General features: G+C 46.1%; 12 protein-coding genes and 3 long non-coding RNA genes across 24 annotated transcripts; 4 read left to right on the top strand and 11 right to left on the bottom strand.

Moving 5' to 3' along the window:
- Positions 1 to 43,527: 43,527 nt before the first annotated feature.
- Positions 43,528 to 46,145, bottom strand: Hoxa1 (homeobox A1). Its single transcript, XM_034518816.2, has 2 exons — positions 45,471 to 46,145; positions 43,528 to 45,004 (listed from the first exon to the last, which is right to left on the bottom strand). Exons 1-2 carry the CDS (start codon positions 46,117 to 46,119, stop codon positions 44,649 to 44,651), a joined length of 1,005 nt encoding a protein of 334 aa, XP_034374707.1. The 5' UTR covers positions 46,120 to 46,145; the 3' UTR covers positions 43,528 to 44,648.
- A 181-nt stretch (positions 46,146 to 46,326) lies between these two features.
- LOC117720377 (uncharacterized) lies at positions 46,327 to 49,911 on the top strand. Its single transcript, XR_004608326.2, has 2 exons — positions 46,327 to 46,583; positions 49,783 to 49,911. It is a non-coding gene; the product is annotated as an uncharacterized LOC117720377 (long non-coding RNA).
- Positions 49,912 to 49,967: 56 nt separating this feature from the next.
- On the bottom strand, positions 49,968 to 53,275 carry Hoxa2 (homeobox A2). The gene is made up of 2 exons (XM_034518815.2): positions 52,133 to 53,275; positions 49,968 to 51,490 (listed from the first exon to the last, which is right to left on the bottom strand). The coding sequence occupies exons 1-2, from the start codon at positions 52,509 to 52,511 to the stop codon at positions 50,751 to 50,753; spliced, it is 1,119 nt and encodes a 372-aa protein (XP_034374706.1). The 5' UTR covers positions 52,512 to 53,275; the 3' UTR covers positions 49,968 to 50,750.
- A 4,209-nt stretch (positions 53,276 to 57,484) lies between these two features.
- Hoxa3 (homeobox A3) lies at positions 57,485 to 101,367 on the bottom strand. 3 transcript variants are annotated; one of them, XM_076913333.1, is made up of 6 exons: positions 101,223 to 101,367; positions 88,843 to 88,944; positions 71,477 to 71,559; positions 67,756 to 69,857; positions 60,049 to 60,697; positions 57,485 to 58,639 (listed from the first exon to the last, which is right to left on the bottom strand). In XM_076913333.1, exons 5-6 carry the CDS (start codon positions 60,575 to 60,577, stop codon positions 57,834 to 57,836), a joined length of 1,335 nt encoding a protein of 444 aa, XP_076769448.1. In that variant the 5' UTR covers positions 60,578 to 60,697; positions 67,756 to 69,857; positions 71,477 to 71,559; positions 88,843 to 88,944; positions 101,223 to 101,367; the 3' UTR covers positions 57,485 to 57,833. The 3 variants fall into 3 exon arrangements, with proteins under 3 accessions (XP_076769448.1, XP_034374702.1, XP_076769449.1); XM_034518811.2 differs by lacking the exon at positions 67,756 to 69,857; XM_076913334.1 differs by lacking the exons at positions 67,756 to 69,857; positions 71,477 to 71,559; positions 88,843 to 88,944; positions 101,223 to 101,367 and adding an exon at positions 63,488 to 63,716.
- Positions 77,501 to 79,658, bottom strand: Hoxa4 (homeobox A4). The gene is made up of 2 exons (XM_034518818.2): positions 79,073 to 79,658; positions 77,501 to 78,588 (listed from the first exon to the last, which is right to left on the bottom strand). Exons 1-2 carry the CDS (start codon positions 79,590 to 79,592, stop codon positions 78,242 to 78,244), a joined length of 867 nt encoding a protein of 288 aa, XP_034374709.1. The 5' UTR covers positions 79,593 to 79,658; the 3' UTR covers positions 77,501 to 78,241.
- LOC143434511 (uncharacterized) lies at positions 79,840 to 80,932 on the top strand. Its single transcript, XR_013104017.1, has 2 exons — positions 79,840 to 79,993; positions 80,435 to 80,932. It is a non-coding gene; the product is annotated as an uncharacterized LOC143434511 (long non-coding RNA).
- Positions 89,796 to 92,713, bottom strand: Hoxa5 (homeobox A5). The gene is made up of 2 exons (XM_034518813.2): positions 91,819 to 92,713; positions 89,796 to 90,848 (listed from the first exon to the last, which is right to left on the bottom strand). Exons 1-2 carry the CDS (start codon positions 92,711 to 92,713, stop codon positions 90,598 to 90,600), a joined length of 1,146 nt encoding a protein of 381 aa, XP_034374704.1. The 3' UTR covers positions 89,796 to 90,597.
- On the bottom strand, positions 94,403 to 101,716 carry Hoxa6 (homeobox A6). 3 transcript variants are annotated; one of them, XM_076913336.1, is made up of 4 exons: positions 101,387 to 101,485; positions 101,223 to 101,303; positions 96,237 to 96,498; positions 94,403 to 94,662 (listed from the first exon to the last, which is right to left on the bottom strand). In XM_076913336.1, the coding sequence occupies exons 1-4, from the start codon at positions 101,438 to 101,440 to the stop codon at positions 94,403 to 94,405; spliced, it is 657 nt and encodes a 218-aa protein (XP_076769451.1). In that variant the 5' UTR covers positions 101,441 to 101,485. The 3 variants fall into 3 exon arrangements, with proteins under 3 accessions (XP_076769451.1, XP_076769450.1, XP_034374710.1); XM_076913335.1 differs by having other exon boundaries at positions 101,223 to 101,716; XM_034518819.2 differs by lacking the exons at positions 101,223 to 101,303; positions 101,387 to 101,485 and having other exon boundaries at positions 96,237 to 96,892.
- Positions 101,717 to 102,716: 1,000 nt separating this feature from the next.
- On the bottom strand, positions 102,717 to 109,946 carry Hoxa7 (homeobox A7). 2 transcript variants are annotated; one of them, XM_076913337.1, is made up of 4 exons: positions 109,824 to 109,946; positions 106,441 to 106,460; positions 105,255 to 105,522; positions 102,717 to 104,245 (listed from the first exon to the last, which is right to left on the bottom strand). In XM_076913337.1, the coding sequence occupies exons 1-4, from the start codon at positions 109,891 to 109,893 to the stop codon at positions 103,932 to 103,934; spliced, it is 672 nt and encodes a 223-aa protein (XP_076769452.1). In that variant the 5' UTR covers positions 109,894 to 109,946; the 3' UTR covers positions 102,717 to 103,931. The 2 variants fall into 2 exon arrangements, with proteins under 2 accessions (XP_076769452.1, XP_034375073.1); XM_034519182.2 differs by lacking the exon at positions 109,824 to 109,946 and having other exon boundaries at positions 102,725 to 104,245; positions 105,255 to 105,838; positions 106,130 to 109,372.
- Positions 109,947 to 111,386: 1,440 nt separating this feature from the next.
- On the bottom strand, positions 111,387 to 116,389 carry Hoxa9 (homeobox A9). 2 transcript variants are annotated; one of them, XM_076913332.1, is made up of 3 exons: positions 114,120 to 116,389; positions 113,857 to 113,946; positions 111,387 to 112,784 (listed from the first exon to the last, which is right to left on the bottom strand). In XM_076913332.1, the coding sequence occupies exons 1-3, from the start codon at positions 114,400 to 114,402 to the stop codon at positions 112,546 to 112,548; spliced, it is 612 nt and encodes a 203-aa protein (XP_076769447.1). In that variant the 5' UTR covers positions 114,403 to 116,389; the 3' UTR covers positions 111,387 to 112,545. The 2 variants fall into 2 exon arrangements, with proteins under 2 accessions (XP_076769447.1, XP_034375314.1); XM_034519423.2 differs by having other exon boundaries at positions 113,857 to 116,389.
- Positions 116,390 to 120,255: 3,866 nt separating this feature from the next.
- Positions 120,256 to 129,240, bottom strand: Hoxa10 (homeobox A10). Of its 2 annotated transcripts, none has more exons than XM_034519422.2 (2): positions 128,712 to 129,240; positions 120,256 to 121,101 (listed from the first exon to the last, which is right to left on the bottom strand). In XM_034519422.2, the coding sequence occupies exons 1-2, from the start codon at positions 128,719 to 128,721 to the stop codon at positions 120,827 to 120,829; spliced, it is 285 nt and encodes a 94-aa protein (XP_034375313.1). In that variant the 5' UTR covers positions 128,722 to 129,240; the 3' UTR covers positions 120,256 to 120,826. The 2 variants fall into 2 exon arrangements, with proteins under 2 accessions (XP_034375313.1, XP_034375312.1); XM_034519421.2 differs by lacking the exon at positions 128,712 to 129,240 and adding an exon at positions 122,294 to 125,362.
- A 1,296-nt stretch (positions 129,241 to 130,536) lies between these two features.
- On the bottom strand, positions 130,537 to 134,151 carry Hoxa11 (homeobox A11). 2 transcript variants are annotated; one of them, XM_076913331.1, is made up of 3 exons: positions 133,432 to 134,151; positions 133,049 to 133,159; positions 131,904 to 132,024 (listed from the first exon to the last, which is right to left on the bottom strand). In XM_076913331.1, exons 1-2 carry the CDS (start codon positions 134,141 to 134,143, stop codon positions 133,056 to 133,058), a joined length of 816 nt encoding a protein of 271 aa, XP_076769446.1. In that variant the 5' UTR covers positions 134,144 to 134,151; the 3' UTR covers positions 131,904 to 132,024; positions 133,049 to 133,055. The 2 variants fall into 2 exon arrangements, with proteins under 2 accessions (XP_034374726.1, XP_076769446.1); XM_034518835.2 differs by lacking the exon at positions 133,049 to 133,159 and having other exon boundaries at positions 130,537 to 132,024.
- Positions 134,152 to 143,311: 9,160 nt separating this feature from the next.
- On the bottom strand, positions 143,312 to 149,266 carry Hoxa13 (homeobox A13). Its single transcript, XM_034519631.2, has 2 exons — positions 148,286 to 149,266; positions 143,312 to 147,544 (listed from the first exon to the last, which is right to left on the bottom strand). The coding sequence occupies exons 1-2, from the start codon at positions 149,199 to 149,201 to the stop codon at positions 147,300 to 147,302; spliced, it is 1,161 nt and encodes a 386-aa protein (XP_034375522.1). The 5' UTR covers positions 149,202 to 149,266; the 3' UTR covers positions 143,312 to 147,299.
- Positions 149,267 to 151,500: 2,234 nt separating this feature from the next.
- Positions 151,501 to 178,022, top strand: LOC143434510 (uncharacterized). Of its 2 annotated transcripts, none has more exons than XR_013104015.1 (5): positions 151,501 to 151,776; positions 158,358 to 158,518; positions 170,126 to 170,434; positions 175,937 to 176,024; positions 177,586 to 178,022. It is a non-coding gene; the product is annotated as an uncharacterized LOC143434510 (long non-coding RNA). The 2 variants fall into 2 exon arrangements; XR_013104014.1 differs by lacking the exon at positions 151,501 to 151,776 and adding an exon at positions 155,407 to 155,585 and having other exon boundaries at positions 177,586 to 178,020.
- Positions 178,023 to 201,645: 23,623 nt separating this feature from the next.
- On the top strand, positions 201,646 to 204,973 carry Evx1 (even-skipped homeobox 1). The gene is made up of 3 exons (XM_034519672.2): positions 201,646 to 202,170; positions 203,627 to 203,883; positions 204,431 to 204,973. Exons 1-3 carry the CDS (start codon positions 201,744 to 201,746, stop codon positions 204,971 to 204,973), a joined length of 1,227 nt encoding a protein of 408 aa, XP_034375563.1. The 5' UTR covers positions 201,646 to 201,743.
- Positions 204,974 to 283,113: the final 78,140 nt, after the last annotated feature.

Genomic DNA, 283,113 nt, shown 5'->3' with positions numbered 1-283,113 from the left:
ATTAAAAAATACTTTGCGCCAATATTAATTTATCCATGAAATTTTGCAAAGCAGGAAAGTATGTTTTCTACCTTCCTTTTAAAACAATTCTCAAGCTGAACATAATGGTACAAGCTTTAAAATCAAACACTCAGAAGGCAGAGTCAGGCAAACCTTTGTAGGTTCAAGGCCAGCCTGGTCTACATAGTAAGTTTCCAGATTGCCAGGGCTATGTAGAGACAAGCAAGCAAGAGAGAGAGAGAGAGAGAGAGAGAGAGAGAGAGAGAGAGAGAGAGAGAGAGAGAGAGAGAGGAAGAAAAAAAATAAAAGAAGGAAGAAAATTCTCATGTGGGCTAGAGAAATGGCTCAACATTTAAAAGCACTTGCTACTCTTGCAGAGGCCCAGAGTTCAGTTCACAGCATCCATGTGGCAGCTCACAGATGCCTGCAATTCCAGTTCTAGAGGATCCATCGCCCACTTTTGGCCTGCTTGAGCAGGGCGTACACATAGCCCACAGACATACAGGTAGGCAAAAGCACCCATACACATAACATAAATACATTTTTTAAAAAATTTCTTACTCAATTTTCTTCAATTTCCTTCCTTCACTTCTTCCCAAAGTTGATTGCTTTAAATGGATGGTTGAGATTTTAGTCTTAAGAGCAAAGGGTATGAACTGGTGAGATAGATAACTCAGCAGATAAAGACACCAATCTTGATGACCTGATTTAATCCCTGGGACCCACATGGTAGAGGGGAAAGCTGTTGCCCACAAGTTTCCCTTTGGCATACATATACATCATACACATATACATCATATACATATACACATATACATCATATACATATACATCATATACATCATATACATCATACACATATACATCATATACATCATATACATCATACACATATACATCATACACATATACACATATACATCATATACATATACATCATATACATCATATACATCATACACATATACATCATATACATCATATACATCATACACATATACATCATATACATCATATACATCATACACATATACATCATATACATCATATACATCATATACATCATACACATATACATCATATACATCATATACATCATACACATATACATCATACACATATACACATATACATCATATACATATACATCATATACATCATACACATATACATCATATACATCATATACATATACATCATACACATATACATCATATACATCTACATCATATACATCATATACATCATACACATATACATCATACACATCATATACATCATACACATATACATCATATACATCATATACATCATACACATATACATCATATACATCATATACATCATACACATATACATCATATACATCATATACATCATACACATATACATCATATACATCATATACATCATACACATATACATCATATACATCATATACATCATACACATATACATCATATACATCATATACATCATACACATATACATCATATACATCATATACATCATATACATCATACACATATACATCATATACATCATATACATCATACACATATACATCATATACATCATATACATCATACACATATACATCATACACATATACACATATACACATATACATCATATACATATACATCATATACATCAAATACATCATACACATATACATCATATACATCATATACATCATACACATATACATCATATACATCATATACATCATACACATATACATCATATACATCATATACATCATATACATCATACACATATACATCATATACATCATATACATCATACACATATACATCATATACATCATATACATCATACACATATACATCATATACATCATATACATATACATCATACACATATACATCATATACATCATACACATATACATCATATACATCATATACATCATACACATATACATCATATACATCATATACATCATACACATATACATCATATACATCATATACATCATACACATATACATCATATACATCATATACATCATACACATATACATCATATACATCATATACATCATACACATATACATCATATACATCATATACATCATACACATATACATCATATACATCATATACATCATACACATATACATCATATACATCATATACATCATACACATATACATCATATACATCATATACATCATACACATATACATCATACACATATACACATATACACATATACATCATATACATATACATCATATACATCAAATACATCATACACATATACATCATATACATCATATACATCATACACATATACATCATATACATCATATACATCATACACATATACATCATATACATCATATACATCATATACATCATACACATATACATCATATACATCATATACATCATACACATATACATCATACACATATACACATATACATCATATACATATACATCATATACATCATACACATATACATCATATACATCATATACATATACATCATACACATATACATCATATACATCATACACATATACATCATATACATCATATACATCATACACATATACATCATATACATCATATACATCATACACATATACATCATATACATCATATACATCATACACATATACATCATATACATCATATACATCATATACATCATACACATATACATCATATACATCATATACATCATATACATCATACACATATACATCATATACATCATATACATCATATACATCATACACATATACATCATGTACATATATGTATACATATATACATATAGGTTTTATAAATGGAGGATAACATTCAAATCTCAGGACGGAACAATTGCTCCTTGCCTCTCAGAAGCTCACAGATATAAAGTTTCTGTATTTCCCTGTTGTCTGCAGCAGGAAGACAATGTAACATCCCTCACCACTTCTCTGCAGTGCTGCAGGCCACATGATGGTGATGTCAAAGGCAGTGCTTACTCAGTGGCAAAGCCAGCATGATGGCTGTCTGTACACAACATTCACAAGCTTCTGGACCTTTAACTTTGAGAACGCTCGCTGTCCGTCTGTCTATAATGCCAGGCCTGTTTTCCTGTCAGCTCAGCAACACAGCAGCCACTCTTGCACAAAGCCTTCTGTGAGGTTGGTTGGGATCCTTGTTAACTATCTCCAATTAGGCTAAGTGATAAACTCAATTTGGGGTTCTTTCAGGAAAAAAAGCTAATTCAATAAAGCCCAACTGTGATTTCATAAGAACTTCCACCCCACCTGCCCAGTCCAGGAAACATGACCAGGGTAGCCATGGCAATTTGCACTCTGCAGCTAAATTGTCTCTTTTCTAAATTGCTATATGTACAAACTCTGCCTCTGGAGGAAGTTCCCTCCCTGTTACTTGCAACCCAAGAATAAGCCGTTTACAGTGAAGACACTGGAACTGGAAAAAAAAAAATTAGCAAAAAGAGAGAAGGTTAAATTAATGAGAATATACAGGAAGGACTTAGAAAAGTTGGCAGCTCCTCCTCCATCACTCGCTCCGTATCCGTCAGCACAGCGAAGGGCCAGGCTCAGCCAGACTCTCACCTGACGCCACTCTTTGACATTTTCACTTTAGTTGACACAGGAAACAATAACTTTTCCATTTTGATTTAAAATGGGGCTTTTCTCCATCTTTTGTGGTTAACATTTTAAAAGATTTTTTTTTTTTTACTCAATTAGACTATATGGTCAACATCCTGAAATCTGTCTTTTGTTGGGGTTGAGAATCTTGGTATATACCAGTACTTGGCCTGGGACTCTCTATAGACCAATCAAGCTGTCCTTGAACTCACAGAGATTCTCCTGTCTCTGCCTTCTGGGTACTTGAACTAAAGGGGTAAACCACCATAATATACTTTTCTTTTTAATTATGGTAAAAATACACATTTAAAAGTTATTATAGTATAATAATAATAATAAACAATTTATGTCTAAGCCAGCATGATGGGACACCTTGTCTGACACATAAAGTACATGTGATAGACCCATACTATGATGCACACGGCACTATCCTATTCATGGATGATTGAAGATTTTCAGAATAAAATGCTAGGAAATTTGAGGGTCAAATGATATAATTTAATTATGGGGGCTTAACAAAGACCTATCTTAAAAGTTAAGGGTAGAAGCAAAATGGCGATGTTATTTTACTCACACGAATTCTCTCCAGAGATTTATTTGTTAATTATGTGTATACGTGGTGTCTTTGTGGGGTGTGTGCAGGTGAGCACAACTGCCTGGGGATTTCTTGGAGCTGAAGTTTCAGGCAATCTGAGCTACCTGAATTGAGTGCTGGGAACCAAGTCCTGATCCTTTAAAAAGGCAGTGTGCTCTCTTAGCCACTGAGCCATCCCTCCAGCCCCCCAGCCGAGTATGGTGATGCACTGTCTATCTCCTCTTCCTTCTGAAACATTTCCAAGATTCGTATGTATGACCAAAGAGAGGTTTACATCCAAAAACACACTGTTTGAAACCAATGGTTCTCTCCTATACCGTATGATACCCAGGGACAGAACTCAGGTTACTTACTCAGCGAACTTACTCGGCTGTGCATCTTTTAATCTGTAAGTAGTTCCCACATACCTGACACTGCTCAGTGGCAGTCTCGATTATAAACAAAACACAGTCCTTGGGTACCAGAAGTGCACATTAGCTGGAAAAAAGAAACGTGGGCCAGTAAAGAGAGCCCTGGCAAAAGTGTGCCGTGCCAGAATGTCTTCAATACACGGCACTGCACACCACTGGAGGCTCAGGGAATTGGTCAAAGCTAGCCTCACAGACAGAAAAATGGATTTCTTGAGTAAGTGACAAGTGAGACCAGGTCATAGATGTTAGACAGGCAGGGCCAACGTGTAACTCAGCTGCAGAATGTGAGCTTAGTATGTTACTGAGGTAGTTCCCAGCACCACATCAGGTGGGTCACAACTGCATGTAACTTCAGCTGCAGGGATCCAACACCATCTTCTGGGCTCCTCGGGCACCACACACACACACACACACACACACACACACACACGTACGTACATGTGCACACACTTAAAAATAAAAATAAAATCTTTAAAAAAAAGAAAGAGCAACAGTGCTCCTGACACCACTGGTCCACAGCGAATCGCAGTGTTATATAAGTAAATCAGTGTCTAGCGGACTGCTTGGGAAAAATATACTCAATCCATTCATCATGGAGTCTCAAGCTCTTTTGGCTCATGAACAAGTACACTTTTAATCCATATTTCTGAAATGACCACCTTTTGAATCTTGAAATAAAATTACTTTCAAAAGCATGGACTTGGGGCAGGCCAGATGGCTCAGTGGGTAGCTGAGGAGACTCAGCACATAGAGGTACTTGCTACCGTGCCTGAAGACCTGAATTCAGTCCCTGGGCTTCATACAGTGTAAGGAGAGAACCAGCTCCTGCAATTTGTCCTCTGGTCTAAATATTTGAAAGAGAGAGGAGAAGAAAAGCAGGCCTATAACCCCACCACACAAGAGCGTGGTCATGCGTTCTACACTAATGTGGACTAAACAGTGAGACACTGCCCCCAAAACAGAAACAAAAAGCAAAGACTTCTCAGTGAACCTCAGAAAAGGTTCCTAAAGCAACAAAAGAATCCAAATGTGCCCTAACTCATTCCGAACGCCAAGAGCCTTGCTATTTTTAGTAAGTACATCTACAGAATGCACTGCTTGTTTTCCTGAAAATCAAGGCCAGAGAAATTGCAAGTGTCGATCACAGGACATCCTCTTCCTCCATCTGCCCTGCCCTCTCTACTCAGCACCAGTGTTAACAAAGATTTTTCTCTCATTTGATTCTTTGCTCGTTTGATTTTATTTTTCAGACAGGGTCTGATGCCCCCCAGGCCAACCAGAATTTACCCCATTCTAAGAATGACTTTGAAACTTCTGCCCCCTTCATCCCCTTTTACAGTTGTGTGTCCCCACACCTGCCTCTCAACTGGGTCTTTAAGACAAAAAAAGGAAAGAAAGAAAAAAGGAAAGAAGGAAAGAAAGAAAGGAAGGAAGAAAGGAAGAAGATAGAAAAGAGGGAGAGAGGGAAAGAAAGGGAGAGAGAGAGAGAGAGAAGAAAGTATGGGAAAGAGAACCTTTAAGTATATGTCTAAACATCAGAAGTAATATGAAGTCAGCTGGACTGGTATCAAACACCTTTAATTCCAACACTCAGGAAGCAGAGGCAGGTAAATCTCTGTGAATTTAAGGCCAGCCTGATCTATATAGAAAATTCCAGGACAATCAGGGCCATATAGCAAGCTCCTGGGAGAGAGAGAGAGAGAGAGAGAGAGAGAGAGAGAGAGTCTTCATTAACCATAAAAATCAGGAATCGGGTAAAGACTTGCAACATAAATAACATAAATTTAAAACAGTTCATTCAGTCCACAAAAGAGCATCCGTGTAAGTAACACTGATAATTTTACATTTGAATTTCTCAGGTGTATCCATTTCTAAGTACACTGGTGGTCTGTGATGTCAGCTGGCAAGTTACTCCTCTCTCTCTTCAGTGGAAAACCAAGGTTTCACACCAAAATGACAGCATCAAGTCGCACACGTGTGGTTTCTAACCTTAAAAAGCCTAAGACGAAACACCCCCCCCCCATCCTATCATCAAAATAAACACTTACTATATTACCAAATATTACACACATCTAAGATCCATCACTTCTGTTTTAAATGCTTTGCCCTTTACTGGGGTATTTTATTTGACATGTGTCCGTGGTACAAAGACAAATCCCCGTCTGCTTGATAAGGTGCCAGAGCTTGCTTAGAGGTTAAGAAGGAGCTGTTGAGCTGTTTTTCTTCCACTGAGGGTTACATGAGAGAGTCGGTAGCGCTTGTTGAGAGAACTCTACCTGTGGATAATAGCCCTTATCACACCGCTATCTACCATGCTATCAATTTCTTTATTACAGGAGTTTACCTTCGGGCGGCTCATACACCAGCTGTCAATCTGTCCTCACCCTGAGACAGCAGACCAAGCTCAGGTGTGTAGCGGCTCCACCAGAAAAGATTATTTGCCTTCTTTCCCCCAGTGAACAGCTGTAGCAGGCACGCAGCCCCTGGCACTCCAGATGTACTTCGTCACAAGGCAGAGCCAGAAGGTTTCTAATTCTTGCCTCCTCCCAGATCACAATTTTACAACTAAAGGGTGTCTCAATTTTGCTCTTTATCCTGTTCCAACCTTTGCCGTCTCGTAGCCCTTCACTAAAGCATTTAAAACAGCAACTGTAAAAGGAGCCTCAACGCTTCAGACCTCCGTCTGTCTGTCAGCAGAGACCTGCTTTAATGTAATGACATTCCATAAAACAAATTACTAGGCTGAGAAAGGAAAAAAGAAAGGGGGTTGGGGAGGGGAGAGAGAGAGAGAGAGAGAGAGAGAGAGAGAGAGAGAGAGAGAGAGAGAGGAGAGAAAGAGAAATGGAAATGCTTTTAAGTAACAACAATAAGGAGTGATTTTTCAAGATGTATTGGGGAAAATGGAAGACGCACCAAATGGAGTAGTATCTTTTGTGTTTAAAAAGGTGGAAAAGCGTAATCATTTCCATACTCTGAAGATGACACTCAAATCCACTAACAGGAGAACCAGGTCCGACTGTGTATGAAACCAGCAAGATGGCAGGCTTGGGAAAGAGAAGTCTCATGCCTGCCTTTCTTATACATTTTAATTTTGGACTGTATAAATATATTACCTATTCAGAGAAAGGAAAGTGGTGACTCCACATAGGATGCTAAAAGGGTGGATACACAGACCAGAATGTCTGGCCATGGGCAATGTAGTTTGACAGAATTCAAAATCCAAAATTGTAGTTTTAAAATATATTTTTTTTAGATTTAATTTTATGTGAACGAATGCTTGCCTACATGTATGTATGTGCACCATATGCATGCCTGGTGCCCCAGGAGGTCAGGGGAAGGTAGGTCCCCTAGAACTGGATGATTACAAATGATTGTGAGCCACCATGGGGATACCGGGAGTCCAACCCAGGTTCTCTGCAAGAGCAACAAGTGCTCTCAACTGCTGAGCCGGATCTCCAGACCTGGAGCAAAGCTGAGTAGAGCTTCCAGCTCTACCAACCCCTCAAGGGATGCCAGGCCTGTGCACATTATCCAAACACCCAGTGCCTGCTTCATTATCTGTAGAAGAGTGGAGAGCAGGAGTGAGAAAGTCAGAAGGGTCAAAAACACCACAAGAAGACCTACAGAGTCAACTAGCCTGGGCCCAGGGGTTTACAGTGACTAGAGCACCAATCAAAAAGCCTGCAGGGGCTGGTCCTAGGCCCCCTATACATTTGTAGCAGATGTACAGCTTGGTCTTCATGTGGGCTCCCTAACGATTGCACCAGGGACTGTCTCAGTCTGTGTTCCCTGCCTTTGGATCCGCTTCCCCTAAATGGACTGCCTGGTCAGGCCTCAGTGGGAGAGGATGCACTTAGTCCTGCTGCAACTTGATGTTCCAAGGAGGGTTGGTGCCCATGGGGGGCTTCCCCTTCTCTGAGGAGAAGAGGAGAGGGTAATGAGGAAGGGGATTTGTGAGAGGGGACGAGAAGGGGGAAGGGGCTGCTAATGGGATATAAAGTAAATAAATAATGAAATAATTTCATTAATTATACATTAATAAATAATAATGTATACAAATAATAAAGTACATTCTAGAAATAAATGTACATTTCAAAAACTGTTTTTTCTTAAGCTTTAAGGAAGAACATCTCTCTCAGAAGGTGACCCTGAGGGTTAAATTAGACACACACACACACACACACACACACACATCACAGTTAGCTTTTGGTTCATCATAAGCAGTCTTCTACTTTACTTCTCCTTGACTCTTGTTTTGTTGTTGTTGTTTGTTTGTTTCAGTTACTGCCTCCCCCAGCTGACACAACCTTTCTTCCACCCTTACGGTTTTAGGGTTTTTTTTTTCCCCCTTTCCTTTCTTCTCCTTACTTTTCTTTTAAAAATAAGGATGTAACCTAAAATAATCCCTGAGTTTCAGAAAGACACTCACTCAGGAAATGGAACCTGTGGAGTTTGCCAGGAAAACACAGAATTACAAACATCAGAGTGAAAGTAATTCCTCCACTTTCCAGCTCACTCTGTAAAGATATAGACCAGCTCATTCGATCTTCACGGGAGCCCTCAGGAGAGCACCAGGACAAGAGATGGAGGACAGAAGAGGTTCAAAGGGGTGGCCTGAAGCTGCACTGCCTGCTGACAGGATCGCAACATGCTTTGTTGAACAGCTGTTAGTGTGGCTAGTATGCTTCCCAGATTCTAGAATGTTCTGTGCCACAAAAAGCGTAAACAAAAGAAAATACCTCTCTGTCTCATGCACCTTGATGATCAAGCTACTTAAAGCTATCACGTAGTAGAAAGGACCGGGGATTCCTAAGCATGGACGGCAAGAACAGACCACTTAACCACACTGTGCCAATCCTCCCACTCTGGAATTCTCATTCTGGAATCTTCTCATTCTGTGAATAATTCTCTTTCACTAGGTTGTTAAAGGCTAAATGAGAGAACTGGCTAGAAAAGTCCTTTGTAAACTGTGAAGTTCCATCCCAGGTATGGGGTAGAGGAGATGTTATCTGGTTTAGCAGTGGAGTGAAAGATCAAACGTAGGTTAGAAGTTTGGGGGAGGGGAATTTAAAAAAAAAAAACTTAAAAGACCTCCCAGGGAGAGTAGCAACAGTACAAACTTCCACACTGCTCCCCCCCCCCCCCCCCGCAGGGAACACTCACCCGGGCACAAAGGCAGACCCCATGGTCAATCCCACCTTGAACAAATGTACTCCCTTCCATTTGCTACAGCTGTTTGGGGGTAAGAGGTGAGGAAAGCAGACCAGACAGCTGGCATGACATGAAACAGAGAGGTCTAGGTATCACCTAAAAAAAAGAGCACCTGTGGGAAATAGTGAGAGACCGAAAAGCAGCAGCAAGTGCTTGGGGCATTTCAGCTGGGAAGTGAGACAGAGGCAGACCCAAGACAGATGCAGCCCACACCCTCCATCTGCAATCAGACTGCCTCACATGTCAGAAAGCAAGTTGTCCTCCCTCAGGGCAATCTTGAAGGCTGTCAATGTTCTAGCCATGAGAAAACAAAAAATCTATATAGGACATTCCAACATGTGGAGGCCTGATAGGGCTGAGATGCTCTATGGGAGTCTGACTACTGCGTGCTTCTCACTTGGTGGACTGGGGATGTTGGGCGGGCAGGAGGGTGGCAGGAGGCAGGCTTCACTGGGGAGGGGAGAGCGGTGTCTGAACCTGTCTGGGGACAGGCCACTGCTTCTGTTCTAGGAAGCCGGCCGAGCTGGGCAAACAACCTGGGTTCAAACCCAATCCCATTGCTTACCTAACCCAGGCAGACTTGCTTCGTTTTGCTACATTGCTTAACTGCAATGGCTGACATGATCACCCTTCAGCAGGTTTAATTTCCTGGTCTGTAAAAGAGGAGTGAGTAACAGTGCCTTCCTCTGCGACGATAGTGAGAGGCCTAAGTGATAGCTGAGAAGGCAATTAGGACATGCCTGGCAAAAAAAGCGGCTGTCAATAAGCATTGGCTATTACAGGAGTGTTTCAGAAGGCAAGCTTATTAGCTCACCTGGTTCCTAAGGCCCAAAGGACAAGAGCTGGATGAAAACAAGTAAAATCTGCCCTGTACTAGCACATATACCAACAGACCTTACATGCTCACAAACGTCTGAGACACACTTCAAATGCTCCTGTGATTTTTTTTTTCACATTGGGGTGTTACACACACACACACACACACACACACACACACACACACACAAAGAGTTCTTTCTTTCCCCCATCTAGGTCCCAGGAAGACTAAACTCAGGTTCTTGGGCTTGGCAGCAAGTGCCCTTATCCACTGAGCCATCTGGTCAGCCTTCAAATGCTTCTACTTTATGAACTAGTTTAGATAAATCAGACAGACACGCAAAAGGGCAGTGAGTCTTGTGACTAAATATTCATATCAGAGCTGTGCTCAGATCCAGCTGTGTCTCTCACATGCTATGACACCTGGAACAGTCACAGCTGTGACCCTGTTCCATGTCTATGAACTGAGAAGAATAGAAACAATATCTAGCACTAAAGTGGATTCAGAAGGAAGACAATGTCTGTGCTGGTACAGGTTTCCATTCAGTCTTTGGCAAGTGAGCAATGCTTAATGGTTGGTTGCTATTATTATTTCATTCACTTGAAAAGTAATAATCAGAAGGGTATTTATTATTAAACTCAAGCATTTAATTAATCACTAAATGTGTGTGTGTGTGTGTGTGTGTAGATATCTGGGCAGTCTGTGCACACACAGAGGCCATCGTTGTCCTGCTATAACCCTCCCTCCCGCATTCCTTTGAGTCAGGGTCTCTCACTGAACCTAGACTAGGCTGGCAGCCAGCAAGCCCCATTGACCCGTGTGCCTCTGCCTCCCATCTGCTGTGGTCACAGGTGTGTGCACACAGATATTTACTTGGGTACTTGGTGTCCAGACTCAGAAACCCATGCTTACACAGTGTTCTTAAACACTGACCCACCTCCCAGAGCCTCTTTTTTATCTTAAACAACAACAGTGGTAGAGATAGACCTTAGGGAGACAAGTGCTGTACCACACAGCCATATCCCCAGCCCCTGTTCATTCAGGAAAGAAAGAAAGAAAGAAAGAAAGAAAGAAAGAAAGAAAGAAAGAAAGAAAGAAAGAAAGAAAGAAAGAAGAAAAAATGTCCTAAGCAGGGCTGGAGAGGTGCCTCAATGTTAAGAACCTGTGTTGACCTCACAGAGCACCAGAGTTCAGTCCCCAGTACCCACTTTGAGTGGCTTACAAGTGTTTGCCTCCAGGGGGACCAGTGATTCTGGCCTCCACACTCACTTGCACACACCCACACAGAGACACGCATCATAATTAAAAATAAAATAAATTTCTGTCTTAACGTTCCCAAATGTGTACTACTTGCCAGACACTTGAACACAACCCTCTGCTGTACAGACAGCTCATGAGCTTTTGTCGGCTATGGCTATTGACCTCGGGAGTTTACTGTGCCAAGACTCTACATTGCATTATTACCCACATTTATTAAAATATCTACATGATCTGACTGCAATCAGACTAAGGCAGGTAACAGCAACAACAGGGAAAAAAAAGCCTGTCACTTTAAGAATTTAGTTACTTCCATTAGCATTCCTCTCTGGTTTTATGCACTTGGTCCGTGCTGTGGGATGTAGCATAAATTATCCGCCTTCAGCAAAACGAGCAGCTGAAATGCAGGACAAGCCTGACAGTGCTTGTTAGACCATTAGCTGCCATGAGTGCTCACCGCGGACTGCCTGCCTGCCTTTCAGCTGTCTCAAGAAGTCTTTAAGTGATTCAAAACCTAGTCCAGCAACCTAGTACCTAGACAAGTCCAGTACTCAGCAGCGTGATATTTAGGGGTCAATTAATAAACCGTCCTCCATCATTTATTTTTAATGTAAAATATCACCGCAAATCAATGTCTTTTGTATTAATAAAAAGCCAACCACAGAGGGAAAAAAAATGAAATAATGTTTTGGTAAAATCCTTTTAACAGATCCTCTCTCTCTCTCTCTCTCTCTCTCTCTCTCTCTCTCTCTCTCTTCCCTGTGTGTGTATGAGCATACAAGATGAAAAAATATATATCATATATATACATCATATATATCATATATATACATCATATATATCAACATAAAGTACTCAGTATTCATTATTTATTAACTGACCAATGGCAAAAATACCATCACAGACTCAGTGTACCCTTTTTTGAACCCATTGATCTGGACATCCCTGTTGCCAGCATCTTTGCCTTCTACAAAATAGGCTGTATTTTTTTCTTTGATGTTTTTAGATTTTATTCATGTGTGGGTGTTTTGCTTGCATGTATATCTTCTGTACACCAAATGCAAGTCTGGTGCCTGTAGAGGTCATAAGAATGGGTTGGATCCAGTTGTGAACTGCCGTGTGAGTGCTGGGATACCCCACCCAGGTTCTCTCTGGAAGACCATCTTTTTATGGCATCTTTCCAGCCTTTGATAGTGTTTTTCCTCGTCCTACTTCACAGAGAAGATCTTTTAAAAGGCTAAAGGAGGATATAGGCTTTTTTGAAACATTTCAAGCTAGCTACATCTCAGGACTCAGATCCTCTATGCAAATGATGCTTTGTTCACCAAGCACACAGACCATCAAAGGAATGTGTGGTGAGAAATTTACTTCTTGTTGATGGTGTTTGCAGTAAGTTCATGAACTAACTGACTTCAGGTTTGGGCTCTGTGCGGTGGCAGGTTCCACAATGCCCCAGCATGTCACCTGAAATGCTGCTGGACTTAACAAAGGTACCCTGCAGATCTGGAGAGTAGGAAGAAGATGCAAACCTTCCAGATCTTTGGCCTCACATCGATGCTCTCTTTCACCACTGGACCAATGCCAGCTGGGTTCTTTAGTAACATAGAACTTGCTGGATTTGCTCACCCTTCCAGCCGCTTGAATCTCAGTTCTGGTACTGGGTGTGTGATCCGGTAGGTAGGGCATCTGCCCCGATGTACATAGCCCTGAATATGAGCCCCAGCACCACAAAGACCCTAAGTCCTAAGTGCATACACCTGCCTATATTTCTGGTGGCAGTGCTTGCTTTCAAGGATTTTTTAAATACATTTATTTGCCAGGCACTTGATCTTCAGTTTTGAGAAACTCCCTTCCCTTCTCTCTTTCTTTCCAGCATCTTCCATGTTCCAGCAGTAAAAAAGGTAAGTACATTTCTAAAACACAAAAACAGCTGTTTAAGAGCTGGGGAGATGGCTCAGCTGTTAAGAGAACATAGTGCTCTTATGGAGAAATTGAATTCAGATTTCAACACCCAGGTCAGGTGGCTCACAATCACTTGTAGCTCTAGCTTCAAGCATCTGATGCCTCTGGACTCTCTCTACTCCTGCATTCATCTACACACACACACACACTTGATTACACACTCACACATACACACATGATTAAAACACAAAATAAATCTTAAAAAAAAAATAAGAATAAGCTAAACCTTATTCTTAAGATAACTCTTTCAGGCCGGGCAGTGGTGGCGCACGCCTTTGATCCCAGCACTTGGGAGGCAGAGGCAGGCGGATCTCTGAGTTCGAGGCCAGCCTGGTCTACAGAGTGAGTTCCAGGACAGCCAGGGCTATACAGAGAAACCCTGTCTAGAAAAAAACAAAAAAACAAACAAAAAAAGATATCTCTTTCAACCCCATATACTTTGCTTGCTTGATCTGAAACAGCTGGCCAAACTGTCTCTCCGGTATCACTGGTCTTTCATGCCTGGGAGAACGCTTTTCAGCCCCACACAGCTCAGGTCAGAGAGTGACATCCCTAACATCCTCACCCCCACCAGCTCTCACCCCCCAGATGTTTTCACAAGAGCTTCAGAAGAAATACAAGCACCCACATTAATCTGTGTGCCAATTCACCCCCCGCCCCTAGATCTTCCACATCTCCTTGCCCTCCTTGCAGATGCTGACATTATCTCTTCAACTCAATTCTTAGTTCTTTGGCACATCACACTGTGTCTCTGTGTCTCTGTGTGTCTCTCTCTGTCTCTGTCTCTCTCTCTCTCTCTGTCTCTCTCTGTCTCTCTCTCCCTCCCTCTCTCTTAGAATCTGTGTTTTCTGACTGCCTGGCTGGTCTGGAACTTGCTATGTAGATCAGGATGGACTTGAACTCACAAAAATCTGCCTGCCTCTTTCTCCCGAGTGGCGGTGGTGATATTACAAGCAGGCACCACCATGCCTAGTACTGCTCTATGCTCTCTTAGTGACCAGGTGAGTGACTCTGTTTAATGCAGTCACAATTTATGCACTTAACAAGAGCTTAACATGCTATCAAATAAGACAATAAATATTAAAAGACTTGTATGTGGATGGGTGCACATATGTGTGTGGGTGTGTGCATATGTGTGTACAGACCAGAGGCCAACCTTGGGTTTTGTTCTCAGACACTGTTTACCTTGTTTTATAAGACAGTACTTCTCACATGCCTGGAACTAGTCAAGTAAGCTAGACTGGCTGGCCAGTGAGCCCCGGGTTCCACCTGTCTCTACCCTGGCTCTCACGTTACGGTGTGACTCAGAACCAAGTTCAGCTTTTCTTTTCTTTTCTTATCTTTTCTTTGCTTATCTTTTTTATTTTTTGTTTGCTTTTATTTTTGTTGTTGTTTCTGGGGATTGGACTCAAGTCCTCATTCTTGTTCAGCAAGCACTTTATAGACTGAGCTACATATCCCCAGTCCTGAAAGGTGTTTTTATTTATTTATTTATTTATTTATTTATTGGTTTGGTGTTCTGGGTTTTGGATTTTGGTGTGTGTGTCTGTCTGTCTGTCTGTCTGTGGTCTCTGTGTGTTTTAACTACTGCATATTTTATCTTAGTCTACTTGGACTTTTATTTTAAAAATAGTACTTCACTGGGCAGTTTATACACACATTTTATGTTTTACATTTTTATCAATTTTTAAAACTCTATGCATACAATGGATTTGGGTCATATTTACCCTACTCCTCCTCCCAGATCTACTTCCTAGCTCCTCCTAACTTCATGTCTTTTTTTAATAGTCCACTGATCTAATTGGTGCTTCCCGTAGACTCAGCAGTATAGGACCATTCGCTGAGGCATAGCCCACCTACCAGAAGCCACACCCTTAAACAAAGCTGGCTCTCCTCCCCATCCATGCTGGCAAGCTGACTGGCTTGAGCTTGTGCAGGCCTTGTGCAGACTAGCACAGCTGCTGTGTGACATGACCATGAGTCCTCTCTGGTCCTCTCTGGTCCTCTCTGACCTTGGGCTCTTACACTCTTTCCACTTGTCTTCCATGATGCTCCCTGAGCTTTGGGTTGAGGAAGTGTGAAGCTGAAGTCCCACTGTGGCTGAGCATGCCACAGTCAGCTGTCCTCTGGGCTCCGCCCGCTTGTGAGTTTCTGCACTAACCACTCTGCACAACTCGAGCTTCTCTGATGAGACCTGAGAGCTGCACTCATCTATGGGTAGAGAGATAAATTGAGGGGGCAGCATGGCGTGATTATAAACAGAAATTTATTGTTTGGAGTTTTAGAAGCTGATAAGTCCAAAATTAAGGCAGCGAAGATTTAGTGTCTGGTGAAGGCTCTGCTTCGGATGACGTGTCTTGCTGCATTCCCACACACCAGGGCAGACAGGCTTCATCGGGCCTCTGTAATAAGGAATTAGCTTTATTCATGAGAGTTAAGAACTGCCTGACCTAATCACTACTCAAAGGGCTCCACTAGTGCTATTATTGAATTATAAATAAGAGTTCAACATATGAGTTAGGGGAGGGGACATAATCATACCAGAGCACATTCTGTGGGAAATAATTTGACAATCAAGAGCCTTAAATTATTTTTTATTGCTAATTATTCTACCTGTTATCATCCCTAAGGAAAAATTATAGACAAGAGTGCTTTAAACAACAATGTGGAGCTGGAGAGACAGCTCCGCAGTGAAGACAGTTTTCTGCTCAGATGACCTAGATTTAGTTACTCTGCTGAAGAAGCCCTACATTGAGCTTCTGATAACTACAACTCCAGCTCCAAGGGATCTGATACCCTCCTCTGGCACCCATATACACACCACACACACATACATACACACATGGCATATACTCATATAGACATAATGCACATATATAGAATATACTCACACACATCATATATATGACATATACTCCCATATACATATATACTGACTTATACTCACACAGCATATACTCACACATACATATACATTACATATACTCACACATATACATAGCATATACTCACACATATATGACATACTTACACATATACATGTGGCATATACTCACATACATATACATGGCATATACTTAGACACACACACACATGGAATATATTCACACAAACAGACACACATGAACATGGCATATACTCATGCACACATACATGTACATGTATACATGAAAATACAGATACACACTAATAATAATAAACAAAATTTTGAAAATGAGGATTTGAGAATTTTCAGCTACTTTCTTTTACTCTAGGGTCCCCTCAGTCTTAGATAAAGTCATTCTCTTTGGAAGAATCGTGTTTGCTCATATATTTGGCAAGCTTAAGTGCTGTCTCAGTCATCATCAAATGTCAAGGTTAATGAGTTTTTCTGAGATAGTTCATGGTACTAAATGTTTTCACCCTGGAACAAATGTTTTAATGAAGAGAAAGAAAAATAAATATTACTTTTCAAAATCCTCACTCTACAGAGGCTGGAGAGATGGCTCCACAGTTAAGAGCTCTTGTTTGTCTTAAAGAGGATGAGTTCGGTTCCCAGCACCCACATGTTGGCTCATAGCCATCGGGAACTCCACTTGCAGGGGATCTGAGTCCCTTGGATATCCTGCTCCAACGCCAGGCAGGCACATGGTGAACAGACATACATAAATAAAATAAAGTAAAATAAAATAAAATAAGTGAATCTAAAAAGCATCTTGCTCTACAAAGACATGTTTTTAATGTGTTTTGTCTTAAATATAAAACTCAAACATTTGCCTTCATTTTCAAGTACTTTATGGAGATTTGGGGATGAGGGGGGAGATTGGTTTCATTTTATTATTATTATTTTTTTTTTTAGACAGGGTCTTATTGTGTAACCCAGGCTGGCTTTGAACTCAGGAGCTTCCTGCTTCAGCCTCTGGAGTGCTAGGATTACAGCTCACACCACTGAAACCAGCTCTTCACGTGCTTTTAAAGTGCACCTCTTACTGGCTGCTGCAACGCTCAGTCCCTTTTTAATAATATTAAACTTTATAGAAGAAAATCTTAGTGGAGGAGGAAAAAAAAAAAACTTAAACGTCTCCTGAACCTAAATCTTTCTGCTACCTCAAGTCCTCCTTTGCAGAGGTCCTGCTGTGAATGTTCTTGTTGAATGAGCTCTCCAGCATCTAGCTTATCAGGTGCCTAAAGTGGCCTCAGGCTAAGAGCTGCTCCTGGTCCTATTTAATAACACAAAGAGAAGACATCAACTAGCTCTCACTCTGCCTTGTGCCATCTCTTTGGCAGAGGCATGCCCAGGAACAGCCCAGGCAGCAGCCAGGCAGCAGAATGAATTCACCCTTTTCCTGATGTCCTGCACTGGAACTTACGAGCATGAAATTCATGTGTGAACTTATGTGTGAAATTCAAAGACCATGTAGTTTTCATTTACGTGGAGAACTTAGGAATTACTTGTGCCTAACCTGTCTCATTTTGTTATAACTGGAAAGTCTGTCACGAGGTTATACTTCTGAAGTTGATTATTTTTTATGATTGTTATAAAAAGCCATTCAATCCAAAATAATCACCAAATAAAAAGCATGGCTACTGGAGCTGGAGAGATGGCTCAGTGGTTAAGAACACTAGTTGCTCTTCCAGAAATCCTGAGTTTGATTCCCGGTACCTATATGGTGACTTTGAACCAACTATAATGGGATCTGGTGCCCTCTTCTGTCATGCAGCATACAGAAAGACACTTATATACATAAATAAAGCAAAAAAAAAAAAAAAAAAAAAAAAAAAAACCATAAAAAAATACAAACGCATTGATACTTTGATTGGAGAATTTTAATAAATTGTTTGCAAAAATAAAGAAAATGATCCAAGGCAAATAGCTTCAAATACATCTTTTCCAAAACCCCTACAATCTGAATACAGTAGCACTTTGATTCAGATTCTGATCCCACTTGCATTACAGCTCTCTGAAAAGCCAACCAGACTCTCTGCAAACTTTTCACTGTGAAGGTGGAGATAATACTACTTACGGTGTCCCAGGGTGCTGTGGGAATTAACTGGTTATTGTTCTTAAAGCTCAAGTGCCAGTATTGTCTTTAGTGCACAGTGTGTATCTCCCTGTAACTATCTGCCTTGAAAACCTGAGGCTTGTGAGGTGCCTCCCCCTGGAGTATTTACTGAAGATGAAAGCTCATGGGGGGGTGGGGGAAAGATAGGGGTGTGTAATGTAGGCTAATTTAGGACAGAGGAAAGAGAAATTCCGAATCTGGACTTTTTATTGTTCTCTGTTTTATCAAGCTATGTTCTTGAAATTGTGGGTCACTGTGCTAGAATAAATAAATTATCCACATACACTACGTGTAAGTTAAAAAACTACTGAGACATCTCAGTAGCTAATATACTATTTCTGGCAGAGGACCCAGGCCCAGTTCCAAGAATACAGGGCAGCTTACAACTCTCTGTCCTCTCCAGTTTCAAGGGGTGTGGCGTCCTCTTATGGAGGCTCCTCCATAGGTTCCTGCACATGGTACACGTAAATTCAGACAGGCACACACACACTCACAGCACTTGGAAGGCAGAGGCAAGCTGATCTTTTTGAGTTCTAGGCCAACCAGAGCGACACAGTGGGAGCTTGTCCTAATATTCAACTAACTAACTGATTAGTTAATCAATTAAAATAATTAAAAGTCAGTCCTGGAATGGAGTTGTAGCTCCATGGTGTAACGTTCATCTAATATACACAAAACCCTGGGTGGGCTGAGTCCCTAGCATGGCAGTGAGTAAGTTAGTTCAGTTACAGTCTTCCTCCTTCCCACAGGGCACTTCTGCCTCAAGTGGCCTGTTCACACTTGACTCTTCTGACACATCCTGAGGATTCTTGAACTGTGTTCTTTTTACACACACACACACACACACACACACACACACACACACTTTACTGGGCGTTTGGTGGCTGCTTTTGATTCCAGAACTCAGGAGGTCAGGAGGCAAAGGCAAGCAGAACTCTGTGAGTTCAAGGCCATCGGGTTCTACGTATCAAATTCTGGGCCAATTAGAGCTTCATAGTGAGGCCCTGTCTCAAAAAACAAGTCCATTTTCATTCATTTTTTTTTTTCATTTTGAAAGTGAAGAAAATATTATACATATTTATATATAATATTTTGTTAGCATGCTGAGAGAATGCAATTTAAACAACAAAAAAACAAAACAAAAACCAAAAAACATTGTAGCTCTTAATACTTCCTTTTAAGTGAGTTCTTCCTAAGCCGAGTCTTGGTTTAGCTTTGTATTGATCTCAGAACATACCTCTTTCCATATGAACATGTGTTTTCCAGGGGCCCCAACAGGTTAGCATCTGTTATATATCATTATATAGTAACAGTCTGGGCTGATGGGCAAGGACTAAATCAGCAATCATATCACCGTCCGCTTAGCGCTACAGCTCTGGCAAACCACTTGACAACTATCATCTGTTTCTCTTTCAAAATGAATAAGAACTGTTAAGTAGGGATGTGTCTATAAAGTATATCTACATTGAGAGCCTTTCATTAAAAATGAGAAATAAATATAAGCTATTATAAAGACCCAGTTTTTGGATTACTTCTGAAATGGTAGACTGTGGGATTTAAGTCGGATTATGAATATATTAAGACATTTTGGTAAACAGCAGAACATTTTGACTAGTTTTCAATGAGAAACCTAATAGAGCTTACAAACACATATAATTCTTCCAAAGGGCCAATGTTATAATTTGCAAATACGAGGAAAAAATTCTTTGAAGAAGTTTTATAGTTCTAAAAGTCACGGCAGTAACGCCACAAATTTGCCGGCTACAACAGCAGACTTCTGAGAACCCTGCTATTATTCAAGTCACTGAAGAAACGGAGAAGAAAAGAGCAATTACCATCTGCTGTGTAAAAAAATATATACCTTCAAGCTGTTAAATCAGTGGACAGAGATCTATTAGGACGTTGACAAGAATGCTACTCGCGTGGGAATCGTCCCGCATTGCTCTTAATTGTAGAAATTGAATCATTCAATGACATCAAAAATGAACGGAAATGCCTTTCAGTCATCTGAAAGGCATGGTTGCTTATGTCACAACAAAAATGGCGTTTGCTGGCTTCTCTATTGTAGGGCTTTTACGTTTAAGCCCCCATTTTCCCATCTCTATTCTGTAGAGACTCTGTCGAGAAGTTCTAAGCTGGAGTAAATTAACAATGTTTGCAATCCGATCATGAAGACCCTCCTCTAGCTACAAACATTCTCCGGGCACAGCACTCTCTGCCCTTTGCTTATCTCAAGTTTATACAAGTCACAATAGCACCCCCTCAGCTGAGACTTTGTTTTCTGAGGTGTTACTTATCTCTACCAACTACCATCCAAAAAACATTCAATGGAAATTTCCAGAAATAAACAGTCCATAGATTTTCAATTACCAAGTATTTCAGTAGCACGAAATCTTGCACTGTCAAGCTCCCTCCCATGTAAGACATGAATCCCTTTGTCTACAATATCCACCCCGTATATGCCACACGCCCAGTAGTTAGTAGCTGTTTGCGCTATCAGATGATCTAGAATGGCAGCACAACATTTGTTTGCAAGTAACCCTTACACAGATCCCTAAGCCTCTTGTGATAATGCCTGGGTCATTCATCTCATTATGCAGGTCACAATGATGAGAAAGTCAGAATATAGTAAACCATCCTGATAGACACCAACCACACTCACACAACTCTTTATCATAGCATACATGAACATTGTCCTATTTTATTATTAGGTTACTGTTCATCTCTCACTGTGCCTACTTTTCTTTTCAGTCCTGGGCATTAAGCTGAGGGCCTCATGCCTATGAGGTAAGCACCCTATGTCTGAGTTATAATCCCAGACATTTCCTGTTTCTAATTTTTAAAGTAAGCTTTATCTCAGGCATGCGTGTCTGGAGAAACAGAACAGAGTAGCTCAGCTCACTACTATCTGTAATTTCAAACATGGACTGGAGATAAGAAACCTATTCCCCATAACTGAGTGTGGTGGTGCATGTCTTTAATCCCAGCACTTGGGAGGTAGACATAGGCAGATCTCTGAGTTTGAGGCCAGCCTGATCTACAAAGTTAGTTCCAGAATAGCCAGGACTGTACAGAGAAACCTTGTGTTGAAAAGGGGAGGGGAAAGAAAAAAAGAAAGGGAAAAGAAAGAAAAAAGAATCATATTCCCCAAGGAAAGTGATACAATTATATTTTTAAATGCTATTTTTTTTTACCTTTGTGCTAGATTCTACATGAGGAATTTTTTTTTAATGAATGAAGCAGTTTATTAACCCAGCATCCTTTGTTCTATGCTTCTTGTTGGCAGCTGCCACCCGTCAGGCGATACTGTTCAGATCTCTTCTCTCTATCCCTGAGTTGTTAGCTTGCCACCCCCATCTTGGTCATTTTCCACCATTTTCAACCGGACCAGGGCTTGGAGGACCCGGTAGGCCACACGGGCCACACTCTTGGAGCCTTTGCTGAAGTAGCTAGGCCTGACTAACTCTCTCTGCCTCTCTCCATAGACCTTGGTCATGGAGCCAACCTTGGCACCACCACAGAGGTGCAGATGCTGTGCTGTGAAAGCAGGGGAATTTGAGTTTTAAAATGGTATGGATCAAGATAAGAAGTAGAAATGACTATATTTGAAAATGATAAAATACTACCTCAAAAAAAAAAAAAAAAAAGAGTCAAATTGGCATGGGCCTAATGTTCTCTTCATCCCTACTGCTGGCAGTGGTGTGAGTAACAACTTACATTCACCTCTTGTTAGGGAAGCCAACTGGTACTTCCTGAAAAGGAACTGGGATCACAAATCAAAAGCCTTGTGAATAATCTCCCACTTGGCCCATATTACTACTTTTGGGCCATCATTAGGAAATAATGCAAAGCCAGGCAGTGGTGGCGCACGCCTTTAATCCCAGCACTTGGGAGGCAGAGGCAGGAAGATTTCTGAGTTCGAGGCCAGCCTGGTCTACAGAGTGAGTTCCAGGACAGCCAGGACTACACAGAGAAACCCTGTCTCAAAAAAAAAAAAAAAAAAAAAAAAAAAAAAAAAAAAAAAAAAAAAAAAAAAAAGGAAATAATGCAAAAAATGTCAAATATTTACCCACCAAGGTTTGCTGGAGATGTTCATAATATCAAAATGCCAGAAATGATCTAAAAGCCCAACAAAAGATATGCTTAAACAAGTAATGATAACTTAAAATATGAAATATTTTATTGCTATTAAAAATTATGTATGTGGGCTTTTTAAAAGATAAACCAAAACACTCATGATATAATGTTGAGTAAAATGGCAAAATATAAGTCAGGGGGTGGGACACTCTGTACTCTCGGCCCATGGGAGACTGCAACAGGATTGTAAATCCAAAACCTGTCAGAGCAGCGTAAGGAAACGTTGTCTCAAAGCAAAAGAAAACGAGAAGGAAAGAAAAGAGAAAGGCAAGATACAGAATTACAAGTCTGAACTCTACAACATCAACAGGAATCAGGGAGGAAAGTTGATTTAAAAAAAAAAAGTCCAAAGAAAATCTGCCAGAATAACAGTGGTAGCTTCTAGTTTCCGAAGACTGTAGGTAAGGTAGTTTTGTTCTCTCTCTCTCTCTCTCTCTCTCTCTCTCTCTCTCTCTCTCTCTCTCTCTCTCTCTCTCTCTCTCGTGTTATTTTGTCATTTTTTTATTGCTTCTTAATAATTTTCATTATTGTTTTCTCTTTTCTTTCTCTTCTTTGCCCAAGAGTCATCTGTCCAACTTTTTTCCTTTGGAAGGAACAGGAGTGAATCTTGTACATGCTAGGCATGAGTTTGGTGACTGGGGGACAACCCCAGGAATTAATTCTTGCTTGTTGTTGCTGGCATAGGTCCTGAGATCCTCCCTCCAGTATGCTGGGACAGCTGCAGTCTTAGCACTGAGCGACCCCAGGCTTTTATATTTTGAGACAGGGTCTTGCTGAGTTATCCAAGCTGGTCCTGATCTCACTTTGTAGCCCAGGCAGGCCTTGAATTATTATTAATTCCCCTGCCTCTTGTGACCAAGTAGCTAGAATTACAAACCTGCATTATCAAGTTAGGTGACTTTTTTCTTTTGATTTATTTATATTGGGTTTTGTTTGTTTGAATTTGGGTTTTTTGGCTTGTTTGGTTTTGGGTTTTGGGTTTTGTTTTGTTTTATTATTGGTTTGTTGTTGTTGTTATCTGTTTTGGTGCTGGAGATTGAACTGGGTCCATGTAAATACTAGACATACTACCACTGGACTAAACCCACAGCCTTTCTAGCCTCTTAGGGTTTTGATTGTTGTTAGGGTTTTTTTTGTTTGGCTTGTCTTTTAGTTTTGGTTGTGTTTTTTCAAGACAGAGTTTCTCCGTATAGCCCTGGCTGTCCTGGAACTAACTCTGTCCTTAAACTCAAAGATCCAACTACCTCTGCCTCTGTGCCACCACAGCCTGGCCCTAGTGGGGCTTTTTATTTTAATTTTTGTTTGCTGGTTTTTGTTTTTTAGTCAGGGTCTTCCTGTGTAGCTCAGGTTGATCTCAACTGCCTATTAGGTCCTGGTTGGCCTTGAACTTTTAACCCTCTTAGCTCTGTGCCTTGTATCCATCTCACAGCCCAGATCAGGCAACTAATGAATCATCTCAGAATTTTCACAATTACTCTGCTTTAAGGGCTAACCTCAATGGAGAGTAAGTTTCTCATAACCAGGGTCCTTGATAGTCCTTCTTTAAATCACTCACAGAACTCAGCACAGGGTCTAGCACATCAGAGAAGCTCTGACAATATTTGTCAGATTGATAAATCAATAACTATTTCTAACTGCTCTCTCAACCCTGCCTCACTTCACCCAGATCAATATGAATGGAAATGCTACAGAGACCAAAGTCTCATGGGATCTTCTGAATCACAGATTCAGGGGACAGTATTCACTAGCAATGTAGTGGAAACTATGTTAAAAGGAGACTGCTAACCCAGGAGTGTGATAACAGTCCCAGTTAAAATTTTATTGAAAAGAGTCTAACTTTCCATTTCTGTTGGAACCTAGCTATTACTGCATACCAAAATGTATATAAAAAAGAGATTCAGGGCAACTGCAGTGTCTGCATTGAAACCAAACTATAAGTAAAAATACACAAATCAGAGGCTGTGAGGTGGTTCAGCAGGTGCCCAGCCTGAAGACCTGAGTTCCATCCCCAAGACCTACATGGTAAACAGAGAGAACCACCTTCCTCAAGTGGTCCTTTGACCTCCACATGCAGGTTGTAAGTGTGCACAAACATCCCCACAAAATAACTAAATAAAAGTGTAATAAACATTTTAAAGCAGGCCGAGTGTAGTAATGCACACTTTTAAATATCAGCACTTGAGAAGGCAGGGGCAGGTAGATCCCTATGTGTTTGAGACCAGTCTGGTCTACACAGTGAGCTGCAGATCAGTCAGAGCTACATAGGGAGACTCTGTGTCAAAAATAAATTAAAAAAATCAAAACAGCAATAACAAAACCACACAAACAAAATAACATTTGAGCTTCATATTCATGAGCACTTTTCTGAGTAGTTCAGTCTTTGAAAAAAGAAGACAATTAAGCCTCAATTCTCCAGGAGAAAAACCACAGTTAAAGATGGTCAGATCCATAAACTTAGGAGCTACAGACACTTTCAAATGTCTTTGCTGCTTTAACAGGAAGCGAACCAAAGTCCCGTCGGCCAGACCTCATCTGTCCTTTAATTCCTTTCCACTGGATCTTTAGTTGCTTGAAGACCTCTTGCACAACCTGACAATAAATCAAACACAGCAGAAGGTAGCATGGAACCATCGGTGTTGCAAAGCAGACAGGTTCTTATGACATCACACAAATGCCAACCAGCTGCTCTCCGAATACTGACTCTGCCCTTTCAGTTGTATGAACCAATAAATCACCTGAAGAGATCTGCCTGGCCCTTAGCTTACTGGCTTTCAATTGTACTTAAGCCATGCTGTGTAGTCAACTAGCTTGAAAGCAGCACCGAGGTGTGTGCTCCAAAGAAAGGCACACAAGCTGAAAATGTGCCTCTTATCAAAATACATGAACGAGTTCTTGAAATGTGGCTTCAATGGCCATTAAATTCTATGATTAGTTCAGCCATAAATGAATGCCTGCTCTGTAACTGTACTAAGTTCTGATTGGGGGAGATCAGAACAGCTCCATAATGAGAAATGGATGCAGGTCTTAAGTGTATCAGCTTCTCCAACTGCAGACCTGTGTTTGAAGTGTTTATAACAGAACATTTGAGCACTATTGCAATAACAAGGCTTACCGGCCTGACTTCCCTCTTGAATGATAGAGGCTCAGATGACATCATCAGATTTCGATTCTAAAGATGAAGCTGAGGACTGGGGATGTGGCTCCTTTGGGGATGTGTGCTTGCCTCGTGTACCCAAAGCCCTGAGTTCAGTCCTCAGCACTCGGAAACTGGGCACGGTGGTGCACACCTGTAATCCCAGCACTAGAGACATAGAAGTAGACAGATCAGAAGTTTGAGTTAATCCTTGGCAATAGCAAGTTCAAGGCTAGTGTAAGGTATGTGAGACCCTGTCTAAAAAGAAAAGAAAGTAAGTAAAAAAAAAAAAAGTGGACATTTGAGATACTTCCTGGTTGCTATGACATGTGCTGGCTAATTTTAGGTCAGCTTGATACACGCTACAGTTGTCTGAGAGCAGAGAGCCTCGGTTGAGAAAATGCCTCCATAAGAAGCAGCCATGGGCAAGCCTATGGCGCGGTTTTCTTAATTAGTTATTGATGGGGGAGGGGCCAGCACATTGTGGGTGGTGCCATCCCTGGGCTGGTGGTCCTGAGTCTATAAGAACAGTAGTGCTGACAGTGGCGTGGGTACAGGAGAGCTGGCCCTGCCCCTTCGCCATAGCATGGCTCTCCTCAGTTAATGGCTTCTGGCATGAGTGCAGGTAGAGAAAGACTCATCTTCCCTTAGGGGAGTGGCCACTAAAAATGTGACCAAGCTCCAATGAGCAAGCATATGGACAAAACAATTTTTTTCCTTTCTTCTTTTTTTTGGGGGGGGGGGAGTGGAGTAGGGGTGGGAGGAGGGTCAGACATGGGAAGAGTGGGAGTTGAATGTGATTGGGGTACATTATGTGAGATTCCCAAATAATCAAAAATAAATAAATAAGAAATAAGAAAGAAAGAAAGAAAGAAAGAAAGAAAGAAAGAAAGAAAGAAAGAAAGAAAGAAAGAAAGCAAGCAAGCAGGCTGGGAAAACCAATAAGCAGGACACCACACATACTGTGGCCCCTGCGTCAGCTCCTGCCTCCAGGCTCCTGCCCTGTTTGAGTTCCTGCCCTGACTTCCTTCAGTGATGGACTGTGACGTGAAAGTGTGAGCCAAAGAAACCCTCTTCTATCTAATTTGCTTTTAGCATGGTGCTTCATGCTAAAATAGTAGCCCCAACTAGGACAGACTAGAAACAAGGAAGACTCCAACGCCGGGTCCAGAAGGAAAAGCTGGGAGCAGACAGCACCATTTTGTTAAAGCAACAGCATGAAGGGTGTGGCAGAGCATGTGGAAATCTGTGACAGCCAAGATTGTGCTACCATCCTGGGGTAGACAGGCATTCATGGAGCACATCTATAAACACCAAATCATTCATTTAACAGCGTTGGTCCAGCTAATGAGGTCACCGACGCTCGCTTATGATCAGTTTCTTCGTTGCATGCATTAGACCAGTGCCGAACATTAATGAGTGGGTCACCAAGTACAGTGGCCTGGTTAAAGGGAGCTGTTTCCGTAAAGGTTATGAATTGGATTAAAATCTTGACTTGTCACAAGGCTGTGGAGGCAATATTCTTCTTTAGCCACAGATTTCTCCACACCACAGGGTAATAGAGACAGAAACTCAGATTAGAATTTTATTAGAAACCATCAAAATACACAGATCCTGCCTGCTTCTTTCATTAAAAGCACAACAAGGAATAAAACTTCTGCTGTCCTGGGGGAAGCGTGGGCTTGAACATGCACAGGGCAGGTTGAGTTCAAAATCTTCTAATGGTCCTGGAGAGAAGGAGAGTCAGCCAAAACCCGTATAAGGATTTTGTTCAAAACATTTACCATTTACCAGTGCTGTAAACATGAACCCTCTGCCAAGTGACATGAGATCTATAGGTCTGTCCTGTTTGGGGACCATACACCCCCTAAACCTGGGAATCCAGTTCCCCTTGGTGCTGCCTGTAGCATTTCCAAAGTCACCAGGCAATTAGCTCCATAGGACTTACACGTAAGATTCAGGAGCCTTCTGGAAATTAAAAATAAAAGAAACTTGAGAATCAAAGTGTTATTGGGTATTTATGGTTGATGACTAATTTTCAATGAATTGACACTTGGAGATGTTATGGTTTGAGTATGAAATGCCTCCCACAGTTAAAGTCTTGGTCTCCCACCAGTAACTGGGGTAGGGAGTGGGGTGTTCCTGTAAACTTTAGGATGTAGGGCTAGCCTGGGTCCTTGGGTCATTTTGTCCCAGTCCTTTCCCTGTCTACTTCTGTCCCATGAGGTAAAGAATCTCCTCCACTCTCTTTCACAATGTTCTGTCCAAGAACATGGTGAGGGGCAGCAGTGGACTGAGCTCTCTAAAACCATGAGTTGACACAAATGTCTCTTCTTTCAACTTCTTTCTGTCGTGTATTTGATCACAGCAAGAAGGGTGACAAATACAGAAGGGTGTTCAGAAACCACCAGTTGCAGTTTCAGAGATTGACATGTAAACATGTCAGTTATTATGCATAAGCTAATAGCACAAATAGTTTAATCTTTTTTTTTAACCCCAGGTGGGTATATTTACTTCTTATTCACGAAAATCCTAGGAAAACAGTTCTCACAAAGAAGCGGGGAACTCTTTACTTAATTCACTGAGAGCTAATGAGACACCAGGCATCTCAGTTGCCTAGCAACCCCTTCCTAATAACTGCTGTATTCAAACAACCCTCAGGGAGAGGAGGCACAGCTTAGAGGCATGAGCAAGGGCCTGGGTTCTCAGACCCCAGCACTAAAAGAAAAAAAAAAAAGAAAAGAAAAAAGAAAAATTAAAGAAAATAAAGAGAAGTAACAAGTAGCTTTCACACCACCTTTCTGTGACAGGGTAGCCTGGCAGGAGCGTGCACAGCCTCACTCTGGAGCCCCATGTGTGTGTTTCCCCTCAACTGCCATTGCTGACCCAGATACACAGACTGGAGCAAGCAAGCCATGCAAGCAGGCCTTAGGGATAAAGAACTAGGAGAATCAAAATAAAGGATGTATTTTATCATAAAATGACACATGACATTTTAGGCACTTCAGAATTACAATTATTGACTTGTATATGTATAAACTATATTTACACAGTATCAGGCATTTGAAGGTAACGTCAAATTACAACATTTTAAATAATATTTTAAAAATGCAATTGTCTTGAGTGTTAAGACACTGCCAAGCAGAGGAAATAAACACAAAAGCCAACTCCATGTATTTCATAATGTGTCATAAAGGGTATGACATTTGCCTTCTGTTGGCCACCTACGTGAACAGCAGACCTTGGAGTGACTCTGCAGTTGCTGCACAGTGGGAGCCTCCAGGCCTGTGAGACACCTCACTCCTTTGCTCTGCAATAGATCTCTCAGCTGCACCCAGCAGAGCTCAGGGTCATTCCTAGGTCATGGTGGCTAAAGATGGCTGTCAATTCACTGCTGGACTGGGCTTCAAGGCTCCTTTCTCTGTGTCATATGGATGATTTCAAGTGATAATTCAGGAAATTAACTATACCATCTATAGGTATCTTTGTGGGCGTGTCTTGTAGCATGTTAAAAGCTCAGTGTGCTATAGCTGAAAATCTGTTGCCCCTTAAAAGCTAAGAACAAAAACAAATACGCCTTTATCTGAATAAATATTCGTGGCTCTAAGCTGCTTCGCACATTTTAAAAAGCAAGGAGATTAAAACACACACACAAAGCAGGCTGAAACTAGCTGATCCTGCTTTTTCTTGGTGCAATGTTAATAATTATCTGGTCAGAAATATGTGCTGAAAGGAGTGATTACAGAAGACATTATCGTAATCTAAGAGTGGCCCACCTGGTGCTTTTATTTATGCCCTTTTTGGTCCCCTTGCCTGCACAACTCTGTGTTTGCCACAGTTCTCTGTAGCTGAGGAGAAGGTCAAGACTTAACTGTAAATGTGTGTGTGTGTTATTCCCAATTTGACAGCTAGAGTGCATATAGCAGGGCCATTTTTCCATCTAATTACTCTGATTTGCACATGGACCTACCTATACAAATGAAATTGATGTCTTGAGCTGGAAAAGCCATAAGACTCTCTGTTTTCTCTTCTTGGGTAAGATTCAGGTCCCTTCCGTATTCTGCCCTACCCCCTTTTAAGAAACAAAGTCTCTCGATGTAGCCCTGACTGTCCCTAAACTCACAAAGAGTTGCCTCTGCCTCCTCAAGGCTGGGAGTGTGTGTGGACCACGCCTGGCACCTTTCATATTCTTTATGGCTATGTACATTAGATAGGAAAAAATAATAGAAATAGGATAGATTTCTCAACTTGCTACCTTCCAAGTTGAGTTATGCTTGTGATATGCAAATGATATGTGGACTTTTTAAAGTTTTCCTTCACTGAGAACTTTGACATACAAAAAAAGCAGTGAACAAATTTAAAAGGAGGGAAATGGGTGAGCTCCCTGTGTCATTCTTGCAGAGAATTTTAAAGGATTCGTTATAGTTTCCTGGAAACTAGTGAACAAAGAGTATAAGCTGAAAGCTGGACAGTAGGTTCAAGGTGTGGGCGGATAGCCAGGAGGTACAGTGGGGCTGTGGTAATCGCTGGTTATTGCTGGAAATTTAAAACTGGCAGCAAGAGGAAGTCTGTGGTCTGGAACCTGCCAGAGTGGTAGTGTGGTGCCTGGCACCCTGGCTTGTGTCACTAAATTGAAAGTTGACACATTTCGCTTGAGGGAAAGAAAAGCGTCAGTGGTGGCACATCAATACAACTATGTATTACAATGTTGCTGCACTAAACTGCCTGTTACTGAGCTCATTTTCCTAGTTACCTTATGACTCACTAATAAATAAACAAGCAGCTAGTGTCTTAAAATATATCCCTAATCCTCACTCTTCTTCTGTACATGAAAAAAAAAAAAAAAAAAAAAAAACCACCTCAGATTTCTCAAAGCATCTGTAAGTAAACTTTTCAAATAGAGGATGGGTCAAAGCACCTCATTTTTTGGTATTGCAAACTTAAAGACAAGGTCATATCTGTTGGACTATTGATCAAGTATATGTTCTTTTTTCATTTAAAACAGGCATCAGGCCAGGCAGTGGTGGCACACACCTTTAATCCCAGCACTGGAGAGACAGAGGCAGACAGATCTCTGTGATTCAGGACAGCCAGAACTACATAGAGAGTTCAAGGCCAGCCTGGTCTACAGAGCTAGATCTAGGACAGCCAGAGCCACACAAAGAAACACTGTCTCAAAAAAAACGATAGATAGATAGATAGATAAACAGCCTTCTAGGACCAAGCCTGGTGGTGCACACCTATAATCCCAGCAATTGTAAAAAGTCTGGAGCAAGAATTCGAACCCAGCCTGGGCTTCACTATGAGACCTTATTGTGAAAGCAAAAGCTGGATCTAGCAGCCCAGGCCTGTAATCCCTGCTGCCCAGGCGGCTGAGAATGGACAATCACACCTTCAAAGCCAGCCTGGGAAACTTACTGACAGTTTATTCAAAACTATTTTTTTTTAAGTTAAAGAGGCTTGACTTTATGGCCCAGTGATAAAATTCCTGCCTATCATGTGTGAGGTACAATCTTCAGCACTGTGAGAAGGAAGAAGCAGCTATGGTTGGTTCTGGTCCAGGCTTCTTTTGTCTCTCAACTAAGAAATGTTTGTATGTGATATCAATAAGGTGAAGTAGTCCAAGAAGTAAATCGATGCACTATAAATTAATGTAAAAGAAAACATCAGGTCACTGTCCTGACACATCAGATTTATTATTAAAGTAGGTAACACCATAGCAATTCAGTACATTAGTTTTTATAAAGTAAAAGTCATGAGAGATCAATGATAATGTTGCCTTGCTGTTGCTCTTAATGGTCCATTTGTAATAGCTACTTATCTCCTGTTATTTCAGCTTGCTTTAATAATGTCAGGCCAAGAAAAAAGATAATAACCATTATGGGAATATGCATTTAATTCAAGTCTCTCTAGCTATTTTTAAATCTGATTCATGTATTTGTGGAGTGGGGCAGAAATGATTGAAAATGCAGAGTGATTCTCAGGTACATAAAGCACTCACTATATAGTATATATTAGATCCGGAATACAAACATCTGGAGGCTCTGTCTATGCTTTCCTGGATCTATTATTAGATAAGCAAGTGGGTTGGGGGCCCACCTGCCCACTAGTTCAGACTGGTGAGCTTCTGTCAATAGCAAGGATAAGAGCTGACTCTAGACTGGACCCCTAGTCTCTTGTGTTTCCAAGGAAATGCAAGCTTTACAAATAAACGGCATATTTTCCATCGATAGGAGGAACTTTGCCCAAACTCCATTCAGGGATTATGGCATCATTGTGTGTGAACCAAAATTTTCCACTTCAATCTTACTGCTTTGGAGTGCCTGTTCCCTTAAGCTAAGTGGAAATTAAGGGCAGGCTTCAACACCCATCTCAAATGATGGTCAATAAACTCTGCTTTCAACAAGGCAGTATCAACAGACATGGGCAAGGCCCTAAGTTCATCCTTCATAATCACAGAATGAGGTAGAAGAGGAAGAGAAGGAAAGGAATATAATAAGGGAGGAGAAATTATAACAACTAAGATTCCATCACAATAAATAGATAACATGTAGCATATTCATTTCTACAATGAACTACTATTTTTGAAAGGAACAATTATTGCTAGTTATTAATATTAATAATATTAAGGAACATTAAGAGACATATAATACTGAGCTTGGATGTAGCTAAACTGGTAATGTGCTTGCTTAGCATAAATAAAGTGCTGGGTTTACTACCCAGCACACCACGGATCAAGTCTGCTGGTACACACCTGTAACAGGGGATAAGGGGATCAGGTATTGGCTACATAGCAAGTTTGAAGCCAGCCTAGGACCCATGAGACTGTTTTAAAAGAAAGAAAGACAAAGGAAAGAAGGAAGGAAGGAAGGAAGGGAGGGAAGGAGGGAGGGAGAAAGGGAGGAAGGAAAGAATGGGCAAGGACATAACTGGGCGTTTGGCAGTGCTGAGAAAGTTCTGTTCTATCTGGGAATAGCAGTGCACACCTTTAATTTTAACACCCGGGAAGCAAAGGCAGATGGATCTCTGTGAGTTTGCAGACAGCTTTGGCTGCATAGAGAGTTCCAGGACAGCCAGGGATTTGTAGAGAGATCTTATCTCTGGAGGAGAAAGAGGAAGAAAAGGTAGAGGAGGAAGAGAAGGAAGAGAAGGAAGAGGAGGAGGAAGAGGAGGAGGAGGAGGAGGAGGAGGGGGAGGAGGAGGAGGAGGAGGCATTATAATGCAGTTTCTACTACTGATCTGCATGTGAACTACTTTGGTTGTTGCTATTGAATAAAAACTGTAAAAAGTTATTTGACTTAGAGTAGGCTACAAGACCCACAACTTCACCAGAATCTGGAGAAAATAACAATGTTGCACTGCTGGTTAGTTGTGGAGCAAGAAAAAAAAAAAGACTAAGACATTTGGTTCTTGGGCTCTGCTTCTAGTTCAAGGGATAGAAAGATAGATGATAGATAGATAGATAGATAGATAGATAGATAGATAGATAGATAGATAGATAGGTAGATAGGTAGGTAGTCAGACGGACAGATGATAGATGATAGATAGATAATATAGACAATAGATGAGAGATAATAGAAGATAGATGATAGATAGATAGACCAATAGATAGACAGAGAGACTTGATAAAAGATAGATGAGAGAGAGAGAGAGAGCAAACTGATTGTTTGACACAAGATAAACGAAATGCTTCAACCCATTGACTTGCTCAGGACCTCAGTACCTGCTGGCTTTCTACTTCTAAAGTATCAAGAAAATAAACTAGAAGTTTGCAAAGTGCCCTGCACTACTTCAACAGCCCTAAGGGAATAATCTGTTAAACTGAAGGTTCTTTGATATTAGTTTTGAATCATATGACACCCTTATTTAGGGAGCTCAACTTAAAATCAAGTTATGCTGCATCTTCAAGCCTTCCCTGTCTAGAGCAGAACGAGCATCATTTAGTTCACCATGTAAACTACTCAAAGAATTATGTTGACATGTTTTAGGGTTCAATATAGGTTACAAAAGCCTATTTATTTAGAAGTATTTTATTTAGTTCCTTTGAAAATATAATCCCCCTGTAAGGAAGCCACTTGTTAAAGTACACACACACACATACACCTACACACTCCAAATTTTAAATCCTATGAAAGAATGCAGAGTCCCCAACATTATGCTTACAGTCTGCAATCATAAACATTGTGTCATATTCCACATCTCTAAATATGAGACATTAGGGAAATACAAAACCCATGTCCCCAAGTCTCCTTTTCTATGTTTTGTAGCTTCCCAGATGACCTTTTGAACTCCTGTCCCTGGGAGAGCCCAAACACCGACTTCTCTCTGACCTCTACCCCCTGTCAAAACAGAAAGGACCCTAGTATCAGTTATTTACACTTTTTGATTGACTGATGGGTTACACTTTAGTTTCAATAAGCTTTAGTCTCTATGTTAATTCAAGTGACATTCACATTTTAAGCCCTTTAGCCCCTCATTACATAATACAAAATAAAACAGATGATTGATCCTACATAGAGAATTTAAAATTAATTTACCTAATTTTGAACTTTAATTTCAGAAACAAGGAGGAAAACCAGACCCTTGTGTGGGAAGGGTGTCACAAACCACAGTGGAATGCTACAGAAAGGACCCAAAGACTATTTGCTTTTTCAATCACTCACTCATTCACAAATTCTGCATATACTGCCAATATACATACTCACCATGTGCCAGGTATAGTGGCAGAGAGAAGCCAGGGCTAACGTGATCTTATCTCTATGCTGGATTGCTTATAAAGAACAGTCATCCAGAGCTTCATTGTAAGACCTTGGTGAGAGAGTGAGAAAGAGAGAGATGGGGTGGGGGAGAAAAGAAAAGAAAAAAAGAATCACCAGGAGATGGAGAAATGCCTCATCAATTAAGAGAACTTAATGCTCCTGCCGAGGACTCAAGTTTGGTTTCCAGCACCCACATGGCAGTTCACAACTGCCTGCAACTCCAGTTTCAGGGGACCTGGCCTCCTAGGGCTCCTGCACATAAGCACATGGTACATATAAACTCAAAAAGAAAATCCATAGTATAAATAAAAAATAAATATTTAAAAAAAAATACAGTCCCCAACAGCTCAGAAGAATGCAAAATCCATCAGTGAGAAGAGGAAAATGCTGAAGGAGAGTAAACCAGAGATTGATCCCTTGAGAGAGCCTGAGGCCTCCCAGAGACCAGTGAGCTCAGCCTGAAGAAACCCAATAGGCTAAAAGACCAAGAATGGAACAAAACGGACTTCCCAACTTGTAGCCAAAGTTGGGAAGTAGCCAGAGAAGAATGACACTCTTTTGTGCCTGCAAGTTTTAGCACATGATAAGCTCATGACACATCCAGTGTCTCCCACAGCCACAAACAAAAAGGTGATGGTGGCAACTGCCCCCGCCCTCTTCAATCACACAGAGCCGCCAGTTGGTGACAAGCTTTGCCCAGATGCCCTTGATGGTGTACAAAGGAGGCCAGGTAAGGCATTTTTTGTGAATCTCCAAACAGCCACCACTTGCCTCAGAGTTACTTTGTATCAGGATACACCAACAGAACATAAACTTTTACACGGATCTTTAAAAATGATTTAAAATTGCAAAGCCTTAGAACCAAGTAACATTCTTGCTTCAAGACAGTCCTCCATATTGTGATATTAGGGGGAGACTTTCCTTGCTTTTGCAGCTAACAGTGTATTTCTAGAGGGCAGACAAGTTCCCATTCAGTTGTCCCCTAAGTCTAACACAGCTAGGTGTGTTCCCACAGGGACACTACCTTGACCTGCCTCCTACTGACTTTGCATAATCTCTTAGCCCAACTCTCTCACCAGTGAAGCCAGAATCCCCTCAACTTCCCGTGAATTAAACAGGGGCTGAGGAGCAGGCATGCTATGTAAACAGCTTGCTTGGGCAAGGCAATTAAGGAGCTTGACTCTCATGATGTTGTCTCTCTTGTCTCTGCCTCCCATCTCATCCTGGGAGTAGTGGGATCACAGGCCTGTGCCACCAAGTCTGGCTTTTACATAGATCCCAGGTCTCTGAACTCAAACCATCAGGCTTGGACAACTGTCACTTTTACAGGAACATCACATCCTCAGCCTTAATTAATTTTTGTTGTTTTACTAAACTCTTAAAGGTATATTGGAGATATGAGTAAATGTTTTTATTACTATTCTTGCTGCTAACATGTTGTGAGCCCCAATTTCTTCATTTTTTAAAGATAGCATAAGAAGCCAGGCATGGTGGCATACACCTTTAATCCCAGCACCGGTAGACAGAGGCAGGAAGATCTCCGTGAGTTTGAAGCCAGCCTGGTCTACATAGCAAGTTCCAAAATAGCCAGAGATACATAGAGAGATCCTGTCTGAAAAGAACAACAAACAACAACAAAAGATAGCTTAGGAAAACATGGTCTTAAAAAATAATAACCTAATATGTTTGTTGTTAAAGATTTATATCAATTTCTTTGGTTAATTCTGTAAAGAAGCATACAGCAAAGTTAGTGCAGTAGGCATTCTGGAGTCCGTACATGAGTTATTTAGCATCCTGGACCACTCCTTATTCTTATCTGTAAAATCAAAACAATAAAAAAAAAAAAACACCTTGTTCTTGGGGTTATGTGAGGATTATATGAGTTTGTACTTGTAAAGTATTTGGTATAGGGCTTGACTCGGAACAAGCCTAACTCAGAATTTTAAGAAATTGAAAATCCACACAAATTGGGTAGGACAACTTAAACATTAACAAAAACCAGTCACTTTATAATTTAAGAGCCAGAGAGCCAGAGATATAGCCCAGTGAGCAGGCACATGTGTGAGGCCTTGAGTTCAAATTCCACCTCCTCTCTCTGAGTTTATGCTGTAAGTGGAAAGAAAGAAAAAAAAAAAATCAGGTTTGTATGCAAAACCACTCTCATAAGTAAAAGGTAGATCTTGATCTCATAGAAGGTGAATGTGGAACAGTGGATACACGAGGCTGTGGAGAAAGAACATGGGAGAAAAGTAGAGGTCTGCAAAAAGGCACTAGGTTCCTCTGATAAAGGAATAATGTCTGGGGCTCTACGGTAAAACAGCATGTATAATTAACGATACTGCCTTATAGACTTTATATTAGGAATTCAAAAATACAACAAAGAAATGGTGAAAGCTTAAGGTGTTGGATTTGCTGTTTACCTTAAGTTGATCACTGCACAATGCATACTTGAATCAAAAACTGTAACTGAGAGAGTATCTGTGTTTGTTTTGTTTTGTTTTGTTTTGAGACAGGGTTTCTCTGTGTAGTCCTGGCTGTCCTGGAATTCACTCTGTAGACCAGGCTGGCCTCAAACTCACAGAGATCACCCTGCCTAAAAAGTAAAGGGTGCTATGATTAAAAGTGTGCACTGCTGCTGCCAGGAAATGTATCTATATTTACGTGTATTGGTATTTTGCCTACATTGTGCCCGTGGGAGTATGTGAGAACTAGAGTTACAGACAGACCAAGTGGGTGCTGGGAACTGAACCAGGGTCCTCTGGAAGAGCAGCCAGTGCTCATAATCACTGAGCCATCTCTCCAGCTCTATAACTCAGCGTTCTCTTAATTACAAAGAACCGATGATGTTCCAAGTTACCAGAAGTCAAGAGCTGTATCCTCAAGAAGCTTGAGATCCATATGGAGAATCAAAACTAACACTATGTGTAGCCTAGTTCACATCCAAGCTAGGTGTTATATATACAAAAAAAAATTTAAGTGTTCATCAGAGGGAAATAGCAAAAAGAATTGAAAGTAAATTAGGGGGAAGTAAGACTGGAGGAAAAGTTCTGGGCTGGAGTTTGATTCAGCTGGGGAAGTAGGAACAACAAGGAACGTTGCTCTCCAGAATCTCTTAGGTTTAGGAGCTGAGGTCCTCGATCACTCAGCAGAGCACTCCCTAAGCACACAGGAAGCCCTCGGAGATGGGGTGTGGAGTGTGGGGTAATCCCGGCACTGAAAAGGTGGAGGAAAAAGGATCAGAGATTTCAGGTCCTGTGCTGAGTTCCAGGCCAGCCTGACATACTCCAGACTATCTAGAAGAAAAGAGAATCCTAATGTTTGTAACTCACTACCCATCACCTTCATCGCTACCCCCCCCCATCCCTATCCCCTAGTTCAGGCTAAACTGAACTAAAAGAGGTGAAGTTACAGAATCAGGCTCACTCTCAAGTGCCTTGTGATAATGGAGGAGCTGAGAGGTAAGTCACCCTCCTCTCCAGCCTTAAAAGGATGGATCAGCCTTTAGACTGTTTCCTTCTGAGAAGAGAAACTACTAAGTCCTTCTTCCTGCTGGGTCTTGGTGGGGAACCCCTCAGATTCCACAGATGTCCAGCTCAGAAAGGTGTGTGCCCAACTCCCTTTCCATTGACTCCCAAGCGAGCTACCAGAGGCAGAGGAGACCGGGTGATGCTTACAACTCTCAGGGAGGGGGCAATGAATGCTAGACTGAGCGCCAGAGGCTGGTGAGGAAAGCGGGCTTCACCTCCTTACCCTCACACCGGCCAAGCAGAGACTCTGCATCTGGGAAACCTGAGCCTAAGCTGACACAGCTGTCCCCTCCACGCCCTGAAGGAGCGAGCCCATTTGCTGCTTCTCAGAATGGAAAGTCCTCTTTCAAACTTGACCAGAGCAACACCACAGCTACACTGCGAGATTGCGGGAAGGGGCGGAATAAACCGTTCTCTTCGCGGTGCTGGGATGACTCGTCCTTTACTACACCACGAAGCAGGCCATAGTTTGTAAAATATCCAACGCAGCTAAAAATATCTCAGTTTAAAAAGAAAAATGCCCCTCCCCCTTTTAATGCGTTGCAAGCAGTTGCATAATTTTTCCCCTAAGCCATTAACCCTATACACCTACAGTGAAAACCGGAGAGGATCTGATTCTTATAGATCACCTTTGGGCAGCACATTTTTAATCGGAATAACTTAAATTTTTGAAATATTGATACAAGTGTCTTAGTTGTGCCTGGAAACGTTCAAAGAGAAACACTGGTCTTCTCATGTATTTCAAAAAATCTAAGCACAGTACATAAAGGGAATTCTATAAGATATAATTAGAGCTTTAGATTGTCCTGTACATCCACTCCCACACCCCAGACCCCGCCCCCCAAAGCAAAAGCAGTCAGAGGCTAAACCCCTTGGCTTGGTTTGCAGTCCTGCAATCCAAAGCTGGCTGTACTTAATGATGTTATTAAAAATGGGGCACTAACTCTTCAAGGGCTCCAGTTCAGCTCCTCACACTGACAGCCCCTGGTGTCAGTCAGGTTCTGCCTAGATTAGTAAGACCCCATGGGGATGAGATGGAGAAGGTTGAAAGTGCTCTCACAAGGAATCTGTGTGTTGGTTTTTCCGGGTTTGGAGTGTGTCTTAGGAACGTGAGTGAGTCAGGGATAAATTAAGAAATATGGGTCAGAACAAGTCAGGAGACAAAGCCAACAAGAAACAACGAAACCAGAAACCAACAGAGGATCCAGGGCTGGATCCCTTCCTGCAATGTCACTTGGATTGTGAAGCTCCTTATATTTTGAAGACCTGGTCAATTTAATAGCAACCAGTTCTGGGTGGAGAAAATTGCTATTTCAATTATTGTTATCAAGTCTGGGTTTTAAAAACAAATGGGGGGACATGTGTGCTTTACATACTCTCTCTGGGCATTTTTAAGCTGTATGCATTCAAGAGTCAGAGGCCAAAACTGTACTAGTTCAATAAACTGGCAGGAAACGTTTAATTTAAAGGTTGTTTCAAAGATTCAGTAGTTCCAATGTGAAAATATCTAGAATGAAAGGAATCACATAAGATAAATAATGGATAAAAGATCAAAATTAGAATTCTAGAACTTAGAAGTGGGCTGAACTTGGGTTCTAAGCTATCCTGGTTTTTATTTAGGAATTAGGTGCTGATCGCTGGCTCTTCTTCAAATCAATTATCCCTGGGCTCTTTTCCTGATCCTTAAAGTGAGTGGTTAGATAGAAGGGCCTCACTCAGCTCTGGTCATCTAGGCACAAGGAATTCTAAAGCAGAGCTTCACTGAGGCACCAAGCCAGGTTATGATCTATGGAGAGTCACCTGGTTAGCCATCCAGTGGTTCGCTTCTCTGGCATGGACGTGCTAGGTCGTTTTCTTGTGTGTATCGAAAAAGCCTAAGCTTTTCTAGGAATGAGAGAGGCTTGTTACAGTCCCATCCGATGTAGAGAAGGATACTGCCCATTCACTGACTTCAATTTTCTTTTTACAGCAGAAAGGTCGCTTATCTCTCAAAATGCTAAATTAGACTCAAACGCTTAGAATTCCTACTTTAAGGATGAGTATTCCTGAGGAAGAAACGCAAGCGGCAGTGACCATTTTTCACAGGCATGCTCAGCCGTCAGGGAAGCTTAATAAACCCCTATTTAGTATGCATTTATGCAGTGATTACACGAACTTTGACCTCTGAAGAGCTGTAGCAATTAGGTTCAGTGTCCAGCATCTACACACCATTCCCCACAGGCTCCCTCCCTTCTCTCTGCAGTTTATGCTATAGGAGAGCACAGATTACTAGAGCTCTCTTTGTAGCCCAAGATTTCCTCCCACAAGTCAGTTTTGTCCTCCACTCCTGTCAGCTCAGATATTAGGGCTCTGATTATCTATATTCCTCGAAAGCAATGGATTTCAACTCGGTCTTGTCCCACACTTTCACAAAGATTAGCACTAGTAACCCAACGAGTTTCGTTTTCTGAGACAAACCGGAACTCTTCAAGTCAGACTAATTTAACATTTTTAAAGACATTTGGTGCCACTTATTTTACTTGAAACCTGAGTGAATTGGCAGAAAATCTTGAGGGGGCGCAGTGGGAGGGCAGCTGGAAGCATCTCTCTTTCCCCCAAAAAAGAACTAAGAGGGAAGAGGAAAGTGTTTTAAGTTTCTAGTAAACATTGTTTAGCAAAAGAATAATAGGAAAGTTGCCCCTTTCCCAAAGAGGAATGGAACTCTAATTGTTGCCTTTAGCTGAGAGCTCAGATAAACTGCTGGGACTCATTCTAAAGTGACCCACCGCTGCATTCATCTCTTCTTGAACTTTCGGTGAACCTGAGATTAAACAGGGGTGAGCAGCTAAGCAGTTTGTTGTTAGCAGCCTTTTCAACAACCCTTTCAGACTGAGTAAATATTGATCGGTTTGAATCTGATTGCCCCAGAGGAAAACACTGCTGCATCTGAATAGCCTCCAAAAGTAAACTCTCAAAGGTGAACCCAAAGCAGACTTCACAGCCACAGCAAGACCTAACTCAGGCTAGCTTGAGGACACCCTCGATTTTGCCAGTACTTTGGATGAAGGTGGAGGAAATTAAAATAAATAAATAAATAAATAAATAAATAAATAAAGCAAGCAAACAATTTTATATTGCAATTACCGGGGATCCCTGATTAAAACCTTTGTTTCATTTTTAAATGTATCAACAAAATGTTATTTTCTGTTTCCCCTATTTATGTTGTTTCAGTTAAAATTGCTGTCATTTTTCAAGGTGCTAACTCTGCCCCTCAGAGACCAGAACAGAAGAGAAACCTTAAAATAGGACGTGTTAAGCGCCTTTGATTTAATCGATTGGGACAGCTAAAAAAGATACAAATGTTTTCCTTGTTGAAAGGTGTATTAATGTCTCCTAAATGCATTACTTGTTAGCTGATTTATTCTGTGACCTAGGAAAGGCTAGGGGTATTTAGGCATAATTTATCGTTCTCTTCCCTCTCAGCTTCATTAAAACCAGTACCTTGAAGATTGGAATCTCTAGGATTCCAGCAGGTCGTACCCGGCTCTCAGATATTGAAATCAAGACAGTGGTATGCAAATGACACTTTAACACATTAAAGTATTTGAAAACCAGCCATCTGTTTTGCTTTGTGGCCTTACACTAATAAACAAAAGATACAGTATAGCCAGGCGGGGGGAAATGAAAGAAAGGGGTGGTGTCTTTGAAGTTCTCTTCATCCACCAGAATCTTTTCAGGCAATCTCAGAACCCAGCAGCTGAAGGGAGGGTGCCCGGTGCCCTTGATATGCATACAGCAACTGCTCCCACAAAGTCCTGGCTTCCTCATTTAACAGGGATGTGTAGGAAATCTCAAAAGTCTTCTAGGAGGCCTGCAAATTCTAATGCGTTGTAGGTTCCCCCCCCCCCAGCCCATCTTTTCAAAACACCCTCTGAAAGGGAAGTCGTATGTTTGCATTTGTGATGCTATAGATTTTTTTTACTCTGCTCTTAGGGATCAATGCCTCCAAATAATGTGAAAGCTGAGAATGAAGATTCAGCTTATTGGTTCCATACTAGCCTAGAATATATAAGACCCTAAACTCCATCCCTATCATCAACCAGGAAAAAAGGTCAGAAAAAATGTTAAGATGTTGCTTAAACCCTGAAATATGTTAAAAAATAATAGGAAACTGTCAAGAGGTCTAGAAGAGACATGTTGAACTCGGTCATGTGTTGATTTCTTCTCATCTGACACATGCCTTGATCGGAAACAACTTGGATATACAAACACTTGGTTTGATTTCCACAAGCTCACCTGAGAAGAGAGTGTAGACTGCTTGCCAGGTTCTGTGGCACAGAATTAGAAATGTACATAGACCCTTTACATTTCATTACAGGTGGTAATGAAATGAAAGTTGAATCTGAAGGGATAAGTTGTGCAAGGCAAAGATGTGAGAAACTGCTGGGAGGGGTGAATGCTGGTGCAAAGAACAGGGAAAAGAAGGCAAGGCTTTATTGAAAACAGAGCATCAATTTAAAAGGTAGGATATATTGAAACAGAGCCTGACAATCCAAAAGAAAAAGAAGAAAGAAAAAAGGAAATGGGGACATGCCTCCGTAGCTTTATGCTGAAGCTGATTAAATGTGAATCTCTTTGCTCTGGGTTCACGAATGTGAGGAAAGACCGACTAAAGACCATTTTCAGCTTTTGAAGGGGCTGTGTTTATGTATATGTCAACATTCAGTTGGAGGTGAAAAGGTTAGCACTTGACCCAGGAAGTATCCATGTTTGTTTCAAAAAGAGATCTCCATCATATATTTCTTTGCTATTTTTTCCATTTTGAACTCTGATTATAATAAAAGAGCTGTCGTTATTGTAAAGAGATCAGTGCATTAAATAGACATTGGTTGGATAAAAATGTACTTCTAGGGAAAGCTGCAAGCTATGTGACAGAGGAAAGCCTACTTCTTTGAACATAAACACCACCCTCCCTTCCCCACATGAAAAGAACCAACCGTAGAGGTGAGCAACCCCTGTAGCCCAGCCAAACACGCACATGCTTAGGCATACCTGAAACTTGAATATTTTTATTACAGACATCTTAAGACCCGTAAACTCTGCTCTGGACCACATCACTCCAGGATCTCAGAGCTGTTCATGATTGTACAGGGAATGGGAACTATCAATAGGCTCACAAAGGATAACTGATAGAACTCAGTGTGATATTTCAGGGACATCAAAACATTGTGCGACATGCAGAAGACTAGTCACGAATCACACAAAATATACATTCATTGTGCCATCCATCACATTAACAATTAGCTGAAAATACATTGTATCCAGCCAAGATACAAGACACTGTGGAAAGAAAGGGTGATTGAAAGAATACCTATAGGTTACAAATAATTCAGCATAGTTTTTAAATGCAGGGTGGCCAGAGAAGCAGGAAGAATTGGTTAGAGTTTGGGAAGGCTTGGCACAGGAAAGGTTCTGAACCTTATGCTTTTCGGGCCTTCTGAACTCTGAGAGAACCAATTGAGGCCACCTTCCCAGGCTCTGAATGAGGGAGGTTTTCTTCCTTCGCCCATAATTACACATGAACTGTATCAGTTTTGAGAATTTGTCTACCCTGTTTGATTTAGTGACCTACATATTTCTACAAAATGTGTATAAAGATAAATCTCTGAAGAGAAAGCATTTACAACCAGCAATCTCACACATGTGAAGCCAGCTAAGTTAAGGGGTGAATTAGTTGTGTAAACACAGTGCATCTCTTCTTCATGAGCCTTTGGACACTCTCTCTCCTCTATGTCCTACTTAAGGGCCAGGTGGAGAAGAACAATACATAGATAAAAGGCCAGATGCCTTCCTCCTGCAAATGTCGGTTGGCAAAGGGAACTGTTCTCCAACAGACATCTGAAAGAAACCATAGGTTGTGTGAAAATTTTCAAAACAGTAAAGAAAGGATGTTGGGGACAATCAGAAATTGATGTGGGCACCCGGTGTGGATTAAGGAGTTAACTTCCAACCAAGTCTCCAGAATTCTCTGGAAATACCTTATCTTGGCCTGGAGCTCCCCAGATGGGATGAGAAAGGAAGAGAGTCTGTAAAGAAAGGAAGATAAGCTAAGAATGTGCTTTGGGTAAGAAATCCCAGCCCGGGGAGAAGCCTGGACCGGCAGAGTTGGGCTGGAGCAGCCTCAGTGGGAGGTAGTCAGAGTATCTGAGGTAGATGATCCCGGAGAAGGGGCGCTGGGCGAGGAGCTGGATTTCTCAGATGATTCTTCAGTTTTCTCATCGCTTCCAGGAGGAGTGGCGGGGGAGATGGGCAAGAGCCCCTCCTTCTCACGCTTCTTTTGCTTCATTCGGCGATTCTGGAACCAGATCTTCACCTGGGTCTCATTGAGCTGCAGGGACGCGGCTATCTCCACCCTGCGCGCTCGTGTTAGGTACTTGTTGAAGTGGAACTCCTTCTCCAGCTCTGTGAGCTGCTTGGTGGTGAAGTTGGTGCGCACCGCGTTGGGCTGACCCACGTAGCCATACTCCCCAACTTTCCCTAGTGGAGGGGAGGAAAAGAGAAAAGGTAAAAATTCTTAAACCTTTATCCGATTGCCCCAAGCTTGAGTCAATATTTGGCGCAAACCCTATCGGGAAGCGCTAGTGGCAATGTCTAAGTAAAGTACTAACCTGAAGTCAACCATTAGCGTGATCAGGCTCATGATTAATGGAGTCTGTAGATATTAACAGGACACCACCACCACCTCCACCCCAACACACACACGCACGCACGCACACACACACACACACACACTCTACCTTTAGACCACTTAAACCTCAGCCCCTTTGAAACTCCTTTTCCTCAACACACCTGGGCACCCTACACCACACACTACAACTCTAGATAGCATTAGACATAAGCAAGAACCCATCTTTTAAAAATCATCAATTTTCCTTAGGAAACTAGGTGTACTTGACCCTTTCGAAAACTGAAAAGCATTTGTTTGCCAGCCGGCAGGACTTACCTGTTTTGGGAGGGTTTCTTTTAACTTTCATCCAGTCAAAGGTCTGCGCTGGAGAAGACGTCTCAGAAGCAGGGGAACGACAGGCTTCTTGGTGGCTGGCGTGGAGAGGGGACAAGGAGTTATTATACGTGGCCAGGGCCAGACTCTGGTGCTCTTGTCCATATGAGTGGTGAATGTACTGGGGCGAGCCCACTGTGCCCCCAGCATAACCCTGGTGGTGGTGATGCTGGACCATGGGAGACGAGAGGTTTCCAGAGTAAACAGCGGGAGCGCACGGGGGGTACCCACCACTTACGTCTGCTTCCTGATTTAATCCATAGGGGCCATAAGGCGCACTGAAGTTCTGCGCGCCATAGCTTGGACCACAACTCGAGTGGGAATAAGAAACCCCAAGGTTCCCAGAAGTCTGGTAAGTAGCCGGCTGGGGATGGTGATGGTGGTGGTGGTGGTGGTGGTGGGGCGAGCTGATCTGCACCCCCCTGCCCACTAGGAAGCGGTCGTCGCCGCCGCAGCTGTTGGCACTGACCGCGCAGGATTGGAAAGTTGTAATCCCATGGTCAGAGGGGTAAGCTCGCGCCGAGCATGTCCCAGAGTCGCCACTGCCAAGGATGGGGTATTCCAGAAAGGAGTTCATTCTTGCATTGTCCATCTGTCACTGAGTGGGTGCTGCGAAGCCCTGGGTGACCGTGCCAACTTTCTCACTTCCTCCATAGGACCAGAGAAGAAAAATGATATGAATGTACAGTGCGCAAGAGGCGGGGCGGGCAGGCGGAGGGCTGGAGGGGAAGGACACGTGACTTTGTCAGCCAATGGCTGAGCCGCTTGCGAAAGTTTACCGGCGGCGGCCGTGATGGATCACCGTTTCAGTGGCATTTAAATCCCCGGCGCTCCTCAGTGTAGGTGACGCGCGCTCGCCCCCCCAGGCAGCACGGGCCGCGGCGGTTGCTGCAGCGGCTCCCGGAGCTGATTTCGAGCACTGGGACCAAAGGGAGTCGAGACTGCCTTCTGCGCGCGCCCGGCTCTGCGCGCCTCCGCCTCCAGAAGTGAGGGGGGATGGGAGGCACCCTCCGCGGCCCCTTCTCCACCCAGCCCAGAAAGCTGAACTGGCAAGAGGTGAGAGGGGACGAGGCCTCCCGGCTCTCTTATGGCGGGCATCTCGTGGGCCGGAAGTTCTCTGCGTGGTCCCAAGGACCCTGGTGGAGCTGGGAGCACGCGGGGTGGGAAGGGTGGGAATCCAACAGACACCACGCCCTCAGCTCGGGGACAGTCGCCACTCCCCAGCCCCTGCAGAGACCTGAGCCCGGAATCGCGGCGCCTAGGGCGAGGTTGCGTCACTGGCTCGCAAGCTTCGGAATGCAGAGGGACGTGCGCAGAGGGTTGGCTGGGAGGAACCATGGTGTATGTGCTAGGGACCAGAACAAGAAAAGAAACTTGTGTCCTCATCCAAAGAGTATCTGAGCCCTCTTCCCTGATTCCTTCCGGCCAATAGCGCGGCAATGGAAGCTTCTGTAATTCGACCCCAGGGGCGCGGGGATAGTGGGGGGAGCCCTAGGAACCTAGCTCTCTGGGAAAGGCCGGGTGTCCCACTCTCTTCTCTGCCCTCTCTTTCTTCCCTCCTTCACTTCTCCTTTCTCCTCAGTCGCTTTGCTCTTGATAGCCCTGCAAGATCCGGAGCAACTAACTCTGCTGCTGGAGTTTGATGGGTAGAAGGCAGAGGAGAGAGTTGACGCCAGTAGACATGGCCGAGCCTGAGCTGCAGGCCATCTCCGAACTCTTAGAGACCCAGGAGCTTGCTGGCTCTAGGGTAGGCCTCAGAGGGCCAGTCAGCTCCTACAAAGTATGCCGATCTTCCCCCCCCCCCCCCCGTCACGTTTCTCTCTTCCAGGAGGGGCAAGTTAGGAGTGGGAGAGCTCCCTCTTCCCACCATCCCCTGTGCCTGTGTGGATTGGGGGGTTGAGGACTGGCAGGTGGGAGGGGCAGTGGACAGATGGCTGAGTGGATGGGACCCTTTCCAACGGACTGTGTAGTTGCTTGTGTGAACCTGCAGGTCACTCCCCAGAGAGACACGTGCAAGTGTGAGCATCATGCTAGGACAGGGGCCCTGTTTTCCATCAACCTCATCCTACAATGATGCTGATGGTGTCAGTAATTGCTGTTTACTATTAGATGTGGTGTCAGCTCTGGGCTTGGAGAAAGAAAAGGCCAAACAGAGCCGAGAATGGACATAGTCTTAGGTAGGAGAAATTCAGCGGTCACCTAAGAAGCCTTGCAGACAATTCTGCACGCGTTTTACTCTGGCCATGCTTATAGCCTTGTATCAGACATGAAATTAACAGTGTAATTTATGTGTGACTTTGGGGGTTCCCTTCTCTATAGAAATAAAGAAGAGTGAAAAAACACTCTTCAGACTTCTGTGTTGTGTTCTCCCGCACATAGATGTTGTCCCCTCCCCCACGACTCTCAACCCCGCCCCCTGCAAACCTGACCATCCTCCTGGAAACTTAAGCAGACCTATGTCCCTGGTCCCCCTTAGTGGCAACTGAACATTTACCTTAACCATTTATTTGGGGAATGGTATTTCTCTGTGATCCTTGACTCACCCCAAAGCATGGTTAAGAGAAAGCAAGACCTGGGGATTTCCTGCCTTAGCTTCATCTTCTGAAGGATCATCCAAGTAGAGGAAAGCAAAGTGGACCTCCTGGAGGAGGCTCTTTGGGGAGAGCAGTCCTCTAGCTATGAGGAAAGAAGGGAGTCCTGTGAGTCAGGAACAGAGGTTTGATGCTGTGAGTGCGGGTGAGGGCCTCTCTCCGCAGAACGCAGTCCATTCCTTCTCCCCCTTTGCCTCTTGCCAGGCCCTCTGTGGGCCTCCTTATATTAACCTACTGGCTCCAGGAAGCCCGCCTGAAAGCTGCCCCAGGCCTCCACTGCCCTCCTACTAGTTCTCACACCCTTTCTCCACCCCTGTTTTTCTGGGCAGCCTACGTGGGGTGTTTTTATCAGGATCACAAACATACTGGACCCACAGACACCGCACGCAGCGCTCGCTCGGGGCCTCCGCAGACCTTGCCCTACTAACCACGGGCTCGGCCTCTGCCGACTGCAGGCCCATGCTTTCCCGAGAAGGCTCTCCCCTAGCTTGGAGCCGGTAGGCTTCTGCAGCTCAGATTCTTTCCCAGCCCCCACACCGGAGGAATCTGGAAGGCCACTGAACAGGGAAAGAGAGCAGCAAGGAGGCCAGCGACCCACGCAGGGTCTTTAAATAGCCCCAGGAGAGTGGGTGAAAGGCGAGCTTGGGCCATGAGTGAAATAATCCTCTGCAAGAGGCATGCTTGGCTCCAAGTGCCTCTTTCAGGGCCCTTCTACTGGAAAGAGAATGAGGGAGGAGGAGACAAACCGAGGCCCGGAGCTGTTCTTGGCACCCGCGGCTCAGCCAAGCTGCTGTTTTAAAAGAGCAATAAAAATGAATTATGACTAAACGCCTTCTAACTTAATGCTTTCGGACGGGGATCCCCGGCAAATACGTAAGAGGATTTTTATTTGTGCATGTGTTCCTGCAATTGATCTCTTTGATGACATTCTCATTCATAGAAAGCGTTTGATTTATGAGCTTAGGACGAATCGCATCCAGGAGCTGCGCAGCCCTGGCCACAGCCGGGGACACCCGGCTCAGCTCTCAGAGCCTGGGGCCTGAAAACCACCCCAGTCCTCACACACCGAGGCTGCTGAGGGATTTGGGGGAGTGAAGGGTGAAAGGAAGGAAGGGAGCAAACCCCTGAATAAAGTCCGAGGTTTCATTGTGATGCCCAAGCTTTTGCTGTTAAGAACTGGGTTCTTCCATCAATCAGCCCGCCCCCACGCACATGTTGCTGCAGTTTCTCACGGTAAGTCACCAGAACAGAACCCAGAAAGGAGAATAAATAAATAAATAAATAAATAAATATGGGAGGAGACAAAAGAAGGGAAAAAAACAGAACAGCCCGATAACACACCCTAGATCACATTTTATTGATATTTCATTTAAAGTGCTCCTTCTCTGTCTAATAAGCTGGATTAATTAATAGTCTAGGCTGCAAAAACACTTTCAAAACCTCCACTTGCTAACCTGACTTCAAACCTTTAATGATTCATTATTAGCAATGTAAACAGATTTAAGGATTAAATATCGATTGTGTGTGTGTGTGTGTGTGTGTGTGTATTCGAGTGTTGTGAAGGCAAGAATCCTGGGATGGCTGGGAAAAGCCCTCCTTCCTGGCATGCATTTCCCAGCTAGTAACGGTCGTTTTGTTTTATTTTCTTTTCCTCTGTCTTTTAGGTCTGTTTTTCCTGAACCCATCCACAGCTGGGAGATTAATCAACCACACTGAAAATGGGGGGAGGGAAAGGAAGAGTTGTAATGTAGATGTTTGAAACAAATGTGTACAAATAAATGAATTTTTGATAACTTTGTTATTGACCTAGAGACTAGTAGCTTGGTAAGAGAACTCCACTTCACCCATCCTAAAGCTCTGAAGTTTCTGTAGGCACTTTACTTCTCCACTTTCAAAAGCTTGGGCTAGGGCCAACTCAGGCTGCCCAAGCCTGTTTCTATTACTAATTTAACTCTATGGCTTGAGTCTCAACACTGAAAACCAAATCCATTCCCTTAGGGCGGGGAAAGCCAAAAAAAAAAAAAAAAAAAAAAAAAAAAAAAAAAAAAAAAAAAATCTTGCCACAAGCCCTAGCCACTTTCTGGCTTTCTTCTTTGTTGCTGTCTAGTGCAGACTTTGAACATACCACCCTAATAAAATATATTAAAATTGAAAAAGTAAATTGTGACCAGACTTTTATTTACCATGTTAGGCTAAAAGAAGTATAAGAAATCTGTATGAGTCTTGAGAAAGAGGGGAAGAAAAAAATAAGAAAGCTAATTATAGCAAAGGAGAATTTATTCTACCAAAAATACTCATGACAATGCATCCTAATGTGGTACAAAAATAACAAGAAAGTGACAAGACAATTTATGGTCACTTTCTCGCAGGCCTCGTGTTTTGTCTTCAGGAAAAATCACATAGAAGCTTGTTGGGTTCGGTGTAAAATGCTTGGAACGCCAACATAATTTGTAAGATGGCTTTAAAACTGGGTCAGGGGAGACCATTAAATGGAAAGTCCTCAACATTTAAGAGAGTAGGGGGTAGATCAAGAAGAAAATAAAATAAAAATCAACTCCCGGAATAAAAGAAGGCAAAACCACCTGGTCAAAGGCGTTTTGTTTTTGTGAAGCTTTGTTTTGCTTTAATGTTCTTAGTAATTCAGATGCTGCAGGTCGATTGTGGTGAGCGTGTCTGTAAAAAAGTCAAAGCTGTCAGCTGAAATATCTACAGGACTGTCCAGGGAGCCTGGCAAGCTGGGCGACAGTGCATCTGAAAGCTGCAGGCAGGAATCTGTGGAGAAAACATTAAAGTCCTGCAAAGAGGGGACCTCGAGGGCCTCGGGACTGTCATTGTTTAGGCCAGCTCCACAGTTCTGGCCCATTGTTGACAAGCAGTTAGGAACAGTGGGTGACTGGTGCTGAAAATGTTTCAAATTTTTCTCATTGCTGGTTAAAGGCGAAACTGGGAAAGTTTGGGAGTCGCCATTGTGTCCATTGGGAGCCTGCTGTTGAGAGAGCGCATTTTGCTGAAAAGTGTAACCTTCCCTCTCCAGAAGGGCCCCGGAGACACTGAGGGCTTGCTCAAAGAGTGACTTCTCTTCCTCGTCTTCCTCCACTTTGTCTGAGTCCTCCAGGTTTTTAAATTTCCCTTCGCTGTTTTGGTTTTCCTTGCACTGGGTTTGCCTCTTATGCTTCATCCTCCGGTTCTGAAACCACACTTTCACTTGTCTTTCGGTCAAATCCAGCAGCGCTGCGATTTCCACCCTCCGGGGTCTGCAAAGGTACTTGTTGAAATGAAATTCCTTTTCCAGCTCCAAAAGCTGTGTGTTGGTGTAAGCAGTTCTCAGACGCCTGGATCCCCCGCCGCTGCCATCAGCTATTTCCAGGGATTCTGCAGAAAGGGAAACCAACAAGAGACACACGTACAGTTGAAGGTGGAGGGGTCCAAGCAGGGTTATTCCACTGGAGAATAAATCAGCAGAAAAGATCCAACTGCAACAAAATGGCCGCCCCTGGATGCACTGCAGCTATTGTGCTGCCTTTACTGAGAGCCCAGCCCGGGGAAGCCCAGTCTCTTCCACCTCCATCAAATTCCTGCCTGTGGCTCCCCCCAACCTCTTCATCCGGGAGCAAACTTTATATTAGCTACAACACAATTTATAATTAATGCATCAGCTGCTTAGCTGAGCAAGAGCGGTCTATCACTCTTCATTACTGTCAAAAAGCCAAACTCTAGGACAACCAGACAAGAGGAGGTCAGTTCCAACTCAAATAAATCATCCTACATTACACAAGTTAGGGAAAGTGCCCCCCCTCCTCAAAATATATATGTCTCATTGTGGGACTCGGGATCTATTTTCCCCTCCACCAAACCCACTCCTGAGACCACAGGGGCATCAGACCGGCCACCAGGCATCTCTCTCTCTCTCCCCCTTCCCTCGAAGCTCATGGTCCCCTCCCCCACAACCGTTCGTAGGGAAGCCCGGAGGGGGACGAGGGTCCCCGGGACCTGGGGCCAAGTCTCCGGACTGACCTTTGTGGCCGAGGCAGGCAGGGCCCGTGGAGGCGGCGGCGGGCGGCAGCGCGGTTTTCTTCGCCGCCTTCTTCTCCTTCATCCAGGGGTACTCAGGCGGCTGCAGGGCGCCGGCGGGCACCGGGCTGCCGCGACTGCCCGCGGGGCTCGACTTGGGGCGGCCGCCAGCGCCAGCGCCGTGGCGAGGGTGACTGCCCGGGTTCAGGCTGGGAATGGTCTGCTCAAAAGGAGGAGGAATCAGTGTCGAGTGTGAAAGCGTCGAGGTCTTGATTGATGAACTTTGAAATGTATCAGCGACAGGGGGAAAAGATGTCAGGCACTCAGCGAGCGACGGCTGGCTATTGATAAAACCAATCTCTCGCTCAAATTCGTAATTCATGGCCTTCTCCTTGGAGCCCCCTCGGAGGAAAAGTTCCCTCTTTTGGAGGGGCTTTGGGGGGGCAAGGCCCAGGAAAAAGGCGAGCGCGAAGGAAAAAAAAATCTATCATAGAAGATCGCTGCTGGGGTGTTTTTTTTCTAATTCACTGATTACAGCCGTATGGGGACCGCGCTACTATTAAACTATTGAATTCATGGAGACAAGGTTGAAATTGGACCGAATTGGCTGTCACATGATTGCTTCTGCCCAATGACAATTTGGGCTTTAATCAAAAGAAGCCACTGTCTGTTTGATTGATCCAAAAAAGTCAGAAAGGAACGCCTCATTGGGGGCCATCGAGGCTTTATTTACACTTTTTTTCAGGGCAAAAATACATATATGTGGGTGTGGATGGGAATGCCCCGGAGTGCGTGGGGGGCGAGAGTGCCTGTTTGCCTCATGATCTGCAAGGATCTAGTGTGCTCCCTGGAGTGTGTGTGAGTGTGTGCGTGTGAGTCCTGCTGCCGGTCCCGCCAGAGGCTGCCCTCTGCCTCCCCCGCACACTCCGCGCATTGTTTGGGAAGACGCCTCGCACCTCACAAATCATTTAAGCACCTCAGCCTGACGCCTGCAGTCATTAACAAAGTAATCCATTAATCTTCAAAGTTTTGACACCCCAGGGCCCTGAATCTCAGCCACATACGTTCTACTAAGGCAAGAGAAAGGAGCAGAGGTGGAGACAGAGGAGAGAGAGAGAGAGAGAGAGAGAGAGAGAGAGAGAGAGAGAGAGAGAGAGAATATGAATATTGGGGTTCACCTTTCCTCTTCCTCTTCTACTTTTTCTAAAATCAGTTCCTAGATCTCAGAACCGATTCATATTCATTCTCTCTCTCTCTCTCTCTCTCTCTCTCTCTCTCTCTCTCTCTCTCTTTCTCCCTCTAGCTTTCCTTTCTCCTTTCCTTTTTTCCTCTCTTCTTTCCCCACCCACTCTATCCTGTCTCCTTCTCTTCCTTCGCAGCCTCTCGCCTCCTCTTAATGTCCAGCTTGGGACCTGCGCCCCTGGCCCATTGTTAGCCGGCTTTTCCACGGCAGCTTTGCATCTGGCTCCTGCGGGCAGCGGAAAACGAGAGGCGGCTCTCGAAGCCTGCTGATCTTCCTACAGCCATCAACTTCTCAGGAGTGACTGGAGAAAGATAGATGCATGTGCCAAGAGAGACAGCAGCCCCAGGTCCTTGTGTTCAAATCCCCGTAGCCTGGGCGGCGGCCAGCCAAAGCAATGCCGTCCCGACCAGGCTCGTGTGGCTCCTGGCACTCTGGGTTTCATACCCGTGGGGCTCGGGTGCGGTGAGTATTTCCGACTTCCAGGAAGAGTACTGGAACTTGTCAGCAGGGAGGGGAAGGACTCTTGTTCCTCCGTCCTTCTTCCCTCCTACTCTTCTTCGAGTCTTGTCGCTCTGGTTGGGGACTGGTTGGTTCAGCTGCAGCGAGTGTTTCTTGGCAGCCTGAATTGCCTCCCACACCTTCCTGCTTTGGGGCACCAGGGAGAATTGCACCCTGATTCTGTTGTAGGAAACAGCACTGCAGGGGAGAGGGCGACTCCAGGAGGAGTTACATCGCTTCAACTTCTCCTTCATTCTCTTTCCTCCAGTTCTGAGACAGGACTTCAGACTGAATGCTGGACAATGCTGAAGGATTCAAAAGACAACACCTTTAGATACCAAGCAAGAACTTAAAATGAAAAATCGCCAAACCAGAAAAGATAGGAGATAAGAGAGAGAGAGAGAGAGAGAGAGAGAGAGAGAGAGAGAGAGAGAGAGAGAGAGAGAGAGAGAGAGATCTGATGAAGGTACCTTCTCTCTCCCAAACCCTAAGGATGGAGATTTGCTTTTGCTTCCTTTGAAATGGACCAAGTGATCAGAATGCCCCAGGCCGGCCGGCATCAGTGGCAGGAAAATAAATCATTCTGATGGCCAAGGAGAGAGAGGTTGGTGGGGGAGAAAATTCTATGCAAAAAAACAAGAAAGGCCGACCAAGGAGCAAGGACAGAACTGCATCTCTGAGGCTAGCATTTAAGGGGTTTGGGTTGGAAATGAGCTATAAAGTGGTCTCCAACCTTGACCAGCTCAGAGCATTGCCTTGAAGATAGAGATGCTATTTTGGAAAAATGTAAGGTTTTTTCCAGTTTTCTTGCTTTTATTCCAAACAAAGCTCTGAAGGAAGTCTGGGTGCGATCAATCTTGCTCACCAAAAGCCTTGACAGCTTCTGGCCTTAAGAACACATTTCAGCTTCAAGCTTTTTCCAAGCTCAAATGTGGCCGAGCAAAGAGGAGAGCAGGAAACGCAAGTAAACAAGGAAATTTTGTCTTTTTAAAGATTGGGTTTTGGCAATAGAGAGGGTTCTAAGGCTGCTTTCAGGAAAGGTGCTTTGCAGATTTAAGGGTGGTTGCTCTGGGCATTTGCTTTTACCAGAAAGTATTGAGAGACAGGGGAAAGTTAGAAAGCAGGGCTACCCACAGCACTGGGCTTTGTCAGACTGCGTGGGTGAAAGCTTTTTGCCTTTCTCAACTGCCTTAATTCAAAAGCCATCTGGAAGAAAACTGTTTTCTGAAACTGTCCAGCATTCAGATCTTCCCCCAATCTATTACTTTAACTCTGGAGATATTTTAATAAATATTCCTTTTTAGTATCCAGGAAGCTGAGAGTGAAGTGGATTTTTTTTTTCTTTTGAAAGCCAAAATGAACGCCTTGACTGGCAAGATATGGGGAAGAGTATTAGAGTATCATTGTACAATCTCGGCCCTGAGGCAAGGAGGAAGCTAAAGGGAAGATTTGTAGGCATAGGTTCAAATGCTGATACCTCTGGAAGGTTTTCAGGGGCAGACCCCCCACATACACCTCTTCCCCTTGATTGCTGTCCCTTATTTTCCGAGGTAATTTTGTGCATGTTTTTTAAAATGCTTAATAAAAAGACTACTGTTATCTGCACGATTTCAATAACCCAAAAGGCTCCAGTTCTTACAAAGTCTGGTTTGCCAGCCTCTGCATTTCTGATTTGTGCACCCTAAGGAGATGAGGGTGAGGAGAGCAAATCCAACTTCCCCACAGGCCAAAAGCTTTCAAAAGAGAGCACGAATCAAGAGCAGGAGGGTAGACGTGGGGAAAGCTCCCTTGGCGTGAGACTCCCAGCTTTCTGCGGCTGCCTGGTTTTATATCCTCGAGATTTTTCATTTTCCTAAAACATGAAAAGAGTTCCTAAACGCTGCTCTCTGGGACTCAGCAGGTACCCAGAAACGACTCTAGCTCTTTTAAGGATTTTCTTAGGGCACCGGGATGTGGGTGGGTAGAGGCCATGATGATGGATATTCGAGATTGCAAACAAAATGGCGACATTTTCCACTTCTGCCTCTGAAAGCTACAATCCAGAGAGAATGGGGGTTCAGATGTCCCCAATCTCTAGAGGCAGGCCATTCACCTCCAGCTCTGAGGGGTTGGTGATAGGATGCATCTGTGAGGCTTGCTTTTTCTGAATTTGGCTTCTTGGTTCTGAAATTCTTTACCTTGAAGATGAAAATATTTCCCTTTTGCTGTATCTGCCTTAATACTGCCAGCCAGTCAACGGGCATCCTATCTTAAATCCAAACGTGGAAATGTAATATTAAGCTTGTGTAGCAGCAAATGAAAGAAGTACTTGTACAATTGCATTTTTATTAGAAAGATACCAATCTCCTTTCTCTCTCCTCCTCCCCCTGGGGCCATAAAAAGAGAGGAAATAAATCCACAGAATGGCAAATGCTGAATTCCGGGAGGAATTTGATGCTGAGATTCATGGAAGGGACTCCTTCCAGTCCAACGAAGGCCTGGAGGAGTCTAGGAAGCTCAGTCCTTTTTCTGGAGACCTGAGGGAGAGTTGGTCCCTTTTGAGGTGAATTTAGAAGAACATTTCCCCACCCCCTACCCCATCTTTTTTAGAGTGATGATGAACCGCGAAGCATCCTGAGTGGAGACCTGGAATTCGATAGCTTGTGGGAAGAGCTTAAGACCTTATGCGGTACCCAAGGTTGAGGCCTTGGCCGATGGGCTTTCTGTGCGGGGAAAATGGAGAGGAGCCCGGGTTCTCTGTGCGCGGCGCCCCGCACCTGTGCGTCTCCCGCTGTGCCCCAGGCCCCGGCCTTTGTTTCTGCCAGGCCTCCCCGCACTTAGCAGCTTGGCGCCCTGCTTAGGCGGCAGCTGGGAACCAGGCAGCTCAGCGGGCCGGGAGCACGGCATTCCCGAGCTGCGGCAGCCGCTTGAAACCGCGGCCTCTGTCCCCAGAACTCGCTGAGCTTCCAAGACAGACGCCGGACCAGGCCGCACGCCGGAGTCGCGGTGCTGAGGCAGCGGCTGCCAGTTCGCTTCTGCCAGACTCCATATGCAGAGACCCGTCTCCAGCCAAAGAACCCCTTTTAACACGGATCGTAATCAGAATAAAAACTTTATTTTTTTTTTTGTTTTGTTTCTCAGAATGTGAGCAGCAAGGAATGTAAAACTCTCAAAACAAATCTAGCATTTTTAGCGTTCAGTTTTGCCGGATGTTACAAACCTAAACCACTATTTTCAAACTCTGGGTCCTCTCTGTTCTTATTGCATTGCTACGGTTTTTATAAAGGAATTTTTATTTCCCTTTCAAATAAATTTTATATGTATGCCAATACACCATTGAACAAAAGGCTCAAGAAACCTTCTGAACAATCAGGGTACAGAATTTCTTTAATATAAATACGAACGGATGGGGATAAATAATATTTAAAACTTAGACTATTCAATGCTTGCAAAAAATATAAATAAATCTGACTGTTCACCAGCACACACACACGGAAAGACGTACACTTAGTCATCTTTGCACAGGGAGTCCCTGTTTCAAAGCGCCTTTGATTTCTTTTTCTCGATCATTACAAGAAGTGCAATTTTAAAAACTAAAACTTTAAAAAAAAAAAACGCAGTTGCTTCCTCTCGGGAGCCATAAAGTATGAACAAATTCACATTGAAAACTCGACTAGAAAGTTTGTTCATATACCCTGTTTCTTATCAAAGAATAGAGAAGGGAAAGGGTGCAGGGCCATAGGCCAGGGCGAGGAGGGGTGGTGGTAAATGTTGCTACTGATACTGACAACCTTTCCAGCAACCAAGATTGCTCCGTCACATATACTATAAAAAACGCATTACCAAAGAAAACAAAATGAGGGAGGGGTGCAGAGGAGCAAAGGGAGAGGCAAGATGAACATAAAACAAGACAAAAAAGGAAAAAGAAACCAAAGAAGGTCGGGTGGGCAACTAACTCTCCTGGCTCGCAGCCTCAGCTCATCATCACAGGTGGGTGAGCTTGGGCGCTTCCTGAATTCTTCCCTGAGAAGGATGGTGGGCAGTAAGGTCCGTGTAGGTGGGGTGTGGCTCCCCAGGCCCTGGACCATGGTGGTGACCGCTGCCCAGCGGCCCAGTGCCCCCGTAGTCCATGGCAGCCGAGGTGGTGTGGGGAAGGTGAGTTAGGCCAAAGAGTGCTGGCCCAGAGTTGCTCATGGGCTCCACATAGCTGCCCCCTACGAAGACGGGGCTTCCCTGTAAGTGTGGGGTCCCATAGCTGCCGTTGCCCTGCAGGCCGTGAGCATGCGGGTCGTAGTCAGGGGTGCCCCCTGCGCCTGACCCCGCCGCTGGGTAGCGTTTCTGTGGGGGAGGTGGGGGAGCGCAGCTGGGCAAGGGAGCAGGGTAGGAGGCCGGAGGCAACCCGTAGGCGCCTTGGGGAGGCTTGGAGAAAGGAGGGGGTGACTGGGGCTCATATGGGACACTGTTGACCAGCGAATGCATAGAGTTCAGGTAGCCTCCTGCACCGGGAGGCACAGGGCTACGACTTGGCGACTGGCCCCCAGACGAGGTCAGCATGCCTTTGCCCTTCTGGTCCTTCTTGTACTTCATGCGGCGGTTCTGGAACCAGATCTTGATCTGGCGCTCGGTGAGGTTTAGCAGGTTGGCCATCTCCACGCGCCGCGGCCGGCATAGATAGCGGTTGAAGTGGAATTCCTTCTCCAGCTCTACCAGCTGCGCGCTCGTGTACGCCGTGCGCGCGCGCTTGGAGGAAGCCTGCCCAGGCGGGCTCTTGTCACCAGCGCAGCTCTCCCCTGCCAGGACACAGAGAGGAAGAGCGGTGTCAGGGGGCTGCTAGCGACCCCGCCCAGCTCCCCAGTCCTAGGCCTGCCCCTCCTTTCTTCACCCCACAGAAGCCTCTGTCCAAGGCCAGAGAAGAGCAGGACTTCAGTGCTGCCGTCCTCTCTTGGTGTGCGGAAACAGCCTGGTTAGCCTGCCCTTCCTTCCTCTAAGGAGCGAATCAGGGGCTTCTTTAAGGATAGGACAGCAGCAGGGCCTCCTGCTTGCTTTGCTGGCCCGCACTTCCTCTCTGTTTTACTCGGCCAGCTTATTTACTGGGCCATCAGACAAGCTTCCTGTGAGCGGGTGTCACTATCTTGATTCCTTCCGTCTCCGAAGTGTGGGAGACCTAGTGTATACATGAAGACCTTTCCAACCTGCTTGTGTGACTGAGTGATCAGCCATTAGCTTCAGCTAACCAGTTTCAATATCTACCAACATTTCCAGCAACCAAGATCTGAGGCCCTTGAGGAGATGAACAGATTGGTATTGTCAAACTGGAAGTCCTTCTCTGACCAAAGGACACCAGACCTCACCGAGGCTGAAGCTATCTAGTTCTGGTAGAGAAGCCTGGGCTCTTAAGGGGTCTTGGTCAATGTCTCCATGAAGGCTGCCCCAATTTGGACCATCACGTTTGTGCCCCCTGTCCTCTTTGGTTTCCCAAATACCAGTTCTGGAGGAGAGCAAAGGAAACCAGAGAGGAAGTGGCCAAGGTAACCCAGAGGCTTGGAAGCCCAAGTCCCTGAGGCTAAGGCTCCTCCACTGGAGGAGTCCAGTTCCCAAAGCCCCATGTGGTTCCCATTAGGATGACAAGCTGAGTCCCCTCCCCCAGGGGATGCCCGGCTGCCTCCTGCATTGTGCTAAGAATGAGCACGGCCTTCCCAGAAGTAAGGCAGCCAGTCCATCTGCTGCAGAGAACATTGGCTCTGATTATAGACAAAGCGTCGATTCTGACTTGGTGATGACTAGGCCTGCTTTTATTCTGTCACATTTCAGTGTGGGGAGGATGCCACTGTTTGGCTAGAAAAGAGGAGCTGTGTGCTTAGAGAGACAGTGGTCCTAAGGATGGTTCTATCTAGAGGTCAGACCTCCCAACACTGGAACAAGGAGGAATTCCAACCTCAGCAGGCTCAAACCGCCTTAGAGAGGCCCAGAGGGACTTCAGATAGATTTATGTCTGAGGATGCTTATACAGAAACCTTATCACTTCCCTAAGTAGCAAAGATTCTGGAAAGATTTCCCCCCCTGGTGTGTGTATGGAGGGCGGGCGGTGGCAAATTTCTGGAGATGTTCCTCTGCTCCTAGGCTGGCTGGTAATAGCTAGAAGTGGCTTGGAGCTTTGGAGCTTGGCCAAAGGCCCCACCTCTAAAAGGCATCCATTTACCTGAGCTGGAGCCGCTGGTTTTCTGCTTAGTGTTCTGCCTTGACTCTTTCATCCAGGGAAAGATTTGTTTGCCCACGGTGGGAGAGTTGAGCAGGGGGCTCTTGGCTGTGCTGGCAGGGGTAGGGTTGCTGTTGGCACTTTGAGGGGGAGAGACAGACGAGGGAGGCGGAGGAGCTGCAGGGGTGGGCGCAGGGGGCTGTGGTGGGGGCTGTGGAGGCTGTGGGGCTGGGGGCGCTGCCTGGGGAGGAGGTGGAGGCAAAGGTGGATCACCCAGGCCTGGGGGCTGGCTAGGAGGGCCGCTCAGGTTGCGCAGACAAGCTTCGCTCAGCTCATGAGCTTTGGGGTGGCCCCCAGCGCTGGCGGGAGACTGGAGGGAGCAGGCGGGTCGATGGTACTCAACACCATCGGTGCCCAGAGCGGCGGACGGCGCGTAAGGCTGCTGACTGGCATTGTAAGCGAACCCATTGGCTGCTTGGTAGGGGTAGCCACCGTAGATCGCCGAGCTGTCGTAGTAGGTCGCTTTTTGCATCGCGATGTTTCAGGATCGTGATCACACTCTCTGACAAGGGCTTGACACCCGTATGGGAGCACATTGGCACGCCCCCGCAGTCACGTGACACTCCGCCGCCAATGGCCGCCGCGCGCAGACCTGAGGGAGGGGGGAGAAGTGCAGCGCGGTGAAGGCTCCGCGCAAATCCATCTTACTCTCAATAGCTAAGTGACATGAAAGCCATAAAAGAAAAAGTGGTCAGCAATATTTAGCAGCACGACGTGGCCCCGGGCGCAGGGAGCCGCACTATAAAAAGCTGCTGGAATTTACTGGCAGCTACAAATATTTGCTTAACTTGCGTCTGGAGTTGAGGGATTTTCCGCGGAGCAACAGAACCAGTAAGGGCTGGAAGCTGGGTCTCTGGAGCCGCGGTCCGCAATGAGACAGGGTCTGGAGGCTAGGTTGGGGTCTTTCTTTTCCAGGAGAAACCGTGGTGTTCCTTTATAGAGGCCGAGGCTTTCTCGAGATCTTGGGGGAACTCTCAAGAGGGCAAAAGGTCGTCATTTTTTTCTCCAATCCTCACTTGAGGATTCATATTTGCCCAAAAGATCTAAGACGGTCAGACTTTCTTCCTAGCCAGCCTTTTCCTGGAGCTCTCAAAGGAGGTTTGCACACACACACACACACACACACACACACACACACACACACACACACACAGGCAACTGTCCTATCTGAACATGATGGACTTTGGGAGCTGAGTTTGTCAGGCAGTTAGCCTGTTCTAGTTCAGGGAAAAGAACCAATCTCCTCCAAATAAACCCTATAAGGTCAAGAAGAGGGTGGGTGGAAAAGAAAACTTTGGGAGGAGTCTCCCCCCTCCTCTGTGTGTGTGTGTGTGTGTGGTGTTGATCTTTCCCAACTCCACCCACAAGTCACAACTCAAATCTTGTAACTTTCAATGCCTTTTCTCCCACCCTGTTTTTCAGGCCATTGAAACAAGTGACCCCAACCTCTTTTTCAAAGTTCCAGGAGGTTCTCAACTCTCCTGCCTCGGATTTTCTGAGGTGCTGTTATTCTGGGCAACTATCAAATTCTACCTGTTAAAACATGATGGATTAGAGAAAAAAACAACCCACCAGGAACCTGAAAAACCAGCGTCCATCTCCATGACCACGGCTTGAACTCTCTCTCCAACTTAACGATAATAGGTTCTGTCTTAGAAACTGCTATGTAATTTGATGTATGGGGGTCATTTGGCTCCAGAGGAGGCATGGAAGCACAAACCATAAACTCCTGCCAGACTTTCCTGATCTTTGTATACTGTTGTTGATCGTATTTGTTATTTGGTCCACTTTCCTGCTTCAGAAACACTGAGTAAAGAAAAAAAATTTTAAAAACTAAAAAAATCTCTTATTTAGAAAGTACTTTATAGAAATGAAATCTGTGTTCTCCTGGTTTTCAACTTCTGCATGGTAAACTTCTAATTCTCAGCAAAAAAAGTTCCCTGGAAGTCTTACATGTTCACACCCAGACACACATTCAGAATGCTAGTCCCTCTGACCATTAAAAAAGCTTTAACAAGAAATCCACATAGATAATGTTTAACATTTCAAACCCTAACTATGGCTTCTATTCAATCTCAGAGTTACTCAACTTTTCCAGAAGTACCAGCTGTCAACCAGGGGGGAAAATATGTAACAAGCACCCACCAATGGGTGGTTATAATTTTGTTCTTAATAATGAACCCCCTTAGATTTCATCATTAAACCAACAATCTGATCAACATCTGGAAAACAGGCACAATTAACTTTCCAGAACCTCAATAAAAATTACAGCAGCACTTATCCAGAATTATTGTCTATGGTCATGGAGCCTGAGTGTTGTTTCCCTTTTGGAATTATCTAGTAAGTTACAGATAACAGCATGAAAAGTAAATAAAGGGTAAAATAAAATTTAAAAGTGAATTACAATTTAATGTCTACTTTTCTCGTTCTTACACCGAGAACCATTACATCTGGCAACATCAATGTCTGTCATTATACATTTTTGAGGCACCAAGCTTAATTAAGGTAAACATCGGGTTAAGAAAATTACTCTAGATATTTAAACAGCAAAATATTAGATAAGACAAAATTAAGATGATTTTGAACGTGCAGTATTTTTAGTGACTTCTTAAGCCATTAGCACAGGCTATACCAGCCTACAGCTTGCTGGAGCCTTTTTCCATTGCACTGTATATGGTCTTGTAAAAATAACAAAAATATCTTTAAAATCAAAGCGCACAGGGCAGCGACCACCAACTTAAAATATGAATTCAACTCAGAGATCCCATTGTTTGAGATCAGCAGTCACCTTGGAGCCCACACAACCCGCCCCCTCCAGCCCCCAAAGTTTCAATCTAGTGAAGAAGTTGGAGATATGCCAGCCAGGAAACTTTGCTTTGTCCCCCAAGCAAGGGCTGAGGGTGGAGGGAGATTCCACCCCAATGCTCTGTTCCTGGACAATAACCTCCAGGTGCAAGAGCTGGAGCGAGTTGAGGAGGCTGAACCGAGTACAGGATGCAAGAAGCCCTGTTGTCTCTACACAAGGTATGCCCAAAGACACCTCCAGACTCTGCTCCCTCTCCTTCTCTTAGATTCCCTCACCCGAGTTTGAAAGGGGAAGTCGAGGTAGAAGCCCGGGGTTCCCAGCCCACTCCTCTCTCTCTCTCTTTCTCTATCTCTCACCAACCCAGAAAAGTTGAGGTTGGGCTAGGGAAGAGGGGAGAGTGGGGGCGGGGATGGGAGCGCGGCCTGAACTGAAGTGTGAGGGTATCAGTCACTGCCGGCGAGGAAGCTCCGGCTTGTGAACTCTTCTTGAACCGAGATTTAAGTCTGCAGCCATAAATCACCGAGACATACACTCCACCATTCAGCGCTGAGAGCGGCCGGTGGTGGCCCCGCTTACCTTAACTTCTGACGGCCGCCGCGGGCTCGGGCTCAGGCTGCGGCCCCGGGTCCCCTCGGCGCGGGATGGCCACCGACCCTCAGCATCCGCCGAGCCGGCGTGCGGGCGGGCGTGCGGGCGGGAGACCCCAAGGCCGGGACTCGGCGGAGAGCCGGACGGCTGGCTGCTCCAGCGGCTGGCCCCCGGCGGACTGGGGCGGCCAGACCCCCTCCCCTCCCCTCCCCCACGCCCGCCCCCGCCCTACCCGCGGCCGCGGCCCCAGATAAGCGCCGGCGCGGCCGGGCTCCGCGGGGCTAGTGGCACCGACTTGGGTATGTTTCTTATGAATACTGCGCCGAGCAGGGGTCGGTCGGGGGGTGCGGTAAGGGGTGCCGGGGCGGGCGGGAGGGGAGAGCAGAGCGGCTAGGGAAGCGCCGGCGTGGGGGATGGGGCTAAGGCGAGGGGAGGAACAGGAGCAGAGCGAGCTCGGCGGCAGCGGGAGGAGGGCGGCCTCCCCCACCCCACGCCCTCCCTCTCCTTCCTAGGCGTCACTAAAGTCCAGGAAAATTATGCTAATGAGGACAAACGGCTCTCACAAAGGGGCTCTCTTGCGGGGTTCTATTTTTTAAGAATCTGTCTGAGAAGCCACGCAATTCCCTGCCATGGACATTTTCACGGGGTGGGGGGTGGGGAAGGAAGAGAAGACGAAATGAGTTACCCTGACTTTGGGCAATTTTCTTCACCTGCCGCTCCCAATCCAGACACCCCAAAGCCAGTCCCTGTGGTGTAGTGAGTGATAGGGCCTATTTCCAGACACCTTCCAAATGCAACTCAACTCCCTTTGGTTAAATTTCTAGGCCTAACGAAGGGAAGTGTCCCGGGGAGATGGACAACTGTCCCCACAGTGAAATGAATCTTTCTGGGCTCAGGCACACACAAAGATACTCAGAAACTTGAGTCTCCCCTTCTTGTGTACCCATTGCACAGTACGGGCATGGAAGCAGGTAGCCCACGAGGAAGATAGCTAAGGCTCTCACACCAACACAAATGGACATCCAGAATGGACACCCCCTAATTAGCTGAATGGCCTTCCTTTTGCTGAGTTGAGCAAACGCCTAAATTTGCTTGGTAATATGCCACAACGTTAAAGAGAATGGGATCACTCCCAATGCCCTGCTCAGCTTCCCAGATTCAGAAGCAAACTCCTCCAGGGCAGGAGTGTGATGTGGGGTGGGGGGAGGAGAGAAATGTAGCTTTCGTGCAATTCTGAGGCGTCAACGAGGGTCCTTCTCAAAGGAAGGTGTTAAAAATATAAGTAGTATGTTTAAACTGTCAGGGAGCCAAAGTGTCACCTTAGAGCAAAAACAAAGCCAGGGGGGAAAAGGGAGAAATCAAAAAGCACTCCGGGCCAGGGTGGCCTCATGCATACCAATGGTTTTTGTCATTTATGGCTGGGCAAGATTTATGACTCGGCTCCCCAAAGCTGTAAACAGAGCACAAAACAGCAAACACTTGCTCCTTATGGCATATTGCAGCGGCGCAACTTGAAAGAGAAGAGCCCGGGACGTGTAGGAGGTGAGAGCTGGCCTCAAAAATCCGCTCGGCGGCATTTTCTCTTCAAACCCTCAGGGTCGGATGTGGCATTTGAAGAAAGAAGGCGTGGGTCAATAATCAACCCGCACTTTCTCCTCCAAACTGCTGACGCGACTCTCAGCTAAGCCAGCTGCAGGGAAGGCCGTGAGAACCAGATCTAGGAGTGGACTGTCTGGTCCGAAGGGGCTGGGAGCCTCGGAGCAAACGGCTAGGGCGTGTGCAACGCATACCTTTCCGGCTCCACCAAACCAAGCCCAGCAGCCCAAGCGCCGGGACCAGGCCCGACTGGAGGAGTTGCAGGAGCCGCGGGAGAGCTCGCGGGAGAGCTCAGCTCAGACCAGGGCCTCCAGGCACCCTCGACTAGCGCCCAGGTGGCTCTGGGCGGTGGGCCCCAGCCGGCAAAATAGAGCTCTGATTTCAATACGCGGGTCTGGCGTCCCGGCACATAGGCACATAGATTGCCGGTACCCTGGCCTTACGCGTCTCATCTGAAATCCAAAAGGCTGGCTTTGGAGCAGGCATAGGCGAGATTATTAAAATTAATAATTTATATTAGCAGGGTTTTGTTGGCTTGTTACGTGTGTTGTGATTGAAGATGCGCTACTTGATTTCCACTATTTGAAATTACTCACTGCTGCTTTGCTGGCTAATGCACACAGCTTCTCCAAACCCTCCAAGCTTTTGCTCAGCATCTGTGAGCTTCCTTCCTTTCCCCATCTTCCCTAAGTCTCATGATTTCCAGAGGGACTAGAAGAAGCATTTTCTCAGGCACAGAAGAGTACTTGGAACAACGAAGGTGCCTGATGGAGCCTTTCTGCCATTCAAAGGGTGTCCTACCCATCTCTGAGGGGGCTCACCGCTCCAAGGCTCTCTTGCAAGGTGGGGAGGAAGGTGAGGAGTAACTTTTGGCAAGAAGTATCATTAAAATCCAAAGATGGGGAGGGAAGGTATTGAAGAAATATGCTGGCCAGTGAAGATGAGGCTGGTACTTTGAGAGTCGAGGGGGACCAGTCATTCTAATAGCTAATCGTTTGGCCATAAGTGAGTGGCTTTAGCTCTTTCCTGGGAGGGGAGAAAAAACCAACTATGTTCCATGAAAGTTATTGCCTTCTTACTGTGCATGCTTTTTATACAGAACCAGCTTGGAGAGTCTGTTGTTAGATATTTATTCTCTTGCCGGCACTGAAGCCACAATAAAAAGATGCCTCGAACAAACCTTTACTCCACGGCTCCTTCTTTCTAGTGAAACTATATTATTTATGAGTCTTTAACTGGGTCAAAAATGCACCAGAACTGGGTCATAAATCATATGAAATGCTGACAAGTAATTGAACAGCAATTAAAGCTTACATTTTATTTCCAAGGGGTGTTTTAGAGCACTTGAAACGGCCTCAGTTAAGCACAGCTACCACCGAGGTCGGCATGAGGGAGGGCAGAATCCGCCCTGCCTGGGACAGTAAATCTTACTCAAGTCGGAAAAAGCCTGGTTTGAATTTAAAAAAAAATAATAAAGGAATATGATTTTTTAAATTAAAGAAGGCAAATTTGATTCCTAACTCCTCTCTTTATCTTCTTCAAGGAGCAAAGTAGATACCAGTTTCTTCCACCTTTCTAAAGACTTTCACTCTTCCCAGGAGCAGAAGGTCCCCAAAGCCCAGTTAGCCCCAGCCTGGCCAGTATTTTGGAAGCGAGCAGTTTAACTAATCTCCCTCCATACTGGCAATAGCTCCCTTTCAGCGGATGAAAGTAAAACTGTTGTCTCTGCTTGCTGAGGGCTACAGCTACAGAATTCCCTCCAATCTTGGGCACGTAGGCCAGTTCTTTAACTCTCCAAGCTGGCTTAGGGGTGTACAGAAAGCACCCAACCCAAAAACACTGGTGGAAGTCCAAACTGAGCCCCAGACCCTTTCTGCAAGTTACACCAACCAAACCTCCAAGCAGCTGGCATGCTCACCAACACCCCAAGCTTCTCTTAGGTTTGAGCTGTCTTTCTCCATCCCTCCCAGGCAGATATTGCTCTGGAAACAATGGCATGCCCTCCAGGTTGGACTCATTGGGTCTGGCGTGGGGAACTCTGCCCCTGAAACCCAGCACTGAACAAAGTGGCTGGAAGCATCATCAATAAAATGGCAGTGTGTCTGCACATTTTCCTCATTGATTTTCCTCTTTCATTTGCTCAGGCTGCTCAGGTCAGCCCTAACCCTCCGTCCTGCTCAGCAAACACTGGCCAAATAGAGAGAGAGAGAGAGAGAGAGAGAGAGAGAGAGAGAGAGAGAGACTCCCCTTCTTGGCTACTGGCCCCCACCTTTGTCATGAGGTCTGGCCCTTCTAGCTTCTAGCCGGCCACCTCTCCTAACCACAGCTTCCAGCCACCTCTGCCGCCTGAAAGAATCCTCCCTCTGTCTGGAGCTTAGCTCTTCGGGTTGCAGTGGGACAAAGCAACCCTAATACTAGAGACTACTGGGCCTATCTTGGAGTCCCCAAGTGCCCTCTTCTTTACACCCCACAATACTTTCCAGGGAATTAAACTCAGAGTCTGAGGAGCGACTGGGAATCTTTCAAATGCTTTCAGTTCTAAAGCAGAAACAAAGGAAGACCGAGGGTGAGGGTCCTGTGCGTGATCCAGTGTCTCCTCGACTGACCTTTGTCGCTCACAACCATAACTCACCCTAGATATGAACAATCAGAGGAAATACCTTAAAATAAATTCCATCCTCCTGGTGTGGCGGGAGTACCATCGGCTAGCTTGCCCAGAACTGCTCCATGAGAGCTGAAAACAGCAACCCGCTGGAAGAGCGCTTGCTCCGGAGAAGGGGAAGGAGACGGAGAAGGAGGAGGTGGGTGCGTGGGGGTGGGGGAAAAGCTCTCGCTCTAAAGAGAATCTAGAAAACGTAATCGCAGACGAAGCCTGCCTGGGTCTCCGCTCCAAATACCACAATAATGCGCAGTATTATGTGCTCACGTGGTCATACGTCAACTTAAATCCTTTTATTTGAAGTAGGGAATCACTGAAGGAACCAGGTTTCCAAGCAGAACGTTTAGATTTGCGAGAGGAAAAGTAGGGGACCGTAACCAGTCCAGGGTTGGAGTTCTATCTTACTAGCAGGAGCACGAGGGGGGTACCCCACATACATACCTACCACACAAAGGCGCTTATCTCCACTCTACTTGCACTCCAAACACAGGGAACAGCAATGCTGTCTGTCCTCTTAGTGTCCACTTAACTTTCCCTATGGCCTCCCCTTTACAGACAAATTGAATTCAGCATGCCCAATCACCACCCCCTCCAGGCTTCTCTGACCCACAGACTAGCATATCAAAAGGCAAGAGCCAAGCCCAGAAATGACTGGCTAGTCACTGGATCAGTCAGCGGACTTCTTTATGGCCTGCAATTGTATGGAGTGTGCTAACACCCACACCATACACCACAGCCACTGATGAAACCAAAGGCCTATAATTACCTGACAAAATGTTAAAGTCTCAGCTCCCAAGTCCAGTTGGTTTTGTCCAGAGGCAGCCTACTAGGAAAGCCGTGCTCCGCTATAGGATTGTGGGTCAGGATTTTGCTACATCTGGAGAGACCTAATGCCCTAGCCAAACCCATACTTCTGCATTTCCTCAGTGCATAGTTGAGTGATACATGAAATTATATGCCTCCAAATATGACAGATGTAAGAGGAAATGAGCTAATTGCTCTGAAATAGGTGGAAGCTCTGAACGCCACTGGAGTCTCATGTGCTAACCTACACGTGAGCCTGAAACCCTCCCCTCAGACTCTTCTGTACTCTCACCCCTAAGACAACCCCACATATACCAGCTGAAACTGACCTGAACCAGTTCTGCTTAGTAGAACCTGGCTTGAGCAAATAAACTGTCCTTCAACTCTCCACCCCTACTCTTGCCTTCTGTTTGGTGACATTGCCTACACATCTCAGCTTTTCCACAGGGGTCTAAAAACTTTGCCCACTTTCATTTATGAACTTTGAGTGTTTTGAGAATGCCATAGTCTTATTCCTGAGGAGTCGGTCTTCAGCTGGCTCCAAGTGGTGCTTACTTGTAGCAGTTGCAGAAGACCGTGTATGAGCCTCCCTACTTTTCTCCCCAGAAGGACCCAAAAGGTGTCTGTTGAGAATGTAAGGCCCTAAGTAAAAAGGGATGCACATCTCTCTCGTGAGGGATGAGGGTGTACAAAGCACATCAATAAATAAGGAGCACTAGCCTAAGCTGGCAGCATCACACTTCCAAGGTTCTGGCTGTGGAACAGCTGGGAGAAGATCTATAAAAACCCCCTTAGAGAGTAAGAATCCAAACCAGGTCTGGGAGATAAGAAACAGACCAAATGCTGGCTTCCAAAACATAGTCTTCTGTCTCCCAAAGGTCCAATGCACTCATCTTTTGTGTCTTCTGCTCCATGTGACACCCATTCCCCAGTCATTCCCAGATACCATAGAAAGGGACCTAGAAGTATGGTCAAGTCACTGATGACTCCCCCCCCCCCAAGGTTTTGCAGAGGCATCGGTTTGAAGATGACAAGAGCCCCCTTCAGAACTCTCTCAACAGTTTCAAGCAAACTGAAACTCTTAAAGCCATAAATCAATAGCAGCAGTCTCTGGGGCTGTTTCAGTGAGGTGGCTTAACTTCCTTGAGGCCCATTGGCATCTCAGCCCCATGCTGGAGCCTCTGGGTCACCAACATACCCACGGATGCTCCAACTTCGGCTTAACAATTAACATTAAGGATTGATGGGGGTGGGGCTGAGAAGGGGAAAGAAATTCCAGGAAGTCAAAAAAAATTTAACCTATGAGAAAAAAAAAAAAAAACCAGCTTAGGTTAGGCAACCCACACAGGGACCCAGCAGCTGAAGCAAACTAGGGGTAGAAGCAGTGGGGAAGTCACAGCCCCCTTCTACACACCTCACTCTGCCAGGGCTGAGAACCCACGCTGTGAGCCAGGCCAACAGAGCCAAATAGAGGGAAAGTTGGCTTGGACGGAGCAGGTGACCAAGCATGCAGACCATTCGTCAATATTTGCCTGGCTGTTGGCAGATTAGATATATCTCTACTCAAACACTGCAATCTGATTTCTCTATCAAAACTATACTCAAATGATAAATCTTTATTTAACATGAGTTATTTCCTGTGGGTACAACTGTACTACAAATGGGCTCCAAGCTCTCTAGACACAAGTGGATGTGTATGTCATGTTCTACTGCAGCTTTTAATATCTGACAATTGTCCTGTTATTTGCAGATATGCAAATCACAGCGTTGTAAGTCCCTAAAATGCTCCATCTATACTTAATATACACACACCCACAGATGACAAAGTAGCCCCGTCACTAAGACTGTTTACTTCCTATCTGATAAAATAATTGTATCCCAAACCACATTCCAGACTTAGAGCACTACTGAGTAGCATGTTGGAATTATTTAGCAATCTGATATCTTTCTGGGGAGCAAATTTTAGGAAAGAGAAATTTAGGAAAGAGAAAACAAAATCTGAAAAGTTTGTTGCTGTTGTTGTTTTAAGAAGCAATCCCTGACTTGGAGAGACCTCATAGCTCAATGATAGAGTGCTTGCTTGCCCAGTATACTCAGAGGCCCTGGGTTCCATTCCCAGCACAAGAAGAAAATTAACCCTTGAAAGAACAAAGCAAACTCATCCGTTCATACCAAGCTTCTGAAAGCGAATCCAGCAGCCCCTCCCCCAAACAGGCACGTAATTTATGGCTCTTTTACAAGGTAATAAACCACAGTAATTACCTCCCTGCATCTCAAACTAAGAGAACAAATTAAGCCAGAACTTGAAAAGAATTTTAAAGAGTTTTCCCCTTGTTCCAAACAGAAAAAGGAAAAACATTCAGACATAGAGGATCTGAGCTTTTGCTGTGGGAAGCATTGCGGATCTGCTCTGATAAGAGACTGGGGCAGACTCTGCAAGGACTACACACTGAAGAGACTGAAGAGGGGCCGGAGAAAATGCAGGTGGGTGAGACACGTTTTCTCAACCCAGAGCTGGGACTGGCTGGCAGTCTCTAAACTCACAGCTTCCAGCGTCCGCAGCCACAGCCCAGGTGCAGCTGCCTTGCTGGCCTGGCCCCTACTTGCTTCTGCTCTACAATTGAGTGTAGTGGTCTGTTTGGGGCTTGTAGGAAGACACAAACTCACTCCCTCAGGCTCTCCCTACCTCATCTTATGCTGCTGCACTCTCTACCTACTGCAGGCTATGGAGCCTGCTCTTTGTCTGCCCCATGCCCACATGGTCCTCCGGGAGCCCAGCTCCAAACTCTGTCAAAGTTAAATATTGACCAAAACCTCTTTCAACCAGCTTTAGTTGCCAGGAGCAGGGGAGGCACACTTCTCCCAGCCTCCTGGTGCAGAGTCCCAAGCCTGGGGAAGAGTTTTGGCGCAACACTTACCTCCAAAGATGTTTAAATCTGAACCAGGAATGGTGTCCAGTTCCGGGTGCTCAGGGATTCTTTTTTTCCAGTGTCCAGGCACTCTGCAGACAAATAAACACCAGAGGGTGAATAGCGGCTGTGAAAGAAGGGAATGAAGACTGGGGTTAGAAATGTGTCTTGTGTGGGCGCCAGGGTGGCCCCAGGGTGACTCGGACATGGAGTTGTCGCCAGGGCACTGGTCCATGAGACGCACTCATAGCTCGAAATATTCCAGCCTACAAATAGCCCCAAGATGGTGATTTATTTTTGTAAAACAAATACATATTCCATCTCTGCACCCACAATCTTATTTTCCCTTTGTATAGCTTTTGTTGGGGGTGGAGGATGAATTAGAGGGAAGGAAGAATAAGATGACTTTGTTGGTGAGGTAGAGCCGTGCATGCACCCCAGCTTGGGGGAATGTGAACGCAAGCTTTATTTTCTTTTGCAAACAATGGGAAGCCTTGTGTGGAAGCATTCAATCAGACTCTGCTGAAACCTCACTAATAGCGTTGATTTCTGTTGGCGGGAAATCAGACCCCTGCTCAGCCCACAGATCAGAGGCAGTATATTGGGAGGTTTTGTCCTCTCGCTCACCCAAATGCTGGGGCAAGCTATTTCTTGGTCCTGGTGGGCTTGCAAAACAGTGCCCAGTCACTAAAACAGTGCCCAGTCACTAAAACCAAACCAACTACTGCTGCTAGAAACCAAGCAAGACCAAAGTGCTGGACAATAAATACCAGCCGTACCTGTGTGAGCCCCCCCACCGACCCCCAGCTTCATGCCTCCCCATTTCAACACCTCTTTGCCTGCTAGCCAGGAAATGGTCAAGGTGCCTCCAAATAGCTTTCTGGCGTCAGGAAATGGCAGAGAATGGTACCAGCTTGGTATTCCTCTGCTGAGACTGTGCAGGACTTTTGCTTCTACAGACCTGGCCCTAAACCACTCACTACCCACCTGCCATGCCAGCCTGCTCCAAGCCAGCCCTGTGTAGGTTAACTACACCTATGCAATCTCGGGTTGACAGCTAGCAAAGAACCACCAAGAAGCGAGGGAGTCGCCTGACTCTTGCCTTGGGAGCCTCCTAGAATGCTGAGGGATAGCAGCAAACTGGGAGACGCCTTCTGCCACAACTCCACCCCAAGCCTTTTCCCTGCATAAGGGTGCTTAGGGCCAGCATCCACTCTGGGTCCCTTCATCTTGTCAAACTTTTACTCTTCCAGGGGAGAACCCCTGGCCTTGGGACTCCTGGTGTGATCCTGATCGGGGTGGGGCCTAGCTGCTATGTACTTGGCTACTCAACTTCATCTCAGAAAAATCTGCTGTGTCCCAGTTCTTACCCCATCCCCCTACCCTTATCCCCTCCCCCTTCTCCTCCTCCTCTTCTTCCTCCTCCACCACCACCACCACAAGCACAATGCTTAGGAGAGGAGCATTGTAATTATTATGGTTATTATTGTTGTTGCTATCTTTTTTATTCTCAAGTCTAATATTCATGGTTCCTGTTCCCCCATAAATCCTTCAGACTAATGAGTCACGGAGAGACGCTGACGCTGCTCCGGTCTCTCGCTCTGCACTGGCTGCAGCCCTTGTGGCCTCTCTCCGCGGTTTTTTTTTTTTTTTTTTTTTTTTTTTTTCTCGTCTACTTGCTCCCTCACTCGCCTAGCGCTGGTGATTTATGAATGCCGGGGGAAAATTGAACAAAGCCGCGTGCTCCTCCTGCGGTATCTCTGAAGCCTTCCCCAGCACGAATCACAACATCGCCAACTGTCTGCGCTTCTGTCCCACTTCATCACCAAAACCAGGATATGGTCAAAAAAAAAAAAAAAAAAAACACTAAGCCGAACTCACATTTCCCTGGACACAGAACCTCCCTGGACTCCCAGCAATCTTGCAAGAAAGGCTTTGACCTGGTGATCGCCGGGAAGCTCTGTTCTCCACGTAGAAGGGTTCTTGCCTGCCCTCCTGAAGGAGTTAACCGCCTTTGGAGACAAATCTGAAGGTGTGTATTTGAAAATCAAATAGGAAGTTGGAGTCTCACTACTGAGAGATTCATTCCTAGAGGTGCGGCCCTGGCGACTCAGATCCATTCCTGGTGGTCTGCATTAATTATTTAACGAGTCACATGACCACAAAAGATCACAATTTCAATATCTCCCTCTACTCTAAAAGGCGCTGCTACACCTTGTCAGTTGCAACCAAAGCCCATACTTGGCTGTTTTGTTCCCCAGGCCTCCAGAACACAACCACCCCTGCCCTAAAAGGGAAGAGCCTGGAAGTGCTAGGTTGAGCACAGCAGAATTAGTCATTCTGGAGCTACTAGTATCAGACATCCCTCACCTGAACCCAGTGGTCAACCCACCGGCTTGAGTGCCTAGAGGAGGATTGTTTAGTTACATAATCTCCCAGGGCAACTTTAATGATGCATTCATTCTTCTTTCAGACTATACACACACCTGTGTGTGTGGCCCTACACATCAGCATAAGCCCAGACACATATATGTCCAGTGTTTTATTATTGTTTATCCCCAACTAAAACAGAATAACTCCTTCAGCAGAAAGATGCCTATGTACTTCTGTCCATCCAGAGTGATGCCAAAGGCTCTACAATCTACATGCTCACTATCAAAAGAGTCAAGAAACTGCTTCAGAGTCCTCACTTGTAAACTGAGACAACTGAACCAAGATGGCCCCCTTTCATTTTAAACACTTAACATCCCCTTCAGACTAGAAGTTCCAAGGTAGAAGCTACAGATTAGAAGGTTTCATGACACCTCCTGGTACTATCCCATGTCTTCCTCCCCACCCCCTGCAATTCATACATCTGCTTTACTGTTGTTGTTTGCTTGTTTGTTTCTTTTTTTTTCAAAACAAGGTTTCTTCATGTCACCCTGGCTGTCCTGGAACTTGCTCTATAGACCAAGCTAGCCTTGAGTTCAAAGATTCACCTGCCTCTGACTCCCAAGTAATGGCATTACAGGTGTGTGCCATCACTGCCTGGGCACAGATCATCCTCTTTGAGGTGCAAAACAGTTTTGTTTTGTTCATGATCCAGTGTATAAAGGGATGACAGAAACAGTCATGGGGAAAGCCTGAGTTATTCCTTGCATGAATATGTGTGTGTACATATATATTCATATATATATATACATATTCATTTATTTATATATGCAGACATTAATAGAATGATGGTGAAGGCCTTTACTTGTACAGAACCCACTCACAGGGATAGAAGCTGGAAGTTGTCATTTGCTACATTTATTCTTTGAGGTGTCTCTCCTTCCACTCTAAAGGGCTGCTGCTGATGATAATCTGTTTCTCTGCTGGAACTGCTGGAGGGAAAGCAGCAGGGGACAGTGGCACAGGGTGGGGAACAGAGCTTAGGGGAACAGAGGTGCCCAGGAGATGAGGGAGAAGGGGAAGAAGGAGAGGGACTAGGGCACTCCGGGGATTGATGGTATAAAGACAGAGACAGTGTGAGTGGGCCCACCCATGTGTCTGAGTAATCCTCCCATGAGCTCCATCCTGGGTATTAAGTACTCCACTATGCCTGTCACAGATGAATTCCTGCTGTAATAAAACACCGGGAATATCGTAGATTTCAGCAAAACTAGCAAAAAACGCCTGCAAACTGCCATTTTTCTTCAAGGGGGAGAGTGTTAAGTACTTAATTCAAACTGTGACCATTAAAGTGTCTCCTATCCGATTTAGGTTGATTTCAGATGTTGACAAAACTTTTCTCTCCAGAGTCATGCACAGCTTGGCTCTGTGACTAAATCGAATAAGTGTGTATGGAAGGGAGAGAGGAAATAAAGGGGGAGGAACAGAGGAGCATGCGGGGTCGGGAGTTTTTTGTTTTTTGTTTGTTTGTTTTTGTTTGTTTTGGTAAGAGAACGGCACAGCTTACACAAAATACTGTCTTTAAAGGTCAAGAGTCTGAAGGATTAGTAGGTTTTCTTAAAAAAAAAAAAAAAAAACAATTAATGAGATAGAAAATTTGTCCCCTCGGTGAACTCTTATGGTTGCCCTGACAAAGGGCAGACAATGAAGGACTTTAGACACACAGTGAGATTTTCTAAGCTGTTACAGCAAGCTCCCTTAAAGGCCGAATCATAAATAGAACAGCTACCATGAATGACATAGTCATCTCAATGATTCTGGTTTTTCAAAATATCAATACAAAAATGCTACCTTATCCCAAACCAGCAGAAAAAAGGCAGTCTTGACTCTCACTTCCTTTTTTTGAATGGACAAATAAAAGATGTCCTACCTACTATGATCTTCAGGAAGTCAGTGAATCTTTCAGATCCATCCTTCCCCATTGAGGAAAAATATAAGAATTTACCTTATGTGATGAAAATCTGGGTTAAAAAAATATTGAGGTTTTGTGGCTTGATAATCAATTTTCACACACACATATATACATATACATATACATATACATATACATATACATATACATATACATATACATATACATATACATATATATGCTGCTTATTTGCCTGAGAGAGAGCATTAGTTACAGGATCTCTTCCTCCTCCAAAGACTTTTCCCAGAGAATGCCTTTCAGAATTGCTGTTGAATTACAAAGAAGTATTTATTGTATGAGGTGATTAATGATTCCCGGGGAAATTGCTATTTTCAGTGTGATTTAATTTTGCTTTACAAGTGCATATAGTGGGGGGGGGGGGGCTAACAAGTTGTAGCAGGAGCTACGTTGCCTGTCCACACCTTATAAAACACACTGTAAGCCAGGCCCTTCCTGACTTGGGAAGGTGTGTGTGTGTGCTCCTTTCCCCGTGGATTTTCTTGAGACTAGAACCCATTGCTTCTTTCTAAAAACTGGATTCTCTACAGGTAGAGAAAAGATTTCCCTGGCTTGGACTGAGGTTGTCCCACTTATGGAAATAGTTTCAAATCAAATCTCCTCTGACATTGCAGAGGTAGATAAACACCTCTCTCTCTCTCTCTCTCTCTCTCTCTCTCTCTCTCTCTCTCCCTCTCTGTCTCTCTCTCTCTCTCTCTCTCTCTCTCTCTCTCTCTCTCTCTCTCTCTCTCTCTTTACTATAAAATCCCCTAAACTGCTGTTTCAAGGCCAGGTTGGCACTTCTAATATTCTGTGATTCTGTGCAGTGTGTGTGTGTGTATGTGTGGGGTGTGTGTGTGTGTGTGTGTGTGTGTGTGTGTGTGTGTAAAATGCCTGGGCACCAAATTTTAAACATTGCACAAATACTAGGGTTACAGAGATCCGGGAGGTGAATTTTCATGTTTTCAAAGATCTGGATCTCTGGGAGTGCACAGTGACACCACAACATTTGAGGAAAGTGGCCCACATTAGTCTGGCTTCCTTCCAACAGTGAACTCTTTCACATCTTCCTTGCTTAGGGTGCATTTTGGGGTGTCGTTCCGCTTCTCATCTCCTCCTAGGGTGCTTTGGAGAGTAGTGGGAAGAGTTCGCTTTACTCTAAAAGCTCTTCTTAGAGAAGCAAACAAGAATTCCCAAGCTGTGCTCAGCGCGAAGACCTTAAGACCAGCCAAAACCCAAAAGGCAATCTCAACCCTTTGCATAAACTATGTTTTATCTCCAGGGAAACAGGCAGATTAAGTGTGAAGGTGCACTAAATGCCAAGGGAACGCGTGTTTCCAAGTGTGTTCAGAGTTCAGCCTCCAGAACAGCTGCAGAAGCTCAGGGCCTCTGCTCTGCGAGGTCTCACCTTTCACTGCAGGGACAGACACGTTTCTATGCCTTACAGAGACTTGAAGCCTGAAAGCCTGGCCAAGTTTGGAAAGAAGAGGAGCCCTCTCAGGGCTCAAGAGCCTTCCTGCTTTTTGGAACACTTCCACAGTGGGTTAAGCCTGGCAAGAATTCAGATCAAGTTGAATACACACACACACACACACACACACACACACACACACACACACACACACACACACACATTGTGAGTGTACTCAGAATGTGACCCTAGCTCACCCTGTCTACAAGGCTTCTGCACACTAGGTCAAATATCACAGCCAAGAGGAGCCTTGGGGTGGTTTGGTTTTGTTTTAAGTTTAGAACACACGCAAATCTGTCTCTTAGGTTTCTAATGTCTTATAAATTGAAGTTTATTCTTAGCACATTCCTCTTTATACAACCATATCGCTCTGTACAGTTGCCAGTGGGTTTAAATGCATTTCCCTCTCCCCAAGACTGTGCCCCAGAATAAGACAACAATATCTCTATAACAGTATCTTAAATAAATGCAAGGAGAGGAAACTACATGCCACACCTACCATCAAGGTCTACACACTTTGAGAATTAAATAATCTGGTGAGGTCCACAGTGTCTACTCAGTAAAGCTCACGTGAGCTGTCTTAACGCAGAAGAGGAAGGTAAGGAAGCTGGCCTGCTCCTTCTGCTCTGCTCACAACAAACATACAAGTACATGTCCCCAGGCAGCACGTGCTGTCTGGCTGACTCAAAGGTAGTCGATGGCCAGCGCTTCCTTACAGGTGTGTTCAACCCTGGCAAAGTTGTCCAGGTCAGCAGGTTGTTCCACTAAGTAGTAACCAGGACAGACATCCTCTTGGGGGGTGGGGGTGGGGTTGTGTGTCACACACAGACACGAACCAGGAATAGTGTCTTCTTTTTGGTTATGGTTTCCAGCAAGTTGGGTTTTGTTTTGGTGTCTCAGGTTTACTTAGGGAGGAGCAGATGAGTAGGGCACCTAGTGACAGAAACCGATCTAGGTCTCTAGGCTATATGGAGGAGGGAATGGGTGTGGGAGCACCAGGGAGAGGGTGGGGATGGGGGTGTGGGCTGTGAGTTTGTGCTTTCCCAGGCGGGCCGGCAGGGGCCGAGGCAGGGTTGGAAGATCGCATCTTGGTGTTGGGAAGTTTGTGGTCTTTCTTCCACTTCATTCTCCGGTTCTGAAACCAGATCTTGACCTGGCGCTCGGACAAGCAGAGCGTGTGGGCGATCTCGATGCGGCGCCGCCGGGTCAGGTAGCGGTTAAAGTGGAATTCCTTCTCCAGCTCCAAGACTTGCTGCCGGGTATAGGCGGTTCGAGAGCGCTTGGGCTCACCTCCGTTATAACTGGGGTTGACTGAACGCCAGAACCCCGAAAGAGAAGGCCAAAGAGGAAGGAGTAAAAGAGGAGAGAAGAGAGGAGATAGGGTGGGGAAGAGCAATCGGACATCATCATTATATAATAACCTGACACCAAGTTCACACAAGATACATAAAAACGGCAAAGAAAATGTTTCACAGGCTATTGACAACGGGAAACACCCGAGAGCCATAAAGATTGGTGCTGGGCATTGGGGCTGAAGAAAAGCTTCAAAGACACATGGCCGGGAGCCTCTGCCAGGGCAATTAAATTTATGGGGGCTATAATTACTGCCCTAACAGTTTGGCGTCTCGTAAATCTCAGGATAAAGGGACCCTGGGTACAAAAGGGTTCTCACGTTAGGACCAGGCTGCGGGCGGCGCGCACACACCCACAACCCAAGCACCGGCCAGATGGGGGTCCCCTCCCGCGCCCTGCCCCGCGCCCCCTCGCCCGCTGCCCTCCCGGCGGCGCCACATACCGGCGCTCACGTGGATCTTCTTCATCCAGGGGTACACCACCGGCTCCTTGCCCTTCGGGCCCGCCGGGCCCTGGTCCGCCAGCAGCAGCGGGCACGCGGGGGCGCTGCCCCCCGTCGCGACAGCCGGGGTGGTGGGGCCGGGAGCGCAGCGCCGAGGGGGCACAGGGGGCGCGGGGGGCGCAGGGGCCGGGCTGGGGTGCGCGCCGGGGGCCGGGGATTGCTCGGGTCGCGCGGGGCTGGCCCCGCGGCAGGCGTAGGGACAGGCGGCGGCGGGTGCGGGGTACAGGCCCCCGGGGTAGCTGGGCTCGCGCGCCCTGGGCGCGTAGTAGGCGGGGGGCTGGCGGGCCGCGTGCGGGTTCGGGGCCGGCAGGTGCGGGGCGCTCTGAGGCCGCGGGTAGCCGGGACCCCCGCCCACGCCGCCGTCCCCACCGCCCGGGCCACCGTGCGGTGCGAACTCCTCGAAGGGAGGGAACTTGGGCTCGATGTAGTTGGAGTTTATCAAAAACGAGCTCATGGTCATTAATTTGTGAAGTGCAAAAATACTAATTTTTCTCGCGGTGTCGTTTTTCTGCGCTCGCCGAGGCCCCTCCCCCTCTCGCCGCGCTTCCCATCCCCCCTCCCCCTCCCGGGCCCCGGCGCCCGCCCCTCCCCCCGCTGTCAAACGCCTGCCCCTCCCCCTCCCGCCGTCGCCGCCGAAGTTCGCGCCGCTCCTCCCCCGCCCCCGCGCGCTCTCCGTGGCCCTGCGCGCCCCGCCCCCCGTACCCCACGTGCTGCGACCCGGCCAATGGGAAATCCGCGCGCGCGGACCCGGATCAGGAAACGCGCGGGGGGATGCGTGATGGATGCTGCTAGCCACCCGGGCGGGAGGAGCGAACGGGGGCTTGGGTTCTTCGGCCCCCCAACTTGGATTCCGGCTGAGAGGTTGGGGCCTGGTAGACTGTGGGTCCTTTCGAGCCCTGTTCCTGCCCACGTCTGTCCTAGGCCTCTGGGCCTAGGCTGGTCGCCACGGTTCAGCACTGACCTCCAGTCCGACAGGCTTCGGGTGGTCCTCCCGAGAGTTCGAGGCCCTCCAGGAGAGGGAAGGGCATTGGGACCAAGAGGCAGACTCTGGCTTTTTATCCTAGCCTTGGAATAAAACGAAGGAGGCCTACAGACCCATTTTTCTCGCCCTTTGATTCTTTGCCCACTCTCTGCCCATGCACCCGGCTGCTGGGGAGTCCCTGCTTTGCGAAGCCAGGCTGGAGCTGCACAGGGAGGATGGGTGGATGGGCCGCTGGACAGTCCGGTCAAGGAAGTACAGTAAGCGAGGGCGATCCACTAAAACCTCATGGATACTTATTTTTTTCTTTTTTTTTTTTTCAGACGGAGAATTTGTACATCATTTTTCATTTAAAGATTTGGAACCTTCCTAAATTGCAGTTGATGGAGGTGCTGAGGAGAGCTAAACTTGTCTCCTTTACTAAGAGCTATTGTGAGACCTCCACCCTAGAGTGGGAATAGAGAGACGACGCCTGCACAAAACCCTGCTTCGAATACAGTAACTTCGCGTTTCAGAACATCCACCAAACAAAACCAAGTTTGAGATAGAATAAGACCCTTCCTGGTCTGATTGTCAATCGGGTCTTTTCTAACTTTTCCCTCCCTTCTCCTTTTGGATGGCGTTTCCTCAGGCAGTATCTAGAGCAAGGGCTGGATTTACAGGCCAGGCTGTAATTTCTGAATTGCTGAAAATTAGCATTTTAACGATATCAGAAGCTCCGGAAAGGAGGGAAAGGAACTGTTGCCTGGCATTTGGTAATTGAAATTTGATGGGTAAACTAATTATGCCATTATTAACAAATAAATTACTTATTAATTCCACCTAATGTTGATCTTTGAAGTAAATACTGATGCCTGATTCGTACTGTATTCGTCCTCTTTCTTCTGAATAGCAGACACGCCTAGATCCTTCTCATGGTAGTAAAGCAATGCTAAGGAGCAGGGCACCGTTCTAAAAATAACTCTCACGTTTGCATGCAAAGCAATTTCAGTTGGTGCACCTAGTTGATTTCTCAAAGAGCAGGATAGAACAACGGCCTTCTCATAACTGAGTCTCAAACGCAGACAAGGAAAGTTATAACCCAAGCCTAGAGACACTTCAAAAAGAATGTCCGTTCTGTCTTCATTCATATCTGTTACTCACTTGGGCTACTAAATACTGGGATATATCCTATTTGATAGATAGTCCTTTAATGCTTAGACACATAAAGACTATTATTGAGACTAATCTTTAAAGTAATTTAGGGAAAGAGGTTTTAAAAAGGATCATGTTAGTTTCTTACTGAAATTGCCCTGAAGTAGTACAAAGAGATTTTCCACACTGGGTGCACGTGGTGGTTAAGAGAGCTGTCCACTGACATGAAGCACCATGATATTTTTTTTAATGAAATTTGAGCCATAGATGGAAGTGAGCAAAGATTCTAATCTTTAGATATCCTCTCTAGACCGGAGGAGGGAAATCTAGCCTGTGGCACGGCTACTCTCAACTGGTATGTTTCTAGCAAGAAAATAGGTACATAAATTAGACATTTCTAACATAAGTAGCACACATATATACCACATATACATATATATGTATGTATATGTATGTATTGGACATCTGCTTATGTTTCAAGTTGGATGAAAAGCACGAGGAAAGGAAATCTTGTCTGTTCCTGGTGTCACCAACCTGGAGCACGGCAGTCCTAATCATGTCTGTTTAATATTATTTACAGACTCTAAAACACAAAATCCATGTTGTTTAGCCTCAGAATGGTCTACAAGGTTTCTATGTTCACGTATTAAGGAGTCACTGGCACTATTTTGTATACGGTTAAGCTAGATGACTCTGTTTCCTGAGGCTCTGTTACCTAAGGAGGATGGGCTTACACAGAATCCCTCAAGGCCTGTAACTCGTCTTTGAGCTTCTATCATAAACACAAACGGAGCCAGGACCACCAAGTGTTATCTCACACACCGACATTTTGACATTTTACTGCAAGATTTATGGCTGTAATAAACAATCTCAGTACCTTTCTTGAACCTTCCACAGCCTCCCTTTGCGAGCAAGCCATAGCAAAATCCCATTGAATCAAATAATCATTTGAAAACCAGTAAATCCAAGAAGCAGCTCTTGCCTTTACATAAGATCCAAGACACCAAACGAGGGGTAGAAAGGAACTAACTCAATTAGAAAAACAAACCAAAGTTTACCACAGCAGCATCTTGCCTGGGGAAAAGATGGGAAGCCCTGAAATGAAGCAGAGAGGGAACATGCAAATCTTCGCTCACCAACTGGCTCTAGTCCCAGGCGGGGTTGAGGCACTATCTTTTCCTTGGGAAGCTGCTAAGTACAATTGCTCCTTTCCATGTGCAGGGATAACATATATTCCCCAAATCGCTATCTTAAAACCCCATTAAGTGAAATAACTTTTCATCATGTCCTTACATCACAGATGGAGTCGAAGGGAGTCTGAGGGAGAGGGAGGGAGAGAAGGACCGCAGTGTTTGCAGCCTGGTTTGAATCTGATTTGAATCATTTTGAATATATTTGGAACAGCCTTCCCACTTGAATGCAACCCTGTCCCAAGTTTCAAAGTGACCGAACAGTGACACCGTGTTCATTTTGTTTCTTATTAATCTTACACATTGACAGTCTTTGTTAAGTCACAGGCTCGCCCTCACCAGCCGACATTTTCATATTTGTTAGACGCGCTGACCTGAAGTTCACCTCGGCCTTGGACTTTGCGCTTCTAAAAGGTCTATACAGTGTCTTTTAGAGAGCTGGGTGCTTTGCCCAGGTCAGTCCTTCCCAGGAAAAATCAAGGGGGAAGACGCAAAGGAAATGTAAGCATTATGGGATGTATTGACTGTATTTGTCCTTTGTTCTTTAGCGGGAGGGCCTCCAGGCAGTCCTCTATCTCAAGCACATCTCTAGGGTAAATTGGGGAAGGGCAGGATTTTAAACTGCCTGGTAGTGGCATTTAAGGGCTTCCTCCCACTCACACTAGGTTACAGAAAAACAACACTTGACCAGTCATTTTTTACCAATTAATTTGTTTTGGGTGTAATTTCCTGGTGATGGTTTAAAATAACGATATAAACCAGACATAAGGACTAATATTCATTTTAGAATTGTACATGACGCTTACCCCGGATTATATATGTCCTAAATGATCAAAGTTCTCTAGAGAGGTAAGCACTCTAGCAGTGGCGTCCACAGGTATCTTTTGTCACTAGTTAAAAGGGTGTTATTTTGAGTATTGATGCTAAAATGTTTCTTAAGGATGCCACATGGCTTTAATCAAAAAATACAATGAGAAATTCCATGGAAGAGACATAGTTTCTGGGTGAGAAAGTGGAGGCTGGGTTCTGAGTTCTTTTCATTTCAAGAGACCAGATGTGACACGCTCACTGCTGTGACAACAGTGACCATGGCTCTTTCCTGCCATCTCATCTGGCAAACCCCATTTTGGTCCAAGCTCCCTGTCAGAGTAAAAACCTGCACATTGCACAGTAGACATACTCTGGCTACTGGCTTCCATGAAGGCAGCATTTGAGAAATATTTATTTTACCACAGAGTACACACTTGGCACCATTAAATCTAATCAGCCTGAATGTGTAGGGTTGTCTTCAACATCCCTGCATGGTTGACATTTTGAGCTCTTAAGTTATTCCCAAAATTAAGAAGAAAATATATTTTATCTTTGTCACCACTGTTTTTCTACCTCCATCACTTGAAGGTCAATATATAGGAAAGGAAAATATGTTCCTTAAAAAATAGAGTCCAACCCAGACACTTAAAGCTAATCTGGATGCATGAAAAAATAAAATATTGGTTAACACTTCATTTGCAACAGACAAATGAGGCATGATTCCCCGTCTGCTTCTTAAACCCAGTGCTTCTTCTCTCTTCCACCCTCCCAGATCCTTAGCTCCCCTCCCATCCTCAGTCTGTCCTTCATCCCCACCCCCACCCTAGTCTACACTTATTATTTAGAAGTATTTTCTGGGGAACAGAAGCCGGGTGGTTTTACAACATGGCATAGGATGCAGGAAAGCAGCTTCCTGCCTGCTTCTGTACCCATTTGCAGATTGTAGCAGTCCTCTTATATCCTACAGTGGTTTAATGATAACTATAACAGAAAAACTTCAACAACGTAAACATAACGACACTAGTGAACATTTGTTTACTGGTGATGGAGATTTTAGGAATCCTACCCCTATCCTTAGGACTTCCACTTCCCTGCTCTGACAATCTTGGCATTTAGTGAGTTTCAGTTGGGGAGCAAGATTATAATAGCCCATGTTTGAAAATTGCCAAGAATACACTTTGCAAGATATCCACCCTTTTCTCCCACACTTTGGAGGTTACTATATATATTATATAAACATAAAACCAAAGCACTCTGGCCAATCAGAATCACTCTCTCTCTTTTTTTTCATATAAAGGAGGCATAATGAAACATTAGAAACATAGTCCTCTGATGAATTCTAAGCATATCTACTCTGTGACAAACCCACAAACCATTCTTGGTTCTCCAGCATTTAGTTTTGGTGTTTTGATAATCTATGCCTATTTACCTGCTGCTGTTCCCTCGGAATAGAAGAGATAACTCAATATGAAATACAGCATGTATTACTCCTGAAAAGAGGAATTTTCTATCCTTTCCTCCGTAATTGAGGTCATTCAACCACTAGGGTTCACCTGGAGTCCACACCGTGATACACGCGTCACTCCGAGCCATTTTATCTTTTGTGGTGATAGTCAAGATCGGAGCTCTAACATTGACATCAGACTCTGTCTGGGCGGATGACTAAGAGCGCTGCACAATGTAAACTTTTGACCCTCAACTTTTTGACCTGCAGTTGTAACACGCTAACCACAAAGATACACAGCACCCAGCCGCTTCTTTGGGGGAGGGGGAAGGGGCGCTCTGGATCTTAGGCAGTCCTCCCACCACTGCCTGTTGGAATTCGAGGATGGAGTGTATATTTTTGTGTATTTGTGACCATGTTTCCTGTCATACCAGCCTCCTGCTTCTTTTTTTAAGTCAAAATTTAGGAGCTAGATTCATTTGAAATCACTGGCAATTCCACTAACGAGGACAATGTAGGGGAGAAGTGGAGAATCTTTTGAAAACAAAAGTGTAGGAAAAGGGGGGAGGAGGGAAATCTGGCAGAGCGGATGGGGTGGATTTTGTTTTATTTAAAAATAAAGCCGCAGCCTTAATTGTTGGGAGACTTGGCCCAGGCAGGCCGGTTGACTGTGAACTTGTACTAAAGCGAGCTCTGCTGGCGATTCCTAGGGTGTGCAGATTTATCTTCTCTGCATTTACTTAACCCGGCAGTGAACTGCATGGACGCCATTTGTTAGGCGATGACAGACTTCACCTCCAGCAAAGGCTGCTTCACAAAATCTCAATAATTACCCAGTAACCTTCATAACAAATATTATTATTGAAAAGTCCAGTTTGTGAGAAAGGGATCTGATAGAGGAAGACAAAATTCTTTTCAGAAAACACTGAACAAAGCAAATCTGGGCTTCCCTTCCAGTTGTGGAGCTGAGGACTATGGACTCCCTCCCCTATTCAGTTCCTAGGCTGAACCACACTAGTGTCTTGGCATCCTGTTTACACTGGTGTCATTAACTAGAAGAACATTTCTCCCTTAGAAGCCAAAGGGCTGCAGACTAAGATACTCTGCCTTCTATGGAGAGCAAGCCATGGGTAGACCCCAGCCAGAGAAGGGAGATGCTGAGGGCATTTTGCAAGCTGAGAGAGTTGTCTTCATCTCTAACATCCAATCTTCTGTACTGTAGTTGTTTGGATGTAATATTATCCAGATCTCAGCAAATGAACACAACTGTTTCTACTAGAAAAACATCTCTCTCTCTCTCTCTCTCTCTCTCTCTCTCTCTCTGTCTCTGTCTCTGTCTCTGTCTCTCCCCCTTCAGAGCCAAATGAAGCAGGGCAAAGTAAGAAATCACAGGAGAAAATGAATCTTGGCATAATGTTGTGAAATTAGACCAGGGAAACCCTAACAAACCCTAAGTGTGACCAGAAGCTTCCTCTGATACTCATAATTGAGGGAATATATTCTTTTTGGATTGTAGAAACAAACAAGGCCCTGCACACTTCCGCCACCTTCTCCTTTTACAAGAGAGCACACAAATCTCTGCCCCCAGCTGAAGCTGGATATCTTCATAAAGCCCTCAGTGGGAAAGGGTTTTTTTCCCCTCTAAGTTCCTTTAAAAAAAAAAAAAAGACTCAGAAGAATCCACAAGAAGATATAACTCATCTACAAAATGAGCAGATACCCAGCCACCTTAAGTATGCTTCCCATGAAATTAGTAAGAAGGAAAAATTTCCAACAATAACAGTCACACAGATCGGACTGGATGCAGCATCTCTTAAAAGTCACTTAACTCCACGTGGATTGACCTGCCCTCTTAGATTCTACTTAATCCTTGTGAAGATTAAAACATACAGAAGTAAGCAAGCTGACAATACTCACAGCTTTTTTTTTTTTAATTTGTGGGAAAGAGCCCCAGGAATGTATTTGGTTACATATGATAACATCAGCCTTTTCATTCATCCCCACATCCCAGGGTGTGGCCAAGGGATGCTGTAGATACTTGCTTATTCCTAGATGTACCATGAACCTACCAGCACTTCTCTGACTCTTGTTTTTTGTTTGTTTGTTTGTTTGTTTGTTTGGGTTTTTTCTTTTGCTCCTTATTTCAACCACTGAAAAATTATACAAGTAATATCACCAGACATATAACCAAAACAGAACCACAACCCAACATTGTCTAATAACCCAAACTCAGAGCAGCAAAACAAACAAACAAAAAAAATACAGCATTCCCAGCCACAGCAGATAATAAGAACCTATTTTCATGTAAATTTTTTACTCTAGTTCCTGCTAAGGAGGTGGACACATCTTCCTTGGTACTGAAGTACCAATATTCACTCCACACAAAATAACTTCATGGATTCTTCAACTTGCCGTGAGTCAGGGAAAGTGGGATTTGTGAGAGAGCTTTGATTTTTTTCTCTTTTAAGTCTTTGGTTTTTTTCTTTGCATCTCTGAATTTGGGACTTCTGCAGATTTATGTTGAATGAAGAAGACTTCTGCATAATAGTACTTGTTGGTATTTCAAACTAACACTTCAAAACATTTCTCTTTAAGCACTTGGTAAATACCTTTACCAACGAGTACTTGAAGAAAACTACCTAGCTCCAGAGAAAAGGGAGAGCTCTTAATTTTATTTTATTGTTTTATTTTTTTATGTTTCATTTCTAAACACAGTTGGAAATTTTTGGCATAGCTCCTCAGACAGGATTGGGTGGAGTTTATTAGGTCTCTGGTGGGTACCTTTCCTGAGAAGACACCAGGACAGGCCAGAAAGTTCTCTCTTAGGCTTGTCTTGCCATTAAAGGACATGAGAGGCTGGGGCCCAGATGGAACTGTACCCAGGAAATTTATATTTTACCTAACTCCACTCCTTAGTGCAATTTTGGAGACTGTTTTTGGAAAACATAGATTATGTAAATTTCCTGGGATCAAACAGAAAGAACAAATAACAAAAGGGAAGAGGAAATCTCCTACTGACAAAGGAACAATTTCTCCCTAAACTACCCTTTATGATGTGTCAAGAAAAACAACCTAATGGCTCTGGGGACTTTTAAGTTGGGCATTTGAAGACACCTCAATTTCCCTTAAAACTTTAGGCACAGTTTTAGAAGAGAGAATTTGTCTGCATGTTGGAGAGGCTGTGTTTCTCTATCTTTAGTGTTATCTAGGGAAGCCCTTAAGTTGCCTTTCGAGGGTCCTGTGCATAGACGTCTTATTCCTACAAAGACAGGATGGGAATGGAAAGAAGGGAGGCAGGAGACAGGCAAGGCGGAAGAAAAGAAAGCGCTTTAACCCCTTTCAATTAGCCTGGGGATTCAAAGAATAAAGTTAAATCCGGCCATAAAGTTTATTGCTTCAGACTCACAGGCTGGTGAGAACACTACCAGTCAAATGAAAAGAACTAACAGGCGAACAGGGTTGGGCCTGGCCCAGTGCGGGGGAAGCAGAGTACCTCCTAGGTGGGGACCCTCTGTCCCCAACATCCTGTGGGTGCAGCCTGCTCCCTGCCACACAGCCAAGGCCCCAGCCCAGCTTCCACTCTCTCCAGTCGCTCTGAAACTCGGGCCCAAAGGCCGCCGCCTCAATTCAGTCCTGCCAAATGACCCTGGCCCGGCGAAGACATATTGCCACAGCCCCATAAGGAATCCCGCCAGTGTCGGCCTTCCCGGGCCTTTCATTCAAACTCTCCAGTTCAGTTCAATCCTCTCCTCCAGTGTCCCGCGTCCCTTCAACCCCGCGACCCCCAAAGAGCCTGGGCCTGACCAACCTTAGAAAGAGGGCCGGGGGTGGGGGAGCTGACTAGTTTTCACAGACAGACACATTTTCACGCACACAAAATCATCTTTTTCACTCCAGCCGGAGCAGCGGAAGTCATTAACATCCACGATTGTGCAGCAATTAAAGTTAGGCCTGGGAATGCGGCTCGGACACAGGCGTTCTTCACCGTGTGCCTCCACAAAACTGACTCTGGCTTTGCTAATTTAGGCAGGCAGAAGGAAAAGTTTGCTCTCCCATTTTGAATTCACAGACAGCTTCCCAGTTACTGAGCCAGAGAGAAAGAGAGGACAAGAAACTTTTTAAGAGTGCAAATAAACTCAAGAGGCGAGCTTACCTTAACATGGAGGGAGCCATTTTTCAGAGTTTTGAGAACTTGTGGTTTGGACACTTCTGGACCTAAAATTGACACTTTGAATGACCAGGCAGCACACGTAGCCTGCAAAAGAGTCAAATGGAGTCCAGCGTTAGTGAGATTATATGTTATGTGGTATATAATGTTGGATGTCAACTCCCCAAAACCATAAAACTTACTTTAATGGCCCCACGTGACGTTTTATAGCCAGTGAGCCGATCTGTCTGTGCTATGGATGATTTTACGATCTAATTCATAGACAAAACCCTATTCATTTGGCACCCAAATGTCATATAGCCGGAACTGGGGCTTATAAAGTTTACTGTTTTATAACTTTTAAAAGGAAAGACGGCATCCGTGTAAGCAGCCAGTAAATGTGCAAATCTCTAGTTGGGCTTTAGCTGCTCTGAGGAGTTTCCCAGTGGAGCTAGGATGGGGTAAGTACTTTCCATTTGTAGCAAATTAATTGTAGCAAAAGAAGCCAACTGGTTCAGTAAGAGTAGAGGGACTGAGTGCTGGGGTTGGTGAGTGGGCAAAGGGTTTGGAATCTACAGCCTGGCAGAGAAGCCTCTTCAGCAAGGCCTAGGATCGCCTCAGGAAGGAAGGATCTCTGTGGGCCGCAGTGTGGTTATAACAAAGCCCTGCTTCTCTTTCTCTTCCTCTCCTGTTTGGTACAAAGTTAACTTGGTTTCCTCAGAGATGGACAAGGTGGACTCAGGCTTTGGAACCTCCTACAGCTTTTCCCACCTTCCTCTGACCTGAGTTTTCTGATGGTTCAGAGTTAGAAAGGCTCTGAGTCAAGATGTTGGTGAAAAGCCCCACAGTGAATAGGCAGGCTGCCCAGGTAGCCTCAGACTCGTCAGCTTACAGCACTACTGGACAGACAGAAAAGCAGAAAGAGCGGCTTGCTGTTTGGCAGAAATCAGACCAAGAGAACTTACAATAGAAAGTTTATTTATTTTTTTGTTTCCAGTCAGTGTTTTTTTTTCCTTAAAAACAAATACAAAAAAAAAAAGCTGATCACAGTTTGCTGAAACAGCCAGACTTGGACAATATTTGTAACTTTTTCACAAAAACATACATCACTGAAGCTGCGCTTATAAGAGCCACTTCCAGAGTTCGTGCAAAGGGTCCTACAAAGGCACGCAGGGACACACCGCTTGGAGTCACAGTTTTTGTCACAGAGCCACTAGCCACTACACGTTGAACAAGTTAAGTTGTGTCTTATCAAGTCACCTCTACAACAGCATTAATTACACAAGGAATATAGGTAGTTTGAATAAAAATATCTTTAACAGCTTGGAGCTATTGAGACAGGAACACTCCCACGCACATGCACGTTAAAACAACCCAAGTGCAACAACACACAACATTGGCACTAAACGAGGTCAAAGGGGGGCTTTTTTTGTGTGTGTATTTTGTTTTTTTTTTCTCTCTTTTCTTTTTTTGTTTTAGTTACTTCAAGTAACACAGCTTGCTTCATATAAATAAGTTAAAACATCTATTTTTTTTTCAAGACAAAGCCATTCAGGACAAAGACATGAAGAGAAGCAGATCTACTTATACAGGAGCTATAATGGCAATAAACAGGCTCATGATTAAAAGATGAATTAGGGCAACGAGAACAGGGCTTCTTCACAGAAGGAACACAAGGGGAGTTTCAGAAAGTCACCTTAGTACTGACACTACGGAGGGCTGCTCCGCTACTACTGCTCAGTACTTTGGCCGCTCAGATGCTCAGGGGCGGAAGGCCCCCCCTGCGGCCGCCATACTCATACTTTTCAGCTTATTATCTTTTTTCCACTTCATCCTCCTGTTTTGGAACCAGATTTTAATTTGTCTCTCGGAGAGGCAAAGGGCATGTGCTATTTCAATCCTTCTTCGGCGGGTCAGGTAGCGGTTGAAGTGGAATTCTTTCTCCAGCTCCAGGGTCTGGTAGCGCGTGTAGGCCGTCCGGGCCCTTTTGCCTTCTGGGCCACCTATGTTGTCTGCAACAGAAAAGTCAGCGGTTTAGCCATCAACTCCTCAGCACCTGGCTCCAAAAGTCAGCCAGGGTCCTGAGCTGGGGAGAAGGCTCAACAAGTTCTCCCTCCTCACCCACCCTTCCCCGAGTTTCCTTCCCCCTTCCTTTCTGGCGAGAAAAACAACGTGATATGGACTCTGGGAACAACCGGCCCACCTGAGGCAGGAACTCTGTGTTTAAAGACGGTTTAGCTTCCCTCGCCCCCCTATTCTGCTCTTAGGCCCTGTACGAGTTGTCCTAAGCAGGGGCACTGCCCTCTCAGTCTGCCCACGGCTCAGAAACGCACCAAAGCACTGTGGTTTTTTTTTTTTTTTTCCCCTCAGTTCCCAAGTGGCCTCTAGGTCACCCTCAGTTAAAGTTCCAGCCGTGCTGGCCGCCTCCTGTTCCAGCGTACGCTTGGGGCGCCCGATTTCTTTTTCTTCCCTTTCCTTCGTTCTCCCTCTTACCCCCAAACTTCAGAATCCCGCCTGCCCTCGCCTGGCTCGTTCCCCCCAAGCCCCTTTTAGGGGGCTCTAATTAGTAACGCTGTTTCCCCAGCGTAGCCTTTCCCATAAATTATCTACCCTGACAAGCCCGATACACGGCCCCTACTGCCATCCCTACCTCTCCATGCCTACTCCGCTGGCCTGACCCTGAAGCGAGTTCCGAGGCACTGGGGGTTCCAGATGGAATTTCTTCCTCTTTCAACATCTAAACTTGCTCGGCCACCCCATTTTCCTCCCTCCCCTCTCCCCAGTATCTGTAAATGCAGAATGCTGCTGCAGTAATGGGGAGGAAGTAAAGAGGAAGGCAGGGAAAGGAGAGGCAGGGAGAGGCTCTGCTGGCTGGAGAGAGGCGAGACAAGGAGAGAGACCCGGAGAGAGGCTGCAGAGAACAGAGGGTGACCAAGACCCGCGCCCCCACGGACGCGTGGATCAGAAAACGGCTGGCTTTACCGTGACTAATGTGCAGCTTGCGCATCCAGGGGTAGATCTGGGGCTGAGCGGGCGGCGCCGGGCTCGGCTCGCTCTGGGCGCCCGCCTGCTCGCTGCTGGCAGGGGCGTCCTCCTCGGCTGCCGACGCCGTGCCAACCCCCTCTCTGCTGCTGATGTGGGTGCTGCCGGCGTTGGCCGAGGCGCCGCTGGAGTTGCCCAGGGAGTTTTTCCCGCCGTGGTGGCTGTCGCTGCCGGGCGAGGGGGCCACCGCTGAGCAGGGCAGCGGGTCGGGCGGTGGCGAGTGCGTGGACGTGGCCGGCTGGCTGTACCTGGGCTCGGCGGGCGCCGCACTGGCCCCAGCCGCGTAGCTGCGGGCGCGCTCGCCGGAGCCAAAGTGGCCGGAACCCGAACGGCCGACGCTGAGATCCATGCCATTGTAGCCGTAGCCGTACCTGCCGGAGTGCATGCTCGCCGAGTCCCTGAATTGTTCGCTCACGGAACTATGATCTCCATAATTATGCAACTGGTAGTCCGGGCCATTTGGATAGCGACCGCAAAATGAGTTTACAAAATAAGAGCTCATTTGTTTTTTGATATGTGTGCTTGATTTGTGGCTCGCGGTCGTTTGTGCGTCTATAGCACCCTTGCACAATTTATGATGAATTATGGAAATGACTGGGACATGTACTCGGTTCCCTCCTACGTAGGCACCCAAATATGGGGTACGACTTCGAATCACGTGCTTTTGTTGTCCAGTCGTAAATCCTGCCTGATGACCTCTAGAGGTAAACTCGTGCACTAATGGGGGAGTTGGGTGGAGGCGAGAGGGGTGGCGCGCGCGCCCTGGGCGCGTGCCCGACACCCGCCTCCGCCGTTCAGTCGGACTCGAGCGCCACCCGCTGGAGACTGGGCGCATCGCTTCGCTTCCGACCTCGGGCTGCAAGGGCCGGGGTCGAATTGAGGTTACAGCCCATTATGGCAAAATTATTGCATTTCCCTCGCAGTTCCATTAGGATGTACCAATTGTGAGGCCGTCAGCTGCCGATCGCACGCCCGGCGAGGATACAGAGGATTAGGGGGAGGTGGTGACTTAGAATTATTTACAACAACTTTATTTCCCCGGCTTTGTATCCCCTCTTATTTTTGTGTAGAGGTTGGGGTCGGTTTGCCCGCCTGGCCGGCAGCTGTGAATTTTGAAAACACAGATATCACCTTCGAGGAAGGGAAGACGATTTAGCCAATTGACGAAATAAATCCTGCCCACAGCAGCAGCCACAATTACGGCTGTTTTTGTGAGCGCATGAAGGGCAGTGTTCCTGCCGCTCTTAAACCACAGGCGTCTATTAAAGACAGCTTTTGTGTAGTGTTTCTCTGAGGCGAGGTCAAATTCCATACACTTGTATAACCAGAATCATTTTTTCTTCCGTGTAAATATGTTTTTTATGTCATTAGTTTGCTATCTGATTTGCTTATTTATCCAGCCTGGAAGATCTTCATTCCCTGGTCCGATTCCTCTGGCCAGCCCGGCCCCAGGTTGCAGGGTTCTTGGTGAACCCAAAGAATGGGCCCTGATACCCAAACGGCCTCTGAGGCTGCTTGGAAGCTGGGATCCGTGGGTAGAGCTATTGGGATCTCGCTTAGACCACTGGGAATAAATTGCGGGAACTAATGGAATCATTTCGTGGCTGTGCCTAGTATCTCCGTAGTTATTTTCCTGGGCTCCGAAAGACGAAAGTAAATCACAAATGTAGCTGAGAGGAGAGCTGACTCTCCCTACTAGAGGCCTGGCATCTCGGGCGTCCCTGGCACGTTTGGAAGCCATGACTCTTGCGGCTCTCATGGTCCTGGGCCCCCTCTTTGGGTCCTGAAAACTGCTGGGTGGCTGCGTCCGAGCTGTATGAGGCTGGGAGTGGAAATCGGGAGCTGGGAGCCTGCGGGAGCCTAGTCACTCCCGAGGCTGTAATGTTCCTCTTGCGCCCAAGTTGGCTTGCCTCGGCTGAGGCTGCTACTCTCCCACTGACGGTTACGTGCCGATAGAGAGATTTGGTTCTGTCGGGAAAGGGGGGAGTTCCTCTTTGTTCCTCAGGCTTCTGGTTTAGGGGCATCTTGAGAGGCCGGGACAGGGCTGGGGCCCAGCTCCTAGACCTTTTCTTTTCAGTAGCCAGAGCTGATTTGGCGATGCCCTTTAGGATTTGATGGCGAGGGACCAAGGCGGAAAAGCCCAGACACCAAACGGGGCACTGCCTGGGGCTCCTTCTTCCACCAACAACCCCGCGTCTGTAGCTCACAGAACGCAGAGGCGCTAACACAGCAGCAGGGCCAATTCTGGGTGCACCCCGGGACTCCCAAGCTGGCTCGGGCAGCCTTGGGGAGAAAACCTGTGTGTGTGTGTACAGTGCGTCTGTCCCACAGCTGACATTGGGTGTGTGGGGTTTTGTTTGTTTGTTTTCTGTAATAAGTAAATGCGTAGACGCTTGCAAAGCTTTCGACGCTTTTCCCTAAGCTGCGGATGAAGCAGGCTGGAACAAAATTTGGGGAGCAGGCAAGGGCACCAGGGGCAAAGCCAATAGAGGTTTTAACGCTGGCCTGGTCCCTGCCCTGGAGTCTACTCGCCCGCCTTGGCCTCAGAGTCTTCCCCGCTGGCCTGCGTGGAATTGATGAGTTTATTTTCCTTTTTCCACTTCATGCGCCGATTCTGGAACCAGATCTTGATCTGGCGCTCAGTGAGGCAGAGCGCGTTGGCGATCTCGATGCGGCGTCGCCGAGTCAGGTAGCGGTTGAAGTGAAATTCCTTCTCCAGCTCCAGCGTCTGGTAGCGAGTGTAGGTCTGGCGGCCTCTGCGCCCGTGACTCCCGTACACGGCACCTGCAGGCAGAAATGAGATGCGGATAAGCGAGGCAAAAGCAACCCACCCCGTGTGCCTCCCAGCCAGCACTCTCTAAACTGGAAACTACACTACTTCCACCCCAGCTTCTCTCCTCGCATCACAACCGAGAGAAAGAAGGAAAAAAAAAAACGGCTGGATGGCAAGGATTATTTCATACCAAGCGAGATGTGGTTTTGTTTTGTCTTGTTTTTTTTTTTCAACCTAAAAAATGACTTAGGTGAAAAGTTATTAATTTTGACAAACGTGGTTTGTAAGAAAACCATTAGACTTGAAGAAATAGCATAGGCATTCTTAATTTGGGAGGCCAAAGTCACTGTTTCAAGGGAGTGTAGCAATTACTTGTCTGTGGGTGCAGAGGGGATCCTGGGAGCAGTATGGAAATTGAATGCTTACGCTGTGGAGGCTCCTCAAGTCAGATCTCAATGTAGTTTTGGAAAGTTGAATATGGCCAGCCTTCTCAAATCTTTGCACATTGTTAGCATGTTATGTGATCCATCTGAAAACACTTTACTGGGGAGAGTTAACTTCTAAGGAAACAGCACTGTACTTTTTTAAACTTCCCATTAGGATCTGTCTCTGCTCCAAAGGTTAAGGGGGTTCTCTGTGTGATCTATGAAAACCTGGGCAAAGAGAGGGTGCTGTAGGTGGGGTGGTGTCGGACTGGCAGTGAGGATTGTGTTGGGCTGCCTGGGTGCCAGAGGTAACCAAGGGTGAGGCAACTCACTCCCCAAGCCAGGTGTGAAGCTCAGGCAGGGTCTCAGGAGGAGACAGAAGTTGGTTAAGAGTTGGAAGTTAAGTAGAAGATAAAAGAGGGAGACAGGAGGGAGGGAGGGAGGGAGGGAGGGAGGAGAGAGAGAGAGAGAGAGAGAGAGAGAGAGAGAGAGAGAGAGAGAAAATATGAATATTCTGAGAAGATGGCCCTCCAAAGCTTTGGTGGAGAAGACACTGAAAGAGGTCAAATGTGGGAATGAGTGGGAATGAGGGCCTCTGCTGTCTGGGCTTCTGGCCTTCCAAAGGGCAGAAGAAAGAGAGGGGTAGGAAAGTGAAGAAGTTTGCCTATGCCACCTTCTGGAGGCCCTCTCTGCTTGGAAACCTGAGGGGGTGGTACCAGGGTGCAGATGAGAAGTTCTCAGCTCAACCAGTTTTCCTCTCCCTCTTCTGCTGCCCCTGTTACAGGGCTCATAAAGCGTGGCAGTGAGTCCTTCACCCTCCCCTAAAGTGTCACCTTACAGGGATATCATGGCCCTGTCTTTCCTCTGACTGGGCCTGATTGTCCCATGGGAGTGTTTGGGTTTGACTTTCTTCCTTCCTTCCTTCCTTCCTTCCTTCCTTCCTTCCTTCCTTCCTTCCTTCCTTCCTTCCACTCTCTCTTTCTAAAATCTAAAAAACAACAGAAAGAAGGTAATCTTGTTTATTCTTTCCTTTTTCTTCTTATTCTCTCTCTCCTTCCTTCCTTCCTTCCTTCCTTCCTTCCTTCCTTCCTTCTTGTCTCCCTGCCAGATTTTCATTCTCCCTACACTCTCTGGGATGGGGGAGCAGGGAAATGCCTTACCCGCACAGGAATTCATCCGCTGCATCCAGGGGTAAACAGGGCTTGTGTACTTCCGGTCGGTGCCTTCCTCATGGAGGGCTTTGCCCTGCACGCTGCTGCTGTCAGGTTTGTACTGCTGCTCGGGAGAAAAGTGCAGGTAGTCCCCGGGGCCCCTCTGCTTGTTATTGCCCGAGGGTGAGGCGCCACTGAGGTCCTTATCAGAATAGAAACATGAGGCCCCGTACTCGTAGGATGCCCGGTTGCAGGCCAGGACCGAGTTGGACTGTTGGTAGAAACAAGGTGAGGTGTATGTCTTGTCCGGAAGACTCGACGCCCCGTAAGAGGCCGGGAAGGGCCTCAGCGCGTCATAGCCGGCCGGGTAGAGGGGCAGCTGGCCCAAGAAGGAGTCCTGGCCGCTGGGCAGGCTCCCAGGGAAAGTGGGATTCACAAAATAGGAACTCATTTGCGCGCCCCTCTGCAGGACTGTGATTTGTTGTGTATTAGTACATCTGGCTATAACTATTAGTAGTCATCGAACTGGTTTGTTTCTGGATGGCCGAACGCCAAAAGCGACAGCAGCAAATCGCACCAGCTGACGCAGCGGCGGCCAATGGGAAAGAGCGCCGGAGCCCGCTCCCCGGGGACCGCGGCGACCGAGGCAGCAAAGTTACAAACAGCCCCCAGCCCGCCCGCCCGCCGCCCGCCCGGCAGATTAATGGGCACACACAGCCTGCCGGCCCCGCTCTCCCCCACACCCCCTCGAACGCCAGCGGCGGGCACGGCCCGGGCAGAGATGTGCAGATTAGAGGCACTAGTGCCCAGGTCAATGAGCAGGCCTGCTCTCTCCTTTTTTTTTTTTTTTTTTTTTTTTTTTTTTTTTTTTTTTTTTTTTTTTTTTGCCTTCTTGGGTTTTGCTGGTTTTCCTCCCTAAACAGGAAACCTGACAAGTCTGAGCAGGGGGGGCGGGGGGGGGGCGGTGACATCGATGGTTTTGCCTCCTGCCCGAGTCCGGTCCTGGCTTACCCCTCCCCTTGTGCTCCCTTAATCATGGCTGTGGGTTCTGAGGAGCCAGGCCTTCACTCTTATGCTTTAGGGTTCCTTGAAGCCTATTCCCTCCCATTCTTATTACAGGTTGGGCCTTACTGCCCTAAAGCTGAACGATCCGCCCTCACTGACCAGGCCCAGGCCAAAGGCAGGGCCTTCCTTCAGCCCCTTCTTCTCAATACCGCGCTCCATGTTTGCCTCTTCTGTAATGGCCCGTGCCTGCGTGGGCTTAAAGCAAACACCTACACCAGCTGCGCGCTGCATCCTGTCTTTGAACTTAGAGAAAGGAAAGGCTAAAGCCCACGAGCTTTTCCACAAGAAATGATCTCCATAAGAGTGTTTGTGAGACCGGAGCGGAGCAGGAAGCCATCCCTGGGGCTTAACTCTCCTCACCCAGCTTCATGCATCCCAGGACTCCTCTAAGTACCTGGAACTGCTTAGAGCAGCTACTGATAAAAATCCAGATAGAGTATCTTTCCAGTCTCATTCCAGAAGCAGGAGAGACACAGGACCTCTTGGTTGAGCAGGGCACAGAGTGCAGCTCCTGGGGCCCAAAGCTTCACTCAGGATCATTGATGGGCTTGGTTTCCAAGTAGCGCAGAGATGGGCACTGTAGCAAGCGGACCCACCCTACCTCCCCACCCTAAACTACTTCTGCTGCTACAGTATCTCTAAAACCAGAATAGTCCTGTCACCCTGTCACTTGCTCCAGGATCCTGAATTGCCTTGACCACCGGCCCAGGCCTGGCGATACTCAGACAGGGCGTGGAAAGTCTGTCTTGGGCTTGCCTGTACATGGATCAGTCTCATTTTGTTTAAAAAAAAAAAGTGATATTGGTTCGAAGTCACTTTCATGACTGTTTGCCCCTGAATTAGCTTTAAAATCCCAATTCCGTGGGTGTCTAAGAGACTATTTACGGATGCTGGGCGCGGGAGGTTGTTTGACCTGTAAGATCTGTAAAATCCTGACCCTTGCGGACTGCTGGGGATCTGGCTTGGGGGGAGGTGACAATTGGCACTCGTCCGGTAGGAATCTGTTGCAGACTTCCTTAATCTCTTCCTTGCTTTTCGATTTTTTTCCCCCGTCTGACCTTACTCCCCCTCAAAAGAGAAAAATTGAAAAGGGACTTGTCTAGGTTGGCCTCCAGAGAGCCTGTGAAGGCACACCGAAGGAAGGCTGCACCAGAGGCCTTGGGCTCAATGTCTTTATCTCTCCAATCCAAGAAAGTTTTTCCTTTGTATATAATCGAGCTGTTCAGGAGACGATAAAATTTAATGCTTTTTTTTTTGTTTTTTTTTTTTTTTGTTTTACAGAGAACATGCAATATGTGGGAAATGAAAACTCGGGAGGAAAGGGGGGATTTTTTTCTTAAAAGGCTGTTTGAAGAAAATAAGTTTGAGTTGTTGGTTCTTAAACAACAAATAATCAGATAACAAGTATTTCGAGCAATATTGTTTGAAATGAAAGTAGCCATTTCCCAGGTGTTAATTGTTCACATCTATCAGTTCTCCAGCCTCTCTGTCTCACACGGAGTTGGAGCTGATGACAGCTTACCACCACTGTTGCTGTGGTTTGATCTGAATTTTAGATTTAATTGTCTCAGCCAATAAAAGAATTTGTTTTCGCAGCTAGAAGGCAGAAAATGGTTTTTCTAGCTTCTGTAAACATTAAGGTGGAAAAAATATTAAATTGAAATTTTAACGTGTGAGCCCAGGCTAGTGTGCATTTAAGTTGGCAGTCAATCTATTTATTCTTCCATATATATGTATATAAACATATGTGTATATATATATATATATATATACATATACATATATATACATATACATATATATATACATATATATATATATATATATATATATATGGAGAGAGAGAGAGAGAGAGCCCTGACTGAGTGGAGAACAGGAGCTTCACACCTTCAATAAAGCCTCATCCTAAGAGATGAGAATGACCACCCAGGACTAGCTCACAACCACACAGAAAACTTACCTTTTATCTTCTCTTCAAAGAGGGTAGGATGGCAGTAGGGTCACACAGTTTACCCTTTCCCTGGCTGCCCATTGAGCTTCTCCACTTCTGCCCAGCCTGGAGCCTGGCCTGCAGGTGTGTGGGAGGACCCAGAAGGTCCACCTCCATCCATCCAAATCTCTAGGCCAGAACCCAAAGCACACAGGTGTGGGGCCTCTGTCAGTTACCGGCCCTCTCCTGGAGCCGCCTTCCATGCCATAGCCAATCCTCGGGGCCAGCCAGGCTAGCAGGCCTCAGAACTAGAAATGATCTCTCCGATGTCAGAATCCCAAAGCCAAAGCGTTCCCCAAGTGGCGTGAGCCCTCAGGACGCCTTTGGGACGCGCAGTTTGGACAGAAGCAGCCATGACCAGCCAGGCGGCCTGTACAATCAGTCTCCATGGTTCTGGGTTGGGGGAGAGGGAAGGACTCGAGTCTATTCCAGCGGCTGAGGTTTCTGTCATGGATAGCCGAAGCAAGGATATTTCACAGCCAAATAGACCCTTGGAGACTGCCCCTCAGGTCCCCTTTTGTCCCCCCCCTTCCCCTGCTTCTGGGGAATCTGAGGGGCCCGTACAGCAGTCGCGCCAGGCTCAAAGAGGCGGGCCGCTGCTGGCGCCGGTCCCGGCGACGGCCACAGCGTGGCAGCAGCGAGCTCTCGGCTGGGTCGCAATAAATAATCCGCCTGCGGCAGCCGCAGTTAGGCAGCCAGCGGCCCTAGGAGGCAAATGCAGCGCTTTATCTGCCCCTGCCCGGGGCGCATCCACAGAGCTGTCCCGCAAACATTTCAAACATCTACGGGTCCTTCTTAATTATCTGGCCTAGGCCGAGATACTATCTTGAGATAGGAAAGCAGCAGCAGCAGCAGCCACAACAACCAAAAACCAAATAAACAAAAAAGAACCATAGCTAGGAACCTCGCGACTGATGCTCGCGTGGCTCTGTCTCCCGGGGGCAAATCTAACCTGGTCAGACCTGCTTTCAGGCCCATCCACCGTGGCGGGTGCCACCGCGCAATGCAAAGTCATCGCTAGGCCAGCAGCTCTCAGTGCTAGCCTTACCCCTCTCCCTGGTAGCCGGGGAGGTGGGAGATCATGGACACCAGCCTGCCACTGTACTTAGGTGGCTTGGGACTGCGTCTCTGATATTGACCAGACACCATTTTGCAACCTTCCTTCAGAAACCTCAGATGTGGTCCTTCCACCTGCATCAACACAACAGTTCCTTGCACCGAAACATCGCCCTCCCTCCCAGTAACACCCAATTAACTCAATTCTCTCCTCCAACACAGAATTCCACACATGCACCTAGCCCTTTCCCAGGGCTCGAGACGTCACTCTGGTCAGAAAACCGGGCAAACGAAGCAGGCAACCATCGGAGAACTCTGAATTAGTAAGTTTTGTTGCTTCCTTTCCCCCCCATTCTCATCTCTCTCAACCTAGCCCCACAGGACAGAACAGTGTATCGAAGCTAACAAAACGCCCGTGCTACTCGCTTCGCTCGACTCTCTGCCCACGTTCCCAGGTCGGGAACTATCTCTGGTTATTGGGGAGGTCAGTTGAATCAATTGGGTCACGAATGAAATAATCCCAAGCCCCAGAGGCCGCTAGGGAACAGTAGAATGCCAAATGACTTCCTTTGGGGCTTCCCGAGGGTCACTGGGGAAGGCGGGGTGTGAAGACCCAAGCAGTGCTGCGCGGTGCCAAGGCGCTGTGTCCCAGAGGGAAGGCTGATTTGCCTTGAGGGAGGAGGGAAAGGGGTGGCTGTAGGTGGTGGCGGTAGCGGGTGAGAATGAGTGACGTGTGTGGGCTATGGTGTGTATTGGGGCTGAGTGTGAAGGGACAGTACGGAAGAGAGTAAAAAATGTCCCTTTTCAAAGTCGCTCCTGATACCCTCTCTCACCACTGTAGTGCCTCACCCACCTTTGCCCTGTCTCCTTCCCACATGTCTCACCTTCAGACCGCGGCTCCCAGAAGCTCCTGCCTCTCTGACAGCTGTCGCTTCGGCAGCCCAAGAGACGAATTGTCCTCCTTCCTGGTGCCAGAGGACGCAGGAAATTAGCCAGGTTGCAAGTTGCAAAGCAGCGGCTGCTGCCCCAGGAACTGGACGCGCCCCACCTCCAGCGACAGCGGCCGGCCTGGGCCTGGCAGCGGCTTCCTCTCGCTCGCCATCGCCGGACAAAGCGCAGCCCAGGCAGGCTGGGAAGGCAGAGCTCCGAAGCACGCAGGATGGAGCAGAGCAAAAGAATGCGGCTCTATTCTCGCAAGGGAAATTATAAAAAAGTTCATGTTCACGGTTCCTATCCACATGACCGACAGCGGCCAATGGAAGGGCCGAACAACTCATAAAGTTGTATTGCAAAGTTGTAAATTTTCATAAACAACAACGGATTTATGACCCTTTCCCCATCACTAAGAGGAGGCAGCTCTTACACAGGCGCCATCTTACCACCGAGGCTGTCCTGATTTGGGGCTGCAGGTTTTACAGACCCTTTTAGGTCCGATTTTATTAAAAAGAGTCCTAAGAAGCTGGCCCAACCCAGTCAGGGGATAAGAATGGAGACTTTCGCGGGCCAATCTCAGGATGCTCTAAGCTACTTCCACCGCCTCTCGCCCCTGGTCCCTCGCCGCTAGCCCCTTCCCCAGCAACAGGACTTGACTAGCTTGCGCTGCCGGGTCTGAGGCCCATGGCGGTCCAAGAATCCCTCAGCTACAGTGTTGGACCCTGGGGCATCCTCATCCCTACTGAAGGCTAAGTGGGGGTACTGCGGCAGGGCCCCTGAATCCCATATCTTTCCTACACTGGGGCTGTACTCAAGGCGCATGCGGAATCTGGAATCCATTGGAGGGTAGGTAATAACCTTTTAGAGCTCAGTCTACACCTTTAGAGGAAACTTGAATTTGGAATTCGTTCATGGAATTTATGGAAGTTTGAGAGGCTGTAGGTAGAATATACGACATTAACAAATAGTCTGTCTTCAATGGATCTAGGTATTGACGCACATACAATAGCCAGACAAAAAACATCTACAAAGAGGAAGCCACATAAACAATTAGAGTCACAGAAAAACCCAGAAACGCACACATACAATTATAGACATGGGAAATGTTGACAGACAGACAGACACACAGACACACACAGACACACACACACACACACACACACACACACACACACCACTCACACACATTAGGGATGTGGAAATGCATGCAAACTATAAGCAACCACACAGAGAAATAGGAATATGCTTATGTACACATAAAAACATGTAAAAAGAGACACGATACATTTGTCCATGAATATCTAAAACTCGGACTCTAGGTCAGTCTCTGCATTTGCTTCCCCGGGTTTCTTTGGCCTATAGCCAGGGCTTGCCCTGAAGCTATGGCCACTTCCCCTTACCCCAGATCCTCTGGATAAAGCAGTCCGTGTTTCTTTGTCACCAAGCATCTTTATTGTTACATAAAACACAGGTAACTGGGCTGGGAAGCAAGCCTTCCCTAAACCCCAGGCTGGGTGTAGGGGGGACATGGGGAGACAAGGGAGATGATGGGTCTGGGGTGGGTACTGGACCTCCCCCACCCACTACAGAATTAGTTTAATACAATACACCATGCTACAAAGTCATCCCATTAAAACATCCTTCCCAAGTCAAGACATTCCTTTACAAATGAGCTCCAAAATTATAGAAATGATGACAACAACAACAACAAATCTGATTCAAATATACAGTATTTGTCCTTGTAGGAAAAGTCAGGGTATGCATATTTGACATGGCTGAACAGTAGGACACAGAGGCAAAAGAGAGAGAACAGTGAGGCTGAGAACATCTCAGTCCCACAAAAAAAAAAAAAAAAAGAAAGAAAGAAAGAAAGAAAGAAAGAAAGAAAGAAAGAAAGAAAAAGAAAAAACGGAAGAAGAAGCTATTCCAGAGGACTGCAGCTCAGGAATGCTCCCCTCCTGAAGTAGGGGTAATGGCCCTGAACTTAAGGTGCCAAAGCCAGAGAAAGAGGGATTCTAGGTTGCAGCACTTGGTATGCTTTGGAATAAATATATTATTTTTCAATTTAAATAGAAGCCAATGCCCTGGTCCCTGAACCTCATTGCCTTGTCAGTGAAGCCTTGGTGACCCCAAAGACTATCAGCTAGAAGCATCAAGGCCTGGCCTTGGGAGGGATGGGCACCGAGAAGCAGGCAAGCTGGTCAGCACAAAATAGGTAGTTTAGGGCTGGTAGGTAGTACTGATCATGGTTTTGCAGGTATGGGAGGGAGCAGGTGCTGGGTGTCTGCCAGTGTTGGGACATGGAGGGGCTTCTTAGGAGTGGTGGCCCACTGGGGCTGGGCCAATAGGTAGTTTTGGGGGTGCCTCTCAGAGAGGCCTGTGCTAGGTAGTATTTTGGCTGTGCCTGCGCACAACACTGGGCCAGGGTTGGGGGTATCTACTGGGTTCCTCAGAGGCAGAGAGGGTCCCCAAGGTGATATAATTTCCCTGGGAGCTAGAGTGGGTGATTGGATGGAGTGAGGGTGGGGACTGGTTCCCTCTTTCTTTCCACCCCCCCTTTTTACACTTTATTCCCCCCCATTTTTGTAACTAAAATCAACGAGTCTCTTAAAGACGCTTTTCCAACTGTCCAGTGAAGCCAGGGTCCTGTGCCTGCCCCTTTATTCCTCTTCCTCCTCTTCCTCCTCCTCTTCCTCTTCGTCCTCCTCTTCGGCCTTGTCAGCAGCCGTGGAAACGGAGGGCACCGCGTCTTCGGGGGCTGTAGTGGGAGCCTGACTCTCATCTTTATGCTCCTTCTTCCACTTCATGCGCCGGTTTTGGAACCAGATCTTGATCTGGCGCTCGGTGAGGCAGAGCGCGTGAGCGATCTCGATGCGGCGGCGCCGCGTCAGGTAGCGGTTGAAGTGGAATTCCTTCTCCAGCTCCAGCGTCTGGTAGCGAGTGTAGGTCTGGCGCCCCCGCTTCCTATCCGGTCCTAGGAGCAGAAATTTGGACATACTGATAGGCAAACAGACAAGCAGACGAGGGTGTGGACAGAAGAGGGCTTTAGTCAAGCCAGTAGTCCAAGAGCCTGCACCTTCCACCTTGCCCAAATCCAGGTGCAACCCTCAACACCCTCAATGGAGCTGGGGAAGGAAAACTGAGCGCAAGGCCCCAGGGCCAGACAAGCAAGAATGTCTGTGAAAAGCCTTAGAACAGAATTCCAACTTTACAACTGGCCTTTCCAGCCGGCTACGTTTCCACAATGTCCTGCTTCCCCCTGACAAAGGGAACTTGTAAATATAGAGTCTGGCAAGTGGGGGACTCTGCACTTTTGCCATTCAAAGGCAAGCCTAGCCGCTCCCCAGCCTTGCTAGACGAGTGGGCAACCGTCCTCAACAGCCCATTCCACAAGACCTTCCTGTGGCATTCCCACCCTCTGTTCCATTGGCTTCAGCCCCCCCACCCCCCCTTCTGGAAATGCTCTCTGGTACAGGGGTGGGTGAGGGATCTCGGAGGTCTCAACTCTCCTTGCCTTTGAAAAAGAAAGCCAGGCCGAAAGAAGAGGAGAAGGGGGAGGGAGCCGGAGTCAAGAAAGGGATAGAGAACAGGGAAGAGGGTGGATAGAAAGAAAGAGAGGCTAAGGGAAAGAAAAAGAGAGGGAAAGGAAGAAGGGGAGAGGGGGAGAAAGAGAGAGAATATGAGAATGAAAATAGCGGAGAAACTTATTGTAAATTCCAAGGCAAATGGAGTTAAATAAATTTACGAGGATCGAATCCATTAATTGGGCCATAAAAAGTTTTATGAGCCTCATTTACATACAATGCTACGGGTCTCTCCACGCAATGGCGCCTCAGCTCTAATTAAAACCAGAAAGGCAGCGCCACCGGGACTTGCGGGGCCGCCGGCTGGAAGCCACCAGGCTGGGCGCTCTCAGCCCCCCGCGCCCTGCTCCCGCCCCGCCGCTCCTCCCGCACGCCGAGCCCGCGGGCCACTGCGCCTACCTGAACTGCGCATCCAGGGGTAGATGCGGAAACTGGCCTCGGTCGGGCCGTGCAGCACACCCTCGTCCGCCTTGTCGCAGGCGCCTTTGGCGAGGTCACTGCAGAGCCCTGGGATGTTTTGGTCGTAGGAGGCGCAGGGCAGGTTGTAGGCGTCGGCTCCCAGGCCATAGCCGGACGCGAAGGGGCTCTGATAGAGGGGGCTGTTGACATTGTATAAGCCCGGCACGGAGGAGGCGAAGGCGCCGGCGCCCGGCCCGTAGCCGCTTCTCTGCGAGTTGGGTGCAAAGGAGCAAGAAGTCGGCTCGGCATTTTGGAAGAGAGAAGCCCCCGCCGTATATTTGCTAAAAAGCGCGTTCACATAATACGAAGAACTCATAATTTTGACCTGTGATTTGTTGTCCGGCAGCTTTCAGTGTCGGTTTTACGAGGTAGCGTGATATATGATAACATTACACCCCCAGATTTACACCAAACCCCATTTTCTTTTGGACGGAGCTCGCCGCGGCACGTGACCGCCCACATGATCGCCTCCGCCAATCTCAGCAGCCCTCACAGGTGGTCCCGCGCCACGGGCCGGCGGCCGCCTAGAATGGAAGGGGAAGAGGCTCAAATACGCGGCCTGCACCCGGCCAGCCCGGGGCGCCCGACCGACGCAATCAGACCCTTAGGCTCTGCGAGAGCCCCGTCCCAGTCTCTGAAGCCTGAAGGCAGGGTTCGATCCCCCGCCCCCCACAACCTCATACCTATTCCTGAACCCCAGATCCAGTGTGTGGATTCCCTGTCCCTGTCCCCTCTGAGGATCCAAGACCCTGCAGGGTCTCCGCAACCTGTCCGCCCAAAGATGGTCTAGAGAGAAAGATGCACACTTTGCCCACCTCTCTCTATAAGCAGGAGAACATTTGAGACCGGATTTGATGCTCCAGCGCAAACCCCGCAGGCGCGGCGTCTCCTCTGGCCGAGCAGCAAGAACGCTGCCACAAACTGGAACCATGTGGTTCGAATAAAGTCAATGTCTCCCAGCTTCCTTTCTTTAATCGGCGGCGCACTGTTTATCTGCTCTAAAGGAAGCAGTGAAATATTTATCTATTAATGAGCCGCATTTGCCAACAGATTTACTAACATGGGATTCCCTTTTCTCCTCCCGGACACTGCGGCCCTGGCAGTCTCTCTGCATTAACTCCTGGGCACCTGGCTGGCTGGCAGCAACTCCATAGGAGGCTCAACACCCGCTTTGTCCTACCCACAACCCCTGGTTAACCCCTGGATAACAAGAAACTGGGTCATCTACACACAGTTTAGGAGAAATTCGGCTCCACGATTTTTAAAACACATCCTTAATACTGGGAGGTTCTGGCAGTTCTCAGCCAAGCTACCCGTGGACTTCCACCTTGTGGGCCAGTAACAGTTTTAGAGCTGGTTTAGACAGAAGAAAGGTGATCTCGGGGACTGGGTGCTGTGGCTCACCGTGGAACCCCAGTTCTTCTAGGAGACAATAAAAGCAAAGAAGGGAGCCCTTTCAAGGGCCACCTAGTTCCCGCGGCTTCATCTTTCTAAGCACAAATACGGTCTCATTCTCTCACAAATAGTCACCCACCCTGGGGTCTTACCTTGCTGGGCTTTAGACCCCCTCCCCCTGCAGTGATAGGTCGGGTGAAGGCTCTGCTGCCTAACGCTCACTGGAGGATATTTGGGTGAACCCTTTCCCTAAACGCCTCATAAACTGGCCAGGCCATGCTGGAAGACTGGCCACCTTTTACTGCTCAGCTCGATTGCACATCATAAACCCGACTTCACAATGGAATTGCCCCGGAAATTCTCCTCTAAATTATAGAGTTTGGTTCCTGGTATACAAAGCACTTTCTTATCACTTGCAGTGGGTCCAGGCTGCCTCCACCTACCCCACCCCCGTTTACCGCATCCTCTCAGGGGGTCTTGGGAGCACAAAAGACAGAAGGATGTTCAAATCCCGCTGGAACGGAGCCCCAGCTCCTACCTAGTAAAGGGCTCAAGCTTTGGTGGGGAGGAGGGCAGGTGGGAGCTGGGCTATCTCCCCTGGAGTATAAGGACCCTGGGGCAGCAATATCCGGGATCCCCTTTATGGTGGATCAGAATGGGAAACAGCAGAGGTAAAACAGGAAGGGGGAAAAATTGAAATAACAGCGTCTTCTAAAAGAGAAATAAAATTCCAAAATAGCTAAAAGAAGACGAAGCAAACAAAAAGAAGACTAGGAGATCAAAGAGGCGAAATAAGAAGGCTTTAGACCAATAAATTGTTCCTGGGGTGACACAGAGCAAGACACAAAGTGAAAGGCTAGGCAGGCCGAGGCGGTCTGTCTAGACTCAGGCGACTGGAGCAGTCCAGAGCTATGGTGTTTAAAGTGGAACTTTTCTTTAGGAGGAGACCTGACAACCAGAGTGCTGAGCGAGTTGAGCCGAGCAGGAAAAACATGACTCTAACACGGCCTAGAAAGGTCCTCTGAATTTGGCCGGGAACGACTAAGAAGTCCCAGCAAGAGACTCTGTTCTAGTTTGCCAAGGCCAAATAGGTTCCACATTCTACTGCTTCCAAGGCCTTGGCACTTCTGGGCCTAAGTCTTCCCTCTGAACAGGGTCTGAGGGTCAACACAAACCTTCACTTCATTTCTGTGTCTCTCTTCACTGGGCGGACTTTGAACAAAATCAGACTCTCTGCAAGGCCGATTTAATTATATGTTGTTCAGCCACTGGCTTCCTACTTATATGATGGAAATGTATCTGTTAGTGTGAAAATATTCACATACTATTTAGCCCAGGCTAAAGAAGACGCCGTTTAAGCCCGTTTTTAATCTGCTATCTAAATATTTCTCAATGCTTTCCCAGAATTGGCTTTTAAACCTACTGCCAGAGTTTGTTTCCTGTGGCCAAATACTCCTAGCTGTTTAAATCTAGGTTTAGAATGTAAAACCAGACCTTTGCAGCAAACGAACAGTGCCTTCTGGAGAATCGAGTGGTGCTGAGTTTGGGGGACTTTAAACGTTTTTATTCTCCTCCCCTGAGAAGAGTGCGGGCTTCAGCTATTGGGCTTTGAGACTGTGTCCCCGACTTATTGAAAGGCGCCTGACTTGGACGCTGCCACCAATTCCTCCCCGAAGCGAATAAATAAGCTCAGGTCCTTGCCGGGTCTTGTCTGGGCGAAGACGACGACAGGCTATGAAAAGCCTCTCAGCAACGAAGACCAGGGAGAAGCCTGCCCGCCGCCGCCAGTCGGCCAAGGGCAAGGGAGGCTGCCGGCCTAGGCAGTTCACCAGGCCTCTGAGCCCCTGGAGGGCCTGCACCTACCTGGGGCCTCTGTGATCGGTGGAGGGGAGCGGTTGCTGCCAACCAGAGACTTCCATTGTTAGAAAAATGGAGCTTTCTATTTGTGTCCACTGCTCAGCAGTGACATAAATATAGATTTCTGAGGATTAGGCGAACACGTATCTCTTGGTGCTCTCTCCAAGAAGCTATAAAACCCTTCCTACAATCAGAGGCTGTGAAGTAAAGTGAGTTACATACGGAAATATAACAATGATATGTGCCTGCAGCACCCACGTGTATGCAGGGAGATTTTTTTTTTAAGGGAGTAATAAGGAGAAAGAGGGGGAGACTCGGGAGAGATGTCAGCCAAAATCGAGTCCCTGGTTTTACAGCGTGTTCAGCACCGAGATGCGAGTCATAAACATTTTGTGGTCTTGGCCGAGACTATTACGACCCAAATAAATGCACTGCACAGTCTATATTCACGGCGCTTCGAAGAGTTGCCTCTCTGTTTGCTCTGGTGTTTTCTTTCCGAAACATCCTACACCAGGGCCTGACCCTAACACACTGGTCGCTCTTGTTCTGAAGCTTGTCCCCATCTAGCATTAAAAGTAGGCTGGGAGTGAATTGGGATTTTTTTTTTTTCCTGCTAGCCTCGTCAGCCGGCGATGCCAGAGTAGTCCTGGCCCTTCAATGCCAAAGAAATACCACGGCCAGAGAAGCAAGGACGATTTCAACCACATGAATGCCAGTTCTGGAGCTTACTTACTTACTGTACTTATTTAAACGCATGTATCGTTTATTTTCGAACAACCTAACAGTTCCTAGACTATTTCCTGAGTTACCCCAATGTGGCCAGGTTCCCCGCTGATCTACACAAGACAGCCAGCCACTAAGTATGATTTTACAACCAATTTTCAGCCGCCTAATTTTAAGGTCACGTCCCTCCGACGTTCTCTCTCTCTCTCTCTCTCTCTCTCTCTCTCTCTCTCTCTCTCTCTCTCTCTCTCTCTCTCTCTCTCTCTCTCTCTCCTTACTGATGCTAGCTAACTAGGCCCAGTACCCTACCCTGAACCAGGTTTTGGGGCCTCACGGGTCGGCGGAACCCGCGGCCACAAGGTGCGTTCTCTGTAGGTTCATCTGGTCCTGGGGCAGTAGATATTCGTCCCCTCGTCCTTCGATCGTGAACGACCGTCCCCGTGAGCCTCGCTGTCCCTAGATCTCTGCTGGGATGAGAATTGTGACCCTGGAATGGAACTGGCGTTCTGAGCCACAGCCCCGCACCTTCGGCACCGCAACACAGCGGCCTCGGAATGGGCCCGGGGAGGAGCGAGCGCCGACGGTCAGGCAAGCCCCGGCGCATGCTTGTGTCCCCCTGGAGGCTTTCAGGCTGGCGTGAGCAGCAGGGAAAATATATGACTGCTGTTCACACAAATCCCATTCCAGAAAGGCTCGCTTCAAGTCGACATTTTAGGAGCTTCCTAGGTCGCGGCGGCCGGAGATGGCGGCGAGAACGCCTCTTGCGTGGAGCCACACTGCCATCTCCTGGACGTTTCTTGGCACTGCAGCCGCAGATCTCTGGCCGGGGTGAACTTCGGCAACGCCTGTGACCCGACCAACGTTCCACTCCCATAGGCGGTGCGAGGGCCCTGTCCCTGGGGAATTCTTGGGGAACCAGGAACCTACGCTGCAGAGGGGGCAATACCCATAAAAGAGGGCTGTTTCCGCAGTCTCTTTATCGGCGGCAGACAGAGCAAACAAATGAAAGGGTTTTGGTGGGATACCCTAATTGGAGCTGGACAGTTGTAAACTCATTAAGAGCCGAATTCCAGACAGTTCGCAGACCTTCCTTTATGGCACACCCTTGCTGCATAGGCTTTGAAGTCCTTTCTGTCTGCAACAACAGAGGGCGTGCCAACCTGGCGGCTCATTGGGGGTGGGGGCTAAGGAGAAGCCCCATCCACCCGGACCCTGGTCCCCTTTCCCCGCGTTAGAAGACTGTTCAACATTGCAGAGAGATGGGGGGAGGTGCGAAGAAAAGGAATGGGGGGGGGAGGTGAGGCAAGGCAGAATCCTCTGCCTACATCTGGAAGGCTCTTGGGCCTCCGAAGGCTTGTAGCCGTCCCCCTACGCAGCCCTTTACACCCCATAAAGGGTAACAGCCCTCATTTTCTTTTATGGCGCTTCGGGGCTTGTCGGTTGCTAAGGCCTGCTTCTGTGGGGACTTACTCTCCGGAGGTGGCTTAGCAGTGCTGATCCCTACCCCCAACCCGCCCCAGGCCAGGTTGGCAGGACTCAGTGTGGCACAAGGGCTTTTCTACTCTCTGAAAACCCCTGAATATTTGAAGGAGCCACCTCATTGCCCACATGTGGCTCCTGCCTGTCTTCTCAGAGCCTTCTTAGCAGGGAACAAGCCCTCAGCTCCTTGACTTCCAGCTCTCAACTCCCAGCTACTTCCTAAAGCTTCAGTCCTTTTCTTGTGAGTCCAGGTTTGGGGATTTTTTTTTTTTTTTTTTTTTTTTTTTTTTTTTTTTTTTGAGGTACCGAATGAAAGAATGGACTTTCCACCGCTGCCGACCAGCGATGCCCAGTTCTTCTGCCTGCACCTCAGATGCGTCTCTGTCCGTCTGGCAAACAGACCCGCCGCCGTTGGTCTTTCCAGCTTTCTGCTCCTGCTTCCTAGCGACTGGCGACCGGCTGCGTCGGGAATGCTTAGGCCTGGCCCGACTGGTTCCAGCTAGAAACAGAATTAGGGCTTTCACCCCACCCCACCCCGCCACAGCTCAGCCCCCCCCCCCCCCGCCCGAAGAAAACATACCTAGAAAAAGAAGGTGTAAAAAGCAGACCCGCACAACGTAAAAGAATCAATATATTTTATTTGGCAAAAGTTAAATATCTTGACATAACAATTTGGTCAGTAGGCCTTGAGGTAACTATTGCAAAATATACAGTGTATGTTCGGTCCGATGGAAACCCCAAATTCACCAAGGATACAAATCTACAGTAGCCCAATAGCGGTTTCATGGTGTATAATTTATTATCAATAAAATTAACTCCATTACAATAAGCACTCACTTTCCCCCAATTAAAATTAAACATAAACCATAGGTAGTAACCCTCTGCACACATGTATAGCTCTGAATTTCCTCACTTCTCCTCTGGTGCAAAAACAATATTCAAGCTTTCTGAGTACGAATATTTCTTTAATATGGAGATTCTATGTACATTGGACAAAACTGGAGTCTAGAACATGTAAAGATGAAGAAACCCACATTTCAAAAGTAGATAAATCATGAATCTATGCATCCCGGAGAACTACCTCCCTTTTCTTTCCAAATCTGATTTCACTGAGAAATCCTTACAGCTAGTTTACAATCGTAGGTTAACAGTCTAGTTACACAGAGGACTTATTTCACTACAGAGCTATACTCTATGCCACAGACTCTTCTCCCATAAACAACCTGAGTTCAAATCGAATTCTAGCTTCCACAGTCACAATGGGTGCTTCACCCAGCACAGAAGTTTGAGTCACAAAACATAATTACCACAATAAAACACAGTGTTCAAGTATCTTGGCAGAATGATCTGCCACACGAACAGCAAATTAAATTAGCTACAGAGACTAAAAACTATACAGCCAGTCATCAACAGTTGTGCATTATATAAAAAGGTAGTTTTCTTTCCTTTTGCTTAAAGTCAGAAGCAGGTAGATTTTTTTTAAATATATATATACAAGCTAGCAATACAGCCAACAGCTCTAATGCCCTCCCTGTGTGTATGCCCGCGCGCCTTCTACAAAATGGAAAGCTTACAATACCTCCTCCATTAAAGCCGCAGGCCTAGGGGCAGCCTGAGCAGAGACTGCCAGGGAGAGCTGAGGCCTGGGATTTAGAGCCCCTTTGTGCGGGTGGTGGAGGCTGGGTTTGGGGGAGAGGAGACAGAGGGAGACAGACAGTTCTTTCTTTTTCTTTCTAGCTTGCTCTTTTTTTTTTTTTTTAAATGAGCCCCTAAAGGCTCACTCGTCTTTTGCTCGGTCCTTGTTGATCTTCTTCATTTTCATCCTGCGGTTCTGGAACCAGATCTTGACCTGCCTTTCGGTGAGGTTCAGCAGCCGAGCCACCTCGTACCTGCGGTCCCGTGTGAGGTACATGTTGAACAGAAACTCCTTCTCCAGTTCCAGCGTCTGGTGTTTTGTGTAGGGGCATCGCTTCTTCCGAGTAGAGCGAGCATGTAGCCAGTTGGCAGCCGGGTTATCTGCGGAGGGAGAGAGACACTGGGTTTAGAAGGAGGAGCATCCCGGGTGGGTCTGAAGGAGCCTCTTGGGGGTCTCTGGCCGAAGTGCAGGCTGCCGCTGAATTGGTTAGAGGAAACACAATGAAGCCCTGGCAGACAGACCCACGGAGGGTCACCTACAACAGCACACGGGAAAGTCTCAGCTCCCCTCCCATCTCCACCCTTTTTTCGCCTCTCTCTGTCCCCTCTTCCTCCCACAGTCTGCATATTGTGAAAGGGTGAAATTTGGAAACTTGGAAACCATTTTTTCTTTTCTTTTTTTTTTTTTTTGCCAGCAAAGAGTAGGCTGTCCTGAGTTCTGGTGGAAAGATTACTCTCTCTCTCTCTCTCTCTCTCTCTCTCTCTCTCTCTCTCTCTCTCTCTCTCTCTCTCTCTCTCTCTCTTCCCCAGCTTGCAACTGTACCAACTCTTTATTTGACCTTCCCCGGGAGACCGTGGGAACTACACGGGAGGCAGGATGCCCCAGGGCCTTTGATCAAGTCTCCAATTTATTTGAATAAATCTGGCAAAGGGACCCTCGTGGCTCCAAAACCCTTAGCCTCATCTTGGGCAGGATTTCCGCCGCCACCGGCCAAAGCAAGAAATGGAGGGAATCGGAGGGAATCGGAGGTCTCCCCCAGCGTCCCGGGTCAGATTGCCCGGCTGACGTTGCTGCCACAGTTCGTGAACAATCTAGCCGCACAAAAGACTTCTCTGCGCTGCTTTCGAAGAACCGCCCAAAGTCTGCCTGTCCTAGGCCGGGGCAGCTTAGGAGAGGGGCGGCGGGTCTCGGCTCTACTCGCACGCCTGCCCCGCCCCCTCTTACTGCAGCATCCTCCTCCCTTTCCCCTAGCCGGCCGGGCCTGCTCCATACAGTTCTCTGGACTTGGGGCCCCTATCAGAGGTATTCCAAACACCAGCTTCTGGTTCTCGGGCCCTAGATCCAGAGGCACCCATCGAGGTCGAAGGCAGGCTTCAGAGAAAGCTGACGCGCTGGTACATCCTGGTGGCCTGCGTGGAGGCAGAGGCCGCTTTGCAGAAAGAAGACACTTACTGGGATCGATGGGGGGCTTGTCTCCGCCGCTCTCATTCTCGGCATTGTTTTCGGAGAAGGCGCCTTCGCTGGGTTGTTTTTCTCTATCAACTGGAGGAGAACCACAAGCATAGTCAGTCAGGGACAAAGTGTGAGTGTCTAGCGTGGGACAGTCACCCCTTCTGGCCGACAGTGGTTCAGGTTTAATGCCATAAGGCCGGCTGGAGGGTAAGCCCGCGAAGGAGAGCGCACCGGGCGTGGGCTCCAGCCAGGAGCGCATATACCTGCCGTCCGGCGCCGCCGCCGCCACGGGCGCCTGGGGGTGCACGTAGGGGTGGTGGTGGTGGTGGTGATACACCGCAGGCACAGCATTGGCGCCCGCCGCGTGCACTGGGTTCCACGAGGCACCAAACACAGCCGCCTTAGACTGGAAGCTGCAAGGGCTGAAGTCGGGGTGTTCAGCCAGGGCTGCCGCCTGCCTTGGGGGTTGGCCCAGGGCCCCTGGAGCGTAGCGTCCGGCACCCAGCTCGTCGGCAGCATCGGCGCCCAGCAGGAAGGAGTCCACATAGTAGTTGCCCAGGGCCCCGGTGGTGGCCATCGCAGTAGCCCGCGCCTGGCCGGCCCAGCCCGACCCGCCGAAATTATGAAACTGCAGATTTCATGTAACAACTTGGTGGCACCAGGGGGGGTGAAGTACAGTCACCTAATAAGTTGCCGGCGCCCGCGCCCTCATTGGCCACGCGCGTCACGTGTCCGCCCAGCAGAACAATAACGCGTAAATCACTCCGCACGCTATTAATGGCCCGGTGTTTTGCAGTCATAATTTTTATAGCAAAAGCCATATGTTTTTATGCAAAGGGATCGCACAGCTCCACGATCTGGTTTGTTTTAATTGTGGCCAACGAAGATTAAAAGATCAAATCTGGCCTTGCCTCTGTACTCTCCCTTGCCACCCCCCCTACACACACACATACCAGACACACACACTTCTTAAGCGGACTATTTTATATCACAATTAATCACGCCATCAGGAAGGCGCGGGTCCCGCGTGCGAGCACGGCCAGCAGAGCCCCTCACATAAAATTAGACAATAATTGAAGCCATAAAAAAGCAGCCAAATCGCATTCTCACTCCACTGTATTTAAATCTATATTTATGATATTTCATAAGGAGTTATTGTTTCGGAAGCCCACACAGGCTGGTGGAAAGTCAGGAACGACCAACAGATTCGTTTGCCTCGCTGTGGCTCCCTGTAAAAATTTATGAGGACTTCGAAAGGTTAAATTAGACTGTTGTGTTTGGTTGGTGAGTACCCTGTAAATAATCCTTGCGCTCTTCAGAGATGTGAGCCCCCTCCCGCGCCCCCAGGCCGGCCTCGAAAAGTCAAATACAAGGCTCTCTCCACCTCAACCAGAGTGACCACCGCCTCTGTCGCGATGCACCATCGATGATACAAACACCTAAAATGGGCTACCGACCCTAGTTAGACTGGAAAGCCGGCCAGGCGCTTGCACAGCGCCCAGATCACCCTTGCTCCACAAGGGAAGGCCCCCACAGAGGAACTGCCAAGGAGAAAACTGCCTCAAGGGTTTGTGTCACAAACGCCCTGATTGTGTCACAAGCGCCCTGGCCCACATATTTGAGCACAAACTGCTCAGCGAATTTTATTCCCTAGCCAGCGGCTTCTAAGCTCCATCATCTGTATGCCTAGTCCCTCTCCCCAGACTGAAGCTGGGGAAAATCTCCAGTCAACATCAGGACCAGGAGTTTGTCTTGCTGAGGCGTCTCCTCACCTAAAAGCGGCCTGAAAGCGCACTTGAAGTGGACGTGTCTAGGCCCTTTATGAACCTCCCTGAGATCCTTTCTTCCCTCCCATTCCTCCTCCACCCCATTTTCCTTCCTTCCTTCCTTCTCTTCCCCTTTTCTTCTTTCTTAACATCCCTTCCTCCTTCTCCTTTCTTTTTTTCTATCTCCAGCACCCCTGCCTTGAGTATCCATGAAACAGAACAACAGAGATTAAAGAATCAAAACTAGCCGACAACAGCTCAAGTCCAGTGCTACAAATTAACCCGGGAGGAGCACTGAACATTGACTTTAATCTCATCCTTTGGTCAAATGGAGGATGTTTATTTTTCACCTTTTAGAATCTTTGGGGATGAGAAGAAAGTGAAAAGGCCACAGCCACTGTTGTTAATGGGAGGGGTGGTGGCCCCATCCCAATCTGGAACACAAAGCAACAGCTCCTAGAAACTGTGTAATTAAATTCACGTGTGAATTCTGTGCCTTCCAAGAGTGTGTTTCTCATTACTTCTCTATCCACAAAACTGCTGGCTGGAGACATTTCCATCTTTGTTTTTGCTTTCTTTCTCAGAAATAGTTCAAGTAAACACTTTCCCATACTCTGACAGATTCGTGTCTTGGGAGACTGAAATCCCCCCAAACATTAGGCTCTACACCAGAGAGGGACTGTGAAGCTCTGAGAATACAGAACCCCTTTCTTTGCTTGTAAGAAGAAAGTGGCCAACACCAGGAACTAGATGTGGCCTGTCCTGACTGCCTCAGTCCCCTCCCCCTAATATTTTCCTTTCCCTTCAAATTCCTCCTAGTTACACTCCCCCCCCCCCAACACAGTCCAAGGTGTTCTAAATATCCGGCAGTCCTCTGAGGTTCAGGTTTTCATTAAAGCAATAACCCTGGAGTATAACTCTTAATTGTAATTGCAAGTGGTAGAGTATTCTTGGCTGACTTTTTCACTTTTTGTATTCAGAGAAGTTGTGTATCATCATCATCATTAATTAAAAAATACTTTTAAAAATCTTTACTCTCCAAATAGAAAAAATTACAAAGGACCAGGCACTGAGTATTAAGCAGCTGTTTATGTGTGGCCAGAAAGGGGGAAAAATCCATAAAAGCAGATACTGCCCTTGTGAGTCTAGAAACTTGATCCTAAAGTATACAAGTTTTTATTTCTGCTTTTTTTTTGGACGTGAAATGAGTTGTATATACATCTAGAAATAATAAATGGATGTAATCATACACCACCTTATTCTCAACTGAGAATCTTCCTAAAACTAAGTTAGTCTCTGAAATAAATCCAATACCCGGATCCAGAAAATGACAGAGAAGAGTTGGAGGGAACCGGGTGTACTGGCCATTCAGATAACAGGTTGTCGGTTGAGCAATGAAAACAATTCCCGGGCATCAGCCTGAGCTGGGAAGGGAAACAGTTCTGCGGTCTCGGGTAGTGCCTATGCTGTTGCGGGGGAAGGGTGGTTTGTTTTCAGTTTTCTCTATTAAGAGTGGTTAGGCTGCTTTTCTTAGATTACAATTTAGTACCAGTACCCCAGGGTTTGCTCTCCCTGTTCTTGAATTTTGGGATTGTTTTCATTCATTTAAAATATATTGGAGCCGGGAAGGTCTCCCTTCCCAAACACTCAACTGCACAAGGCAGGACGTGTTTCTGAATCTAATAAGGCCAGCAAGTCAGCAAGCAGTCAAGCCTTGGACCCGGTGAGGCTCTTTCATCATGGTCAAAGCCCGAGTTAGCACCCGGAAAGCTGGCAGAGCCGTTCAGAAGCTTCCTGCTGGAGCTTTCTTAGTAGTCATGCTCCACAGAACCTAGGCAGGAATTCAGCCCTGATTCCAGCTTCCGAACCAATGGAGCTGGCAAAGGGTTTCCTGCCCTCGGTGTGGGCACACAAAGACGCCGCGGGTGCCCCCTCACCGGATCTCTCAGGCAGCCGCTAACGCAAGGCCGCCGCCATCCGGTCGTGATCGTAACCGAGGCCTTGTCGGCGCAGAGGCCCACCAGGCCAAAAACCACGGAGGCCCCCTTATGCTCTCCTTAGCACATTCAGAACTGTACCGAGAGGGAAAAAAGAAAGAAAGAAAGAAACCGCCGAGCTTTCTTTAAGCCAGCCCTTTACCCTCCGGAAGAACAATTTGGAAAGGAAACGGAGAGATAGAGATTTGGACATATAAAGATGGAAAATGCAAGAAAAAGAAAAAAATGAAGGAAGGAGCAACGGAAAAGAAAACGTAAAAAAAGGAAGAAACAAGAATGGAAAATAGATAGAAAATACATAAAAGACACAGCGGCAACTGAGAGCAGAGGGCGCCCTTGCAGAGAAAAGGGTAAGCGACACAAGGCCTGGATGCCAGCCCCAGACTGTCCTGACTCTCTTATCTCAGGCTGGGTTTCTACTGGCTAAGGACTTTTGCCTCTGCTCATAGCGGGATTACAGTAGCGAGCATGTGTTTAGCCCAGCTTTGCGGGAGAATGACAGAGTCCCACACAGGCACAGGTCGACAGCAGGAAAAGTTCAGACTGCAGAGGAGCGCCCCTGACCTTGGATGGCCCGGGGCCCAGAATTCTTACCACGCCCCCGGCGTCCAAGAATCAGCCGCTAACCTGACCGTACCTGCTCCCGGCCAGGTGCCGGGCGGAGACAGTGAGGCGGCCTGGATGGCACAGCGCTGAGAAGACCCGAAGCTCCTCCTGCACTGGGGATCTGAGGTTGCCACCGGCAGGCCTGGCACGATTAGGGCCTTGATGGCACGCCTGGCCACCCCGGGCTGCTCAGTACAGGTACCTGGAGACGCTTTCAACTGAAGTAATGAAGGCAGTGTCGTGCTGTCGAGAGAAAGGTGGATCCCAACAACAGGAAACTACCTAAATCACCGACCAGTTCTGATGCTGCCGGCGTACGGTTGCCTCGCCCCTCGTCGCCTCCTCTGCCGCCACTGTCGCCGCCAAGAAAAGAGCCCTGCCATTGTGCCCAGACCAGCCCTCCGCAACCTGTACCAGACCCCACCCCAACCCCGTGGTGGATGAAGAAGGTTCGGGTCTCGGGAAAGGTACGCCTAGGAGAAGGAGAGAGTGAAAAGGAGGGAGGGGCACGAGAAAGAGGGAGGAAATAAAAAGGAAAGGGAAAAGCTAGAAGAGAGGGGAGACCCAGCGGGGTGCGGCCAGTTTTCCAGATTCTGCAGCCTTGCCAAACGTAAGCCATGCGATTGCCGCCCTGGACGACCAGAAAAAGCAGGGGACAGCACCGAGCCGGGTCCTCTGTCTGGCCGCGGCCTCTTCTACTCACTCCCCGCAGCCGCCCGCTCTCCCCCTCTTCTGCCTCCTAGCCGCCCGCCCGCTGAGGCGCGCGCTCTCGCGACCCTCCCCCCCACCCCGAGTGTCGCCCCCCCCACCTCCGGCGAGCAGGAAACGCGTGGCCTAGCGGAGGGCAGCCAGGTGGGGGAGGCCCGACAGGGGGAGGGGGTGACCCTGGACAGCTCGGCCCAGGTCCACTTAACCGCTGCCGCAGGCACCAGTGGTGCTCCGTGAGTGGACTCTCCTCCGCGAATTTCGGGCGTGGGGTCTTCTGGGACCTGGACACCCGAAAAATAACTGGCCTCTGCGAGCCTCTCTGGGGCTCCCGAAAGAAATCCTGTTTAGCTTCCTCTGTCTATGCAGCTCTCCTCTCAACTGAAACCACTGGTCCAAGACAGCCACAATCCAGATATACTAGCAAGTCATAAAACTGAACAAAAGCCGACAAACCTTAAGGCACCAGGGCTATAGGGCCCAGACAAATTACGACCGTCTAGGTAATATTTAAATAGATGCCTAAAGTAATTGCAGGGGGCTCGGGCTAGCCCTCCTGTTGTAAAAGTGGTGGACAGGATAAAGTGGAAGGTGAAGATAAGAAGTCAAAAAAGAGGTAAAATTAAAAAGCTTCATTCCACAGCTTTTATTCTATAAGAACATAAACATCATCTTTTTTCCACGCACAGCAGCAATACAATATTAATTTATTCTGATTTAAGATTTGAAGTAAATAAAGCTAGAACTAACATTTATAATAACGATAGAATGCATTTGCTTAAACAAGATTGGCAATTTTTCATAATAATAGACATTTATACAGATTTGTATTTATAGGTTTTTTTCTTTTCTGCACCTACAGGTTTGACCCTTTTATGCATGTAACTTCACAGTATAAAGGAAATCCAAACAATATCTCCCTTCTCTCGGTTCTCTGCTTGCCCCAGCCCACCTAGGCTTCCGTGAATTTCAGAAAGCCTACAAAACAAAATAAAAAGTGAATTAAAGCAAAAAAACCTCAACTCCATTAAATAGGGAGAATTTTGGTGTGCTTTTCTCGTGTTACCAACGGGTAACAATTTTAATGACGAAAACCCACTTATTCCACATGTATAAACAAACGTGCATCATTTATCAACAACCAGGGTATGGGAATTCAAAGGTGAATGAAGGATGTTAATCAGGCAAGTAAGACCTTAGGCAAACGGGAAGAGAGGTTTTCTTCCCTTGCCCATTTTTATTTTCATTTAAAGCTGGGAGATCTTACAGAAGAAGGAAAAATTAATCTTTCTGATTATTTCTTCTTCCCTTTTTTAACCAGCCAGGTCAAGCCCTTTAGCTAACCTGAATGTCCATGCTTCCATACTCTGCCAAGGAAGAAAAGAAGGAAGAAAAGAGAAACCAGGCCTGGACTCCCTGATTAAACACAGCCCAGCACTCCAGGCTGGCGAACCCGGTGGCGGCTCCTTGCACCATTGACCTCCGGCCAGACACCTCAGCGCCGACAATGGGACCTAGGGCTTCCGGCTAAGTTTACCCAGGGCTGGGCAGGAAACCAGATTCGTGGAGGAGTACTGGGGCCCTTTCCTAGCAGTGGGTCCCAGAGGCAGCAAACCCAGCCCAGTCAGGACTTGACAGTGACGACGATTTCAACCTCTATAGAATTTTAGCGATATGGCTTTTTCCCCCAGAAAACAAGTAAACCAACACTAAGCAAACAGACAAAGAAACAAAAAGCCAGAACAAACCAGCCCTGCACAGACGAAACGGCCTGGGAGATGGCGGGTGAGGGAGGGAGACATGGGGCTCCGGCACAGGTGCGAGTTCTGGGGCAGAGGCTGGAGGCAGAAGGATGGGTACAGGCGCTCGCTCGGGACACATTGTCTGGAAGTTTCATCAGGAAAAATTAAAGTTGGCTGTGAGCTCCCGGATTCGGTTTTCTCGGTTCATTTTCTTCAGTTTCATCCTGCGATTCTGAAACCAGATTTTCACTTGTCTGTCCGTGAGGTGGACGCTACGGCTGATCTCTAGGCGCCGCTCTCGAGTAAGGTACATGTTGAATAGAAACTCCTTCTCCAGCTCCAGCGTCTGGTGCTTCGTGTAAGGGCAGCGTTTCTTCCGGCCGCTCTTTGCTGTGAGCCAGTTGGCTGCATTTTCGCCTTTGGAATTGCCTGGAGTTTAAGAGAATACAGAGGGGAAGGTTAAGTCGAGGCCACTCGGGCTGTATAAGGGGGGTGAATTCCGGGTCTTTCCCATTTAGAGGGATGCCCGAAGTCATAGAGAGAGGGTTATGCCCTCCCTCCTTTTGCAAAAATCCCTCCAAAAGGCATGACAAAGTCGACTGGGCCTCAAATCCACACCCGGTCCTCCCAATTTACATTTTCCTTTACTTTTTTTCCAGGCACCTGTTTTAGCACCACGCCGCGGGGCGCTGAGAGAATGAAAGGCCGGAGAAGGCAAGGCCGTACATCTTGAACTTAACGCCTTTCTGTGCCTCTCACCCGGTGGCAGGGAAGCATTTCCTGCAGGCCCCCAAGCTGGGGTAAGGGAATGCTTATTTGGATGAGAGGCTGGCAGTTCCACTGGCTTACCCTAGACTCCTAAATTGCATCAGGCTAGAGGAGAAGGACCTAGCTGGACCAATGGGGAAGTTCTGAAAACCGATCTGGGGTCAAGGGCTTGAGTTTGGCTCCTGTCCCTCCAAGTAACCGGAGTGTGAAGCTGGGCAACACCGGATTCCAGGAGAAGGGAAGTGGTCATTTCTAGGTTTTCAGCCCAGGGCCCAAGCAAGCCTTCGGGCCGAATTTGCCTTTTCTTTTTTTTCTTACAACAAGGACTCCCGCCCCTCCAGGAACTTTGAAAAAAAAAAAAAAAAAACGCATGGGGGATCGTAAACTCGAACTTCGCCGGTTAATGGGCTTATTTATTGGCTCTGGCGGCTGCTTATTTTGGATGCTTTACAAACATCCGTGCTATCTGCAAGCGAGCCACTTTCCCTCCCTGCCCCTCCCCCCGCGTGGGCCGCGCTGAGCAGGCTGGGCTAGGACCAGGGCTTGAGGGTACTCAGGGCCACGAGAAAGTGAATGCACAGGAGGAGAGCTGCTCTCTGGTATCCTCATCCCCCCCAAGTCTGGGTGAGCAGGGGCCAGAACTGAGGACGTCTTGGTGTGGGGCCCTAAGCCGGGCATGGATTTTTACAGCGTTCCCCACGCCCAAATATTAAAAACAAGTTCAGAAGGTCAGCCTGCCGTCAGCTTGGGCCAAGGCCTGCCGCTGCCGCGCGGGCTCCTGATCCTCTGCTCCTTCCTTGTGTGTCTGTCTGTCTGCCCTTCTGACTTGAGCCCTCGGTTGCGCTCTGCTTACCCAGGGAGTCCTTCTCCGGCGAGGCTTTACTGTTTTCGGAAGGGGCCGGGGACAGCTCCTCAGCCGCCGAGGATGACGCGTGCGCCTCCTCGTCGCCCTGCGAGCCGCCGCCACCGGCACAAACCAGCGTGGGTGGTGGCGTGGAGTCTAGGACTCGCTCCTTCCCGGCTGCCTCGGCCGAACCAGAGGCCAGCGCGGGCGGCGGGTCGAAGCCGCGCCCCGGGGGCTGCGCAGGAAAGGGACTAGCGAGCTGCTGCGTGCCGCCGCCGCCGCCGCTGCCGAAGCCCTTGGCCGTGCCGTAGGCCTGCGACAGGCGGAAGTAGCCCGGCACTGGCACTCCGCTGGTGGCGCCCAGGGCGCAGCCGTCGGGCGGAGGGCCCCGCGGGAAAGGGGCCAGATCGGCGGCGGCCGAGCCTTTGGGGCATTTGTCCGCAGAATCGTAGAGGCAGTAGGAGCTCTCTTCTTTGATGTTCTGCGCAAAAGAACACGAAGTGGCCTGTGGCGGGGGTTGGGGTGGCTGCGGCGGGGGCGGCGGCTGCTGCTGCTGTTGGGGTTGTGGCTGCGGTGGCGGCGGCCCGTCGGGCGGCTCCATCCGGCAGGAGCGGGGAGCATCCAGCCACAGGTCTAGGGGCGCGGGCGCGTAGCCATGCGTCCCGGGACCCAGGCCCCCGTTGCCACCACCGCTACCGCCTCCGGGCGACGGCGCCTCATTACGCTTGCTGCCCAGCCCGGGGAAGAGCCCGCAGCTTTGCAGCCCGTAGGGCAGGTCGCTGGCAGGCGGCAGGTAGACCCCGCCGTGGGCGTAGTAGCCACCTCCACCGCCCCCCGCGCTGCCGCCACCGCCACCCGCCTCGCCTCTGCCTGAGCTGATGAGCGAGTCGACCAAAAAAGAGTTCGCGGCAGGGCTCTCCGAGCATGACATTGTTGTGGGATAATTTGGCGAAGGGAGCAGATAGCCCTTTCTGGCTGACATTTCTTGTGCAAAACATGCTGAATACGATTAGCAATCCCCCCGCACCGCGGCGGGCGCCTGCAGCCAATCCCGAGCCAGAGTTTCCACGCGACCACTCCCAGTTTGGTTTCGTAGGCGCGGGGCTGCTCTCTAAGGGCGCCCTCGGAGCCCGCGATTGATATAAATATGTAATCTGTATTGATGGGCCAGAAGACGCACTCCTGACACCTATGGCCCGAAGGCCTGAACTGTGGAGGCTGCCCTAAAGTAGCGGTCGGGGGACCTGGCTCTTGAACCTGTACACCCCCTACCCCCATGCAAGGGTCTATTTGGAAGCTCCCTTGGGCCCTGCGCTGTTAACAAGTGGGGTGTTTATGATGTGCACCCCAGCCAACCTTGGGTGCTCCCATGTCTGCTGTGGAGTGGCCATGAGTCCCCCATCACCCCCTTGATCATTTAAGCAGGCCCTGTAGCAGTCTAGCTGTCCTATACATTTCTGGACCTGGAGCTGGCCTCAATTCTTAAATTTGGCTTCCCAAAGTGGCTTAAAAAAAAAAAAAAAAAAAAAGAATACTGAGGATGTCAAGACCTTCGAAGGGTCCAGAACCACATCCAACATCTCACAAGGTAAACTAGTACCACATCCAACATCTCACAAGGAAAGACTATTGTCCGAAATGCATTGGCTGATCACTGCCTGGTTCTTCTGTCCGCACCACTGTCTTACTCCATCCTTTGGCCAGGCAAGATTTTTCTGCTTCAAGGTGCTCAATCAGTTCACGCTCTCTATTCCTGTCACCCAAGCTTGCACAGCTGCCTTAGTGAGGTGAAAATCGGGGGACTGGCAACGCTGGCAAAAGATCCCCCTCACCCCGCGCCCCAATCCACACAGTTCAGAGTCAAACGCATACTCCCATCCTCTTGAGGAGACCCCAAGCTCACTACATTAGAGGACTAGCATGTTGGCCTTAGGTCTCTGGCCTTTCTGAGCTGGCAGAACTGGAAGGAAAACCTAGGAAGAATGTGTCTAGTAAATCCCTCTGCCACACTGCTTTCTTTCTTACTCTCCTTTTAGCCTTAGCATTCTTTGGCTCCAGGGGGTTCTGACAAAACCTGTCACTGTGCTTTTGCCTGCTGTACTCACCCCCACCCCCAAAGACATGGCTGCGGCCGTCCTTTTCCCAGCCATTTTTGCATGTATTGTGCACATTTTAGCAAGGTGGTGATGAGGAAATCAATTCCCTAGAAGGCCGAGCGGTTTGGTCCCTATTCTAAGAGACTCCAGAAGGCCAGGTGCTTTGCTTAGCAGACACTGGGTCCTACTCAGGGGTGCTTCCTTTGGGCAATTGAAAGTAGTCAGCCCCCAAATATGGGCCTTATATCAAACTCAGGAAATGTGACCTTTTCCGCAGGATCCAGTGGAGTGTGTGTAGTTGATGCTTTCCTTCTGACCTGTGGGTTACAGGGTCTCCAGGATGCCCCAGACCTGCCAGCTCCAGTTGGAACTGGAGAGCTGCTGACTGCCCAGGAGCCCTGAACTACATTGTTCAGGCCTCTGCAAATGGCAAGGACTCTTGCTTTTAGTTGGATATATTCTGGTTCCTCCCAGAAGGAATCCTGGTCAAAGACAACCCTGACAACACCCTGAGAGGGAGAGGAAAGCTGGCTAGGTAGAGAGCTACACTCTGGCTTCTGAGATGCAAGCAACTGCAGTTGGTTGCAGCTACTTGGCAAGCCCACGCCCAGGAGGCTGTGCCTCTGCTAACACTTTCAGAGGCATTCCTGCCAGTTCTACCTCTGTCTCTCTGAAGGTGACAGGTGGGAGGGCTGGTTATCTAAATGCAAAAGAAAGGGATAGGGAGAGAAACAGGGGCATAAGGGGAAGGAGGCAAGGAGATGAGGAGAGAGAGAGAGAGAGAGAGAGAGATATTCAGATGAGCAACAGCTCTCTGCAGACAGCCAGCCGGCTCTGGAAAACAAAAGCTGGGTCTGTGTGAGACATCATTAACTATCTGATTTGCTTCTGTACCCAAGGCCAAGGCAAATTTTCACTAGAATAGGCCTTAAGGACCAGAAAGCCAGAATAATGTTAAGCTTCAAAACATGGAAGCCTGTTACCCTACCTTAAGCTTCCAGATGTGCCAGATGTGCACGGTCCTTGCTCCTCTGCTCACTAGATAGGTGGAACTCTTGTATTCAGCAGTGCCACCTGGAAATGTCCTGAAGCTGAGACTGCTTGAAAAAGGCACTTGGCTCTCCAGCAATTCTGATACCTCTCTGGAAAGCTGTTGTGTGGGGAAGTAGGTCCCCTTGAGGCACGGGAGCTCCAGCAGGCCAGCAGGCTTGGGAGCCAGGCTCCTGAACTGTCCCTGTCTGGATCTCATGCAGAAAGGAGTTTTCCTGGCTGAGGTTTTTAAAGGACCAGTGGCCATTGGAGAGTGTGTTCGAGATAACAGAGGCTACAAGGCTATAGTGAAAGACAGTGATAGAGACAGCATCTTTCTTAACCTTCTGGGATTACAGGGACCCCTCTGAGTAGTCCAAGCAAGGGCAGTTCTGACTTATCTTGTGAAAACACAAAACGAAAACAAAAACAAAAATGAAACAAAAACCCCACATATGTGCACGCCCATGATTTGACCCATCATTTTCAAAGAGTTCATACCCCGCCCCCAGCTGTTCCTTCAAATTCTCTCGAGGAGTCTCCTTGGACTCAGTAGCCCCTGACTATTTGTCTGGTAAGACAAGCCAGGTGTCCAACTGCAAGCTACTTAGGCTGGTCCTAGCCAAGGCCTTGTAGGATAGCCAAATGGGTTTCTAGGCTGTATGGAATTCAGAAGCCTGCACTTGCTGACCAAGGTCTAAAACTCAACTCCAGTGCTGCATACACTACAAAGACTACCTCTACTAAAGAAAGATGGGAGGAATTGGATTACTCGCTACCAGCCTCTCAGACCATGGCATTGGCAATTGAATCTTCACCAACCTTTGTGGAGGCAGTTACGCTGTTCTCAACATTCCCCTTGCAAGAAACCAAACAGGGTGCTTAATTTGGGGTTTCCTTTCTTTTCCTGTTTAAGTGTGTAAGCCTTTATAGCAACCCCTCTCTGACTGGGGAACTCTGTCCTACTCCCACTGAGACTTGCTGAGCAAGGGAACAACAGGAGAGCCTACCATGGAATGCCCAGTATCTGGCAGACTGGCCTGGTGTGGTTGTCTTAAAGTAAATACAATGACTCAGAAGCTCAAGTTAAATGTGGCCGGTGGGTTGAGTGCCTGCTCAGCTTAGAGAGTCTGGAGCCCCAGGCATCCCTCAGACACTCTGAAGGCTCCAGTGTCTCCCTAGACTATAACAATGAGGTGTTAGCCTCCTCAATAAAAAATATTCTGTTTATTGAGGTTCTTGCCTTTGTGGAGATTCGCCATCCCTAAGAGATTAAATATAGCGATTCTCCCTTCTTTCTTTTCTCCTTTGCCTTTCCTTTCAGCAGCCAACTTCCCTTTTCCTTCTTTAGATGCCTTTGACCTAAAACCCTTGGTGCCGGCTGGCCTTAACCAGGCCTGTATAGCAATCACATGGTTGCCGCCACCGCCACAGTCTGTGTTTGTTCGGGAGTAAATATTGCCGGTTTCTACTTGGTGATAACACTCATTCTCTCCACGGAGCCATGATAATGCCAGGCAAAGAAAGTCAAGAAAGTGTAACCATTACTCTGTGGTTTTACTTAATAGCAGATTCCTCTTCCTGAGTAGGCCCTTGCAAGCTTCTCGAATACATTCTTAATATAAAAATACGTTGAGTTTTTTTAAAAACCAGGACAAAACAAAACAAACAACAACCACAAAAAATCTAGGTCTTGAGAATAAAATACAAATCAGTTTGTACCCAGAGGCCATTCTCAATGTTTTTTGGTTCCCAATTATCTAGAGGGCTGTAGTGCTGGATTGAAGCTTCATGGAAAAAAAGTGAATACAGCTTCAATGTGTCCAGCATTAATAAATTTCAGAAATTCTCCCATTCACATATTTATGAATAACTAGATTTTTCCATGCGCAACATTCCTTTCCCGTTTTTCTTTATGAATGGAGACATTCCCGGGGATGTTTAATGTGTGGGCTTTTGTTTCTTTCTCTTTGTTTGATTTTTGGTTTTGTTGTTGTTGTTTACTAGGTTCAATCGATCCTAAAATATTTTTCTATTTTTTTTTCCTCTAAATCCCACTATTGAGCTGGCCTTCGACCTTTAGCGGGGGAAGTATTGAGTCCTTTTGTCAGTAATTTTGAAGTACCAGTGCTTAGTTTTGTAGGTAAGAAACTGGTTCTGGCCTTAAAACTGGAAGCAGCTCAGGCGCATAGGGAGTGCACGGAGGTGTTGGTCCCACTGCCTGCAGTTCACAGAGTAGGCCCTCCTGTCTGTTCTGGGTTGCTTTTTTTTCTGGCGTGGCTTAGGAGAGACCATAGTTAACAAAACTAGTGATTCCTAAGGACTATTTTCGCTCACACACTTGCAAACAGGGGTAGCATCTACGCGTTCTGGAATTCTTTTTACTCATCCAAGACACTGTATATTTGGGGAGAGAAAGAAACTATTTCGAGAAACAAATGAAAAGATGCTAAAATAAAATTTTAAATATGGGAGAAACGCAAGTTTGAAATCTGGCCTTCAAGATGTAAGCACTTTGGTTATTTAAAACTTGTTTTATAAAAACAAGGAGTCAGATTTAATCCCCCATGCCATTTAAGCAATTATACCAATATTTACCAGTATATTTTTGCATAATTTTGCAAGATATGCAATGAGAAGCCCCCTCGTCGTTTTAATGGCTAGAGGATTTTGTTGGAAAATGTCAGCTAGGATTATGATGCTACGTTCCAAATACGCAGTACGGGGCTGTCTCCAACATCCCCAGAAAAACCAAATGCGACTTCTTTGAATGGCCTTTTTTGGGAACAAAGCTTTGCTCTACCCTGCTTGGCAGACTTCTAGGCTGTACCTACGAGAAAATCGGTAACCTCTGGCGGGCTGCCCCAGGGAAAACAACCCCAGTCAAACGGCCACAGATGCTGGCCACCCCCATTGTTTCCAAAGAGAAACTTTGTTTGCCCTAGTCCACCACCTCTTTCCTCTCCTAAGAGCTCTAATCCCAGCACAGCCGAGTCCCTTTCGTCTGGGTTCGGACCATATCTGACTTATTCAGATCGGAAAATTTCAGCAAAACCGAAAGATCGCCTGGAGTGAGAAGCTTGGGTGAAACGCTGGCACACGGAGCTAAAACCGACAACTTTTCCACTTAGGCCTTCCACTGTTTTCCAACCATAGAGAGTGATGGGACGGCGGGGGCTGGGGGGTGGCAATCGGGCATCACCCCAGAAACTCAGTCATGACTTGGAGCTTTGCTTAGGCATCAGCTACGTCCCCACTCCCACCTCCACTACAGTGAAATTGATAAACTTGTGGCCGCTTACCTTGACTCATTTCTGAAATCACTGCCAAGGGGGCAACAGCTTCTCCACGCCGCGAACGATGCAAAAAGGCCTAACGAAGGCGCTTTGCTTTAAATAACAGCCTCAATCACTTCTTGAGCGCGAGGCCCCCTCTTTTTGAATACGAAGGGGAGCTGGACAAGTGAAATAACGTACCGTGCTGCTCTTAGTATCAGAAGCGAACAAAGGCCAAGATTCTCGCTGGGGTTCCGGGCTCCCTGGCGGCTTTGACATTGATCGGGAGTGCGCCATCTCGTGGCGGCTGCGGGCCTAGGCGAGGCTGGAAATCCAGCCTGCGGCCCAGGAAAGGAAGCTGGCTCCGGGCAGAGAAAGAGCAAGAGAATGTGCCCAACCCGCTGCTATTGAGATCTCATTTTTACATCTAAGAAATTGCTGCAAAACCCCAGCCGGGTTTATAGCGGCGCATTCCAAATATGCAAATTGGCCGGCCCGGGACGGGTTTACGACCACATTGTCACAGCCATCGGAGGATGGGCTTTTATAGGGCTCAGAAATCAAACCCGCGCCCGCCCGCCGCCCGCCTGCAAGCAGTCCTTCTGGCTAGACTCTCTCTAGCAACTTGAGAGACTTTGGTTAATCTTTAACCATCCCAAAGGAAGTCTTTTCCTAAACCGAGCTTCCCTGCCCGCCCCTTTTCGCCCCCCAGGAGGGCCCTTGTTCTCAGTGTGTCTGTCCATCAAGCAAGACATTCATCTAGGGGGTCTGTCTCTTTCCCCTTTCAGCTCGCTCTCCCCACCCCTGTCTCGCCAGTTAGACAAACACACAAACAAATAAACAGGGCAGACTCTTGGAGCCTAGGGTCTCTCTCCAAATGAGACCCTCTTTGCTGCTTTGCTTCTGCCTGGGTGGCTGAAAGAGGGTGGGGTGGGCAACAAAAGGCTCTGTCCTTTCCGCCTTGCCCCTCAAGGTTATGGGTGATGTCCAAATTTAAGGCAGAAGTTCAAAGGCAGCAAACAAAGAATGAGCCCGCATCTTTCTTTGCCCAAGGGAACCGAGAGGGAATTGGAGAGAAAGCACGCTTAGAGGCTCCTAGCTCATCCTTTGTACCTAGACTCAGGTCTCTCTGGCTGAAAGGACTCACAAGGTACACTCAGAGGGGTTTTATTCAGTCCTGAGGTGAGCAAGATTAGCCTGGGTTAGGCCATTGGCTATCGCAGTCCCCCAAGTCCTTCTCCAGAACTGAGGTTGGTTGGGAGGAGTGAAGTCTCACACCCTAAACCCTGACATATTCCATCCCTAACTTGCTGCCGTCCACTAGGACATACAGCCTCAGGCTTCCTATGCTTAGCTTCTATTGCAGCTCAACCCTGATTCCATCACCTCTCAGGGGCGTGGTAACTCACCCCTTTTACTGCTAAAAGGATGCTAGCTGAGGAGAGACATTTGGCAGGAAAAAGCAGAACAGGGAGAGAGAAATGTCACACCAGGACCCGATACCCAAACTTCTACCCTTTTTATTTTTGGTATGCCCTATTGTCTGTGTTCGTTTTAAAACATATAGGGACTGTATGGTGGGTAAGAACTGGCCAAAGGCACTCATTACAGACAGAACCAACAGGGATTTCTTAAGGCAGGAAGGCAGAAGAGATTCATTTGGAGAGTTCCTGGCTCTCCAGAGGAAGTTCTCAGGCCTTAGTAGTCTGGCTCCCAGTATGCCAGCCCTTTCCAAATGTCACAGTGTTGCAAGAGATTAAAAAGACCATCCCCAACATCCTCCCCACTCTCTCCAGCACTCTCAAATAAGTCGACTAATGGGTGGGGGAAAGGAGAATTGAAACACATTAGGTTATGGTTTCTTTATTTACAAGTCTTTTGAACACCATCCCTGTATGAAGCATACATTCAAATATTTTAGCAGTGAGCGAGTTTAACCTTGGAACACTGTAAACAGATAGAGCCTTTAAATATTTTTATTATCCCTGCCCCCTCTACATTGCATCTTAAAATTCGCTTTGGTTCCTTCGGGGAAATATATATATAATATAATATTTATCTTTTAAAATAACTCCAAATCACTCTCTGGCTCTTCAGAGATTGCCGGAAGCTTCCAAGCTTGGTTCTGAGTCAGTGAGCACAGAGTGCAGCGTAGGAATGAGGGATTTGGGAGTAGGGAGACTTCAGCCCCTCACAGCCAAAGGCCAAGGACCCAGTGGCCAGGCCTGCTGCTCTGCTGCCTGACACACACCAAACCCAAGTTTCCTTAATGTGGTGGAGAGTTTGCCAAGCTGTAGAACTCCACAGGCATTTCCTGTAGAGATTGAGGGGCCAGCAACCAGAACAGCCTCTGATTTTTTTTTTTTTTTTCAATGTCTTCTACCCCAGGAATAGTCAGCTCTGAGATGGGGCTTGAACGAAGACCCATCACCACCACTGGGAGGTAGAAAACCCAGGTGGGCTGCAGAAGGTGGCTAGGAGCTCAGGCTTGGGTGCAGGTCAGTGGTAACTAGACAGGATGGGATGTTAATGCCATCTGAAGAGATTTCTTCTTCCTCCGGGACCCCCCCTCCCCCAGCTCTGTCCCCTTTCACAGCCACCTTTTAGTTCAACTGTCCTTCGGCCTTACTTTTGGAAAGCAAGCCCATTCTGGGTCTCTGGGAATCCTTCCCTTCCCTCCTTCCCCTATCCCCAAGCTGAACTAGGCTTGGGGCACACAATTTCTTGACTCGGGAGACCTGGGGGGAGGGAGGCAGGCTCTTTGCAGAGGGTCTTGAGCGGGTTGGCAAGGGGCCCAATCCCCAGTGACCACACCCAGCCCAAAGCTTTCACAGACTCTAAGAGTGAACCACCAGGGGTCCCAAACCATTCATTCTATTGATTCACAACTCTTAGGATCCAATTATTAATAGGAAGCTTAATCATGGAGATTTGAACCAAGAGCCCCCTTCCCATTGGGCTATCTCTGCAAAGGAAGTCTCCCCTCTCTCCTACATCACCCCCCTTTTCCAAGTCACAAGGTGGCTTGACCTTGTCAAGGGCAAAGTCTGCATATTATTTCACATGTATGAAGGAAGCCCCCCTCCCAATTCCAGCAGGCTGGAGCCTTAGAGAAGTGGATTAGCTGAGTAGTACTGTAACCGGTCTCTGTTAATCTTTTTCTCCTTCATTCTCCTGTTTTGAAACCAGATTTTGACTTGACGGTCAGTGAGGTTAAGCATGCGGGACAGTTGCAGACGCTTCTCTTTGTTGATGTAGACGCTGAAGAAGAACTCTCGCTCCAGCTCTCGGATCTGGTATTTGGTATAGGGGCAGCGCTTTTTGCGGGTGCGTTGGCCACCTAAGGAGGAAGAGAGGCAAAGAGTGAGCGGGGAATAGGGGCTCGAACTCTCCCCAAGACCCCCATTGGAGAAGATCTGGCCACAGGGTCTGGAGGCCCAATCCAGGCCCTTTCAAAGTCTTTCCAGGCCCCTGCCTTCAGGCTTCTATTGCTGGTCAGGGACAAGTTGCAGTCTGGAGCCGGCTTCAGATAAAAGCCAGCTCCCTAGATAGGCCCCCAGGGAAAGGGCCCAGGCTGCCCCTTGAGCCGAAAGGAAGGCTCCTCACAGCAACAGGCGAGTTTGCGCTGGCTGAACCGCTTTGAACGGAGGCAAGTGGGGGTTGAGGGCTGCTCCTTGCCCCGCCAGACTAAACAAACAGCCGCCGGGGGACATTTCACCTTCAGCACCTGGGCCGCCTGTTCCTGAGGCAGTAAAGGCGTGCATCCTGGCCCCAGGCTTTCCTGGTTGCAGCCATGATTTAGCCCTCCTTAACATCTGGGTCGGCTGCGGGGTCTTTGTCAGCCTGACTTCTGATCACTAGCTCTTGCCTCTTCCGCCAGCCTCCCAGCTCTCTCGAGGTGGGAGGTGGCAGAGGAAACCCCCTACCCAGGCCTTCACCGTCACCACACAGCCAGAGGGCCCTCAGCAGGGTAGGGATGCTAGTTTAGGAAGGGAAGAGGAAAGAGGCTACCTTAAGCCTCAGGCAGGAGCTATTTGTTTACCCCCACTTTTAAGAAACACACACACACACACACACACACACACACACACACACACAAAACCTTTGACTGATTTAAAAAACAATTGTGAATAACAGAAGGCGGCACGTAATTGCAACCGCACCAGAGGAAAATGGCTTCCTTTAGACAAAAAGGCCAACTTTAGGTTAATTTGTTTCTTTTAATATATTGCTTGAGCTAAGTGGGCTATTTTATCTGTTAAATGCGCTCCTAGCGCCATCGTTAAACAGCCGATGCCTTTGAATCCCAGCCGGGACTGGAGTCTCGCCGCAACACATGGCTTTTATAAAAATCTCCGGATTACCTCGCTATCAAAGGCTCCTGAAGCCCTTGTAGGGGAATTTACAGGCGCCCACCTCCGGCTCCCCAGCCTGGAGCTGGCCTCGAGCGGGGATCGTGCTGTTGAGTTTGGGAGCTGAGAAGGGAAAAAAGGAAAAAGGGGAGTTGTATTTTTTTTTTTTTTTTTTTTTTTTTTCAGGCATGCTTTGGCCGGTGGGTATTTCACGGCCAATTTCAGCACTCGCCACGTGATCCCTCCTTTTATAACAAAGTTTTGTTGGGGGAAACCTAAAGGCCCTTCATAAACCTTATATGCTTATAAAACAGCATATAAAAATTTAACAGCGGTGCTGCTCTAGATTCCCAACTCCCCTTTCATAAAGCGCTGGGCGCTGCCTTTATACGCACCGGAGCCACCGGCCTTGTCCTCAGTGTGGCCGGAAGACGACTCGGGGCTGCTGCTGCTCTCGGGTCGCCGCCGCCGCTCCTTCTCCTCCGCAGCCGCCTCCTGACAGCCGCCGCCGCCGCCGCCGCCGTCCGAACTTGAAGTTGCCGGCGCGCCCGTGGCCGCCGCCGCCACCGCCGCAGCGGAGGTCGCAGCTGCTGCTGGGGGCCCCTTCTCGGCGTTCTTGTCCCCGGGGTAGTCGGAGGAAGCGAGGTTTTCCGGGGTGCCGTAAGCCGTCTCGAAAAACTGGTCGAAAGCCTGTGGCAGAACGCCGTTCCTGCCCACCGTGCTATAGAAATTGGACGAGACGGCGGGGGTGGGGTGGTGGTAGACGTTGGCCGAGCTCTTGGCCAGCACGTCGCCAGGCACGCCGGCCGCGCTGGGCGCCTGCAGACAGTCTCTGTGCACGAGCTCCTCCGCGGAGTAGCAGTGGGCCAGATTGCCGCGGGGGTGCCATTTAGTGGCGGGCTCAATGGCGTACTCTCTGAAGGTCACTTCGCGCACGGGTTGGACCTGGGGCAGGTTGGAGGAGTAGGAGTATGTCATTGGGCGCGAAGACGGGGTCTGGGGCAAAAAAGAAGGGAGGCTGGAGAAATCTGGACCCGAGACGTAGTAAGTACAACTTGGCAAATACATGTTAGAGGAGCAGGGACCACGCTCATCAAAATCCATCATTGGGCTACCTTGGGCTCTCCGCAGTAGCCGAGCTTAACATGATTCTCCACTGCAGCTGCCTCTTTGAAGCGGATCCGTGAAGTAGAAATTTGGAGACGTAAGCTGACGTGGAAATCTATCCCCATCCTTAGCAGGGAGGTGCTGGTCATGTGACCCGATGTTGAAATTGACAAGCCGCGAGCTAGTCCTGGCTTTTTTTTTTTTTAAACCCCCCTCCCTTTCCTTTTTTTCCCCTCCCCTCCCTCCTCGGCTTCCTTTCTTTGTAGCCACCTCAGGGGAAGCAACAGATCGTCACTCGGTGTTCTCACCGAAAGCACGTAATCGCCGGTGTAACTCATGTTGGCTGGGGGGCCTCCCCGCGAGCAGAAAGGCAGGGGTGCGCCCCCAGGCAGCTCTCCTTTGCTCAGCTACATGGTCCTGGTCCACGAGTGCTCTGAGGGCGGCAAGAGCGCGCAACTCCTGACGCCTCCCCCCACTCCCCGGTGGGTGAGGGATGCTCTGGGCTGGGGGTGGCCAGGTGAACGCCTGGAATTGTATAGCTTCAGGTCCCGGAGTCTCTTATCTTACGTTCAGCGCCTTCTTCGCAGTCCCCCTCCCACGGGCTTGCTCTGGGAAGCACCTCAGCCTCAGACCCTGGCTGGACCCCATTTGGGGCCAGGCTTCGCAGCCACGGATGTGCCGGCCTCGTGGCTTGTCCGATTTGCACGGTGACTTGATTACACGCTCTCATTCATGGTCACTTCCGAAGCGCTTTAGTGCCTTCCGTCCCCAAACCGCCAACAGGCGAAGCGGCTTTCCTCCGCGGTTTGTCAATAATCCGCGCTGTCCGGAAGGGCCTTCGCCTTACCCGGGTTCCACCTTCCCTGTATCTTTCTGTTTACTTCCTCACCCCACACCCTGTCTCTGGAGGAACCCCTTCTCCTCGCTGCCTGTAGGGGTTCGGAGTGACTCCACAGAGCCAGAGGCACTTCTGCTCACCGGTCCGCAAGCTGCCTGGTCTGCTGAAGCTGACGAATCGGAAAACCATGCAATTGAGGCGAACCTTGGGCTGTTTTAGAGGCGCTGAGGAGCCTTCTCCTGGGTATGCTGCACCTTTGGGGGGGGGGGCACCAGGCTGCTTGCAGGGCTTCAGAGCTGTGAGGGAAAAGGAGGGTAGCAAAGAAGGACTAATGACCCAAGGAACCCTGGCTAAGAAAGGAGTCTCTTCTTCCTTGCAAAACCTAAGAGTGAAAGCAAAGGGTATTCAAGGCAGAAATCCAGCCAGTTCCCATCGTTCCTATTCTTTAGTCCACGGGAGAAGCACAACGCCAAAGAAAAGAAAGATGCTCTCCTAGCTGCCTGCACCTTGGGCCACGGAGATGTCTCGGAAGGGCAAGGTTTGCTGTACAGATAGATAACTGTTAGAGGCCATGGCTACTAAGGTACATTTAGCTTTCTCCCGAGGAGGAAATGGGGATTAAGAAGACAAAATAACGACTGCCATTCTCCAAGACGGAAGACATACTTGGGGAAAATGAAAGAAAAAAAGAGGGCGCAGGGCAGCTAGGCAAATTGAGCAGAGATGGGGCCCCAGACCTGGGGGCTCTCCACAGCTCCCGTCTAGGGTGTCACAACAGTCAAAAGTGAAAAATGAAAACCTTTTTCCCTTTCCTCATCCAGGAAATAGCCAAAGGTATTTACATATCTTGGGGAGATTTAGAGTATAAACGCTAAGATCTTTGGTATTTAAGTGTCAACATCGATTTATTTATTTATTGCTGAGCTGACTGTAACTGACTCAATAACAAATTTAATCATGTATTGCTCTGGAAAAGAACTACTCTCGTTATGTATTTTCTCCAAATAATGACCCACCATTGCATTTGAATGCCCACTGTAAATATCAATAATATCAAGTAATTACTGTGCAGTGGAGTAAACTAATTTATTAGCATTAATGTTTATGTGGCTCCAACCCCTCCCCCCTTTTACAAGGGCTGCTTATCACAAATCAAGCTACTCGGACACATTGGTTTAATGAACTCTTTATTCAGGATTTGCTACAGGAACTTTCATGCCCCTTGAAATCCCTGAGAGCTGAACTTGAAATTATTTGTGCATCTTCAGCTTGACATATTTGTCCACAGTGGCTTCATAGATGACTGCCATGGTTTGTGAATGAGCTCTAGGAGGGAGAGAGGTCGTTGGGGAATGGGAGCTTCCGGCCTCCCAAAGCTGAGGATCGCAACTACAGGATGGTCCTGCAGCAAAAACTTCTATTTCTAGCAGTCACCAAGGATGCAAACATATTTGTCTCTTCACACTATCTTTCTGGAGATCGAATATAAAAGGGAGGTGGGGATGCAAACAGCCTTATTTGAGCAGTTCCCTGGGTTGGTTTTGCTACCTCAAACTTTCCCCAGCAGCCCACCCAGTCCTCAATACCCCTTCCCTCGAACAAAAGGAATGCTTGAAGGGTTTCAGTGACTTTGCCATAACAAAGGCGCCACCATTGCAGGGCTCGCCCCGCCCCTGGGTGAAGGCAAACAAATTCTTGCACTTGTATTAGGGCTTTTAAGACTATAATTGAACCCGGGGGCGTCTAGGAGAACCGAAAACAGTTCTAGACAGACCTGTGGTTTTATAGCAGTTTTGGCAGTCAACTTCAGCTTGTGCCTGAGCAGTGGGGCCGAGGTGGCCCAGCCGCGGGGGACGCTAGGCCGCCTCCCCTGACTACATGGCAGCTTCTCTCATAATTAACTCGACTTCCCGGGATGCCATGGAGAAGGGATACCCGCAGAAAGGTCGGTGAGGCACTGTGCAGTGTTCTGCACGGCCAGTGCTTCCTAGGTTCTCGTGAAGGGCTAATTGAATAGGAGCCGGCAGGTCTGTATCCCAAGGGTGTCAGCAGGAGACAAGGCAAATTCCTGAGGAAAGACTGCGGGAGGAAAAGGTGCTCCACGAGTGGCTGGCAGAGCAATCCGACCGGCTGTGGAGAAGAGGGGTGCTCAGAGGGGCATCCTCGAAGGGAGCATGTGGGGGCGCTGCGGTGAAGATGGATGAGCGAAAGGCTTTTGATGGCAACCGGGGCCTGGAGCTGCCGATTGCTTTTAGTTCTTTAAGTAGGGACAAGAAATGGAAGCTCAGATCCCTAAGGCTGCTCAATAGTAGCCGCTTTGCCTAACCTCGTCCCGCTTGGCCCTGGTAGTGTGAATGTTCTTTAGTCAGGCATCAGGGTACAAGGTGTGAGCTTCCCTGAGGTTCGGACCAAATCTGGAGGAAGAAAGAGATCTCTGCGGGTCCTTGGTTTTCACTTTGCTCTGAGCCTAACTGGTTCTTTGGCTTTCCAGGAGGCCCAAGGTCGATTTCAGCCCACCAGGATCTGGGGAAGACCTAACTAGGGGTAAGAGCACACCGGAAGGCCAAGTCCGAGTTCCATTCCTAGAAGAGGCGGCTGCGGGAAAGGCTATGACATTGGCCCTGGACAGTGGTTTCCCAGGAGCTGTTCTTTCTCAAGAACTCCACAGCACGGGGCTGTCTCCAGAAAACACTCTTCAACGTTTATTTCCTTTAATCGTCAACCCGGAGCCCTACGGCGGCTAATGCAAGAGGCCAAAAATGTTTGGAGGAAGAAAAACAAAGGCAGGAAGTGGCCGCGGCCTGACGGTGCGTGTGTGTCTGTAAAGAAGGGAGAGTGGCGGTTCAATCTCCTCTTGTTTTCCTGAACTTCAAGGTCTAGGCAGACCCCTTTAGGGCCTGGCCGAGGCTCCCCCGGCGCAACATTTGGAGGTGGCCAACGATTTAAGCCTCGTCGGGCTGAAAGGTTATGAAGATTTGATCGGCAGAAGAAACCAAGTCTTTTCGGAGGTTTCTTTTGATTTAGTTCTAAAGGGTATATACGCTAGTGTCCACAGCTGGTGTGGCTGCTGTTTTCTTCCCGTCGGGCTAAGTGTACCAAGAAGGGAGGGAGGGAGGAAGGGAGATTCAGGCACCTTGCACTGCACTCTCCTTCCGAGGTAGAATATCAGAATAAAGTGTATTCAGGTGCCTCTGCTGAATCTGCTTTTCCTTGCAGTCGGAGTCGAGGAGTATGGGCAGTAGTGGGGGAGCATGGGGGGCGGGAGAAGCTGCCTAGGGTGATTATGGCTTTAGAAAGGCAATGTAAGGCCTTGTGGCCTGATTGCCCGTGCCAGGCCAATTTCCAACACAGCCACTCAAGAGACTTGAGCTGGAAGCCCTGTCCCTTGATAGGCTACTTAGTACTATACCACTCCACGGGAGAACAGACACATGGACAACCATAAGATCTTCTAGACTGGGCTTCCTAACATCAACTCGAAAGGCTGCAAGGCTACTGCTGCCTTCTGTCTGTGAGGCTGGTTTGGGAGGCAGCAGCTGCCAGGTATCTCTTACTTCAGGGCACCACGAATCCCCAGTGCAGTTTCTGGAAGGATCAGCATGTCATGTCGTTGTCCACAGTGTAAATGTCCAACCATGCTACCTCCACTCTCCAGATGCTCCTCAAGTCTGTCTTGTCCCCAGGCTGTTCCTCCTGACCTGTTTGTCTCTCACCTTGCCTCTTCCCATCTATCCTTTCTCAGGCTTTCCCCTGCCTTTTCTGATGTCTCCTCTTGGTTCAGGAAGAGCTGAAGTGTTTCCTGGAAGGAAACTACTCCACAGGTTTAAAAAAGGGAGGCCTTCACGAGAGACCTGAACTGGATTTCTTACCTTTTTCAATGAGTACTAAGTACATTCTAAGCACAATCTCCTCCCCCCCCCCAGTCCTTCTCCCCCTCCTAGTTCTCCCCCTCCCTCCTCTCCTCCTCTCCTTCCTTCTTCCCACCCCCACCCCAGGAACACTTGTTCCTTTTCTGAACCCACCTGCTCCTATTCCATTCTAAGTCATCATAAGAAGTAGCTAGCCTGGAATGGGTTGGACTCACCCTACTGACCAGTTATGGCTCTCAAACATCTAGAGTTGTTTTTCAGGGGCACCATAAATATTTTCAAAGCACCATAAATATTTTGCCTCTTGCTGCTGGCCCAAGCCTTCCTTTTCCTCTGTTCCAAAATATTACATTATGTTTATAAAGCTGAACAGAAAACTGGTACCTATCTATCTGGTGGCCATATTGTACACAGGTGTGAGAACTGACTGGCGAGGAGCATTGGCTAAGTAACTACAGAACCAGAACTCTCCCAGTGACTGGAAGCCTGAGCTCCATTTAGGTACTATCTCCTTCAAAGTAGGATGTGTCTTTGGAGTGTGTCTCTCCTCCAGAGTGGCAAGCTAAGGACATAAATTGCATGGAATGTCCCAAAGATCTCCAAGTACTTGTCTTTAGAGAATGGCTTACTGGCAGATTATAGCCAATCCATCACTTTATACTTAGGCAAAATATCAGGGGATTCCCATTATCGCTAGTAGGTGGAGACAGGGGTTAATTTGTATTTTTTTTTTTTTTTTTTTTTTTTTTTTTTTTTTGTCAAGGAATCAGCTCTCTCCAGAGCTGGCCTACCTGCTCTCTACAGAAAGAGAACAGGTAATAATACCTTGAACTTGACCTCAACAGTTGATTCTTAGCCTAACGAGTGGGTCCAATTATTCTCCCTTGCCCCTAGATATCTGAGCATGTCCATATCTTTCTGGTCACGGGAGGGTAGAGCACCGAGCTCAGCTTAGGGTCTCCATTGCCTAAACAATCTGGTTATCATTTAGTTTGGTGAGTTTCAAGTTGATGGGAGGAGGAAGGGTTTATTTGAGCACTATTTTTATGTTTATGATTGCTGACTCATTAGAGAAGATTTGTTTTTTTTCCTATAGAGTGGGTTGGAGTGGGGTGGGGGAGGGAAACTTTGAACGGTGAAAACCCCAGTTCTCAATAGCCATCTTCTTATATTCTTTATATCCACTCTCCCCCCCCCCCCCCCACACACACAGCAGCTTCGGCCTAAAGGGGGGTGGTCTCCTCAGCTGAGTGTGTCTTCACTCACAAAGAGGACAAAGGAGCACAGCCAGAAGGTTGGCCCTGGTCTCTGGGCTCAGTCTCTAGACTGAGGCTTTGAAGACATCCTGGGGGGGGGGGGGGTGTCCCTGAATTACAAATATCTCCTAGAACAGCTCTACCTCTGCTCACTGCTGGTGGCAGGTTACATTAAAAATCCAAGAAGCGCCTCCATGTCTACCCAAGCCTGCAGGAGAATCCCTGTTCTAGGAGCCGCCCTCCATTCACCTTGCCAGGCAATTCTGCCATGGTATCTATTCTGTGCTACCCTTCCAGATGTATCTTCTTACCGCAGCTCTGGGGGAAAAGCCCGGCTTTTTTTTTTTTTTTTTTTTTTTTTTTTTTTTTTTTTTCTTGAAAAAAACGAAAGGATAATTTGAGGCTCTCTTTTGATTCACTTTGAGTGTTAGAGTCAGTGACCAGCTAGTCTTAAGCTGTGTGTTTACTGCTGGGTCTGACGCTCTGACCTGCTGCTGGCAGACATAGAGGAATTCTCTGTCCCGTGGAGCACAATGAGGGGTTGGGGGAGAGGCGGCAGGAATCAAGGGGTTTTACATTGGCACCCCCTTTAAAGTTTTACATTGTCCACCTCCTTTAAAGTAGATTTAGGTAGAAGGGCATTAAGGGGCTCACCAAAGACCTGAAGCTGGATTGGATGACCCCAACAGAATCTTTATTTTCATATCCGAATCCCAGCCGCCAGGGCGGCTGAGCCGCTGTTTCTATCCGACCAGAACTTCGGTTCAGCTAAGGTCTATTTCTGGGCCTGTATAAGCTCACTCTTGCCCTGGATAGGCCCCCGCGGGCTCAGAAATCTCCCTTGCAGGGGCAATTTCTGCCTTTCCAGGATAAAGGCATAGCTTGGGCTATCCCTAACTTCAAAGACTCCTTTCTTTCAAAGGAGGGTGGGGATAAAGGAATTTGAAAAGTAAAAAAGAATCTTGCCTCGGTGCTCAGGCTGCCAGGGCCAGGACCCGCTTGCAGCAAGAGTGATGGCCTGGCCAAGTATGTGTCCTGTGCTTTTCTGTAGTCGTGGCGGCTTCTTTCTCAGGCGGCCCTGACCGTGAAGAAGGCGGTGGCGCCGAGGACTTGACCTTTACGGTGCGAAGAGCGAAGAGCGGGTGGAGGACTCCAGCTTCGGCTGTCTCCAGCCTCTGCCACCCAATAACAGCCCAGACAATCCACGCACACTGGGCGTCTCACCTCCATTTCCCCCTCGTGTTTCCTTGCGGGATCACACGTTCTTGGCCAAGAAACAAAGCCCCAAGCAAGCTTTCGCCACCTACCTAGCCCCCCTCCCCAGGACAGAAGTCAGGGCTAAACCTGGCTTTCCGAGGCCCTCTCCTCTTTCTAGATCCCAGCTGCCCTCGGCCAGCCATTGGGTGTTACACGGTGCCAGGCAGGCCCGGGCGGTGCTAAGCTCCGGAGCGCCGGGTTCTGTCCTCGTCCTCAGGCTTCAGGCGGCAGATGCTCGGGGGACCGCGCGTCCAGAGGCTGTTTCCCTGTCCAGGTGGAGCCCGCGCCTGGCTCTCCTTGGTTCCTTTCCCTCCGCTCCAGGCTCCCAAGGCTTAAGTGTTGGGGACAGCAACACGCGGTGTCTTTTCAGCCCGTCTCAAAAACCCCTTTTCGAGAAAATGCTCCTGTCAAGTTTTATTTCCCGTTGCAAAACCACCTTCCACGCAGCCAAGAATTAAGGCCAGGAGAGATTAAATACCCGATTATTCTCCTGGGGACGGAGGGGCGGGGCGGAGAAGGGGGCACCCTCACAAAACCTTCGCCTCGGTCGCCTGTCTTCAGCAAATAGTGCCTGGAGCCCGGGGAGGCCTGCGAGGCCTGCAGTGACGTCAGCCCGAGACTCCGGGCGGCTCACAGCGCGTGTCCGCGGCCCTCCTGTGTCCACGTAGCACGAGCTACCATCGCGACCTCCGCCGCGATCCTGCGGCTCTTCTGTCCTTCTGTCTGCCGCCCTCTTGCCGTCGGAGCCGGGTGGGCCAGGGCAAGTTCCGGGCCTCCATCTTGAGCAGGGGTGTCTTGTCCCCAATAGGCGCGACACCGGCAGCCCTCTGAGTCCACGGCTACGTTGCTCTCACTTGCCCACACCCTTGCACCTGGGTAGGCCTGAGCCTCTCGACGGCTCACAGAAGTTTAAAGATCTTAGACACCGATGAAATTATTTCTGCCGTGTGGGTTCAGCTCTGCAGCAGAGCCGGATAGAAACGAAATGGACTGTGGCAAGGCCTTGGCTGCTTTCTCGTTGGAATTTTTTTTCTGCGCAAGCATCACCTTTCTTTTATAATAACATTTTAAAGAGCAGGCAACTCTCAGGCATTCGTCGGCTCTCGGAAGATGCGTGAGAACTGAGTAGTAATTTTCATAAAGAACGAAGCCCGATTTTATTTACCCGGCGGCGGAGCAGATGAAATCTTAATCAGCGTGCCTGTCTAAAACCCAGGCAGGCATAAATCTCGCCCGGCCTTTTGGATAGGGCCGCATCTTTGCTTATGAAAAATGGGATGCAAGCAACTCGCTGCACATTTCTCTGATTCTCCAGGTCTCGGGCTGCTGCCTTGCATTCGATCAAGTTTAAAGGAATGCACATAAATCAGCAACCCCCTAGAGTCTCTTCTGTGAGGTTCACAAGCCCAGAAGGGCGCCTATGGACCCCCATCAGGGGATTAGTAGTCCAGGGCAACGTTCCTCACAGCTCCTAACCCCCGGAATTCACTGAGAGGAAACGAGATGCTGGAGATGCTGCGTCTTCACCGGCCCAAACACTCAGCATCGAGCAATCCGTACTTATCTATAATCTGGCTATTATTCGGACACAAATACATCATACTTAGCTGAATTTCACTGCCTTCGGGTGAATCTCTAACAAAACATTTAAATTAGGTTGAGTATTTTTAAATGAATATTTCCCCTTTTGTCTCTAAGTTCGTTTGTTTTTAAAATCTTACATTAATTAAAAAAAAAAAAAAGATTGGCCTCGGTTCGGCATCAGGCGTAAATACTTAGTGAAATGCATAGTGACGTTTTACAACCGTCCACTTAAAGTTACTTAATAAATCTGACAGTATTGGGAGCAGATGGAAAAGGTCGGTTTTTTTTTTTTTTTAAAGTTCCATGTTTATAATTTTTATTCAGGAAGTTTCCTTTTTCAGAAAAAAAATACTTGAATGAGGTTTTCAACATCATTATTCATGGATCAGTCTCTGTATTCTTATTTCTGTGTTTTATTGTTTTTTGTTTTTGTTTTTCCCAGGAGGAGGCCAATGTTCTCCTGACTGTCTTGTGTAAAAAGTTTTAGGCTGGTTCCTATTTAAAAATGAAAAAGTCTCCAGGCATGGTAGCATACATCTTTAATCCCAGCACTCTGGAGACTAGGCAGGTGAATTTGTGAGTTCGAGGCCAGCCTGGTCTACAGAGTGAGTTCCAGGACAGGGAAACTGTATCTAAGAAAACAAGACAAAATAAAACACCACCATCAACAATAATAAAAAAAATTAAAAATCTAAGAAGTCATTATAATCCATAACCACCTCAACTAATCTGTAAATCCATGTCCATGTTCATTTTAAATAAGAAGGGAGCTAGCTGAGATTGGCACTGTCAACAACCATGTCAGAACTAAAGGGAGGGGCACCCTGACATCTTCTGGAGAGAGAGAGAGAGAGAGAGAGAGAGAGAGAGAGAGAGAGAGAGAGAGTCTGAGACTTTACCCAGAACTCCTGCAATAGTGGTGGCTTTCGAAAGGGGCAGTATTCCATCTGCAGTGCTGTTGCTAGCTTCTTTCCTAGGCCGTAGGTGTAGAAGATTTCTTACAAAGAAAAATATCTCCCATCAACAGAAGAGTCCTATTTGGAGCAGTTCATAAACAGTGTCTGATCCAACTCAGAAGGGAATTTCCAATACTTTCAACATTTTGGAGAAGTCATTAACGTTGCTTGCTGGTAGTTCATTTGGAAATGAGGCTGTAATACAAGGTGCAGGCTGCTGCGTCTCAAGTAGTATTTTCATGTGTTTTCACGAATGGTTGACAATCCTCAGGGTAGCAAAAAATTTACACTTTACAAGACCGCCTGACACTCATGTTTCAGGGCCATTCTTTGTTTAAGCAGTTTTATATTTTTTCCATAATTCTTCATCTAGAAAGACATAAAGAAGGTCTTCTTTTCTTCAACTCTTTATAAGTCTTCAGGCAAGGCCGGAGATGTTTCCATCATCTGGGATTGTAACGAGACAATATTTTTCCAGAAAATGATAAATTCAGTTCTCCCATTCACTATTATTTTCCCCTGACATAAAAGTAAGAATTAACCTGCAGTTGAAAATCCAAATTCCAAAGCTACTGGTTCCTTCAACATTTTAATATGTGTATGTGCGTGCACAGAGGATTTGACAAAAAGAAAAAACAAAACCGAAAACCCACATTATCCCACTTGTATATTAAATACATAAACATATTGTATTATTTATGACTCTGAACACAGTATCTCTTGTGCTGCTGGGGGTCAATAAACAATATTTATAATACTGATTGTTAATATAGTTTTGATGGTGGTTATTGATATTAAGTATGTTTATTTCTCTTACAAAACAAATGGTAGGTGGACAAGCATCAATATAAGATTGCACACCTCCATGGGGCAACAATCAGCTTTGAGCTGTCCCAGAATAATTTTCCTTCTGCATCCATATTGTGATCATTTTGTAGATAAAATATTTAAGTTCTCCTACTGACTCCTTAGAGAGGTGGATTGCTTTGAATTTCTGAAATGTAACTCTAGAACTCTAGAGTTAGGAAAGTATGTGAAACTTTTTAATTTGCCGTAAAGATTCCCAGATAGTTCTAATTAAGGTCACAGACCACCTTGAAGGGTGAGGGCCAGAAAAGAACGGTTATTTAAGAACACCTCTTGGACTGTAACAAGCACGCACAGCTTTAAAACAGATCTGGAGAAATCTGATGCACAGCAAAACCACTGTGAGGACAGATGAAAGTTGGACATTAAAGAAAGGAGACAAAATTCACTGCGTGAGGAGCACTTTGTATCCCAACTCTAGAAATCGCCTTGAATTACAGTGTCTTCAGTCATCAACAATTAATAATACTATATCTGTACAAATTCTACAATTATATACACACACGCACAAAACACTGATATGCAAATACATGTATAAACATATATTATATATTAACATATATACAAGCACATGTATAATTTACATATATTCAAATCTTCTCCTTTTGGAGCAAAAAAATTATGACTACTAAATCTTTAAAACAAGTCAAGTAAAAGCTCAATTCCCTTGAAGCCGAGGAAGTACAAGGAAGCTTGTCAACACGAGGTGGCGCCCTTGATCTACGAATCTGGCTGAGGCCAATTCACGAGCTGTCAAAAGTCAAGGTCACAAATTGTCTTTTTTCGTCAAGGTCAAGGTTTAAGGCCTTTCCTAGTCCTGTCATTTCAACAAATACCAAAAACCTGTCCTTTCAGTCACATGCAGACTTAAGAGCAGATTTTAAAATACGACAGGCTAGGCATTGCGGATACTCAACAACTGGTTTTCATTTGCCACAGGGAGCCTGGGAACTTACACTATCTCTCCCTCCTTTCCTTTCTCTCCCTTTCAGAATACCTGACACTTTCATCTCCTCAAAACCTTTTCACTTGTAGGCTTTTAGTTATGTGAGAATTCTTCCCCTTTCTCATAAAAATTTTAGAAAAAAAAAAACCTGAATAATAATAGAAAAGAATGGTCCTGGGCTTGTATAAGACAAACCTGCTTGTTCGTGGTTTTTTTGTGTGTGTGTGAGTGTGTGTGTGTATGTGTGTGCAGTGCAAGTTCCGCATAGAAAAAGTAACTCGAGTGTTTCCTTCAGATTTTAATGGCAGTGATTATTTTATTAACAGAGTTAATAACACTATCTACAGATCTAATTCTCATTTTTAGTGGAAGTATTTAAAAAAGCAGGTGCACAAATACATTTTCACAGTGTGCTGAATGTCTTTATTTACAAGATAGCATTTATAGTGAATATGAACAAAATGAATGTGTGAATTGAAATTACTGCTTGATTAAAAAATGTGCTGTGAAGATGAATCTTAGACTTTCTACTGCAGTCTCCTAACACAATAAACAAGAAAAAAATACTAATTTCTTAGTAAATTAAAATATAGAATGTAGACATCTAAATATTTTGGGAGAATGGGTTTCCATTTCGAGTTTTTTTTTTTTTTTTAAGTAAAAAGGTAAAATGATATCTCTAGCCAAATGTTTAACAAGTATTGGAAAATGCCAATTTAAAACAAATTTAAAGAAAGAGTGTTTTAATAGAAATCCACGTTAGGGTAGGACCTTCCAGGAGATGGGGCATAAAGTGAATTCTTCGGATTATCTAATGAGATTAAACACTTCAAAAATTACAACAAATCCTGTGGAAACATCTCTGACGGTGGGTTAATACAACATGTTTGTTGTAAGTAATTGAAAGGTATTTCCAGAAGTTCTTTACCCCCACAGGGTTCTCTTGTAGCCTCAAGGGTTTAGCTGGCCATATTTACTATCAAAACAATAGATCCTTGGATGAGCACTCTCTCTTGCCTCCCTTTTTAGCAATAGTTCAAATAAAAATTTCAGTGCCTTTCCCCCTTCTAAGCCTATACATGAAACATTTTTTTTTTTTTCAAAAGGAACAATGGTAGGAATTTCAATAAGGTTTACCTGAGCAGGCACTGAACATGCAAAGGGGCTGGTGCTGGACGGGCGGCGTGGAAACAGCCTTTGTTTCTGTAACCAGTTTCCAAATTACCGTCTAACACAGTGTCCTAAAATATAATGGTCACATAAATACTTACAAGATTTGAGCAAATTCATAATTTATCTGAAATTGTGTGTTTTTAGGGGCTGATGAGTTGACTCTAGAGTTTGTCACTTAACGGTCTGGTGGGATTGTCGGGAGAACTGGCAGTCTTTACCATTTCTTAAGGTTTTTGTTTTGTTTTGTTAAATTGTAGATTCCGTTCAAGAGAGAGTCCCCTTGGGAGAGCAAAACGTCAGTGTCTCTCTATCCGGTTCTTCAGTTATTATTACGCATTTTTATTATCTGGGCAAAGAAACAAGTCCTTAAGCGTTTCTTCAAGCTGCCCTCTGCTCCACCTTTTAATCCATTAACTAGTGGTCTTGAGTTTATTGATGACTTTTTTCTCTTTGACCCTCCTGTTCTGGAACCAGATTGTGACCTGCCTCTCAGAGAGGTTCGTTGTGGCTGATATCCTCCTCCGTTTGTCCTTGGTAATGAATTTGTTCGTAGCATATTCCCGTTCGAGTTCTTTCAACTGCACCTTAGTGTAAGGCACCCGCTTCTTTCTCCCCCTCCTATAAGAGCTGGCGTCTGAAGGATGGGACACGACGTCTGTAAGATAAGGAAGAAGGCAAGTTACTCTGGGAGCCGACCTGAGCCAGAACACAGGCGACAGCTCAGTGTGAGGGGCCCGGCCTCGCAATGCCTGATTGCTCTTTGCCAGCGCTGTACAATCCAGCCTTCTGCCAAAGTCTGGAGCGTTAGTAGGGGTATGGTTAGTTGTGTATTAAAATGAAATCGCTCAGAGTTCCAGTGACCACCCCAATCGGCTCATTCTGCATGAACAGCGGTCCACACCTTAGCCCTCAGCAGGGCACACACCAACACTTCTGTAGAGCTGGGCTCAGCTTGCCCCAAGTCCCAACATTCTATCATTCTATGCTTCTCCAACGAAGCCTTTTTTTTTTTTTTTTTTTTTTTTTTTTTCCCCAGAGAACCATCAGGGACAATTTGGTGAGCTCAAGATCAAGTCTATTTCCCATCTTGGAGTCAATGTCAAGGGCTTGGGAGGGTGGGGCACACAGGGAGAAAGGGGCTGCCGGGGTTGGAACCCCACAAGCTCCCTCCCAGCCACCCCTTACCGAAGGAGGGCCGGGGGCCAACTCAACTTAGGGCAGGGCGGACAGACAGCGCCAGCCAGCCGGGGATCGGGCTCCCAGGGGTGCAGAATTGCTAGGGCAAGCCAGGCCAGGGAGAGTGCAAGGGGGAACACCCGAGTGACCCCGGGGTGCGAGCCGAGGAGAAGCTGGAGAAAAGCTGAAAGACCCAGGCTGGAAAGGGGGCGCCATTTACCGGGCAGAGTGGACTTCCAGAGGTGGGGAGGCTGCGTCTGCTCTTTGGGGCAGTACATTTGGCCGTTCCAGCCGTTGGGCAGAGCCCAGGGCTGATAGCTTTCCATGGGAAGCCCCAGAGGCTCGTGGCGCGACTCGCCAGGACCCCCGAGCCCCGGAACCACTGGCATATCCAGGTAGCCGGGCACGGGCTGGTGGTGGTGGTAAGGCCCGGCTGCGTAGCCCTGGTGGTAGAAAGCAAACTCCTTGGCGCGGGAGCTGAACTCCTCGGCCGCGGGGCCGGCGGTGTCCATATACTTGTCGGCGAAGGCGGCGGCAGCCGAGGCAGGCTGCGCGCACGACTTGATGGCGTTGGGGTGCGGGCCCATGCGGGCGCACGGGTAGTAGCCGCTGCCGAAGTAGCCGTAGGGCAGCGCCGCGGGCCCCGACGAGCTCTGTGCCGCCGCCGAGCAGGGACTGCACTGCTTGGCGGCCTCGGCACCCGCGGGCCCCGCCGGCCCGGGCCCTCCCGACGACGACGCGGCAGCGGCGGCAGCGGCGGCGGCAGCAGCGGCGGCAGCGGCGGCGGCGGCGGACGGGGGCGCCTCCCCCGGGGCGCTGCTGTACGCGGCCGCGGCGCCCGGCGCCAGGGGTGCGGGATGCGCCATCAGGTTGCGGCACTGGTTGGCCGCGGCGGCGGCGGCGGCGGCGGCGGCTGCGGCCACCGAGAAGTTGCCCCCCGCGGCCGCGGCAGCCGGGTGGGGGAAGCCCCCGCCCCCAGCTCCCGCCGCCGCCGCCGCGGCCGCCGCCGCTGCCGCCGCCGCCGCCCCTTCCATGTTCTTGTTGAGCTCGTCGGCCACCAGGCCGCCGCCGTTGTCGTAGAGGAACATGACGGTGGGCTCAATCCAGCGGGGGTGGAGGAGCACGGAGGCTGTCATAGCCCGAGCCGCATGGAGAAGACCCCAGTGGCGCTGTTTTAAAAAGCCCCCAAGAAGTGAAGAGCGCGCCGCGCGGGGCCGGGGCCCGAGCGAGGGGGGCGGGTCGCGCCCTGCGGGGTCGCGCCAGGCGGCCGCCCATTGGCCCGCCCCCGGCCCGCCCCCGGCGTATGCAAAGCGGGAGGCTCCGGCTCGGCTCCGCGCTGGGCCCGCCGTCCCCGCCGCCGCCCGCGCGGTCCTCTGCGCCAGCTCTAAGTCCCGCCGCGCGGCCGCGCAGCAGTCACCCACGGAGGAGGCGGGGGGCTTGGGCGGGTGGGGCGGGGAACACAGGGACCCGATCCTTTCCTGAGTCTGGCGCGGAGGTTGGGAGGGGGCCGTAAGCGGTTGGGGTGCGACCTGAGGTCGTGAGGACAAGTCAGGTAAATTCTCCAGTGACCAGGAATGAGGGTTTGCCTTTGCCTTGGACTGTCCCAGGATGGCCTGGTGTGTTTTAGGGACCTCTGGGACTGTTTTCTTTCCAGGGATGGATACCTCTTTCTACAGCTAGATCCTACCAAGGATGTCGGAGCTTTCACCTCGCGGAGATTTGACTCCCCACCCCTGGGGAACAAGGGCAGGGCGTTTGTTTCCTGTTGGTTCCAGGAGAAGTCTGGCGCAAGGGTCCCAGGACATTTCTCTGGGAAGCTTGGGCTGCATTTAGGAGCTCCTTCCTTGTTCTCAGGCTCCAGAGGATAATTTCAATTAGGCCTACAGACTCAGACTATTAGAACAACTAATTGTATCTCTCTACTCTTCTCATACACGCGAGCGCAAATTTGCACACACACACACACACACACACACACACGAGAGAGAGAGAGAGAGAGAGAGAGAGAGAGAGAGAGAGAGAGAGAGAGAGCCACACTGTCCAACTTGTATATACAGCTTGCTATTCATTCCGATGCAGCAGCAACTATTCTTTCTGGTCCGCAGAGGATTTCAGATGAAGAAAGCGCTATTCACTCATGCTCTTGTCTCATGAGTCCGGCTGCCTTTTCCTGAAGGGGTTTAAGAAGAACAGGCCCCAGCTGGGCTGCTGGCTGGAACGCCAGCCACAGTTCTGGGACTTCCTACAAACCACTCCATAGACCCTGAGTTGGACAGGACACATCAGACACCTGGAAATCCAGTTGCAATCCATTTTGGGAAAAGAGAAAGAGGATCTTTGAAATCGGTCCATGGTTTTCCTCCTAGTAGGAGCTCAGCCTGTAGTGGGTTCAAGGTACCGGAGAGCCAGCCTCTGTACCTGGGAGCTCGGTGGGGTGTTTGTATTGGAAGAGCCACGTTTAGGTGCAGTGTTTTGGTAAAGGATTCTGGGGACCCTGCCTCCTTAGGACCACATCCATTTCTGATTGTGCAACTGTGAACTGGTCAGATGTCCAGAGGGGAACAAACGGTCAAAGTGAAAGTGGGTGCATTCTGGAATATATAAGCTGGCAAGAGTTCTGAACTGTCTTTGGGCAAATGCTCTGGTAGGTAGCCAGGCTTGGACCTGTCCTCTGGTCCCAGCTTGTAGACTTAGCCCTAAGCAAGAGCATCACACATGCCACCCAATTCATCTGCTGCTCTGTAAGCCCCCTGGGCTTCTGGCAAGACTGGGACCAGTAAGGCGAGGCTCGGGCTTTTATCTGCCCGGATTCTGGGTTTGTTCTGACTAACATTAAGCGTCGCCCAATAAAACCTTCCCTGATCCCCACACCCAATTCTCTCCCACACCCAGTGTGTCCTTTCCCTCCTGACTTTAGCAGTCCTGGGTAAATATTGATTTGCCCCCAGTTTACCTTCTTACTGACTGGCCATTTGCAGACTAAGGCACCAACCTCTGTGAAGACTTAATTTCTGTGTTACTTTGGAGCACTTTTCATCTGTCCCCCCACTCGAGTCTTCCTCCCTCTAAGTGGCATTGTAAAACTCAACAGTGACAAAGAGACCAAGTACGGTTCCGGGCTCCAATTCTTGGAGACTTGAGGGCTTGAGGGCAGTTTACATACAGGTCAGACACGGCTGGAGGCCAAGGTCAAGTTGAAAGTTGCTGTCTAGTCAGCGTGAGAAACTACAATGAAAGCCCAGAGACAGAGCTGGCTGCTCACCTCCCCTCGCTCCCATTCCCCCCATCCTTTAGAGTTCTGGCTTCTGGCTCTGTTTGGTTTCTCAGCATCATCTTTTGCTCTTTGTAGAGTTTTGGGGGCGGTGTTTACAGACTGGACTGATTCTTCTCTGTTGCCGCCCTGCTCTTAGTTGGGTTTCCGAGCCTCCGGAGTTTTCCAGCTAGGTTCGGAAAAAACGAAAACACAGCTCAGGAAGCCTCCACCAGCCGAAGCCTATGCCAGTTCACCCCTGGCAGGGGCTGTACTGCTGGTACACACAGCAGCCAAGTCCGGCTCCACGTTCTTCCCTTCCCCCTCAGTTCACTGGAGCCGGGAGCCCTGCACTCAGGGGAAGGGCCTCGGCTCTACAGACTGCCAAAGTCCGCTGGGTCCCTCCGCTCCAAAAATGGTGAGAAAGGAACTCATCTTTTTCACAGAGGAACCCGAAGCAGGTTTGTCTGGGAAGAATAGCAGCGGGGAGGCTTTAGGCTGCATCTTGAATTCACTGGGCTTTACTTCCTACACGTGGCATTCCACTGTGGAAGGATTTGGGATTTGAATTACTGAAGTTTATATTTTCTTATCAATTTGAGAGAGAGAGAAAGAGAGAGAGAGAGAGAGAGAGAGAGAGAGAGAGAGAGAGAGAGAGAGAGAGACCGAGACCCAAGACAGAATTATTTAGAGAAAGTAGCATTCTTGTTCTCCTCCTGTCTTAAACCCTATACATTGGTGTGGATTTTCTACTAGGAATGTGTCAGGGGTATATTAGTATATCTGGCTCCTTCTCCCCTTCCTGTGTTGCATCTTCACTGTTTTAAAATATCTGCATGTCCTGCTAGTTATTTAGCTGTAGGCATCCTTGGGAATTGTTTCTAGAATTTTAATGAACTCTGGGAATAATTTTGGGTAAGACTTTCTAGAAATCCTACTCACTTTAAAACAGTAATCCCTCAGTCTTTCAAAGAGGGAGAGAAGAGATTAATTAATAGTTTCTTATACAATGCTCCAGGCTGTACCAGATCAGCTTGGTGTGGGGAGAGAAAGGCTGGAGGATGAAGCCTGGCTCTTGGAAAGCACGAAATCTCTCCCAGTGTTCTTCCTCATTTATCAAAGGCACGGGAAAATTTTGCTTGTCCAGCTAGCAGGGACTGACTTTCTGAGCTCTTTTTGTCTCCCAGACTTGGGGGTTCTTCTTCTTGCAGAAGCACCAGTAATTTAACATGGCTCTCCATGGCTTAGGGAAGAGAAGTCAGGGCACTCGCTGTCACCTTCAGGCATTAGTGGCCATAGGAGCTCTGGAACCAAGAGCAGGCTGGGTTGGAAGCTAGAGAAGTCTCCCTCGATGCCCCAGTTTTGCCTGGTGTACCCAGATTTCTCAGCGAAGGCCTTCAAGGGCAGCGTGGCTACAGCCCAGGCCTTTGTTCAAGGAGTTTCCATGGCTTTTCCTGAGCCTCTGGGTTTTCCCAGTGCAAGCCTGGGTCCATGGGCTTTGACTACCCTCTTGTATCTCATCTTGCATGTTTTTTTCTTGATAGAGGACTCCTGATCAACTAGGATTACAGGACCCCGGGCTCCTAGGATTGGAGAATAGAAGGACAAAGGGAAAGGGAGGTCTAATCGAATTTGATTTTCATTAGCAAATTAAATTTACCTGCTCTCACTTTAACTCGGAAGAGGCTGTCAGCACCATTCTCTGGAACTACTTCTTTGCATTGATCTGGTATTAGGATAAACATTCCATGGCTGGTTTTAAAGACACTTTGTATTTCGGGATATTCATGTGTTTCTAATGTATCCAAGCAGCTTTATGAGCAGCATTTGCAGGATATCTTACCCTCTGGCTTCCACCCCAGGCAGTCTGGGGGCAAAGAGATAATGGCAAAGCAAGAAAGACTCAGAAAGGGGCAGGGAGTTGAGGGGACTAGGAGAGAAAGGAGAAATTCTCCAAGAAGGTAACTCCTCAGAATCTTTACCAGCAGACCATTTGGGAATGCGGCAAATGGGAAGTTGAGTTTCTGAGGGACCTCAATCCTGTATGCACCAGTGTGAAAGCAGTGTCTCTTTTTTGGTGTGTGTGTGTGTGTGTGTCCTGAATTCTGGACTGGCCAGAGCACAGGAAAATGTCATATGACCCATTTGAGGTTTTTATTCTATAGGGAAACAATAATGAAGTCTAGGGGAGGTTTCGTGTCTCGGGGATAATTTTGGGACATAGAGAGTCACTCTGTATTATGGTGACTCACTTCGATGTGGAAGTGGGAGGTCAAGAAAGAAAACCACAGACCTTGCCTCTAAGATCACCTCAGGATGGACTTTGAGGAGAGCAAATTATTAGTGAGCCACTGCCCATCCACCGCCTGCCAGATTGAACCAGGTACAACACGAAACCAGCCTGGAGCCAGGCACTGGGAAGAGCTTTCTCGAAGGGAAGATAGCAGAACCCAAGAAAGAACTCTAGCTGCAAGGCTGCTCTGCTTCTTACAGAGTCAGTCTCAAAGAAGGGAGAAGGCACCTCCGCCCGCACCCCTCCCCCATTTTAGAAGAACTAGCAGCAGGTTTCAGGCTCTGGGGAGGAGCACCTCCTACCCGGCTGCCTGAAATCCCTTCTCTTAGTGATTTAAGATGGTGGCGAGAACTCTCTCCGTGTTCTAATGGCGTCACTGTGCTGCCCTTCACCACATCTGGAAACTTAGACTTCACCTAAAGGACCCGAATGTGAATTGGAAGCAGAGGGACCGAATTCCTGTAAATAGAAACTCAACCTGAAGGAAGATGCTCCTTTCCACAGTGAATGGCTGGCAGCCCGACTAGGGCATCAGCTTGCAGGACTCTGGGAATGAGCTCGGAGACGGATGCTGGCAGAATGGGGTACCTCCTGGCAACCCGGCGCCTGCAGCTGCCAAGTGAAAAGGACCCCCACCCAACCCTAGGGTGATGCTCACTGCCCGCAACAAAACAGGAAACCAGCGCCCAGCGCCGGGCTGTGAATCCTTTATATCAACAAATACACCGTAGACGGTGGAGAGTTCGAAGGAAGTAGGGGTTTGTTCTGTTGGGTTCAGTGTTTCTCCACGAGAAATCAGCGTGGAGCCAGGAGATCTGGGCCCACAGGAGTCCTTCTCTGTAAGGACACTCCCCATCTGGCTGTGAATTCTTAATAGACAGAGCAACAGAGGGAGGGAAACTCGCTAGCAAGGAGAAAGAGGGAACTCAAGACCCCTTCAAGTACACACTGAGGTGTAATCAGATTTTACAGGCACGTTACATACTGTAACCATAACGATGTGTATGCCTTCATACGCACGCACAGATTCACACATCAAACATATACACAGGCACAAGCGTAGTAGTGGCTCAATGTATGCCTGATGTTTTGTAGGCGAAGTACAGTCATTATGCCAAGTCCTAAGGGGGAAAAAATCACCTTGTCAAACCAGCCTGGTGGCCAGTTTCCCGTCCTCTGGTCCAATTCAGATTTCTCCAACCACTGGTCATCCCTCCTGACTCTGTAAATACTGTTAATACACCTGTCTTCAGTGGAAGTCGAGCAGCCATCAGCATTTGGCTGGTTCAGACGTCTTCCCCTAGAATCTCTGGACCCTCACTGAGCTGTTTCAGGCTTGGGAGGGAGCCTCCAGCTGCAGTCCTTTGTCTGTGGGACTGGATCTCTGCGTGGCCCAATGCTCTGGGAAATGAAGCAGCTCAATAAAAACTTTTGATATTAGTTTTTATAGGTATTTACACTTTGGTGAGGGTAGCTGGGTACGGAAGCTTCGTTAATCAGTTAGGCCGGGGGAAAAAGGAGCTGACCGGAAAGGAAAGAAAGCATCGGGAAGTCAGAGAGAATGAAAAAAAAAAAAAAAAAAAAAAAAAAAAAACCCACAAGGTCATCTTCTGTTCCTGGAAATGGACGAGTAAGTGGGCGATTCCAGGGGCTACCCGTTGGTCACTCCCTTCCCTCTTTGTACAAGGAAAATGTTTTCTGCCTTTGCCTTACACAATTAGCAACTACAACAAGCCCCTCTACATCCAGTTTATCTTTGACCTTATTATCATTTTATCTTGCATCCCTTTTTGCTATTTAAGGCTTATTTAAATTCCAGACAGTGAACGGCTTTATTTTCAATAGAAGGATTTGAGAATATTTCAAGATTGTGAGAAACGGATGAAGTGGAGTTGTTTCAGTTAAGGACTACAAAGAACCCAAGGTTTTGTCGAGAAGGCTCCTGGACCAAGAAGACTTGGGATCTTATCTGAAATTGTATGTGTCTTCTTTATAAAAATTACACACGCACGGAGGTGGGGGGAGGTTATATTAACTTCTTCTCTGAGTCCTTTCATTGAAGATTCCTGTTTGCTTAAGATCGATGTGGGGGTGGGGTGTGTGCATGCACACTCTCGAACTGTGACCCAGTACTGCCCCATGTCCTAACCTGATACATTTTCACTTTGAGCAAATGCCTATTTTCTATTTCAAAACATCTCCTTCCCTATAGACATCTCAAAGACATTTCTCATGACTAAACTAAGAGAAACACGTGTAGACTAGATTGATATCAAAGTTACCATGGTTTTCTAGAAAAAAAAAAAAACCAACTTAGCTCTCTATGCCTTTTAAAATATTCTTTCTGCAACCAGAGATTTTAAAAATACTGAATAAAAGCATTGATGTTTTGCTTGTATTAATTCAGTGACCTATTTGAAAGTGAGCGTGATTCCAGAAAACTCTGAAGTTGATTTAACTAAAAGTCTTGGTGACTTTATAAACCAAAATGACAAAAACAAATTATAGAAATTCTTGAGTTCGACAAATCCTATGCCGGGCAGCTGCTGAGTAAGTGTCATCCCCGCCCAACTTCTTTCCGTGGTCAGAGTACTGGGTTGTTCATGATTTTTAATTGCTCCCCCTCTTTGCTGTTAAATATCTGGAATTATTTTTATAGTAAGTATATATAACTCTCCATGGCAGTGGAAAAGTGCTATTCAACTAAACTCGCAATGCTGTATAAATTAAACAGGAGAATTTATGTGCATATACTTTATGTCAATTTCTAGCAGTTATAACAGTATGTGGCAGAAAGCCCTAGAAAGGTTCCTCAGGGCCCTTCCCTTACTACAGGGGTTCTAACAAATCTGCTTTTAAGTGGCCTAGGACAAGAAGGCTGTCAGGGTGTGGGCATCCTGGATCTCCTGATCTTAAGTTGGAGTTCACCAAAGGAGTAAAGGCTTGGGTCAAGGTCACGGCAGAGACTGCAGAATTAAGAATATCAGAAATTCGGAGGAAGAGGGGAAACGGGGTGTGGGGGGGAAACACTAACAGACAAACCCGGGAGACAAAGAGGAAGGGAGAGATAGGAAGAAGGAAAATGAGAAACAATGAAGCTGTAATTCCTGACAAAACATTTAAGCAATTAAACAACCTAAACAATGCCTGTGTTTTTAATATAACATGGAAGCCCCCTCTCTGCAGAAGCTAGCTCTTTTCAGAAGCTGGCTGTGTTGTCTCTGCATGCTTCCCCTCTACTGCCCCCACCACCCACTGAGGCTTCAAGCCTCCCCGTGATTTCTCTAATTACACAAAAATAATTTGAACTCTGAGAACCTGATTAGGGTCCTGAGTTAAATTCAAAATTGAGCTTCTGTCTATAGAGAGCCCAAGCGTGTGAATTCCAGCTGAGATCTGCTTCGGTCTGGGTCGCTGAGTTGGGGACAGCCCCCTCAAGCCTGCTAACAATCACTTGCTCTCAGCCACTTTTTAAAAGGCCATATTTCTTTTACATTTTTAGGATCTAATGTGAGGTTATGTAGGGTCATGGGACCCTCGGCTGGTGCAAAGTAATTTGATGTCATTGAGAGCAAGCAGACTCATTTGTCACCCTAGGAATAGAAGTCCCTGCAGCCTGTGCTATGAACAGGACTCGGTGTGGTGTGTGTGTGGTAGAGATGGTCACAGGCTCTGTGTAGAATCTAGCTAGAAGTCCAGTGTTAATCTAGCCAGGTGGGCTGGACAAGGTTAGGGGGCTTTTCAGGTAGTTGAGGTGAGGGACCTGAAAGTCCCCAAGAGCTCATCGAAACTCAGAACGGGACTCGGGACTCAGGCTACTCCTAGCCTTGGATCCTGGGTTCCTTTGCAATCCAGACCCCAGGTTTCCACTCTCTGACTAATTCTACAGTCCTGCCTCCCATGCCCCATCTAGGGCTGCTTCAGTAATCAGTAGCTGATTCAATAAAACCTAGGGGAGTTTCCTAGGTTGGGGTTGGGGGGGGGCATACATCCAGCCAGTAAGTGGAGTGGTATGAGGCGGGAGCAGAGAGAGCCACAGACTTTGCAGTCTTTGGTTGATGCACTTCAGGTCTGTGAAGAGGACTGACTAAAGTTTGTGGAAATAAACCTGTAAAGCATTTTTGACCTGAAATTTGAAATCTACCATTTCTAATTTATTATTAATTTTAAGAAGTAGGGAGTAAAATAACAACCCTCTTTTAAGAATCAAGGGAATCCCAAGCCCAGATTGGATTGTGTGTAGGTACAGCTTAGGTGTAAGCTGATGGAAAACACAGAAGTCATATCCCAAAGCCATGTATAGTCCTGGTCCTGCCCATGAACAAGACCAGACAAGGAGACCTTCCTGCAGATGGCTGCTCCCAGCAGCCACTGTGTCCTTTGCAGCCTTTGTCTCCAGAATATTCCTGCACTGGTCTCCAATTTGGGGTCCACAATGTACTGGGGTTCATACCTTAGAAGGTGATGTAGGGCAGCATCTCTTGTCTGTCATTTTTGTTTTTAGAAGAGTTATTTATGTGTATGAATGTTTTGCCTGCATGTATGTGTGTAATGTACCTATTGGATCCCTTGGATCTTGGGTGAGCCATCCCGTGGGCGCTGGGAATCAAACATGGGACTTCTTCGAGAACAACACAAGAACAGCAAATGTTCTTAGCCACTAAGCCATCTCTCTAGCCCCCTTTCCTATCGACCTCCCCTTTAATCAGAAAGACAAGCAGTATCCTGATGCTACTCTTTCCCTGACAGTTCTAGGATGAGGTGGTACCACAGTAAATGAAGACCCCTGCCAATGTAGTCAGGCAGGACAGGATGCTGCAGGGGATAAGCACATCCTTGCTCTCTGGAAGCAGGTGAAGCCAGTTCCACGAGAAGCTACAATCAGCATCTCTCAAGCACAAGTGGAGGAGGTAAGCAGAATGTTGATTTGGCCTCAGTGTTTCAGTTGCTGGGAGAGGAAGATGAGAGAAAACAGTCCCTATGTGGAGCTGGTTTCCACAAGGTCATTATAGTTGGTAGCTGGGATGTCATCGGTATCCACACAGATTAAGGTTTGGTCTGAGGATTCCTTGTTAGAGATGAGTTGGTGGTGCATTCTGAACATCCTGGGAAGTTAACCTCCTGCTGCCTGCTAGCTGCCTAGTGGGTTGCAATCTATAGCTGGCAAGCTGTCTTTTGTGCCTCCTGCCTTAAGGGACTCTACTATGTAACCACATCTAGGTGTGTGGGACTTTTCCCAAAGCAGGATCAGGCGCTCAGAATAATTGGATCAGAACAGGGATCTTGGACAACAAACACCTCATCACTAGATACTAGAACCACAACCTGGAGAGAAGGCCCCTCAGAGCTGGATCTTTTCTCTCAGAGTGGAAAGGGCCCCTCAGCACTCTGGGATCTTTGACAGTGGAGTCAGGATGTGGCAGGACAAAGGACTGTACTAGAGATACTGGCTTCTCTTCGGGGCTTCCAGTGGTCTAGCCAGGCACCCTAGTGGTCCAGCAGGCCTGCTGTTCTGGTTGGCAGGAGCAGAGGATGCGCCGAGGACGTCACTGCAGTTGCAATCTCTCCCCACTAGATGTCTTCCAAGTTAATCGGAATTACAGAGCACTGTTTGTCCCCTTGTCTGAGACTCGGTTTCCCCTGCCACGTTTTGAAATCTGGAGTTTCTCTGGGAAAACAGAACCTTTCCTTTGATTCTTCTGGCTCTTTCCTTACCCTGTTCTCCAAATCCTAGGCCTGGAAGTCAACTAGAGTAAAATGCTGGCTCCCTGCCGGTCTGAGTCGCCCTGCTCACGCCTTTGGAATCTTTTTATGACCTTTGATGTGTTTAAATAACATGGCAAGGCTGAGCACACACCTCGGATTAAACTTTAATCGGCTGCAGTCAAGGTCGTCCAGGTGGTAAACGCGTTTCCTGTGACTTCTCCTAGCGGATACTGCAGGGTCCAAGGTCTGGGGGCACAGCCCTAGGCTTCTATCCTCACCTCCTGCCTCTGTGTAGGCTTGGGCGGGACAAAAGTGGGGCCACCCCATAGAGTTCCAAAGTAGACTAAGGAAATGGAATCGGAGGTGAACACCCAGGGTGGGCTAATGACCGAAGTGATTTTTTTTTTTTTAATGGCTACTAAGACAGAATAGTTAAAAACTCCAAGAGCCATTACCAATTTCCCCTCACCTCAGAGAATGGTTGAAGTTCCAAAGTCATGGTCACTGCCTTGATTATTTCTCCCAGCATGGTTCTGCTTCCAGGCAAGTGAAGTGGGGCTCCTCTGGTAATGACAGTTAACTTAGCTGATTATACTGGGGTTGCCAAGCTCGCTCACATTAGATCAAGGCCTAGAACTCAGGCTGCAGTTGCCACTCTGTGGGCCACACAAGGTTAACTTTTTCTGTTTTAGATACTGGGTCTGAATATAACTTTCGGAGCCAATACATACACCTGTCAGTGAAGAGCTGTCTCATGAAGCCAGAAGCCAAGACACACCTCTTGAAGTACATTTCAAAAAAAAAAAAAATAATAATAATCACTAACAGCGATTCCTTCTGAGAAAAACTGGGGTCAAAGCATTGAAGTGGCGATTTCATTTTATGTGTGTGTTGAAAATTTATAATGAACTGAATTTGTTAGCTGTTGGAATTACACCTCGTCACAAAATGGGCCAAATACTTCTTTGGGAAATGTTCTTTCTCCAGTTAGCAAGCTACATTTGGATTCAGGAAGGATGCCGACATGAGGTATCTCCAAGTTCAGACCTTAGCCTTACATGCTTCTCTGCTCACTCATCTCTCTGGGATCACTTCCTGGTCTGGACATGGGAGTGTTACCCAGGGGCACAAAAACTACATTGTCTCAAAAAAATATATGTAAGCCTCATCTTCAACTTTTCTCCCAAGTCCTGAGTACTTGGAGGTAAGATCTCTAATGCTTCTCCAGAGCAGAGGTTCCCCTAGTTCATACCTGTGATAATAATAAATATTAGTTATGGTGGTGCATGCTTTTGATCCCAGCACTCAAAAGGCAGAGGCAGGTGGATCTCAGTGAGTCCAACGCCAGCCTGCATTACATAGGGAGTCCTAGGGTTATCAGGACTATATAGTGGTATTCTGTCATCACCACCACCACCACCACCACCACCACCACCACCATCATCATCATCATATATTTGGTTTACAATTTTTCAGCATTGGATATCAAATACAAGGCCTTCTGCGTGCAACACACATGCTTCACTACCTACCCAAATAATTATTTAGTAGTTCTTTACCCCAAGGTCAAGAAACTCCATATACTTAAAATAGGATTTTCAAATCTTTGAGTTGGAGATAAGACCATCACGTACTAAAGTTAGTGTTAAAATTCCTTCTTCACAGAAACTTCTGGAAGCTAGTTATACTACTCTGTACCTTGATCTTTGTAGTAGTTCACGAGTGTATACATATATAAAAAAAATCACTCAGCTGGGTATTTGAGATTTGTATACTTGCCTATATGTAAGTTATACAGCAATAAAAAAAATTTAAGTGCTTCCTCATAACGACCTGTGAAGTGGGTCCTGAGGTCATTATAATTACCTCCATTTTACAGACCAGGCTACTAAGACTCGAGGGAAGCTAGAGAGACCCAGGCCTCTGTGGATAAAAATAACTGCCTAAGCTTCCCCCTCTCAGGCTCTTCCTCCTCTGGTAGCTTTCCCAGGTAGTAGGAAGCTCACTGTAGAAACTAGGTTTGCACGGTGGTTTTGAGGCAAGAACTCAACAATGGGTCCCTTCTGTCTTCTTAGTCTTCGGATAGAGAGATGGTGGAATGGGTTTGGTGCCCAGAGTCTTGAGGCCTTGAGAGCCCTACTTGCAGTCTCCAATAAGGAAGGAAGCTCACAGGGCTTCAAATGCATTTTCTTTGTATAGTTCCTGGTCCCTGGCTACTCTGAGGGCAGACCTTACCCTGCCAGCTTTATTCTCTGACTGCTTCCCACTGTCTCCCCACCACCATTTTTCAAAAGCACTATCGAAATGAGGTGAGGGGTATTCTCAAATAAAGGCCGGCCGCCGCTGGATGGTCAAGGACGTAGAAAGAGGTTGTTATTTATTCCAGGCACAGTCGCAAAAGCTTTCCAAAAATATCGAGGGGAGATATTTTATTGTCCAGCCTGTCTGCAGCCTGTAATTATGCGTTCAAGATGTTTAATGTGTGCAAATGCATTAGCTGCTTTCGCTGGTTGAAAACCTTAGCTGGGGGCACGGGAGAGGCAAGTCTGGAGACAGTTATGTCGTACAGACTCAAAAACATCATTCTGCCCTTACTCTAAACTGCCAGGCCACCTTTATGAGCAGTCAGGAAAACTATAAGAAGGAGTAGCCACGTTTACCCAAGAAGGCTGCTTTTGTTTTGTTTTGCTTTGCTTTTCTTCCTTCTCCCGGATTGTTCGAAGTGCTTATCTGACGGTTTTCAGGTCAGTTTCCGGGCGGCGCCAGAGAGAGGCGGCCTCGCAGAGATAAGATGGGCCAACCCCTGGTCCCTTGGTCCTCTAAGACATCGCCAGCCGGGCGGTGGCTCAGCCTGTGGCGGTGGAGCCCTCGGCGGCCGGCCGCCCCTCTTGGGCAAGGTCAGAGTCATCTCGCAGTTTGGGGTTGTAGCGGCTTAGTCCTCACTTTCTCAAGGTCTGGGTCACCCGACTCTAAGGTCGCTTCAGTTAGAGATGACACATCTAGAAGGAGGCCTTGCTCTCTTGAGGTCTCAAAGGCGCGGACCGAGTCTTGCTGGGGTGGGGTGCAGGGTCAGATCTAGCAAAGCTGACCTGGGGTGAACTTGCTATTTTGGTTCCAAGTGCCACAGGGCCAGGAGGACAGCTGGGATGGGGGGAACCCCGCCTCCATTCCCGGGCCATCACGTCCTCACCCCGGGCAGGTCCTCCCACTCTTCCAATGGTCAGGGCTCCGAACGGAACCTTGTAAGGTCCTGTGGTGGCACCTGCCCCGCATCCTGTGGTCCTCACGTCGGTTGTGAACACTCTGGGTTCCAGGCTGCGGCCCGCCTGCAGAGTGTAAGTGCACAGCTCGAGGTTGGCAGGCCATGCCTGGCTGCCAGCTTTAGAGCAACAGAGGTGTGCATTTAAAAGTCGTTGGTTGCTCTCTCCCTCCGTGTCCCCAATTTTCATTTTAGTTCAGGCTTTTTTAGCCCCCCAAACAAGGCGGCGGCTCTAAGGGTGCCGGGCGGCGCTCAGCCAAGTTGCTGGTTTATGTATCCCAATCCCGCCCCGCATTGCTCAGTATAACTGGGCCCTGGCCCTCGGAAGGAGGATTGGCTACCGCGGGTGCCAGTCCGAAAGTTTTTTTGCTCCTTTTAACCATCTACCACCCGCCGTGTCTTCTTTTCTTTTTTCTTTCTTAGAAAAGATCCGATTTTTAAACTTGTTTTAGACTGCTGGCTCAAAATAAAACAAACAAACAAACAAAACCAAACCAAAACATAAAATAAAGCAACCCGGGCGCTTCCTGTGCGTTGTGGGGAAGTAGAAAAATCTGCGTGAGATGCAGGCCTTTTCCTGGCTCCTAGCGGATGCCTCTGGGTAAGGAGAATGGGAGGGTGTGAAAGAACCAGAGGGGGGTGATGAAGTCTCAGGGTGGAGAAGTGCACACACAAAGAACTAAAACAAAATGCACTAACTTGTCCCTGAACCAAACAGAATCCCTTTGAGGTACAGTTTCTTGGGAACTTAGAGTAGGGGGCTCTCAGATTTAGGGGGATATCTCTGAGATGTCACTTCCAATCTGCCTTTGAAGGTAAGAACTCTAGTCTCAGAGAGAGTTAGTGGGTGGTTGCAGCCATAAAGAAAGAAACAAAGGAGCAAAAAACCCCTAGGCTTTGAGTAACTTTGCATAATGAGGTTTCTGAGGCTCCTCCAAATCTGGTTGAGATGATGATGATGCATTAGTTATGAAGCGGATAGGCATTTCAGACAGCAAGACTTCTGAAGGAGCAGACTTCTCCTGGCCTCCCCCCACCCCCACTCTCCCCAACTCTCCTCTCCTCTATCCCTCTTTCTCAGTTTTTTTTTTTTTTTCATTCACAAGAGTCAGACTCCCACCCCAAGTGAAGTCAGTCTGCTGAGACAGATGGGTGATAAAAACATATCAAGCTGGTGGGATATATTTCAGACCTAAGAGGTAGCTTCGTCCTCAAGGCTGAAAAATTAAATTAGAGCCACACTTGATGTTCTACAAACCTGTAACCTGACTTGTCCCTACCTATGCAATCTTCTAGAGACACTTGTCTGTCGGAGGGGGGCCGAGATGGGGGGGGGAGCAGAATTTAGTACATTTCCTGGCTCAATTGAAAAAAAAAAATCAGTGTTTTAATGTTTTTCTCAATCTGTGGGTCCCGACCCCTTTGGACCTGAACTGCCCTTTCATAGGGGTCACCTAAGACCACAGGAAAACACATATTTACATTACAATTCATAACAGTAACAAAATTGCGGTTATGAAGTAGCAATGAAAATAATTTTATGGCTGGGCGTCACCACAGCAAGAGGGACTGTGTTAAAGAGGGGTGCAGCATTAGGAGGGCTGAGGGACTGGGGGAAGGAAGGCATGGTTCTTACAGTTGTTTGGAGTGTACTTTTCCTGCCTCTCCCTTTTTCTCTCCGGTAGGATCACATTTTTCTCAGTGCTCTCACAGCTATTCAATTGGTGATCCTTTCCATAAGGAAGTGAGTGCGAGCAGGGCTTCCCTGCTCCCTTCTGCCGCTGTCCCTTAGCCATTCAATAAGAGGCTGGGGAAACACAGAAATGTATGCGGGTGGGGGGTGGGGGTGGGGGGCTTCTGCTGCTCAGAATGACTGCCTGAACCCCAGAGTCAGAAACGGGGAAGAGTTTTTCTTCAAAAGTTGCTTACATCCTGGGGCTAGAAAAAAGGCTGGGCTTGACTGGGCTGCCTGAGCAGTGGGGAGTTCCCCTTGCAGCTGTACTTAACCAGGAAGAGGAGGATGGAATTCTGAAGGGCTCTAGCAAATTGGTGAGCGGGCCACCTGGAAGACCTTGGCTCCTCAATTCTTCAGATCCCTGGAGGAGGGATTATCTAGCTAAGTAAGCTCCGGGCCAGTTTTCAGCTTCTACTTTTGGTTTTCCTGCCCGGGGAATATTGGAGCTTTGTTCAGATCCTTTCCTAGCATCTTACACTGTTTGGCTTTCTGGTTTCTATTAGCAAGGGACTTCATGTAAGATAATCTGGGTTTCTCCCTCTGACCTCTGAAACATGTAATTTGGGGGAGATACTGTATTTAAAATGCCAGTCCCAGTAATGAGCCCAGCTTAGCAGTGTGAGCTCTTACCCTCCCCTTAATGAACAGAGCTGTCGAGAAATCATTCACTTTGATCTAGTTTGTGACCTGAGTTTTTGGCTTAAAGAAGACTGGGCAGCTAATTGGATTCTCTCGCTTGCCTTTAATCTCCACCTCTGCACTTGGAAGCTGACCAAGCTGAATTAAAACCGAGTCTGATAAACAAGACGTAGCTGGCTCCCAGGTTAACAGAAACAAGAGAACCACTCCTTCTTCCCCAGGACCACTGTGGGTTTAATGATCACAGTGTGGTTGGCACCTCACAAAACCCACAAAGCTATAGGCTCCCAGAACCTGCAGCACGGAAGTCTTCAAAATCCTTTCCTCTCTCTCCTGACACCCTGGATATGGCTTAATTAGGAAGAGAAGGAGAGGTACAAGGAGAAGAGGAAGAAAAACTTACAATTGGTGTAAGAAGCAAGGTTGGGACCATCTTAAAGAGAGGCAGTGCAGGGTCCAGAAGACTTTGTCTCCAGGAGAGGAAGCAAGCCAGGCCAAGCTTTTGAGGGCCAGACAGTAAAGATTGAGATTTGAGTTTCCAACTGTGCTTCCAGAGTGGGGCGGAGGTTCAGGAGGGAAACAGGATATGAGGGGCAGGGTTATGCAGCCTGAGGGGCTGGGAATCATGGATTTTATTTCATCTCTTCAGATTCAAGGGTTTTGTGCTCTGAAGGCAGAGGTGAAGAAGGACCCAGCCTGCTGGCATCTCCAGTTCTCAGTTGGGGCCTGAGAAGAGACTCTCTTAGGCTCCCTCCTGAGGGTCCAGTTGGCCTTTCTTTCTCAGCTGGAGGAGTCCTGAAGGCATGCTTTCTCCAAGGTGATGGGATTCATTCTAGGCCAGGAGCTTTCAACCTGGACACTTGACAGTTTGGCCTCCTTGTTGTAGAGGCTGGCCTATGCATTCCAGGGTATTTACTCAGATCACTGGTTTTTACCTACTAACATCAGTTGTAAGGACAAAAGATATCTTCAGACATTGTCAAATATCCACTGTGGGGCAAGAGTTGCTTCCCACTGAGAACCATCAGTCCTGGCCTCTGTGAGGCAGGCTCCTCTGGTGGGAAGGTAGAATGCTTTGCTTAAAGTGACCATTTAGAGTCTTAAAAACCCTCCCAGGGGTGTCTTAACCATTTATTGCAATACCTTCCTTAAGGCTTTGGATAAGCATATAGCTTCCTGGGCATGTAATCTAAAGCTTTATATTTATACTGAATCTAGGATAAAGGTGTTTATGAATTTGTCCATGATAACTTAAAGATTTATTTTATATATGTCTATTACAGATAGTTGTGAGCCATCATGCAGTTGCTGGGAATTGAACTCAGGACCTCTAGAAGAACAGTCAGTGCTCTTAATAGCTGAGCCATCTGTCCAGCCCCCCTTTCCTACAACTTTGAGTTCATGCTTGATGATGGCATTGATTGGTCAGGCCATCGTATGAGTGAGTGGTATGCCTATTGCACATCCTTGGGTGTGATACTGTTAGCACATGCAAACATCTCTTTTCTCCAGCTCTGAGAACCATCCAACTTGACTCTGGGTAAGCACTTCTCACGTGGGCTTTCTGCAGTCTCTTGTGATCAGGAAAGAGTGAATTTGTCATAACTTCCTGAATACTTAACCCTACTATAATCATGAGGGGTTTTTTGACATAGGGTTTGTATAGTCCTGACTGTTCTAGAACTCACTCTGTAGATCAGGCTGCCTTCAAATTCAAAAGATCTGCCTGCCTCTGCCTCTTGAATGTTGGGATTAAAGGTGTACACCACCACCAACCAGCTGAAAATATTGTTTTCTTTTCTTTTTTCTTCTTCTTCTCTCTCTCTCTCTCTTTCTCTCTCTCTCTCTCTCTTTTTTTTTTTGACAGAGTTTCTCTGTGTAGGCCCATCTGTTCTGGGCAGCCAGTCTCCTCACTCTGTAGACCAGGCTAGCCTTGAATTTATAGATCTGCCTGCCTGAGGGCTGGGATTAAAGGCAGCTGCCACCATCAACCAGTGAAAATAATTTTTAAAATGATTTATGGGCTTGGAGAAGTGGCTCAGCATTTAAGAGCACTTGCCTTGGGCTGGTGAGATGGCTCAGTGGTTAAGAGCACTGACTGCTCTTCCAGAGGTCATGAGTTCAAATCCCAGCAACCACATGGTGGCTCACAACCATCCATAATGAGATCTGATGCCCTCATATGGGTGTCTGAAGACAGCTACAGTGTACTTACATAAAATAAAATAAATTATAAAAAAAATTGGGGAGCTATTAAAAAAAACAGCACTTGCCTTCCCAGTAGACTGGGGTTCACGTCCTAGCACCCAAGTCAAAGCACCCACAAATACCTATAGCTTCAGTTCCAAGAGATTCGATGCCTCTGGCCTCTGAGGGCACCTGCACCCATATGTATATATTCACACACAGACACCTATACATATAATTAAACATAATTTTTAAAATCCTTGAAGAAAATAAAAATTTTACTGTAGCCATCTCTGTTTTTTTTGTTTGTTTGTTCGTTTGTTTGTTTGCTTGCTTGCTTTGTTTTTGAGACAGGGTCTCATCATGTAGCTCTGGCTAGCCTGGAACTCACTATGTAGCTCAGGCTGGCCTCCAACTCTCAGAGATCCACCTGCCTCTATATCCTGAGTGCTGGGATTAAAGGCATGTGCTGCTGCCACGCCAGGCAACTATATCCATCTGGATCAGATTTTTTCTTTCTTCTTGGTCTTTCTTTTTGAGTTCTCCTTCCAGAGTGTATCTCCAGGAAGCACAGTGAGATTGAGAACAGTTGACCAATTCACAAAGCCAGCTCTATTAGACTTGAATAGTAGTAATAACACAGAGAAACAGGAAAGTTACATTGTAAATATATATATATATATATATATATATATATATATATATATATAATTTTTAGAATAAATTATAGGCATTTTGCACTGGCAAGGCACATTCCAGACTCAGGACATCGAGGTGCTGTCCTTTGGTATTTGACAAAAGTCACTGAGTACTTAGAACCCATCACATTATGAATGAATGAATGAACAAATGAATGAATTAGCTCATTGAATCTGCCTAACAACTCCAGGAGCTGATTGACAGTCACCTTTAGCCTTCTGATGGGGAAAGAAAACCCAGGCTCAGACAAGCAAAGTAACTTGCCCAAGGTTGCTCAGCAACTAGGCGATGACATGAGGATTGTTTCTTGCTATTGGACCCAAGCTCCTCCCTGGCATCTCACTTCCTGTGCTGAGGGTTCAGCCACAGCCGTGTTCATCCTAAGCATGTGCTCTCACAGCCTGCCCCACCTACTCACTTCTTCTGTCCTTTGTTAGTCTGCTGGGTAGAGACAGTGGCTAAGATGACACTTACAGATGGCCTAGTGGTCTTATAGAGGGCCAGAGTTCTGTCTCTACCACTTACTTCTGGTGGCTCACAACTTCCTGTAAGCCCAACTTCAGGGATCGACTCCTTAGCCTGGCCTCCTCTGGCACCCATGTGGACTTCCCTCATTGTACATTCAGCATTTTTAAAAAAATGAAATAATAAGGTACGTTTTAAAAGGAGGACACGTGTGGAGATGAACACCTCTGTGCTCAGGACGGAGGACACTGCCCTGGAAATGCCACTCTGACTTTAGGGCCACATTCCTCACCAATAGGCTATTAATAGAAGCTTTTCTGATAATTCTAAGTTATGGGAAGGGTAATGCATATGTTGGGTATTTACTACCCTAGGAACGGGGGTTGGGGGGGAAGATTGTAATCAATCCTAGGAAAACATCCATTCTGGTAACAGAACTTAGGGGCAGTCAGAGACATTCTTCACAGGTTTCCGGCCCTGCTGGTGGCCCCTCCACCAGGCTCCATACAGGCAGGAACCCCCAGAAGAGGAAAGGGGCCTGTTACAGGAATCGTCAACCTGTCACTACTGCTAGGGTGAATATGGCTTCTGAGTTGACTGGGATGGGGGAGGCTTGCTTTATAGCACTACCAGCTGCAGGGGTGGGGGCAGGAGGTTAGCATTGTGGGAGCGAAGTGGAAGCTGGAGGTAGGTCTGCCTTCCCCATCCACCACCCCATGGCCTCTGAGAAACCACGGTTTATGGAGGTGCTGGCACTAGTTATCACCGGGTATGAACACAGAGGTCTTTTCCCCTCAGGGTCTCCTCACGGTTTGCCAGTGCATGTGTGGATTTGTGTGAGAGAGAAAAGGGGGTGGCGGTACCGGACATATGACCCTGTTAAGGATTACATGAGAAACCTGGAATGGAGGAAGGGGACAGTGTGGTAAGAGATGTGAGGTATGGGGTGTGCTGAAGGTGACCAGAGGAGACTGGGGTGCTGGCCATGGGCCTAAATGGTGTCTTTAAGTTTGACAGGCTGAAAGGGCTTGTTTCTGGGTATGAAAGTTTGAAGACCAGTAGCATCTGGATACAGAGGCGTGGAAAGGAAGTCTCCTTTCTCTGATTCATTTTACTTATTGGATGCAATTTGCTTTCTTTTCATTTTAAGATTTTTATTATTTTTATTTATATGTGTGTGTCCATTTGTATACTTGTCATAAGTATGTATGTGCCAGAAGAGGCCGTGAGATCCCTCTGAACTGGAGTTGTAAGCAGTCATGCGCCCTCTGACAAGGATGGGAGCTGGAGCTCAAACCTTGGTCCTATGGAAGAACAAGGTGCACCAAGAGCTGAGTTATCCCTCCAGGTCCTGTTTTTGAATTTTTAGATGCTGTATTTTGTAGGAATCATCTCATAGGGCACCATCCCCCCAACTTCTATGAGTTGTATATTGGTGTTATGTTCATTTCACAGATGAAGAAATTGAGTCAAGGGTCAGTGACTAATACATCCCCCCAACTTCTATGAGTTGTATATTGGTGTTATGTTCATTTCACAGATGAAGAAATTGAGTCAAGGGTCAGTGACTAATACAAAGTCTTCCCAACTGGGTGTCAGAGCTTCTTTTTCAGCTGTTGGGCATTGGTACTACAGAGGGAAGCCTAAGACAGGGCACGGTGAAGGGAGACCCATGAAGCTTCTGGTGGTGATTTTTCATGTTTTCAAGGTTGGCATGAGGAAAAGTGGTACTGGTCTGTGTTTCAGCTTCTCTTGCCATCATCAGTCTGACCTTGAGAAGATGTACAATGGTCATGCAGATTTCCATCTTCTGTTTTCTTTTCCCAGGCATGTGTGAGAGCATTGTCTCTTGGGGCAGGAGTTCCACTGTACTGTGTTTGTGACTTTCCTGGAGGATAATATGCCAGCTGGAAGGGTTGGAAAGAGATCCCCCAAAATGGAAGCTCTGCAAAGCTCTGGTTGTAGACCTACAGAAACCCTAAGGCCTGAACCACACCTGCAGAAAGCTCCCTCCCAGCTCCCAGAACCGGCACTGTATCACAGATGGATGCTCTAGACTTGGCGTGTGATCTTGGCAGAGAGGACATCATGACCTGTATCCTCTTCCTGCTCTTTGCAACCACCTTTGGCTCCCAGGTACATGACTCCATCAGTGGCCAGGACCCTGGAGGTGTGGGACAGCTAACCTGTAAAGAAAGCTTTGGCAACACAATGTAGATTAGTGCTTTGAATGCTGGCTTGTCTTCCCATGACAGGTGCTGTAATAGATGCTTTATATTTTAAGTATTTATTATAGTTTATGTCTTTTGGATAAATTTTAATAAAGCAGTCTGTGCAAAACCAAGCATTGAGTCAAGAAAATATAAGATCAAGAAAATATTACAAAGTGCAGACATTACAAAGTGCAGCAATACCAGAGGAACAGGACAAAACCAGCCCTTTGTCACCCCAAGGAGAGCCACCATTTTGCTGCTTAACAGACACCCAAACATTTACTTTCACTGGACAAGTATGAAGCCTGGGTGCAGCTTGTCAGTACAGTGCTACCAGTGAGGGCCCTATGACTGTGTGATCTGTTTTTGAAGTGCCAGGGTATTTTTGCTTCTCCTCAAAGATGGGGGAGGGGGTGGAGAGGGGCTGGACAGTATCTCAAGTCTATACTTTTACAAAAATTTGAGGTCACCTCTTGTTATTTCTCTGGGTCTCCTCAGTGGAGTGAAGTGTGGCCTTCACTCCTAGCCCTCTGTCTCCTAGGAGTGGATTTGTATCTCAGAAGTCATAGAACAGGTTTAGAGTACAGTACAGTGCCTGCAGTACTCGTGGTTAACACAGATGAAGATGTGTAACCGGAACATGTCTCCAACAAGCTTGCTGCAAAAAACACGGGGCCTGAGGTTCGCTGTGAAACCTACTGTCCTAGCACACTGGAGGTGGAGTCCCTTGGTAGGGTGCTTGCTTTGCATACTGTCTGCATATGCATGAGGTCTGATCTGCTGCTCAGCAAAACAAGGGGATTCTCTTGTTTTGACAGTCTCTGACTGTCCTGGTGGAATCTTCCCACAGAACGGTCAGGTCGGCTGTAACAGTCCCGTCTCACTGTTATCATATATTTCTAGATTTCAGCATAAAAATTCACAGTGAGCTGAGTGAGCCATGGCTCAGTTCTGTAATCCTAGCGCTTGGGAGGCCGTGGCAGGAGGAGTGCCATAAACTCAAGGTCTGCCTATGCTACAAAATAGGATCCAGCCTCAGAAAGCCAAATACCAAGGTTGGCGAGATGACTCAGTGGATGAGGGCACTTGCTGCTAAGCCTGACAACCTGAATTTGATCCCCAGAGTGAATATGGTAGAAGGAGAAAACTGACTCTCCTTTGATGTGTACAGTTATTTGTGCTGTGGCACAGATACATATATCTGTAATGCACACAGAGACCTGCACAGACACACAGACACACACCCCTACATACACCTATAAAATACCTATAAAATAAATGTAAAACAAACAAGTCCCCAAACCAAACCACTCACTTACTTAACCACACAAACAACAATAGTGGGAGGCATAGACCCTCAGGAATCTATATTTCCCTATGTATCTATCCTGACCTAAAGGTACTACATTCTCTCCAAGGCAAACTCTGTCTTTGTCTCTCTCTGAAGGCAAACTCTCTCTCTGTTTCTCTCTCTCTCTCTCTCTCTCTCTCTCTGAAGGCAAACTCTGTGTCTCTGTCTTTGTCTGTCTGTCTCTGTCTGTCTCTCTCTCTCTCTCTCTCATTTCTCTGTGTACTTCTGGCTGTCCTGGAACTTGCTTTGTAGACCAGGCTGGCCTTGAACTCAGAGATCCATCTGCCTCTGCCTCCTAGGTGCTGGAATTAAAAGGGTGTGCTACTGCCACCACCTGGCCCGCAATCAAACTCTTAAAGGATCCCAAGGCTGCAGATAAGAGCCTTTCAGGCCCCAGATCTGAGGGAATTAGTTGTTATCAGAACAGGGCAGCTAACTTCCCCTGTACGATAGGCTCCCATGAGTGAGTAAGTGAACACACGTTGGCTGCTCTCATCACATCAGGGTCCAGACAGGCTCATAGCATCATTCTCCCCTCTGTTCACTGCAATTACTCTGAATGTTTCCCTGGGGTTTGCTTTCTATGATGATAGAAAGGAATAGAACACAGGACCTTCACTTTGTTGAGGAACGAGCGATTCTAGTTTGGATTCTAGTGTCAAGACTCACAAGTTGAATCCCCTACTGGCTTTGTGACCTTGGCCATGTTGTTTATATTTGTAAACTTTAATTTACTCTGATTGAAAATGCAAAATACTACCACCTAATTAATCCACCAGGCTGTTGTGAAGTCTGAGTTTTATGATTTAAATAACGCACTTAGGGGCTAGAGAGATGGCTCAGTGGTTCAGAGCACTGACTGCTCTTCCAGAGGTCCTGAGTTCAGTTCCCAGCAACCACATGGTGGCTCACAACCATCTATAATGGGATCCGATGCCCTCTTCTGGTGAGTCTGGGGGACAGCTACAGTGTCCTCACATTCATAAAAAAAAAAAATAAATCTTAAAAAAAAAAAAAGCACACTTAATTCAAGGCCTCAAGCACCTAGATATAATACTTATGTAAATGTTATTTATTTTTTATTTAATTAATTTATTATTTTCATTAGTTTTTGAGATACGGTCTCACTATGTAGGCTGAAACTCGCCGAGCTCCACCTGCCTCTGTTTTTTTGTGGGCTGGGATCAAGGCGTGTGCCACCATGCTCAGCTTACTTTCCCTCCTTGGTCTCACATTGCTCAGTCTGCTTTTACCTCCTTGTGTAGCTGGGGATGATGTTGAATTCTGTACGCTTTCATCATTTATTTGCTGGAGGGGGAATGTACAGGGTCTGGCATCAGTGTGGAGGTCAGAGGACAACTTGTGGGTGTTATTTCTCTCCTACCACTATGCGCATACCCGAGATCAAATTCTCAGCTCATTAGGCTTGGCAGTAGGCGTATTTACTGGATTAGCCATCTTGCTTGTTCATGACCTTTGAACTTCTGATCCTCCTGCCTCCACCTCTTGAGTGCTGGGCTTTACAGTTGTGTGTCATCACGGTGGGTGACACACAGTGCTTATTCAGTGCTTGGGGTCCAACCCAGCGTTTCTTGAATATTATGCAAGCATGCTACCAACTGAGCCACATCTCAGCCCTCACACCTAGACCTAATTATGTATTCTCAAATATTTTATATGCTGTGATTTTTTTATAAGCATGGCAAGAAAAATTGTTCCGATTTCACAGGTGATAAAATAATGGACATATTACATGTGGGTAAAACTCAAAAAAATATTATACTAGGAGGTAGAAACCAGACCAAGAGAGCAACTAACGATATTATTTTAACTGCCTAAAATGTCCAGAAAAGGTGATGTATAGGTAAGAGAATAGAGACTAGTGGTTACTTTAAGCTGGAAATGGGAAGGAAGATTCATTATAGAGAATCATGAAGGATCTTCACTGGGGAAGTGAAAATATTTTAAAATGGATTTATTTTTATGGCTGTACCATCATAGGACCAAAAACAAACACACAGAAAACCATGAACCTTCACACTTAAAATGAGTAAATTTTATGCTATAGAAAATATATATCATGTTCTGGAGAGATGGCCCAGCAGTTCAGAACACTGGGTGCTCTTACAGAGGATCTGGGTTCAATTTCGAGCACCCACGTAGAGGCTCACAACTGTTTATAACTCCAGTCTCAGGAAGTCCAACACTCTCTCCTGGCCTCTACAGGCATAGCTCATAGTGTGCAGACATACATACAGGAAAAACGTTCATATGCAAAAAATAAATACATGCTAATAAAAGTATACATCAACAAAAGAATCAGTCCTTTCCTTCTGAAAATTCCAGAAGAGAACAGAGCCCAGATTTCCCTTTGGTGTTCATCGGATGGTGCTGAGTTCTCCTTCCCACCAGGGAGGAAGGAGAAGGCCATCATCAGGGTGAGCTGCCTGTAGAATCACTGTGGAGGATAGAGACAGAAGGGATTCTAGGAGAGGGAAATTAAGAGGGATAAACTTTTTCAGAGGCATAAAAGAGGAAGGAGTAACTGTCTCATTTATCCTAAACCCTTAGCCAGAGCCTCACACTGCTTTGAAACATTCACCAGCGTCAACTTTCATGGCTGTGCACTGTGGTAAACAGTGTTGTTGCTTATGCTTCAGAGGGTGAGTTCCGTGCTCAGGGGAGAGAAATGTTTTGACTGAGGTAATAAGCTATTATGGGGTCAAGATCGGAACCCAGCCCATCTGTACTTTTATACTGATGGGGGGGGGGGTGGTGGCAGCATGTTGTAAAAAAAAAAAAAAAACAACCCAAGTTTATATTGTGAATTTGAGCCCAGAATATTCAGAGATACTAAGATATCATGATAAAAAAAATTTAAGGTATTTTTAAAATTTTATATATATGAATGTTTTACCTGAGTAAGCACCAGGTCCATGCCCGCAGAAACTAGAAGAGGATCTCAGATCTCCTGGAGCTGGAATTAAAGATGATTGTGAGGCTCCACGTGAGTCCTGGGAATTGAAACCTGGTCCTCCACAAGAGCAACAAGTAACCTAACCACTGAGCCATCTTTCCAGCCCTAGAAAATATGGTATGTGTGTATAAGACAGAACCACACCGGGGTCCAGGCACGGTGGCACATGCCTTAAAAACAGACAGAAATCCACAGAAACAGAACAAACAAACAAATAAAACCCTCCATCCCTTCTGCTTGGTGAGGGGGTGAATTCCTGCTGTTTATTGCTACCAGGTATCATTTTTATATATGAACATATGATTTTGTTTGAGACTGGGTATCACTCTGCAGCTCTGGCTAGCCTAGAACTTGCTAGGTAGGCCTGGCTTTAAATTCACAGAACTCTACCTGGCTCTGCTTCACAAGTGCTAGGGTCAAAGATGTGTGTTACCACACCCAGCAGACTTTGTTACACTTTTATTTATGTGTGTATCTGTGGGTCGCATGCGTGAAGGTCAGAAAACAACTTTCAGGAATGGTCTCTCTCCTATCACCATGTGGGACACTCAGGTTGTCAGTTTTGGCAGTCAGTCTTGATGTCCCCAATATATGAATATTTTAAACATCCAGACAGCCCTCATCTCTGCATGTTTGAAACATGCCTGCGCTCATTCATAGTTAAACTAAACTCATTTTAAACTCATTTTTTTTGTGCTATTGTTGTTTTTGTTTTGTTATTTTGTTTTCGAGACAGAGTCTTACTAGTTCTGGATGTTCTGCAACTCATTGTGTAGACCAGGCTAACCTTGAACTCACCCAGATCTACCTCCCTCTACCTCCCGAAGTGCTGGGATTTTTTTAAAAATTAATTCATTTTATTTATATGAGTATACTGAAGCTGTCTTCAGATACAGGAAAAGAGGGCATTAGATCCTATTACAGATGGTTATGAGCCACCATGTGGTTGCTGGGAATTGAACTCAGGACCTCTGGAAAAGCAGTCAGTGCTCCTAACCACTGAGCCATCTCTCCAGCCTCCTCAGCCCCCCTCCTTTAAAAGATTTCTTTCTTTCTTTCTTTCTTTCTTTTTTTCTTTTTTTTTCCCATGAGTACAGGTGAGCTCCTGCATGCAGTGTATGTGCAGCATGTACTTGCCTGGTGTCTCCGGAGGCCAAAAGAGGATCAGACCCCCTGGGACTACAGGTACAATGGCTGTGCACCTCCGTGTGGGTGCTGGGTATCTAGGTCCGTCTCTCCAACCTCCTGACCTCAGGAGTTTATAAGAACATTGGAACATCCAAACAATCCCAGATCTATGGCCCATGCTTCAAGCCCCAAACACTTTCACAGCCTCACCCCCAGCATCCATCCTTCCTTCCCACTCCCATTCATTCCCCTAAAACCCTTCAGCTTTCTATTTAGTTCCTCCACAAGGCCTGGAGCCCTTTGAGACTACATGGGGGAAAACCATATTTTAAAGATCCAGTCTTTGGATTTGCTACACCAAGAGAGTATATTCGCAGGTAGAGGACCAGCAGTCCTGGAGTGTGGCTGGGCTGTACTGTGGCTTAGGACTCAGATACCTCACCTAGCATGCATGACATCCGAAGTTGGATCCAAGCCGACAAAAAACCGAACACAGAAAAGGGCTGTCGAGATGGCTCAGAGGTTAAGAGTGATTGCTGCTCTTGTAGACAACCTGGGTTTCATTCCCAGCACTCCTATGACGTCTCACGACCTTCTGTCTTCTGAAGGCACTACACACATAAGGTATATACATACGCATACAATTAAACTCAGGCACGTACGCATGCAATCAAATAGATAAATATTTTAAAAGCCCAAATATGTAAAGAAGGACCATAAACAACTTGAAATGCTCTCAAATGCCTAAGTGTACTGTATTAGATACTTTTATTTAAATGATGTGAGTACTGTCTCCAGCATGGTGGGTGCAGTGGTAAGGAGCATGAGCTTGCAAAGGCCTTGAATTCAGTTCCTAGCAGCCATGCTGGCCAGCTCACAACTGCCTTACCTCTAGTTCCAGGGAGACCTGACACCTCTGGCCTCCGTGGAAGACTACATGTATATGCACAAACACACAGAGAGACATATATTTAAAAATAATAAATATAAATCTTTAAAACTGATTTTACTTTGAAATGAGGTGTGTGTGTGGGTGTATGGGTGTGTGACAGAGAAAGAGAGAGAGAGAGAGAGAGAGAGAGAGAGAGAGAGAGAGAGAGAGAGAGATTGGTGGTAATGAGATACCTAGTATGGGTGCTGGGAACCAAACTTAGGTCTTCTACCAGTGCAGTCTCCTAAATACTGAGCCATCTCTCCAGTCCCTAAAAAATAAAAATCTTTTTTTTCTTTTTTTTAAATAAAAAAAATCTTAAAACAAGCAAGCGAGCAAACAAAAACAAAAGCCCCCCCCAAACCTCTATCATAGAAAAAAAGAAAAGAAACAACAACAAAAAAATAATAATGAGGAAATAAAAAGAAGTAAATTGGATAAACAGACTAAGTGAAAATAACTCTTTCATTCTTTTGGATTCCAAGACGTAAAACGGCATGCATATGCAAACCAGGAAACCTATAGAAGACATTAAAGGATGCAGGTTTCTTGGATATTCTAGAGGGAGGAGCCGAGGTTGAAGGATGAACACGGAAATGGGAAGATCAGAGAGGAGTGGACCAGTGATAGCAATCTGGTGGTGGGGATGGAAACGGTCTGACTTTTTAATCTCTTTGTTTTGTGTAGGAGGAAGCAGAGAGCTAATACACGCTCATTTAGAAAGAGATCAAGCTCCGGAGGAAACGGATACCTTGACAAGTTAATGCCCCACGCATTCATTCCCCTGCCGCCCCAAAGTAACAGTGGGATGCGTATTCCTCTATAAAGGTGTGTACGTGAAATACACGTGTTTCCTACATAATCACCCGTGAAGTCCAAGACCACATCTGATTAGTTACAGAACAATTTCCACCTTAACAAATGTGGACTCATGCTATACCTCGCACTTTTTGCAACTTGCTCTTTCATTCAATGTGAGCTTAGTCTTGTTTGCCTGTGAATGGACCCCCTTTGCATATTGAGAATTCTTTAAGTGCGTTGTTTCATGAACCTGTCGCTGCCTCCACAAATTGATTGTCGGGTTGTTATTTTCACTTCTTTATGACACAAACATTGAAAGTATTCTTTTAAAAAGTATTCTGGAATACATCGTATAGTGAAAAAAAAATTCCAGAAACAGCATTTTGAAGGCAAACTAAATACTTAAACTTAGAAATGTCAAATTGTCTCCAAGACGGTTTTTTCGCCCCCCCCCCCCCCCCCCCCCCCCCCCGCGCGACACACACAAGAAAAAGAACACAGGGAATAATTACATTCTAAGGCATGGAAATGCTAGTGTCTTAGGCTTTGAAATTCCACCAATATCAGACCTACGATGTCCTCTTGCGCCGTGGTCTGTTTCGAAAGTTCTACACAAAATGTACAGCGTAGAAAAGAGGATTTTTCTCTGTCTGAACTTGGCAGAGCATCGTCTCTGTAGACCACAGGCCAGAATAAGTGGAAGGAAACACCGACATCTGTCGCGGGAAGAGCAGGTCAGAGTAAGGACCTTGGAGGGGGTTAAGGTGTCTGCAGGACTCCCCACAACTCAGAGGGATTGGATCCCGCCGCACGGCGGGAGCCCCAGCCTTTCTCGGCAGATGGAGAATTCCTTTTTAAGCCCAGACAGGAAAGGGCGCAGACACCAGCCCACTGCTCCTGGAGGGTCGAATTTCCTCCCAACAAATACCAAGCGTTCGGATGGAATTCCGTCTCCGGGGTGCACTGCCCGCCTGCGCCCCCCCTGCTGCCCAGGCCACCTTCTCGCCGGGAGCCGCGCGTCTCCAGGCTGTTTGGCCCATGCGGCTATGAGCTCTGCCTGAGCCCCCGGGTCCCGGTGTCGCTACGAACTCTCCGGTGACGTGAGCTTGCAGCCCGCTGAACCTGAGGCGGTCATGGGGATAAGGCGTGCCCTGGTAGCCTGCCAAGGCGGCGTTCCTGAGAATCAGGCAACAGTAGAACCTGTCGCCAGCATGGTGACACAGGCCAGAGGCCTCCGGCCACTCCCGGTGCCCTACGGATTTGGCAGGATCAGTCAGGGACATTTAGGCCGTCTGAGGGTTTGGTTCTTGTCAGCTTGTGGATAGAAGAGAAAGGCTTCAGTTAACCTAGCCATCTCAGAAATTCAGAGAGGGCTGGGTAGACTGAGGCTGGAAAGGCAGCAGATAAGAGACTGTGGAGCTAGACCAGTCAGCCCCATCACTGGGCAAGAAGCGTGGGGCACTGGGAGACACGGCTGCACCACTTCCAGCTCCCCACAGGTCTCCACCTAGTCCAAGTATTCCTCAGGTTAGTGGGCTGTAGACGGGTTCCAGCATGGCCTAGTGGGGGCAGTCCTGGGCTGGAGTCATTCTTTAGTCAATAGAGAATTTTATGACAATTCAGGAAAACAAAACAAAAAACCGCACTTGAAAATGAAACATCTCCCAATACCATCAACTTCAGGGGAGGTTCTGCTACTTCTCTGTCTTCTCGATTCTCTAAGGTGACAAAGGCACTTGCCTCTGTTTCTATTTCTGTCGCCAGAGGCGTGTGTCCCCTGAATATTTTTCATCCTCTTTTATGGCAGAGGGTCCTCTACCCCTGTGACTCTCTGAGAATCTAGCCAGTTCTTTCTGGCTCCTCAGTGAAAACTGGAGGACAGAAACCAGAATTATGACAGAGTTAGAGTCAAGTCACAGAATGCCTGGCTGGTACACTCTGAAAATCAGTCTCTCATTTTTTTGTTATTTGATGCTCGGAATTGAGCAAGATCTTTCAGAGTGGACAAGGCACTCTGCTCAGCAGTCAAGTCCCTCTCCCAGAGGGAGACAGTGGCATCTCTAAGGTTGTACAGTGACCAGGTTTAGAACTCACTTCCCTAAATTTTCGTCCAAAGATAACACACATGACCCTTACCTGGGCTTTGACACTTGCCCTTCTCTGTCTGGGTGGGCAGAGGGAGTCGATGGGGGCAGGCTCTGCTCTTGCTTTCAGTTTTCAGTTCTGGTGAATGTCTGAGAAAGCACAGAGCTGTGGACAGTTCTGTTCCCTGGGCTCAACTTGTAATCTGAAAAACAGAGCTTCCCTCGGAGTAAAGTGAAAACGTTTCAAAAGCTATAGTTTCTGTGGGAGGGGATGGGTTTGGATTAGAAACCGAGAAAGCCGCGAGCAATGGCTACTCCATATGAAGTTTCCACCCTGTTTTAGTGTTTGAAAGTGCTAATTTGATCTCACAGGAAACCAGTATATCTCATCATTAGGGAAATCTCCCCAAACCTTCAACTTGAGGTCTGTGTATGGGTATATGGAGACAGAGAAGTCGCAGCCAAGTCCTTTGGCTAGCTGTCGTAATCTATTATAAAGGACATGGAAAAATGAATTGTTGGCAGTAGTAACTAGAGTGGTAAAGAGAAGAAAACCCTAAGGGACTTCGTGTTTTAGTTATAGGCATTTCCCACCCAAGACTAAAATGTGTAAAGCAGGCCAGGGGCCTTCGTGTTTCTGCACGAAGGAAATAGCAGTGTAAAGTTTTCCTGTTGACTCAGCACATGGGATGTCTATCTGAAGCTGCGTTAACTAGTTAGCTGTATCACCTTACTTCCCATGGAGTAAAGTAAAGACTTGACAAAAGCTATAGCTTCTGTGGGAAAGGCTGGGTTTGGATTAGAAACCGCTCAGCAATGGCTACTCCAGATGAACCTACCACCCTGCTTTAGTAAGGCACAAGGTGTTTACTAGTTTACTTGGTTTTTACTGCCAGTTGGGAACAGGGATTAGGAGCTTGCTTTTTTTCTCAAAAGGCCTTCGGAGACAATATTTTCATTTTTCACTCTGTCCTCTTTGCATCTCTCCCTGGTGTCTAGCTTAGCTTGGATACTATCACTGTACAAGCACAAGGATTTTACATGTTACTATGTAACATGTTACACCGGGTGGTGGTAGCAAGCACCTTTAATTCCAGCACTTGGGAAGCAGAGTCAGGAAGATCACCGGGTTTAGGCCAGCCTGATCTACATAGTGAGTTCCTGGACAGTCAGGGCTATACAGAGAAACTGGGTCCCCAAAAAACAAAAAAACAAAACAACAGCAATAACAGGGTTACTAGTATGTTCTCGCAGCTTCTTCTCTGGTTTAACTGCCTGCCTGGAGTAGGAAACACTGTAGTCTGGATTTCTGTAAAGATGCAGTCTATTCGGTGGAAATATTATATACATGCATACACACCCCTTGTCCCACATGATCATTAATTCCTGTTGTCAACTTGAGCCGATTAAGAGATACCTGGGGGTGGGGCAGAAGAGAAGGATCAGTAGTTAAAAGCATTTACCACTCTTGCAGAGGGCCTGTGCTCAGGTTCCAGCTTCTTGATGGCTCACAACCAGCTGTAACTCCAGCTCCCAGGTATTCAACACCCTTATAACCTATGCAGGCTCCCCAGGCATGCATAGAGTGCACAGACATATGTGCAGGTAAAACACTCGTTGAAAGAAAATAAATACAAAAAGAAAATGGGAGAAGAGAAAAAGACACACCTAGGGTGCATACCTTTGGTGTGTCTATGCACATGTTTCCAGTGAGACTTAACTCAGGTGGGTGTTGGGTAGCATCAAGAACGGGGTCTAAGATAGGACAAACAGGATTTGGTGGCCCATGCATGTATTCTCAACACTCCAGAGGCAGAGACAGGAGGACTGCTGCAAGTTTGAGGTTAGCTTGATCTGGATAGTGAATGCCAGAGCAGCCAGGGCTTCATAGTTGCACACTAGTAAGGATTGAACCCAGGGTCTCATGCATGAGCCGCAAGCACTCTATAATATTCCCAAGTAAGTATACATACTTACCCCTCTCTATAGGCTTAGATTTTTTGAAGCCTACTTTAATAAGGGTTCTTAAATGCTTTAATCTCCCTTCTAGCACACCACCCAACACCAGAGGTAGTGGAAAGGAAAGGTTAATAGGGCAAAAGGGGATGTGGACCCATTGAGAAATAGTTTTCTGGGGGCGATTCCAATCTTTGTTGTCAGGATATCAGCAGTTCAGTTCACGTGAATCAGCTGTGGTAGCTCTATTCACTCGCAAACACCATTCATGAACCAGCCATGGCAGTTCAATCCAGAAGAAACTGTGAGGCTCTGACAATCAGCCCAAGAGTCAGAGAAGCTGCCAGAATCTGCAGGAATATCATGAGAAGTCCTTTGGTGTGTTTCTATGAAGTCATGACAAATGATGATCAGCTAAGGCAAGGCAAACCAATGCCACGGCAGTGTCGGCAAAGACCAGCATCTGCAAAGCCCTACAGTCACCAGCAAAGAACTGCAAGGTGAACCAATGCCAGAGTGTCATCCACTGTCTGTTGAGTTATATTTAAACCCTTTCAAATATCATGTGTTCTCTCAAGTGTCTGCTCTAGCAAAACATCACATGCTCTTTTCCCAGGCAGCTTCCAGAAAAACACCACCTGTCTCAGGATGTTCTCAGAAAAACATCCTGTCATGTATCTGCTTCAGCAAAACATTCTCTCACTTGTCTGCTTCAACACAACATCCTCTCATAAGACAACTTCCAGAAAAATATCACATGACATTACTGAGTCTCCAAAGAAACCAGAAATTTCCCCTTCCTCTCTCTCTCTCTCTCCCTCCCTCACCCTGTCCCTATTCTTTCTTCCCTCCTCTCTGTCTTCCTCCCTCCCTCCTTCCCTTCCTTCCTTCCTCCCTCCCTTCCTCCCTCCCTCCCTCTCCTTATCTCTCTCCAGGATTTAGTTTTCTTCATTTAAAAAAAAAATTGAGTTGAGACAAGGTCTCTCTGTATAGTCCTAGCTGTTCTAGGAACTTGTTATGTAGCCCAGGCTGACCTCAAACTCACATGGATCTACCTGCTTCTGTTGCTCAAGAGCTGAGATTGAAGGCCTACACCACCACATCCAGCTTATTTTACTGTTAATCATGTTTATGTATGTATCTGTGTGAGTGTGCAACATGTATGCAGGCGTCCCTGGAGACCAGAAGCCTTAGATATCCTGGAGCCGAGTAACAGGAGTTGTAAGCTGCCTGATGTGAGCTGTGGGAACCAAACTTAGAACTTTTGAAGAGTAATATGCACTCTTAGCTATCCTCCAGCCTCTACCCAGCTCTTTTTTTAACCTTTAATTTTTTAAAGGGATATTTATTTGTTTGTTTTGTGGATGTAAGTACACTGTCACTGTCGCTGTCTTCAGACACAACAGAAGAGGGCATCGGATCTCATTACAGATGGCTTTGAGCTACTATGTGGTTTCTGGGACTTGAACTTGGGACCTCTGGAGTAGCAATTGGTACTCTTAACTGCTGAGCTATCTCTCTAGCCTCTAACTTTTAATTTTGAGATATTGTTTCACTAAGTTACCCAAGCTGGCCTTGAACTCACTCTGTTACCCACTAAGACCTTAACCCTGCAGTCCTGCTTCAGCCTCCCAGTAGCTGGCACTACAGGTCTTTAGTTTTTTGAAGTGCTGGGAACTGAACCCAGGGCCTCACCAATCATAAGCAAGTGCTCTATTGTAGTTACAGCTCAGTCCTTTGCTCTCTTTCCTGCTTTGTCCACAAGGCACATACAGGTTAAGGATGCCACATTCTTATCAGCTCAACTCTCACAGGCCAAGAACTTTGTCTTATATGTTGTACTAGTGAGAAATTGTTTCTAGTATCATAGAGCCTAAAGTAAGAGTGTGGAGGTGTTACTCATTGGGAGACAGTACACAGGGTACACTTAGCATTTGTAAGGATCTAGGTTTGATTTACAGATCCAAAAAAAATCAGCCTTACAAAGACAGAAAATGAATCTAAAATCATCATGGTGCCTTAGTTACTTTTCTGTTGCTACGCAGAGATGCCATGACCAAGGCAATTTGTCAAAGAAAGCATCAAGGCAATGTGTCAAAGCATCAATTGGGGGCTTGCATAAACTTTCAAAAGTTAGTCCATGACCATTATAGCAGGGAGTGTGGTGGCATGCAGGCAGGCATGGCGCTGAAGCAGTAGCTAAAAATTTACATCCTGATCTGATTGGAGAGAGAGAGAGAGAGAGAGAGAGAGAGAGAGAGAGAGAGAGAGAGAGAAACTGGCCCTGGCCCTGGCCCTGGCCTAGGTTTTTAAATCTCAAAGCCTCTTCCAACAAGGCCACACCTCCTAATCATTCCTAAACACCAACAGGAAAACAAATATTCAAATGTATGAGCATATGGAGGGTATTCTCATTCAAACCACCATACATGGCTTACAAAAATAAGGTGTTAAGTTTCTCACCTGGAAGTCTGGGTGGGGGTCAGAGCTAGTGAAGAGTCCTATACTGTCAAGGACCCAGGCTGTTCTGTCTGTCCATGTAAGCTCAGGTTGTCAGTGGACAAACTCCAGACTGCAGATGATAAAGACAGACTAGGCTTCTGCCTCTATGACTTTCAGGGAATGCTGCTGGAGGCAGACATGTGGGATTGCTGCTTTTATTCAGAGTTTAGTTCCAAGACCTCTCTCAGCTGCAACTGAAGCAGGGGGCTTTATCTTCAGACTTGAAAGCCGTGTGCTCAGATGAAGATAGGAATTCTTTTAACAGAAGGGGCTGGGGAGCAGCCAACTGTAGACTGACTGTATTAGCATCCCAGAGATCGGGGTTCTATAACTGGGTAAGATCACAAGGAGGAGCACAGAATAGGGACTCAGCAGATGTCCCATAGACTGAGTTAAGCTTAGGTGTTCTTAGAGAATTTCTGAGAGCTTCACAGGGAGTATGTGATATGAGCCAGCAGGAAACAGTGGCACAGAGTAGAAACAGGAGGATCAGGAGCTGAAGGCCATCACCGATGAGATTTTGTTTCAATACCACCAACACTGAACACAAACAAGCAACCAAACAAAAACTGAAACCACACCACTGGAATTTTTCTCTGGGCTTGGGAAGAACAACTTGGGTGGAGATGGCCAAATAAGATCAAAGAACTTTTGCTTTCCAAATTTGCTGATTCTTTAAGCCATCTTTCCCATCTCCAAATATCACTGAGACCGATGCCAATAAGACGTGCTTTCCTTTTTCTCCTCCCTCCCCTCCCCTCTCCTCCCTTCCCTTCCTCTCACTTCCCTTCTTTCCTTTCTCCTTTCCTCTTTCCCTTGTTCAGAATGGCCTCAAACTTCTAGGTTTAACTCATCCACCTGCCTCATTTTCCCAGTAGCTGGAACTACAAACATGGCACCATGTGCCTAGCCTCTTCCTTCCTTCCTTCCTTTCTTTCTTTCTTTCTTTCTTTCTTTCTTTCTTTCTTTCTTTCTTTCTTTCTTGTTTTGTTTTTGCTTGTTTCTTTTGAGACAAAGTCTTTTTACATGGCTTTGGCTGTTCTGGAACTCACTCTGTAGACCAAGATAGAGACCTCAAACTCACAGAGATCCACCTGCCTCTGGCTCTCAAGTTTTGGGATTAAAGGTGCCACCATGGTCAGCATCCTCTCATGTTTCAAATATACTTTCCTCCTACTGATACTGAAGGAAGTCTTACAACATCAACTTTTCCTCTTCCATTACATTAGGATAAGATCATTGTGACTGGTTCCTAGTGAGTAATTAATGCTACCACACAAGAAGTCTCATAAGGACTGAGCAGGATGTCCCTTGCCTAACAGTGACAAAATGGGGTGTCTTGGAAGTCCACTCTTGTCCTGAGTCCTCTTCCCTTCCAATACATTCCCATTCTTTAGCCTTCTTCTTCCAACCATTCCTATAATGCTGGTTATGTGTTAATGGATCACCAAGTCTCAAGTAAGCAATGCTTGGATTGTAGCTCCTCCCAGGAGGATAAACTCTGTATTACACACAGGAGAAACACCACAAGTCCAAAGATTAAAAGCAACAACGAGAGGTAACAGAGCTCTGTGTGGGCCAACAGCTGTGCAGATGACAAATCAGCTTTCACCCACTTTGTTTTCAGGGAAGTTGAAGGGTCTAAGGTTATGTCTTGACCAGGTCAGTACTGAAGCTGGCTCCATCTGTCTTTGAATACATGCTGTTCCCAGGGTGTGTCTCCTCCATGGGTGGCGTCTGGCTGCACTCATCTTCCGTCTATCCTACAAAGCACACGTCAGAGAATTGACATACCATAATGGTGATAGCTAACATTTATGAAGTCTTAATATGTGTTAGAACAGCTTCTAATTGTTTTATGTGTGTTAACTCATGTAATCCTTACTGGCACCATTTTATGGATGAGGAAGCAGAGTTTGAAGCCATTTAAGACTCTCTCAACACTACACAGCTGGCAAAGTGAGTGGCAAAGCTGGAATTAGAAAGCAGGCAGGGCACTTTGGGCTTTTGTGCTCACCTGGTATTCTAGATTTCCACTAGATTGTCATTGAAGGAGCAGCTTCGGTACTTTTTTCTTTTTTTAATGCCTCACGAGCTAAAGCCTTGCCTGTGCACATGGAACCATTCCATATGCAGGTAGATAGGCTGAGCAGGAAATTAAGGAAAGTATTCTAGATCTCTCTCTCTCTCTCTCTCTCTCTCTCTCTTTCATTATTTAATGTATACAAGCACACTGTGGCTGTCTTCAGACACACCAGAAGAGGTGACACAGAGAGACACACATCAGATTCCATTAAAGATGTGGTTGCTGGGAATTGAACTCAGGACCTCTGAAAGAACAGTCGGTGCTCTTAACCACTGAGCCATTTCTCCAGCTTGCCCGTTGTACTCTTGTATGCCATTGTAACTGGCATGTAGGGAGAGGGCACGGTTGGTGAGGTTCCATGGGCACCATTCCCATCATGCCCTCTGCTACTTCTCACTTTGAGAGCCATGTTGGGGAATGAGTGTCTCAGACACAGTACAGTGAGGTCAGGAGCTGGCAAAGTAATGTGTGGGAGGGCATATACAAGACCTTGCACGTGTGCCGTGCCCATTACAGGCTGCTGCTAACTCTTTCCATCTCATTAAATCTTCAGAACAGCTGCAGAGGCAAGCCTCTGGTTTTCTGATTCAGCAGCTGCATTTGAGGTCTGACACTTTGCAGCTTTGGGTGGTCCAAGGTCATTTGGCTGGGAAGTGCCAAAGCTGAGGGTCAGGCTCTCGCCGGGTCAATGCAGCTACAGCCCGATATCCAGTTCCTTAGCCATCCCTAGAACCTGTCTCTCTTCCTGAGTTCAGTCCAGGCCTTACTCGAGGTAAGGCCTTGATGTTCTTCTGTTGGATCAGAAGATATTACAAACTATATCCATACAGAAAGTGGATTTGTGCTGGGCAGTGGTGGCACACATCTTTTTAAAAAATTATTATTATTTATTTTATGTATGTGAATACACTGTAACTGTCTTTAGACACACCAGAAGAGGGCAACAGATAACATTACAGATGGTTGTGAGCCACCACGTGGTTCCTAGGAATTGAACTTAGAACCTCTGGAAGAACAGTTAGTGCTCTTAACCGCTGAGCCATCTCTCCAGCCCATTTTTAAAAAACATTTATTTTATTTAATGAGTATACTGTCTCTTGTCTTTGGACACACCAAAAGAGGGTGTCAGATCCCATTACAAATGGTTGTGAGCCATCATGTGGTTGCTGGGAATTGAACTCAGTGCTCTTAACTACTGAGCCATCTCTCCAGCCTGGTGGTATACATTTTTAGTCCTAGTACTTGGGAGGCAGAGGCAGGGGATCTCTGAGTTCATGGCCAGCCTGGTCTACAGAGAGAGTTCCAGAACAGCCAGTGCTACACAGAAAAGCCCTGTCTTGAAAAATAAAAAAAGAAAAGAAAGAGAATGCAAATTTTACTGGAAGTAAAGTTTGTACTTTACAAGCAAAGTTGCCCAGAATTTTCCTCTTACTGTCTGTGTGACTTCAAGCAAATGGGTTAATATCTTTGTGTGTCAGCTTCCTCATTTGTTAACTGGAGAGACCCATCATCCTCTCTGTAGATCGTTGTAATGTTTAAAGACAGTAAGTAGGGCTGGAGGCTTTTGCAGAAGAATCAGGTTCCATTGCTTGCACCCACGTGGCTGCTCACAACCAATCATCTGTAACTCCAGTTATAGGGAATTTGATGTTGTCTTCTGGCCTCCGTGGGCACTAGGTGTGCACATCGTGCACAGACATGCATACAGGCAAACAATCATATATATAAAATATTATCTAAAAAGTAAAATAAAGTAAGATAAATGAAAGTATGTGAATTATGTTCTTAGCTGAGAGCCAAGACATGGTGTTGAAGTTAGGCTTGCTCTGCCTCCCAGCTCCATGCTCCCAGAAATAAGACTCAGATTCAATATATACTTGTACCTTGGCCATGTAGCTAGGCTTTTCTCTGACTAGATATAACTTAAGATAGCCCATTTATTCTAGCTTTCATTCTGCCATGTGGCTGGTTACCTGGGCTCAGGTACCATGTGTTCTTGTCACATCTTCCTAGCGAATTTCTTACCTGGCTCTCTCCCAGAATCCTTTCTCCTTCCAGATGTCCCACCTCCTATATCCTGCTTAAGCCATAGGCCATAGATTTTTAATTGACAGGTGATACATCCATATAATACATGAGATATTCTCTCTACAACGTGGCCTTGGTTCTTTCCATTGCTTGTACCAGCAATAGAAGGGCGGGTCAGATAAAGGCAAAATTTGTCTTCTTTTCAGTTAATCTGGTTCCTCAGTTGCCAAGGGACATATTTGGCATTAAAACCACTACTGGATAAGAATATTTCTACCTGTAGATATATCCCAACCCTTCCCTCAGAGCCTAACTCTAGAGCAGAATTAAGTCTGGAACTTGGGTGCCTTTTGGCCCTTCCCATGACTATTTTTATAACAGTGACATTTCTTTCCTCTTCCGATTCTTTCCAAGAACAGTAAGATCCAAGAACAGGATAATTAGGAAAGCATTCTGAAGTTGACATGTTGCCAGTAATGGAGATTACAAAACAACTTCAGGCCAGTCCTGCAGAAGCCTGGTCCACAGCATGCTTGCTTCATGCTGTGTATTTTCAATTATTAGTAGTGTCTTGCAGCTGTTTGCCTTTTCTTGTGTGTTTGTCAGCATTGGTAGGTCTTAAGGATGAGTCAGAGACCAAGAATAACTCATTCATTCTGTAGAATCCACTGAAAAACTGCTATTTTTGCTGCATGTAAAGTTTGAGTCTTTGTTCCATGTCACAGCTGTGAGATGATGTTGCCTACGTCTCCCAACTTGTCCAAACTTTGGCTTCTGAAACTGGTCACTGAAGAGAACAATTCTCTACTGTCCTGTTTCACCAGAGGCCTGGGGTAGGAACAAAGAGAATACAGGCAGGGAAGGCAGCCTGTACATCTCAAAAAACAGATGAATAAGGCTGAGTTTGCTGCTGCATGCCTTTAATCCCAGCATTCAGAATGCAGTAGCAGGCAGATCTTTGAGGTTAGTCTGGTCTACAGAGTGGGTTCCAGAACAGCTAGGGCTCCACAGAAAAATCCTGTCTTAAAAAGCTGGAGGGGAGAGAGAGAAGGAGAGTGAGAGGGAGGGAGAGAGAGCTATGAATGAGCTCAAGACTCACCTGGGCTATATGAGACATTAGATTTTATCTTAAGTTAAAAAATAAGGAAGGAAGAACAAAAGGAAGGAAGGGAGGGAGGGAGGGAAGGAGGGAGAGAGAGAGAGAGAGAGAGAGAGAGAGAGAGAGAGAGCTTGGTTTTGTTAGGATGCTACATGGACTTAGATGTAGTAATGAGTACTTATAATCTTAGCACTCAGGAAGCTGAGGCAGGAGGATGGTGAATTTGAGGTGCCAGATTAGGCAGCACAACCTAACCCTGCCTCAAGGCTGGTGAGATGGCTCAGTGCTAAAGGCTCTGGCCGTTAGGGCTGAGTTCAGTTTTTGGGACCCTCATGGTTGAAGGAGAGAACTGACTCTTGCAAGTTGTGCTTTGACCTTCACATGTGCACTGTAGCGCGCACGCGCGCTCACACACACACACACACACACACACACACACACACACACACACTAATTAAATAAGTGCAATAAAAAGCAACAGCAGCAAAAATGGAGGATGTATGAGTGATATCTGACATTTAAAAAAAAAAAAAAGACGGCTGGGTGGTGGTGCATATAATCTTATTACTCAGGAGGTAGAGGTAGGCATATCCCTGTGACTTCAAGGCCAGTCTGGACAACAGAGTTCCAGAGCAGCCAGGGCTGTTATACAGGAAGAAAACCTGTTTCAAAAAAAAAAAAAAGTAGACAGTCATACAAACAGACAGATAGATAGTTAGAAGAAGAAGAAAAAAGAAAAAAGAAAAAAAGACAAAGAAGTCAGAAGACCTAACAGTATCCCTCAAAAGAGCTGGATGGTCCTTGAACAGGTGTTTAATCTCTCTGGGACTATTTGTTTACCTGTGAAGTGGGACTATAAAACAGATGTTAGAGCTTCCTTCCTTCCTTCCCTCCTTCCTTCCTTCCTTTCTTTCTTCCTTCTTCCTTCCTTCCTTTCTTTTTCTTCAAGACAGTTTCTCTGTGTAGCCCTGGCTGTCTTGGAACTTACTCTGTAGACTAAATCCACCTGGTTTTCAGCATCCCCAAGTGCTGGGAATAAAGGGGCGCACCACCACCACTGCCAGTTGATGTCGGAATTTCTATTTGGCAAATCGCTTGTAACAACTGCAATAGTGGTTGAGAAAAGTCTGCATGAGTGTGATAGATGACTCAACTGTTAGTGTTTTTAAATTTTAAATCTAATTTTTAGTTTTGATTCATGCTTGTAGGTATTTTGCCTGCATGTATGTCTGTGCACCATTTGTTTGCCTGAGACCTGGAGGGGCCAGAGGAGGGCATCCCCTGGAACTGGAGTTAGAGATGCTTGTGATCCACCGTGTGGGTGCTGGGAATAGAACTCTGCTTCTCAGAAAGAGCAGTCAGTGCTCCTAACTACAGAACCATCTCTCTAGCCCTGTTTTTATGTTTTGAGGGAGGTTGTCATTATGTAAACTTAGCTGGCTGGAACTTGCTATGTAGTTCAGGCTGATCTTAAACTCACCAGAGATCTGGAGTTCTGGAACTAATGGTGCACACTCCCACCACTGCCTTGGTGGGAGATGTGTTTGTTTGATTGTTTTTTTTGGTGTTTTGTTTGTTTGTTTGTTTGAGACAAGATCTTACTGTGTAGCTCTGGGTGACTGGAACTCATTGTGTAGATCAAGTTGGCCTCGAACTCAAAGACCTGCTGACTTTGCCTCAAGAGTGCTGAAAGTAAGGGTACGTACCATCATTTGGGTTTAGTATGATTGTTACTGTTATTGTTATTATTGATATTTATTGGTTTATATTTATTGATCATGAACCTAGAAGCTTAACACATGCTAAACTTGCTGTCTGCCAAAACCTAACTCCCAGCCCTGTTCACTGCCATTCATACTGCTAACTGTAACCATTGTGAAATCCATTGTTTTTTAAGATCAAAAGACTGTGGAGGCCAGGTTGATGTCAGGAAGTAGGAGGAGCCAGGCCCCTGGTAGTCCTGCCTCGGATTCAGCTCTCACCTCTGCATTAGCTGGCTGTGTGTTCCTGAGAGGGCCTTTAACCCCTCTTTGACTTAGCTTCTCCATCTGTAGAACTAGCATGATGACAACTGTAGTAAGCTGGAGTTCTGGGGATTGAATAGCTTACATTCACAGCATCTAGAGTAGTGTTCAGGAGACACAGCCATTTCTTACTCTTGGGTCATCTTGGTGGTAACTTAGGCCCAGGCTCCCTAATCTATAAAACTCACTGTAACTTTAACTTACCAAACAACAACCTAGAGTGTGTTTAGAAAAATCTGACAATGACAATATACACATACACATTTACATATACATTACATATACATTTACATATACACATACACATATAGTATGTCAGCTTTTTCAGGCTCCTCCTAAGATGTTTGATTTAGGAGTAAACTGACATCTTAGAAATATTCCCAAAGGGAAGTTCTTATGTACAGTGGAGGTGGATAGCTCAGTAGTGAAATTGTGAGTTCATCCCCAGTGAAGGGTAGAGAGTGAAATGATACTATTTTGTTGCTGTTTTGTTTGTGAGCTAGTATCAGCAAATCATCCTAGGTTGTGTAGCCTAGGATGATCTTGAACTCATTGTTTTGTGTGTGTATAAACTTTTATCACACTTATTTTACTTTTAAATTTTAGTTTATCTGTGTGGGTATTTTTTAGGAATGGATATCTGGGCATCACATGCATGCCTGGTGTCTGCAAATGCCCAGAGGGCACCAGACCCCCTGAAAGCAGACTTACAGCGGGCTGTAAGATGCCATGTGGGTGCTAGCAATAGAATCCAGTCTTCTGGAAGAACAGCCAGTGCTCCTAATCTCTGAGTATCTCTCTAGCTCCTCATATTGACAAAGACTTTAAGCTTCTGATCTGCCTGCCTTCCCCTCCTAAATTGCTGGGATTGCATACATGTACTGCCACACCCAGTTTATGCCGTGCTGGTAGTGAAACCTAGTGCCTCATGCCTGCTAGGCATGCATTCTACCAGCTGAGCTATTTCCCCAGCCCAGGCATGTTTGTGGAACTCAAGCCTAAGATGCAATATGCAGGAGGTACGTTCATACAGCTAGCTGTAACCATTGTGAAATCCAGCATTTTTTTTTTAAGATCAAAGGACTATGGACGCCAGGTTAATCCTTAAGGATTAATATGCCCATAATTTTTAGGAGTCTCTAGAAAACCTATTTCTGTACACCATCCTTCCTTGTCCCCAGTTACTTCCAAGGCCTTTATTCTCATTTTGTTTGTATAAAGAGCTACTTGGAAGCTGGGCAGAGGTGGTGCACACCTTTAATTTCACCACTCAGGAGGCAGAGGCAGAGAGGCAGAGAGGCAGAGAGGCAGAGAGGCAGAGAGGCAGAGAGGCAGAGAGGCAGAGAGGCAGAGAGGCAGAGAGAGAGGCAGAGAGGCAGAGAGAGAGGCAGAGAGAGGCAGAGAGGCAGAGAGAGAGGCAGAGAGAGAGGCAGAGAGAGGTAGAGAGGCAGAGAGAGAGGCAGAGGCAGAGGCAGAGGCAGGCAGATCTCTGAGTTGGAGACCAGCCTAATCTACAGAGTGAGTTCCAGAACAGCCAGGACTACACATAGAAACCCTGTCAAAAAAAAAAAAAAGAAAAAAGAAAAAAAAAGAAAGAAAAGAAAGAAAGAAAGAAAAAGAAAGAAAGAAAGAAAGAATGAAAGAAAGAAACAACAAAACCAACCAAACAAACCAAAACAACAAAAGAGCTACTTAGAAGTGAATAAAGGAAAGGGATACTCAGATATGCTTACATGTATGTGTGCGCAACCTTTAAGGCACTCTTTTAAAAAAACCCATCTCAGGCAAAGGACCACAGAAACGATGAAACCCACAGAGCAGCAGTTTTTAATCTTGAAATCATTTGAGGGGCTTGTTGAAACACATTACTGAACCCAGCCTAAGAGTTTTTGATTCAGTAGATCCCAGAATGGAGTTCCCAGATGCTGGAGAGACCACACTTCAAGAGCACTGTCTAGATGAATCTGAGAAGGGCTGCTTGTGGATCAAGGGGCCTCAAAACTAAGTAAGAAAACAGTTGCCCAAGACCTGTAGGCAAAGCGGTATCCAGAGGCTCCACAGCCTAGGCTGGGTGAGTCACATGGAGTGGAGCAACGCAGGCTGGGAACGTGACTGGACTGAATGAATGACACGTGAAAATTATAACTACTTCTATAACTGTATGCTACAGTTCTTATGGGGGTGGGGTATATCTGCGTTGGTTCTCAAATGACTGGGAAGGAGGCAGGGTGGCATAAGAGAACTAGGTCCACTTCCCCACCTGTAGTTAATTACCAGTCCTTGGAACTGAGACTATGTGGGCGGGGACCTCGTGTCCAGCTTTCCTGGAGTCTAACCCCAGGGCAGACACACCGGGAGTGAGGCTCACTATTGTGCCATGATCAACCAACCTCTGGCTATACAGGATTCGCGTGCCTGTAGTGGCAGAGCCCTGGCATTTGAGCCAGCGAGGATGTAGCTATGAGATGCGACTTCTGCCTCTGGCGATCGGCAGTTGGGGGCGCACCAAGACAGCAGTTCGTAAGCGGTGCTTTGTCACCGAGGCAGCGAGGGGCGGAGAATACAGGACCCGGCTGCAAAGACCGGATGGGACGCCTGACTGGCTCTCAGCTTGAAAGGGACATTTAGGGGATTGTGTGGCTGCACCTGGTGCCGCTGTGATGGTGAACGGAAGGGATATAGACGCCATGACGAGTCAGCCTGGGCGCACAGTACTCTCCTAGCCCGCAGCACTTGTTTTCTGGGCTGACATCACTTCCATGGCTCCCTCGCTGCCACAATCTGATCCACCCTTGGTGTCCCGCGGTCGCAGCACCCGCACACCCTCCGATACTCACCACCAGATTCCTGAGCGCACAGGTTTTCTACGTCGAGGCACCCTGCGGACCTTCCTGCGGGTTAATTATTACTTCTGTACTGTCGGAGCCTCTGATCCCTTAACAGCCACAGCCACAGCCACCCAGCCAATTCGGGAAGGGTGGTCCTTGTCTAGATCTTTCGATACCCGAAGCATCTTGACTGTCTGGATGTTAGCGAACGTGATATAGGTCCTTGACGGCACAGGGAAATGTTCTAATCTGGCTTTTGGAAGCTTCTCAACTTCAGTTAACATCGTTCATTTCACTCCTAGCTTCGCGCCCCTTAGATCCTCTCAATCTCTCTGAGACCATCTTTTCCTCTGCTTACCTGCACCGTGAAGCTCAGTTATCTGGGAGGACTAGTCTGGGTTGGGAGCGGACTCTGAAAGTCAGCTGCCACAAAATTCCAACCCAAACAAAAGAGGTTCGGCTGCACAGACCAGTTGGACTTGCTGTCCTGGGCAGACTAAGAAGTGCAGGGGTAGTTTCCCTACCCAGTTATCTCCAGTGCTGGATGTCTGGCTGCATGCATCTTCTATCTGTGACAAAGGACTGGGAAAAGAGGAAGGGGGTGTCAACATCCTCCTAGCCTGGAGAATCCAGAGAAAACAGGGATCAGCACTCGTGGGATTCGGTTAGGGTCAGTTCAGATGCCTTGCACACTCCTTGGTCTGCTATTACAGTGGGTCTCCCTTTTATTAATATAAGTGAATGTGGTGAACAGGGGGACGACACTGTATGGAAAAGTTAGAGCAGATTCAAGTCCTTCAGCACATGAAAAGGCTTGCCTTTGGAGAAAACTCTAGAAAGCAGAGCAAGCAGTGGGTATGGGAGCACATGCGTAAAGTCCCAGAGGCAGGAGACTCCTCAGTTGGGGCCAGCCTGAACTCTGGCAGAGCTTCTAGTCCTAGGCTACACAGCCAGACTCTTATCTCACCCTCTTACCCCTACGTATAGTGCAAAGCAATAGATCTAAGTTATGTCGTGGTGGCAAAGTGCATGATTAGCATGTGCAAAGCCCCAGGTTCTAGCTGCAGAACCAGACTAAAATCCAAGACAACAAGAACAGAGAGAAGCCCTCCCTGAGGCTGGGAAAGAACTCCTGGTGTAATATAGGGGTGAGGTAATAGCCAGGCAGCTCTTGTCTTTATTCAAAAGATGATCACCACAAGTAAAGTCCTGCCTTTTAGAGAAGCTCCAGCCAGACCATCTCTCTCCGATGCAGGGCCAGAACCTAGAGGTTTTCAGTGAGGATGTGTGCAGGCCAAGTCACATGTATAAGAAAGCCTGGCCAGTCACTTAGGTTTTGTCCTTTGGACCATGCAGACATTAGGATAGTTTGGGGGAGGAAGCTGCTACATAATGAAAGAAATTAACAACAACAATAACAACAAAAACCTCAGGTAAATATATCCCTAAAAACAAATTAGGCTACTTTGTTTGGACTATGATGGCTCTAAAGGGCTTTTGTAGGGGAGAGAAATCCAGGAAATTGAAGGACCTCTGTGAATTTTTCTAGGGAAATGATAGCCAAATATCTAAGGGGATAGAATTTGTAAGAGGTTAAGAGTATCAGGGTAGTTGGTTGGGTGTGGTGAAAGGCTGTAAATCCTAGCACCCTGGGAGGCTGAGGCAGGATGGTGCCTGTGAGTTGGGGCTAGGCTGGTGGGCTTCAGGTTGCCCTGTGTGGTTGTGGTCTTGCATCTTAAAAACATAGGTGAAGTGGCCTTGGGAAACCTAGGTCTTTCTTAGAAAAGCACTCAGGGTTGATTGCAATGGTTTGAACAGATGCCTTTAGGTGTCCAAAATCAGTAATTATACTGACATTTGGATGTTCTGAACTTGATCCTGAAGATCAAAGGTTCTATCTTCAGGTCCCAATGACCTGCCACATGGCCGCACTTGGCCACAGTGGGTTTTTTGTTTGTTTGGTTTTTGTTTTGTTTTGTTTTTCTCCTACAGTCCTTTGTACAGTCCTCACCCAGTTGCTGGACCTTATTCTGTAGAGAGAGTATTTCCAAATGGTTTAGACTACCTCCCCTTCCCTGCAGGTCCAAGGGGAGTACCTAGAGTTCCCATGGACCATCTCCTCATCTATGAGTGAGGTGGGAGCAAAAAGACCCTGGTGAAAAGCACAAGCTGGCTTTTTAATATGAAAGCCGCAGAGCCCATGCCTGGTACCTCATGGTAGCCAGGCAAGCATTCTACCACACGGGTCACAGCCCAGCTTCCAAGAGTTGTTCTGAGAATTGTGTTCAGGGTGGGGGAAGGGAGGGCGTAGAATCCTCTTACCGCATGTATTTCTCCCTGTTTAGGTTTCTCAGCTGTAAGCCAGGGATAATTCATACTCGTCCTACCCCACCCCCACCCCCACCCCCACCCCGCAGAAGTTGGAAAACACAAAAGCATAAGATCCTGCTGTTCTTACCACAGTGGCTGCCCTTACCACAGGACTCTGTCCTCCTGGGAAAAGATGTATGTTGGGAGAGTGGCATCAATGTGGCCAGGAGCCTTTTCTCCAGAGAAGTGCTCTTGTGGGTGGGAAGGACCTGCTGAGGGTACAAACGTATCTAACTAGATTCCAGAAAGGCTGTGTGGTGTTACCTCAACATGAGTGATGGAAGAAGAGACTCCCCAAGGACAGGAAGGATGACACTCAGCCTTGCCATGGGCCATTTGTTAGGACTATTGGTCACCCTACAACTGAGGGAGAAAAAGTATTGTAGTCTATCAAGGCCCTTTAAAGAACTCTTAGGTAGATGAAAGAGACATGGATGTCAACTGGCTTTGTAATAATAGCAAGTTTCAGAACAGTAATGACTAAAGAGGTCATGGTACTTCTGTTAGGGCCAGGCGGGAGCTAGCTATCCTGGCCTTGGTATGTGCAGGTACTGAAGAACTTCTTTGGATGGGAACAAACTACACTGGACCCATCCAGGCCTTGTCCAAAGGGAAGGAGTTAGCCTCCAGTGAGAAGGGCCTTGGGTATCAGTCCTGTGGTGGTGGGTCTGCTCCCCACTGCTGTCAGTACCCACAGTGAGCTGGGGGAGATGGGCTTCTAAGCAGGCAGAAGCAGGAAGTTACTAGACTCTGGTTATCAGTAGACTAGGAAGACAAGTCCAGGGGGGAGAAAAGGCAGGACTGGATACCTTTGGGGGTCTGAGAAGCATCAGGCATTGGGGACCATGAAGCACCCAGTTGCTTTTCTCAGATGCCTGTGCCCTTTACATTAGGGAGGCCCAGAGGCTGGGGCACTTGTCCTAACTGGACTTATGAAACCTCCAGCTCAACCTTCTGAAGAGGAAAACTGTTCTGTGTTGCCCACTGCAGCTGAATACTACCTCCATCCAGATCCTTCAGCAACAACCCTCCCCTCCCTGCCACCCCCTCCTCCCCCGACATTGAGGAAGAGGGGTAAAGAATCCGTCCAGATTATTTGATCTCTGGGCTCATGGAAGCCGGATCCTCTGGATTGACTTCCAGTGATCCTTTTCTCCTGGGGGATGCTCCCCCAAGGGGTGCACCACTCAGTGACTCTGGGCTCAAAAAGAGGCCTGGACAGCTGTGTTGGGAGAAGTGGAGCTGACTGAATGACACTCCCACTGCCAGTCCCTGTAGCTGCGAAGACCCAGAGTCACAGAAACTCTCAGGAAATATCTTTGTCACAACCTGGAAGGTCACAGAGGACCAGAGGACAGTATTTTCAACAGTTGGGCAACTCTTACTATTTAGAAGGATGCTCTCTTTGTTCTTACATTTGAAGAAAGAAAAGTTGATTTTTTTTCTTTTTTCTAGTCAACACCCACCCTACACACACACACACACACACACACACACACACACACACACACACCGCGCCCTCGGAAGAAAGCAGCCAAATCAGCTCCAGCAGCAGGCATGTGCAAAGGTGCTCTGGGCCGCTCAGGACCGCTGCCGACCACGCCCCACGGGCCTCGGTTCACCTAGACAGCTACCACAACCGCCGCCGTCTCTCTAGAGCTGGATTTCTACTCGAAGCGAAGGTGTTTCCGTGAATCCCCGTGTCCGGTGGCCCAAGCAAGGCTTCAGATTCCATTTAAAACGACCGGTGCGACTTATCTCCCCTCGGCTCCCTAGGATTCCTAGCCACCCTCTATCCCTCCTAGCCGAGGCGGAAGCCAAACCCACAGCTTTTGAAGTTCAGAAAATTTCAATCCGCGAGGAGCTGGCGGCATCCGAGCCGCCCCAGCAGGAGAAGGACCGCAGGTCGGCGGTGCTGCAGGGGAGAGAGATGCACTGGGGCCGGACTCCTCTTAGGCGGCTGTCACCAGCTCTTCGTTTTCGAAGTATTACCTTGCTTCACGAGCTATTAAATTTTCCTTCCTTCCCCGCCGCTCAGGAAATAACCTTCATAATACAATGACAGTGACGATTAAAATACACTTCCCAGGCAGGATGAAAAACAAAACAAAACCAGTAACACCCCAAGACAAAACAAAACAAAAAAACCAAAAACCAAACAGTAACACCCCAAGACAAAACAAAACAAAAACCCCCAAACAGTGTCTTTCTCCAGCACTCTCTTTTCATCTGCCTTGAAAAATTCCACCTCCCTTCATTTGAAGTCGGCCAATTGTTGATTTTAGAAGTGATATTTAATTGGATTTTTTTTCCCCCTTTAAGCATCGGTATAGGTGGGGAGAGGTTCAGTAGGGACCTAAAAACTAAATAGACGGAGGCTGCTTTTAAACGCCAGGCTGAAGTCTGGGGAGGAATTTGGGATTGGGGGGTGGGCTGAAAAGGGATTTCCAGGAAGCTCAGATCTGGAGCAGAGAGGAGGCTGCAGCCTTCTGAGAGTCTGAGGCCCCTCCTGGAGATGTAAGGGGAAGCCTGGCTCCATCGACTGACCCAGGAAGGAGACTAAATGGCACCCCTTGATCTCACAATTCTGTTCTGCTTTCATCTCTAGGGAAAATGCTGAGGAAAAGGGGATCAAACATAGAACATTCCCATTGAATGCAAAGCTGGGGGCGGGGCAGGGAAGCTCAGAGTGACTCTAGGGACCAGCCTCCCTCTGAGAGGGAGGGCAGTGAAGTCCTGGCTTGTTCATGGGAGGTGCACAGGGACATTGGGTGTCTCACAGGCTCAGCTTTGGAAGATTTTGATTTAGCAACAGCAGCAGCAGCAACAACAACAATAACAACAACAGTCCCGAGACAGATTCATGAGTCTAGGGAGCAGAGAGAGTAAGCCAGGTGCTCCGGCAGGCTCTGGCGGAAGTGAGAAAGTCGGGGGGGGGGGGGGAGGGGGGGAATGCCAGAATTGGTGGATATCTCCTCAGGGCAGGAAACGGTCCTGAAACTCACTATCCCCATGACCCCATCTCTGCCCTTGGCCTCTGAAATCTTTCTGTAGATTTCTGGGCTGGCAGTGTTCATCAGCTGGTGGCTTTGGGGCTTCATAGGAAGTGGAACCATTTGTATGGACACCACCCTTCTTGTCATCTGCCCTTGTTCCTCAGGCAAGGTTAACACGCATTTGCTGCATCAAGAGAGAAATGGAAAGCCGAAGTCGTTTTCCTAAACCTCTGGCTTCCTCCATTATTTCCATAATCCTAAATCAGAAAGATTGAGGGAAGGGTAAAGAGAAAACAAGAAAAGGGTAGGAGACAGATGACAATGAGGGGATCACAGCAAGTTTCTTAGAAGCTGGGGCTTTGCCATGGGACACAGAAGAGTTTTTTGTTTTTGTTTTTTTTTCCTTCTTCACTTAACTGGGCAGGCAGCTAGCTCACCAGAGGAAAATATTGCAGGGGGAGCCAGAGAGAGAAGGAGTGAGGAGCTAAACCTCACCTCTGCCCTCAACCCAGAGCACCTGCCAGGCTCCCGAGGAGATTCTACTCCTTCTCCCAAACATCAAGTCCCAGAATTCCACAGACCCAGAACCTCAGCTCCTCAAAGGATTATCCTAGCACCCCCCAATTGTCTGCCCACCCCCCAGGACATTTCAACGACTTTCTCTCTTACCTCTAGCTTTGGACATAGAAAACTTCTTTGGGGGCAGAGCCCAGGAGAGGACCCTGCAAGTTCAAATCCTGCTGATAGCATTTGCCACACACTCCACTCACAGCTGCTCTAAAACCACCAGGGCAGGCCAGCACCTTCTACTGGGGCTCCTTCGGCAGGACCAGAGTAGGGGGCCTGATTGCCAGCACCTCTCCATTAGAACACGCTGTTCACGGCAAAATTCGTTGACTCTGAAGAAATACCTAAAATACAGACAGGAAGAGAACGGCCAGTCTTAGACCCTTTCCCTAACCAACATAACCTGCAATAGCCAAACCAAAAGATGTTTTCTTCTATGAAGAGACAATCCAAATTCAAGCCAGGCCATCTAGATAGAAAAATTAACAACAACAACTTATTGAACACTTCGGATTTAAGCCAAGTGATCTGGGTGGGGAGAGATTTTTTTTTTTCTCCTTAAATCGTGGAACACTGAGTCAGCACACAAGGCTGGTTTTCAATGGGGGAAAGATATCTCTTGGCTCTTAGGGAAGAAAAATAAAGTTTGGTTCTTAGGAAGAAGACAGATAGGGTCGAGGAGATGAGAAAGGAAAGGGTACTGCAGCCTCAAGCTCTCCAGACAACTGAGGTGGGGGTACTTTTTATTTATCTTTTAAAAAAAAAAAAAAAAAAAAAAAAAAAAAAGCTGAAGCCACCAAGAAGGACAAGCGATTGAAGTAATATTCAGAAAGCCTGGGTTTGTAAGCAGCTTCCAAACATCAGCTATGGATTCTTTCATTAGCATTAGATCTAGACACCAGGTTAAGAAAACAGAAGTCAAAACAACAATAAAATAAAATTTCAAAAGAATTTTTCAGTTACCAAGTCCTGCTGCCCTCGTGGAACTCGCTGCGCGCCTTAAGCGCTCCCTTTTCTGTGTGCGGAATTCCATTTGCATCCTCTCTGTCTGGGTGTCTCCCTTTCTCAGTGTGTGTGTCTCTCTGTTTTCACACTCTCCTCCCCATTCGAGCGAGGCCCACACCTGGCGCATCACTGCCGAGCCATTAGCTGCGGGTCTCCTTTCATCTTCGCTGTGGCAGACGTTTCTATTTATCCACTTGCGTTCGCCGAGTGGCGTCACCAGCGGTACTGTAATGACGATTGCAGCAGGAGGATGACAGCTTAGAAAGAAGAGGGCAATGGGGCTTCCTCCCAGAGGCGGTGCGGCACAGAGGAGCTCTCGCATCACAAGGTGACCCTAGCTCCCCACTGCCATCTCCGCGGTCGCCGTCGACACCGCGCTGGGGCTACCCGGCGCCTGCCTTGTCGCCGTAGCTACTCTTCTCAGCTAAGATCCCAGGGAGCCTGGGGTTAGGAGCTTACTTGGGGGTTCCCCCCTCCCCCCGCTCTGGAGAGTCCGGGGATGGAGAGCAGAAAGGACATGGTTATGTTTCTGGATGGGGGTCAGCTTGGCACTCTGGTTGGTAAGAGGGTCTCTAATTTGTCCGAAGCCGTGAGCAGCCCGCTGCCTGAACCGCCAGAGAAGATGGTGCCCCACGGTTGCCTGAGCCCGCGAGCCGGCCCTCCGACTTCCCGGGAGCGTGGCGGGGGAGGCCAGGAGGAGGAGCCGGTCGATGGACTAGCAGGCAGTGCTGCAGGGCTGGGCGCCGAGCCACGGTCTGCTGGAGCGGCCATGCTTGGCCCGGGACCCCCAGTCCCCTCCGCGGACAGCCTCTCTGGCCAAGGGCAACCTAGTAGCTCAGACACCGAATCGGATTTCTATGAAGAAATCGAGGTGAGCTGTACCCCGGACTGCGCCACAGGGACCGCCGAGTACCAGCACAGCAAAGGTAGCCACCTTGTCCCTCCGCTCCCCGGTCCGCCCATTGCACCCACAGTCCCCTTCATCTCAGGCCAGGTGGAAGAACTCCTTTCCTTTGGGGCAGGATGGCTGGGGATTGGATGAGTGGGGCGGGGGCACCTGAACAACTCTTTTGCTCTCCTCACCTTGATGTGTGTATGAGGTCTCTTATGTTATCCCACTAGTGGGACTAAGAGTGACAGTTGTCCCTGCACGAATGTCAGCATTGACACCAGTCTTGACTTGAGGGATCCAAAACGCACCCCCACCCCCTCCCACCGTCCCCCAGAGTTTTGCAGGATGATTCAGCTGAGACGGGAAGACACCTTCCATCGGGTAGGGCAAGATCAAACGTTTGTCCGGGTAGTTTGTTACTGGAGGGGTGCAAGGCACAGGGAGGCGCGGAAGCCCAGAGAATATAAAGGACTGTAAAATCGTGGCGGAGTCTAGTCTCCGGAGGGCTGCAGCCCTCCGACCAGTTTGCACGTCGGTCAGAGGTCCAAATTACCTTGTCACTTCCCGGGCTGGCGGCGCCAGGTCGGAAATGGTCCCAATGGTCTAATTGCCTTTGGTCTCCGGTTGCATTTGAAAAGGCGGGGATTGGACCCTCCCCCTCCCCCCTTTCCCTCAGTCTCACTTCTCCACCCAAAGGAAAAGCAGCTGCAGGGGGGCTAGAGCCCCCACCCTTCTCTGGGGAGGGTCTAAGGGGTTGGGACTTTGATTACAGAGCTTCTTCTCACCAGGGGCTAATGGGAGTCTCTATACCAACAATATCCACTCCTAGGAATGAAAAACTGGGAGCTGGAGTTCATCGGCAGACACACCTCCACAAAATCATGGGAATGGGTGGGAAAGGCTTGCACTTACCTCTAGGCCTTGGCAGCCAACACCACCTTGTTAAGTACTCCCTCCATCTCCTACAATCTTATCTTCTACCTGCCCTAGATTCTCTACCATACCATGTCCTCACAACCTGTCCTCAAAATATACCACTCCTGCAATAGATGCAGTTCAACACACATCCTCACACCTAGGGATGATGCACACACACAAGAGCAAGGAGGCTCACTGCATGTCCAACAAGCTACAATACATTAACTTCAAGAATTCAGTGTTCCGGCCCATCCCTACCAACACAAGCAGAGAGCTCAGGGAATATGCCTTTGCTGCACCCAGGACCAATTGGAAGGGAAAGGAGGTTAGGAGCCTTTAGACCCAGTGTGCCGTAGGTGGGGTCTTTCAAACAGCCACTCTAAGCCTGCCCCAAACCCTTTCTGTTTCAAGACCTCTTCGTGAAGCTTCCAGAGCCCCAGCAGAATCAGTGACTGAGGAAGCTAAGGGGTTCTCCTTCTAATGCCCCTCCTCCAGCCTAAAGTCAGCATTGTTTGTGTGTTTGTGTTGTGTCTCTGTATGTGTGCACCTGTGTTCTCTGGGCTCCTGTGCAGCGCCAGGCTCCGATGCGCTAGGCAGCAGTCCTAACAGTGGCAGCGAGGCCCCCAAGAGTAACGGTGGCAGCGGCAGCAGCGGCTCACAAGGCACCCTGGCCTGCAGCGCCAGTGACCAGATGCGCCGATACCGCACCGCTTTTACCCGGGAGCAGATTGCAAGGCTGGAGAAAGAGTTCTACAGGGAGAACTACGTTTCAAGACCGCGGAGATGCGAGTTGGCAGCAGCCCTAAACCTTCCTGAAACTACCATCAAGGTAGGCTGGGCTAGGATGCTCGAGGTTAGTAGGAAGGGAATGCCAACGGCTTATCTCCTGAATTGCAGCTGAAGAGTCTGAGCCTGGACTCTCCAATCTGGTACATGCAGATTTCCCCTCTGACAGCCTACAGTTAGCCACTGCTGCCAAGAGGTCGATTCCATCCTTTTCCCAGATAAATAGACTTCCGGGGTAGGTGATTGCAAGTGACAGTGCCCCAAAGGGCAGGGATGAAAGCGACACTAAATCTGTGGGCAAATGTCTTTTACGTCCTCATGCCCATCGAGGCAGGCCTTGCTATTAGCACCCTCTCTCCAGATTGTGATGCCAAGCCCGGTGGGCAGGCAGGCCGAGCGAGCGGCTCCCCCAGTTTTGCTCCTTTTCCATCTGGGATGGCGGTGGGTGGCCTGGCCTGGTTAGCTGGGGTTGCTTTCGACTCTTCCCCCACTCAACTGTGGCCATTGCCCCTCACACCCCATCCACCTCAGAGGGTGGGCCTGGGTCCCGGCACATCCCTCCAACCCGCTCCTCTTCTTCTCTCCCTCAGGTGTGGTTTCAGAACCGACGCATGAAGGACAAGCGACAGCGGCTGGCCATGACGTGGCCGCACCCGGCCGACCCCGCCTTCTACACCTACATGATGAGCCACGCGGCGGCCGCGGGCGGCCTGCCCTACCCCTTCCCGTCGCACCTGCCCCTGCCCTACTACTCGCCCGTGGGCCTGGGCGCCGCGTCCGCCGCCTCCGCCGCCGCCTCGCCCTTCAGCGGCCCCCTGCGCCCGCTCGACACCTTCCGCGTGCTCTCGCAGCCCTACCCGCGGCCCGAACTGCTGTGCGCCTTCCGCCACCCTCCGCTCTACCCCGGCCCTGCGCACGGACTCGGCGCCTCGGCCGGCGGCCCCTGCTCCTGCCTCGCCTGTCACAGCGGCCCGGCCAATGGGCTGGCGCCGAGGGCCGCGGCCGCTTCAGACTTCACTTGTGCCTCCTCCACCTCCCGCTCGGACTCCTTCCTCACGTTCGCCCCCTCTGTGCTCAGCAAGGCCTCCTCTGTGGCGTTGGACCAGAGAGAGGAGGTGCCCCTCACCAGATAAGGGGGAGCCCTCGGGGCTGCCGGCTGCAGGACGTCGTGGGGGTGGGGGTGGGGGGAGCCTCCGGGACTCCTCCAGCGTCCCACCTGTCACCTCTCTTCTCAGATGCAGAGGGGAAAGGAGGTGGGAGGGGGACACCATCAAGGACTCGGGCCTAGAGGATCCAGGAGCCCCAGAAAGCCCCAGAAGCGGCCGTGGTTGTTGCTGCTTGGGAGCCGGAATGGGGTAGGAAAGCTGAGGTTGAGAGAGCTTCCTCTGGGGTGGCCAGGCTTTGCCATTCTCCACGGCCCTGTCAGAAGTCAAGGCCTTGGTTCAACAGCTAACTGGCAACAGCCCACTTCCACACCCCTTGTACCCTTCACCTGGGCCCCCCACTCTCCTGTCAAGGGCACGCATTGCGAAGGGAAATCGCTGTTTCTTGGAACAAAATGCTGTGTGTGCAGAGCAGGTAGAGATTAATCTCCACCAGCTTTTCCACAGCATGGCAGGGGGCTTGTTGATGGCAACATACCAGCCATTTGGGGAGAGAGAGATGATTTACAGCCAGGGAGACGCTTGCCACTTGGCGAGGAACCTGGGGGCTGTCTCACCTTCCCAGGCCTCAATCACACAGCATCTTTTGGTTCTAGTTTCTACCAGCCCCTGACTTCTTTCCATAGTCCCGGCTTTGTGACATCTCACAACTTGCAGCTCCAGCTTTCTCCCTTTCGGTTTGACATTGGCAGGGAAGCTTCAGGGGCTCCAGGGTCCCTAGGCAGCTTCTGTGAGGCAAACCTCTTCTCCCTTAGCCCAGCACACAGCCTGATTAGCAAGTGATGTGTGAGGAGGGTTTTTGAATGTTGAATGTATGTATAATAACGATCACCACTCTGCTGGGCCACCAAGCCCAGAGCTGAGCCGGTTATAACAAGGCGCCCTGGGAAGAGCTTAGGGAAGGAGACTTCTTACATTCTTCTCTCATTGTCTCCCCAAATTGCCACAGGGCCTTGGCTTTCAGCTGCCAGTACAACCCTTCAGCACCTCTGGAGGACCCTGACTCCACCCTTCACTGGGGTTTATTGGGGAGCCACTTATAAACTCCTGTACTCATCCTTATAGCCAGTGTTTGAGGAAAAAAAGACAAGTTCAATCATCCACTGGGAGGGAGTGGTCCTTCCTGTAAGGGATGAATTTGGTTTGGTCTGGGGTTTTCCTTTGCAGCCCAAAGAATTTGCTGTTATGATTTGTTAACCATATTGCAATAAAAGCTGAACATGATTCTTACTTTAGCATTTAAGCATAAATTCCTTTTTTTTTTTTTTTTTTTTTTTGGTGGCATCAGGGAGCAAATTTGCTATTTTTGAATTGCTAATTTAGCTATTGTGAAGATGGACTCACAAAGGGGTCTCCTAAGTCCCTGTTGGGCATCCGCAGGATCTAAACAGATATTGCAGGAAAGTAGAAGTCTGTCTTCCAGCTGCCCTGGGTGTAGGTTTGGTTAGTTCTGGGAGTAGCTAGGACTTGCCATAAGTAGATTGGCCACCCTAAAGTGTTGAGCTTACCTAGGGCTCAGCCCAATTGGAGCAATGAATCCTTTAGTTGTTACTATTATGGGACTCCAGGGCTGCTATCTCCTTGAGACCTTCCTCCAGCCCTGAGATAACTCAGTAATGACAGGTGCTGGACCACTCCAGAGAGCAGTGTTTGCTGGTGGAGTCGGGCCTCCATCACACATAGAAAGAAGTGGCTGGATGAGGGTTGGGATGGTCTTTGTAGGATTCATCCTCATGCTAGAAATACCTGGAGGATGGAATTCTGGCACTTCAGCTTAAGGCAAGGTGGTACTTAGCAGCCCCCCCCCCCCCCCATCACTCAAGAGGCGTTCATTCTGAAATCCCAGCCCAATAGCCTTGTGGGAAGCTAGGAAGGTTTGGATTGCCTAGCAGGGAGGGTTCTCTGCTGGGCAGTGGGAACCCCACAAACGCCCTCTGCCCTTTTGTATTCTGTGGCCCCTGTGTGGAACCTTCTACCCAGAAACCGCGCTCTCACTCTTCCCTGCCCCCAGGCCCTCGAAGTTCCCTCTGAAGCCAGGGGCTCCCCTGTGCCAAATCCCAGCAAATTTTGCAGTTGTTCCACATCGGGTAGAGATTGCTTGCGACAGGTAAATGGGCTGCGGGTTGCCTTAATGCCAGGCGTATTTTCAGTTAATAGGGAGGGAAAATGAGGTGTCTGCAGCGATATTGGAAAGTACAAGATCGATGATCCGGCCTCGTGTCCAATCAGCAGCCTTTAATTGACTGTATTTTCTGGGTAATTGAGCCTCTCTTCCTCCAAATTGAAGTGGAAGATATAACAATACATCTTGCCAGGAGGAATTACTCATTACTTCATAATGAAATTTCCCTTTTGCCAAGGTTTGCGGTTTGGCAGTAGGCACCACTTCTCACTCTATGACCCCCCCATCCCCCATCGCCCACCACCCATAGAGCTTAGCTTGCCTGCACCAGGCTGTGCCATCTGGCTTGACATACCCCACTTTGGTTAGGAGAGCTCAGTTAACTATGAAGGCACAGTCAACCTCTAGCTTTAATCTCTGTCTGTAGAACAGATAGGGCAGACCAGGCAAGAGGCCTAAGGTGGGATTGTTTTTAGTTTTGTTTCTTTTTTAACTTCTGAGTATCTTGTCTTAACTGAACCCTGGCAAGGTTCCATTTTGCCTGAAGCTCTGAGCTATGCACAGCAAGCAGTGACTAGGGTGCACCCAGGAGTCTCAGGTTCTTGATCCCGCCCCTTCTCCCCTGACACGCACACTGGGTTTTGGGACTCTGAGGCCAAAGATCATGCTCAACAAAGTTTCATATTTTCATTTCCCCATGCAGCTTCTGAGTTCTGGCAGAACCTGCAGGTCTGAAAACAAGGTCCAGAGCTCAGCTTGGGTCTGCCTAGATCTGCAAGAATAACCACTCTGCAGACCAAGTGTGCGCAAAGCCCGGGCCGTCGCTGGCTTGTTAACGTGTGATTGATTGCCTTATTAAAGCGTGTTCTTGTAAGTGTGACCAAACTGATTGCATTGCATATGTTTGGGATAATGCTCATTTTAAACAACAGGATAAAGCGGATGAGCTCGGCAGAGCCTCGAAGACAAAATGATTCCGGCCAGCGGTTCCCTAACTCTGGCATTAAATTACCCAGTTACATAGCAAATCACTTAGTTCTTCCAGCCTCACGCCTATTTGGGGTGGGGGTGGGGACTTTGCAGTTAGATCTCACCCTCTGTCCTACTGATGTTTTTTCCTAGTCACCATACAGACCCACCTTCCTAGGCTCTAAATCTATAAGGACTTACTAGATGTGGGGTCCTCCACAGGAAAAAGGCAGCAGGAGAGAGATCCATCATGCACATTGTTACCCAAAGGACACAGCCCCAGACAGTTACCCCAAATGGAAGACTTGAGTCCCCACAGTATGTCTCCTTCACCCAAAATGCTTTCATGAAAGTTTAAAAGATTCCTTTGTTCTCCAGACTTCTCCTGCTCCGATGCTTCTATTATTCTCCAAGCGAGGAAACACCCGCTGCCATATGTCCTCCAGGGGAGCATGGGTGTCACAGTGGACAGTTGTGGAAGATGCCCAGAATGGATGACATACTCCAAGTGGGAAGAGGTGTTTTTTTGTTTGGTTGGTTGGTTTGGGTTTTTTTTTTAATTTAATTTAATTTTTTTAAAAATTTTAGTAAGCATCCTTTCCCCACAAGTTAGGGATGGAAGAGAAAAAGGTTGTAGCAAAGGGGGGAGGGGTGTCTTCTAATCATCTCCACTCCCAGCCATTGGTTGCAGTTTTCTTTCTATGTGCTCCACTCCCATCAAGGAAACCCTCTTCTTGTCTCCACTCACTCCACGGGACTTGCACTAAGAGCCAAGCTGCTGGGAGATTGAACTTTCTAAGGAACACCTTTGGGATATGCTGGAATTCTGATTTGTTCAAGATAATGACGGTCATCAGGACAAATCAGAAACAATGCCACTCTTCAGGGTGTCATTTGTAAGTGCAGTTGCACAGATTCGTTTACAGTCCCCAGCCCAAACAGGACCGAGTAAGAAAACTGATGCAATGGCAAATTTCTTCCCTTACTCCCCTCCTCCCAGGTTCTGCAGGGGCAAGCACATAGGAAAACACTAAGGCCAAATTCTCCATTTACCCAATGTTTGGGACCCCGGAAATGTTGACCCTGTGTGAGGGAATCAAATCCCAACTATAAACCCCATCGCAGCATCTAAAAAACAAACAAAACACAAAGTCATTTCCAAATTGCCTTCTCAGCAAAGAAGTATGTGATATTCTGAGAAGGAGGGAGAAAGATTGCCACTTAAAAATAACATGAAAGCATTAAGTAATTATTTAAAACAAGGCTGTTTAGAAAAATATTTGTATTTATTGCAGCTGCTCAATTGGCCTCGTTAAAGTCGGCAAGCATTTAAATTGTGTTACAATCTCATTTAAATCCTGCTCGGTTCCAGCAGGCTGAAGAGCTTGAATAGACCAATCACTTCATAATGATGATGAATGAGAAATTAATTCAGATACAAGCAAGACAATTTAGGCCTTCATCTGTTTAAATAGCCTTCCAATATTATTCGCGATCGCGGGTCACAGATTGAATCAATTGTCCAATCTTGTGAAAGTCATATCCTTACATCTTCATCCAGATTATTTATAGCGCAGTGAGGGCTGCTGAAAGGTATACGCTGTTAACAGAGACAATTACTTAAAGGGAAACGTTTATAAAATGGAAAACAAATGCCAGGGATGGTAACAAATGGAATCAAACGCAGCCATTCCAATCTGGCAGCTGGAGGGAAGGGAGCGGGCACACTGCTCAGGAAGAGGGGCGAATTCTGACCTCTCCCGGGCCCAGGTGAGGCCGAGAATCAAGGGCGCCTGCGCCGTCGCTGCAGGAGCAGTCCCGGCAGTTTGGCCCCCGCTTGCGTTAGGTTACTAGTGCAGGAGATAGCCTGCAGTTTTCCGGGACGCACACCTTGAGGAACAGTCCCTTACAGGGGCCCCAGTTTGTATCTGGGTCTTAGTTTCCTTTATGCGGGACATCTCTTCCACTGGTCACCACTGCCAGGTGGCCGCAGGGGAGGATCTCGGGCCTTGGTAGTGGAGAAGTAGAAACTGTCCTGAGCATGCAGAGTAGCTGGTGATTTTTGGACTCTGCAGACTTAACCTTCTCTTAACTTAGCATCTTTCTAAACCGAAGGCCTCAAAGGGCTCTTGGTTACATAGGCCACTCGATTTGCTCCCCGCTGAGCGGCGCCCAGATCTTCCCATCCTTAGATGTCCCCGTCCTGAATCTAAATCTTGAAACAACCTCTTTCCATGAGGCCAGGCTCATCTCTTGTCAGGCTCATCTCTTGTCGCTCTCCCTTGTCAGGAGGTCCTCTGCCAGGACCCACGGGGTTAGGGCGATTGTTACTTTGAGGTGACAGGTGCTTTCCCAGTGTCTTCTGCTTCCCCGGCTTGTTTAGGAAAGACCGGCATGGTGCTGCCGGGGAGATGGGTTGCTTTCTCTGGTGTGGGTGCTAGCGCGGATCTAAAGGCGCATCTCATCTCCGCCAGCTAAAAGCCTATTCCGGGGAGAAAAGAGCCTTCTAGGCGGCGCTCTTAGGGGGAAGTTAGTAGGGTGGTCTCACAACACAGGAACAGGGAAGATGGTCCATTCCATGCGCAGAGCCCGGAGGATGGGAGGAGAGCAAGTGGATCCCTAGAAATACAGGAGGAGTCCGCGCTGCACTCCAGTCCTGTCCTAGGGGTGGTTTATTTTTTTATTTTTCAGTTTTTCCCTTCTGTATTTCTCTATTTGAAACAAAGCCCAACTAACGGATTTCTGGCGCTCTGAGGACCCACTCCTGGGAGCGACTTTGATGTATTGCTGTCCAATTAGTGCCTTTAATTGGTGTCCTCGGGGACGGGCAGGCCGAGAGCTGGGACGCAGCCTTCTCTCGACTCTCCTGCACACTGAAAAGGTAAAATTTATAACGCACAGTGGGAACCCCTTGGGAGAGCAACGAGCAAGGGAGGCAAAGAAAGGAAAGTGGCAAGTCCATCTTGCTGAGGATGCATCCTCCAACCTCTGGGGTCCTGGGGAAGGGTCCAGAACACGTGTGTTCTGTTGAGTTTTCTATGCGGAAGAGTTAGGGGCGGCCAAGTCGCTGAAGATTATGAATTTCCTTGCAGAAAAGCCAGGGGAATTTGCATTGTCTGTAGATGCCCAACCCCATGTGGTCTCCCATCTCGTTAATAATGGCTGTTTGTTAACAAGGATGCGGAGGTTAAATAATCCGGGTGGAAGATTAAACACGCCTCATCAAGGCGCCCGGAGCTGAGCCTGGGCACAGAGACCTGCAGCCCAGCCAGCTAGCTTGCTGGAGCCTGGAGGATGATGGGAATAAGGAGCTTCCGTGCGAGCACTGAGGTGGAGAAAAGGAAAGGTCTGAGGCCCTTGGAATGCCCAACTCCTAGATTGGCTAAATAGAGAATTCAAATCAGAGGCAGCTCCAGTAGGAATCTGCTGGAGGATTTAGGAGGAATCTGCTTGGGTATCAAAAAAGCAGCTCCTAACCCTGAATTCTACGTTGTTCTCATGTTCCAGTTACACCACTAGGAAGTAAAGGGTTCTTGACTCCCATGTGACCAGCACTCAATGGACACAGGAAACGTGGCTCCTGGCTGGGCATTACCCCTTAATAGCTGCACAGGTGGCATCCCATTAGTTTCCCCAGGCCACTTTTTTCTATTGTATGAAATGGACATGAGACCAGGCTTCATGCAGATGATCTCTCTTTCTCTCTCTCTCTCTCTCTCTCTCTCTCTCTCTCTCTCTCTCTCTCTCTTTCTTTCTTTCTTTCCCCAGCAGAATTAGAAACTGGAGCACTTTCTCTTTTGCACTGTCTCTACTTAACCTTGGAAAGTTCAAAGGGGATTTTATTTGGCAAATAGTTAGAACCTACTGTGTGTTAGTCATGGTGTGATGTGTACTTTTTAGACTGGAGAGCAGACCACCAATTCTTATCCCCTCTTCACCATTCCCGAATAGTTGTCATAAAGGGAGACAAGGGAGGGAATGTTGAAGGAGAGAGAATGGAATGGGAGTGTATTTGTGGGACAGAGAAGCTGTGGTGGAACTGTTAAGAAACAAAGGACTTGAAGAGACCTGGAATGTCAGTGAGGACAGACAGTGCACACAGTAGTTCCTTGAGCTGAGGTTTGGGCTTGCAGGAGAAGAAGGAGAAGGGCTTTCTGGTGTCCTGGTGATGCCCAGTGAACAAAGGATCTCAAAATCTGATGAGAAAGTATGAGTCCCAATTTTCTATTTACATGTTGTGTCAACAGTTGGAATGACGATTGTTACCTAATTTCAAAAGAACACACTTTCAATTTTTAACCAGAGAACTTAACTGCTAGGTTGGTACTCCAAGCTTTTGGCTCAAAGAAGGTGTTGGGTGAAGGTGTTGGGTGAAGGTGTTGGGTGAATGTCTTATTGAGCTTTCTTCTAGACAACAGTAAAGGTGGTTTCTGCATTTGTCTACCTTTGGTTGGGAAGTCCAGAGGTCAGAGTGCTGGGCAGTGAGCCGGACACAGCAGTGGCTAAGTCTTTGCTGGTGTCATCCTCTGTTCTGGGCTTGCCCGGAATAATTTTCTTTGGTTCTCACAACCTTCTCAGTTGAGCACAGTTTTCATTCTCATTTTGCAGAGGAAGCTGAGTCACAGGGAGCTTGTAGCAGGCTTGTTCCAGGCCTGAGTTACTTAGTCAATGGATCTGTCTGATTCCAGAACACTGGCATCCACTTCTTTGCTAAAGTTGCCTTCCTGGTGTAGCAGGAGGGTTGAAGGCAGATTGGGTGTGTGCTTCTCCCAGAGTTGCTAACATCAGATATCAGTTCTAGATAAAGGCAACTGGGGTGGGTACTAGTAGAATGGGCCAACAGTCACATATCTATTTTAACAACAAAAAACATTTGTGCCCGTTCCTAGGTATCCAACCCATGACCACATGCATGCTAGGTGAGCCTTCTATTTTATTTTATATATTAAATTTTGTTTTAATAAATATTTTATTATAACAAAATATTTATAATATTAAATATTTTAATAAATATTTTATTTTATATTTAAAGATGCCCATTTAAAAAAATTTCCTGCCAGAGGCTCTTTATATCTTTTTTTTTAAAAGTGTTAATCAAAGGCTTTATAAGTTTGGTAATGTTCAATAACAAGATGCCCATACAATCAGAAGTGTAACCCAATACCCAACCAGATATATCAACTATTTTTGACTGGCGGAGACACGAGAACATCCACCTCCATGTTCCCTGCTCTCCCTCCCTCTCTCTCTTGTCACCTAGCTCCTCCTCTCCTTCTCCTCCTCCTCTCCTTACTCCTCCTCTTCCTCTCCTTACTCCTCCCACCTTAGCTCCTCCTATATATCACCCTTCCTGTTAAAATAAAACTTTTCTCTCAAAGTACAATTAGAGCATAACTATACCAATTTGTGTCAGTGAGGTACAAGATAGACCTAATACTCAGTTCATTATTATTATTATTAGTAGCAGTATCAGTCTTTGGCTTTTTGAGACAGGTTCTCACTATGTAGCTTTGGCTGGCTAGCAACTCAATGTGTAGATCAGGCTGGCCTCAAATTCACAGAGATCTGCCTGCTTCTGCCTCCTGAGTGTTGGGATTAAAGACATGTACCACTACCATACCTGGCTCATGTCTGTTTCTAAAGAGCACAACTCCTTTCTGCCTACTAAAAATACAGTCAGTGTTTCTTTGGTGAATGTGTGCAATGTGACCCAATCAATCAGACAATCAATAAACATTCTTTAGTACCTTCTATATGACTGATACCAGACTGGAGTTTGCACAATGTCTTCATTTCAAATTTCAAGTCAGCCATGTTGATATGGCTTTGTTTGGACTCCCTCACAATTAATTTGTGCTTGGCTTGAGGATAACTCATTAGTGGAGGCAGCTGTGGCCAAGATGCTCCTATGGTGGGAAACACACTATCTTTGGCAGGAAGCCTGCCAAAAGAGAGCTTGGGAGATGCCACAACTCATTTGCTGTTTGATTTAGTATCTGTTTCTTTAGCATCAGAAGCTTTACGTTTTATAAAATATAAAATACAAACATGTTGACACCTATTGACTGAAACATAAATAATTTGAGTTATACCAAAACACACATTCTGGAATTAGAGTCCTTGGGCATAAATCACCACTCTGACCCTTAAAAGTATCCTAAGTCTGAAAGTTTCCAAACCCAAGCCTCAGTTTACTCATCCTCTCAATGGCAATGACAAAAACAGGCCCATGCTTGTTATTTAGAACGTAGCCATCCATTTACATCAATAGTCATTAATGATTGATGTGTTTATAAAAAGATAAAGAGAGAAAGGGGTATGTTCTATGGAGGTGTGGTGAGGTGTGGGGGAAAAGGGTGCCTCTGTGGGCCCATGCCAAGGCATCCCTTCCCCCTGAGGGACCAGCCACAGGACAGTATAGTATAGAATAGAATAGAGGTTATTCAGGGCATGGGGAGGGGAGTCAAGAGAGTAGTAGAGGCAGAGAGGGGAGGGGAAGAGAGAGAGAGAGAGAGAGAGAGAGAGAGAGAGAGAGAGAGAGAGAGAGAGAGAGAGAGAGACAGGAGAGGAGAGGAGAGGAGAGGAGAGGAGAGGAGAGGAGAGGAGAGGAGAGGAGAGGAGAGAAGAGAAGAGAAGAGAAGAGAAGAGAAGAGAAGAGAAGAGAAGAGAAGAGAAGAGAAGCGAAGAGAAGTAGAGGCCGGCCACGAGCATGTGGAGAGAGGTGGGAAGGGAATGAGGAGATAAGGGAGGAAGGAATCAGGGAAAGAACAAGGGAGGAACAAGAGACCAAGAGATCAAGAGAACGAGGAGGGGGCAAGCAGCCCCTTTTATAGTGGGTCAGGCCTACCTGGCTATTGCCAGGTAACTATGGGGTGGAGCTTAGACAGACCGCTAACCCACATGAGCCAGGAATCTTGATGCAGTTCGCTAGCAAAGGTTAGTCTCCTGGAGCTGTGGTTTAGCTACCAAAGGGTCAAGGAGGGAGGCTAGCACTCCAGGCTCACTCACATGGCTGCTGGCAGGAGTTAGACCTTACCGAAGGCTATGGTTGGCTGAAGGCCTCAGTTCCTTGCTGATTGTTGGTTAAAATATTCTTTGCCACATGAGCCTATACTTAGTGTAACTCACAGTAGGCCAGCTGTCTTCTTTCAGTATGAGTATGCAAGGGATGGGGTACAGAGCCCAACAGAAACCACTGTCTTTTTGTTAATTAACTGTGGAAGTGGTATACCATCATGTGAGTTATATCATAGTCTTCAGAGGTGAGCACTAGATCCAACCCATGGTCAAGGGGCAGATACACAGGGTGTCAAGTCTAGGAGGCAGGAATCTTTGCATGCTACCTTAGAGGCTGTCCCCGTATACTTGTTTTCCAGGGTTGCTGCAAGCATTGCATGGCTTTATATTTATGAAGAGTCAGGATGGCCCTCTGTCCTAACATTGCCACTATCATCTCTCACCAACCCAGTTCTTTGTGGAGATCCCCTACCTTACTGTGAACTCCATTCATCTTATTTTTGAGGAAGGGTCTTCCACTGGCCTGTAGCTTGACAATGAGGCTAGGCTTGCCTCCCCAGTAAGTTCTAGGCATAAGACATAGGTCTTCTTACATGCAAGGCAAGCATTTCACCAAGCCAAGCTATCTCCCCAGTCCTCTTGATGATGATGATGATGATGATGATGATGAGGAGGAGGAGGAGGAGGAGGAGGAGGAGGAGGAGGAGGAAGAGAAGGAAGAGGATGCATTTCTGAGTGCAGGTATAGGTATACCATGGTACCTGTAGAGAGGGTGGAGATCAGAGAAAGACTTTCAGGGGAGTTGGTTGTCTGTTTCTATTCTGGTTTCTGGGGATCAAACTTCAGGGGTCAGGGTTGCATGTCAAGAGATCTTATCTTGTCAGCCTTGTTTCAGGTTTGGAGATAGGATCTTACTAGGTAGTGCAGGCTGGCCTTGAACTCAGGATCTTCTTGCTTCAACCCACTGGGATTCTGGGTGTGGATCACTGTAGACAGCTCAGAACTGTAGGAGGGTGAGGCAGCTTGGTCAGAGGCAGGGTTTTCAGTTCCTGGCTGTTATTTAATGTTAGTAATGGCTGTTTAGTCTCCTAGACCCTAGAACTTCAGTCTTCTCTTGAGGTGGAGGGTATGGCCAAATGAGGTAATAAGCATAGAGAACTTTCCTGGTCTTCCTTCTTCTTTGTTCTTTTTCTGACCCTTTATCCCTAACCACTCATTGACCTCTTAGACAGAGAATATGATTTAACTGCAAGTCTCACTTTCTGTGGGGTCAAGGAAAGGAGAGGCCACTGTTTGCAGATTTTGCCAGTTAGATTTGTCACAGAGTTGGGGCAGACTGCTGCTGCTGCTGCTGGTGGTGGTGGGGATGGTGGATTAACTGTGGAAAGTCCCATGCTGTGGCATATTAAAATCATCTGTGGGAGATTGTACACCAGGCCATGCCCTACCTTAGCTGAATGTGACTCTTATAAACTAAGATCTGGGTAGCTGTGGTTCTCCAGGCTCTCCAGGAAGCTCTCAAGGCAAAGAAATAAGCCATTTACCAAGGTCGGTGACCTTGGTATGGTTGTCATATTTCACTTGGGCCAAAAGAACACATCTGGATTTAAAAGCTAAATCTGTATTTCTCAATGGCCACTCTAGGAACAGGACATTTTAGTTGAATGTCTCTGAACTTTGTGATCCTAGTGAAAGGCAGGTGCTGGGGTTGGGTGGACAGGACGACAACAGCAGGACACACAAAACCAAACCAAACCAAACCAAACCAAACCAAACCAAGGCAGTCTGGCATACTTTCACCTACATTACCCTAGTAAACCACCAGGAAGAAAGTGCAAAAGAGGAATGATGGGGGCTCAGGTTACAGATGCTGGAAGATGCCTCCCAGTTGACTCTAGTATGTTGTGGGGAAGAAAGCTTTGGAAATCTGGCCAGCTTCTGTTATCTAAATGACCAGTACTGGCCAGGTGCCTTTAGGACTTAAGATTGTTTAAGATCAGAGATAGGCTGGCGGGGGAGGGATGACTATGGAAGATATACGTGTAAAAGTATCCTGCCTTTCTACAGAAAACTTCTCAACCCCCAGGAAAATACACTTAACAGCTGCCTGACAAGGTTGACTTCTGAGATCTCATGACTTTTCTGCATAAAAGATAATTTTTTCCCTGCAAGAAAGATGGCTACTTATGTATCTATTTTTAAATTGGTTTTTGTTCAGATGCAGTTCAGAAAGAACTTGTTAAGGCCATGTTCTTCCTGTTGCCAAAAGCTGGAGACTTGTGTTTGCTGGAATAATTGTATCAGGTCAAAAGAAATGAAGAGAAAAAAGAGAGGAAATCTCAGTTAACCTCTTGAGCCACAGGCTACCTCTGAGAAGCTGTGGCGCTTGGTTCTAGAGACCCATAATCATTGATCACTAAATCTAAGCTGAAGATGGACCCCATTTCTAAGGATCTGTCAACACTGATGTTTTGCCTGCAGATATGTTGTCTGTATGACGGTATCAGATCTGCTGGAATTGGAGTTGCAGACAGTTGAGAGCTGCCATGTGGATGCTGGGGATTGAACTCAGATCTAGAGGAGCAGTCAGTGCCCTTAACCACTGAGCCATCTCTCCAGCCCAGCTTATTATTATTATTATTATTATTATTATTATTATTATTATAGTCTTAGTAAACATTCTAGTTTATGTGTTTGAATTTCTGCCTCCAGTGCCCTGAGTTGCAAAGGGTTGTGAGCTGGGTGGGTGCTGGAAGTCAAGCCTGGGTCCTCAGGAAGAGCAGCCAGAGCTCCAAATTCTCTGCTAACCTGCTATCAAACTTCTTTATGCATTCCTTATCAGAGAGGTTGATTGCATATAATTTCCTGTATCAGTTTCAGCTGATGAATGGGTACTCTTTTAATTTTGTTTTCTTTTGCTTTTTTTGGAAGAGGATTTTGACTGGTTTTGATCTCACGATCCTTACCTGAGACCTGGGATTACAGATAAATATTACAGTGTCTCACAGTTGAACAGTTGAAATGTCTTTCAAATGATTATTGTGAATTTAACTGCACGCATGTACACACACACACACACACACACACACACAGAGAGACACACATACACTTTTTGGTGCCCATTTGTGTGTATGAATGCTCCATATTGGGTTATAATCCCAAGCCTCACAGTAAACCTTTGGGTGTGTGTTATAGGCTTGCCTATTGATGGATGGTACTTTATTAACATCCATGGTGATTTCGAGATGGCTTCTTGTCTTCAGTGAGACACTAAGCCTTGACACAGATAGTGTTTGAATGCTTTGTGCAGTGTTATTCTTGATGGACAGTCTTGTTACTTAAAAATAAAAGATGTTGCTTTGGTTATTGGTGAATGTACATGGCTCACAGCATGCCCTGTGCCCGTTCCTCCCACCCTTCAAAGTCAATTATTCTAATTTCAGGACAAAGCAATACGTTCTTGGGAGAAGGGGTATCTGAAATAGTTTCATTTTGATTTGCTGCAGGCTCTCTGCCTTTAGTCCCATTTTTTTTTCCAGGCTGTGTCTTAATTCCTATCACATTGGATTTAAAACTATGTAGCCAATGGCACAGAGACCTGGCAGTGAGGATGAAGAACTGATTTTTAAAATTGTATTTATCAGTTATTATTATCTGTTCTTTTTTTGTGAAGAATAAAAATGAAAGCGCCTTTAGTCTGTGTTATCTCAGAAGTGAAAATGAGCCAAATTAAATGAAATATTCATGTTGTGAGGGTGCTAAGTGGCTTTCAAGGAACAAGGTTAATACGAACTGATTGAATTTTCGTACTTGATAGCTTAGGTGAAAGGAATTGTGCATTTTAAGGCACAGCCTGTTAATAATTTCTGTTTTAATTTGGTGGTTGTTTTTTTTTTGTTGTTATTGCTGTTTTGTGTTTTTTTCCTCCTTCTCCTCTCCGTGTCTCTCTTTCTGTCTCTCTCTGTGTCTCTCTCTCCCTCTCTCTCTTTCTTTCTTTCCCTCTCTCTTCCCCTCTCCCTCTCTGTCTCTCTCTCTCTCTCTCTCTCTAGAGACAGGGTTTTTCTGTAGCCCTGGCTGTCCTGTAGACCAACCAGTCTAGCCTCAGACTCACAGAGATCCATCAGCCTCTGCATAGCACACACCACCATCCGGAGCTTTGTTGTGTTTTTGATCATTATTAATATATGTTGCAGCTTTAGAATCCCAGTATTCATGTCAAACAATGTCCTGTGTGATTGGTCTCTGTACATTTGTTTTTCTGACTGTCTCTTCAAAGAAGCTGCCAAGTTGGAAAAAAAAAAATCCTTCCATATGATTTAAAACATCACATTTAAAACACTCACTGATAGCCCAAATTCATTGTAAATTCTGAGGGGTTGGAAACAGTGGGATTTGCTCTTGCTGCAGAAGGTAATTTGAGATCTGGGGAGAGCAGTGTGAAGGTTTTAAAACAGCTGAAGTGAAGTCGATCCAGATTTGTAGGAGGCAGAGTTGCTTTCCTGGGAATAAAAAGGCAGCCAGGTCATGAAAAGGGGTTAGACTTTGAAACCAGGCAAGCCTGAGTTCAAATTCCCTCTTATCATTTATTAGCTGTATGTGAAAATTAACCTCCTAAACCCCAGGACCTTTCTGGGGAAGAATTCCCACCCAGCTCTGGAGAAGTGAGCAATTCTAAACTGATAGCGGCACCCAGACTTCCTGCCTCCCTCTAAAGGCAGAATGATTAGCCAAGTCCCCCTAGAGGCTCTGTACCTGCAGATAAGGTGGGCACTTTGAAGTGCAGACCCTGTCGGTAGGGATTACCACCCCTGCTGAGGAGATGTAGCCTGCAATGGGAATTGCAAATGATGTCGATAAAATCCTGTTTGGAGTGTTTGGAATCTTGGGAAATACCAAGACCCTGGGAGACCGTGGCTGGTGTCTGGACTTCAGAAGTCCTGGCTGGCTCAGCTTGGTCACAGAAAACTAAGGAGCAGACTGACGCCAGTTCCAGGGGCTCATTGAAAGCTCAGGGCCATCCATCCTCAGGCGTGAGAAGCCTTCATTCTTCTCCACACTCTCATGGCTATTGATGGTCTCCAAATATTTTTTTTCTTAGCAGTTTTCAAACTTTTTAAAGATAAAACACATATTTTTAAAAGCCAAAAAGATCACTGTGTGTGTGATGTTTTGCCTACTTGTATGTCTGTGCACTGTATGCATGCCTGGTACCCGTGGAGGCCAGAAGAAGGTATCCGATCTCCCAGAGCTAGAGTTATAATGGTTGTGAGCTGCCGTGTGGATGCTGGGAATCAAAGCTGGTCTTCTGGATGAGCAGCCAGCGTTCTTAACTACTCAGCCACTTCTTCAGCTCCAGTATTTTTCAAACCTAACGATTTCTTACGATGATCAACTTATTACAGTGACTAAGATCTTTATTTTTTTTAAAGATTTATTTATTTATTTTATGTATGTGAGTAAACTGTTGCTATGACTAAGATCTTTATTTTTTTTTTAAAGATTTATTTATTTATTTTATGTATGTGAGTAAACTGTTGCTATCTTCAGACGCACCAGGAGATCTTATTACAGATGGTTGTGAGCCACCATGTGGAACTGAACTCAAGACCTCTGGAAAAACAGTCAGTGCTCTTAACCGCTGAGCCATCTCTCCAGCCCGTGAAGAAGCTCACGAATGTTTTACATGGCCTTCTACACACAGGCACACTCGGGCACACATGGACTCCTCTGAAACCGGTATTTGCTGAAATAGCACCGGCAGTTACTCACGAACTCTGCTGGCTTCTTTCCCACTCTATTTTATCGCCAGCCTTAAATGACTTCTCGTCACTCACACTAGAACTTCAGAGGACATAGGACTTCTGCTAAGAGGCTTCTTTCTTCATACCCACTTAGGCTTTACTCATACTGTACAGGCCTTGAACCCCAAAGACTGGCCCAAACGTAATCAGGCGTGTGAGGGTTGGTTTTGTTTTGTTTGTTTTTGGTTTTTTTTTTTTTTTAACTGTTTATGGTTTTGTGGGTCCCCAATAAGTCTAAACTAGATTACGCAGCCCTTTTCTCAGGACACAGCTGATGGTGAATTTAGGTCTATAGAGATGAGAGCTGGAAGGACTGAAGCTTGTGTTTACAGGAGGAAACAGGGCAGGGGGTGAGGGGTATATGGCTTTCAGGCAGAGGAGAGGATAGAGGGCAGTGGGCACATTTGCATGCCGTAGAGCCCAGTGCTAGCATAGTCCTTTATAGTAAATCTTATAATTCACCGGGGTGGGCTGGTTCAACTCCTCTAAGCTGTTGACTACTTGGCTTGCCTAGGCTAAAAGTCTAGGGCTGAAGGGACTGTATTCAAAGCCAGTGTTTGCATAGATATCAACTGGATCACCTTTACTCTCAGGGAAGGCAAATGCAGGAGGATCTCTGTGAGCTTGAGGCCAACCTGGTTTACAGAGTGAGTTCCAGGACAGCCAAGGCTACACAGAGAAACCCTGTCTAAACAAACAAACAAATAAATAAATAAAATTTAAAAAGTAAAACACACACACACACACACACACCTAAAAAAAACTGTAAACCAGGTGTCTGAGGCATTCTTGTAATACATCAGAATTGCCACTCTGCTCCATAGTAAGTTTGAGGCCAAACAAGGCTACTTGAGCCTCTGCCTTAAAATAACACAACACTCAAAACACGCAGAAAATGAAATTTATTCTGGTAACCATTTTAATGTGCTCAGCCTTGTTAAAGGTATGCACGTGGGTGTGTGGTACATCTCTAGAACCTTTCATTTCACAAATCTGAAATTATGCTTATAGTGAAGTTCCCTATTCCCCTGCCCTGTCTCAGACCCTGGGCTGGCGCCCCCCCCCCCCCCCCCCCCCGGGGATTTCTCTAATTCTGCCTCCTGAGTGCTGGGATAACAAATGTGTGTCACCCTGCCCAGGAGTTTGACGACTGACTTTATGTTTCTAAAATTTTGACTACTCCAGAGAAAGCACGTGAGTAGAACTAGACAGTGTCTGCCATGATGCTTCCTGCGGGGGACCAGGCACATTTGCTGGTATCGTAGAACGCTGTGGTTGAGCATGGCAGAGCTGGGGACTCTCCTGTCTTCCTTCTTTGAGAAATGTGATGGGATGTTTCATCCTTCATTAGAGAGTCCTGTTTCAAGGAACAGTTTGTGAGGTACATCCTTGATCAGCCCTGTAGACTATGTTGTTGGTAGAGCCTATTGTTTTAGTGAACATTTTCTTTAATTGAGGGGATACAGAGTGAAAAAAAAAATAAAATAAAGAAGAAATAAAGAAATCCTTCTAGAGTCTCAAAAGTACATAGAACATAAATTTTATTTCAGTGTGTTAAGGGCCAAGGATAAGTATAAGAGAGAGATATAAGCAAATATCTACTAAATATTATTCTTGTGCCAAACTCTACCTTAGGTGGTGGGCATAATCTGATTTAAGACTGAGGGTCTGGGAAGGCTTTCTACAGGTAGTGGCATCTGAATGGATGCACAAAAAATAGATATACAACAGAATATTATTCCTCTACAAAGAAAATTAAAGTCCTATAATTTGCAGCAAATTAGAGAACATTATGTTAAGTGCAATAAGCCAGACACAGAAGGGTACAGGCTACGTGTTTTTCACTTACATGCAGATGCTAAAGTAAGCAAATCTGTGTGTGAGCTGAGTTATAAAGATGAGTAGGCGTTAACCAGCAAACAGTCCAGAGATCGGGAGATGCATTTTCTACTACATTATAGAGCATTTGAGGAAACAGGAGGCCCTGTGGCTGGCTAGAGATTTGGTACAACAGAGGTGTAGGTTATGACTGTGCAGATGGATTCTGTAGGTCGAGGTAAGGCCTTGGGTTTAGCAAGGTGAAATCATTTCAGTAGACAGAGGGCCATAGTTTTGTTGTTGTTGTTGTTGTTTTGGTTTTTTTGCTAGACAGAGATTTTCTCTGTAGTCCTGGCTGTCCTAGAACTCTCTCTGTAAACCAGGGTGACCTCAAACTTAGGGATTCAACAGGGTCAGATTTATATTGAAAAAGAATATTCTGGACTCTTTGAGAAGCAAATTCAGGTGGGGTACTAGTGAATCTGAAGAGATCAGTTAGGAGCCTTAGTTGAGACAAGAGTGTTCAAAGGTTGGCAAACCTTCTCAAACAGTGGACCTTCAGCTGAGTTTTGAAGGATGAATGAGTATTTCACAATAATACTGAAAGTAAAAAGATTAGAAGTTTTAGAAGAAATGTTCAAATGGTTCTGCAGGCCCGGGCTCTAATGAATGTGGGCCTGTGTGTACCTCCATCTGCAGAATTTGAATAGTTGGGAAAGGACATTAGCCACATTGTGATGAGAACTTGTACTTTTGCAGACGATAACATAATTTTGTTAAGTTCTTCTTCAGGGAATGAGGTCATCTGGTTTGTATCTTAGGACAATTAATCAACTGCAGAAAAGTGACAAAACCAGGAGTTGGGAGAGAAGTAAGAAAGGCAGAGAAGAGAGAAGATCCAAGATGTGTTTAACAGTTAGACCCTCCTGACTTTATTAAGAGCCAAGCATGGTAGTGTATGCCTTTAATCCCAGCACTCTGCAGAAGCAGGAGGATCTCTGAGAGTTTAAAGCCAGCCTAATCCACAAAGCCAGTTCCAGGTGGGTCAGGTCTACATAGTCAAACCCCTGTCTCAAAACAATAACAAACCAAAACAAAAATCCACCATCTCCCCTGCAAGCAGCTTATTAACAGTAGGGTGCAGTAGGTCAGAAAAGAGAGAGAAGCTAAGGAGTACTTTGAAAGTCTACCTGGATAAATGTGGATCCATTAACTGTAGAAAAGAACTCTACTGGAGAGAGAACAGGATTGTCTGAGTGTAAGGAAGAGGGGAAAAAAGAGTGATACATTTGCCTTGGGAAATGCTAAAGGCACTTGAGATGCAGAGATGCCCAAGACATATTGACACCTTAATGTGAACAAATGCTCATGATGGGCCAGGCGCTGGACCGACTGAGGACCTTCTATGTTCCCCTTTAGTCAGGACAGCAGCCCTGGGGAGTAGATGTTCTTGGATCCATTTTGTGTGTTGGCAAACTGAAGAGCTGATGTTTTGGCATGCTCGCAGAATTGCCTGATTCCTATTTTCTGTCCTCCTCAAAACTTTCAAGAAATCCCCCCTCTGCCATCCTGTGCTCTTAACTGAAAACTTTCCATCAGAAGCCTTTCACCTCTCCATTCCTCTGCCTTCGCCTCATTTGAGACATGCAGTCATAGAAAGAACGCTGCCAATTTGAAATGGGACACCTGTCCAGACTCAGCCTTCCCGAGACATAGCTCTGCAGCACGTATTTGCAAAATGGAGAAAGAACAAAGCCCATCCCTTTATTCTCAGGGAGGCAGAAATGGCCAAACGCTCACCTTGTTGGGACATTCAGGAATAGCTGGGCATGGCAGCACCTGCTTGTAATCTCAGTACTCAACAGGCTGAGGCAAGACTTCGGGTTCAAGGTCAGACTACATAGCAAGACCTCGTCACAACACAAACAAGGGAGATAAATGAAAACATAGGAACCATGGTTTTCATGAACTGCCAGACATGAAAACGTAGGAACCATGGTTTCCATGAACTGCCAGACATGAAAACGTAGGAACCATGGTTTCCGTGAGCAGCCAGACTTTTTTTGCTGCTAGAACAGGAAGAGCGCATGCTTTTGTGCCAACTTCAGCAACACAGGAGCTTCAAAGAGATTTCATGGCTCTGCTGAAGCGTTGTTGAGCTACTTCCTCAGATCTACATGAATCAAAGTTCAGGCTGCACCAGCAGGAGCAGTAATGGGGAAGACAGTAATGGGGAAGGGCCATGCATTCTACTGATATCTAGGACTGAAATTAGGAGCAAACGATCAGAAAGCTCTCGGGTACCACTGGGAGACAGCTTTGTTATAAAACTCAGGACAAGTCCTCTGTCTGTCTGTCTGTCTGTCTGTACACACACACACACACACACACACACACACATACACACACAGAGAGAGTGAGTGAGAGAGAGAGAGAGAGAGAGAGAGAAGATGTAATAAAAAAATTTAAACAACAAAAAAATAACATCTTTTTGTGTTTGTTAAAATTTACTGGCTCACTCAAAAACTTTCTGTGTTTCCTTCACCCTGGTTTCACCTAAGACAGACATTTTACTTGGGCTCGTCTCTTTCTCATTGTCACTGTCACAGGTGGTGAGCACAGAAAACCAACATGGTTCTGATTTGTATTTGTGTGTCTAACTGCCCTACCCCACCCCTTATCTTTCTGACCCTCAGCCTCCTTCAGCCTCAGGCCCTTGGGTCTCAGACTGAGTCAGCACTGTGTTCTATCGGACAGAGATTTTCCCAGTGACCAGTTCAGAACAAGGAGTGACAATGCCAACATCAGGTTCTGTTGTCCTGATTATTATCCTGGTTGACATTTGTCAACTTGATTGTCAACAAACCTAGATGTATCAGGGAGAAGGGAATCCCAACTGAGGAACTGGCTCCATTGGGTCAGCCTGTAGGTAAGTGTGTGGGGCATTTTCTTGATTAATGATTGATGTAGAAAGGCCAACCCACTGTGGGTGGTGTCACCCCTGAGTAGGTGGTTCTGGATGGTATAAGAAAGCAGGCTTAGCAAACCATAAGGAGCAAGCAAGTTAAGCAGCTGTGGTGGTTTGAGCGAGAATGGCTGCACCCAGGAAGTGGAAACACCTGAGAGAGAGATATACCTTGCAGAGAACAAAACTGGAAGGACAGAGGCATCTAAGCCCTACCAGACACAGAGCTACAGGATTTGAGGTTTTCTCTACAAGGCTTCTGCTTTGCTTCCATTCCTTTTTTTTTTTATTCTTTTTGGAATAATAATGTGTATTCTGTGCCATTGTATGTGGAAATGTGGTTTTTGTTGTTGTTTTGTTTTGCTTTACCTGGGGTTAAGAGATTTGCCTTGAGTTTCAGAAGAGACTTTGAACAGTGTTGAGAGTGGAAGATTATAGGCATTTTGAGGTTATACTAAATTTTACATTACAATGCAGCTGTGAGCTTATTGGGGCCAGAGAGTGGAATGTTGTGGTTTGAGTGAGAACGAGTTCCACAGGCTCACAATATGCTGGAATATTAGTCCCTAGGTTGTGGAGCTGTTTGGGACCAATTAGGAGAGGCAGCATTGTTGGAACAGGTGCGTTACAGAGGTGGGCTTTGAAATTTCAAGAGACTCAAAACATTGTACTAGAGTACTCTCTCTGTCTGCCATGCTTGTGGATCAAGATATGAGCTCTCAAAGCCACACCTTTGCTCCTCCATCATGTATGCCAAGTCTCTGAAACAGTACATTTAATTCGACACTTTTTTCTTTTACTCTTTTCTCTTTTATTTCTTTCTTTTTCCATGTTTTGTGTTGTTTTGTTTAAGACAGGGTCTCACTTTGTAGCTCTGACTGTCTTGGAACTCACTACGTAGATCAGGCTGGCTTCAAACTCATAGAGATCCTCCTGCCTCTGAGTCCTGAGTGCTGGGATGAAAGTTGAGCAGCTCTAGGCCCCACTTAAACACTTTCTTTTGAAAGTGGCCGTGGTCATGGTGTTATATCACAGCAGTAGAAAAACAATCAAAATGGTAGTGTTTCCTCATAGTTTCTGCTTCAATTCCTACCTCCAGGTTCCTGCCCTGCTCAAGTTTCTGCCCTGACTTCCCTCAGTGATACAGTATGAATATAAGAATAACTTATAACTTATAAGAATAACTTATAACAAAAATAAACACATTCATCCTCAAGTTGCTTGTGATCGTGATGTTTTATCACAACACTAGAAATCCTAACTCAGAGTTATTCTCATCATGTGCAAAATATCAGGGACCCCCATTCTCAGGGATCCAGATATCTCTCCTTTTACCGAAGTTTTGAACTCTTACTTTCTGCTCTTAAATCTCACCTTGCAAGTCAACAAAGTCACTTGTGGATATCTGTCTGTCTTTCTGTCTGTCCGTCCGTCTGTCTGTCTGTCTGTCTGTCTCTATCATCCATCTATCTTTTTATTTTTTACTTTATGTTTATTGGTGTTCTGTTTGCATGTGTATCTGTGTGAGGGTTTTGGATTTCCTGGAACTAGAGCTGCAGGTAGTTGTGAGCTGCCACATGGGTTCAAGAAAATATCCCCATGGATTTATTCATTCATTATTTATTTATTTCTCAGTAGCAGAAAATGAGAAACCTGACATTTGTTCAGATCTCACCAGGCTTTTTGCTAAGTCATTGCTTACTGCAGCAGTTCCCATCGGCAGGGTTTCTGAGTGGTCAGTTGATTTCTGAAGGTATTGGTGGTGTCCAATAAAGCTAGCTACTATAGATGGTTGGATCATTAGCTTCTCAGAAGAGCAAAAAGCAGGGGCCTAAGCAATGAGGAAGAGGGCTGCTTATGCACTCTGTTTGTGCATGTGCTATAGGCTCTGAATCTAATTTCTAAAAATGTGTCCCTGTTCAGAGTTCTGTGCTTAATGCACTGCTTTAGAAGCCTTCCATTTCTGTCCTTAAAGCGCATCCTGTTAATATTAAAGACATTTGCTTCTCATTATGGAAGATAAGAGTCCCGTGGAGAGAGGCATGCACAAGGTAAAGTCTAACAGATCTGCAAAGGAGAGCGGTGATAAATAGTTTATAATAGGGGATATCAGGGATTTGATTTTCAAATGTGTGTGGGACGTTGCTTTATCAGACAATGCTTGCCTTTGAAATAAACGTGTGCTTGTAACAGACCCAAGGAGGTTTTTACAATTATCCTTATTATTCAAAGATTTGATTTACATCAATACAATTGATGAAAGTGCTTAGCAACAGATTTTCAAACTGCTGTACTTTCCACATCACACATTAAATTGATTTTCTCATTTTTAGATATCACACTTTAAATGGTTCTCAAGTGCTTTGCAGAATATTGAAGATTTCAGAAGATAAGGACTTTATCCAGTACGGTACATATACTCTGCCATCCGGCCTCCCGATGGGGCTGTTTGTTTTCTGAGAAACAGTTAGTGTTGAATAATTAGTACCATAGGTTCAAGGCGTACCAAAGCCAAGATGAAGATGCTTGACAATTAGCAGCAGATTATTTAACAAAGAAATCGCAGAATAACATGGTTTTCTAATCTATATTTTGATGTGTGTCCGTGTGTGTGTGAGCATGTGCATATATGAACAAGAAAGGGTTCTGTCATCAGTCTTCCCTCAATCCCAATTTGATAAATTTAGTATCAAATGCACGGGTGTGTTAGCATCTTTAAACATGTAAACAGGTGTTTATTATACTTTTAAAAGTCAAATGACTTTTGAATTACAGAAGTGATATTTGTTAAAGGAAGAGAAGTTAACATGGAAGACAGATACAGCATGGAAGAACAGGCCTACTGCCTTACTTCTCAAGACTTAGTTCTACCCATTAGGGATACGCAGGCTAAAACTTGCTATTAACAATGTCTGTGTCTATTGTGTATGTGTCCTTTAAAAAACCCTATAAGTCCTGGGCAGTGGTGGCACATACCTTAAATCCAGCACTCAGGAGACTGAGGCAGACAGATGTCTGTGAGTTCAAGGCCATCTGGTCTACAGAGTGAGTTCCATGACAGGGGTGTTACACAGAGAAACCTGTCTCCAAAAACCCAAAACCAAAAACCAACCAACCAACCAAATAAACAAACAAACAAACAACCCTATAAATATGATTGTAACTTATTTGGTGAATAATTAATATCTTGAGCTTCATATTTCTACTTCTGCATCTATAAATCACTTCCATTCTTAGTGGTCATTTTACATGGCACTATAAAAATATACCTGAATTGACTCAACCAATGGGAAATTTGATGGTATCTAGGGTTTTGTTTTCATTCCTTTTTTCCTTTCTTGCTCTTTTTCTTCGAGTGTGTGTGTGTGTGTGTGTGTGTGTGTGTGTGTGTGTGTGTGGTGTGGTGTGTGTGTATATATATGAAGGCCTGAGGTTGACAATGATGTTGTGACTGCCATGGCACATGTATGGAGATCAGATGACAATCTTGAGTGTCAGTCTTTGCCTTCCATCTTGTTTGAGGTCAGGTCTCCCTTGTTTGTTGATGTACTGGGTAGTCCAGTTTAGCTGGCCTGCACGCTTCAGTTGGGGTGGGAGGTACAGGGGTAGGATCCTCTTCCTATCTCCATAGTAGTTCCCTATATCCTTGTCTCCTCTCCTCTCCTCTCCTCTCCTCTCCTCTCCTCTCCTCTCCTCTCCTCTCCTCTCCTCTCCTCTCCTCTCCTTCCTTCCATTCCTCTCCCTTCCCCTCCCCTCCTTTTTCCTCCTCTCCCCTCTTCTCTCTCCTTTCATCTTCTCTCCACTCCTTATTTCTTTTTTTCTTTTCTTTTCCCTTATCAGACAGTGTCTCATTATGTAGCTGTCCTGAAACTCACTCTGTAGGCCAGGCTGGCTTCATACTCACAGAGATCTGCCTGCCTCTGCCTCTGTAATACTGGAATTAAAGGCGTGTGCCGCCACCACCCTACTTGATGTTGTACTTCTTAATAAACTTAATAAATAAGCCATCAGCTTATACAAGACCACCCGGTCTCAGCTATTGCTTTTGTCTTTACTTCTTGTCCCCCTTCCTTCCGCTTGACACCTTGCCCAGGGCCCTTATTCTTGCGAGTTTGGGTCACTTCAGCTCCTAAAATGAGAATTTTCCAAGAATGTTCATATAACCACTTCTTCCCCCTAATAAAACCTTTGATGTCTTGTTCCTCATCCCTCTCATCCCCTGCCCTCAGCTCCAGGATGGACAGAGAGATTGAGTAACATCAGGTCTCGGCTGTGAATGGGTTTGGGAGAGATCTGGAATCTTTGAATCTTTCTATGTCTCTGTATTGGATCCTTTTATCCCTACTGGTGGATGATGTCCTGAAAGACTGGAGCCTTAGCCTGCAGTTTTCTCTTTCCTCTTCTCTCCTGGACTATTCATGAGAAACATTGATGATGTCCAAATGAATTCTAATATGACGTAATGTTGAAGGCATGGCATTTCCTTTTGTCCTTATTTCTAGCAGCATTTAGGATGACCCTTTTAGAGTTTGTGGACTGCAGTGGAAACAGGAGCCTCCTGAGTTTGTGCTCCAAGGCTAATTCTCCAGACACTGTACCACATACTTGTGCCAAACTGTCACCGAGTTTCCTCCTAACATGACACTGAGAGTCATCACTAATGGCTTGAGTCATGACTCATGACAGGTAAACACAAAAAGATAAACATTTCCAGGCTAATTTCTACCAAAATTTCCTTCCTTAACACTGGTTGATGTGCTTTTTCTGCAGCTAATATTAATAATTGCTTATGCAAATTGTATCAGTGTATGGTGAGGACATTGTATGACACAGCATGGGCAGCTGGATATGCCCATGCTGAGGAATAAGTATGTTTACTGGGGGTTCTTTTCTAATCACATCAATGTTGTGAATGTGTTTTTTTGTTTGTTTGGTTAGTTTTTTTTTTTTTTTTTTTTTTTTTTTTTTTTGCATTCTGGTTGCTTAAATCATTTTATGTCTGATATTTGATATTCAGGGTATCCCACCACATTAGAGAAGAAGACTTGAGATATCCCAGTTTTTTTTCTTTCCCTCTTTCTTTCTCTACATAGCCTTGGATGTCCTGGAGTTCACTATTTTCTTGGTTAATGATGGATATGTGGGAGTGGCGCTCCAGGCACTGAGAGCTGTGCTACCCTTGGGTAGGTAGTCTTAGTTTGTATGAGAAAGCAGGCTGGCCTCAAACTCACAGAGATCCACCAGCCTTTGCCTCCAAGTGCTGGGATTAAAGGCTTACATTGGCAAGCCTAGTGTTTGTATGATAATAACACTGATAATAATTCACAGCATGGATGTGTGATTAGAAAAGAAGCCCCAGTGAGCATACTTATTCTTCATCATGGGCGTATTTTCCTTCTTGCAGAGGTAAATACTGCTTCAAGAATTGGTAAGTCATCCAAGGTCAAAGGTCAAATGTGCTTGGCATGGCGGCACATGCCTTTAACACAAAGACTCAGGAGGCAAAGTCAGATAAATGTCTATAGCTCAAGGTAATCCTGATCTACACAGTAAGTTTTAGGCAAGCCAGGTTACGTAGTAAGACCCTGTCTCAAAAGTTAGCGCCCTTCTCCCTACAGCTGTGGTAGGAAGACAGCAAAAACAAAAATAACAACAACAACAACAACAACAAAAATCAACCAGTTGTAGGAGTAAAAGTAAAAACTTTTGGGTAGGTGGTCCCAGTTTGTATTAGAAAGCTGACTGAGCAAACCATAAGGAGCAAACCAGTAAGCAGCATCCTTCCGTGGCCTCTGCTTTAGTATTTCCTTCTGTTTCCCTCCATAGTAGACTATAAACTGTAAGCCAAATCTACCCTTTCTTCCCTAAGTTGTTTTTGGTCATGGTGTTTGTCACAGCAATGGGAATCAAACCAAGGAAGCGGATGAAGTCTGGTGGTCTGAGTCCATGAGATCTTGATACAATGTGATCTGGGAAGATTTCCCTGAGTAGGTAACACCTGCTTAGAGGGAGCAGCTGGGTGACACAGGAGACGAGAGGGCATCCTTAGGTAGAGATTAGGTACAGAATCCCTGGAAGGGAATGAAGAGAAGTATAGGGACATGGACTGGGTGCTGAGAAGTGTGTGTGTGTGTGTGTGTGTGTGTGTGTGTGTGTTCCCTAGTCTCTAGTGCTGGGATCACAGGAGGTGCATACCACCATAATTTGCCCTTTTTTAAAAAAATTTTTTTTAATTTGCCTATTTTTTTAAAGTATGTGTTCTTAGGATCAAACTTAGAAATTTGTGCTTACAAGGCAAGCACTTAATTGCCTGAGCCATCTTCTGCTTTTTCTTTTTGCATTGGTAACCCCATTTTGCTTGTGGTTTATTACTTCTCTTCTTTCTCTCCTTCCCCCTTTTCCTGAGATAAGGTCTCTCTATGTAGCTCTGGCTTTCCTAGAACTCACAGTGTAGACCAGGCTGCCCTTGAACTGAGATCTATCCACTTGCCTCTGCTAGAAAGGTGTGTGCTACTGTCTTAGTTAGGGTTTGTTTCCATTGCTGTGAAGAGATACCATGACCAAGACAACTCTTATAAAGGCAAATGTTTAATTGGGACTGACTTACAGTTTCAGAGGTTCAGTCCATTATCATCATGGCAGGTAACATGGTAGCATCCAAGCAGGCATGGTACAAAAGGAGCTCAGAGTTCCACATCTTGATCCAAAGGCAGACAAGAGAAGACTGGCTCCCAGGCATCTAGGAGAAGGGTCTCAAGGCCCACCCCCACAGTGGCACACTTTCTTCAAGGCCACACCTACTCCAACAAGGCCATACTTTCTTATAGCACCACTCCATGGGCCAAGCATATTTAAACCACCATAGCTACCTTGGTTTGCTGCTTTATTTTCTTATGTCTAAATATTCCAAGAACATTCTGGTTCCCAGACTGAGGTTAATCTTTTCTCTACCGAATCTCCTATCTGTCAGGGCAATAGCTAGGCTACCTTCCCACACCCTATTAAAAAACCAGCAATGGTTCCTGACAATTGCTGCAAACAACATGGAATGATTCTACTTTGTATTCAAGGCATTTTTCCAAATATACTCTTCTGCTTAACTATCTCAGGATCTTCTCTGTATCCAAAGACACATCATTTGCAGTTTTGTTCTTGTTCATTTCAAAGTGGTTGTGGGCTTTCTATGCCCAATGTTTTCAGAGCCATAATGATTTCATAAGTGTGACCATTACAACCACGTCATGAGATGGGCCTCCTCATTTCACTGAGGAGAAAAGGAAGAGCTATGGAAGCCATCTTGCTCAAGACCAAAAAGCTAGGTAGAGATACAACCTGGATTTGAGTCCTGGATTCAGAGCCTGGTGCTCCTTCCTGGGCTGAGCTCTGGAGTCCTAGTTGTGTTGGTCTCATTGGCAACCCTCTGCTCCTTTCAGGTCCCTTCTCACTCAGAGCCCCCCTTGTTCTGTTTCCCGGGTGCTGTGAATGTTAGAGGGACAATGGCAATAGTAATTGCTGTTGACTCTCGGGTCTCTGGGGATTCTGTTTCTCTCTTGCTGTGTTTCACACTTCAGGCTTCCCAAGGGCAGCAACATACAGCATGCTCTTCCTTGACTGTTTGGTGCTAGCATTTGTGGTGGTTTGAATGGGAATGACCCCTATAGACTCATATGTTTGAATGCTTGGCTCCTAGGAAGTAGCACTTTCCTAGGAAGTGGCACTCTTAGAGGAGGTGTGGCTTTGTTGAAGAAAGCGAGTGTGCAAACAGGTTTTGAGGTCTCTTACATCCCAGTGTGGAACATAGTCTCTTTCTGCAGCCTTCAGATCAAAATGTAGAACTCCCAGCTCCTTTTCAGCACCATGTCTGCCTGGATGTTGCTATGCTTCCCATTATGATGATAATGGACTGAACCTCTGAACTGTAAGCCAGCCCCAGTGAAGTTTTTCTTTATAGGAGTTGCTTTAGTCATGATATCTCTTCACAGCAATGGAATCCCTAACTAAGATAGCATTTAATACTTGGGAAAAGGCAGTAATTAATGGAGGCTAATTTGACAAATGGGCAATGAGAATTGTACATTATACCTGCACCCAGTGATTTCCACATCCTCAGATTTTTATCCTTACGCCCACAGACTGTAAGTCCTAATAAACACCATTGTTTTTCTCTTTACAACTGAAATTCCAACATGCTCCCTATTGTGGTAACTATCGTATCTGATACCCTTCCTAATTAGCATTACATTTTAAGCACTTTTAAAATGCCCCATTATGCATTTGTCCAATAGTCCCTGGCAGTTCTGATGTGTAATTGCTGTTATGGATTACCTGGTGATGTCATTAAATAGCTAGAGAGACTGAAGCATGTGTAATGGCAATTAGGAAAATGATCAACTATGTCTGGCTGGCAGGAAAGGGAACAGGATGGTAGTTTTGTTTTGGGACTGCGGCGAAAACATGGCTACAAGTAAGTAATCACGGCAACTGTGGAGAATTCGGCCCAGTAGTGTGGGGGCTTGGGTAATTGTGCCCTGTTTCTGTCACTGTTCACAACTGACTGTGCCTGCCAGGTATTTCTAGAATGTACTAAGGGTGCAAGGGGTCCAGCACAGAGAGAGAAATGTACCCAGGGAGGGCCCCTCATCTGCTCCCTAGGAAGATACCCCCAAATCAGAATAACTCTCCCGAACCTTGCAATCTATTAGGACTCTGCTCAACATTTTTGATTACATAGTATGGGGTTTCTTCCCTTCTAGAAACAAGAATGACTGCCTTAAAAGAAGCCACTCAAGGTTGCCCAGTATTCTCATAAAGACCACATGAGCTGACCGTTGTCTCCAGCAGTTCTTGTCTGCTGGAGAATTGTTAATGTGTAAGAGCAAGGAACGAGACATGTTCTCTGAAGGAGCATGATCTAGCTTCGGAATTTTGTGTGTAAGAGAAGTGGTATTTCTCTGATCCTAGCTGGAAAGATGTTAGCTTGCTGGGAGTTTCTGAAACATACGAACAATAATGGATAAAACATGGCTTGTGATCTCAAGACAGGGGATGACTATGTGCTCCTGGCTTCTGCCCTCCAGCCTTTGGAGGGCTTCTGATGGAGGCTGAGGACACCAATGTACATCACACTTGAGGCTCACAATACAGTAGAGTCAAGAGACTGGATATGCTCTATTCAGAACAGCGGTAAAGAAGCTTGTAGCCAAAGTCCATGCAGTGAGACAAATATCCTAATACCACAGAGCTGATGCCCAAAGTTGCATAGCATAAAGCCACAGAGACTTCAGGGGCAGCTGCTGAATGTCACAGTTGCTTGTCAGTTCTGCCTGGAGACCTCACTGGATTCTCAAAAGAGCTGGTAATTATTATTTTTTTAACCACAGAACATGTTAGAATCTCTTTCTCATTTGATTATATAGACATCCCTGACTCCCTTTAAAGAGCCAACTTTTAAGTAGGCTTGTTGCTTATCTTTTTTTTTTTGTTTTGTTTTGTTTTTAGTTTTTGAGACATGTAGCCCTGGCTAGCCTGGAATTCACTATATAGCCCAGGCTAGCTTCAAACTCACAGAGAGCCTCTGTCTGTCTCACCAGTGCTACCTTGCTAATAAGTCCTATTATTTATTGAACTAATTTTTGAACATTATTTTATTTTATTGTGTGTGCATGTGGTACATGCACTCATGTGTGCAGGTGTATTTAACTTCCCCAGTGAGGTTCAAGGCATGTGCCAGCACCATGGCCAGCTTGGGGTTTATCTTTCTTAAATGGAATATCGAAGTGACTGTGGGGGCCAAGGCTATATGTATAGTTCATATAGACTCATCTATGTCCTTGTTTTTCCTATTTAGAATATCTACTTATCTTTTACAACCTATGTGCTTTTTAAAGTTTCTCTTAAAATAGTTAATTCTATTGTGGTCATGTATACAGGAGTTTGAACAATACAGTGCTTGTGTGGCAGTCAGAAGACAACTTTGTAGAGTCAGTTCTAATCCACCTTTGCCTGGGTTCCAGGGATCAGCCCCAGGTCATTAAGCTTGAATCACCCAGCACCTTTATTTGTGGATCATCTCACCGGCCCTGTGCTTTCTGTTTTCTTTTCAACAATTATTTCTTTTATTTGTATATGGGGTATTTTTTCCAGATGAGTACCTGATGCTTACGGAGAACAGAAGAGGGTGTCAGATCACCTGGGGCAGGAGTTACAGATAGTTATGAGCTACCATGAGGGTTCTGGAAATTGAACCTGGGTTTTGTGGTGGTTTGAGTATGCTTGACCCAGGGAGTGGCATTATTAGGAGGTGTGGCCTTGTTGGAGTAGGTTGGAGGAGGAAGTTGGATGACCATCAGGAACAGCAGCAGCAGTGGAGTGGAGTCAAAGTATAGAGGGCAGAGCTGGAGAACTCACCCAAACCCTTTGGAGGAGTCCAGAAGATCATGTGTGGATCCCAGATATTTGGAACACGAAGCTGTAAAGTTGAAGTTGCCTTGGAGACCCCAAGATGTTAGAGATGCCAGAACTGTGGGAGACCTGCTGAGGAGAGCTGCTAACTAGGAGTGGAAACAGCCCAACACAACACAGTTTGTTGCTGCTGAATGCCAAATCTGTCAACAGCAGTCAAAAAAGAGAAAAGGAATTGGAGATCTGAAGAGCTCTTTGATATCAGACAGGGAGACGTAGTTTGGAGTTTGCCCAGCTGGTTTTCTGTCTTGCTCTCATCCAGTATTTCTTCACCATGACATTTTGGAATGGTAATGTATATCCTGCATGGTATTGGAGGTATGTGATCTGCTTTTTGATTTCTTAAAGGATTACATTTAAGACATAGTATGAATCTCAGAAGAGACTTTGAACTTTGAACTTTTAACATTGTTGAGACTGTTATAGACTATGGGACTTTTTAGGTTGGACTCAATGTATTTTGAATTATGCTATGGCTCGCTACAACTCTGGTAGACTCTTGGGTTTGAACAAGCCTATGGGGGCCGGGGAGTGTAATGTGGTGGTTTGAATATGCTTGGCCCAGGGAGTGGCACTATTAGGAGGTGTGGTCTTGATGGAGTAAATGTAACCTTGTTGATGGAAGTGTGTCTCTGTGGGAATGAGCTTTGAGACCCTCCTCCTAGCTGCCTGAAGCCAGTCTGCTTCTGGCTTTCTTTGGGTGAAGATATAGAAGTCTCAGCTTCCAGCACGCCATGCCTGCTTACATGCCCGCCATGCTCCCACATTGATGATAATGGATGGAACCTCTGAATCTGTAAGCCAGCCCCAATTAAATGTTTGCCTTTATTATAGTTGCCTTGATCATGGTGTCTCTTCACAGCAATAAAATCTGAACTAAGACCATCCTCTGAATTGTGGGATCTTGCTGGCTGACCAGGCTAGCTGAAACTGAGTTTCTGGTTCAGTGAGAGACTTTGTCTCTAAAATAAATTAGAGATTTATGGAGTAAGATACTTGACATCTTCCTTTGGCCTCCGAACATGCATGCCCATGCACGCACACCTGCATACATATATGCACCACATCCACACAGAATAAAAAAAAAAGAGTGTTTCAAAATTGCTTCAATAAATAATGGGACTTATTGGTACATTTGTTGAAGGATTTCAGGGGGAAAAAAATCTGACATTCACGAGGTTCTCTGCCTATTTCTTCAACAAATAATTCATCCTGAATATTAGCTCTCCAGGAAGCATTTCCATTTTTCAGTGGGGAAAACTAATTTTTAAAACCTCTTTATTGATGGCATTATGCATCTCCTGATAGAAGCATGAAAATAACCTATGTATTTTGGTTATTGCCTCAAATAAAACTTCTACAGTGTTGAGTCTCTAGATACTTCTGGTCACCAACAGCACCTCTGAGCATACCCGAGCATGTTAAACGGCACACAGAAATGCAAGCAGCAAACCTAGAATGTGAGCAACGACAGGACTTAAAACATAGTTTCTCTGGAGACAGTCGGAAAAGTCTCAAGCATAGAAACAGGAAGAAAAAAAACCACTGCAATTAGTCTCCTAGATATCTGTCACCTGTCTGCACTTATCAGCTATGGCCAATCTTACTTATATAGCCCTCCATTTCCAACCCCTGGCTGGCCTGTCACCCCATCCACAAATAGGTGCACACCTTTAAAAGACTCTGAAACCAGGTAGTACCGTCATCCTACTTAGATTGATGATAATTCCTCAATATCAGTATTAAACAAACCGTTTGTGTGTGCGGTCTCTCTCTTTTTTTCCTTCATCCTTTCTTTCTTTCTTTCTTTCTTTCTTTCTTTCTTTCTTTCTTTCTTTCTTTCGGGTTTCTCTGTGTATCCTGGCTATCTTAGAACTCACTATGTAGATCAGGCTGGCGTTGAACTCACAGAGATCCTCCTGCTTCTGCCTCCCAAGTGCTGGGATTAAAGGCGTGTCACCAGCCTGGCTATTTCTTCTGTTCCAGTTGCATTGTATCTAGTTGCATTGTGTCTAGTTATATTGTATGTACTTGCATGGTATGTAGTTGCATTGTGTTTCTTTCCAGATACAATGTGGACCTGGGTTGGTTGATCTCTTTCCAACTCCTCCTTCCACTGAAACCTTCCACCTGCCTCTTTGTAGTTTTTCATTCGGAACTTTCCAGGTTTGTCCCTCTGTTTTCTGTGATGCGGAACTTTTTCCTCTGTACCGGATTGCGGTGATCAGCTTGATTAGATTCCTCAGTACCTTTTGGGCAAGAAGTCACACTGGTAGTGGTGTGTAAGAGGAGGCAGTGAGAGCCCAGCTCTGTCTGCCTGACTCTTTTCATAAGTTATTTTGTTAGTTTGTAAAATAATGGGCTTTATTAGCTACTTCATACATATATCATTGAGCCGTGTTCATATTCATCGTCCCCCCTCCTCATCCTCCCACTGCCCATCATTCCCATACCCTGGCTCACTGTGTAGCTCATTTCCTGTAGCTCACTCCCCAGCCAGGACGTGGGAGGAGTTATTGCTAACCCCAGAGTCTGGTTCCACACATCTGCTAAGCATCTCTTCATTGCCTTCAGAGAGTAACCTGGTGGTGAAAGATGGAAAGAGTTGGCCAGAAAGGCACTGCATAGTGAAACTCCCCTGGGAGCACTGGTGTGCTAGCCTCTGATTGTGGCCGTAGGACAACCGTCCATACAGAGAGTGACAGGGTGTGGGTGAGGGGTGACTACAGGGCGGCACCACTCTGAGAAGGAAAGTTTCAACCACAGACCTGGTAACAGTTTGCTTCCTGCAGTTTTATCAGAGCCCCTTGTTTACCAGAATCTTGGGTTCTGTGACCTTTGAGTCAACTACGTTCTCAAGATTAACAGAGGAACTGGAAGTTAGATAGAACTGTTAAATCATTCGGATGAATTAAAAAATTTGCACATTTGCCCTCTGGAACGTTATGAGAGAAATTTTTTTTTTAACTTTTTGAATTATTCTTTTTGTTTTGTTTTGAAGAAAGGGTTTCTCTGTGTAGCTTTAGCTCTCCTGGAACTCACGCTGTAGACCAGGCTGCCCTTGAACTTACAGATACCTGCCTGCCTCTGCCTCCTGAGTGCTGGCAACCACCACTGCCCAGCTGAATTAACTGTTTTTTTCCCAGATAATAGTATTACATTTGTTAAAATAAATACACCACACACACACACACACACACACACACACACACACACACACTCCTCTTTCACTTCAGAAATGTCTAAAAGAGATCCTATCTGACAGAGATAAAAGTCTAGAAGCAAATCTGTTAGCTCCAGATATTTCTGGCAGTGGTGGGAGGAGGGAATTGCCTGGAACCAGGGGTATCTGGTGCTAACCTGTTTGGACTGTAGATTTGTTTGAGCAATGCGTTCTATTTGCAGTCTGGAAAAAGCTCAGCTAGAACACAGACCAAAACAACACAGAACAACATAGATGAGATTAAAAATAATTTCAATAAAATAGCCCGATATAGACTCAGCTTTAACACTCACCTTTTCCTTTAACAGCATGTCTTGGGAGATGGGATGGTTAATTATTTATGAGAGGCATTAAGAGAGAGCTGCTGGGAAGGCATTGCTTAGAGATTGATAATAAGAGGTGCTAAGAAAATAAACTCACCTCTTATTAGTTAATCAGCGGTAAGAGTATATCATCTGTTACTGTTAACAGTTTGTTTGGGACTTAGCTCTGGGAAGCCCCAGGAGCGGAGGTTTACTTTTTTGTGAAACTCATCTTCTTGAGCTGCTGCCTGGTTTTGGCCTGGTTGGCCTCATAGACTTTTCACGATTTTCTTTCTTTTTTTCTTTTTTAAGAGAAGGTCTTGCCAGGTAGCCCTGGCTGGTCTAGGAGTCTCTATGTAGAGCAGGCTGGCCTTGAACTCATAGAGATTTAGCTTCATCTTCCTTCTTGAGTGTTGGGATTAAAGGTATGTACTCTCATTTCTACCTTGGACATAGTGTTGGAGTGGGCAGTAGTCTCCCTCCCTCGGCCTTTCCTCCCTTCTCCCACCAACCTCCTCTTCCCTCCCTTTCTTCCCTTCCTTCTCTCCCCTTCTCCTTCCTCTTCTCTTCTCCCTCTTTCTTGCTTGTTTTCAAATTGTAAAAGTATACAGTGTTGAGGGGAGTCAAGGTAGCCCTGAGTGAAAGTGAATTGTTTAACATGGGTATAGCCGTGTCAAGGACCCAACAAATGCCTCAGACCTACAGGAATGGCCAAGCTTTCTTCTGGTTGGAGTTCGAATACTGGTGGTGTGTGCTAAAACTAGCAACTGCAAATTCTCACATGTTTACAGCCTCAGACTGGTTCCTACAGAGACCTGCTAACCAAGATGAGCTAACTCTTCCCACCTTGTGCTGGACATAATAAATGCACTGAGGTTTCAGGTTGTTGAGAGGTTGGTGTCACTCTACCAGAATGGGCAGGACCCACCTAACCCCGGCTTTCCTGTATATGTGTCTGTTGTCTGTCATTTCTTCTTCTCTTGCCGCCCCGGGTCAGGTTTCCAGAACCTAAGCTGTTCTGTACAGAATATAAAGAATATGAAGGAGAGCCATGTAATATAGGCATTTGTCTTATTAATCATGAGCCTGCATGCTCAGGATTTGAAGTGACTTCTCTTTGAGCGAAAACAAAAGGTAGAGCTACTACTGCCCTGAGGTCCCTAAATATATATTTCCTATAATAGCTCAGGGTGAGAGGAAAATTGTTACCAAGACAATGGTCTGAGGACTGTGAGGCTGGCTCCCCTCCCTGAATTCAGGCAATGGGGTGGGGATGTAGTTCTCTTGCAGCCAGGGAGTGATTAGAAGGCTTCTGCATGCATCTGCATATTTCCTCAAATGCAATTCACAGGCCACAATGTAATTAAAGCACAAACCGCCAAGTTCAGTTTCTGAATGCAGAGATGCTCTGGGCCTGACTTGCATATTAAAGACATCCATGAGTTCATGCTGTCAATCCATAATCTGTTTACCTGTCATGTGCTTCCAGGGTGATCTCATTTTTTAATTAATTATTTTAAAGACAAGATCATATGGGTAGAACTTAGAATATAATTACTAAAAACCTACTAGTGACTCAAAGAGCAAGACTCCACCCCGGAAGCTTACTTCATGCAACCATATTTTTGCCAGCTTGGACTCTACTCTCCCGTTATCTGCGGCACTCTTCTCCCGTGGAGTGCCACTTATACATAGCTGCCAAGCCTGGTTGAGACAACAGGCCCCCAGAACAAGAGTTAGCATATAAAGTGCGGTGGTCGGGGCAACAATCTTCTCCCCAGGGCTCTCTTTTATCAACCAACCCTGGCCACAGAATAGAGCCCAGTGTTTTATGTTTCAAGTGTACCATATGGCACGATATGAGTGTGCTTTAATGACTTATTAGCATATTCCTCCAACTAGGCTTTCCTAGTTAACACCAGCCTGACAAAATCTGAATTTCAAAATATTTGCAGCAAATGTTCCAGAGTGCGCTCCTTGGTCTTTCTCATGACGATGCCCACGGAAGCCATTGGGTCAGCCAGTCCTCTCTTGCTCTGAACCTAAGCACTTTCTGGAATGTCCACACTATTATCTAGGTGCTTTGGGTCCCCATGGCATAAGGATTCTCCACTCTGCTTAGATCCTGGGTTTTAAATAATGCTTACTCTGCCTTCTGTGACCTTGGTCTTCCTTTGTGAGGAAAGAGGTGCCTCTGGCTGCTCACCTCATTAAGAAGGCTGTGGGCCAGTGGGGCAGAACCAGGCACCAGATCAAGTGTGGGGCTCAGGGTTTCTCGCTGTGGCTTTTCTGGGGGATGAAAGCCCCGGGGTGGGTCGTGTTGACCGTTCTAGTGAAAGTAGGCTCTGCAGAGGGAGGTGCAGAGAATACAGCCACCAAACTCCTTACAGAGGAACTGACTGGCCTCTGTCTACTGCCTATGCCTCAGCATTTGCTTTTGCTGTTTAGATGCAGCAGCATAATGTGTCTCTCTTTCTCATTTTCCCAAGTCAGTTCTTGGTACCTTTGATGAGTGAGGATGATGCTGGTGGAGGCTGTCAGAGACCACCTGAGACAAAGTGACTGTCTCAATGACCCCAAAGTAAGCCTGCTGCGTTTCCTTTCTAGATAACGGCAGAGGGTGCAAATATTGATTTTAATTAAAAACAAAAAGCTTCCAACTTTATGGCACCCATGGTCACAGATGCCTTCTAGATTCTTCTCATTAGAGGTAGCCATTGATACCATTACTTTGAATGAGGCGTGATCAATTGTTTGATGGATAGTTTTTTGGGCAAAGTATTGTTTCTGGTAAGAAAAGGGACAAACTTAGCTAAACAGAGTCTTGTCTTTACCTCTACTTCCTATTTGTGTGTCACGTCCATGAGGCGGGCTGGGCATACAAAAGTGAACTTGTAGTCACCAGAAAAGCAAAAGCATAAAAGCTGATAAAAGAAACTAAAACAAGTAGCCAGGTGGTAGCACAAACCTGTAGTCTAGCACTGGAGAATGTGAGGCAGGAGGACTGCAAGTTTGAGAACAGAGGCCATATAAAGAAACAAATAGAAGAAAGAAAGCTAACAGGAAATGAAACAATAAACCACGCATGCTGAAGGCACCATAGGGCTGGGGATACAACTCAGCTAGCAGAGTGAGGATGCCTGTCATACACAAAGCCCTGGGCACAGTTCCCAGCACCGTGTAACCACTGCATGGCGTCACAGTCTGGAGGCAGAGAGATCCAGAGTTCGAGGTCATCCTAACTACAAAGTGAGTTTCTGTTCAGCCTGGGGCCACGTAAGACCTTCACCCCTACAAAAAAAGGGAGGGGGAATATTACTTGGATTTTCCAAAATATTCTGTTTCAGAGATTAGGAGACAGAAGCCAGAATGGCTGAGACACTGATGAACTGAGGAAGTCCTCTGCTTTCAAATCCTGTGCTTCTTATATATTATTGCTGTGATCCTCAGAATGAATATACTTGGAGACAGGGTTAAGACTAAACGATGCTGTATGAGTGGGTCCTTAATCTGATTCTCCCTCCCTCCCTCCCACAGTGAGGGTGTGGTCAGAGGACAGTCATCCACACTCCGGAAGAGGCCCTTCACTACAGGCTGACTTGGCTGCTGCCTTGATCTCAGACTTCCAGCTCCCAGCACCGTTAGAAATAAGTTTCCAGGAGCACACAGACTGAACAGTATTAAATTATGCCACCCTTAGCTAAGCATGGTAATATAGACCTGCAAAGTAACCCCCGAAGGCAGGGGCAGGGTGATCTGGAGTTGGAGGCCAGGCTGTGTTACAGAGTGAGTTTGTTTCAAAATAATACAATAATACAATAAACAATAAACAAATTACGTCGATGGCAATTTCTTTCTGCTCAGTTACATCTCTAACCAGTGTTTTTGTCTGCTGCTTAAGTCGACAGAGCAGTGCAAGACAAGCAGACCCCGATGTTGTATGCCTCTGGCTGGTGAAGAAACTGACTCTCGGAAAGATTGTTTTCCAGGCCACAGAGCTAATAAATGTCACCCTCCCCTTCTTCAAGAGGTGATTGAGTAGCCTGTGGCCAGTGTGTGGTCACTCCTGTTAATAACCTCAAAGGAGATTATCTCAATTTCTAATAATCGTAACAATGATGCTTCAGAACAGGATCTGGCAAGCTTTTCCTGGAACAAGCTGGACAGCATGTAGTTCAGGCTTTCTGGGCCTCTTAGCCGCTGTTGTAGCTGCCCAGCTCTGGGTTGTAAATGTATCCATGAGCGGTACCTGGCCGGACATGCAGGTGTGCGCTCTGATGAAGGATCATTTGATCCATAATCTCAGACTACCATTTGCCGACAACTGTTGGGTTTTTGTTTGTTTGTTTGTTTGTTTGTTTGTTTGTTTTTAATTGGATATTTTACTTATTTACATTTCAGATGTTATCTCCTTTCTCCATTCCCCTTCTGCTGCAAGGCTTCAGAGGAATTTCAAGTTAGAATTGTTCCCCCCACCCCACCCCTGCCAGCCCACCAGGCTCTTTGTCAGAGCTGTGGGAGATACTGGGTGATTGAGAGCACTGAAAATGAGAAAGAGATTATGCAGAAAGAGTTTGGTGCCGGCAGAACTTGATACATAACCCAGCTCGTTGCTGGACACTCTACCTAGCAGAACATGCCTGGCTTAAAGACTAGAGCCAGCTGGGGCTTATATGGGCCCTGGCAGGGAAGACCTTACCTCCTCTCACTGGGATCCTCATTGGGCAAAGTGCCAGGCTCCCTGTGTAGAGACCTTTCCTTAACTTTGAACCCAGTTCTTCAGTGGCAGAGCTGTTTATCTGCAGCAGGGAGAGGCACACAGAGAGCTGAGGTCTGGCCCACCAGTCTTCAGACTGAAAATGATCTTGTCTCTTTCTTCCAGTCAGCTTCTGTTTTCTAAACATAATATTTAACTCTTCAAGAGATCATCTATGCAGCCTTTGGCTTTTATGATTTGAATTCTAGTATATATATATATATATATATCTATATATATATATTCTAGTATATATATATATATAATATATATATATATACTAGAATATATATATATAGAATAATATATAGAATAATATATAATATAGAATAATATAGAATAATATAGAATAATATATATATATATTATTTTATGTATGTGAGAGTTCTGCCTGCACGTGTGTGTGTGTGTGCCTGAAGCCTGAAGAGGTCAGAAAAGAGCCTTGGATCCACTGGAACTGATGTGAAGGATGACTGGAGCCTCTATGCTGGTACTGGGAACTGAACCCGGGTCCCATATAAGAGCAGCCAATGCTCTTGACCACTGAGCCATGACTCCAGGACCTGTTTTGATTTCCAAGAATTTTAGATACCCAATTTCTTGAGATGGGGAAGAGAGGGCAGAAGAAGACCCTTAAAAATGTGTCTGAACGGACTGGAAGGGCATCTTTTAAACAACGTTGACCCCTGCGTGCATGCTTTTCTTAAGCATCTTCCCGCTCCCCACACAACCATGTTCTTCACGTAGGCAGAATTCTTTGCACACACACTCCTTGCCATCTCCCTTCTCCTTTGAGACTGGGCTCTGAGCCTTCTTAAGGTCTCACATATCAAGCATTCTCTGATTCCGCCACTTTCTTTCCATTATCCGGTCCCCCTCACCGTAACTCCGAAGCTGTGCGGTCTCGGCCTTCTCTGAATCACTATTCTCATCTCAGAGCAGGGCATCGCGAGAAAGCATTTTGTGAGCTGTGGGCATTCTGGAGCCTTCATGCTGTTGCCTCTGCTTCCTTCCCAGACCTGCATGACTCTCTTGTATATCTGCATACAGGTGGGTCTTCTCTGAGGCTCAGTGGGTTTCATTTATGGACTTGTCTCCATTCTGGCCTGGGACAAGGCTCGGGTAGCATCTCACACTAAGAGGGCCCCATCACTGAAATCTGACCTGACCCCCACCAGCCACCTCCCCACCTCCCCAGAGCTTCCATTTCATTTTCCAGAATCTTCCTCCTGCCGGTCACCTTGTCAGACCTTGGTCTGCCACATGTCATCATCTTCTTAGCCTTGTTTTCTATGGGAACAAGGTCAAGGGACAGTGACGCTATCAAATCCCCGAAGTTTAATGAGCCCAATTAACGCACATGTGCCACAGACAGGAGCCTGCTCTATTTATGGCACCAAGAAGTGAGAAAATGTCCCCTACCCTGGGTATCACGTAACTCTCACAGTTCTGGCAATGTTTGGCTGTGAAACGCAAAAGCCTCTGAACCCCGTTGGTGTTAAGTGCGCGCCGAATATTCAATCCAGACGTGTCCTGCTCAGACTATTCTGGGGCTCATAAACCTTTCATCAGAATCGGGGTGAAATGCTTGGCCTTATTTGTAAGTCCCATATTTCTTAAGACCTCGGGGGCTTATTTAGTATTCCCAGAGAAGGTCACAAGATTGTTTTTAGGGGTCCTGGTTTAGTGGAACTGATGATTTTAAGCAGGGGATATACTTTGTGACTTTCTAGAAACAAGAACCGGCTTCTCGTGCATGCCCCGCCCCTCCGCTCCACTCCCTCTCTCTAACCACTTCTCTTGGGGCAACCTGGACATAACTGCCTCGTGTGGCTGGCTGCATAGAGCCCTTAAGTTTTCTAATGATACAGCTGAAATCCTACCCACACTCCGACATTCTCTAACTCCCTATATTGTGTTCAAATCGAAAGTTTCCATGGGTAGTTTGGGATAAATTCCATTTCCATCCCCACTTTCACCTTTCTTTCTTTTTCTCCTTTTATTGAAAATAGATTTTTTTTTTGTTTCCTTACATGGTATAATCCTAATTATGGTTTCCTCTCCCTCTGCTTTTCCCAGTTCCTCCCCAGCTCCCCTCCCATTTGGATCTGTTTTCTTTCTTTCTCTCATTAGAAAACAGCCTTCTAAAGGATAATGATAAAATAACGCAAAACAGAATATCAGAACAGAATAACAGAATAGAATAAAACAAGCAGATAGTAAGAAAAGGGCCAAGAAACAGATACAGATCCATTTGCTTGGATGCTCTGTTTCTGGTGACTTGCTACAGCTGGTTGGAGCCTGTGGTCTTTTGTCACATGTTTTACTTACTGACTTCCTTTCCTGCAGTATCCTTTCTAGAAAGTGCCTCCCTTGATGGTGATGGCAGTGGTTTGGGGAAGCTGGGCTTTTACACTCAGAAAGTCACTGTCTTCCAAAGTACCTGGGGCCCTGAGGGAACCTTTCTCAGTGTGTTGGGGAGCTCTCTCCTCCTGAAGGAGAAAGAAACCTGAGGCTTAGCTCACTGCTGACTGACAGTATCCACCAAGGTTTCTCAATGGTCTGCAGGCTCTGTGTTGAACATTTTACATCTGTTTGGATCTTCATAGAGTCCTCCAAGCTGGGGACTAATTCCACTTTGCTGATGAGGAAACTGAATCTCCAGAGGTTGCAAAGCTTTCCTAAAGTAACCACATTGTCTCTGGTGTCCCATCCTGAGACTCCCAGAGCGGTGCCCTGCAGGGGTCACAGCCATATCAATGAATAATTCAACTACTGTTGGATAAACTAACCAGGTATTTATTCTGAATAGCATCACCGCCTTCCAGATCGTGGTAGAGGGTGGGTTACAGACAACTTTAGGGAAGCTGTAGACTCTCAGCTCCCCACAGTCAATGCCTTCCCCACCCACCTAACTTTAGGTAGCGCCTATTCCGGAGGGGTTTAGGGTATATTCTTGCTTTGAATATTTCTGTGTTTCAGGCATAAGCCTACATAAAATTTGTAGAATTATGCTGACTATAGGCATAGATTTTTTTGCAGCATATTTTAATAAACATTTGACCTCTCTTCTCGCCCACCACCCACCAGGAGTAGTGGAAGAGAAAAGTTATTAGTATATGGGAGAAGAGAACCTGTTTAGCAATGGTTCTTTGAGGGTGAGCTCAGTCTTCTTTGTCAGCAGTTTAGTCCGATAGCAAGCACCAAATACAGTTCAGCAGCTTCAGTCCAGTCCCCTCAGCACACAGACACCACGAAAGGAGCAAAAGTTCTTTGGTGAGTTTCTCTCAATGGCGGCTTTATCACAAGTGTAGCTCAACAATACTATGTAAGGTGAACCAATACAGGCAGGGAAGAATAGCAAGGCGGAGCAAACCAATCCAACGCTTCTCCCCCACTGTCTGTGGGGTCATACTTATATTCCATCACGTGTCCTTTCACATGTCTTCTTTAGCAAGACACCCTTTCACCCCAGCAAAACGTCATTTGACATAACTGACTTTCCAAACAAACCAGTAGTTTCCACTTCAACTGTTTGTATGATGCATAAATGGTATATTGAAGGAGCTGTTTTGGCATCTTAAAACTCCAACATATTTCTGAGTTTTATTCACATTGCTGTATGAAAATGTGGGTCAACCCCATTTAACTGCTGTATGGTTATAATTATGTTGTAGGTTATGTTTTCATGCCCCCTGCTGATAATATTGCTGTGAACATTTGTTCATGTCTTTTTGGATACATAGTTAATTTGGAGGGAGTTTCTCTAAGAAGGAACCCATAAGGCAGGCACTTACTAGTCTTATTAGACATGTCCTGGTTACTCTTCAAAATGAGGCACCAGCTTACACTCCCATGGGGAAAGAGGAGGAGGCTGTATCCTCCACAGCCTTGCCAACACCTGCCATCCTGGGACCTTAAAAATTCATGTTTCAACTATTATCCACTAAGCGTTTCCTTCATGAAACCAACAGCTTTCTTTTTGTTTACAACTTTAAAAATTACTTTTGATAAAAGGAATATACGCAGGGAACGGGGACAATTTCAGAGCAGAAAAGCACATACTGCAAAGAGTGACAACTCTCTCTATTTCTGAATCCACTCCTCAGTGTTCCTTCCTGAAGGGAATGGAAACTGTCACTTCTGTGCCCTTCCTGAGATACTCTGTGTACCGACAAGTGTATATACCCAGCATGTGGGTTAGCAGACACAGGTAAGAAAGAATGACATAACATGATGGTCCTACCTTCGTGGCTCTGTACTTTGTTTTGCCATTCAACCAAAGGGCTTGGAGATTGTTTCAATTCAATATTATTTTTGCTCTGTTTGAAATAGGGTCTCCGTATGATGTCTGGGTTATGGTAACGCTCGACTCAAGTGATCCTCATGGCTCAGCTTTTCCAGTTGCTGGTCCTACAGGTGCATGCCACCATGGGTAACTTCAATTCAATATCAATATTTAGTTATATGTGCATGTGTGTGTGTGTATGTTTGTGTGTGTGTGTATGTATGATACAGGTGCGTAAGCTTACATGTGGAGGTCAGAGGACAAGATTGTAAAATTGACTCTCTTCTTTTACCTTTTTGTGGGTTCTGGGTATTAAGATCAGGTAGCCAGGCTTACATGGCAAACATCTTTACCCAAGGAGTTATTTAGACCCTAATATTCTATTATTGTTAATAGTGTTAAGAGTTATTTTTTATTATTTTAAAGCATGTCTGTGTCCACATGTGTGTGTGCATGCACGTGAGTGAGCGTGCACACGCATGTGCATGTGAGGAGTGTGTGTGACTACATGTGGGTATATACATATAATGCAGTAACTGAGGAGACCACTGTTGTCAGACTCCCTGGAGCTGGAGTTATAGGCAGTTGTGAGCCACCCAACATAGGTGACAGAAACTAAACGTGGGTCTACTGCAAGAACAGTGTGCATTTTTAACCACAGAATTATTTCCCTAGTCCTGATAGTTGATTTGTTTTTCATTTCTATTTATGTGCGTGTGTGTGTGTGTGTGTGTGCGCGTGTGTGTGAGTGAATACTATGTATGTGCAAGTGTCCACAGAGGTTAGAAAAAGGCATCAGGTCTCTGGAGCTAGAGTTATGTGTGGCAGTGAGTTGCCTACTGTAGATCCTGGCAACCGAACTCAGATCCGCCTGAAGAGCAGCCAGCACTGTTAGCCACTCAAGTCCCCTAGAAGAACAGCAAGCTTGAGTAACCACTGGGCCATCTCTCCAGCACTCCCACCCCACCTAATATTTTATAGTATGGTGTGGTACTTGTCTTTAATTCCAGCACTTGGGAAGCAGAGGCTGGCAGATCTCCAAGTTCAAGGCTAGCCTTGTCTGGAACATAGTGAGTTCTAAGACAGCCAGGGCTACACAATGAGACCAAACCAAAAACAAGAACAAAAAACAATAAACAAAAACTAACCAACCCCTCCCCCCCAAAAAAAGGAAAAAAGAAAAGAAAACCAAACTAAATTTCTCTATATGTGTGGCTTTATTATATGAAAATATGGCATTTCTGTTGTGGAACCTTGTCTGGCCTGGGTGTTGACTTGCATCACTCTTCCCCTGAGACACTCTCACTCTCTGATCAGATATTTCAAGCAAGGGCCAAAGTGGTCCAGACAGAAAGACCTTTCAGAAGTAACCAACATAATCACAGTATCAGGTAATACCCGAGGAGCTCACTGACCTGCCAACAGCTCCAAAGGTAAGAGCCATGCTGCCATCAGCAATACCTGATACTGATGAGTTCTGAACATGGCCAGTCATCGTGTGTTCATGGAATTGTATCTTCTGTCCTCTCAGCAGTGCTATGGAGTTGGCACTATTGTGGGGCAAACACTGTAGTTAGCATCCTCATTTTGAAGCTCTAGGCTCTGGACTTGAGACATTTACATGACTTACATAAGGTCTCCATCTGGGAGCTCTAGTTTAGCTGGGTTCATACCCAGACTGGTGTGACACTCAGACTTGACGACAGCATCTGCCTGGGACTCCCTACACAAATCTCATCCAGTGTGCTTGATGGTTATGAAGGGCTATAGTGTAAGTGTCTGACACATGTGGATTTATATGCTAATTTTCATGATCACAATATTATACGATCACCTCAACTTCTTATTTAATTGCTCGCCGCCTTCCCAAACTTGAGTGATGTCCCAGTTAAATCGAGTTGGTCACACTTACTCAAATATGCCACACATTCTCCTGCGTCCTGGTATATATATACACTGTGGGCTTGAAGTTGGAGCAAAGCCCTGTGTCAGACAGTTGTTTTTCAACATTTTTGTTCAACACATGTTTACAGAGCAATTACTATGTAGCCACAAAAGCGGAGACAGCAATGAGAAGACCGCAAGAGATGGAAACTCCTGGTTGTTTCTGGAGTCTGCCCTTGGGCCAGCTGAGAGATGGGCGGCTTACTGCTTTGAACCCTCTGTTCACAGCTAATGCCTCACCCCTGAGAGTTTTTTCTCCCAGCAGCATCTTGTGCATGTGCTCTCCCACTGGGTGACATTCCCAGCCTAAGGCTTCTCTGAAAGAGAAAAAGATCCGCCTTCCTTTCCATTGCTTTCCCTTGCTCTGATCTCACACATTTCTCTTTGACTGCCATTAAGACCATGTATACCATCATCATCATCATCATCATCTGAGACCTATCTCAGATGAGTAGACCTAATCTCAGATGAATAGGGCTCTAGGAATAGAGCCCTAAGCAGTGATGGTTCTCATCATCTTTGTGGAGCCATCTGTGTAGGGCTCTGGTGGTGGTATAGTGGAGGAAGGAAGGAAGAATGAACAGGGCTCTGTATTGTAATGGGAAATACAGACCAGTCTGCAAAGAGATAGCCATGTGTGATACAGGACTGTTAGGAAAACTGCCTTGTGTTGGACATTGATAGTGAGAACTGATGTCTGCTGAGGGAATCGCTGTGGGGTGTGTGTGTGTGTGTGTGTGTGTGTGTGTGTGTGTGTGTGTGTGTTGAGGGGGGGGGGGCTGGCAAATCAACTGTATCTGGCTGAAGAATCCTAGGTAGACAGAAGCAGGATTCTGTCTCTGATACTTCCCTTGTAACTTCAGGGCTTTGGTCCAGCTCAGGGTCTTATTTGGCACTTATGCTCAGGGGGGCCTGCTTGGTCCACTGTAAGATGCTTTTCTAGGTGCCAATCACAGCTCCCACAGTTGTGACAATTGAAGTTTTCTCCAGACATTGTTGGATATCCTTTGGGAAGCTCAACTCTTCGTGGCAGTGAATAGCTATAGCTGCCCTGCAGTTTGCCATCCTATCCTAAACATCTGCATCTTCTCGCTCTCTCCTGCAGTCTCTTTGGACCTGACTCCTGGGAGCCTGTTCTCAGCATCTTATTTAATGCAGTAGATCATTCTTTTCTTCTCCCTTTCTTTCCTGCTCTGTCTTTTTTGTTTCTCCTCTTTCTCTTCCTCCTCTTCCTCCCCCTCCTTCTTCTTCTCTTCCTCTTCCTCCTCCTTCTCCTCCTCCTCTTCTTTTTCCCAAGACATGGTTTCTCTGTGTAACAACCCTGGCCATCCTGAAACTTACTTTGTAGACCAGGCTGACCTACAACTCACCAAGATCTGTCTACCTCTATGTGCTGGACTTACTTCTTTTCTATTTTTAAAGACTTATTTTTATTATTTTTAATTTTGTGTGAGTGTGTGTGTGTGTGTGTGTGTGTGTGTATTCACATGCACGGGTGTCATTGGAAGCCAGAAACATTGGATCCCTGGAGTTAGTTACAGGTAATTGTGAGCTGTCTGAGATGGGAGCTGGAAATGAACTGAAGAGCACTACTGCCTGAACCACTGAGCCTTCTCTCCTGCCTTTTCCCATTGTGGGTGGTGCCATCCCTGGGCTGGTGGTCCTGGTTTCCATGAGAAAGCAGGTTGAGCAAGCCTTGGGTAGCAAGCCAATAAACAGCATGCCTCCATGGCCTCTGCATCAGCTCCTGCTCCAGGTTCCTGCCCTGTTTTAGTTCTTGTCCTGATTTCCTTTGACGATCAGCTATGATGTGACACTATAAGCTAAATAAATGTTTTTCTTTCCAAGTTGCTTTGGTCATGGTGTTTTATCACAGCAATAGCAACCCTAACCTGGTTTAAACGTGGTTTAAAAACACTAGAAATAGATCTAAGGAAGGCATGTAGTGAGAACTTTCTGAATTTCTTTATATCAAATCAAACAAATAGGAGTGTGTATATTTCTTAACCAGTTTTCATTTACAGTGTGATGCCTTCTTTTTGACATAGGAGCTTATGCACATGTGGCAGTAGTTCTATCTAGGAAGCTTTTGCTTCTCTCCATTTGTGTATTTCTCCCCTATGGTTGAAACTTGGAGAGTCATAGTCTAATGAATATTGGCTCAACTTCCTACTCTATACCAGAGAGAAAAATACCAGTTAAATTTTACTTCTGTCTCCAGCCATACCTCAAGCAGTCTGTGCCAGTCAGCAGGTCTGACTGCTTTGTTCCTGCAGGAGAGCTAGTTATAAACAGAAGTCCATATGCCATTAGATTATCTTAGGTTACGTGACTCTCTCTCTCTCTCTCTCTCTCTCTCTCTCTCTCTCTCTCTCTCTCTCTCCTCTGTTTCTCCCTATCACCTTCCTTCCTTCCTTCCTTCCTTCCTTCCTTCCTTCCTTCCTTTCTTCTCTTCCCTCACCCCACTCTTTCTTTCTTGTTCTTTCTTGTCTTGTCAGCATCTCACCATGTAGACTTGGCTAGCCCAGAACTTGCTATGCAGCTCTGGCTGGTCTTGAACTTACAGACATCCACATGCCTCCTCCCCATAAGTGTTGGAATTAAATGTGTATCTCCAGTTCTTTTTCATCAAATTAAACTTGGTTCCCACTAGGACAGGACTAAACACTGGTACACCTTGGAAATCAGCTAGCCTATGGCATGGGGGAATCCTTGTGGACTCAGAAAGAATTGACAAAGACTTTCAGACGAAAGTCCCCTGAGGCTCTCCAGGTGGCATTTCTAGTGGTATGAGCAGCAGGAGGTCTGGTAGAAGTCTCTCTGATACCCTGAGCTTGAGCCCATTGTGAGATGGGCCCTTGGGGTTTGCATGCAGAAGGAAAGGTCTTCTTGTGGACAGAGACTGGGAGACTCAGTGTGAGTTAGCTGCTGTAGGAGTCCAAATATCCAAAAGACCCAAGAAGATTTCTGGCCTGGTGCCTGGGCCGAAGCCTATGATGGACGCTTCATTCCAAGGGAGCAGATGAATGGTGTGTATTTTGAAATTAAGCACTTAGAGATTATTACTGTAAAGGTTTTAAAACATTTAGCTCTCAGCTTATCAGTCCTCTATATATGACATTAAAAAAAAAGACCTAAAAGATAAAATACCTCTGAAATTATAAACAGACACTAGAATGACAGATCACTGGTGGTTAAAAGAAGTTATTATCTTGGGTGTACATACAAAAGACCCTCTCCTCACTGGGAGGAACACGCTCAGGTCACAGTAATTAAACCTTGTCTTTCTCTCCTTACTGCCCCAGAGGTTGGTGGAGAAGTTTCAGCAGAGAAAGGGAACAGCTGGATCTTGCATCTTTCAGATGGGGAGAACTACTGCCCTTCAGCTCGAGGGAGTCTTCTAGAGGAGGGCACACCCATCCTTTCACAGAGCCTGCAATCTAACCAGCACTCTCCAAAAGCAGAGCAGGATTAGAAATACTAGTCTGTGTTTATTTTTTGTCTGGGATGTATGGGAATGTAGGTTTATGGCTTGAGTTTTTACTGTTGTGATATATGACGACTGGAATAGCTGCAGCCTGAGCCCAGTCCTTTTGGTTTCACATTGTAGACAGCAGGTTGTGAGCTCCCTTGAGCCAGTTTCCTGGGATCAAGATCAGGGACCTCAGGTACTGACCCTCTAAAGAAACTCTAAGTGCAAAATCACTAGCTGCAACCATCATTCCCTTAAAAAAAAAACCTGCTTATTTCAACCTATTTTGTGGTGTGTGTGTGTGTGTGTGTGTGTGTGTGTGTGTGTGTGTATGTGTGTATGTGCGTGTGTGAGTGAATTTTTCCTGACATATAGAAGAGATACATACAATTTTTATTACATTGTGTTGGTAGAAATAGCAGAGTTCCAAGGGAAGCTGGGAAATGTAGTCATCTGTGCACCTCCTGATTAGTGATGGCTGCTTAGAGACTCATCTCTGCTACATCCTGCCAAATTGGTAGTTATTTTCCCTAGCTCCTTAAAGATTTTATTACATTTCCCATTGACATCTAATATCCACAAGAAATCCATGGCCAGTTTGAATTTTTTTTCTGTTGTTGGTGATGATCAGATTTCCACTGTTTCCCTACTCTCTCAATGTGTGGTAGCCACTAATCTATTTTTTACCTCTGTAGACTTGCTTATTCCAAACATTTAACATAAATAGAACCATATAAATGTGGCTTCTTTCACTTAGCTCGGTGACTTCAAAGCTCATCGTACTGTAGAATGGACCTTTGTGTTCTTTCTAGGAGGGATATCGACTATCCAATGTATTAGACTTTGTTTCTGCGTGTTCCAAGTATTATTTATGATTTCCATCTATTGTGTTTCATTTTTTTTTTGCTTTCATGTAATTTTTTTTTTTTATTTTGCATAGCTTCTTGAGAATTTAATGTACTCTAAGAAAATAGCCCGAGCGTCCTAAGCCACGGTCTGTTGAACTACTGTGTTTCTGCCCTTTGTGTTCTTTAATTTGGGAATCTAAAATTTCATTTCCCATGTTTTATAACTTCTCTTCGTATTTTCATATCTTCAACTATTTATTTGTCTTTTGCTTCAACTAATTTCTTAGTTTATCTTTTTGGTCTTATTCCCTTACTTAGTTATGTTTAATTTGTTGTTTAACTTTTATACTGAGGGTTTTAAAATGTTCAGTGAGAGCTGAGCATGGTAGCTCATGCCTTCAGTCTTAGGAGGCAGGACCGGGCAGATCTCTATGAGTTCAAGCCCAGCCTGGTCTATATAGTGAGTTCTAGGATAACCAGAGCTCACAGAATGACCTTGTTTTTTAAAAACTTTCTTTTTTCACTAATAGTATTTAATTATCTCTGAGTATACCTCTTTATTTACTTTTTTAAAATCCTCCTAAATCATCCTAAACATTGTAAGAATTTATTTTGGAGGCTCTTACAATTAATTTTTAAGTTAAATAGCTCAATTATCAAGAATTTGCTGAATGTACATTTGCCTAGTCCTTAGGTCTGTAAACTGTACCTTGGAATTTTTTTTCCCCCATAGGAAGGGGTTTATAGTGCTTTCTGCTCAAGCCATGAATTCAATATTCTTAGCTCATGTCCATTATAAGAATTATTATTTTAAACTTGAGCTTTTGGGAGGGCCATGTATGAGTGTATGTATATGTGTTCATGTAGAGACCAGAGGGCAAGGTCAAGTGCCTTCCTCAATTGCTGTTCACCTTACATGTGAGTCTCTCGATGAACTTGGAGCGCTCTGATTTGACTAGACTGGGTATCCAGTGAGCCCCAAGGATCCTTCTGTTCCTATTTCCTAATGTTGAGTCTGCTCACATGCCCTGCTTTAAAATGTGGGTGCTGGAAACCCACCTCAGTACCTCATGCTTTTCCTACAATCGTTTTTTACCAACTAAGCTGTCTGCATAGCTCCTGAGCTTCCTTGACTACACAGGCAGTATATAGTTTTGCTTTCTTGATCAGCAGCTATAGGGTTTCAGTAAAGTTATGTAACTCTTCTGAGTTTATGCTTCCTAATTAAATAGTGTGGTACTGCAATTGTGGCTTGGATGGGAAAAGTCTGCCAAAAGTTCACATGTTTGAGACACCTGGTTCCCAGTGGGTGGCACTGTCTGGGAAGATTATGTATGGAGCCTTAGGACATGGCACTTTGCCAGAGGGAGTGGGTCCCTGGAGATGGTGGAGGGCTTGAGGCTTTCTGCCCTGGCACCACTTCTGCTTCCTCTCTGTCTGCTCCTCAGTGTTAACTGCAATGTCATCAGGCAGTCTTCTCCTCCTGCTGCCATGTCTTTCTCTCCATGATGGACTCTACTCTCTGAAACTGGAAGCCAAAATAAACTCAAGTTGTTTTTGTCCGGGTCCGGGTCTTCCTTCCTTTCTCCCTCCTTCCCTCCCTTCCTACCTCCCTCCCTTCCTCCCTCCCTCCCCTCCCCTCTCTCTCTTTCTCTCTCTTTCTCTCTCTCTTCTTTCTTTCTTTCTTTCTTTCTTTCTTTCTTTCTTTCTTTCTTCCTTTCTTCCTTTCTTCCTTTCTTTCATTTTTATCATAGCCAGGAGAAAGTAACAATTGTAAAGTAAATTGTAAAGTAAAATTGTCCTACTTTCTTTTATGTTTAGAACTAAGGACTGAGCCCAAGGCCTTTCATCCCCTAGGTAATGGCTCTCACACTGAGCTAAATTCCTAACCTCAAATCTAATCCTTAACTAGTAGGTGAAATAGTACAGTGAAATAGTTAACTATACTTTCTAAATCAAAGACAAAGGGAAATGTATCAAGCGTTCTAGCCTGAGGAAGTCCCACAGCACTGCATGGAGACCCCATGCATGACTGGGTGAAGAGAAGCCTCTGTGAGGGTTGGGGAGAGGCTGGGCCAGCATCATGGCTCATTGAGGTGAAAAGGGGGGATGCTTTAGATGTGGCTTTTCCTGCCTTCACTACTGCCCTTCTTTGGCAGCTCCTGCTGCCTCTCAGCCCATAGGAACCATATCTGCAAACGGTGGCAGCATCTCAAGTATCCATCCTCACAATGACCAGCTAAATCTGCTTACAGTCAGAGGGACTAATCAGTACCTTAATAAAAGTTCCAAATTAATGTCAAATCTCCCAACTAACTGTATTTCCTAAAGGTTATTGAACTGAAAATGTGCAGTAGAAATGAAATTAACCAAATTCTCATTGTTTGAGGCTTGAGGGTTTTTTTGTTTTTGTTTTGTTTTTTAAATTTAACCTGGCCATTTGCTCAATGTTGATGAAAACCTTAAAACAATTCCATTGTTTGGGAGTCTAAAGTAAACTTCACTTTCCTCCTTGTTGCTACTACTATTAATACGCATCGGCACGTCATCCCTCCTGCCTTTCTCTTCTTTGGAAATAGAATCTTACTATGTAGCCCTGGATGGGCTGAAACTTGCTCTGTAGACCAAGCTGGCCTGAAACTTACAGCGATTACCTGCCTCTGCCTTTGAAGGTCTTCCTTAATTTCTTTACATTTTTATTAATTGTATGTGGCCATGCCACAGTGTACATATGGAGATCAGAGAACAACCCATGGGAGTCAGCGCTCTCCTACCACATGGGTCTTGGGGATTAAATTCAGGTCAACAGGCTTATAGGTAAAAGGCTTTACCCACTGTGCCGTCTTGCTGGCACCTCACCTCAGTTTCAGTGTGACTTTCTTCTAAAGTGGTATTTTGTCAGGATAGAGGAAGGCTTAGCCAATCTGGAAGGAGGAGGAGGATGAGAAGGAGGAGGAAGAGTTGTATGTGGACATCAATATCTGCTTTATGTGCTGAGACATTATACTCTTAAATGTAGTCCAGTCTTCTCAGTCACCTGCCATCTAATTGAGTTACTTTGGCACCCCAGTTGGCCATGGCTGATCCACCTATCCTCCATATCAGGTTAAGACCCAGATGTGAGAGCCTTCTTCCTATTCACCTTGTCAAAAAAGAATGAATTCACTCAAGGCCCTAGCTTTTTATAAGGAATCTACAAAACATCCTATCATCCTCATGTATCTCTGTGAGCATGAGAGTATGTCAGCCTTTACCCAGCCTTGACCCAAAGAGAGTTCACAAACTAAACCCACTTCAAGGCTTTGAAAAGGTCTGTGGAAATCATTCCCTGTCCTATTTTTAAATGCACCACAACCCTCAGCATAATAATAAATAATGCTTATTTCATGTCTAATGGGCTAACATCATGCGTGATGGCGCTTTACCTGAGGAGAGATAAAAGTAGGGGAAAGAAGTCATCTCCAAGAGGGCAGAGAAAATTTGAAAAATCAGCAAAGTTTAACATGAAATGTTCCTAGTGGATTTCCAGAGCTGCTCGCCTAATGACACTGTAACATATGGTTATAACTAGATCTTGCTCTGCGGGAGCAGGAGGAAGTGATGCTTCTTCATCTGCACAGCACTTCAAGGCAGGGAGCCTTCGTCCGCAGCCTGGAAACTCTTCCTGCAGTGCTTCCACCGTGGTGCTTGCTATTTGCCCAGCATAAACTCCCCTCATTTCTGGTAACTGAACCTTGGGGGGACATTTTTGGAGGGAGCACTCTCCTAGTTGAGGGGTGGTCACATGACCCCAGTTTGGTGAGCTAAAGGAATGCTTCTTGGTGGCATTTGAACCTCCAGTGGAGCCTGTAAGATAAAGATGTCAGTTACAGATTCTTTTATGCAGACAGCCTTAAGAGATCTCATAGGCCCCGCCTTGGTCCCTTTGGCATGGCTTTACCTTGTTCTTTTTAAAAGTCATTTAAAAAACCCATTTATTTATTTATTTATTTATTTATTTATTTATTTATTTATTTATTTAATGTGTGTAGGCATGCTGCAGTGTGGGTATGGAGGTAAACTTCCAGGAATCAGTTCTCAGCTTGTACTATGTAAGGCCTGGGGATGGAACTCCATTGTCAGGCCTGTTGGCAGGTGCTCTTATGGCTGAAGCTGGCCCCATTCTACAAGTTTTTCATTAACTTCCCTTGTCCTTTAGCTGATGGTGTCAAGTTGATCTACCTTTGCTCAAGTTTGTTCACCCCTGTGTGATGTCCCTGGCTCTCCATTTGGCAGGTAGTGTTCATACCCCCAATCCTCCCGCAAAAGCAAAGGGCACGTCACACCTTTTTAAAAGTCATTTTAAAAGTCATTTCTTTTTAAAAGTCATTAAAAAAAACCCATTTATTTATTTATTTATTTATTTATTTATTTATTTATTTATTTAATGTGTGTAGGCATGCTACAGTGTGGGTATGGAGGTCAACTTCCAGGAATCAGTTCTCAGCTTGTACTATGTAAGGCCTGGGGATGGAACTCCATTGTCAGGCCTGTTGGCAGGTGCTCTTATGCGTGCACACACAGAGAGACAGAATAGTGTCCCTCACTAAACACCTGCTTCAGGTTGGGTTCAGACTGTATTGTCCCCTCATGCCCCATCATGTGCTGGGAAAGCTAGCCCAGAGCCAAGAATTCTGGGTCAACTAAGCTTTGGTTTCTTTATTTATTGAAAGAGAATTGCAGTGACTATTTTTAGGTTGAGAAAATGAAGGAAGCTAATTCACATAAAAAGCATAAGACAGGTAGGGTGTGGTAGCATGTAGTGTTAATCTATGAGTTTGAGGACAGACTAATAGTCTACACAGTGAGTTCCAAGACAGCCCAGGATGCAAAGGAGAACCTTTCTCAAGAAAACTATGTGTGTGTGTGTGTGTGTGTGTGTGTGTGTGTGTGTGTGTGTGTGTGTAATATTGGTTGGTACATCCTCAACAGTATTGGCTTATTGTGACAATAGGCTCTCTGGGTTTCCTTTTGTCTGTGTGGCATCTCTTTAAGTTACAGGACCAGACAAGTGTGCTGTTTAAAGATGTAAAAGCAGAGCAACAAAGCCATCAACTGTACACATCTAGACTTCTTTAACACATGACACTTCTTAGAGCCTTGACTGAGCCTTTGGAGTGAGATAAAATTTTCATATTTATCTCTACGACATTTCTTTTCTCTGAACAACACTCCACTCTGGTTCCTCTTTCTCCATGTCCATCTGAACTACAACTGATCCCTCACTTCTTAGCTCTCAGCCCCCATTTTTCTCTGCCAGATTAGACTCTGAAACCCAGCTCTGACTTTATGATTTCTTCCAACTCCCTGTTGCTGTCTTCTGATATGTGAAATCCTCCATAATATGGATTGTTCTTTATTCTCTTCTCCTACTGAGCCCCACTGTGCTGGCCATTGCCCATCCTTCCCTGTGAATTTGTGCATTCTTCATTAGTGTTTGGTTCACTTATAATCCCTCTCTCACACTGGTCAAAACCCTGCCCATTCTTTATGGCCAGGAATAAATGTCACTGTCTTAGTTAGGGTTTCATTGCTATGAAGAGACACCATGACCAGGGTAACTCTTTATTAAAGACAACATTTAATTGGGGCTGGCTTACAGTTTCAGAAGTATCATCCTGGTGGAAAACATGGCAGCATTTAGGCAGACATGGGGCTGGAGAAGGAGCTAAGAGTTCTACATCTTGAGCTGAAGGCAGCCAGAAGGGGACCTATTCTCCACAGGTATCTAGGTGAGACTCCTCCACACTGGGCAGAGATTGAGCACTAGGAACTCTCAAAGTCTGCCGACACAGTGACACACTTCCTTCAACATTGCCACGCCTCCTAAAAGTGCCACTTCCCATGGGCCAAGCGTATTCAAACCACCACAGCCACTTTTCTCAGAAGCTATCCTGGTGTCACAAAGCATACAGAGGCTCCCTTTCTCCTCAATCTCTAAAGCTCATTAAAACACAGTTTCAGCTCCATAAGCACTCTGCCTTGTTTTAGGTAAAACAGGAAGGAGTCCTTGAAATAATAATAATAATAATAATAATAATAATAATAATAATAATAATAAATACACATCCAAGGAAAGAGGGGGAAAGTCTCCTCCCCTCTCTGGAAGGAAGTTGTATGCCCTTCCAGGGGGTTTTATATGAGGCTTTATCTGGAGGCCACTCAACAAACTGACAACCACCGAGTGTCTAGAACTTGAAATTCTGGTACATTTTTTGAGACAGTTTTAATTGCTTGAGCAGCCTGTGTGTATGGATAAGAAGCTAGAACACAAGTTCGGACTCAAATGAAGGAGATTTGTGGCTGACATGGAGCCACATTCACTTTGCCTGCTGGAACAGTGACCAGGGGAACACTTCCAGTATGGGTGTCTTGGGGTGCTGCACACTTCCTCAGAGTTGATTTTCTGCCATTTTCCTCAGAGATTTGAGGACTACCTCAGCCTCTGGTTCATGTAGAAAACTTGAGTGAACCGGTCACTTCGGGAAACTGTGAAAAGGTGGAGATAGTGTGTTGCCAGCACTTTCCATACACGATATGGATTTAGCTCCTATATCCATGGATAAAGTAAATATTCTTTTCTTCATTTTCCTGTGTCAGACTTAGGATAGAGAGCTGAGTGACTTCTCCAGGATTCCTCAAACAAGGGTGACACTCTGTTTTGGGTCATTCAAAAATTCCCAGCAGCCTACACTGCTTCCTGTTGTCTTCCTGTTGTGTTTGTTCTCTGTACATACCCTTAGAGCTGTTCTCTTGTCCCAACCCCACCAACCTTCCATCAACCTAAGACCTGTCTTTCCCTTTTGTCTAAAATGACAGGGGAAGTGACCTATGATGAGCTTTCCTTCTGGGCTGAATTACAAGCCGTCTCAGAGAGGACTGTGAGCTAAGCTATTAGTGATAGGTCACGATTCAAAGACAATTATCCACCCACAATTGGGAGTTTATTTATTCCTCCTACAGTTTCACCAATTTTTCTTGGTGTACCTCTGAATTTATGCTAATAGGCAATATTATATTATATAAGGCTCGGTATGTCTCTCTGATGAATTGATTCCTAAATCATTATGAAGCATTTCTCTTGACTTGTGTGTGCTAAGACACATACATGCAGGCAAAGCACTCATACATACAACATAAAAATAAATATATAGAAACAAAACCTCAGTCTGGCCGGGGATGGCGTTCAGTGGGAGAGTGTGTGTATTTCACATGCGCAAGCCCTGGGCTCCATCTCCACTTTTTGTTGTACAAATTTGATGTATGTAGCAGGCTTTTTTTATGTGCAGTTCACTTATTAAGTCTAATTAAGTGTTGATACAGCAAGGCTTATGTCTCTCAACACATATAGGGAGATTTTGGCCCCTTTCATTCTTTCTCTCTCCCTCCCTTTCTCCCTTCCTCTCCTTTTCTTCCTCTCTCCTTCTCCCTCTCCTTCGTTCCCTCTCTCCCTCCCTCTCTTTTCCTCTCTCCCTATTTCCCTCTCCCTCCCTCCCTCCCTCTCCTTCTTTCTCTCTCTTCCCTCCCTCTCTCCCCCTTTTTCTCTCTCTTCCTCTCTCTTTCCCTTTCTCTTTGTCTCTCTCTTTCCTCCCTCCCTCTCTCCCCTTTTCTCTTTTTCTCCCTTTCTCCTCCTTCCCTTCATTTCTCCCTGTCACATTTGTTATGTTTTGTTTTCTGAGACCATCTCATGGAGCTGAGTCTGGTCTTGAAATCTGGGTCCACTTGCTTCCATCTCCTAAGTGCTGAGATTGAAGCCGTGTGCCACCATGCTTACCTCCTTCACTTGCATTTAGGTAGGGGATTTCTGAATGCATCACTTTAAAGCAAAATTGGTGCTTTTCTTTCCTTCTTTCTTCCTCTCTCTCTCTCTCTCTCTCTCTCTCTCTCTCTCCCTCCCTCTCTTTCTCTCTCTCTCTTTCTCTCTCTTTCCTTCTTTTTTTTTTTTTTTTTTTTTTTTTCCTATTATGGCAGATAAACTGAGTTCTCCCTGACATCTTTCTAGGGTTGCCTGGTAAGAATCTGGTTTGTTTTAACCTGTAGTTTTTACTCCCACAAGTAGGTACCTCAAAGAGCATCCTCCCAGTAGGGAGAGGAAGAGGAGGAGTAAGGAGGGCAGGGAAAAGGAGAGGAGGAGCTAGGTGACAAGAGAAGGGGGGGGGGGGGACACGGAGGCAGATGTTCGTGAGTCTCTGCCAATCAAAGGTAGTTGGTATATCTAGGTTGGGTACTGGGTCACACTTCTGATTGTATGGGCATCTTGTTATTGAGCATTACCAAACCTATAAAGCCTTTGATTAACATTAAAAAAAAAATAGTCTAAAAGCAAAAAGGAGAAGGGGGGATGGGATAAGGGTTTTCTAGGGAGGGGAAATGGGGAAAGGGGATGGCATCTGAAATGTAAATAAAACATCCAAAAAAATAAAGTAAAAAAAAAAAAAAGAAAAGAAAAGAGCATCCTCCCATGTCCTTCCCCTTGTTGGACTAATAAACAGGATAGCATGACCCTGCAGAAAACTACTAAATATTTGTGAAGTGAATACATATTTTTGTGTTAAACATTCAACGAGCCTAACAGGCCAAGTCTGCTATTTATACTGTATTAAGATTTCTCTCAGGAATTTACCATACGCCCAGCAATACACAAGAAAATAATGGCTACAACTTTATTAGCATGGGATGTTGCCATGTAATTAATGTTTTTATTGATACATTCAGCTGTACCATAACTTCTGGCATTATATTTAGTATATCTTAAAGTTTTAATGTGCCATGAGCTCCTCCTGGGTGGCGGGGGAAAGATGAAACTTCTTATTTATTATGTAGAGCATTGAAAAGAATGGTTTTGTATAGCAGAGTGGAAGACTGTTGAGGAGACCCAAGGAGGCTGAAGAATCCCCGAGTTGTCTCCTGAAGACCACATGAACCCAGCATAGATTATTCCACTGTTCACCCTTCAAAACCTCACATCAAATCTATATTCTGCTTCATCCTAAGGCTCTGTCTCAAAAGGAATTGCACAATGCAAATTTTGATGCACCTAAGGGACAGCTATGTGCTTAGAATAGTGATCACCCACCTCCCTACCCATGACATCAGGGGAAATGAAAATCTTTGCTAATTAGGCACCTTTATAATAAGGAATCATAATGATTTCTCTTATTCAATTGAGTACAAGCGTTTACTTCATTACAAACTGCGATTCTTCTTTGTTATGAGAAAGTAAGAATTAATTTTATTTTTGGATCAATAGTCGGTATGCTGAGTTAATAGAAGTGGAATTTTAATACAGTGAAAACACAGCAAATTAGGCCACTGGGGCTTGGGAACATCTTTCTAATCAGATCGCATGTCCACTGCCAGGTTGCGTGAGTCAGAGCAGGCTGCGCTCTGGAGCGTTCTGGACTGTGGGGCTGACCCTGGTAAAGCAGCCTCCTGAAAACCATGAAGGATGGAACAGTGAATACACGCTTTCATCTCTTAGACCTGCCCCCATAAAACTGGCGAGGCTCTGAAATGTGTTTTCTCAAGGGGGCATAATGCACATTTGCTTTCTGCTGGGCGGGCTAAGCCAATAATGATTGCAATCAATAAGAAAGTCTTTCATCAGTAGAGTTTTATGATAGCAGCTTTAAGGGTCCCTAGACATGAGATGAACTCAGTTAAGTTTTATTGGTAATTTACCAGATATACTTCATGAAATCTACCCAGAGAACTTCAGAACTCATTTTCATCTCCAACCATTGAAAACCTCCAATGTCCACAGGAGACCCAAACCATTTCCACTCTGGCCAGCACCTGAGGATGCCAAGCCATATAAAATAGCACCTAAACACCCATTCTTCATCTTTCACAAAGACGCTAGCTGACCCAAAGGTTTGATCCCAACCCCAGACCTCTTCTTTACCTGGCTTCCTCTAAACCTACACACAAAGGCCTACTGGGACATGCTCTGCCCTTACTCCAAGGTCCTATGGATTGAACCTAGGATTTCTCACATGGGAAACAATCATAGCCTACCTTTGAGCTGCATCCCTAGGCCAAGACTCGTCTGTCAAGTGCCTGTCCTCAGAGTGATGTCATTGGTGGCTGGGGAAACTTGGGAGGTTGGGGTCACCCCAAAACAATATAGGCTATTGCCTTTACTTTTGTTTTCCCATCAGAACTTGATGGTAAGACACTACTGTGAAAAAGACCACATACTTTGGCCACATGACAATGGATAAATCAAGTTGGTACTGACACAAAGCTTCCTACCTGCCCCTAGCCTTCATAGTACTGGAAGATGCTATACAGGCTCCTGGGAGGCAAAAAAAAAAAAAAAAAAAAAAAAAATCAACAGTTGCCTACTTGTGAACTCTGTGGCCTACAATAACAACTGTGTGATGAACATACCCCATGATTCCGTAGGTGCACAAGTGTTGTGTGGGTAACCAACAGCTACCTGAGTGGATTTTTAAAAATGATTTATTTATGTGTATGAATGTTTTGCCTACATGTATGAATGTAAACCACAAGTGGGACTGGTGACTGAGAGAGTCAGAAAACAGTGTCAGATCCCCTAGAACTAAAGTTAGGAATGGTTGTGAGTCACTAAGTGAGTTCTGGGAACAGAAGCCAGCACTTCTGTTCATTACAAGAGAAGAAGGTGCTCTTAACCACTGAGCTAACTCTCTCGCTTCTCTGATCCAGTCGAAGTCTCACTCCACAAAGGAAACACATCCCTGCTACTGTAAATCTGACCAAAACCCATGGCTTGGGAGCTCATAGGCCCAGGAGTGACTTACTACTATTATTTTGCTAAATGGACACTATCAAATTGCTCTCTAAATCTGTATTTCTATATCCATGGATTGATGTAGTCCTCAGACCTCATCAGGAAAGTTACTCTTTGCTGGAAGTTCAGGAGATGTTTGTAACATCTCTGTCACACCTCCTTGCCTAAAAACTGAGGCAGGAAGAAGGACGAGGAGGCAAGGAGAGTAAAGAGGCTGAGATCAGGAGAACCGGAACAAAACAGCATCGTACAGGGACAGCTGGGTAGGGGACATCTGCCAGCTGGGTAGGGGACATCTGCATCTATTTTCTGTTACAATAATGGAATACTCATTAAACACTTCCAAATGATTCTTGAGTTGCCAATGCTTTAGACATATTATTTCATGTCTGTGTGTCTATCTGTCTGTCTGTCTTATAAGGATATCTTGGGGGTATTTCTCTTTTTCATAGGAGGAAATTGAGGCTCAGCAGAGTTGGACAGCTTGCTCAAAGTCATACCATCTATTAATAGTGCATGGTAGATGAAGGACAGAGGGCATCTGTGTCTTCAAGACCCAGAACATCACCAGATGCTGTCTAGCTTCCTAAGAGAAGATACACATTGTATATTTGCTCTAACCTTGGCTGTTCAGTCTAGCCAATTAGTGAATGCTGGCTTCAGTGACTGACCCTGTTTGAAAAGATAAGATGGACCAAGATCCAGCAAGAAAATCAACCCCTGGCTTTCTCATGCATGCACGCAGGAGCACACACACACACACACACACACACACACACACACACACACTGCATGCATGCATCTCTTAAGTTTCTTTTTCATGTACGCACACACACACACACACCCCTGCATGCATCTCTTGCTTTCTTTCTTATGCATGCACACATGTGCATGTGCTCCTGCATGCATCTCTCACTTTCTCTTCCTTTCCTTCTCTTTGTTTCTTTCTCTTACAAACACATACACACTCTCTTGTACTCTATAAGTAGATATATTATTATTTTAAAAGCAAAATAAAAAGGTCATCCAATAAACGTTTTCATTTGTGCTTTTTGAAATTTTCAATACTTAATATTTATAATAAGAATTTAGATCTTAGAAGTTCTAAAGGATGTTTCAAAAATCAAGTTTTTTTTTTTCCTGCATGACTAGTATTATGAAGGATTTTGCAATTCTTCTTTGGGCTTCCCCAAACTTACTTTTGTATTATGATGACTATATTGATTTTTGTAATTGGTAAAAATAATTTCATAATAAAGATTATTAAAGTTCACAGTTCAGAAGTGTTACTGTGTTTTGAAATATTATTGCTCAAGTGTTCTTTCAGGCATATAGATAAAATATTTAAAGATTTTAAAAATAGCCATGTTGTTTTATAACTATGTTTCTAGATTTACTATCCCTTCTTAAACATTTCTGCTTATCATTAAGATCTGATTTATGTAGTGATTATAGGATTTTCTCATCTGTAGCTGATGTTATCCGTGGGCCCGCCAGACCTCTCACCATATACAGTCTAATGCTTCACAGTATACCCACAACACAGGTAACTTAAACAATCTGCAGCTGAACATTGGTGTCATGGCATCAGTGTATTAATTCCCCTGAGGGAATTCCTGCACCTAGAATTGTGTGAACAGCTTCCCCCTTGCATGGCCCCTGAGATGGTTCTGATGCTGTGTCTCCTTCAGATTTCATGTTGAAACTCAATTCTAAGTACAAGGATCATAAGAGGTGAGACTTTTACAGAGGGGAGTAGGTCATGATGGCAGAGCCTCACCCAGTAGGCTTAGTGATCCCATGGGAGGGCTGAAGGACCTAGTAAGTCCTTTTTATTTATTTTAAAGAATATTTTAATTTACTTTTAGATTTTTCTTTACATGTACACACAGTATCTTGGCCATATCCATACCCAACTTTCTCTTCACACTACTCCAACACTCCTTCCCACCACATTCTATCCTGCCTTTGTGTCTTCATCCCTTGACTGTTTTTAAATGTATGTATATATGTATGTGTATGTATATGTGTGTGTATGTGCATTTGTATATATGTATGTGTGTATGTATATGTATGTGTATATATATGCATGTGTATGAATATGTGTATATGTGTATGTATGTATGTATGTATGTATGCATGTATGTATGTATATATGTATTTTTGAGACTGGGTCTCACTATGTAGCCCTGGCTAGCCTAGAGTTTGTTATGTAGTTCAGGCTTGCCTCAAGCTCAGAGACCTCTTGCCTCTACCCCCTGAATTCTCTTCCTTTAAACATTTTTTTTTACATTTATTTATTTTGGGTGTAGGTGTCACGCCCGCTGTGACACACGTGTAGATCAGAAGACAACTTCTGGAGTTGTCGCTCTCTTTCCACTACAAGTTTTCAAGGATTGAACTCGGGACATCAGGCTTGGTAGCAAGCGACTTTCCACATTGAGCCATTCTCCCAAATACTTATGTTTTTAACTAGTTCACTGAATGCAATTAGTGGTGCCCTTATGGACATGAGTGCAGGGTATCCAAAGGAGGAAAGTCAACCTACCAGCAGGCCCAAGCTCAAAGAAAAGTGAGTTCCCTCCCCCAGCAGCTGCCAACAGCTAAGGACTTCTCAGCTAGGAGTGATGTGTCATGGACCCTCCCCCATCTCTACTGAAATACCTTTGTGCCGGCTACCACAGTTGTGGTGAGTGCCTGCATGCTGTGCTCTAGTCATGTCCAGAAGATAGTGTTTCATGGCACCTCCCCCAACCTCCAGGTCTTACAGTCTTGCTAACCCCTTCTGAAACATTTCCTGAGCCTTGTTTATGTGTGTGGCTATAGAGACCTCTTTTAAGACTAGACATTGGGTAGCCAATTATTCTCAGCAATTTGGACAGTTATTTAATATCTGTATTAACACCTCCCCCAAACCTCTGTAAGTGAAAAGAGACTTTCCTGACCAAGGCTAAGAGCAGCAATAGTCTATGGGCATTAACGTAAAGATCTAAAAGGTAGTTTGACAGTGTTAGCACTGTTATCCTCAGGGTTTGTCCATCCCTTGCCCTCTGGCTGTCTTGCCGCTGTCTCAAGCTGTCTTGCTCCTCTTGCTATGTTCTCTCTCTCTTGCTATCTCCACTACTCTCCCTAATTCTTCTGCTTCCTTACCCCTGGCCATGCCCAGTCTGCTTTCTTTTCTCTCTGTTCTGGACTCTTCCAGATGCCTCTGGACCTTTTCTCCTTAACATATCAGCAGTTTCTTTACTGTGCCTCTAGCATGCGTTCACTTAGCAAACAAAACACAATGACAACAACAACAACAACAACAACAACAACAAAACCAATAAAACCAATAGCAGGTTTCCCACTAGGAATGTCAGTCCCAGCCACAGGACTTTAACCAGGTTTAAAATACCAGGCACTAATTCTCTCCTTTGGAGCAGGCCTCAAATCCAATCAGAACGTGCTTGTTTTCCTCAATACAGTCAATCCACCATCTTGCATGGTAGGTCCATTTAATAGCATGCACACCCACTGCTGGGTATGACCATTGGAGATTTTTACTAAGGAAAAATTTAAAACATAATTGTTCAAAGTGGATAGAAGTAAAGAGTCTCTCTGAGGAGTAAGGTGCAGAAGCTATGAGATTACAGCCAGAAGATCCAGACCTAAGTAGTCTTGCTGGAATAAGGAATATGCAACCCCAGAGGCCTGCACACCACCGTCCACTACTGTGATTGGCTAGGTCTTTTTGCTCGTCACTCCCTTGTGCCATATGAGGATATGGTGTTCCTCCCTTACGGAGGAAGTAGCCTTGGAATCGCCATCTTAGAAGCAGAGACTGGATCCTCACTATACAAAACCCCCCAGCACCTTTATAATGGACTTCCCAGACTACAGACACGTGACACATAATTCTCTATTCTTTGTAAATTTCCCAGTCTGCAGTATTTTTGTCATGGCAAGATGAGCAGGCTAAGGCATGCAAGTCTTGGATCAGAAACCCAAAGTATGGGATGCTTTCAGCAGAGGCAGAGGCTCCACAGAGCCTCTAAGAGGAAGCAGGAGGAAACAGGACATAGAGGACCACAGGGTCTGGAATAAAGAGCATAAACGATGTACTGAGCAAATACAGGACAAACGTGACTGATCAGGGGGAGGCAAAGTTACTCCTTGGTTGCCTGTGTTCACCATCCAAATTCCAAAATGTATCTTGACTCAGAAGCAGTTTGGCTGTTCTTTGGATTTCAGGTCACACACTCTGACTCCTTGTGGCTGATATAGTCTCTGGTTTCCTTCTGCTTCAAGTTGCATTTGTTAGGGTTTCCTATGTGGAGTGGGGGAACTGTCCAGAATACATCCCATGGTTTGTGAGTTAGCAGGACAATGCTGTAAAGGTTCTTGTTATGGTTTGTATATGCTCCACCCAGGGAGTGGCACTATTTGTAGGTGTGACCTTGTTGGAGTAGATGTGTCACTGTGGACGTAGGCTTAAGACCCTTCACCCTAGCTGCCTGGAAGTCAGTCTTCCATTAGCAGCCTTCAGATGAGGAAGTAGTACTCTCAGCTCCTCCTGCGCTGTGCCTGCATGGATGCTGCCATGTTCCCACCTTGATGATAATGGACTGAACCTCTGAAACCTGTAAACCAGCCCCAATTAAATGCTGACCTTAAAAGAGCTGCCTTGTTCATGGTGTCTGTTCACAGCAGTAAAACCCTAACTAAGACAGTTCTGTCCTTGCCAGTGTTTTAGGTATGGTCTTGCTCCTCTGACTCTTCAGAACATGATGAGGGGTAGACAGATGGCTTAATAGTTTGCTTACTGTCCTTGTGATAGGAGCTTATTAAATGACTGTAACTGAAAATTATTCTATTATTGAAAAGCATGGTCAAGATAGAGCACTGGAACCTGGGGACTAAGAAAACATTTGACTATTTTATCAAAATGTCTTGTGTTAATGAATGAATAAATTAATTAGTAAATCTGCCCCTTTTTCCCCTGTCCTTCTGTTCCTATGCTAAAGATTCTAAATTCTGAGTTTGGTTGGTCCAGCTTGGACTAAATGTTCTTGTGGTAGCTTGGGAATGCAAAGATGCCTTGAGACAACCACATTAAGGCTGATCACTGTGGCCAGAAGAGAAAGCTCTAAAAGAGAACAGGGATGCTCTTTCCAAACAAGGGGTAGGAACTGTGCACCTGACCAGGTATCTCATGCTGTAGGGATGCAGGACAATGTTTCTTAGACGGCTGTAATATAAAGTGTTCTTGCCTGTGGTACTGTGGAGAGCTGGAGAGACCACTGCTGGTCACTGTTTACTGGGTACTAAGCTGCTTCTAGTGAGAGGCCCCTCAGATGTTTGCAGGTTCATTCTAGTCGCAGAACTTCCCTGCTACATACACTAGACTCTGTTCGGAACTTCTAAAACAGTTCCTGTGTATAATGTATTTTAATAGTAGATGGTTACAAGGTAAGGCAAGCTTGGAGGCCTCTGGTCTGGGAACCAGGCCAGGCTGATGGGTTGGGCAGAGCATTCGTGTGAGGGTAAGAGGTTATGAGGGAGAAGGTTCAGAAAGGACAGTTGAAAACTGTGGGGTATGTGTGTGTGTCTGTGTCTGTGTGCTTGTGTGTGTGTGTCTGTGTATGTATCTGTGTGTGTGTGTGTCTGTGTGTTTGTGTGTGTGTGTTGTAATCCAAAGAATATAGTTAATTTCTAGGCTTAGGGTTTTGGTAGCAGATGATCCTAATATGTATAGATAGAAATTGAGACTAAGCAAGTTAGTACATTGAGCCTGTGGGCCTAAGAGAATCTAGCAAGGTGGGCACTGCAGTCTGCACTGGATCCAACACCCATGGGAGACATTAGCTCCATGATGCCTGGTGAGTTTTGAGAATGGACTGTGAACTTTCCTGTGGTTGGTGATTACAGCATCAATCTGTGGGTACCATACTATTCCAGCATCCGTTTTCATTTGGTCTTAGAACACCTGGATGCCATGGTGCCATTTGTAGACTTACATTTTATGCATAAAACATAACATTTTGTGCTAAATCAGACTTCATCTCATTCTTATGTACCTATGTAGTAGTATGAAGAGACTTAAGAAAAAAATTACAAGATTGCTAACAGATTATGTATTGACTCTTTATTTTGTGAAAATGCTCAGGAAAAAAATTGTTTTTCTATTTTTCATTGATTCAGCTCATACAATGTGGGGGCTTCGTAGGGGTGAAGGCCGAAATGACTCAGTGTACCCCACATTCTCTTTCTTAGCAAATACTTTTTTTTTGAAAGTGTAAGACATTTCTATATTATGTTCTCAGTGAGCAAGACATACCCACAATCCACCTTGTGCACATAAAGGGTGGATCCACGTGCCACTCAGATGCTCCTTAGGGAAGACCTCGCTGCGGTGTCACACATCTGACCGTCTGCCAGCCCTGCTATTGGTGCTTCCGGGTCTACTCAGGCTCCTGAGCTGAGGACTAGACAGTGGCTCCAGTCAATGACTGAGCATGACTTATACGAAGGCCTGGTCATCTTTGTCTTTCTTGGAACTGTTTCAGGGACCCATCTCAGCTATGAACTCAGCTCCACACAGTGGCCTGACAGCTCTTCTTGAACAGATCTGTTCCCTTCTCTCCTTCTCCTAGATGTTTCTCCCCAAAGGGCCTTTGTTCTAACTTCATCACACAGCTGCTCTGACCCAACTAGCCAGAGGGTATGAGGAAGGCAAGGGTGCATCTTGATATGACATGTGACAGTGTGTGTGTGTTGCCCGCCCTCCCGGACCACTGCTCCGACTCCATCCCAGGAGCCCGTATGCTTTGTTGCTGTACTTTGGAGAAATAGCACTTTGGGATTGTCTATGTGTCTGACTGTTTCCTCAGGAAGGCACGCCCTTCACATTCCTTTAAAGTCGTGGTGTGGATTTTCAAGTAAATGCTTATACTTAAAGAATGATTATTCCTAATTATATGTATGTGTGTGAGCATGTGTGTGTGTGAGTGTGACTGTGAGTGGCAGTGTCCGGGGAGGTCAGAGGCTTTGGAGTCCCCTAGAGGGGACTTACAGGTAGCTGCAAGCCATCTGAAGCTGATGCTGCTAACCTCTGGTTCCAGGCAACCGTTAACTCATCTCTTAAGCACTAAGCCATCTCTCCAGCCCAGCTTACAATCTTTCTATCTTCCTACCCTCAGATTCTGTCTCTAATGATCCTTCTCTTTCTCACATGTGCACACGCCATGCATGCCCAGAACAGAATGAATCTTCTTTTGCTTAATTTTCAATCCAACAGAGGACAAAGATATAATCATGAAATGACACAGACTAGCCAGGACAATAACAGCTAAGGCCATAACAGACTGCAGTCATCGCTCTTTCCATTTGTCTCGGGCTCACCACAGTTTTCTACTTTAACTTCCTCTATGTCCAAGCCTCCAGGGACAGATCAACCTTTAAGCTTATTGCAGAGGACAAGGACTGGTTTCAGACAACCACCGATGGATCGTCGATAGTACCATGAGTGCTAAGTGGATCTTTCCAGAGCTCCAGTTTAATCAATTCCCACGCTCTGCCCTAGAGAAATGAATATCTTATCACACTTTGCCCCTCCGCTCAAAGTTTTTCTTCACTCGTTAATGGCTGTAGAGTTCATTCGTAGATAGGAAAACTCCCATTTCGTAAGCTCCCGCTAGCCTATGACCTCACTCATTAACTACATTGTTGAAAGAATTTCTGATTTGATTTTTGCTCTAATATCTTACTTAAAAGTACACCCAAAATAATAAAGGGGAATGTGAAGACATTTCTTATTCCTAACAGACACTGGTGAGTCCTGTGAACAGCCCTGGTGATGGGGTCTCTACAGTTGCTGTCCATCTTCACAAATAACTTTGAGAAGATAATTCTCTATTCCTCCTAGAGGCAGATTGGCTTGCTGGAGCTGTCTGTCTGTCTGTCATATATGATTTTCTTTCAAACTTTTGAACCCAAAATGCTGGTTCAGAATAGTTAGCTTTTTCTTCCTACTCCTGAAAGCACCATCATTCATGGAAGAAATATCAATGAATCAGGATTCTTGTACTTTCAAATGTCATTTTTCTTCCTTTAATGAAAGGATGAGTCCATATAATTGACCAGTTGATTGGTTGTCTTCATCTGAGGTATGGGAGGACATCAAATGCTGTCTTGTTCTCTGTTAAGAAATGCGACTGCGATACATAAATGAACTTATACCAAAGACTTGTATATTGCTGTATTTCAAAAATCTAAATGACATGCATTTTCTACTCAAATATCTTAAATTTTTTTATGACTAGTATTTTAGAGAAAGCATATTATTTATTAATCTGCATAAATTTCCTTGAGGCTTGATCTGAAAGTCACAGTGAAGTTTTGCAGCATGTAGTATAGTAGTACTTAATTAAATGTGCGTAGAATATGGACTGACTTTTCAAGAACATTAAAATGAATCCCCTCTCAGCACAGTTTCATGGATGGAAAAGCCAAGGTGATGATCTGGGAAGGCTTTTCTGGTTCCCCCACCTGGTTGATCAGTAGCTTTTTTTTTTTTCTCTGCCCTACTTTTCTGCACTCTGGATAGCCTGGACTATTGATTTTCACAGACCATCAACGTACTGACCTGCAATTTACCCACCATCTGTAAAGAAGCCATCGCCCACAAAGGGACACTTCATTTCTCTCACCATCAATGAGTTTCCATGTTAGCATCCACACATTGAAAAACCTCTCTAACTAACAGTCTACTGGAGGAGCAGGATTCTCAGCTGCCGTCAGGGAGTGCAGTCATGAGAGGGAGCTGATGCAATTCCACAGGGAGAGTGCACAGCTAGGGACAAGCCACGGAGGGACCTTTAACCCACACCTGAAGGAGGCTGGCCAAGAGAATGCATAGAGTTCCCTCTGCCTGGAGAGAGTGCCATGCCCAACAGTCATACCCTTGAGACTGTAAGTCAAAGTATTGTTAGATTTATCATGGGAAGAAAAAGAGAAACTAAGGCATTCTGGGGAAATAGTGGGGTTTTTGTTGTTGTTGTTGTTTTGTTTTTTAACAGAGAATTTGATCTATAATTTAAAACCCCCAGAAGGTTCTGGTGGGACAAATACCCAGTAGGAAGTATAAGAATGCAGAGTCCCTCTCTGCCTCTGCAATGGCCTACTTGAGGAACCCCAATAAGTCACAACAACTCTCTTATCCCCAGGTTCTTTACCTGCAAAGTAAGGAGTGGGGCCTGATACAGTTTCATAGGACTCTGCGGCTCTAGGAAGCTCTGAGCACTGTCTACTATACAAGGAAACTGACTGCATAACAGTTGCCTCTATCAGAGCTGGGTTGAAAGTTAATGGAGCTAAGTTAGGAAGGCACGGGCAGCTCAGACTCCCCCATGACTTCCTTTCTTTTTCTAAGGAGAATAAATACTTATAATTTATTGTGTTCCAACCATTGCATCCAGACACTCAAACGGTGCTATAGACTACACGTTATTCTTTTCATTTCAAAAATGAGGGAAGCAGGGGCCCACAGCATTTGAAGTATTTGTCCTTGTCACGTGGAAAGCAGTAGTGTGGGGGTGGGACTTGAGTGTACACAAAGGCAAAGCCTCCCTTCTGTCCATTGAACCAAAAGAGCACATTCTTATTAGAAAATTCCTTACCATTTAAGGCAAGGCACAGTCGAGAGGACATGTGTGTGGAGAGAAGTCCTCGGGATCTTCCCCATCACTACAAAGCCCCTCATGCATTTATTTGCTGGCTCCTTGTCATCTTAGCTTTCAAAACCAGAGCATTTTGTTCTTAGGACTTAAAGCTCGTGTTGTTGGGTGGAAAGGAAACTAGGGGAGAGAGCTGATTGAGTCATTTCTGAGAGACACCGAGTGCCTTTGCTTTTATCCAGAAACAGGGTGGAGGTTACCTCACAGAAGTCTTACCATTTCCTAAGCAGGAGAGTCACATGGCACGCCCTGCAAGCCACAGCAGTATTCTTCAACAAATTCAAGAAGGCTGTCTCTTATGTAAGGATTGAGATCAAGCTTTGTAAAATTTCCAGACCAGAGTTAAAGCAGGCCAGACTTCACAAGTTCAGGAACTGAAAGGCATTTCTGGATCTAACATGGCTTCAACGGCCAAGGTCTTGCAGTGTATGAATCCTTTTATCCTAGAGTTCCAACTGGTAGCCTGGCTTGACAGTCAGGGTATGTGTTCTTCTTTATGTCCTTTTGTAACCAGACCAATATGCCAATGATTACTTTCTTCTACTTACTCTTTAAGCAAGTTGGTAGTTTTTGTTTCATTTTTGCTTAGTCATAATTTAGCCTTGGCCAAGGTTTCCCCGTGTAGCCCTGGCTGGCCTTAGGCTTGGACTTCTGTCTCAGCCTCTTCACTAGGATGACAAAGTATGTATACCTCTTGATTTCTCTTTACACACCATTATATTTACATTTCTTATGCCAACCATCTATATGAACCCATGTTTCCCTAATAAAATCCCCAAGGAACTGTCCCAGATCTTGTGTTCTGTGACAACATGAATCTTGCTAGTGTTCAAGGTCCTTCCTACCAGATCAAGGTGGATACACAATTCAGTGTGGACGTGATTTACTATGTGGAATGGAACGGAAGTATGGGTTAGGCCATCACCAGGGGAGCCATTGGTTCCATTTAGAAAGGTGTGGGGATCATAATTGATTTAATTTTTATGACTAATACTGATCTATCTGGACCACCCTTTCTGTACACGAAATCTGCTGGTCGATAGCTCTTCTGGATGAGATTTTTGGGATGCTAGTTCAGGTTAGTGCAATCTCTGTAAGTTTTGGGACTCCTTTGTAGCTTTTGATATAACAAGGCACATCTTGAATGGCCAAGAGGGAGAAAAGGAATTATGCTTTCCTTAGTGTGGCCCAGGCTGCCTTTGCCATAACTATAGCTCCCGTACCCTCTGCAGTTTGAGGGTTGCTTTCGCTGAGCACCTGTATTTCTTTATCCAAAGACTGCTTGTGTAGGGTGGGCTATGGGAATGAGCAGGACCTGATACCAGGCCAACTATAAGAATGAGAGAATTAATACCTCTTAAGAAGTACTCAAGCAAATATAAAGGAGATGGCAGATTTTCCTCTTCCTCTGTGGTAACTGGCTTGATAATGCACCTTGTGCTGGGTCCCTAGCCTTTTCTGCTGATAGTGTTTCCTGGGTCCATTCGCTAAAGTAAATCATCTATTCTTTAACACTCGACTCAAGGTATGCTTTAGACGAATACAACCCCAAACTTTCCTTTTTATTTCTGACAGAACAGCACATATATTAGTATCTATTAAGTCCCTAGAAATATTGATCTAAGGAGCACAGAAGCTAGGGAAAATGAGCTTTGACTCAGTAATTGAATTTCTCAAGATTTGTTGATAGTAAAATGTATAGGGTGAGCATTCCTTATTTTCTTCATGGGTAGTATTTGACGATGTTTAAATCCTGGCTGTGTAACCATACCATGTTTATCTTATCTCTTTGTTACTGTCTTCCTGAAAATGTGATTTATATTGCATTCTTTTATATTGCTACATCTCACAAGAAAGACACCGGAGAGCATTTTTCTTAGTGCGATTGTAAGTCCTGATTGTGTTTTGAGCCTTAGATGTCATCTTAGGGGATTCTATGAGCTATTGCACACATGTTTGTGATACTAACAGACAATACAGTTTGGCCCATGGGTATAAGAAATTTTTTCCACCATGTGACTTAGAATTATAATGGTTTTCCAAGACAATGTGTATTTCCAACAAATAGTTTCTCTGATTTACAATTGTTTAATCACATGGTGGTTTTCAAATACAGTAATTTTTGTGTGTGTGTGTGTGTTTTGATTTTTTTTCAAGACAGGTTTTCACTATGTAGCTCTGGTTATCTTCAAATTTACTATGTATATGTAGTCCAGGCTAGCCTTGGGCTCTCTCTACCTGCTCCTGTCTCCCAAGAGTGTGTGCCACTACACCTGGCTCTGAAGCTGTTTTATATCGAGTTCTTGAAGATATTTAGAGAACTAGACAGAAGGGAAAAATAATGTATATTTTTAAGGAATTTGGAACACTTCACAAATATAATCCCAAAGAGTGATAGGCAATTTAAGATATATTCAATTAATGATGTATTCAACTATTTTAAAGGCTCTTCCATTGATATACCTACCCAGGGACTCCCAACCTAACTATCCTGAAAACTAAGAAAATTTTATTTTCATCACATCAGAGCACTTGGTGACTGCTGGGTTAACTAGTGCATTACTCACACCAGGGCTTTGGGTCTTGATCATCTCTCTGTCATCTTCAATGTGTTGGTTTCCCCCTGAGGCTAGCTCACCTTAAGAAGATGGAAGAAAAGGGAGTGAATTTTCTTGTATGCTTCTTTAACCAAGCCATCCTGAGAAGGTCTCTGTAGACTTCCCCTTAAGTTCATTGTGCTGAGTGGTGTCACGCGCCTCTTACTAAACCCGCTGTGGGCCTGAGGTCATTGCCTTTATTGGCTGGATCTAATCCAGTTTTACTAATGGACTTCATAGAGAAAGGGAAGTTCAGAGAGAAACTCAGCGCTCTCAGCAAGGACACCCAGTAGGGCTAACTGTTGGCTGGTCTCAGTTCTGCTACCATTCTCTATCCTATTCATTTTGGGATGGCCAATGCAGCTCACAGAGAACTTTCCTCTGTGATAGCCATTCAGGTAAAACCACAGCCAGTAAAGGACCAGCAATGTTCTATCATGCTGTGACAGAAAGATGGCTACTAAGCATCACGAGGTAGTTTCCCAAACTCCAAACCTGCAGTTTGTTGTAGACAGAAGAAGAGATCTGGTGGTTCTCCCTGACTTTGACAATGCATGGGTTAGCCTTATGTAGTAAATTAGTCCTCTGAGGCTTAGTTTGAAATCACCTGAAAAATATAGATTTCTCTAAGGTATAAATCAAAGTGTGCTATGAGTGTGTGTGCCTATGTGTGCACATGTGTGTGTGTATATATGTGTGTGTGTATATGTGTGTGTGTATATATGTGTGTGTGTGTGTTCATGTGTGTATAGGTACGCACTGGCCTGGAGCTTGCAAAGTAGACTAAGCTGACTGGCCAGTGAGCCCCAGTGTCTTCCTGCTTCCACAGTCTCATCGTTGGGATTGTGTGTATACTGCACAGAGTACAGTGGATTCTGGGGAATAGAATTCAGCTTCTTATGTTTGCAAAGTAAGCACTTTGCCAACTGAGGCATCTCCCTGGCCTAGATCGTTTTTAAGAACATTTAAAATATATTCTGTTGATAAATTTTGAGCTTGCAATACTTATTATTCATTTCACTTACCATGTTATAAGAAAACATTTTTTAAAAGTATTTTATGTGTATGGCATTTTGCCTGTGTGTGTGTGTGTGCAGTTCCTGTGGAGGCCAGAAGAGGGCATCAGATCTTATGGAACTGGAGTTGTAGATAGTTGTTAGTTGCCATATAGTGTTGGGAACTGAACTCAAGTCACCTAGAAGAGTAGAGTAGCCATCTCTCCAGTCCAAGAAGACATATTTACAAAGGGATAATATATTTTTTTTTCATGAGACTCGGGCAGAGTCACACGGGGGACCCGGGATTCGAACCGGGAGAGCAGAGCACGGGTCGCCCTCTGGCAGCCTGCACCGAAGCCGTGCGCCACCGCTCATTTGCTAAAGGGATAATAATTATATAAGGGAAATCTTCACACCAGTTTGGCCATGGACTGACAGAGGTGTTGAGGGGAAACAGCTGGGAGGAATATTGCTAATGCCTATGTCTTCAATTTAATAAAGCTGGTTTATTATCGACTCGAAGAAGTCTAGTCTCTCCCAATAATGCATTAGCATGCTCAGAAAAAGCTGTTATATAATGAGTTATTGTTGTCTTTGCCCTCAAGTTCCAGATCAGATAAACAGGGCTATGTTGGTGTGAGACTAACAAAAGAATATGTTGACTTGTATGTTGCTGTTGTTGTCGTTATTACTTTGATTTATTTTTGAGACATAGTCTTACTATGTAACCTAGTCTGGTGTAGAATTTGCTACAAGGTCAGGCTGGCCTTGAACTTGTAATCCTTCTGCTTCCATCCAACTGCTAGGATGACAGGCATGTGCCACTGTGCCCAGCTGGCTTGTTGACTTGTGTCTTAACACAGCTGGAAATCAAAGCCCTTGTCTCTCTGCAGGTCAGCTTCCTGTGTTATGACAAGGTTTTTACTGGGTCTGATTATATTTGAAGTCCTGGTTCTATTTTGCTTAAACACACACGTGTCTTAGACCTCCACATGGCCTACCAGAAGAACCGATCTTATACTAATTAGTAAGTTGCTGTGACCTATTCTCTCATCTTTTCAGAGCCTGAATTATTCATCTCCTGCCTCAGTGCAGGGCTCCAGATGCCCAGGCTGAAAGGAGTTCTGTCGACCTTGAGAATTTGTGTGTGTTATAATACGGATGTCATTAAAATATCACATTTACCTGCTGAGAACAACATTATACTATTTGTGAAACCATATAATTTCAATGACTAAACTCAGCAAGATTTTATTGCTCTCTCCACCTGTAACCGCAGAAGTGCTGACTCATCACTGGGGGATGTTGCTTTCCCCGCACATGGGCAGTGAGCCTTGTTTTTCATCATTTCTATGTAACCTTTTTTTTTTTTTTTTTTCACTTAAATAGCCTCTTTCTGAAAGGTTATAATTAATTAAAGGTTCAAATTAACACCAGGAAACTTTCACGTTACAAAATTCTCAGGGCCTCCACAGTTTGAAAGGGCTATATTTTTAATACCATCATGATAAATTAAAATTCATGAATGCCTTTAAAATTTTTATAGGTATTTTAACAGTCAATTTCACTTTCTCTAAAGATATACTAAAAGAAGACTTCTTTGATGTACTGAAGTGATTTCTTCCCTACTTCCTGACCCACACACAGCTCTGGCTTCTATTATTTCTTTCCTACCACACGCATGCACATACACACTCACACACACTTTCTTCTCAGCTGCCCTCTAAAAGAAAGTCAGAATGCTTAAATGATTTTATGATTCCTTTAAAAGCCTTTAGTCAGGCTCGGAGGACCATTTGTATTGCATTACCTTTTGTTTTTGTTTGTTTCTACCTTGATACAAAGTCTCATATATAACTCAGGCTAGCATCCAAGTTGAGATCCCTCGCCTGCCTCGGCTTCTGGAGTGCCGAAATTGCTGGGACTTGCCACGGCAGCTTGCTTTACACTTTGATCGCTCCCTCTAAAGGGAGGGGAGAATAAAGCCAGGAAATAGATAAATAGGCTGCCCAGTCCCCATTGGACTTTCAGCAGAGCTGACACCACATTGGTAAGATCAGGCGAAGGTCGGAGAGCTGCAGAAGTAAATGCTATTTCTCTCTCCATCTTCTCCTAAGTAGGGAGAGGTGTGGGAGGAGTCCTGACTGCAAAGGGTGCAGGTATACACATGTTATAACTGATGGAGTAAATGCCATTCTTATCTATGGAGTATGACATCATCTATGACCCCCCCCCCCAAGCTGTCAGCCTCCATCTGCCCTGAAGCAGTTATTTCCACAGGTTAATGACATATTATATAAAGAACCATTTTCTTTTTATTCTCGATGAATCTGCCTTTTAATGTCATTAGGATACCATTTTGTCTTACATAACGACGTGGTGTGGGCTTGAATTGACTGTCCAAAGATTGATAAAAATCAATGTGTTAGCTGTGCTTTGGCTTTGAACTGTGGTTCAACCTTATACATGGAATTCGCTGTTTTCTTTCTAAAAGGGTGGTCATAAAGAATATTTGATTATTTTGGTAAAGACAGGCTTCCACTAAGAGCTGGTATGTTACAGAGTGACATTTACGACCTAATGTTATTTAGATAGAATGGGGGGGGTGCTGTGGGGGGTGGGGGGGGAAGACAAACCAGCAAGACTTCAAAGGTGGGGGGGAGAATTTAGAAAATAAGGAATTCTGATAAGACGCCACCACTCATTGTCACCTGGTTGAGTGAGACTATGTCCTTACCTGTTAGGGAACCCCCGGCAAGCCGGTTCACTTAAGGGGCTGGCCCGGAAGTCTGGCAAGCGGATTTATTAATCATTTCAGGAAAATGAAGAGTGGCTTTCAAGACAACATCCTCTTCTTGGCTTTGCAGAATCTTTTTAGGTTTTACTGTTAATAAGATTAAATAGGAGATGAGCAGTAAAGATATTGAAGCCGAGTTTATTATGAGAAAAAGCACACACGAAGTACGGGCTCCCCACCACTTAACTGGGCGCTCTGTGTACACATCTCTCCATTCAGACTTTTTTATTACTGTTTGCTTAGGGGGGAAAAGTCTCCATCGAAAGAATGTGGCAGGAACACATTAGCGGGCCCTTCCAGGGCTCTTTCTGTTCGCCGGGCCCGTGGATGGCGCCCAACTTTGTAGTTCCTTACCCGTTGGGGCTGGAGGCTGCTGCTGGCCGAAACCCAATCTCTTTGCAATAAAGGAGCCATTTGACCGCATTGTATTTACTGGGGCCTTTTCTGAACCAATCAGGGGCCGCCCTTGGCAGAGGGGATGAGGAGAAGTTTATAATAGGATCACTTTTGTTTGCAATTTGTTTCTAATAGATGCCAATAAGCCAGTTAACTAGGCTCCGGTTAATGGACATTTTATCGTTTCTCCCTCCAACCCCCACCCCAGCCATACACATGACCTTTCCTTAGAAGATCCGTGATGCTCCCTGGTAGCCTGAGGGCTCTCTCTGCTCTAGAGAACTTGCTCACCAGTCCTGTGTGGCCCAGCAGGCTCCAGTTCTTTGATCATCCTGTCAGTGGGAAATTTACAGAACATTCGGGCTTTGGTTCCATGTGTATTTCTCCAAATATAATATCTCCCTCAAGAAATCAATGATAAGCTGTTAAACTAAAGAGCATGGTAACATCCACAGCGCAGTAAATTAATGGTCTTTTGTGGATAGATGGTTACAGATTTCATCATAAAAAATGGATAAAAGATTACATATCACGCAGAGCGAAACTTTTAATAACTCAACATGACTTTTCTTAATGGGTTTTATTCATTTTAATCATTATAGTGTCAATGGTGATTATAGCCTTATTAGATTGTAGTGATTGAGGGGCCTGTTTATGAGATATTGAAAATCTCAGGCAGTTCCGAATAGCCTGGCGGCCTGTGTGGGTTTGATGTGTGACTTTATCTGAAGGAGTGGGGCTTGTCAAGAGAGTTTCAATTAATACTTTTACTAAATTGCTCCTGTCTTCAGTGACCTAGGTCACAGA

Source organism: Arvicanthis niloticus, chromosome 15 (assembly GCF_011762505.2).
Source record: "Arvicanthis niloticus isolate mArvNil1 chromosome 15, mArvNil1.pat.X, whole genome shotgun sequence".
Lineage (NCBI taxonomy): Eukaryota > Metazoa > Chordata > Mammalia > Rodentia > Muridae > Arvicanthis > Arvicanthis niloticus.
The sequence above is the reverse complement of the archived record's forward strand: the minus strand, read 5'-3'. Positions and strand labels throughout refer to the sequence as shown.

Excerpts from the sequence above, each read along its gene's own strand:
- Hoxa1 (XM_034518816.2), bottom strand. The coding sequence starts at position 46,119 with ATGGACAATGCAAGAATGAACTCCTTTCTGGAATACCCCATCCTTGGC. Across the intron at positions 45,005-45,470 it reads AAGAAACCCTCCCAAAACAG|GGAAAGTTGGGGAGTATGGC; the intron begins GTAAGTCCTGCC and ends CCCCTCCACTAG.
- Hoxa2 (XM_034518815.2), bottom strand. The coding sequence starts at position 52,511 with ATGAATTACGAATTTGAGCGAGAGATTGGTTTTATCAATAGCCAGCCG. Across the intron at positions 51,491-52,132 it reads TGCCTGCCTCGGCCACAAAG|AATCCCTGGAAATAGCTGAT; the intron begins GTCAGTCCGGAG and ends CCCTTTCTGCAG.
- Hoxa3 (XM_076913333.1), bottom strand. The coding sequence starts at position 60,577 with ATGCAAAAAGCGACCTACTACGACAGCTCGGCGATCTACGGTGGCTAC. Across the intron at positions 58,640-60,048 it reads AACCAGCGGCTCCAGCTCAG|GGGAGAGCTGCGCTGGTGAC; the intron begins GTAAATGGATGC and ends GTGTCCTGGCAG.
- Hoxa4 (XM_034518818.2), bottom strand. The coding sequence starts at position 79,592 with ATGACCATGAGCTCGTTTTTGATAAACTCCAACTACATCGAGCCCAAG. Across the intron at positions 78,589-79,072 it reads GAAGATCCACGTGAGCGCCG|TCAACCCCAGTTATAACGGA; the intron begins GTATGTGGCGCC and ends TCTGGCGTTCAG.
- Hoxa5 (XM_034518813.2), bottom strand. The coding sequence starts at position 92,713 with ATGCGCCCAGTCTCCAGCGGGTGGCGCTCGAGTCCGACTGAACGGCGG. Across the intron at positions 90,849-91,818 it reads CAAGCTGCACATTAGTCACG|ACAACATAGGTGGCCCAGAA; the intron begins GTAAAGCCAGCC and ends TTTCTGTTGCAG.
- Hoxa6 (XM_076913335.1), bottom strand. The coding sequence starts at position 101,615 with ATGAGTTGTTCGGCCCTTCCATTGGCCGCTGTCGGTCATGTGGATAGG. Across the intron at positions 96,499-101,222 it reads CTGGGAGCCGCGGTCTGAAG|TCCAACTCGGTCCTGGCCTG; the intron begins GTGAGACATGTG and ends TTCTACCAACAG. Across the intron at positions 94,663-96,236 it reads GCGGATGAATTCCTGTGCGG|GTGCCGTGTACGGGAGTCAC; the intron begins GTAAGGCATTTC and ends TTCTGCCTGCAG.
- Hoxa7 (XM_034519182.2), bottom strand. The coding sequence starts at position 105,630 with ATGAGTTCTTCGTATTATGTGAACGCGCTTTTTAGCAAATATACGGCG. Across the intron at positions 104,246-105,254 it reads CCCCTGGATGCGCAGTTCAG|GACCGGATAGGAAGCGGGGG; the intron begins GTAGGCGCAGTG and ends TTCTGCTCCTAG.
- Hoxa9 (XM_034519423.2), bottom strand. The coding sequence starts at position 114,433 with ATGGCCACCACCGGGGCCCTGGGCAACTACTATGTGGACTCCTTCCTG. Across the intron at positions 112,785-113,856 it reads CAAGCCCCCCATCGATCCCA|ATAACCCGGCTGCCAACTGG; the intron begins GTAAGTGTCTTC and ends CTCCCTCCGCAG.
- Hoxa10 (XM_034519421.2), bottom strand. The coding sequence starts at position 123,266 with ATGTCAGCCAGAAAGGGCTATCTGCTCCCTTCGCCAAATTATCCCACA. Across the intron at positions 121,102-122,293 it reads GCCGGAGAAGGACTCCCTGG|GCAATTCCAAAGGCGAAAAT; the intron begins GTAAGCAGAGCG and ends CTTAAACTCCAG.
- Hoxa11 (XM_034518835.2), bottom strand. The coding sequence starts at position 134,143 with ATGATGGATTTTGATGAGCGTGGTCCCTGCTCCTCTAACATGTATTTG. Across the intron at positions 132,025-133,431 it reads GGACAAGGCCGGTGGCTCCG|GTGGCCAACGCACCCGCAAA; the intron begins GTGCGTATAAAG and ends CTTCCTCCTTAG.
- Hoxa13 (XM_034519631.2), bottom strand. The coding sequence starts at position 149,201 with ATGACAGCCTCCGTGCTCCTCCACCCCCGCTGGATTGAGCCCACCGTC. Across the intron at positions 147,545-148,285 it reads CTGGAAGTCCACTCTGCCCG|ACGTCGTGTCCCATCCTTCA; the intron begins GTAAATGGCGCC and ends CTTATCTTACAG.
- Evx1 (XM_034519672.2), top strand. The coding sequence starts at position 201,744 with ATGGAGAGCAGAAAGGACATGGTTATGTTTCTGGATGGGGGTCAGCTT. Across the intron at positions 202,171-203,626 it reads CGAGTACCAGCACAGCAAAG|CGCCAGGCTCCGATGCGCTA; the intron begins GTAGCCACCTTG and ends GCTCCTGTGCAG. Across the intron at positions 203,884-204,430 it reads TTCCTGAAACTACCATCAAG|GTGTGGTTTCAGAACCGACG; the intron begins GTAGGCTGGGCT and ends TCTCTCCCTCAG.